This window comes from Toxotes jaculatrix, chromosome 7 (assembly GCF_017976425.1).
Source record: "Toxotes jaculatrix isolate fToxJac2 chromosome 7, fToxJac2.pri, whole genome shotgun sequence".
Taxonomy (NCBI): Eukaryota; Metazoa; Chordata; class Actinopteri; family Toxotidae; genus Toxotes; species Toxotes jaculatrix.
Genome location: NC_054400.1, coordinates 21,182,442 through 21,470,799, shown reverse-complemented (window position 1 = coordinate 21,470,799; position 288,358 = coordinate 21,182,442). Strand labels below are relative to the sequence as shown.

The 288,358-nt window shown below is 40.9% G+C and overlaps 6 protein-coding genes and 1 non-coding gene across 14 annotated transcripts; 2 read left to right on the top strand and 5 right to left on the bottom strand.

Moving 5' to 3' along the window:
* The first annotated feature begins 52,676 nt into the window (after window positions 1–52,676).
* rflna (refilin A) lies at window positions 52,677–88,571 on the top strand. Its single transcript, XM_041042912.1, has 4 exons — window positions 52,677–52,915; window positions 53,033–53,395; window positions 84,409–84,518; window positions 84,665–88,571. The coding sequence occupies exons 2-4, from the start codon at window positions 53,177–53,179 to the stop codon at window positions 84,996–84,998; spliced, it is 663 nt and encodes a 220-aa protein (XP_040898846.1). The 5' UTR covers window positions 52,677–52,915; window positions 53,033–53,176; the 3' UTR covers window positions 84,999–88,571.
* A 789-nt stretch (window positions 88,572–89,360) lies between these two features.
* On the bottom strand, window positions 89,361–172,432 carry ncor2 (nuclear receptor corepressor 2). Of its 3 annotated transcripts, XM_041041457.1 has the most exons (47): window positions 172,198–172,432; window positions 155,567–155,765; window positions 154,569–154,681; window positions 148,939–149,116; window positions 142,053–142,235; window positions 139,064–139,177; window positions 134,472–134,528; window positions 133,571–133,623; window positions 130,031–130,097; window positions 128,680–128,852; window positions 128,346–128,439; window positions 126,216–126,394; window positions 125,402–125,456; window positions 125,205–125,303; window positions 122,766–122,899; window positions 120,860–121,020; window positions 119,498–119,560; window positions 113,669–113,811; window positions 113,383–113,521; window positions 112,091–112,520; window positions 110,801–110,921; window positions 110,049–110,334; window positions 109,192–109,239; window positions 108,698–108,862; window positions 108,380–108,516; window positions 108,147–108,234; window positions 107,874–107,981; window positions 106,920–107,023; window positions 104,286–104,436; window positions 104,046–104,195; window positions 103,796–103,888; window positions 103,005–103,222; window positions 102,566–102,911; window positions 102,220–102,423; window positions 101,239–101,490; window positions 100,082–100,234; window positions 99,695–99,979; window positions 99,374–99,560; window positions 98,897–99,279; window positions 96,414–96,523; window positions 96,134–96,306; window positions 95,810–95,944; window positions 94,430–94,572; window positions 94,253–94,306; window positions 93,246–93,452; window positions 92,595–92,774; window positions 89,361–92,488 (listed from the first exon to the last, which is right to left on the bottom strand). In XM_041041457.1, exons 2-47 carry the CDS (start codon window positions 155,672–155,674, stop codon window positions 92,292–92,294), a joined length of 7,221 nt encoding a protein of 2,406 aa, XP_040897391.1. In that variant the 5' UTR covers window positions 155,675–155,765; window positions 172,198–172,432; the 3' UTR covers window positions 89,361–92,291. The 3 variants fall into 3 exon arrangements, with proteins under 3 accessions (XP_040897391.1, XP_040897392.1, XP_040897393.1); XM_041041458.1 differs by lacking the exon at window positions 109,192–109,239; XM_041041459.1 differs by lacking the exons at window positions 110,801–110,921; window positions 112,091–112,520; window positions 113,383–113,521; ... (1 more) ...; window positions 119,498–119,560; window positions 120,860–121,020 and having other exon boundaries at window positions 110,049–110,199; window positions 122,870–122,899.
* Window positions 172,433–191,819: 19,387 nt separating this feature from the next.
* Window positions 191,820–218,058, bottom strand: ep400 (E1A binding protein p400). 4 transcript variants are annotated; one of them, XM_041041952.1, is made up of 53 exons: window positions 217,909–218,058; window positions 215,100–216,439; window positions 214,874–214,981; window positions 214,666–214,750; window positions 212,203–212,597; window positions 211,792–212,091; window positions 211,315–211,500; window positions 211,056–211,196; window positions 210,879–210,957; window positions 210,707–210,744; window positions 210,559–210,616; window positions 210,380–210,469; window positions 209,785–209,898; window positions 209,497–209,687; window positions 209,231–209,408; window positions 209,011–209,147; window positions 208,743–208,912; window positions 208,231–208,405; window positions 207,952–208,088; window positions 207,292–207,478; window positions 206,898–207,067; window positions 206,556–206,740; window positions 205,338–205,637; window positions 203,626–203,799; window positions 202,869–203,021; window positions 202,628–202,698; window positions 202,188–202,477; window positions 201,687–201,889; window positions 201,082–201,251; window positions 199,904–200,100; window positions 199,607–199,718; window positions 199,082–199,387; window positions 198,871–198,945; window positions 198,581–198,715; window positions 198,425–198,469; window positions 198,143–198,296; window positions 197,652–197,887; window positions 197,376–197,549; window positions 197,234–197,281; window positions 196,998–197,134; window positions 196,598–196,654; window positions 196,408–196,486; window positions 196,063–196,239; window positions 195,910–195,955; window positions 195,715–195,824; window positions 195,311–195,518; window positions 195,085–195,215; window positions 194,629–194,850; window positions 194,199–194,373; window positions 193,811–193,965; window positions 193,400–193,564; window positions 193,219–193,296; window positions 191,820–192,874 (listed from the first exon to the last, which is right to left on the bottom strand). In XM_041041952.1, the coding sequence occupies exons 2-53, from the start codon at window positions 216,402–216,404 to the stop codon at window positions 192,554–192,556; spliced, it is 9,333 nt and encodes a 3,110-aa protein (XP_040897886.1). In that variant the 5' UTR covers window positions 216,405–216,439; window positions 217,909–218,058; the 3' UTR covers window positions 191,820–192,553. The 4 variants fall into 4 exon arrangements, with proteins under 4 accessions (XP_040897886.1, XP_040897887.1, XP_040897889.1 ...); XM_041041953.1 differs by having other exon boundaries at window positions 197,652–197,884; XM_041041955.1 differs by having other exon boundaries at window positions 203,635–203,799.
* On the bottom strand, window positions 200,554–200,685 carry LOC121185271. Its single transcript, XR_005894353.1, has one exon. It is a non-coding gene; the product is annotated as a small nucleolar RNA SNORA49 (small nucleolar RNA).
* Window positions 218,059–218,344: 286 nt separating the features above from the next.
* Window positions 218,345–231,683, bottom strand: ulk1a (unc-51 like autophagy activating kinase 1a). 2 transcript variants are annotated; one of them, XM_041043040.1, is made up of 27 exons: window positions 231,171–231,683; window positions 230,992–231,084; window positions 230,862–230,903; window positions 229,490–229,522; window positions 229,333–229,369; window positions 227,582–227,755; window positions 227,396–227,469; window positions 227,199–227,300; window positions 226,084–226,142; window positions 224,711–224,793; window positions 224,575–224,625; window positions 224,387–224,475; window positions 224,073–224,229; window positions 223,878–223,938; window positions 223,490–223,579; window positions 223,048–223,173; window positions 222,813–222,952; window positions 222,255–222,355; window positions 221,948–222,072; window positions 221,569–221,684; window positions 221,072–221,197; window positions 220,711–220,865; window positions 220,384–220,559; window positions 220,161–220,279; window positions 219,717–219,874; window positions 219,462–219,597; window positions 218,345–219,347 (listed from the first exon to the last, which is right to left on the bottom strand). In XM_041043040.1, the coding sequence occupies exons 1-27, from the start codon at window positions 231,258–231,260 to the stop codon at window positions 219,304–219,306; spliced, it is 2,757 nt and encodes a 918-aa protein (XP_040898974.1). In that variant the 5' UTR covers window positions 231,261–231,683; the 3' UTR covers window positions 218,345–219,303. The 2 variants fall into 2 exon arrangements, with proteins under 2 accessions (XP_040898974.1, XP_040898975.1); XM_041043041.1 differs by having other exon boundaries at window positions 221,948–222,069.
* Window positions 231,684–232,628: 945 nt separating this feature from the next.
* Window positions 232,629–260,696, bottom strand: adgrd1 (adhesion G protein-coupled receptor D1). Its single transcript, XM_041041902.1, has 25 exons — window positions 260,268–260,696; window positions 260,139–260,175; window positions 259,642–259,758; window positions 258,401–258,523; window positions 258,113–258,289; window positions 256,664–256,921; window positions 255,261–255,328; window positions 254,604–254,741; window positions 254,417–254,467; window positions 253,104–253,227; window positions 252,635–252,742; window positions 251,283–251,358; window positions 250,321–250,462; window positions 241,816–241,889; window positions 240,152–240,275; window positions 238,491–238,594; window positions 238,185–238,296; window positions 237,744–237,897; window positions 235,859–235,925; window positions 235,526–235,592; window positions 235,257–235,348; window positions 235,021–235,147; window positions 234,880–234,921; window positions 234,674–234,766; window positions 232,629–234,581 (listed from the first exon to the last, which is right to left on the bottom strand). Exons 1-25 carry the CDS (start codon window positions 260,340–260,342, stop codon window positions 234,486–234,488), a joined length of 2,646 nt encoding a protein of 881 aa, XP_040897836.1. The 5' UTR covers window positions 260,343–260,696; the 3' UTR covers window positions 232,629–234,485.
* A 1,101-nt stretch (window positions 260,697–261,797) lies between these two features.
* On the top strand, window positions 261,798–269,194 carry stx2b (syntaxin 2b). Of its 2 annotated transcripts, XM_041041903.1 has the most exons (11): window positions 261,798–262,174; window positions 262,255–262,329; window positions 262,432–262,531; window positions 263,303–263,377; window positions 263,462–263,535; window positions 263,853–263,961; window positions 266,479–266,552; window positions 266,758–266,895; window positions 267,109–267,219; window positions 267,378–267,497; window positions 267,672–269,194. In XM_041041903.1, the coding sequence occupies exons 1-10, from the start codon at window positions 262,145–262,147 to the stop codon at window positions 267,471–267,473; spliced, it is 882 nt and encodes a 293-aa protein (XP_040897837.1). In that variant the 5' UTR covers window positions 261,798–262,144; the 3' UTR covers window positions 267,474–267,497; window positions 267,672–269,194. The 2 variants fall into 2 exon arrangements, with proteins under 2 accessions (XP_040897837.1, XP_040897838.1); XM_041041904.1 differs by lacking the exon at window positions 267,378–267,497.
* Window positions 269,195–288,358: the final 19,164 nt, after the last annotated feature.

Sequence of the window (288,358 nt, the reverse complement as noted above, 5' to 3'; positions counted from 1 at the left end):
ATTACTGCTGAGCCTCTATGGAAGGGTTTGCAAAGATCACAAGACCACGGCAGAACATGCTGAGGAGGAGTTCCACAGGCAATACAGAACTGGAATGTGATGAAGTTTCGAGTTAATGGACTAATAGATAGATGACTTCGGAGACTCCCAGCAGACTTTCCACCCTGCAGGGATGGATGCACTGTACTGTTCCACCACAGTCTGTGAAAGCAGCAGGCACCAGAGTCAAAGGAAGTGAAAGAGCAGCAACTAAGGTAAGATCTGAGGTCATGTTGAAGGTTTGCTTTAGTCTGCTTGCTTTTTACTTATTGCTAATGATTGTTTCTTTTTTCTCTGTTCTAGTCATATGTCCAACCTTAAGGAAGGCTGGAAAGGGAATGTTGTGGCCTGGCCTGACCTGATCCACCAAGTCCTGGACACTGCCTAGATCTCTGGACCTCACCTCTGAAGGACTGTTGCAGCCCACATCGCACAAGTCTGCAAGCTGCTCTTCAAACTACAGGACACGACCAGGAAGTGCTGTATCTAGGAAGTGGATGGACTGATTTTCTGCATAGTGAAGCTCAAGTGCTGATTAAGTCTCAGGAAAGTTCAAACGAAACACAGCTGGATCTGTGATGTTTGCTTTCTCAACCAGTTATTCAGCCCATAGATGATGTTTTATGAACATATTTAAAATCTGTATTGGCATTTGAGATACATTTGTGATCACATTTTTTGATATTGAGTAAAATCATTGTTAGGTTAGTAAGTTGGTAAGTTTTCCATCATTAAATGGTGGAGGTACACAGGCAGGTCTGATGTCAATTGATTGGTCAGCCTGTGTCCTGAGCATAGTTGCACTGCTGTCCATCATCACCACCCAAATTTTGATAGAAGCTTTATTGTACAGGGAGGGTGAGTTGGACTTTGAGGTCAAACACTGGCTCGTCTCGCTCTGCCAAGTTTCGTTCCAAGGGGAGACAGGAGTAGGATCTGTCTGGGTTGACGTAGGTGTGGTGAGGAAAAGTTTTGCAATTCTTAGGTTTTTTTGGCGTCGGCACATAGGGAGGCCTCCCGACGGGGGAATTTTTCCCGCCCCTGTAAAGCTCTGCGTACGGTAAATTGCGGACAAGATTCACTGCAATATCAAGCGGCGTGGGGTTATTTGGGTCAGGTTTAAATGTAGGTGGGTTTGTTTGTTTTTTTTCATTGCGTGGTGGACAGGGTAAGGGAAGGAAGCTTGGCAGAGAGACGACTCAGATAGCTCAGACGACTGTAAAGATGCACCCAGTTTGGGTATATTTGCTTCATTTTCCATCTAGTGGTGATGATGAACACAGTGACCACTGTGAAAACCCAATAGATGTGTCAAGTCTAGCAGGTTGAACAATAATATTTTGCTCCTACTGAGCTACGTGCTATTGACATTTGTGAAATGAGACATTGTCATGGGCTGAATTGAAGAGAAGGTCTTAAGGATAACAGGCTTTGTCTTGAAGTAGAACTGCTAATCTTTATAAACAAATGTGAACAGAGTGACAGCCATTTCAGAAGGCAAACCTAAAAAGATGTTTACAGATGGTAGAGAAACTTTTCATTATTTTTTAGAAACCATGTCAAAAACTCTAGAGGGGAAGACCCAGTTAAGGCCTTGTTCCAGTACTTGAAGAAACAGAGGAAGACATGTTGAAGTTTGGACAGATCATAAGTTCTGCTTAAATTATTGTGTAGCTGCTGTAGTTTGATTATGAGTGAACTGAGGCCTTATTTTGTGTCTGAACCTCTAGTGATTGTGCTACTCTCTTTATCCATGCTGATTACTTTTACATGGTCTGTTGCACACATTGCTCCCAAATTGTTAGTTTTCTGTCCTTTAGCACCTTTTCATACATTTGTCATTTTAATTATCCTAGTTTAGCTTTTTGTGTATGTTTTTTTAAATTTTGTTTTCATAGTTATCCTTTTTCTTAATTTTCTTTATTTTGAATTTATTTAACTTTGTCACTTGCATGAAAAAAAACCTTGTACTCTGTAGTGCTTGATCATTGTTATTGTTTTTTTTTTTTTTTTTTTTTTTTTTAATTTCTTACTTTACATTTGGACTTTTCTGTCTCTGAGCCCAAGACATGGAGCTGTCAACCTGTTGATATGATTAGTCTGCAAAAGTTGTAAAGTGCAGGAGGAGACAATAGCGTCTTCTCAGACTGTCTCCATGTACGTCAGGACATTGGACTTGCTAATTACTGCTGAGCCTCTGTGGAAGGGTTTGCAAAGATCACAAGTCCATGGCAGAACATGCTGAGGAGGAGTTCCACAGGCAATACAGAACTGGAATGTGATGAAGTTTTGAGTTCATGGACTGATGGATAGATGACTTCAAAGACTCCCAGCAGACTTTCAGCAGACAGTCCAATGCAGATGGATGCACTGTACTGTTCCACCACAGTCTGTGAAAGTGGCAGGCACCAGAGTCAAGAGAAGTGAGAGAGCGGCAACTAAAGGTAAGATCTGAGGTCATTTTGAAGGTTTGCTTTAGTCTGTTTGCTTTTTACTGATGGCTAATGATTGTTTTTTTTTCTCTGTTCTAGTCAAATGTCCACCCTTGAGGAAGGCTGGAAGGGGAGTGTTGTGGCCTGACCTGATCCACCAAGCCCTGGACACCGCCTAGATCTCTGGACCTCACCTCTGAAGGACTGTTGCAGCCCACATTGCACAAGTCTGCAAGCTGCTCTTCAAACTACAGGACACGACCAGGAAGTGAGTCTGCTGCATCTAGGAAGTGGATGGACTAATTTTCTGCATAGTGAATTGTCAAGTGCTGATTAAGCACAGACTGTGACCATTATCTATCATTGGACTGAAGTTTTACCAGCTCTTCACTTGTGATGCCTCAAGAGGACATGGTCTCAGGAAAGTGCAAGCAAAACACAGCTGGATCTGTGATGTTGGCTTTCTCAAGCAGTTATTCAGCCCATAGATGATGTTTTATGAATGTATTTAAAATCTGTTTTGCCATCTGAGATACGTTTGTCATCACATTTTTGATATTGACTAAAATCATTGTTAGGTCAGTAAGTTGGTAAGTTACACGGGCAGGTCTGATGTAGATCGATTGGTCAGCCTGTGTCCTGAGCATAGTTGCACTGCTGTCCATCATCACCACCCAAATTTTGATAGAAGGTTTATTGTACAGGGAGGGTGAGTTGGACTTTGAGGTCAAACACTGGCTCGTCTCGCTCTGCCAAGTTTCATTCCAAGGGGAGACAGGAGTAGGACCTGTCTGGGTTGAAGTAGGTGTGGTGAGGAAAAGTTTTGCGATTCTTACGTTTGTTGTTCTTTATTTGGCGTCGGCACATAGGGAGGCCTCCCGGCAGGGGAATTTTTCCCGCCCCTGTAAAGCGCTACGTACGGTAAATCACAGACAAGATTCACTGCAGTATCAAGCGGCGTGGGGTTATTTTTTTTTATTGTGTGGTGGACAGGGTAAGGGAAGGAAGCCTGGCAGAGAGACGACTCAGATAGCTTAGACGACTGTAAAGATGCACCCAGTTTGGGTATATTTGCTTCATTTTCCATCTAGTGGTGATGATGAACACAGTGACCACTGTGAAAACCCAATAGATGTGTCAAGTTTACCAGGTTGAACAATAATGATTAATGTGCTCCTTCTGAGCTACGTGCTATTGTCATACTTGAAGTTGAACACCTGAATCCAAGCCTTGGAGAAACTGAACACGTGTATCTGTTTTTTTTTTTGTTTGTTTGTTTTTTTAAAGAAATGCTATCTTCAAAAAAAAAAAAAAAAAAAAACATTAAATAAAAAAAAAATACAGGTTGAAGTCAAAGGATTTCTTTGTCCCTTTTCTCGTATGTTTCTCATTTAATTTTGTCACTTGGATGAAGAAAATCTTGTACTTTATAATTTTTAATTCTTTGTCTTTTATTTAGTGCTCACATTTTATCAGTAATTTGGTGTCATTAACAGGATTGAATTAGCCAGAACTTCTCCATTATAAAGTGAACAAGGTCAAATTGAGTCGACTCATATGACATAAGATGTGATACTAATATGTCATAGTGCTGTTGTAAGTAGTTATTGTTCACTTAGACTGTTGCTAACTCTGTCTTAAAGCTGCATTTTTACCAAGTGAGTGATTTTATAAATGAATTTCAAATCTGTATTGGCATCTGAATTATATGTATGTTTGACAGAAGAAACCATAGAAAATTATTGTTTTAACTTTAGGTTCTTATGATACGGGATATTCTGCTTTTTCCAAGGTTACCGTTCTCAGTTTGTACTGTGAGATTGGTATTAGCTGTTATTGTGCTCTCTCCTGATTGTTAGCTGATGCTCTGTGTCATTTCCAGTCTCTGGTCAGTCTGTGTTGATAAGTATGTTCATGTTCACGATATAACTGAATGTGATGTAATTAGAGATCCAAAGTAATTTGTTCATATTTTATTTAAATGACACACACAACAATTGACATACTATTGACAGATCTCCTACTAATTTCCTTTTCTCCCTTTCCTAACCCCTCTGTGCCCCCATCCCCATCGATCCATCCTTTCTGTATTCTTCTTCTACCCTCCCTTCCTTCTTTCCTTCCTATAGTGATTTTCCATACAAGCCCATTTTTATCATCTCTGCCCTCTGTGAATCGGACCCTTTTCTATCCATCCTACGCCCCCTCTCTTCTTCTTCTCCCACCCTCTCTTTTATCATTCTTTCATTTACAAAGGTCATGAATATATTTTGGTTTCTGCTTTACAGTAACAGTACAGATAATGAATGGGACAGCACAGCACACCGCACCACTCTCACCCCACAGGGGAATTGTCTAGTTTTATATATAATATTGGAGAGTGTGCTGAGTGACACATTAATAAAGTTTATCTTCAAATCTGCACTGCTACAGATTTGACAGAGTTTCAATTTATTACAGCATTTAAATGGTCTGTGTCATGTACATTTGTTTCATTTGATTTGTTAAACTTCAAATTGTACTATTCACTGTTCCACATGCAGTTTTCCAGAGGGTTGATTAAACTTCGTCTAATCTTCAGTGATATCAGCACTCTTAACTACTCATATGAAATATGAAGACTTGGGACACAGAAGCTTTTTCATACTGACCCAAAATATCACCTTGAATTATTTCTGGCAAAAGAAATTCCTCAGTGGCATAGCTACTGCGTAAAATGATATAAACCAAAAACAAAAGCATCAGTTTTCATTCCAAACCTAAGAAAGAGTCTCACATGTAAAAAGAAAATATCTCATGGAATAAATGGAATTATTGTCCAGCTCCCGAAATGTTATTTTTCGGATGCAGCCTTTAATCTCCCTCTGGCTTTGGCATGTTTGTGATGGGGATTAAATTTTTCTCATTTCTTTATTTTTAGGGTTTCTGGCACAGTTCCCAGCTGCCTGCAGAATGCAACCAGTTGAGGAAAAGGTAAGTTATCCTCACCCCAGCAGAAATGAGGTGAAAAGTAATTCCCCAACAGAGACCCTCACCTTGCTTGTGATTTGTTTTACTTACCCACTGTTAGAGATCTCCATATATCATAACAGGTAGTAAAGCATAGCTCAATGAGACAGTAACCAAATAAAACAAGCAGGACTGACTCTGTACTCCTCCTGTGACACTAACCAGTTTACAGCCATTGTTTTTTTGGCCTTTGCCTACAGGTGATCCGGTGCTGAGTAGAATCCAGCTGAGAAATGTCCTTCACACGAGCTGACTAAAGCCTCTTTCCCACCTGAGATGTCCACAGTGGGATTTCCTTTCACAATTTGGCAGGCCTCATAAATGTGTCTGTGATTTACTGCCGAGTGTGTTTGTAGGTTGATATTCTGTTTTTTTATGACGAAGGCGGGCAAACATGTTCTTTCACACACAGCCACGCACTCAGAAATAGTCCAAGTAATGCCCATGCAGACAGTGGTGAGGCTGCTGGACATGGGCCCAGAGCGTCATATGTTATACTGCTGGAAAAGTAATAAGAGTGTACTATTAAGCTTTTGTTACTACTTCTGGGCATCAGTCAAACATCAAGGGGTGTCAAAAATCTAATTTATACTATTTTTGAATGTGTCTCATTGGTATAGTTGCTGGGCCACAAACAGATAGCACAGGTCCATGTCCAATTCATGGAATTACAAATGAAATGTAAGCTCATGGCAGCACGTCTCAAATGGCACAGTTTTACTGCCCCTTCTCTGACAGACTGCCAATACCAACACTTCTCAGGTTGTAATAGTTTTACAGTTATTATATTGAGGTTGGCAAGACAAAATGCCTCTGAAACTCTGAAAACCTAATTAAATTTTCCAAGACCTTTTTTTATTTGTCTGTCCAAAGAAAGTCATAGTCACTCAACTGTTGAACTGAATGCTCAGCAAAGTAACTTCAAAGTAAGCTACTGACAGTGCAATGGCATTTACTTATTTCAACTTTAAAAGCACATTTAATATTGGATATATGGTATCATAACGTAAATGCATTTGGGCAATGTTTGAACCTTAGCAGACTTTTTTTTTTTTTTAAATAATTTGTCATCATAATAGACCTTGAAATCCCCAGTGTACTGTGGGCAGTAAATGTGCAGGCTTGTGCATGCTTATGGCCCACATGCAAACAGGGTACAGCCCTTCTCGTAGGGCTGCTCATCATGTTTTTGCCAGATGTTGAGTCTGTAACAGACATTTGAATCTTCTCGCTGTCCAATGGTAAATGGACCCAGATATTTTTCTATTTTGATTTGCTGTGTGCTTGTGTGGTATGGAAAGCATTTGTCCTTTCAAGTCCTTACACAGAATCTACAGTATGAATGCCGGTAGCGTCTGGACTTTATATGAGGCCATTTGAAAATAAAGAGGCCAGAATATGTGAAATGAGCACTTAAAGTAAAGGTTATTTCAACAGCAATCAGCGTCTCTGACACAGTTTTGCACCTTTCAATTAAATCATGACAAATTTACTAGCTGACAAAACATAGGAAATTACAGCCAACATGTTACATAGGGCCCACATGGAAAGCCTTGCCATGGAATCATTACACCACTACTGCCAAAATGTCTGTGCCTTTATTCTGGTAATGAGGGTAGACTGCAGGAAACCATGCTTTCAATGCAACATTTTTTTCTTTTACAGTCCAGGCAGAGCCGTGCACTCGATGCCATTTAAAGTGACACTTTAATTACTAGTGGTTAATGGACCACTAACACCAGACTTTGAAGTGGCTGTAACTCAAGGTGCCCGCACAGCCAGCCTCAGCAGGAAAAAAGTGTGCCATGGTATAATCCTTCCACACATACTGGTACAAGACATGCTGTGATAAGACACACAATTCACTTCAAATGAGCTAATGAAATAGAAAACACAAGAGTTAACAGGACAAATCAAAAGAAAGAAACTGTGGGAAAAAAAAACATTGACTATTCTACTGGAGACTCTTACTTTTTGCCAAATAAAATAACAGTTTAGAGAATACAGGCGAATTTAAAGTACAGCAAGTGCATGTATTAGATAATTCTTTTCATTTCATAAGGTAATGTAAGTGGTGTTTGTGAAGACCATGTTCAATGTCACTTTATGTATACCATGTGTAATGAAAATATGAATCAAAAAATGACATCAATTAATGGGCCTTATTGAGTGATTCATTTAATTTATTAATAAGGGAACATGCAAAATCAAATGTTTCATATATTGTACCAAGGTTAGCTTAAAGTTAATTTCACATGCAGGCGCTTGGCAAATCACAATCATACAATGATATATTTCATTTAAAAGATGCATTTACAAACAAAGACATGATTAATCGATCACAGATCATAATGTAGTCTCTTTATAGCAGCTGCAGCATTTGTTGTTAAATGTGTTTATACAATAGTATTGGGAAATTATGGACATGTAAACTAAGTAATAGAGCACCAAACATTGATCCTTGTTGTATGCTTCACGTCACTGGAAACTTCCACACATTGTATTCTGTTAGATAAAGGTGAAAACATCCATGTAAGGGCTTTAGATGAAGTTTAAATTTACAGTTTAGAAATTAGAACACTATGTTTGTTCATATCTGCTGCTTTATGCAAATCTGAAAACGCAGTGCAAACTACGTCTACTTTTTCAATCTGCCCTCTTTACGTATATGTTTTGGTGAATATTCAGGTGCACAGCAACTAAGTATAGCCTCAAGTACAGAATTAATTTGATGCTAACTTGTGTGGTAAGGTTATGTGCAAGCCCTTTGTTTGTGATGGACACACTACTCTTAGATTATCACAATTTGGTCAACAACCAGGAAAGAGGCAGAGGCAGACATGCCTTTCCTGGATTCAGAGAAGTCATAAAATCCTCCAGGCTCCTATTTCGACCACCTCAGCCTTCCACTCTGCACCACCATAATCACTGCTCCAAGATTCAGCTCAGAGATTCTCTGTTTTTCCAGAGACATAAGAGACTGGTTGTAGGTTTTCCCTGTTTTCAATAGAAATATTTCATCCTGGTGTCTAGTCACAATAAGGATGAGAATTCTGCTGACTTCTACATTTTATCTCCCCACGTTTATCCATCCTCAAACCACTGCTGCAGTATGCAAAAAAAGAGAGAGGAATCTTTAAATACTGGATGCTCAAAAGCAGAGGAGCATGTCTCTGAAATATAATGCATGGAACTTTAGCCACTAGCGGTGCCAAATAATGCATGTGTAGACTACCTAACTTTCATGTTAATGCGCTTCATGAAAATGTTACAGAAAACTGTCAAAACACCTGTTAAGGGCCTGGTGGGTGCTCAAAATGTCCTTGTGGCCATTTGTGCCCTTGCAGAGAGGAATCCATACATATACATGAGATCTATATCATTATATGGTGGTGCTGTGGCTTTGGCAGAGTAATGTCTTAAACCCTCTGAGTATGCTGCAAAACTCTGCATCTTCAGAATTGCACTGAGAATACTGGAATTTGTTGTGCTTTTTGCTGAGAAAAAAAGTTGACATATAATATGTCAGCATTACATATAATGTAATGCTGTGGGGGGGAGAAAAACCAAATTGCGTATTTTCCAAAATGTCAAACTATCCCTTTAATTTTCATGGACACTTAAAGAAGTCAGGATGAACCCTTTCAAATTCCTTAGTAGCTATAATCTCCAAATCTGCAGCAAAATCAGAAAAGGTTTGAAAATTATACATTTATGTCAGGGATGCTAAAATTGCAATGCCGAGATGCTGATGTTTGTAAAAACCTGCCTCACTTTGTATTGTATATGCTGATTGCCCTCACTCAACCCAGGTATATCAGACTTCAGCTCCTCTTTCCAGACTGTGGAGCCAGCAAGCATGGGGTGCACGCTGAAGTATCAAATGCTGTAAATAAACATTGGCTGCTGTTTATACATCTCACATATGGATTTTAGTGCCTGTGCGATCTCCAAAGGCCTTGGGCCTGCTCCAGTCAAGCTGGGCTACTCATCCTTTAGCACAGGATTCCAAATAAAACAGGGCTGCCTAGCCAAGCAAAACCCACTACAGAGCTATTTTCCACCATCTGTGTGGCCAGGCAAAATACAAGGAAACCATTTCAGCCCTGAGGCCTTCCCACATCGAGAAACACTAGATCAGTCAGATTGACGAAAAGGCCCAATCAACACACTGTCAAGGCCCTTCCTAAAGTTGTCCACTTCCTCTGTGGGGGTAAGTGCAAAGCTTCGCCTAACCATGCCTCTCCCAGCAGGAGAGCTGCTTCACAAGCACACCCCACCCTGTCAGAGAAACTACCCTGAACTGAAAACACTTGCTTTTTCACCATTGTCTTTTGTTTCTTCCCATCATTTGAGTCAGACACATTTCACCCGTACTGACAACATCCTGACTTCCCACATCGGTTCAAGACCTTCCAAGTCACTTGCCAGATATTCTCCTTCACACTGGTGCTGTGTTCACCTGTTGCCAATGTCTCCCAGAGTCTTCCAGCTGCTCTCTGCGGGCTTGTTGTCTTTTTAAACGTCTTCAACAGGGACGCCTCTCCTCGGTGTGGCTGCAGTGGCAGGGTCCTCAGGGCCTCATGGAGGGACTCAACTTGACTATCCTCTTACAAAGAGGACTGAAGAGGACTACAAAAAACCCTAGCCCAGCTGCTTGGAGGGAAACCCAACACCAGCCGGGCTCTGTGAGACCAGTCAACACAGGAAAGCCACGGATTACGGTCTCCACTGCCACACCATCTTCAGTAACGCCACTGTTGTCCTTGGCTGCCAGTCCACCTCTACTCAAAAGGAAGGCTCCTCCACAACAAAAGTCAGAACATTTCAATGTGTCAGATGGAAAAAACTGAAATACTGTAAAGAGGAAAATCAATATTCAGTGCATTTTTGAATTACATATAATGTTGTTATATTTCCAGCCTCAGAACTTTCCCTTTCTTGGAGATGCAGCATGTCTTTTTCTTGCCTAATTTTGATTGTCGGGCAACTGTTCTATAATTTTCAAGAACTGCTTTAACAAGCTGCTCAAACCCAAGACTTTGCTGATGGTTCCTCCAGTGCATATTCTGCTGTTTAGTGGCAAATTCGATTGAGTTTCATTTCAGGAAATTCTTTCCATGCTGTATTTTCATTCAGGCAGGGGCGCAGCGCTGACTTGATACTCCATGACAGGCCTACTCCAGTGCCCCAGAGTGTGTAATGAAAAGAGTCTTTATCTGTCACTCACTCAAAGTCATTACTGTGAATGACACTTTGTCAGAAACCCCTAGAATTTACATTACTCAGAAAACAATCAACAGTTTGAATGGGGTGTGTTTCTACCTGCTGGACTGGCAGCATGCCCTTTCTTGTATAATACATTTCATTCTGATTTTATTGTGCATTTTCCATAAACTAGGGTGATATAAAATGTAATGGCACATGCAATAGTTCCATATAGACTATAATTTGATTTTCCTGGAGCAATATCAGTGATAAACACACCTTGACATAAATCACTCCTTTGACTGTGTTGTTTTTCACTCCTGGAGGAAGGGAGCTCTTACTGAGTCTTGGCAGCATTAACAGCCTCATGGCTTTGATGGCAGCAACATGAGATGACACAGTGTTCTGACTTGCACCTCTAAATACCCTGAAGTAATGCACACATAAGAATTTACAGGGGTGACACTGATGCAGAATCGTATGGGAAGGACGTATCATTACTGTGTGCGGAGACAGACTGGACTACCACTCCACAAAGGTCTGAATCTGTGATCCTCTTTGACCAGAAGTCTACTGGTGCGGCATGTGATGAAGGAAATTATACTGATGAGGGTGACATGCATGAAATAAATTACACAGAACTGATGGAGGGAAAAATTGGAATTGGGGGTTGTGTAAACTAAGCTGCTGTCTGTGCTGTCGGCTCACTGCTGAGCGAGCAGCTGCTGAGATGTCAGAGTGAAGTGAACACGGCAGGAGCAACAACATACCACCATCACAGCTTCTGCCCCCAAAAATGGTAATTACTTAGTAAAGGGGAGAAGGGGAATAAGGTTAAACTAAATTTGTTTTTGGGTGCTTTTGTACATTTATATTTTTTATTTTAGTTTTATATATTATACTTATTTCAGATCGCTAACAAGAGGAGTCTTTTGAATATGGTGGAACTATAAAGAATTTCACTTGTATGGTATTTATTTGAGAGCTGTGTTATGTCCTGTTGGTCCATTTGTTATAACAAAGATTATATAATTTTAGAGGAAGTAAATGCTTGCAGTCTTTTTTTTTAACTCAAGTAAACATTTGGGGAAATGCACTTTTTTGCTTTCTTGTTCAGAGTAAGATGAGAGGAGTGATACCACTCTCAAGTCTATGCAGTAAATATGAAGCTGGAGCTATAACAGCTAAATTAGCTTTGCACAGAGACCGAAAACACAGGGAAACAGCTTGCCTGGTTCTGTCAAAGGGTTACAAAATACATCTACCAGCACCTCTAATTCACGTTTTATCTTGTTTGATTTGTGCAAAAGGTGTAAAAAGGATTATTTCATATTTTACACAGGGTCATGTACCGTACTACTAGGCTGGGACCGGTCTCTGCTTGTTATCTGGCCCACAACTCTCTGTAAAATGGCAAGTACTCAACTTTATTCTTTCATTTTTGCATGAATAAACAAACAAGACATGGTGCTCTATTAGTGAGCTTTAGATGTACTGGTAGATGTTACCTTCAGACAGAGTCAGGCCAGCCAAGTTAAGCTAACAGTGCTGGCTGTAGCTTCATATTTGGCATACAAATGTGGCAGCGGTATCTCTCCTCTAATCAAACTCTCAGCAAGAATGAACACATTTCCCAAACTATTCATTTAAAACTTTCATTTTTGATGAAAACTCAGAAATACACGCAGCACACTTTGGCACAAAATATCATTATCAATCATCAGTTTCCAGCTCAAAAGTATCAGTTTCAGCATTCAAACGTCTGCAGGCTGCAGGTGAGACAGACAACGAGAGAAAATGGGAGCTGATGATACCTGGCACTGAGGGCAACAGAGAGGCAGTGTGTTTGTGCACATTCCTGGAAGCCACAGCTCCTGTTGGCAGGTTGTCCTCCTGTGCCTGTAAGCTCTCCCAGCTCCATGTGTTTATGTCTTGGGTTTCTTTCTTTCTCCCTCCCTCTCCAAATATTTTCTAATGCCACTGAAGAATGTTCTGATGTTGTTGAAATAGTGGAGCAGTCATATCCAGTGAGCAGGGCTGCTGTTTTTTGTTTCAGCTGATACTTTATGAAGAAGAAGCTGTACTCAGCCAAACCTCCCTCTACTCCTAATCCCACTGATGATGACCAAAACCTCATGTGAGGATTCACTGTTTTTACCTTAATATGACACACACATTGCACATGGCAAATGTAAGATTTTACAGTAGCATAAATGTAAATAAGTGAGATGGTTTATTTCTGTAACTCACTAAGAAATATTTGCCTCTGGATGAACTTGAATGACTTCTTTGTTGAGTTGAAGAATGTTGGCTAAAAATAAAGCTGTGGTGTAATGGAGGGTTTCTGTGGCCCCGTTGGTTCTCCTGCCGGTGGGCTCCGAGTGGGTCTGCAGGGCCTCTGTTTCTCTAATTCATCCCACATATATTCCTGCGTTTTTTCATACATAAATAAACAGAAACCACACAGTCTTGCCACAACATGACAGGGAAGGTGAAAACTGTACGACCACAATGTAGGGACCAAGGCTCAGCTCTGGTATGCTACTCAAGTTAGATGAAGACTGGCAGCTGAAGTTATAGGTTTTGTGAAAGCACTGTTAAAGGAATAGTATGACATTTACAATATTATTAATTGTCTTGCTGAGGCTTAGATTGATGCCAGTCTTATATCTGTGCTATAATGACTGCTGTTGTTCACAGAGAGATACAGCATGTATCCCGTAAAACCTCAACTTTATGTTTATATTGCTCTTTGTGTGTACAGATTAAACAAATGAGATAATAACATGTTAATTAGTGAGCTTTAGCGTTGTTGGTAGGTGTCTTTGTGAACAAGTGAGCTGGCTGTTTCCCCATGTTTCAGGTCTTCATGCTAAGCTGGCTCTAGCTTTTTACTTTATGGCCAGACAGAGTGGGTCTGAGTCTTCATCTTCTGTGTGTGTGGACACGTCCAGAAGGGTCACCGAACCTTCTACACTATATACTACTTTCTGAAATTGACTCTGACACGGAGGTTAATGTTATGCAAAAGTCATGATTTAATCAGATAAAGAGTCACAGCAATATAAGGACTTTGGTTCCACTTGGTAAGTTACATGTAAGAGCTCAGAGATATTTTCAGTATGTCAAAAACATAGATGAACACATGCTGAGATTTTTAAACTGTTTAAAAATCTAATAAATAACCTCTACATTTAATGGCTATCCACTAAAACCTTACCTTTTCAGTATGCCAGTAGTACTAGATGTTATTAAAAAGACTCAGAAGCTGATTTCTTCTCTTCAGACAAGTTTCCGTCTTTCCCACAGTAAGTCTGTCTCCTCTGAACCACCAGGGGCGGAGAGGACACATCTGCTGCAGCCGTGCAGACGCATAGCTGATGATTACTGCAGGTAAACTTGCTTATTACCACGCTGAAAATGAAGGGCTGTGGCTGCCAACAGGGACAACAATATTTCAGCAGTGTACACACTGCACACTCATTTCAACATTTGTGATAAACAAGGCATAAATGCTTCAACTGGACAGCATATTGTAGATTGTGAATTTGCGGGTGATGTGATTTGTGTGCACAGTTGGCACTTTCAGTATATTTATAACTATATATTTGGCAAATTTCTCATTGCGGTGAACAGCTGAACAGGACTGTGAATAGGACTGAAGAGTGCCTGCTCTGGACTGTTTCAGGCACAGCCAACATCCTGAAGTGGGATATTTACCTTTCACTCTAAAACGGGGGAAGGGGAAGCCAAAATCCAACACAACCCTGTTTGTTCAGCAGCTGTTTGGTCAGGTGAACTTACTGAGGCCTTTTCTGCTTATTCTGAGGATTTGGGGTGACTTTATAGAACTATCAGCCTTTAAAAGCTGTGATTCAGCTCACACAAAGAAAGTCACGCTCACCATGTGTAGCTGTAAGAAAATTTTAAATGCTCTGGCTTTCTGTGTCTGTTTGACCCCTAAATATCTTGCAAAGTAGGTTGGTGATCTTGCATTAATAAGTGAACTCTATCTATCCTGGTCACGGCTTTGTTGATACAACATAATGATCTGTATCTTTTAAATAAAAGCTCCTTAATCAACTAGCAGTTGTAAACTCTTTTAATGAACCACTTTACAGGAGTTTCTCTTTACAAGTTTCCCTCAATGAGAAGAAATGTCGAGACTGGCCCGTTCGTCCAAGTACTGGAAAAAATCCTGCAGAAATGAAGAAATGTTTTATGGGAACAAGTATATTCATAACAGGCAAGCTGTCAGGGACATTTTCCACTCTAAACATGAGCCACGCAGGAAAGTGCAAATGAGCAACAAAACAGCTGTTAAAGTTTACAGGCCTGCAGCAATTTATTCATACATTAAAAGCTCAAAACTTTGAAGAGACTGTTTACTTGAGGTCATACATGACAACCCATGCTGTGAGAATAAGACAGACACGGGGGAGAGACGGGGGCAGCCACCTTTTCATATTTGAGATCACAAACATTCAGACAATGTGAGTAAACTTGTAAAAAAATTTACACACTGAGATATAGTTGTTAAATTCCCAACAAACTAATGCCAATCAAGACACTGGCATACACTCACACATTACCAAGGAGTGACTCAGGTTTCCTCCCATGCTCGCTCTTTAAATGCGGGATACAGACAAAGACTTTTGTCCCTGTTTCATAAACATGTGCTTATTTGCCAAGGAAAAATAAGGTCCACATTGAAATAATCTGAACTTAAAACTTGTCTGTACCGCACACAGGTTGTTTACATCAGTTTTTCTACACCAGGGTGGATGTTGAGAGATGCTGTTCACTGACCCTAAATAAGAACGTGGCCTTCCCTCCGGTTTGAGCCTCTCCAGACTCACAGACTTGACAGTGACACTCGCTGGTCCTCATTAGTTATGATGAATTCCTCTTGCAGATCTGGAATTCATCAAACATTGTCATCAAGAGCCCATCATCTATATTTTCTTGTGACATTTTTTGCTGTGTAAACAAGCATTCATCCAGCACCATCAGCAGGTCATTTATCCAGTCAAATACCCTGACATTTCTATAATAGCTTGGCACAAAATTTGGTACAGACATTCATGGTTCCCAGACGATGTGTCCTAAAGACTTTGCTGATTGCCTGGCTTGTTATCTCATGTCGCCATGAGGCTGACATTTGGGGTTTTGAGTTAAAATATTTTGACAACTATTTGTTGAACTGCCATATAATTTGGTACAGACATTCATCTCCCCCTCAGGATGAAATGGTTGGTTTTTGTCCAAGTACTTGCCGCTGACATTCTCCTCAGTCTCAGCTGTACCTCAGTGCTAGTGAAAGGTGAACATTGTACCTGCTTAGCATCAATATGTTAGTATTGTCATTGTGATGGTGTTAGCATGCTGGTGTTCGCGTTTATCTCAAAGCCCTGTTACAAATTACAACCTCACAGGGCAGCAGGTCTTGTTACTGTAATTACTCCATATGTAAAGACGATTTTCTAATGCTGGCTTTTCTTAAAAGCAAGTTAGTAGTGCTTGTTTCTTTTTAGTAAACCTGTGTTCCATTGTCACAATTAGTTTTCTTCTGCTCTTTCTCTGTCTTGAATAAAACAGAAGTGAATTAGCAGAATGTTTTCCATCTCTTATTAGCTGTAATAGAAGCCTCCTGCTCAGAAAAATGTTCTGCGTCCATGAATACAGAGACCTTTGACATAAAATAACACCCTGCTCCTTCCAGACATGCCTGAACACACACTCACAAAGCCACACAGGCTTTGGCATCAGCTTGTTCTGCATTCATCTGTACGAGTCGTTAGATTGCTGAGTCGCAAAAAGCTATAGGCTCTGAACTATAAAGAGCTGTAGCTGAGAACATAAAGTGTTGGATGTAAATAAGGCTGTAAAATATATTGCCTCTGCGGTCTTGGCCTTGTTGCAGACGAGAGTCCTTGTTCTGAGTCAGACAAACAGGACAGCAGTTACTGCAGACTGTATCGAGTTCAACACTACCGTACATGCTTTCCTCATGTAGTAGTCATATTCTGTAATGTATTTCACAAGTAAATCAGTCAGCCCACAGAATCCAAACTTGTAGAATATGGCATCAGTCTTTGTGTAATTTGCATGGCTCAGGCACGAAAGACAGAAAACCCTGGTTACGGAGGAATTTTTGGTGTGTAAAAATTGGCCCACTGTTCGAGTTTAAATTCAAGCTTGGAACGTGACGCCATTCTAGCTGTGCTCTGCTTTCCCTCCCTCCGTATGTTTGTACAGGTGCATGCGTGATGTATGTGTTACAGCCACTGTGTGACAGAGCACTGACCCACTTCCACCATTTGGCACGCTGGCACTGCGTCGTCTGTCCTGAGCAGAGAGACCGTGAGGGCGAGCAACAAACAGCCCTCTGTCACTGGGGAGAAACCACACTTCATTTTAATGGTTCTGGACTCTGCTTATGGGCTCTTAGATTAAACTATTCATGGATTTTTGAAGTTAAAGTATGAACTTGTATGTCCTTATATACTAGATTGAATATATGCAGTCATTTAATACAACTTTTACTGTAGCATTGGCTGTTCAAGTGTCATCATCGTGTGGCATGCACCTCTGACGCCAATGCCATAATTCTTACCTTGGCTCCGCCGCTGACCTACCACCACCTTTAACCAACCATTTAACAGCAAGAAGTTTGTCAAAACACAGCCAAAGTAACGGGTGGCAGAAACAATCGGCATGGCAACCGTCAGGTTAAGGGGGGCCTGATGGGACAAGCCGAGCGGGGTGCATATAGTCTGGCAGGAGAATAATTAAACCTGAACTTTGGGGTTAGCTTACATTAACTCCTGTGCCAATTCAAGCATATTAAAAGCTGAAGTGTCAACAGGGCAGCATGTCCCCATGTGGTCCCAATGCTGACTCCCATTCTTCAGAGCAGCTCTCCCCTGATATATCTCTTTCCTCTTCCATGCTTGACTGTGCTAGCTGGAGTTAACCAACCTCAAGGAAGCTGAAGACATTGACACATATTATAATGTCAGCAGGGCAAGTAGGGCAGAGATCTTGATTTTGAGTGGGATGCAGTGTGTATTATGGAGAGAGAGCAGACCTCCTGCTTTAAAAGAAATACTAAACTGTCGGCCTACTGGATCAAATAGTCCTGAGGAAGAGAGGAGACTTACTTTGAATTTCAGAGGGCAGACCAATATGAAGGTTAGGTTAGATGTAAAATAATGAACTTTTTCCTTTAAAATATTAGAGTTATTATTGTACCATAATTTAATAAAATAATCTGTATCAAAATCCAAACAGGCCACTAGGTGTCTCCTGTCACTGCTGCTGACACAAACACTCAGCTCCAGACTCTAACTCTGCATTTAAACAGAAATGCATGGTGAACTCCACTGTAGTAAGGAGGTGTTCAGGTAGTGTGGGTATATTAATGCTCAGAGGGGAAACTAGTTTGGTCACCCATGCACAGTGACAAAAAACAAAAGAGACAGGAGTTATAAAGGTCACAGCAGACAACATGTGAATCACAGCACAGGAGTACAGTAATGTACAGTCATCCAATAAAATCAGGTAATAAATATGAAATGAAACCTTAAAAAAATATGCATGAAACAAAACCATGCAAGTTATAACAAAAACAGAACCACATATCACAGGAGACACGCAAGCAACATGTTATTCAACACATTATTCAAATAAATAAAGCAGATAAATCCTTTTGTGAAGAAGCTTGGCATCCTAAACTGCTTGCTCAAGACACATTGTAGACCTTCAAAATGACGTATGTTTGAGATTAAGAAGCTTTTATTTAAAAAAAAATTTAAAAAATACAGATCGTATCTCACTGGGAACAGGAGCTATTTGCTGACTATTTTAGGGCCCATGGGCAGACTTTATGAGCCTTGGGCTACAGACTGGGCCAGTCACACAGAGCCACTTCTGGCAGCAAGAAGAAGCAGACAGATTGACACAGCTGATACTGAATGGTACTGGCCAACTGACAAGTAAAAAACAAACCAAAAAATAAAGAGATTTATAGATTGCAAACAAGCTTTCAAAGCTTGTGATCTGACAGAGATACTAGCAAAGGGAATGGAGTTCAGTTGGCCGGTCCAGCCTGGCAGTCCACCTCCCTGCCATCTCCTCTCTCCCCAGTTTGGCTGTTTAACGCTGGGAGTGGTGTGTGAATCTGTCCTCCTGCCAGCTTCCTGTACAGCAGCTTTCAGACCTCTCTACTGCATCTTAATGGTCTAAATTACAGCACTGCATTTGATGGCTGCCTGGCAGAGAGGAAGTTCCCACACCTGAAAGCTGACAGGGTAGAGAGGCCGATTGCTGCTGGCAAAATTTAGACTGGGAACAGTCATTTTGGCCATAGCTGTGGAGCTATTCTGTTCACGGCCACAGCCGCCACTGTCGCCCCCTCTCTACTTTCTGGAAGTAGGCCAAGCATTTTGGGTGTGCGTCTGTTTTCATGGCACTGAAAAGCAATATTCTGACAAGTTGACACGCCTGTCCTAAAACAAGTGACAGTGGAGCGTCAAAGAAGGTTTTAGTGGGGCTCTCTGGAGTTTGACCTCAAACTGCAGGCGGATGGGAAAGCAGGCACAGTTCCACATCATGGACTAAACGGACAACTTAAGCAAGTGGCTGCGACACTGGGCGGTGGCGGAGAGTGAGGCTGCAGTATATCAAATTTAGCAGTAAAATCTAAATACATGTCAACATTAAAAATAAAGTCCTCTTTAAATATAGTTTGAGCTTGAAACAGCCCGTCTCCTTTTTTTGACTTAGAGCAGACGTTGTTGCATTTCGGGGAACATGAGTCAGTAGACTGGGAGGTCAGTGGTGGAGGTTAAAATGAGTTAGTGACACCCTTCCCTCTTTTAACAGCTACTGTTGAGGTGCAGTATAATACAGCACGAGGCATTTTTATAACATGCAAAGTTCCACTTCACAGAACCTGTCCAACAGCTGGGATGCAGCACCGTCAGCGGCCCTTGGTGCAGTTTGACAGCCAGACACGCCTCGTCTCAGCTGATCTTTGGACAGACCCTGACTGTTCATTTCTATGAGCTGAGGAAAGCTCTGAAAATACTGGTGACAAAATTCCTGATCTTCATGCGGTTTATTAGTGCAGTAACCAAAACCACTACTACCTGCATCAGATGGAGGTCTGGCCTGCGTTCGCTGAAGCATGGGAGAGCCCGTCCAAAAGAGGCTCAGGCAAATTGGTGTCAGCTGTTGAGATCCTCACAGATTTGAGGTGCACCTCCAAGAACTGATTTTGATCAGTTTCTTTGCTTTAATGTTTCTTGGGATGGAGTAGTTTTGTTTGAGATTGATAAGAATGTGTTCACTGTTGTTTCGATTTTGCGCTATAGTAAACATGTTTTTTTGTTGGAAGTCTGAGTAAAGGGTTTGCTGGAGGCTCCTGGAGCACAGATTTTGTGGCTGGGACTAGGAGCAGGGCTCCTTCCTGTCTCTCACAGGATGTGGGGTATCCTGTCTGGCAGCAGCAGCAGAGAGGGGCGCCCGGCTTCAAAGGCGAGAGGAAGTGGTCAGGGGACGGAGAGAGGTAGGCAGGACAGGGGGAGGAGGCACATGAGGCCAGAGACTAAGCCCTGCAGCGGTGAGTGGCCTCTTATGTTCTCTTTCTCAAAGTCAGTAAATTTCAACATGCAGTCAGTGTTAATAAGAGAGATTTCTTTTTATTTTGGACATATATTTTGGAGACTTATTTACACCATTTGAACCACACTGACATTTCATATATTTATTAGAGGCCCCTTAAGTACAATTCTCTATTCAGTGTTGTTGATCGCTCTACAAGGCTCATGAGTGGAGTTCAGTTCCCTTCCTACAGACCCTTGTTCTGTTTCCTAGTGAGGGGGCTCTCTGAAAGACACTTGCAAATCTTGACTTCAGAAATATGCGCAGTTGGCAACGAGAGGCGCACCCTGTTCCACTGGCATCTGAGTCATGCCATAGTCAGCAGTGAATGTGTCAAGAGGCATGCATGCTGCACACACAAACACAAACGCATAGCAAACAAATTGGAGAGAAACAACAAGTGTCAAAGAACTGATAATAGAAAGAGAGAAGGAAGAATAAAGCAGGGAACAAGGGAGGGAGAGAGTTTGCCTAATTGCACATGTAACGGTGAAGTATGGGCCTTTTAAACTCATTACACTCTCGTGTAATTTTATGCTTGTCTTGCAGGCTGACTCGCAGGACATCAAAGGCTAATGCTGAGAGGAGCAGAGAAGGAATCAAGTAATTATCACTTAAAAGATGAAACATCTTTCCTTGCTTTCGCTGTAAACCCTTTTCCTCTACACATGTGTTTGACATTATCTGTCCTGTGCCCCACATTGGTAAAGGCATTCTAAGACCACTAAGAGGCCCGAGGCGCAAGGAAGTCTATTTTTAGACCTGGGTCACAACAAGCTGCTGCTAATTATTCAGGTTCATCACAGAGTGGGAAATGTAGTGAAACATAAGGAAGGAGAAACGCTGACTGTAAAGAAGGCAAACTGGGTTGTTGGAAACATGGGTTTAAGTGTAAAGACACATAAGCTTATACATTTTGGCAGAGACTGTGCAACTTAAAATCTACTTCTAACCTGCAGATCGATCATCTCTGATGAACGTAGGCATCCACTCTTATTTTAGCTCCATTGTTGGCCTTCACCAGCTTTGGAGGGACACAGCTGGCTGCTTAACTGTATGTAATTTACAATTTGATGATACAAGATTTTAAAAAATGGATTAAATAAGTGAGAAATGCACACTAAGTGTGAATGTGCTTGTTTTTGTGACTGTCCGGGGTATCTTACCTTTTGCCCTCTGCATGCAGGAAATTCCACATCTTCATTAGTTTGTACACTACAGAGATTTGTACCACGGTAAAAACATTAGGCTTAAATATATAAAAACACACTGGGCCATAAACTTGACTGAGCCAGAAAAATAATCCATTCACTTAAAGTTCCAAACGCAACTAATGTTGCATGTGGTGCGACTAAAATACTTGGCTGAATTCTTATTTGGTTCGTGGCTCTGAGAAGGGGGGGAGTTAGTACTCACAAGAACAGAAACGTTGGAATAACAAAATGCTACTGATGCCAGAACCTCCTCATAGATCCTGCCAGGGTGTCAACATGCCCCGCAAGAATGTGCTGAGCTCCACTCTGGCCAAGGGTTAGTCGAGTGTATATGTGTGTGTGTTCACGCGTGTGCAGTATTCACGTGCATGTGTGGGGATATGTTTCTTTCGGTGGGATTCGCTATCTGTGTGGAGGTGTGTGTGAGAAGGGTTTAAGGTGAGTCAGCTGGACTTGTATATGTTTGTGAAGAGCGGGCGGAGACGTGAGACGAAGAGCTCAGGTTCAGGAGGCTGTTCGGTGCTGCAGGCGGACAATCGCTGACCAACAGTAACAAAATCAGGCACTTACACTTTAATACAACAATGTAGCAGCTGTCACCACATGACAGTGTGAGTAATGTAACCTGTTTCATGTCACGTCTGCAGACACTCGTGCTGCTAAAGTGTCCTTGAGAAAAATACTAAATCTCTCCCAGCTTTGTATGTGACCCTGACCTCTGACCTGCGTGTGGAGGGGGCAAATGACTGAATACTAAAGAATGAAATCATTGCTAATATGGGCATGTACACCCCTCAGATGCACCCTCGTGGATTGTTGAGGCATGCATAAAGGATTAATTGTAGTTAAATAGTTAAAGTATTCTGCAAGTATCTGCACATATCTGTACACACAAGTGCCCTGCAGCAAGGTGCAGAATTTTCTTCTTGTCTCACAATATGTAAATTGTATCTCAGTCCTGTTTATGGGAACTGGGAGTGGAATTTTTCTTCTCCATTTTGTTCAACAGCTGTTGCCCAGAGCAGCAGTCGTCCCTGCCTGCCTGCGGTGACTCTGCAGGCAAACTCGGCCCACACACTGTGGGGATGAGAAGTGGCATAGAGAACTCAGTGGACTATCGCATAATCCCCCTTGGTAACAGGGATCAGTCACAGTAGATCTGGAAAAGGTAGGGGATAACCTCTGTTCTCTGTGTGTGTGTGCGCCTGTGCCCAAACTTGCTTATGTTTCTCACGTATTGCATGTGGGAGTTTCTCCACTCAGGTCCCCATGGGTACATCCACCCACTTTGTCCAGCATATCGGGGTGAAGGTGTTTTTACTCTGGAGAAAAGGCGGACAAGGTCAGTGTTTGTAACAAGGGGAAATACAGTAACTGCTGTGAAGGATGCTGTTCTGCACAAAGACTGATTCACAGGGCTGATGGGAACATGTGTGCAACACATGGCGAAGCTTGAACAGAGTGAGAGCCATGGGCTGGAGAGGCCCATAGAGACCTGGCTACAAACAACCACCACACATCACTCACACACACGGATGCACGCACACATGTGCACAAAAATCCATGTTCTTGTACATTCTCCACTTTTACAGGGGGCTGAAGCTTCACGCTATTACTCTGGTTTCCAGGTAGAACTCAGCATGTGTGCTTGAGCGTATGCGTATGTGTGCGATCGAGATGTGGAGATGAGGGATATCCGGTGGAGTGCCAGCGTGTGAAAGTGTCTTAGAACACCCAGAGAGCTCAGAGAGCTGATTACAGCTAATTGTCTAGATGAAGCACAACAGCTGGAACTGCCTAGCTGCCATTCAAAGACACCAAACACATACACACATACGTACACAACCCCTCCCGCACACTAATGACCCCCTGGTTTTACTAGTACAGAAATAAGCTCCCTCTTTGCACCTCACCCCTCATTCTTCTGGCTCCCCTGCTCTTGGCAGGGGCCAGATCTATAGCTCAGACAGCTCTGCGAGATGACTGAGAGCTCGTTGGAGTTGATATGAGCTGGCCCGCACTCAGACTGCTGAGGCTGCTTTTTTCAGCTGTGGGGTTTTCCCCCTTGCTGTGGTATTGATGGAATCCTAAAGATGCATGCAGCCAGATGTCTCAAAGACAGAGAGAAAGAGGCAGCTTTGCAGCCCCTCACAGAGGCTGAAACACGCTTGAGCTCTTTTCAGGCTTGCAAAGCCTGAAAAGAGCTCAATGTGTTCTGATCGTCAGCGACATGCATCCATCCAGAACTAAGCCCAAGCCCGTATACGCATTTTAATCTAAACTATTAAAAGGTCGTTGTGAAGCATGAGCGTGTCACACCCCTGAATTTGTTTTCTTTGTGCTATGAAAGATATAAATTCAACAACAAATTAACCATAAACCTCCTTCCCTTCTCCAACTTTGCTGATAAGTCATGCATCACATTCCTGTCCCCTGCAACTGTCTTACCCCCATTTTTTGCTTTTCCACTTCATTTTTCACTCACTCACTCACACACACACATATCCTTTCTCTCTCCACATTTTTTCTGCCTCATCTACCCTCTCTTTCTGTCTCCCTGACCTTCTTTCCTGTCAATTCTCTGGTCTTTCTCCCAGGGACTTGCTCGTGCAGACAGGAAGTGTGGCCTCCTCTGGGTTCGGGCCCATCAGTGCAGTGTTTATTGTCCTAGCCTCAGAGAATTAGTATTGAAGACTTTGAGTACAAAGTCAAGGGCATCGCAGCCTGTGGAGGTTGCAGCGGAGGGAGAGGAAGCAAAACAGGACCAGACTGGGTTGTATATTTGTTTAGTGTGGGGTGTGGGGCTGCCAACAGGCAGCGAGATGATCAGGAGGGTGAAGAGAATGTGAATGCGGGGTCAGGTGATTATTGCAGAGCTACACCTATTCCTCCAATTGTGCCCGGTGCACCTCATCTTGTTTTCCCATCACTCACTCCCTCTATTAACTTAGAAATTGTCTGATTAGGTAGGATTTTGCACGTGCATTCCTCCATGTCCTCAGCTCATGATACTACATTTTCTCAGCTGAAATTCCTAGGTATAAAGCTCTGAACCACTTTACCATATGTGTAATTTAGTCAGTGGACACGGACAATGAAAAAGCCTGCACATGGCACCTTTGTCTCCTGGCTGCTTTCGGGCAATAAAAGGTGGAAGCTAACGACTGAAAGTGTGTGTTCCTCCTTTGTAAAATGCCACGCAGAGCAGTTAAAGTTCCTCTCCTCCACAGCAGCAGGGAACAGGAGGCTGCAGGAATGTGGAGGCAAGAAATACTAAGAAGCACAGCTACTGAGAAAGCAGTGAGGACGTGCCTGCTCCCAGCAGCAAGGAGGGTAGAGTAAACATACCTAAGCTTAATTTGCATGCCTTCTTATTATCCAAATAGTTTGTTGCATTTTTTAAAGCCTGAACTAATACCAGTACACTACTACATATAAGGCAAGGCTGCATTCTTTTCACAGGTTAAACATTTATGATTTCTGCAAGATGGTGTTATAGTTAAATGAAGAATATGAACCAAACTATTTGTTTTAGTTATGACTCCTCAACAGAATGTTTAATGAAGCCCTCATTTCTAGTTGCAGATGCATTTTGGTTAACACCAGGTTCAACCAAAGACTGATGTTCTTGTCTTTTCGTATTCGTAGTTCCCTAACACATATAACAATACATGTATATACCATATGCATATAAATCACATGTCATGGCTTCCTGAGCTGCACTACTTTTGCACAAAAATTCTTTCGCACAAATGTTTGCACAATATTGTAATATTATTGATATATTGTAAATAGAGAAAAGTCCGAAAAACAAACACTGTTTTGTGAAGTTTCTTTCTGTCCTGTTAATCATCTTGCAACCTTTCAGATTATTTTTGTGAGTACGTGACTTCTTGTACTATTTTCTTTTGATACCATTCCATATCTTTGCAACATGTCACAAAGAAATATACTAATTTATCACAGTGATTTTTAAACAGTTGCCTACTTACTCACCCAGCAGACACGGAGCAACATTAGCATTCAGCTGGAGTCTTGTTTCTGGCCCTCAGGGAAATACTCAGCTCTTTAGAAACTAAATTAAAACTAAACTAAATCCACTGGTGGACGTAGGGAAAACTGAAAACAGCTACTTGCTGCTGCACGAATTGACGCCGATGAGAGCGTTGATGGTGAACCAGAGCAATAAAACTGTGGACCGTAAAACCAAACCATTGTGCAGAAAGACACTAAAAATCTCTGTGGAGCTGAGAACCACAGAGTCAGGTGATTCTCTCTTTGGTATCAACACTATGAGCAACTCTTTCCGCAGAACACACAGTCACTTGATCCGCTGGTGATATAAAAACATTGATTAGTTCAGCTTAAACTAATTTTGTAATGAAATTACAAAAAAAAAAAGTGAAAGACTTTTTGTAACATATGGTAGGACTGGATTACAGTCTTTTGTGTCCAGTGTCTCAGTCAAAGACACTTTCCTTAATTTTTCTGTAAGCACAGCACCACTCTGTCCCTCAAAGGTCAGGGAACAACAGCAACAAATACCACCAAAACCAGCCATGTAGCCACATGCAAAAACCATATCCTCCGGATGGTGTGACTGCACTGTAGGAGGTGGGATAATTAATATGAACCTGTAATTAGTGTTAAATGCACTGCTTTTCCTTCAATTACTTCAATCAGAAACATGTGGTGGCTCGTTTTTAGTGGAGAGACCGTCGACTCACACAGCACAGGGAAGTAAAGGAACAGAGAAAGTTCTATAATGCTTTGTAAACCAAGTCAAATGTCAATGGCTTAAGCAGTTAAGGCTAATTCCCATGGTTTATGGTATTATAAAATGCCAAAAAGCATGAAGCCAAAGGTGGCCAGTAAGAACCAACATTCAGCGAGAGCCAAGAAATTATCTGTCTCATTGGGAGAAGAGGGGCTTTTCAGTTGGTGTTGTTAGCGACCGAGTACAGTAAAGACTTACAGAGAAAAACTCAGAGGAACGAGCTCTCCTGGTGCTCTGCTTCTCTCTTCTGAAATGAAAGTCATTTTTCTTCCTGAAAAAAACTGAGAAAGGGACAGAGTGGAGAAGCAGAACACCAGCCATACCCATATTAGTTACGTTGTGAGCAGCCAAAAAGAGAGCTGGACATCAATGCAGCAATTTTACCTGCTAAAAGTCAGAGGATTACACATGAAATAAAAGGGGTAATGACTCATTTGTTGCAGTAATAGATTTGTCACCAAAGTCCAGGAAAAGGTGAAAAAGAAGAAGTGAATACACGGATTTATGAGATGTTTGGAGGTCAGTCACTTCTGAGAACTAGTTTGTATTTGTTTGCCTTTGTCTAGCGTTGAAGGGAACATCTATGCACATAAATCCTTCAGTAGTGATTGGGCTGTCGTCCAACTCAGATGTTACATAGAGTTTCACGCTTGTACCTCTGAATTTGCCAAGAGAGAAAAAAAAATCAGGGGAGGCCACACAATTTCAGTATAATGAAACTTTAAGAAAGTGAACGGACACACAGTGTGACACTGGGGGAGACGTATTTAAGGAGGATTAGAGTTGCAGTTGTTTTTGCTCCTGGTAAGGACCAGAGCTGGGCAAGCCATGCATGACAAATCCTATAGATGTAAATGATGGAAGACCGTGAGGATTTAGCTGTACAGGGGCTGAAGGCCTGGCACTCTGAAGAAGGGGGGAAATCACTGCCATTTCATCCACCGAGCTCTGTGACTCTAATCAGGAAAATCTCCCTGAAGAGGAGAACTTGAGATGAAACCACAAAATGTCTTGAAGGAGTTGACTCCGGGGGAAAGCTGGGGTAAGGTAAGATATGGTAACGGGGCCTGACCTTAATCTTGAGCGCTGAAACGGTTATGAGGAACTGCCCTAGATAGAGACACTGATTATTTTAAATGTAGACTCTAGAGTCTGATGAATCAGTCTGCCTGGCTATCAAAACAAGGTTCTGCATCTGGGAAAAGGAAGAAGATGGAGAACTGTAGTGGCCCAAAGGATAACTCAGGACTTGATGAGTATGTGGGTGCACCACTCTTACCCCAGCTGTCCTGCCACTCTCAAATCTCTGTGAATTTCAGCCGCTGGGTTGAACTGACAGAGGAATGCTTTCATGTCGCTGCTTAGGAACTGGAATGGAAGTATTAAAGCAATTCAAAACATGACCCTAATTTATTAAAAGTCATCTGTTTCCTATAAGAGAGTGCTAATTAATGGCCACGGCCGGGAGAAATGAGAGGCTGCACAGATGAGAGAGGCAGAGAGAGAAAGAGGGAAATGGAGAAAGAGGAAAGTTTGTGTGGGCTGGGGAATTAGAGGACACAGAGATGCTATACATTACTTACTGTCACATGTTTCAAATGGGATTAGTGCTCAAGTTAGGCAAGAAGGCTGCGTTCAAAAATCATTTGCACTTTCACAATGTTTTGATTAAGACCAATTTGCTGCATTTGTTTGGTGACTGGAAAAAAAAGCAGGGTAAACAAAAAAAGAGGGTGAGTTTCCTCTGTGTTTACTTTAACATGGAGGGAACAGCATATGTCTGTATACTACTTATGACAGCAATTTTCTCAATCCTGGTGAGATGCATGGAAATGATTAAGGGAAAAATGTGCACTGTGGTGGTCACAGTTTTTTTGGCAATCAGCAAGAGGAAAAAGATGCCGGAGAAAACCTTGAGTTTTTGTTTTTTTTATTTTTTTCTTGACATTTTTCCTGCACCTGGTCTCATCCTGATCAATATAGAAACATTTGAGATCCTTTTCATAAATCAAAATGCAATGCAGACCTTTACTTTCTCCTCACCTGTTTTTCATATTTCAATAATCAGATCCAACTGTGGTCAGTGGATATGACCAACTTTTCTTTTGGTGGAATGAGACACAGGAACTGCAGCAGATTTCAGCTACATGGAAGAACATGCAATACCTGGAGATTTCCTCCATGGACAACTATCAGCCAGTTTTCAGATCATGGCAAGAGGAAGTCTTCTTTTCCCCGTATCAGAGTCCAGATTAAATCAGCATCTGCAGTCTGGAGGAACACAGCATCAACAGACCAGAGACCGTCTGGTAGCAAAGAGAAAGTCTCTTTCCCTTCTCCACATCTCTCCCAACAAATCTTTGAATACTCACACCCCATCTGCCGCAGACCTGCCGTGTTTGCACAGCTGCTGCTTTCTCAGTCTTTCTCTGTATTAAGAACCATTTCTTACACTCCCACAGAAAGAGAATAACATTACAGAAGCCCCCAGGTATCATGGCTTCTGCTCGGCGGTGGAAGACAAGTAACCAAGACCCTGGATGACCACGGCCTGACTGGCCCACCGGAAGTTCGCTCTCACGGCTAGACCGGACATGCTGGTGTTGACAGAGAAATATGAGGATGTCTTCACTGGAAGCACAGTCACCTTTTTTTCTGAGTCTAATAAAGGGCTCAGATTCCCAGAAAAGCACTAGGTCTTGGTTGACTACATGACTGTCAGCAGCACTTGATTTCTCACTGCCCACCAGCTCAGGCAATATGTCTTCACATCAGTCTAAGTAAAACTCTGCTGACAGACTGTTGCCCAGCTCTGACAGTAATGTAGCTGTTTTTATTCACCACAGCGTCGAGTGGTATATATGACACTCGCTCTTGTTCTTGACTGAATATTATGCATCAGCATGCTAACATGCTGCTGGTGAGGCTGTAAACTCACTGTTCACGATGAAGTTGGAGCTTCTGTGGGTGGCACTTTTATTTTGTCTTAGTCTGCTTATTGTAAACATACTGCTGTCGGTGCTATCAAAAATGCCAAATGTTCCACTTCCTGTATAAAAGAAGATCCGTGCACAGTGTGTGTTTATGGATAATATATAAATAGCAATCGTTTTGATACAAAGTGCATTGTAATGATGTGAAGAACTCTGGTTCAACTGGTTCAGACCCAGCGAAGGGAGATTATCCATTTGTACATGTGATACAAATCAGTGCAGCTATCAAGATTGAGTTTAAAAACATGTGAAGCACTTGAGGCGAATGGGAGACATCAGCGACTGTTGGGAGTGATTTGAAAAGCTTGGGGAGAAAACAGATTCTAAAAAACCTCAAAACACTTTTCATGCCAGAGTCCTTTTCCTTGGTCAGTTAATCTGCTGGAGGGAGGGATGTTAGTGCCAAAGATAAGAAATGTTTACATGAAATGTTCCAAATCTGCTTTGAGGTGTGTGGGTGTGAGCGAGTGTGCAGGGTGGGGGCTCTTTTTAACAGGGCTGTCCCATGCAGGTTCAAGGTCAAGGTGAGATTAAATTTCCCTCTTAGTCCACACTGTTGATAAGAACTCTGGGATACGTAAACACTTTCTCACTCCCACTCCTGCCTTTGTCTTTCTCACACAGAAATACACACACTACCATACTGGGAAACACAGGCAAGTATAATCACACTGTTTTCATATTTCAGGAAGCTGTGGAAAATTTGTCAAAGGTGATTTATCTTCTAAGTAGGCGACAGATTTCCATGTTTTCTCGGGGAAAACAGTTTGGCAGTCAGGTAGCTCTATATATAATCTATGAATTTATGTTCACAGATTACTTTAAACCATGTACTTGCACCCACCCAAACACTTGGCCACACAAGCAGCAGCCTGCTGTCTCCTCCCATAACAATACCATGTATTTTTGGATGGTGCCACTAGCCCTATAGTTGGTGCAGTACCAGGATATTTTTAGATGCATTCCCTTATAGCGTTTTGTTTGCATTGTATATTTGATGTGCTTGTTTCCATACCTATTTTCTGTACTGCTATACTGCCTCACCATCAGTCAGTAACAGCCTCTCTGCAGGCTGCAGCTTTGGTTTGGCTGCAGGCACAAAAACACATGTGTTTGAGAAGAAGGCGGCGGCACTGACAAGGAAGGGTGTGGTAATAAATGTCCAAAATTCATGCTAGGCTGGGAGTTAAGTTTAGCTCACTTGAGCTGGCAACTACTGGGGAGGCCCAGCAACAAACATATAGAGCGGAATGAACAGGGGAGTGTGATAGGGCCAGCCAGAAAATGCCCATGTGTGAGAGACGGAGACATAGCGTTGTCATTTAATCTGTCATCAACAACCCAACAGTGCTGTATCACCCTATCATGTCTCTGTGTCTTTCTCTTTGCTGTTTATAAATGGTACATGTGACTAATACGTGTCCCGCTGTCCACTGTCTAGACACATTAGAGCAGACTGTTCCGTGTGTGCAAGTGCACACCAAAGCTGTGATTCATTTCTGCTCAGCGCAAACACAGTTCAAATGGTATACACATTATGTGCAACAGAGCGTGCAGCATATGAAAGATGGTTTAGATGATACAAGCATACATCAGCGCATACAGTACATATATTGATTCTACAATGCACGCACACCACCGGGAGCCCAGCATCAGTAGTTTATTAGCTTCTCTTGTGGTGTAGCTTCAGGGGTGGCAGTGTCAGTCTGTCTGTCAGTCTACCACTCTGGCTCAGACTGAAGTAGCTCAACAGACTGATGGATTGCCATGAAATTTTGTGAAGATTTTCATTGTCCCTAGGGGATGAATTGTTCTGACTTTGACTTTGGTTTATGTGAAATTGTTTTGACAACAACTGAATGGATTACTGTGACATTTGGTACAGATGTCCATGATGCCCAGAGGATGAATCCTAATGACTTTATTGATCTCGTGACTTTTCCATCTAATGCCTCAGGCAGGTCAGGGTTGTTCTTATTTAGTGAACATTTCAAGACTACAAGATGGATTGGCATAAAACTTGGTACAGACATTCATAGTTCCTAGTGATGATTCCTAATGACTCTTTTGATGCCCTGACTTTTCCTTTAACGTAAAGTTAACATTTGTGGTTTGGGGTGAAATGTCTCAACAACTTTTGGATGGATTGCAATAAAACTGGGTAAACACATTCATGTCCTCCTTAGGATGGAATTGAGGATCAACAGTAATACTTATGATTATAAATAAAAAGTACAATATCCTGACCTACTAAAACAAAATAGTTAATACTCAACAAAACACTCTCTTCAGCCCACTTCATACATCAACACAGGTTTTTAAACAGGATTCTAAGCAAGTCTTATGTACAGAACAGTCACTGTGTGTTTTCCTTTTTCTCAAACAAATCACTCCTTCGCCAGGTTCCCAGGATGACAATAGAGAATGTGGGTGAGAAGTTCATTCCTATCATTCCTGCTTGGCGGGTGGGAGTGGATTCACCTCAAGTGTTTGAATCAACCTGTTGGGACTCAGATCTATTATCTCTGTTTTGTTTTGTCTTATGATACAAAGCAGATCTGGCAGCTTTGCGGTAAAGTATCAGTTTTCATCTCTGTTCCTCTGATTACTGCACAGTTTGTGACTCATTAAGAGTTTTATAATGAAAGCATGAAATGACTTTTGTTCCATATAAATGGCAGATTGTAATAACTGGTGATAAAGGTGCCAGTTGTACAACCAAGTGCAAATCATTAAGACTTTATCCCTGCAGCAGCCTACTCATGCTTATGTGGTGAAATGTTTACTCAGAGCCAATATTTAATAACATGTTTATATACCACGTTGAAATAAATAAAATCTCAGGATTTAGTGCCAGAAACCATCATGGTCCCAAAAATGAAGCATTCCCTCAGTGTTTGGGTTTGTGGGCTGTCAGTAGTGGTGAGGACTCAAGCGCTCTGGGGAAACAAATTCATGCCCAGCATGCATAACAGCAGGGTGGGTGTTTATGATGCTGCCATTTCTCTGTCTTTCTCTCTTTTCTTTCTGATCTCTCTTTGTCACTCTCATTTACTGTCTCCCTCTCCTTTTCTCCCCCATGTCTCACTCAAAGCCCTGACAGCCTCGACACATGGCCTCTGCTTCTCACTTTGTAGGTTGAGTTTGAAACCCAACACTGGCACCAGGAGTCACCTTCCAGGCATGGCTCCAACGCCCACCACCATCCCCGTACCCTGAAGTCACAAGACTGAGGTGGGACAGCAGGTCAGGATCGAAGGCGGAGCTGTTGCACCGGGCCCAGAGGTGGATCCCCTTCTTGTGATGCTTACGTAACATCACACACTTGCTGGGGGACATTGAATGGGGCAGCACCTCAAGGCACATGATCAAAGCGTATCTCCATCTGTTTGATCAGTGTTGGGGCCAGTGTGACCTTCCATAAACCTGCGTGACCTTCCCTTTAGCACCCGTCTTGCTCTCCCACTCCCATTCTGAGGATTCTGTTTCAGTAGAGCCACGCGGTAGATTCCCGTTACACACTGGGGCAAATTAGAGGAGCGGTGAGTGAGAGAAAAGGAATGGTTGCAATGAAGGAGTGCGTCTGGAAAAGAAGAGGTAAAAAGGCATAAATAGGGGGATGGGGTGGCAGTGGAGACAGCACACAAGCAGGACGGAGCTTTTCCTGGTTGCTGGTACCTCAGATGGGGAGACTGATGGTCAGTGGGGGTGTGAGGGTGTTTGCTGACTTGGCACGAGCACATTAGCAGTACAGAACCTGAGCCCCGCTCAGACCACCCGTAAGGCCTTCAGAATGGTGGCCCCTAACAGAGTCATCCTGCCACATGGTCATGTGAGCCGTTCTGACCTGCTCCTCCATCAAGGCAAGTTGCGTACTCAACCTCTAATCCCAATCAAGAAAAATCAAGTTTATTACAACTTTGATTGTTATTATTATTATTATTATTATTATTATTACTTTTTGTCCATGAGAAACATGAGAAGTAATGTTTGATAACACATTTGCTATATCAACATTATATAGTTTATTCTGTTGACAGCTTGCTGTGCTTCACATTAGAGGACAGGTTCAATATAGGTTTGTGAAACACTGTTGACAAGCAGTGCCAGTTGTATCCAGCTGCCCAGCATACTGTAAACCGGTGCTCCTTACTCTCTTCGCACTCCAATCATACGCAAGCAACCGATAATCAAGGAAAAATACATGTGTGGAGCTGACAGTAATTCAATCCTCATTTCAGTAGCCTTCATAACTGCTTCTCTGCATGCTCCCCAAAACTGTGCCCTCTCTGACCCTGCCAGTAAAGGTGACACACGCTGTCACAACATCAGATCGCACTCTGTCATATACTTGCAGCCAGTGGCCCCTGATGTAAGCTTGCACACATTAAATTCCTCCTGGTAACCGAACGCCGTGGGCAGCCATGCAGGAGCCAGTCTCCATGAACCCGCAGAGAGTTATAAAAAGAGCGGAGTGCAAGCGAAAGGGCACTCCCTCTCTGCTTCTTTGCCTCTGCCTCTCTCCTGGCTTCCATCAGCTCTTATTCCTATCTACCTATTGTCCAGGTGTTATAGAAATAGCTGCTTTAATTGTTATGTGCTTTATTATATTAGACATTAGTTTAACTACTTTAGGGCATGCTATATAGTTAGGTAAGTCATTATTAATAGACACATACAAGTAGATGTCTAAGGTGTATTTGTATGTGGTTGCCTAAGCTTTCTGATACTCAATGCATTGTCCTCTTGTCTTGTGTGGCATTATGGAAAACCCCTCTAATGTGGCATCCATCAATAATAAAACAAGCAGTAAAGAGGAATTTTGACTGACAGCTGCGGCTGCCTTTCCTTTAGGCTATATATTCAGCACATAGCTAAGAAATTAAAAATGAAAATAGGGCCCAGTTAATGCCATGTTTTTTAACCTTTCACAGGAGCCTCTTTCATTGGTGGGCTGTAACACATTCCTTTGCATTCCTAGTTGCTTTTGCTCCCTCTATATTTCTGAACATGGTCCAGCTTATGATCTCATTGATTATTTTTTGCTGAATTTGTCATGGACATCAATTAAGCAAATCTTTATTGATGACGTATCTTTGCTTGTAACAATCAACAACCCTGGTTTGGAGCAACATTAATATTTCAAGCAATGTTATCCTTAATTTTGGTTATCAATAATGTTTCTGGCCACCTGATGAATCTAAGTCCAAAATTCACTCTCCTTAGTAACTGAACCTCTAACAAGATCTTGTTTCTGTTTTGTCTGTTGAAGATTTATTAATTTTTGGCTCATGAAACTGTTGCATGTTGAACTTGGACATGTCTTTGCAGAACTTACAGAAGATTTTACACTTTGCTATATGTACTTTGACTGTGGTCTGAATTTATGTAATACACAGTTATTATATCGTATTTTCTTTGTCTTGATGCCAGGTTTTCTTTAAAAACACATTTTAAAACCCATTCATACTCTGTCAGTTCATACTTTGTGTTTCACCCAGAATTAAAACAGCTGATGTGAAAACTGAATGTACATAGTTGACTTAGTCACTCAGTCCAGGGTTTACCAAATAGGATCAAAGATAAACCAGCTGTATTTTAAATTACTGCATGAAAGAATGTGCATGAAAAGAAACAAGAAGCACATTTGTCTGTCTAGACAGAGAAAAAAAGAGTTAGAGAGGGCTGGGATGACAGTGAGAGAGAGAGAGAGAGAGAGAGCTCTGTCTGCAGTCCCATGTGGATAGAGTGTCGAGGTGTTGAAATGGCCCATTGAGCCAGAATGTCAGCTATACAAGATCAGATAGGACGGACCACCGATCTGTCCACAGCTTACAGCCACCACTCTGCTCTCCACCACCTCCCACCCACAGGCACTTCAGGGCCAGTGGAAACCTTCCCAACACACACACACAATCCACACACATACAGCACTTGTGCAAGGGGAAGGAAGCAGCCAAGTACATACTTAAAGCATGTAAACAGTATCAGTATACATTTTAAGTGAGTGTTTTTTCCTCTCAACCTTGAAAATGCATCCAAGCCCACTTTTTGCCCATACTTTGACACACAAAAATCCATTGCCATTGTGAGGCATTCAAAGGAATCTGTTTCTCTGAAATGCCACGTCCTTAACAGAAAACGCATGGAAAGCCTTCACAAGGCCAACATTGTTCCTCTGGCCTGTTAAATGCACATGGAGATGTTGTTGAAGGAGGAAAAAAAAAAAAACTACTGCAGCATTGTGGGTGAGAAATCCGGCTGCTGGCACATGGGATCTTCAGAAGTGGGTGAATAAAAAATCTCCCCTATTATTTGTTAGGTATGGTATTGGTGTGAAATACATGACCGCAGTGGCACGGTTCTTTGAGAGCTGGTGAAGAAAAATAAGCTAATCAAATATTTGGATTACTTTGCAAATTACAAAGAACAAGGAGTATAAGTGATAAAAACAACAAAGCAGCAGAAGGCTATTCAGTACAAGAGCAGCTCAAATGCACATGACATTACTCAACTTACACACACAGTTTGTACAAGAAGCACAATAGCCCAGGGGAAAGAATCCAAAGCCAGATATCAGTGGTCTGTTTAGCATTAACTCTTCATGAGTTGCAACATATTTTCTGAGGGAACAGAGAAGACTGACTGGTCTCATGCCACAAGCAGCAGTCTGTCAGTACAGTGAGTGAATGGCGCTCTGGATGAATGATAAAGATCTCATATAAGGTGCCTGCAATGCTACACCATCCAGTCTGCCAAGTGAAAAAAGCTGCACTGCAGGTATAATCATGAGCAGAGAAACAGCGATGTGCTCAAAACACTCTGTTGATGATGGAGCTCCTACTAAAGCCACAGCTAATTAAAAGCCACCACAGTGTTGCAGCACAGAGCCAAAATAGCCTCCAGACCCAGCTGCTTGATGGGAGTCAAACATGGCTGCCTTCTTTTCAGTCAGCTACAGAGATGTGCATGCAAGAAGATTGTCTCTCTGTAGAAGTATGAATGAACGCAGCATGCTGACAAATGCTGAAAAAGTGCCACAGGCATGAAATGATTTTTGGCAGGAACATCTCTCAGGTACATAGTGCGATATTTAGCAGCTAAGGAGTCAAATATTTCCCTCAGGAGTTGGTGGAGACCAAAAGAGGAGAGTTAATATTAACCTTACATTAATCAGGTGGCCAGAAACACAAATCTAAATAAATTCTAATACAGCTTCATGTCTGCTGGTTATTATACATGAATTTAAATTTTTTTTAACATTGTGATTCTGTTAATTTCACATTGTGGCGCTGCTAGTTTTTGAGATTTCATCTTCCATCACTGATTGCTGGAAACATCACATGAGGACGGAGAAGCTAGAAGGTGAGTTGGTGTTTTATTTCATCACTCACGACCTGACTACTGACTGACTAATCTAATGGTTCATATGAGGCTACAAAGAGAGTCGACTGGAGGGTATGATGTGTGTTACTAAGACTGTGGCCGGTGGCCAAGCTCTTCTGTTTAAGTAAATGTAGCCGATGTTTCAGAAAGCCGATAACAGCTCTTTCCAGGCCAGTGGTGGTGTGATGGGTGGAGGCAGACCCCCTGGGTGTGACGTGCCCCTCAGCAACCCCGGACATGTCAGCAGAGTTCACCTCCCATTCAGCGCACGGCAGAGCAAACACAGGAACCACATCAAAGCAGCTGGGCCAGGCCACAGTGCCCCTGTGTACTGGTTTGTTATTCTCCTCCAAAGGTTAATTACAGTGAGGCTTCAAAGGGCCGGCTGGCCATCTGCAAAGAATTTGAAAGTTGAAGTCTTGAATTCCTGTCAGGCCAAACGAAAAAAAATAAACAGACCAATCAATCAGCACACTGCTAAATTACACACCCCTCCATTGTGGTTTGTAGGAGGTAATGGTAAGTTAATGTCTTACTCAGAAAGTAGCTTTTGACCATCAGGGAGACACTTGACACCTTCCTAATCCAATTTGCATCATGGTTCACGAGACAAGTTCATGTGAGGGCATATCACTGTGCGTACAAACAAATAATGTGACATACAATATGTGCTGCTGGAAAACATCATTGTCATGATGAAAATGTCTCCACTAAGAATTTGCTGCACACATGGACAGAGCAAAGGTTTGCTTGGGGCAGGGGGGGCGTTAAAGGGTGGAGAGAGAACATAAAGAGAGAAAGGAGAGGTCCTCTTTGTGGTAGAAAAGACCTGAATGAAAAGAGGAGATAAAAAAAGAAAATGTGAGGGAAAGGGGAGGTTATATGGGAATGCCTTTACACCTTCAGCCACTCACCCAGCCTTGCTTTCCACCCTGAGCCACGCCATAACTCTATGAGTGGCGACAGTGCATTTCAAGGCCTGCTGGTGTCCCTGGCAGCTCTCATTAGTGCTATGAATAGTCTGCTATTTGTGTTTGTGCAACTGAATCCTGGGCTTTTTATGACTGTTTACCATGGAGGGAGTCTCACTAAGAACCCTCTGCACTATTGGGTGTCACAAAAAAATGATATCCACTGCCAGAGCTGGGTCAAACAGTAGTTAAAACAAGCATTTGTTTTCCCCTCCTCTGACAACCACATGAGTGGGGTTTATTGTATCAGCACATTTAAAATAGAGTCTGGTTAATCATAGAGGAGCACAGCACATTAGCTTTAAAATGTACCTCTCTAAACTTTCTCACACTGATTGCATTGCTCTGTATGGCAGACTTACATAAACTGGCACTGTGGTACGCTTAAACAAACCACAAGAAATATATGTGAAAACTGCTTGAACTCGTAGGTCTGTTTGCCACTCGTCAACTTTCCCAAACCTGCAAACCACTTCTGTTTATTCTAATAAGGCACAGAGGGCTGAAAGAGAAGCATTAATTGGGTACAGTACTGCAGCACCCCTCAGTCTGTATTTATTATTTCAATATGGAGAACTGGCATGTCTAATTGCTTGAACAGGTATATATATGTGTGTGTGTCTGTCTGTGTGTGTGTGTGTGTGTGGTGTGTGCTTGTGTCCCTGTCTTGGGCTGTGAGTACACAGTCTGAATTGAGAAGTGGGTCCCTTGCAGAGACGGTGAAGCCAGCCTCACATGGTTTTAATGCTTCCTGCTTGTTGTTTTATGTGTCTACATTAAATGGAGCCACATGTTATCAATAGACTTCTACACATGTGGAGGAAATATTTGGCCTTGAAAACGCTGGGCCCATTAAGTTCGACATATGACTGGGGAAATCGATAAATGAATCAATGGAAACGTAGGCCTCACTACAGCAGCCATTAAACCCCCCCCCCCCCCCCAAAAAAAAAAACCTTGTTATCCTGAAAGGTCTTTCTTTGCCTTGAGGGTTTGACAGGCAGGATTCAATTGGACCATTTACGTCAGAAGCAGCGTTTTTGCGTAAGCTGGGTGTGCCTCTGTGACATGTGACGACCTGGACGGTGCAGGTGTCACGTTCGGGGTGTGAGTCACAGTCTGCATCTTTATACACACTCAGTCACCCTAACCAGCAGCTCGCGGGTGTGTGTGAGGCACCCACCAAAAACAGTAGACCTGCTCAGCCGCTCCACTCCCTACATGCCTGTGCTCGCAAGTTTAGGTGCACACACTCACACACACATATGCTATCAAATTTGTGCGTAGCAACAAGCCAACCACTTGAAGATGCCTTGCCCAGGATTACATAAGAAAAGTAACAGAAAAATATGGGTGTATTTAGCAGTAATTGTTTTCCTTCTGAACAGAACATTGATTTTGAATGTGCTTTGAATTTGGTGCAGTGAACTATGCAAGTTGTTTCACATAAAGACTAATCTGTGACACTTGACTGAAAAAGTGAATAATAAGATTAAAGTAATAGTGCAATATTTTGGTAAATATTATTGTTTGTTGTCAAATTTGACACTTTGAGAAACACGGTTATCTGCGATGAAGGCACTGATATCGCTTTCATGTCTGTTTAGCAAATATGAAGCTCAAGTCAGTTACCTTAGCTTAGCATAAAGACAGGAAACAAAGGGAAACAGCTAGCCTATCAGCATCTCTGAAGTTCACTAATGAACACAGTTTATCACATTTGTTTAATCTGTACAACATAACTGTAAAAAAGTTGTTGGTCTATTTCCCCCTAATACCAACTCTCAAAAAAAATGGAAAAATTTAAACAAGGGAAAAGCAGCCTGAAGTGTTTGCTTAAGAAAAGATTTTTTTGCACCATTGAGCAGACTTCCACTGATCTGTGTTGTTAAAAGCTTTCTTTTTGTTGAGGGTCAGTAAGTTTCATTTGGACAAAACACTGATGACTCAGAGCAGGAAGCTCAAAGATGCAGAGAATACCTGGAACCACATGCTGACCGGAGGTTTCACAAGGCCATTCCTGATTTGTGTCCTTTTCATCTCGCCTGTTGCTTTGCTGACTGTAGGTTTGGACTGCCCACACTGTAAACACAGACTTGATTCTAATTTTGAGTACACTGCAGAACAGTTACACAACTAATCACATGATAATTGTGATCACGGTTTTGACTCTAACCAAAAAAAAAGTTCTGATTTGAAAACTGAGTACACATTTAATAAGTAGAATGTAATAATAATAACAATAACAACATTAATAATAATTTATGTCAAGTTATAATGAAATCCCATATAATAATAACTGTGATCTGATCAAGTACAATAAGACATTGTATAATAACCTACAGAGGACTTTGAGGTCAGACAGGTTGTGCAGAGAGTTCCATACATTAAGAAAAATCTCTTAAGGAACAGGACGATCTCTCTGTTCTCTGCCATAGTCCTTATCAATTATCACCTTGTCAGCTCCCTTCAGATAAATCACTGTACAACATACAGCCTTCCTCTCACTCAACTGTACCCTAAGGAGGAGATTTCAGTGACTTGCCAATGAAAGAGTGATGGCTTTAAATATATCCTTCAGCAGCATCAGTAGTAAATCTTCATCGTGTTTATGACCTCCCGGTGCTGAGAGAGCAGAGGAGCGAGAATGTGTCCTTCAGAAATCCCTTGACTCACCACTTTCTTTGCTCTCTTGCAGAGAGTTAGATGAGTAGATCGAGACCAGTTGCATGTCTGCCTGTTCTATATGAAGCTGGAGTCAGGAGAGGGTTAGCTTAGCTTAGCATAAAGCCTGGAAGCAGGGGTTTTATGGGTTAAACAAACAACATGTTACGATTAGTGGGCGTTAGAGGTTCTGGTTGGTGGATTTTTTTTATTGTTGAAAACCTCTTAACTGTAACTTTTAGCAAGAAAGTGAATAAGCATTTTACCAAAAATGTCAGACTACTCCTTTAACACACTGTAACTGGATGGTTAATTGAAAACATGTCGGTGCACACCTGTGCACACCTGTGTCAGAAGAAAAATGTTATTAAAAACCTTTTTTCTATAATGAGAAAAAGACTGAAGAATACCATGCCAGAGTTTTATACACTGTTACAGTGGCTCATTGTGGCTCACAGTAGTATAGTTGCAGTATTTGGGTTTTCTAACACAACACATTTAAAGGTGTTTAAATCTACACCACATGAAGTTCTGGGGTTGAGGGGAGACCACCACTGGAGATAAGAGTCACCACTTCCCTCACTCCTGTCCACAAAAATGTTCATAAGGACTTCAAATTACACAGAGGATGCAATGAAGTGCTCCAAAAGTCTTATGTACAAACACCAGCAGTCTAAACACTGTGGAATATGCCCCAGTATAACTGTCAAGGCACATCACACAGTTACCTCGTAAGAAAGCTACTGATTTAGTCTGATTGCACGCAACACGCAGGCTAAAAATTTCCAAGAGTTCATTCAGAGGGACAATATACAAAGCTGAAGTCTATGTTAGCAAAACTGTATGTCTGAATCTGGCCCCTTAAACGTTATCTCAGGGCTTTTCCTCTTTTCTGTGTTCATGTAAATCTCCATAGTGTGCAGTCCACTGAAACAGATTAACAGATTTTTGTTTTTTTGTTTTTTTGTTTACAAAAAGAATATTTCTCTGGATGAAAAATGCTGAGTGGTCACACGAGCATAAAGCAGGGAATGTGCTGACTACATAAACCTCTCATCTCAAACCTCAAGAGCCATGATAGCTCTTAGTCAGTCAGTCAGTCAGTCAGTCCACAGCCTGGAGCGCTGGAGTTCATGTATCTTCAAGTTACAACTGAAATGCAATTTTTTGCCAGCAGCACAATACACTCAACAATATGGTAAATACAGTTTGTGATGACGCAAATGAGGGGAACTAAAATCATAATAAGACGCCCACATGACAAAACAGCCCAGACTCCCACTGCAGCCATAAATCACTTTAACTTTTTAATCAGTCAAAGACGAAAAATGAACATCCCATGCCAAAAACTGCACATTAAATTCATTAACCGAGTTCTTACAGTAGAGCAGCGCGTACAGAGTGGCATTTAAAAAGTCATTTCTAATTCCATTGAACATAAAACTTGAGCTGTCGTTTGAACTCCGCCCCGTCCCATTTTCTTTGCGGTATTTGGGCTTTGTGAGGGATAAAAGCGGCCTGTGAAAGTGGATCGGGCAAAATGGACCAGTTGGCTCACAGTGCAGAGCAGCAAATAGAAACACATTGTTCCAAATCCCTCCTCTCCAACTCAAATAGGGCCCCCGGTTTAACGGCAGAGTTGCACTTGCCACAATATTCAGGGCTCTTTATAGCTTACATATGCACAAATCTTATTATGACTTTCCTCTTTGGATGCTCAGGGGCTAATGGATACAGTCAATGTGAAAATATTATCATTGTGGAGGGAAATGACCCATGAAGAGCCAACTAGGAAACAGCTTTCACACTTTTGTGGCCTGCTGTACCCATCTGCCAGTCTTGTCGTAAGGAGGCCGAGGCAGGCAGCAGCAGCTGGAAGTACCGCCGCTGCTGGCTGCCGGTTAAAGCCGCCCACAGGTTAGTCAGGGTCAACATGGACTGGTGGGACAGTGGTTAAGACGTGACCTCAGTCCAGCCCCACACAGCTGAAGAGGCTTTCTGCCAAAACCAGGCTGAAGCTCAAGTTTGAACCCTCACATCCTGTGTAAAAATGGGCCACAGTAGCATCTCCTATTCCCTTAATCACCCCGGGATAAATTCTAGGAAACCAAAGTGCAGCGGTTTGTCTTGATGGGACACCAGAGGATCAAGTTCCAACCAGGTTAAATAATATTTCCAGAATATTTTAGGCTCTTATTTAAGTTGGTGTACCAGATGGTTTGCTGCTGCAATAAGTGCCAGAAAGGGCACACGATCACATGAAAGCACTTGAAAACCAATTTAGCAGTGACTCATATTTTTCTGTACCTGGGACCAGGCGAGGTAACTCCTCCTGTCTGGTATCACAAACAGATTAAATCAAAGATAAAGAACATGCTGTTTCCCCAGTGAGTCACACAGCATGGGCTGTACTTAGCCCAAATCACAGGTCACAGAGGCTGACCTGCTTTTAGGAAATAACATCCAGGAATGTAGAGCAGCCACACTGACTATCTGATGTGTATGTTTCACCAGATCACAGTCCTTCATCCTGCGACAAAGTTCAGCTACTTTTAAACCACCAAGACATCCTTTACATAGAAAACCTCCATGTCACTGTGAGAGGAGTTATGATAAAAGAACTTTCTGAGCTTTAACCCGAGGGGAGTTTACATTCTTCAGTTAAAACCTTACACATAGAGGGTATTTCAGAGGCTGGTATGAGTATTAGTCTAAATATGAACTGATCAGACACAACGTTAAAAATATGCAAACAACTGTACTGCAGTATATGAATATGTCACATGACTGATTTCTGCCGTTCCATTTTTTTTAAATTCAGAAAGTTAAAGTGGGTTTCCTTGTGTTTATTTTTATTCATTTGTGTGTACTAACGGTTTGATAATTACTTGTAGTTCCCTCAACAGTGAATGCAATTTGAGACACTGCTCCCAACTGAGTTTGTTTAGTTTTGTGTGCACTGACTGTGAGTCATCCTGCACCATCGTTAACTGAAATCAAACAAAGAATCTCTTTAGTCTTTTTGTGGATTTTTTTCCCTTGCCAGCTAACATCTGTTTGTCTTGATCAGATTTTATTCATGCCAACTGGCAGATGCATCAATTACTTCCCATGCTTACACACCACTGTACATCTCTGTGCTCAGTGGGTAAAAGGTGCATGCATTTTATTGTGTTGTGTATGTGTGCAAGGGAGCAATTTCATTCAGTCTAACAAGTTGTGGCAAGAGTGTTTGGTGTGGCACTGCAAATACACCCACTTCAAGTGTCTTGGTTTGTTGCCTTTCTATGTATGTGTGTTTGTGTTAATGTGTGTGTGTGTGTGTGTGTGTGTGTGTATACAGGTTGAGACATGGGCATCTAAACACAGCCTATTTACCCTTAGCTGCATTGAGCAACAGCTCGGAGGTGTGTGTGTGTGTGTGCATAAATGAGTGTGTTGCCTAAGACCCGAGGACAGACAGTGACAGCAGAAAACAAGAACCCTGTCAGTGTGTGTCACTGCAGACGAGTCTGAATCTCAAAGTCTGCCATCAACATGAACCTTAAGGCACTTTCAGCACGGATCAATTTTCTGATCGTTTTACAGTGTGTCTCTGTCCTTTCGAAAGATTTCCATGAAAGACATTGACTCTGGACGGGATGGTAAGACGACCGTTTGGCTCTCCAGCTGGGTGAATTCTTCCAAAGATTCAAGTGGTTTTCACTTTGGATCCTTGAGCTGAAAATGTAATGGGAAAAATGTGAGGAATTTGCTTTCCTTTCATGTTGTTACTTGGCAGGGCTTTTCCAGACACCTCCAGTCCTACATGCAACTGTAATGCAGGGATTGAAACTGTCAGTCTCTTTCTTACAGTCTTCCACAAACAAGCATGTATGAGGTTTGACATGTGCTGGAAACCACAGATGGACAAACACACGTAAAATCGCGAGCCAATCTCCTCGTGTGTCCGCCCTCTTCACATGACAAGACTGGGCCAGGAAGGAAGAGAGCGAGGAAGGAAGCGTCAATCAGTGAAAAGAGGTCCATCTGTGAGAGTTCAAAGGTCAGCACTTCATTGAAGAGGTAATGTCAGACTGAAGATGGAAAATGGAAGATGTGGGGGCATGGAGAGAGACAGAAAGTAAGTGTGTGAGTAAGTGACTGAGTGAGTAAGTGAATGAGTGGATGAGTGAAACTGAGTGACTGTGATGAAGAAAGAATCTGAGTTGACATTTTTACAGCCACTTAAAGATAAACTTAAATGTGAATGCTCTTCACTTTCTGTGCAAGGAAATAAACATGAATCATAATGATACTCTGATAATGATATTCCACCTCCTGTTTTGTGCAGACAAGCTGATTTCCTGTGAAATTAAACCCAGTGTCATGCAATGTACAACACTGTGTCAGCTGGAGGTGGTTTTATTCTTCCTGTCTCTAAGTTAATTTGGTCATAATTCACTGACATTATCATGCTACACACAGCACCTTCAATGAAAGGTGAATGTGTTGGAAATGTGTTGCTTGTGAATTATAAAACTCAATGGTAACATTTTAAGTACCCTCCCAAACAAGAAAGGCTGGAGCACAGGAATAAACTGCTTTTGTAGTAGAATGTATTGTCTTTGTGTTTCTGGCAAGTTTCTATGCAGGACCTAGAGTGAACTTCCCTACACAAAAGACTTCCTGTACGTCTCACCCAGGATGCTCAACAAGTTGGAAACACATGTAAGGAGTCGACGCTGCAGAAAGAAACACATGGACAGCAGTTTGTATCCCTGGAGACCAGCCAAGTCAGGATGTGGTTTGTCACCAGGGTACGACAAGCTGTCCTGCACAGCAGATCCTCTGACCTCAGGGGAACGAAAAACTCTCCGCCCGAACTCTCCGGCCTCCTGTTCACCCAGGACCTCCTGTGACTTGTGCTTACTTTCGTCTTCCTATAGGACTCCACAGAGAGAGCGATTGCTTTTGACAGAGGCACTGAGAGTGATTATAGCTCTACAACACTGCATGAAACACAGTACCAAACCAGTGAGAAGAATTTGGCAAGACTCACTCTAGATGCACAAATCATAGAGTTTTATTTTTTCCACTCCAAGTTCGTTGTTAAAGAAAGAAAGTAAGAATCTATTTTAAACCCCTTTATTCAGCATTTAGAAGTGGTAAGTAAACAATTAGTGACCTTATATGATATGCACTTGAGAAAAGAACCAAATTGCATGCATTTTTAAAAAAAATCAAACTACTACTGCGACAACTTTCCAAGGTCAAGAATGAAATTTCACCCTCAACGTGTATTCAGTGTATATAGTGTCTTATAAATGCCAAATAGGGAGGTTACGCAAAAAAGACTGTTTGCAATAAACACTCCCTGGACTGGAAATTTTACCACATCAACTCCTGAATAAATGTTTTTGTGTAATGAATGAGAAAATCATCAATTGTCAGTTGTTATAGTGTAATCACTTTAAGTCTTTGAAACAACCTTTTAAAATAAAGGTTTATCACACTGGCTTAAGCACAAGCATGCAAACATAAACTTAAGCTCATGGTTTTTACACACACACACACACACACACACATACACACACACACACGAAGCTGGGGAATTCCTTCAATAACACTCAGGCCAAAGCAGACATGGGTGGTCCATGCTTGTCATTATATCCCTGCAGGCAAGAAGGCAAACACAAAGTACCATGGGAAACGCAACCTTCCCTGGTGGCAGAGCTCTAGAGGTGCTGTCAATCTGGCAGGAGACAAGTCATGAACTCTAAGTGAAGCACAAATCTCTTGGAGATGGAAGTTTGGTGTATCAGCCAGTCAGAGATTAAACTATCCCCAGGGCAGAGGCAACATAACAGAGAGGAAGCTCTATGGTGAAAATATATTGTGCAGAATAAATCCCTCTGTCACTGAGGAGGAAGTCACAGCTTGTTTGTTCTTCCTACAACCTGGACTGAATCACTTTGGTTTAATCGCAGGGTAATAAATATTATGTTACTGTGGTGAGCTGCTGTCGCGTCGACATCAATCTCAAATTGTTGCGTTCGATTTGGTGCCTTCAGCTACCTATGCACGGCTCACACTCAAACCCGAACCACAGGCCTGAGCAAACACACTGAGCAAACAGGCAGGGTTATTGTCAGGACCCGGAGAGTGGGGCTTGTTTATGCCTCAAGAGCACAGGGAACGGGGCAAAGGGCAGGGCATTTTCTCTCTAAGTGTAGAGATGAATGCTTCTGAATGGAGATGAATGGGACAAGAAACACAAACAGCTCTTATCTGTCCGTCCTCTACCCCTGCAGTGACCTTCTCTTGTCTTCCTTGGCTCGCTCACATGGCTGTGTTTGCTCCCCTGCTGAGCCCGGCTCTCCCTGTGACCACTGTGCACCTTGTTTAGTCAATATATAACACAGAGAATCGACACCCTGACACAAAGCACTGATTGTATCTCTGTCCACATTTCATTTTTCTCAGGGTGGATACTGTTGACAGTCCTGATCCCCAGTATTTGCCTGACGCATCTGTGACTCATGTGCGCCAGCCGTGTCTAAACCAGCGACTGACTATTGACTGTCGGCACAAAGTCGATTTTTTTTGATGACATTTCATGTGCTCAGATTATCTCTGCATATTTACCTCAGCAGAATATAGATCCACACATGTATAGATAACGATCCATAAACTAAATCTGCATCACTGAGAATGCCAGAAAATACAGGCAGTGACATATCTGACCGTTACACATTAAACAAAAGCCATTCTCGTGTTTACCTATTGACTGTTCACACAAAGCTGTGAGGAAGCGAAAATGTCAGAGGAAGCGGCGTGCAGGTGAATCACTGATTACAGCTGAGAGTGGATGAGCTGCTAGCATGCAAAGCCAACAGCTGTGGAGCCTCAGGGAAGTCTCAGAAAGGAGGTCACAGAGTGTGCAGAGTCAACTGCACCGAGCAGCACACCAACTGATCCGCTCAGGACAGTGATTTATAACCGCTGGAAGGAGAACATGTGAACAACAACTCTGACACCCCAAGACTGTATATGCAGCAATACAACTTATCAAAATGCCCAAAAGAAGATTGAACTGGAACACAACAAAATGTCTACCAATGGTGATCAAGCTTCCAGGAAGCAGTGCTGAAGACACTGTAAAGGTTTACATACCATTTTTAACACTGCTGAACAGGAGGTTTAGGATATCTCTAGTTTTTCAAATTATAAATTAAAATTTTAAATCATCTAATGAAAGTTCTGCATGACCACAAAAAAAAATGGAATTTCTGTCTGCTGAATCCAAGCCGGTATTCAAACAGACTGAGGATAAAACACGACTCTTATCCAGTTTTCTGTGAAATTTAAACCCTTAATTGCAAGATCCAAGACTCTTTGACTGTCCAGTTAACTGCCAGTTATTCTTTAATCTTCTCTATGAGATGTTGCATATCTTCTTGCAGACAGGTAAACAGGGCAAAGGGCCATGTTAGCACCTCTGTGAAGCTGTTTGAAAGCTCTGAGCATGTTTGCAACTATAGCTAAAAATAGTACAGCTAGGGCTGATGGGAATGTGATCTTAAGTATTTTTGTGAATGTTTCAGTCAAATAAGGATAATTCTTATATTTAGGTAGCAAGTGCTGCAAAATATTTGGTCCTTGACCATTGTCACTTGAACTTAACATAGAGTTTTCCTTCAAGTTGCTACTCAAGTTGTGCCAGAGGATATTTCCTTAGAAACCCAGTGACGAGAATAGAATAATTTGTTTGAAATAATACTAGATTTGCTCAGTTTAAAATGATGTATCAGTTCATAACAAGTGGACATATTTTATAACAAAATTTTGTTATAAAAATGTATTGCTCCAAACTTTTGTCATTTTTAAAGGTTTGACCCCAAGTAATGAAGTAAGCAAATATGTTTATCTAATGGGAATGCTCACAGGTGTCTCAATATATGTTACAAACATGAAAAGGGTAATGTTTGAGATATTTTAACCCAGTGAGCCATTTTAGAAGCAGCCATTAAGAACAGTCTTTCAGAGCTAACATGGTCTGCCGATGTTGTGATTGGTGGCAGCGTTAGACCAAGAGATTAGAAAGGAATGGAGGAGAAGACGCTTGGTGGTGATGGAGAGGGAGCTGCAGGGTCAGGACTGTCTTCTTTATCCAGGCAGGGGTCTCTGCACATTAAAACCAGATGCAGGCAGGCTCCAGAGAAGTGAGGTGCATTATGGATTGAACTTTGAGGTCTGGATGGCATATTTAGAATCTGCCAGGCTCATCCATCATCAAGTCAAAACACGTTCATAACTCCTTTTCAAGCGGGCCAAAGGGAATGGAGCAGAGGTGCCGTGGGTCACGTGAGTACGCAGAACAAGTGGCTAGTGTTTATGTGTACATTGTGTGAAAAGCAAACTGGAGAATGGTCACCTATCTGTGAGATGGAGAAGATTCATGGCTGGGAGTCTGAAGAAGAGCGTTGTGTGTGGAAACCACAGTGACGTCCCCGTCAGCTTAAAACAACCTCCCTGCCAGGACTGGCCTCTCTGTGGTTTGTTTACATTGAGAGCTATTCCAGACAGCACGTGCACACACCGACGTGCACGGCACACTGCACACCTCGAGAAAATATGTGTACCTCACACTGCAAACACAGACTTGAAAAATTGGTCGTGGGGGCCAGATGAGTGTACTCCTGTCTGTCAGTCTGTCTCGCTCTCTTGCATGCAAACAAACACACACCTGTATTACCCCCCTCTCCCCCTTTTCCAGACCCAGTTCGCACAGCTGGCTTGGCAACATCATGTGAATGCAGCAAGACCGAGCCAAAGAGTTCTGCAGATCAAGAATGTGTGTATTTGTGTGTGTGTCTTACTGTCTTTGTGTCTCTGTGAATGTGTGTGTGAGTCAAGTTTTTGCATCTCTGCATACAAACATGTTTGTATCCTCATGTTTTTGACTGTGTGTGTGTGTGTGTGTGTTTTGCAGGATGTGAGTGATTGCCCTGTGAGGGGGAAAATGATGGAGCACTAAATAATGAATCATCAGCAGACGGCTTGGCTGTCCTCCCCCCTCTGTCTCTGTCTCAAAGCCTCCTGGGATCTCAAAGCTCTCAGGAACAGAGTCCTGATTGCAGAACTCTTCAATCAACTCCTACATAATGGGGGCAACCGCTTGGCCAAATGGTAAGGTGTCTGTTCCATAATGTCCCGGATATGCCATCCATAATGGAAAGGTCATAGGTTTGATATACAGTGTCAGAGTAACTTTACTGAAAGAACGAGAAGGATAAAACAGGTATGCAGACAGCCATGTCCGAATTGAGTGATCACAGTTTTTCAAAGAATAATTAATCTTTCTGAAGCAGTGATGGATGAGAGCACATGGAGAAAACATTTAGTGAGCCTTGTTGAAATATGATTTTGTTGTTGTTGTTGTTTGTTTGTAAGAAAATGTGGCCAGCTTAGTAATAAACTCTGCAAAATGTCATGTCTGTCATAAATGTCATACAACAGTGAAAGTGTGAACATGTGAAGAACACTGCATGTTAAAACTGACAGGTGTCCAGCACATGCATAGTGTCGTCATAGTAACAATAGAACAGCCTGTCTGTGTTTGTCAATCCAACACTGCTCCTCAACAAGACATTTAACAGCTAGGGTGACCCTTGAGGCAATTAAAGAGCCAAATTACAAAATCTTACAAATCCTTGAAAGAACTGCTCCATTTAACCAAATGAATAATAACTATTCACTAATTTTTGATGTTGAATTATATACTTGCCTGTAGACAAATAAACCATTTTTTACATGTTCAGCTAACCTGCTGTGCACTGACTAAAAGACTTTCTTGGTTACATTAGTGCTCGATTGGAATTAACAAACTGTAAGAGTATTGAAAGCTGTCTCTATTTCCCCTGTAATTAGTGCCAAATAACATAGTTCCCTCAAATAAACTTCCTAGGAAATCATTGGGAAATTGTGGGTTTGTAAAATAAAATGTTACCACTCACAGATAATAATAAAAAAATATGTTTATTAATATATGTTTATGTTTTGTTTTTTTTGTAATTTGGGTGAAATCACCCTTTGATGTGTCCATGTACATCAGAGTAGATATGAGAAGAAAAGAACCTGCGTTTCACTGTGTACACTGTCAGAAGAAGAGTCCACCATGGTCAGTCTGCTAATTTTCAGGCCTCTCTGGCTTTTTCCTCGGTGAGGCTGCGACTGAGCAACTCTTCAAATCAGCATGCTCACAGACATGCCTACAGCCATAAACACACTCATCATCTGTGTGCCACTATCTTACGGCTAATCTGTACCAGCTCTCCAGACTAATCCCTTGAATGCCTGAGGATCAACATGATGGGCTCTTTAAGATGGACATGATGACACAAAAACACACCTGACATGGAGAACGACAGTAAAACTCTCAGCGCCGCTCCACGGCTTCCTGCTGTGGCTTCCAAACAATAACACAGAGGAGGGAAAACAATTCTCAGCAAACAAGATTACAGCTGCACAAGCTTAACAGGCATGCCATTAAGTACATCCCCCAGACAACAAAGGCAAACACAGAGTTATCTTAGATTTTTTTTTTTATGAGAGCTGAAAAAACAGAAAACATCTCGCATGATTTCCTGGCAATCTGTGGTAATCACCATGGAGAGCTGGTGGACCATCAAAGATACAATCAACCACTTAAGACACACAGTCAGCTCTGTGCAGCTCTGCACTGGCTCTTATTTATGCTCTGATTTCCCTTTTGGCAGAGCTGCCGTTGGTAAGACTAACTGTATGAACACAGAGCACAGACATTATGTGGAGGGAACCATCAACAAGGATTCAATTCTTTCTCCCCTGCCTGCTGTGATGACTGCTGTCTGCTCGTTTGTTCACTCAGGTCTGCTTTGTCTGCACTCTCTCTCTCTCTCTCTGTGTGTGTGTGTGTGTGTGTGTGTGTCTGTGTCTGTGTCTGTGTGTGTGTGCAACATACACTCATTTAGTAACTGGAGGATGCACAGCGTTCCCACCCGTCTCCACCCAGTCCTGAAATACACCAGGCAGGATGGTTGCAGACACACATACATAGACACATACACACCAGGCTTTATGAAAAATAACTGTAGTAATCCTTTAATAATCCTTTCAGTGACTAAATATTTTATGAACCACAACAAACTGCTCTGCAAAGGCAGCTGTCTGCAGATTTCTTAAACTAAACAGGGACTGACATCAGGGGGTGTTCTTACTCAGCAGGATTATATCTGAATAACAAAGGATAGCTTTTGTATACTTTCTGGTTAACTTCATCTGGATAAGGCTCTTCTTAGTCTTATTAAGTACAGTATATACTACTCATTTGTAATGACTTTATGTTAATGCACATGAAACTAATATTTGTTGTTATGCAGATGATACAGCTTTGTATATATAACTATGAAGCTTCGTTCTCAGATGCACTTCATAAACAGTCCACCTGTAATATTTAGCAGTCTGAGCTTACTCAACCCAGGCTTCTGTTGAATGAAGAAAAAATTAACTGGTCTTATTTTCTAATACAACTCAGGGGAAGACAAGTTGATATTTGTTATCTTTCTTTTGGACATGTTGAAAACTTTTTGAAGACATTGAGATGGAGGTTAGCTTTTTATTTTAGACACAAGACTTTTCTGTCTTTGGAGCTAAAATAAGATGGTTGATTCTCATAATTATGCTGATTTTGTCTCTGCACATATTCAGCACAACTGTAAATTGTGTGGTAAATGACCCTTTTGCTAACTGTCTGTTTTTAGCTCATGTTCAGCCTTATTTTAGTTTGACCTGTGTTTAGTATTGACATTGGATTTTAGTATTGGCTTAGTTATTTTTCTGACTTTGCATTGTCTTGTCTGCAACTTTTCATGCTGTAGTCTTGGCCTGGTCTGCCTTACAAGAGAGGTTTCCAACCTCAATGGGACTTACCCAGTTAGGTAATAGTTATATATATGCAGCACACCAAAGTATTGGACAGAACGACAAGTTTCCCATTTTTATAGGCAAAAAAAGGCAAAAAAAAAAAAAAAAAAATGTAAGTTTCGAAAAACAATACCAGCTCCAGCAGATAGGGGTTTGGATAACTTGCTCAAGGGCATTTCAGTAGGGCTGTTGATCATAAACACCCTCAGCAAAACTGTACTGTGCAGCAGGAGCGGAGAGGACGTGCTCGCCCCTGTCGGTTGTACGTGGAAGTGATCCAGATCATGGGGGCTGGACTGGATCCAGGTGCAAAAAAAGAGCCTGGCAGGATCATTAAGACGGAGCTCTCCACTGGAGAGCGCACACACACATACACACACTCGCACACAGAGCAGTGCAGAGGAGCTCTCATCCAGATCGGTGCCAGACGCACGGTCGACGTTTTGTTTTTGCGTGAGTTTTACTACGTTTTCGTTTGATTGTTTAAATTAAAAACAGTTAATACTTTACTTTTGTGTCAAGTTCGAAGTTGTTTCCATTTTGTCTGTGACTTTTCGCGTCTCTTTGGAATATCTTTCGGGAATAAAGGTGGATACTTCACGACGCACAGGTACAGTAAAGTTTGCTGACTGAATTGATTTCACTCTGTGGAGTTCGTCCACAGTCGGTGTCTGGCCAATGGTTAAATGCCATTTCCTGATTTTTTCCCTCTCTTCTCTGCTTGCAGAAGTCATCTTGAAAAAGTTCGAGCAGGATTGTTTCTTTCCGACGCAGGAGCGCACAGCAGCTCGGAGCGCTTCAAGAAAAAAAGAAAAAACGTCAGTCAGTGCGACTTAGTCTGGGGTGTTTTTTGAATTGAGCCGTCCCAGAAATGGTGGGGCACCTACACTTACAAGCGATGGATGATAGCCTGAAAGGAAAGAACCGGGAAGGGCTGCTCGACAGTCCGGATTCGGGATTGCCCCCTAGTCCCAGTCCGCCTTTCTGCTCACTGTCTCCGGGTCTGATCGAGTCGCGCTCCAGCAGCTGCACGACGCCCGTCGAAAGCCATCATGGATATTATAGAAAGGAAAGCAGAGAAGGCAAACTGGTAAGGAGAATATCTTTATAGTTTGAAACGGTTTTGCAATGAAACAGACTCGGGTCTGTTTTGTGTCCAGATTCATTTTTGCTGTCAGTCAGCTCACTGACACTGAATTAAAGGATAAAAAGAGACCTAATGGCCAAATAATAACGCTGCTGTGAGAAACGCTGAAAATCTGAGAGCATTTTAGTGCTTGGCCAGAAACAGATTTCACTTCAGTCCCACTCACCCAACATCTGGAAGCTCTCTTTCTCTCTCTCTCTCTCTCTCTCTCTCTCTCTCTCTCTCTCTCTCTCTCTCTCTCTCTCTCTCTCTCTCTCTCTCTCTCTGTCCGGAATTCCTTAGCTGCAAATTTCTGATGTTGCACTCATGCTGAAGATGCCACTCGCCCCCAGTAATCCAGTAAAAACGTCTTCTTGTTCACTCTGGTGCATCAGCTGGGCTCTAACTACATGGTGTCAGTGAGCTGATTAGGCCCAGCTGGGTTTCCAAACTGGGGTCCAGGGACTCCCAGGGGTCCTTGCCAGGATTCCAGGGGTTCCCAGCAAGATGACAGAAAATTTTGTAACAGTGTTACTTCACTTAGCAGCATGGATCTGAGTCAAGGTGTGTAGATTGCAAGGATGACTGCTGTGATCAGGTTTCATTTTCCTCACCTACAGGACAGAAAGACAGTAAAGACAGTAAAATAGGACAGTTTTACTGCCCTGTCAGTGGGGGGACTGACATGATAAAATTTGGGCTATACTTCCTCTTCTAGGTTTGTCTTATCTGGCATCATAGGCCTGAAGCAGTTATACTCAGTGGGAACCTTAAAGACGATAAGTCAGGCTTTTATCTTTGTAAACACTGAAATGAGCCATCAGGAGCAGGTCTGTGTCTTCTCCTCTAAATGACCCATGCTCTTTACCCAACATTTTTTACTTGTAACCCTTTTAAGTGAAGCAGTGTCCACTTGCTACACGTCTTCACAGGTTACATATTTTTTTTTGAGTAGCAAGTCATTTCATTAGTTCTCCAAATGTTTTCTTTGAATAGTTTTAGATTTTTGGCAACACGAAAACCTAGATATTTTTTTCCTTCTTTTTCTTTTTCTTTTGTCACAGCTGATAAGTCACAACTGATACGTCAGACCCCTCTGGTTGATTGACAAATCCTCGGGGGGATCCCAACCCCCAAGTTGCAAAACGTTGTATCAGATGGTCATTTCAGTCATCACTGTTTTCATTTCATAATTGTGACTCTGGTCCCACTACTTTAATATTAACTTTAATTCTGAAGTTTGAAAGTTATGTGATGACTAACTTTTTTCAATAATTCTTTATAGTCTGTTACTTCCTGACCCTCTGGGATCCTGCTCAATGTCAGAACATTAACAGGCTCAAAATGAAAACGTATCATAGAGAGAGGGCTGTAAAGGTTATTAATAAGCCTCAAACAGTTCCTGCTCAGACCTCACTGGAAACCAGCAAGCCCAGTAAACATGCTTTATTTCTTGAAAAGTTTAAATAGCTCTCGATATTACACATAATGTATTTGTCCAAGGAGAAATTGTACAAATAGTAAATTTCCAGCAATATATCTGCAGCAATTGCACATTAAATGAACTATTCATATAGTCAGTACACTCTAAGGCAATATTCATATTTGTTTAGCTTAGGACAGTCCAACTAAAATAGCATAATTCTTTACAATATGTTCCAGGGAAACTAAGATTTATGATAATTGATGTATTTTCTACACTTTTAGGGGATACTTGCATTTTAATGACACATCCTGCAGTGACTTGTGTGTCACACATGACAAGAGGGATTTGATTGAAAATCATTTCCAGGTCACTCCCAGTTTCAAAAGTCTTAAGAACATGTCTGCGCAGGTCTGGGTGGCTTTTAAAGTTTCTTAAGGAGGCCTCAGAAATGCAGTGCTGCATCCTGGGAGTTGCGTGACATCGGTTTGCTGAGGCCTGAAAGAGAAAAAGAGAGAGATCCTCTAATCCTCTGGAGGTTCAGATTAGTAGGACTCCTCTGCTTTGTGGTTTCCCTTTTAAAGATCAGTCCTGATAGGGGCTGCTCCTGCTTGTGTTTCTAATCCCGTCTACAGGCTTGTGTGTATGGAAGAAAATAAAACCTTTCCATCAGAAGAAAAAGGTTTTTTTGAGTTGTATGAGCAGATGTCTGGTTGCAGGACGAAGGGAGGCATACATTGTGATCAGTTTTTTTCTTTTTCCAAATCTATTTTTGTGTTGTTTTTGTGTGCCACCTAAGAACAATCCTCAAGTTCTATTTTGAGATGCAGGGGCTTGTTAGAGCGACTGCAGGCCATTGCATAAGTGTTTGATGACCTCTCACTTCTAAATTAAACGTGGATAAACACTCAGATGCCCTGTCCGTTTTCAAATTCGGTTCAAATTTATGCAGCTGCAGGATAATTAATTTTACACTTGCATCTCTTAACGTGAATAAGATTTATGAGTGGGACTAGGTGCATGAAAAATATGAGCGTGGTTATGTAATCTTGAATATTTCAGAGCTGGATAAGGTTATGTACACGTCCAGTTTACGGAGGTGGCTCAACTGTCAGTGGATTAACCAGGAGGACAGACAGGAGACAGATCTCATGACTTTTGATGATGATGCTCTCACATTAATGTCCTCACAAACACAGGATGTAAAGTCAGGGGGCTTCACCTCACCAAACAGGCAGAAAAATGTGTTAGAGTTGGCATTTGTCTCAGCAACTAGGCATTGTGCATTGTACATTGTGTGGGTTGCTCAGCTGCAGACTATTTTTCCTGGGCAGAAATGTGCTTCCAAAGGTGGAGGGGGGGTTATGCTTTGTGTGCATACTGGGGGATCCACTGCCTGAAGGTGACCTACCTTCCATTCACGAGTGTTTGCTTTGTTGATGAGCACACCGTAGAGAAATACCTGGGATGCTCTCCGTCCTGGAGCAGCAGAGGACAATCACATTCTCGTACAGTGTTTCCAGGTCTTGAAGCACCAGCAGCAGAAAACGAACGGCCTGCACATGGACTGTCTGTCAGTCTTGCGTGGCAAAACCAGCAGCTGTGCATGTCCAGTCCCACCATTCAGATAGAGTGGTGATGATCGAAGGCTGTAGGTAAGACGAGCTTCGCACAGCGATCTGCTGTGCCCTTGGCCTGTTCTTGCTCGTCCCCTGTAATGGCATGTGCGCTTAACAGTGGCCAAACCGCAGCATGTGACAGCCTCCTCTGTGTAATGTGAGAGGTGCCGGAGTTGTGCCATTTGATTCAGGTTGGACAGTGTTTGGAGAAAGAAAATGGTCAGCCACAACCTCTCCTCACAGTGTGTCTGTGTTTCTGATTGGTACAGGTCTGTTTGTCCCCTCTGGTGGGGACAGTCTGAGAGGTCAAGGGTCAATATACTAACAGATCTGCATGGTTCATACAGTTAGTTGAGTACAGTGTACATACATTGTGTCATCAGTAGCTTATCTGACACAATGAGGTAAACTTCCCCCATCATGTGTTGTACACTGCTTAAAACAGACATTATGAATTAATCACATGAAAATGAAAATTAATTGAAATTCCTATGATTCCTACAATAACTTAAGTGTGTGATACTCATTATTGGTTTATTAGAGTTTATTAGGAACATACTATTTCTTAGGTTGCTCCTTCAGGAACCTATCAGAGCTGAAACAATTAGTTGGTTAAAGAAATATTGAATGGAAGGAAAAGTAATCTGCAGACTCTTTAGACTGTGTGTGTTTATGTGTGTGTGAATTAGGGGTGTTCCATCTAAGTCACCTCACGATTCGATTACGATTCACAGTGCTACGATTCGACTATTTTGACGCCTTACTATACTATGACGTTTTTTATGACATTTTGAGGTCGAAAAAATTTTTGACTTTGTTTGGCCGATTTTGACGCCTTACTATACTACGACGTTTTTTATGACATTTTGAGGTCTGAAAAAAAAAAAGACTTTTTTTGGCCGATTTTGACGCCTTACTATACTGTTTTTTATGATATTTTGAGGTCAAAAAAATTTTTGACTTTTTTTGGCCGATTTTGACACCTTACTATAGTATGATGTTTTTTATGACATTTTGAGGTCTTAGGAAAATATAACTTTTTTGGGCATTTTTTGACGCCTTACTATACTATGACGTTTTTTATGACATTTTGAGGTCAAAAAAATTTTTGACTTTTTTTGGCCGATTTTGACGCCTTACTATAGTATGACGTTTTTTATGACATTTTGAGGTCTGAAAAAAATTTGACTTTTTTTGGCCGATTTTGACGCCTTACTGTACTATGACGTTTTTTATGACATTTTGAGGTTGAAAAAAATTTTGACTTTTTTTGGCAGAAAAAAATGGCATACTATACTATGACGTTTTTTATGAAATTTTGAGGTCGAAAAAAATTTTGACTTTTTTTGTCCGAACAAAACGCCATACTATACTATGACGTTTTTTATGACTTTTTGAGGTCAAAAAAATTTTTAACTTTTTTTGTCAAAAAAAAAAGCCATACTATACTATGACGTTTTTTATGACATTTTGAGGTCAAAAAAATTTTTGACTTCTTTTGTCCGATTTTGACGCCATACTATACTATGACGTTTTTTATGACATTTTGAGGTCGAAAAAAATTTTGACTTTTTTTGGCCGATTTTGACGCCTTACTATACTATGACGTTTTTTATGACTTTTTGAGGTCAAAAAAATTTTTGACTTTTTTTGTCCGAAAAAAACGCCATACTATACTATGACGTTTTTATGACTTTTTGAGGTCAAAAAAATTTTTGACTTTTTTTTTCCGAAAAAAAGGCCATACTATACTATGACGTTTTTTATGACATTTTGAGGTAAAAAAAATTTTTGACTTTTTTTGGCCGATTTTGACGCCTTACTATACTATGACGTTTTTTATGACATTTTGAGGTCAAAAAAATTTTTGACTTTTTTTGTCCAAAAAAAACGCCATACTATACTATGACGTTTTTTATGACTTTTTGAGGTCAAAAAAATTTTTGACTTTTTTTGTCCGAAAAAAACGCCATACTATACTATGACGTTTTTTATGACTTTTTGAGGTCAAAAAAAAATGTGACTTTTTTTGTCCGAAAAAAACGGCATACTATACTATGACGTTTTTTATGACATTTTGAGGTAAAAAAAAATTTTGACTTTTTTTGTCCGATTTTGATGCCTTACTATACTATGACGTTTTTTATGACTTTTTGAGGTCAAAAAAAATTTTGACTTTTTTTGTCCGAAAAAAACGCCATACTATACTATGACGTTTTTTATGACTTTTTGAGGTCAAAAAATTTTTTGACTTTTCTTGTCCAAAAAAAAGCCATACTATACTATGACGTTTTTTATGACATTTTGAGGTCAAAATTTTTTTTGAATTTTTTTGGCCGATTTTGACGCCTTACTATACTATGACGTTTTTTATGACATTTTGAGGTCAAAAAAAATTTTGACTTATTTTGGCCGATTTTGACGCCTTACTATACTATGACGTTTTTTATGACATTTTGAAGTAAAAAAAAAATTTGACTTTTTTTGGCCGATTTTAACGCCTTACTATACTATGACATTTTTTATGACATTTTGAGGTCAAAATTTTTTTTGACTTTTTTTGGCCGATTTTGATGCCTTACTATACTATGACGTTTTTTATGACATTTTGAGGTCTGAAAAAAAAATGACTTTTTTTGGCCGATTTTGACGCCTTACTATAGTATGACGTTTTTTATGACATTTTGAGGTCAAAAAAAATTTTGACTTTTTTTGGCCGATTTTGACGCCTTACTATACTATGACGTTTTTTATGACATTTTGAGGTCAAAAAAATTTTTGACTTTTTTTGGCCGATTTTGACGCCTTACTATATTATGACGTTTTTTATGACATTTTGAGGTCTGAAAAAAAAAAGACTTTTTTTGGCCGATTTTGACGCCTTACTGTACTATGACGTTTTTTATGACATTTTGAGGTCAAAAAAAATTTTGACTTTTTTTGGCCGATTTTGACACCTTACTATAGTATGATGTTTTTTATGACATTTTGAGGTCTTAGGAAAATATAACTTTTTTGGGCATTTTTTGACGCCTTACTATACTATGACGTTTTTTATGACATTTTGAGGTAAAAAAATTTTTTGACTTATTTTGGCCGATTTTGACGCCTTACTATACTATGACGTTTTTTATGACATTTTGAAGTCAAAAAAAAATTTGACTTTTTTTTGGCCGATTTTAACGCCTTACTATACTATGACATTTTTTATGACATTTTGAGGTCAAAATTTTTTTTGACTTTTTTTGGCCGATTTTGATGCCTTACTATACTATGACGTTTTTTATGACATTTTGAGGTCTGAAAAAAAAATGACTTTTTTTGGCCGATTTTGACGCCTTACTATAGTATGACGTTTTTTATGACATTTTGAGGTCAAAAAAAATTTTGACTTTTTTTGGCCGATTTTGACGCCTTACTATACTATGACGTTTTTTATGACATTTTGAGGTCAAAAAAATTTTTGACTTTTTTTGGCCGATTTTGACGCCTTACTATAGTATGACGTTTTTTATGACATTTTGAGGTCTGAAAAAAATTTGACTTTTTTTGGCCGATTTTGACGCCTTACTGTACTATGACGTTTTTTATGACATTTTGAGGTTGAAAAAAATTTTGACTTTTTTTGGCAGAAAAAAATGGCATACTATACTATGACGTTTTTTATGAAATTTTGAGGTCGAAAAAAATTTTGACTTTTTTTGTCCGAACAAAACGCCATACTATACTATGACGTTTTTTATGACTTTTTGAGGTCAAAAAAATTTTTAACTTTTTTTGTCAAAAAAAAAAGCCATACTATACTATGACGTTTTTTATGACATTTTGAGGTCAAAAAAATTTTTGACTTCTTTTGTCCGATTTTGACGCCATACTATACTATGACGTTTTTTTATGACATTTTGAGGTCGAAAAAAATTTTGACTTTTTTTGGCCGATTTTGACGCCTTACTATACTATGACGTTTTTTATGACTTTTTGAGGTCAAAAAAATTTTTGACTTTTTTTGTCCGAAAAAAACGCCATACTATACTATGACGTTTTTATGACTTTTTGAGGTCAAAAAAATTTTTGACTTTTTTTTTCCGAAAAAAAGGCCATACTATACTATGACGTTTTTTATGACATTTTGAGGTAAAAAAAATTTTTGACTTTTTTTGGCCGATTTTGACGCCTTACTATACTATGACGTTTTTTATGACATTTTGAGGTCAAAAAAAATTTTGACTTTTTTTGTCCAAAAAAAACGCCATACTATACTATGACGTTTTTTATGACTTTTTGAGGTCAAAAAAATTTTTGACTTTTTTTGTCCGAAAAAAACGCCATACTATACTATGACGTTTTTTATGACTTTTTGAGGTCAAAAAAAAATGTGACTTTTTTTGTCCGAAAAAAACGGCATACTATACTATGACGTTTTTTATGACATTTTGAGGTCAAAAAAAATTTTGACTTTTTTTGTCCGATTTTGATGCCTTACTATACTATGACGTTTTTTATGACTTTTTGAGGTCAAAAAAAATTTTGACTTTTTTTGTCCGAAAAAAACGCCTTACTATACTATGACGTTTTTTATGACTTTTTGAGGTCAAAAAATTTTTTGACTTTTCTTGTCCAAAAAAAAGCCATACTATACTATGACGTTTTTTATGACATTTTGAGGTCAAAATTTTTTTTGAATTTTTTTGGCCGATTTTGACGCCTTACTATACTATGACGTTTTTTATGACATTTTGAGGTCAAAAAAAATTTTGACTTTTTTTGGCCGATTTTGACGCCTTACTATACTATGACGTTTTTTATGACATTTTGAGGTCGAAAAAAATTTTGACTTTTTTTGTCCGAAAAAAACGCCATACTATACTATGACGTTTTTTTGACATTTTGAGGTCTGAAAAAAAAAAGACTTTTTTTGGCCGATTTTGACGCCTTACTATACTATGACGTTTTTTATGACATTTTGAGGTTGAAAAAAATTTTGACTTTTTTTGGCCGAAAACAACGCCATACTATACTATGACGTTTTTTATGACTTTTTGAGGTAAAAAAAATTTTGACTTTTTTTGTCAGAAAAAAACGGCATTCTATACTATGACGTTTTTTATGACATTTTGAGGTCAAAAATTTTTTTGACTTTTTTTGTCCAAAAAAAAGCCATACTATACTATGACGTTTTTTATGACATTTTGAGGTCAAAAAAATTTTTGACTTTTTTTGTCCGATTTTGACGCCATACTATACTATGACGTTTTTTATGACTTTTTGAGGTCAAAAAAAATTTTGACTTTTTTTGTCCGAAAAAAACGGCATACTATACTATGACGTTTTTTATGACATTTTGAGGTCAAAAAATTTTTTGACTTTTTTTGGCCGATTTTGACGCCTTACTATACTATGACGTTTTTTATGACATTTTGAGGTCGAAAAAAATTTTGACTTTTTTTGTCCGAAAAAAACGCCATACTATACTATGACGTTTTTTATGACTTTTTGAGGTCAAAAAAATTTTTGACTTTTTTTGTCCGAAAAAAACGCCATACTATACTATGACGTTTTTTATGACATTTTGAGGTCAAAAAATTTTTTGACTTTTTTTGTCCGATTTTGACGCCATACAATACTATGACGTTTTTTATGACATTTTGAGGTAAAAAAAAAATGTGACTTTTTTTGTCCGAAAAAAACGCCATACTATACTATGACGTTTTTTATGACATTTTGAGGTCTGAAAAAAAAAAGACTTTTTTTGGCCGATTTTGACGCCTTACTATACTATGACGTTTTTTATGACATTTTGAGGTCGAAAAAAATTTTGACTTTTTTTGGCCGATTTTGACGCCTTACTATACTATGACGTTTTTTATGACATTTTGAGGTTGAAAAAAATTTTGACTTTTTTTGTCCGAAAAAAAACGCCATACTATACTATGACGTTTTTTATGACTTTTTGAGGTCAAAAAAATTTTTGACTTTTTTTGTCCGAAAAAAAACGCCATACTATACTATGACGTTTTTTGTGACTTTTTGAGGTCAAAAAAAAATGTGACTTTTTTTGTCCGAAAAAAACGCCATACTATACTATGACGTTTTTTATGACATTTTGAGGTCAAAAAAATTTTTGACTTTTTTTGTCCGAAAAAAACGCCATACTATACTATGACATTTTTTTGTCATTTTGAGGTTAAAAAAAAATGTGACTTTTTTTGTCCGAAAAAAACGCCATACTATACTATGACGTTTTTTATGACTTTTTGAGGTCAAAAAAATTTTTGACTTTTTTTGTCCGAAAAAAACGCCATACTATACTATGACGTTTTTTATGACTTTTTGAGGTCAAAAATTTTTTTGACTTTTCTTGTCCAAAAAAAAGCCATACTATACTATGACGTTTTTTATGACATTTTGAGGTCAAAATTTTTTTTGAATTTTTTTTGCCGATTTTGACGCCTTACTATACTATGACGTTTTTTATGACATTTTGAGGTTGAAAAAAATTTTGACTTTTTTTGGCCGAAAAAAACGCCATACTATACTATGACGTTTTTTATGACATTTTGAGGTCAAAAAAACTTTTGACTTTTTTTGTCCGATTTTGACGCCATACTATACTATGACGTTTTTTATGACTTTTTGAGGTCAAAAAAAATTTTGACTTTTTTTTCCGAAAAAAACGCCATACTATACTATGACGTTTTTTATGACATTTTGAGGTCAAAAAATTTTTTGACTTTTTTTGTCCGAAAAAAACGCCTTACTATACTATGACGTTTTTTATGACATTTTGAGGTTGAAAAAAATTTTGACTTTTTTTGTCCGAAAAAAACGCCATACTATACTATGACGTTTTTTATGACTTTTTGAGGTCAAAAAAAATTTTGACTTTTTTTATCCGAAAAAAACGCCATACTATACTATGACGTTTTTTATGACATTTTGAGGTAAAAAATTTTTTTGACTTTTTTTGTCCGAAAAAAACGCCATACTATACTATGACGTTTTTTATGACTTTTTGAGGTAAAAAAAAATGTGACTTTTTTTGTCAGAAAAAAACGGCATTCTATACTATGACGTTTTTTATGACATTTTGAGGTCAAAAATTTTTTTGACTTTTTTTGTCCGAAAAAAACGCCATACTATACTATGACGTTTTTTATGACATTTTGAGGTCAAAAAAATTTTTGACTTTTTTTGTCCGATTTTGACGCCATACTATACTATGACGTTTTTTATGACTTTTTGAGGTCAAAAAAAATTTTGACTTTTTTTGTCCGAAAAAAACGGCATACTATACTATGACGTTTTTTATGACATTTTGAGGTCTGAAAAAAAAAAGACTTTTTTTGGCCGATTTTGACGCCTTACTATACTATGACGTTTTTTATGACATTTTGAGGTCAAAAAAAAATTTGACTTTTTTTATCCGAAAACAACGCCATACTATACTATGACGTTTTTTATGACTTTTTGAGGTCAAAAAAAATTTTGACTTTTTTTATCCGAAAAAAACGCCATACTATACTATGACGTTTTTTATGACTTTTTGAGGTTAAAAAAAAATTTGACTTTTTTTGGCCGATTTTGACGCCTTACTATACTATGACGTTTTTTATGACATTTTGAGGTAAAAAAAAAAAGTGACTTTTTTTGTCCGAAAAAAACGCCATACTATACTATGACGTTTTTTATGACATTTTGAGGTCTGAAAAAAAAAAGACTTTTTTTGGCCGATTTTGACGCCTTACTATACTATGACGTTTTTTATGACATTTTGAGGTCGAAAAAAATTTTGACTTTTTTTGTCCGAAAAAAACGCCATACTATACTATGACGTTTTTTATGACTTTTTGAGGTCAAAAAAATTTTTGACTTTTTTTGTCCAAAAAAAAGCCATACTATACTATGACGTTTTTTATGACATTTTGAGGTCAAAAATTTTTTTGACTTTTTTTGTCCGAAAAAAACGCCATACTATACTATGACGTTTTTTATGACATTTTGAGGTCAAAAAAATTTTTGACTTTTTTTGTCCGATTTTGACGCCATACTATACTATGACGTTTTTTATGACTTTTTGAGGTCAAAAAAAATTTTGACTTTTTTTGTCCGAAAAAACGGCATACTATACTATGACGTTTTTTATGACATTTTGAGGTCTGAAAAAAAAAGACTTTTTTTGGCCGATTTTGACGCCTTACTATACTATGACGTTTTTTATGACATTTTGAGGTCGAAAAAAATTTTGACTTTTTTTGTCCTAAAAAAACGGCATACTATACTATGACGTTTTTTATGACTTTTTGAGGTCAAAAAAATTTTTGACTTTTTTTGTCCGAAAAAAACGCCATACTATACTATGACGTTTTTTATGACATTTTGAGGTCAAAAAAATTTTTGACTTTTTTTGTCCGATTTTGACGCCATACAATACTATGACGTTTTTTATGACATTTTGAGGTAAAAAAAAAAATGTGACTTTTTTTGTCCGAAAAAAACGCCATACTATACTATGACGTTTTTTATGACATTTTGAGGTCTGAAAAAAAAAGACTTTTTTTGGCCGATTTTGACGCCTTACTATACTATGACGTTTTTTATGACATTTTGAGGTCGAAAAAAATTTTGACTTTTTTTGGCCGATTTTGACGCCTTACTATACTATGACGTTTTTTATGACATTTTGAGGTTGAAAAAAATTTTGACTTTTTTTGTCCGAAAAAAACGCCATACTATACTATGACGTTTTTTATGACTTTTTGAGGTCAAAAAAATTTTTGACTTTTTTTGTCCGAAAAAAACGCCATACTATACTATGACGTTTTTTATGACTTTTTGAGGTCAAAAAAAAATGTGACTTTTTTTGTCCGAAAAAAACGCCATACTATACTATGACGTTTTTTATGACATTTTGAGGTCAAAAAAAATTTTGACTTTTTTTGTCCGAAAAAAACGCCATACTATACTATGACATTTTTTTGTCATTTTGAGGTTAAAAAAAAATGTGACTTTTTTTGTCCGAAAAAAACGCCATACTATACTATGACGTTTTTTATGACTTTTTGAGGTCAAAAAAATTTTTGACTTTTTTTGTCCGAAAAAAACGCCATACTATACTATGACGTTTTTTATGACTTTTTGAGGTCAAAAATTTTTTTGACTTTTCTTGTCCAAAAAAAAGCCATACTATACTATGACGTTTTTTATGACATTTTGAGGTCAAAATTTTTTTTGAATTTTTTTTGCCGATTTTGACGCCTTACTATACTATGACGTTTTTTATGACATTTTGAGGTCAAAAAAAATTTTGACTTTTTTTGGCCGATTTTGACGCCTTACTATACTATGACGTTTTTTATGACTTTTTGAGGTCAAAAAAATTTTTGACTTTTTTTGTCCGATTTTGATGCCTTACTATACTATGACGTTTTTTATGACTTTTTGAGGTCAAAAAAATTTTTGACTTTTTTTGTCCAAAAAAAAGCCATACTATACTATGACGTTTTTTATGACATTTTGAGGTCAAAAATTTTTTTGACTTTTTTTGTCCGAAAAAAACGCCATACTATACTATGACGTTTTTTATGATTTTTTGAGGTCAAAAAAATTTTTGACTTTTTTTTTCCGAAAAAAACGCCATACTATACTATGACGTTTTTTATGACATTTTGAGGTTAAAAAAAAATTTGACTTTTTTTTTGCCGATTTTGGCGCCTTACTATACTATGACGTTTTTTATGACATTTTGAGGTCAAAAAATTTTTTGACTTTTTTTGTCCGAAAAAAACGCCATACTATACTATGACGTTTTTTATGACATTTTGAGGTCAAAAAATTTTTTGACTTTTTTTGTCCGATTTTGATGCCTTACTATATTATGACGTTTTTTATGACATTTTGAGGTCAAAAAAATTTTTGACTTTTTTTGTCCAAAAAAAAGCCATACTATACTATGACGTTTTTTATGACATTTTGAGGTCAAAAATTTTTTTGACTTTTTTTGTCCGAAAAAAACGCCATACTATACTATGACGTTTTTTATGACATTTTGAGGTCAAAAAAATTTTTGACTTTTTTTGTCCGATTTTGACGCCATACTATACTATGACGTTTTTTATGACATTTTGAGGTCGAAAAAAATTTTGACTTTTTTTGTCCGAAAAAAACGCCATACTATACTATGACGTTTTTTATGACTTTTTGAGGTCAAAAAAATTTTTGACTTTTTTTGTCCAAAAAAAAGCCATACTATACTATGACGTTTTTTATGACATTTTGAGGTCAAAAATTTTTTTGACTTTTTTTGTCCGAAAAAAACGCCATACTATACTATGACGTTTTTTATGACATTTTGAGGTCAAAAAAATTTTTGACTTTTTTTGTCCGATTTTGACGCCATACTATACTATGACGTTTTTTATGACATTTTGAGGTAAAAAAAAAATGTGACTTTTTTTGTCCGAAAAAAACGCCATACTATACTATGACGTTTTTTATGACATTTTGAGGTCTGAAAAAAAAAAGACTTTTTTTGGCCGATTTTGACGCCTTACTATACTATGACGTTTTTTATGACATTTTGAGGTCTGAAAAAAAAAAGACTTTTTTTGGCCGATTTTGACGCCTTACTATACTATGACGTTTTTTATGACATTTTGAGGTCGAAAAAAATTTTGACTTTTTTTGGCCGATTTTGACGCCTTACTATACTATGACGTTTTTTATGACATTTTGAGGTTGAAAAAAATTTTGACTTTTTTTGTCCGAAAAAAACGCCATACTATACTATGACGTTTTTTATGACTTTTTGAGGTCGAAAAAAATTTTTACTTTTTTTGGCCGATTTTGACGCCTTACTATACTATGACGTTTTTTATGACATTTTGAGGTCAAAAAAATTTTTGACTTTTTTTGTCCAAAAAAAAGCCATACTATACTATGACGTTTTTTTGACATTTTGAGGTCTGAAAAAAAAAGACTTTTTTTGGCCGATTTTGACGCCTTACTATACTATGACGTTTTTTATGACATTTTGAGGTCGAAAAAAATTTTGACTTTTTTTGGCCGATTTTGACGCCTTACTATACTATGACGTTTTTTATGACATTTTGAGGTTGAAAAAAATTTTGACTTTTTTTGGCCGAAAAAAAACGCCATACTATACTATGACGTTTTTTATGATTTTTTGAGGTCAAAAAATTTTTTGACTTTTTTTTTTCCGAAAAAAACGCAATACTATACTATGACGTTTTTTATGACATTTTGAGGTTAAAAAAAAATTTGACTTTTTTTTTGCCGATTTTGGCGCCTTACTATACTATGACGTTTTTTATGACATTTTGAGGTCAAAAAATTTTTTGACTTTTTTTGTCCGAAAAAAACGCCATACTATACTATGACGTTTTTTATGACATTTTGAGGTCAAAAAAAATTTTGACTTTTTTTGTCCGATTTTGATGCCTTACTATACTATGACGTTTTTTATGACTTTTTGAGGTCAAAAAAATTTTTGACTTTTTTTGTCCAAAAAAAAGCCATACTATACTATGACGTTTTTTATGACATTTTGAGGTCAAAAATTTTTTTGACTTTTTTTGTCCGATTTTGACGCCATACTATACTATGACGTTTTTTATGACATTTTGAGGTCTGAAAAAAAAAAAGACTTTTTTTGGCCGATTTTGACGCCTTACTATACTATGACGTTTTTTATGACTTTTTGAGGTCAAAAAAATTTTTGACTTTTTTTGTCCAAAAAAAAGCCATACTATACTATGACGTTTTTTATGACATTTTGAGGTCAAAAATTTTTTTGACTTTTTTTGTCCGAAAAAAACGCCATACTATACTATGACGTTTTTTATGACATTTTGAGGTCAAAAACATTTTTGACTTTTTTTGTCCGATTTTGACGCCATACTATACTATGACGTTTTTTATGACTTTTTGAGGTCAAAAAAAATTTTGACTTTTTTTGTCCGAAAAAAACGGCATACTATACTATGACGTTTTTTATGACATTTTGAGGTCTGAAAAAAAAAAGACTTTTTTTGGCCGATTTTGACGCCTTACTATACTATGACGTTTTTTATGACATTTTGAGGTCGAAAAAAATTGTGACTTTTTTTGGCTGATTTTGACGCCTTACTATACTATGACGTTTTTTATGACTTTTTGAGGTCAAAAAAATTTTGACTTTTTTTGGCGGAAAAAAACGCCATACTATACTATGACGTTTTTTATGACTTTTTGAGGTCAAAAAAATTTTTGACTTTTTTTGGCCGATTTTGACGCCTTACTATACTATGACGTTTTTTATGACATTTTGAGGTCGAAAAAAATTGTGACTTTTTTTGGCTGATTTTGACGCCTTACTATACTATAACGTTTTTTATGACTTTTTGAGGTCAAAAAAATTTTGACTTTTTTTGGCGGAAAAAAACGCCATACTATACTATGACGTTTTTTATGACTTTTTGAGGTCAAAAAAATTTTTGACTTTTTTTTTCCGAAAAAAAACGCCATACTATACTATGACGTTTTTTATGACATTTTGAGGTCAAAAAATTTTTTGACTTTTTTTGTCCGAAAAAAACGCCATACTATACTATGACGTTTTTTATGACATTTTGAGGTCAAAAAATTTTTTGACTTTTTTTGTCCGATTTTGATGCCTTACTATATTATGACGTTTTTTATGACATTTTGAGGTCAAAAAAATTTTTGACTTTTTTTGTCCAAAAAAAAGCCATACTATACTATGACGTTTTTTATGACATTTTGAGGTCAAAAATTTTTTTGACTTTTTTTGTCCGAAAAAAACGCCATACTATACTATGACGTTTTTTATGACATTTTGAGGTCAAAAAAATTTTTGACTTTTTTTGTCCGATTTTGACGCCATACTATACTATGACGTTTTTTATGACATTTTGAGGTCGAAAAAAATTTTGACTTTTTTTGTCCGAAAAAAACGCCATACTATACTATGACGTTTTTTATGACTTTTTGAGGTCAAAAAAATGTTTGACTTTTTTTGTCCAAAAAAAAGCCATACTATACTATGACGTTTTTTATGACATTTTGAGGTCAAAAATTTTTTTGACTTTTTTTGTCCGAAAAAAACGCCATACTATACTATGACGTTTTTTATGACATTTTGAGGTCAAAAAAATTTTGACTTTTTTTGGCCGATTTTGACGCCTTACTATACTATGACGTTTTTTATGACATTTTGAGGTTGAAAAAAATTTTGACTTTTTTTGTCCGATTTTGACGCCATACTATACTATGACGTTTTTTATGACATTTTGAGGTAAAAAAAAATGTGACTTTTTTTGTCCGAAAAAAACGCCATACTATACTATGACGTTTTTTATGACATTTTGAGGTCTGAAAAAAAAAAGACTTTTTTTGGCCGATTTTGACGCCTTACTATACTATGACGTTTTTTATGACATTTTGAGGTCTGAAAAAAAAAAGACTTTTTTTGGCCGATTTTGACGCCTTACTATACTATGACGTTTTTTATGACATTTTGAGGTCGAAAAAAATTTTGACTTTTTTTGGCCGATTTTGACGCCTTACTATACTATGACGTTTTTTATGACATTTTGAGGTTGAAAAAAATTTTGACTTTTTTTGTCCGAAAAAAACGCCATACTATACTATGACGTTTTTTATGACTTTTTGAGGTCGAAAAAAATTTTTACTTTTTTTGGCCGATTTTGACGCCTTACTATACTATGACGTTTTTTATGACATTTTGAGGTCAAAAAAATTTTTGACTTTTTTTGTCCAAAAAAAAGCCATACTATACTATGACGTTTTTTTGACATTTTGAGGTCTGAAAAAAAATGACTTTTTTTGGCCGATTTTGACGCCTTACTATACTATGACGTTTTTTATGACATTTTGAGGTCAAAAAAATTTTGACTTTTTTTGGCCGATTTTGACGCCTTACTATACTATGACGTTTTTTATGACATTTTGAGGTTGAAAAAAATTTTGACTTTTTTTGGCCGAAAAAAAACGCCATACTATACTATGACGTTTTTTATGATTTTTTGAGGTCAAAAAATTTTTTGACTTTTTTTTTTCCGAAAAAAACGCAATACTATACTATGACGTTTTTTATGACATTTTGAGGTTAAAAAAAAATTTGACTTTTTTTTTGCCGATTTTGGCGCCTTACTATACTATGACGTTTTTTATGACATTTTGAGGTCAAAAAATTTTTTGACTTTTTTTGTCCGAAAAAAACGCCATACTATACTATGACGTTTTTTATGACATTTTGAGGTCAAAAAAAATTTTGACTTTTTTTGTCCGATTTTGATGCCTTACTATACTATGACGTTTTTTATGACTTTTTGAGGTCAAAAAAATTTTTGACTTTTTTTGTCCAAAAAAAAGCCATACTATACTATGACGTTTTTTATGACATTTTGAGGTCAAAAATTTTTTTGACTTTTTTTGTCCGATTTTGACGCCATACTATACTATGACGTTTTTTATGACATTTTGAGGTCTGAAAAAAAAAAAGACTTTTTTTGGCCGATTTTGACGCCTTACTATACTATGACGTTTTTTATGACTTTTTGAGGTCAAAAAAATTTTTGACTTTTTTTGTCCAAAAAAAAGCCATACTATACTATGACGTTTTTTATGACATTTTGAGGTCAAAAATTTTTTTGACTTTTTTTGTCCGAAAAAAACGCCTTACTATACTATGACGTTTTTTATGACATTTTGAGGTCAAAAACATTTTTGACTTTTTTTGTCCGATTTTGACGCCATACTATACTATGACGTTTTTTATGACTTTTTGAGGTCAAAAAAAATTTTGACTTTTTTTGTCCGAAAAAAACGGCATACTATACTATGACGTTTTTTATGACATTTTGAGGTCTGAAAAAAAAAAGACTTTTTTTGGCCGATTTTGACGCCTTACTATACTATGACGTTTTTTATGACATTTTGAGGTCGAAAAAAATTGTGACTTTTTTTGGCTGATTTTGACGCCTTACTATACTATGACGTTTTTTATGACTTTTTGAGGTCAAAAAAATTTTGACTTTTTTTGGCGGAAAAAAACGCCATACTATACTATGACGTTTTTTATGACTTTTTGAGGTCAAAAAAATTTTTGACTTTTTTTGGCCGATTTTGACGCCTTACTATACTATGACGTTTTTTATGACATTTTGAGGTCGAAAAAAATTGTGACTTTTTTTGGCTGATTTTGACGCCTTACTATACTATAACGTTTTTTATGACTTTTTGAGGTCAAAAAAATTTTGACTTTTTTTGGCGGAAAAAAACGCCATACTATACTATGACGTTTTTTATGACTTTTTGAGGTCAAAAAAATTTTTGACTTTTTTTTTCCGAAAAAAAACGCCATACTATACTATGACGTTTTTTATGACATTTTGAGGTCAAAAAATTTTTTGACTTTTTTTGGGCGAAAAAAACGCCATACTATACTATGACGTTTTTTATGACATTTTGAGGTCAAAAAAAATTTTGACTTTTTTTGTCCAAAAAAAAGCCATACTATACTATGACGTTTTTTATGACTTTTTGAGGTCGAAAAGAATTTTGACTTTTTTTGTCCGAAAAAAACGCCATACTATACTATGACGTTTTTTATGACTTTTTGAGGTCAAAAAAATTTTTGACTTTTTTTGTCCAAAAAAAAGCCATACTATACTATGACGTTTTTTATGACATTTTGAGGTCAAAAAAATTTTTGACTTTTTTTGTCCGATTTTGACTCCATACTATACTATGACGTTTTTTATGACATTTTGAGGTCTGAAAAAAAAAGACTTTTTTTGGCCGATTTTGACGCCTTACTATACTATGACGTTTTTTATGACATTTCGAGGTCGAAAAAAATTGTGACTTTTTTTGGCTGATTTTGACGCCTTACTATACTATGACGTTTTTTATGACATTTTGAGGTTGAAAAAAATTTTGACTTTTTTTGGCCGAAAACAACGCCATACTATACTATGACGTTTTTTATGACTTTTTGAGGTCAAAATTTTTTTTGAATTTTTTTGGCCGATTTTGACGCCTTACTATACTATGACGTTTTTTATGACATTTTGAGGTCAAAAAAAATTGTGACTTTTTTTGGCTGATTTTGACGCCTTACTATACTATGACGTTTTTTATGACATTTTGAGGTCAAAAATTTTGACTTTTTTTGTCCGAAAAAAACGCCATACTATACTATGACGTTTTTTATGACATTTTGAGGTCAAAAAAAATTTTGACTTTTTTTGTCCGAAAAAAAAGCCATACTATACTATGACGTTTTTTATGACATTTTGAGGTCAAAAAAATTTTTGACTTTTTTTGGCCGATTTTGACGCCTTACTATACTATGACGTTTTTTATGACATTTTGAGGTAAAAAAAAAAAGTGACTTTTTTTGTCCGAAAAAACGCCATACTATACTATGACGTTTTTTATGACTTTTTGAGGTCAAAAAAAATTTTGACTTTTTTTGGCCGATTTTGACGCCTTACTATACTATGACGTTTTTTATGACATTTTGAGGTAAAAAAAAAAAAGTGACTTTTTTTGTCCGAAAAAAACGCCATACTATACTATGACGTTTTTTATGACATTTTGAGGTCTGAAAAAAAAAAGACTTTTTTTGGCCGATTTTGACGCCTTACTATACTATGACGTTTTTTATGACATTTTGAGGTCGAAAAAAATTTTGACTTTTTTTGTCCGAAAAAAACGCCATACTATACTATGACGTTTTTTATGACTTTTTGAGGTCAAAAAAATTTTTGACTTTTTTTGTCCAAAAAAAAGCCATACTATACTATGACGTTTTTTATGACATTTTGAGGTCAAAAATTTTTTTGACTTTTTTTGTCCGAAAAAAACGCCATACTATACTATGACGTTTTTTATGACATTTTGAGGTCAAAAAAATTTTTGACTTTTTTTGTCCGATTTTGACGCCATACTATACTATGACGTTTTTTATGACTTTTTGAGGTCAAAAAAAATTTTGACTTTTTTTGTCCGAAAAAAACGGCATACTATACTATGACGTTTTTTATGACATTTTGAGGTCAAAAATTTTTTTGACTTTTTTTGGCCGATTTTGACGCCTTACTATACTATGACGTTTTTTATGACATTTTGAGGTCGAAAAAAATTTTGACTTTTTTTGTCCGAAAAAAACGCCATACTATACTATGACGTTTTTTATGACTTTTTGAGGTCAAAAAAATTTTTGACTTTTTTTGTCCGAAAAAAACGCCATACTATACTATGACGTTTTTTGTGACTTTTTGAGGTCAAAAAAAAATGTGACTTTTTTTGTCCGAAAAAAACGCCATACTATACTATGACGTTTTTTATGACATTTTGAGGTCAAAAAAAATTTTGACTTTTTTTGTCCGAAAAAAACGCCATACTATACTATGACATTTTTTTGTCATTTTGAGGTTAAAAAAAAATGTGACTTTTTTTGTCCGAAAAAAACGCCATACTATACTATGACGTTTTTTATGACTTTTTGAGGTCAAAAAAATTTTTGACTTTTTTTGTCCGAAAAAAACGCCATACTATACTATGACGTTTTTTATGACTTTTTGAGGTCAAAAATTTTTTTGACTTTTCTTGTCCAAAAAAAAGCCATACTATACTATGACGTTTTTTATGACATTTTGAGGTCAAAATTTTTTTTGAATTTTTTTTGCCGATTTTGACGCCTTACTATACTATGACGTTTTTTATGACATTTTGAGGTTGAAAAAAATTTTGACTTTTTTTGGCCGAAAAAAACGCCATACTATACTATGACGTTTTTTATGACATTTTGAGGTCAAAAAAATTTTTGACTTTTTTTGTCCGATTTTGACGCCATACTATACTATGACGTTTTTTATGACTTTTTGAGGTCAAAAAAAATTTTGACTTTTTTTTCCGAAAAAAAACGCCATACTATACTATGACGTTTTTTATGACATTTTGAGGTCAAAAAATTTTTTGACTTTTTTTGTCCGAAAAAAACGCCTTACTATACTATGACGTTTTTTATGACATTTTGAGGTTGAAAAAAATTTTGACTTTTTTTGGCCGAAAACAACGCCATACTATACTATGATGTTTTTTATGACTTTTTGAGGTCAAAAAAATTTTTGACTTTTTTTATCCGAAAAAAACGCCATACTATACTATGACGTTTTTTATGACATTTTGAGGTAAAAAAAATTTTTGACTTTTTTTGTCCGAAAAAAACGCCATACTATACTATGACGTTTTTTATGACTTTTTGAGGTAAAAAAAAATGTGACTTTTTTTGTCAGAAAAAAACGGCATTCTATACTATGACGTTTTTTATGACATTTTGAGGTCAAAAATTTTTTTGACTTTTTTTGTCCGAAAAAAACGCCATACTATACTATGACGTTTTTTATGACATTTTGAGGTCAAAAAAATTTTTGACTTTTTTTGTCCGATTTTGACGCCATACTATACTATGACGTTTTTTATGACTTTTTGAGGTCAAAAAAAATTTTGACTTTTTTTGTCCGAAAAAAACGGCATACTATACTATGACGTTTTTTATGACATTTTGAGGTCTGAAAAAAAAAGACTTTTTTTGGCCGATTTTGACGCCTTACTATACTATGACGTTTTTTATGACATTTTGAGGTCAAAAAAAAAATTTGACTTTTTTTATCCGAAAACAACGCCATACTATACTATGACGTTTTTTATGACTTTTTGAGGTCAAAAAAAATTTTGACTTTTTTTATCCGAAAAAAACGCCATACTATACTATGACGTTTTTTATGACTTTTTGAGGTCAAAAAAAATTTTGACTTTTTTTGGCCGATTTTGACGCCTTACTATACTATGACGTTTTTTATGACATTTTGAGGTAAAAAAAAAAAGTGACTTTTTTTGTCCGAAAAAAACGCCATACTATACTATGACGTTTTTTATGACATTTTGAGGTCTGAAAAAAAAAAGACTTTTTTTGGCCGATTTTGACGCCTTACTATACTATGACGTTTTTTATGACATTTTGAGGTCGAAAAAAATTTTGACTTTTTTTGTCCGAAAAAAACGCCATACTATACTATGACGTTTTTTATGACTTTTTGAGGTCAAAAAAATTTTTGACTTTTTTTGTCCAAAAAAAAGCCATACTATACTATGACGTTTTTTATGACATTTTGAGGTCAAAAATTTTTTTGACTTTTTTTGTCCGAAAAAAACGCCATACTATACTATGACGTTTTTTATGACATTTTGAGGTCAAAAAAATTTTTGACTTTTTTTGTCCGATTTTGACGCCATACTATACTATGACGTTTTTTATGACTTTTTGAGGTCAAAAAAAATTTTGACTTTTTTTGTCCGAAAAAAACGGCATACTATACTATGACGTTTTTTATGACATTTTGAGGTCTGAAAAAAAAAAGACTTTTTTTGGCCGATTTTGACGCCTTACTATACTATGACGTTTTTTATGACATTTTGAGGTCGAAAAAAATTTTGACTTTTTTTGTCCGAAAAAAACGCCATACTATACTATGACGTTTTTTATGACTTTTTGAGGTCAAAAAAATTTTTGACTTTTTTTGTCCGAAAAAAACGCCATACTATACTATGACGTTTTTTATGACATTTTGAGGTCAAAATATTTTTTGACTTTTTTTGTCCGATTTTGACGCCATACAATACTATGACGTTTTTTATGACATTTTGAGGTAAAAAAAAAAATGTGACTTTTTTTGTCCGAAAAAAACGCCATACTATACTATGACGTTTTTTATGACATTTTGAGGTCTGAAAAAAAAAAGACTTTTTTTGGCCGATTTTGACGCCTTACTATACTATGACGTTTTTTATGACATTTTGAGGTCGAAAAAAATTTTGACTTTTTTTGGCCGATTTTGACGCTTTACTATACTATGACGTTTTTTATGACATTTTGAGGTTGAAAAAAATTTTGACTTTTTTTGTCCGAAAAAAACGCCATACTATACTATGACGTTTTTTATGACTTTTTGAGGTCAAAAAAATTTTTGACTTTTTTTGTCCGAAAAAAACGCCATACTATACTATGACGTTTTTTATGACTTTTTGAGGTCAAAAAAAAATGTGACTTTTTTTGTCCGAAAAAAACGCCATACTATACTATGACGTTTTTTATGACTTTTTGAGGTCAAAAAAATTTTTGACTTTTTTTGTCCGAAAAAAACGCCATACTATACTATGACGTTTTTTATGACTTTTTGAGGTCAAAAAAAATTTTTTTGACTTTTCTTGTCCAAAAAAAAGCCATACTATACTATGACGTTTTTTATGACATTTTGAGGTCAAAATTTTTTTTGAATTTTTTTTGCCGATTTTGACGCCTTACTATACTATGACGTTTTTTATGACTTTTTGAGGTCAAAAAAATTTTTGACTTTTTTTGTCCAAAAAAAAGCCATACTATACTATGACGTTTTTTATGACATTTTGAGGTCAAAAATTTTTTTGACTTTTTTTGTCCGAAAAAAACGCCATACTATACTATGACGTTTTTTATGATTTTTTGAGGTCAAAAAAATTTTTGACTTTTTTTTTCCGAAAAAAACGCCATACTATACTATGACGTTTTTTATGACATTTTGAGGTTAAAAAAAAATTTGACTTTTTTTTTGCCGATTTTGGCGCCTTACTATACTATGACGTTTTTTATGACATTTTGAGGTCAAAAAATGTTTTGACTTTTTTTGTCCGATTTTGACGCCATACTATACTATGACGTTTTTTATGACATTTTGAGGTCAAAAAAATTTTTGACTTTTTTTGTCCGATTTTGATGCCTTACTATATTATGACGTTTTTTATGACTTTTTGAGGTCAAAAAATTTTTTGACTTTTTTTGTCCAAAAAAAAGCCATACTATACTATGACGTTTTTTATGACTTTTTGAGGTCGAAAAAATTTTTTACTTTTTTTGGCCGATTTTGACGCCTTACTATACTATGACGTTTTTTATGACATTTTGAGGTCAAAAAAATTTTTGACTTTTTTTGTCCAAAAAAAAGCCATACTATACTATGACGTTTTTTTGACATTTTGAGGTCTGAAAAAAAAAAAGACTTTTTTTGGCCGATTTTGACGCCTTACTATACTATGACGTTTTTTATGACATTTTGAGGTCGAAAAAAATTTTGACTTTTTTTGGCCGATTTTGACGCCTTACTATACTATGACGTTTTTTATGACATTTTGAGGTTGAAAAAAATTTTGACTTTTTTTGGCCGAAAAAAAAAACGCCATACTATACTATGACGTTTTTTATGATTTTTTGAGGTCAAAAAAATTTTTGACTTTTTTTTTTCCGAAAAAAACGCCATACTATACTATGACGTTTTTTATGACATTTTGAGGTTAAAAAAAAATTTGACTTTTTTTTTGCCGATTTTGGCGCCTTACTATACTATGACGTTTTTTATGACATTTTGAGGTCAAAAAATTTTTTGACTTTTTTTGTCCGAAAAAAACGCCATACTATACTATGACGTTTTTTATGACATTTTGAGGTCAAAAAAAATTTTGACTTTTTTTGTCCGATTTTGATGCCTTACTATACTATGACGTTTTTTATGACTTTTTGAGGTCAAAAAAATTTTTGACTTTTTTTGTCCAAAAAAAAGCCATACTATACTATGACGTTTTTTATGACATTTTGAGGTCAAAAATTTTTTTGACTTTTTTTGTCCGATTTTGACGCCATACTATACTATGACGTTTTTTATGACATTTTGAGGTCTGAAAAAAAAAAAGACTTTTTTTGGCCGATTTTGACGCCTTACTATACTATGACGTTTTTTATGACTTTTTGAGGTCAAAAAAATTTTTGACTTTTTTTGTCCAAAAAAAAGCCATACTATACTATGACATTTTTTATGACATTTTGAGGTCAAAAATTTTTTTGACTTTTTTTGTCCGAAAAAAACGCCATACTATACTATGACGTTTTTTATGACATTTTGAGGTCAAAAACATTTTTGACTTTTTTTGTCCGATTTTGACGCCATACTATACTATGACGTTTTTTATGACTTTTTGAGGTCAAAAAAAATTTTGACTTTTTTTGTCCGAAAAAAACGGCATACTATACTATGACGTTTTTTATGACATTTTGAGGTCTGAAAAAAAAAAGACTTTTTTTGGCCGATTTTGACGCCTTACTATACTATGACGTTTTTTATGACATTTTGAGGTCGAAAAAAATTGTGACTTTTTTTGGCTGATTTTGACGCCTTACTATACTATAACGTTTTTTATGACTTTTTGAGGTCAAAAAAATGTTGACTTTTTTTGGCGGAAAAAAACGCCTTACTATACTATGACGTTTTTTATGACTTTTTGAGGTCAAAAAAATTTTTGACTTTTTTTGTCCAAAAAAAAGCCATACTATACTATGACGTTTTTTATGACATTTTGAGGTCAAAAATTTTTTTGACTTTTTTTGTCCGATTTTGACGCCATACTATACTATGACGTTTTTTATGACATTTTGAGGTCTGAAAAAAAAAAAGACTTTTTTTGGCCGATTTTGACGCCTTACTATACTATGACGTTTTTTATGACTTTTTGAGGTCAAAAAAATTTTTGACTTTTTTTGTCCAAAAAAAAGCCATACTATACTATGACATTTTTTATGACATTTTGAGGTCAAAAATTTTTTTGACTTTTTTTGTCCGAAAAAAACGCCATACTATACTATGACGTTTTTTATGACATTTTGAGGTCAAAAACATTTTTGACTTTTTTTGTCCGATTTTGACGCCATACTATACTATGACGTTTTTTATGACTTTTTGAGGTCAAAAAAAATTTTGACTTTTTTTGTCCGAAAAAAACGGCATACTATACTATGACGTTTTTTATGACATTTTGAGGTCTGAAAAAAAAAAGACTTTTTTTGGCCGATTTTGACGCCTTACTATACTATGACGTTTTTTATGACATTTTGAGGTCGAAAAAAATTGTGACTTTTTTTGGCTGATTTTGACGCCTTACTATACTATAACGTTTTTTATGACTTTTTGAGGTCAAAAAAATGTTGACTTTTTTTGGCGGAAAAAAACGCCATACTATACTATGACGTTTTTTATGACTTTTTGAGGTCAAAAAAATTTTTGACTTTTTTTGGCCGATTTTGACGCCTTACTATACTATGACGTTTTTTATGACATTTTGAGGTCGAAAAAAATTGTGACTTTTTTTGGCTGATTTTGACGCCTTACTATACTATAACGTTTTTTATGACTTTTTGAGGTCAAAAAAATTTTGACTTTTTTTGGCGGAAAAAAACGCCATACTATACTATGACGTTTTTTATGACTTTTTGAGGTCAAAAAAATTTTTGACTTTTTTTTTCCGAAAAAAAACGCCATACTATACTATGACGTTTTTTATGACATTTTGAGGTCAAAAAATTTTTTGACTTTTTTTGGGCGAAAAAAACGCCATACTATACTATGACGTTTTTTATGACATTTTGAGGTCAAAAAAAATTTTGACTTTTTTTGTCCAAAAAAAAGCCATACTATACTATGACGTTTTTTATGACTTTTTGAGGTCGAAAAGAATTTTGACTTTTTTTGTCCGAAAAAAACGCCATACTATACTATGACGTTTTTTATGACTTTTTGAGGTCAAAAAAATTTTTGACTTTTTTTGTCCAAAAAAAAGCCATACTATACTATGACGTTTTTTATGACATTTTGAGGTCAAAAAAATTTTTGACTTTTTTTGTCCGATTTTGACTCCATACTATACTATGACGTTTTTTATGACATTTTGAGGTCTGAAAAAAAAAGACTTTTTTTGGCCGATTTTGACGCCTTACTATACTATGACGTTTTTTATGACATTTCGAGGTCGAAAAAAATTGTGACTTTTTTTGGCTGATTTTGACGCCTTACTATACTATGACGTTTTTTATGACATTTTGAGGTTGAAAAAAATTTTGACTTTTTTTGGCCGAAAACAACGCCATACTATACTATGACGTTTTTTATGACTTTTTGAGGTCAAAAAAATTTTGACTTTTTTTGGCGGAAAAAAACGCCATACTATACTATGACGTTTTTTATGACTTTTTGAGGTCAAAAAAATTTTTGACTTTTTTTTTCCGAAAAAAAACGCCATACTATACTATGACGTTTTTTATGACTTTTTGAGGTCGAAAAAAATTTTTGACTTTTTTTGTCCGAAAAAAACGCCATACTATACTATGACGTTTTTTATGACTTTTTGAGGTAAAAAAAATTTTTGACTTTTTTTTTCCGAAAAAAACGCCATACTATACCATGACGTTTTTTATGACATTTTGAGGTCAAAACATTTTTTGACTGTTTTTGTCCGAAAAAAACGCCATACTATACTATGACGTTTTTTATGACATTTTGAGGTCAAAAAAAATTTTGACTTTTTTTGGCCGATTTTGACGCCTTACTATACTATGACGTTTTTTATGACATTTTGAGGTCGAAAAAATTTTTGACTTTTTTTGTCCGAAAAAAAAGGCATACTATACTATGACGTTTTTATGACTTTTTGAGGTCAAAAAAATTTTTGACTTTTTTTTTTCAGAAAAAAACGCCATACTATACTATGACGTTTTTTATGACTTTTTGAGGTCAAAAAAATTTTGACTTTTTTTGTCCGAAAAAAACGCCATACTATACTATGACGTTTTTTATGACATTTTGAGGTCAAAAAATTTTTTGACTTTTTTTGTCCGATTTTGACGCCATACTATACTATGACGTTTTTTATGACTTTTTGAGGTCAAAAAAAATTTTGACTTTTTTTGGCCGAAAAAAAACGCCATACTATACTATGACGTTTTTTATGACATCTTGAGGTAAAAAAAAAAAAGTGACTTTTTTTGTCCGAAAAAAACGCCATACTATGACGTTTTTTATGACTTTTTGAGGTCAAAAAAAATTTTGACTTTTTTTATCCGAAAAAAACGCCATACTATACTATGACGTTTTTTATGACATTTTGAAGTCAAAAAAAAATTTGACTTTTTTTGGCCGATTTTAACGCCTTACTATACTATGACGTTTTTTATGACATTTTGAGGTCAAAAAAATTTTTGACTTTTTTTATCCGAAAAAAACGCCATACTATACTATGACGTTTTTTATGACTTTTTGAGGTCAAAAAATGTTTTGATTTTTTTTGCCGATTTTAACGCCTTACTATAGTATGACGTTTTTTATGACATTTTGAGGTTAAAAAAAATTTTGACTTTTTTGTCCGAAAAAAACGCCATACTATACTATGACGTTTTTTATGACATTTTGAGGTCTGAAAAAAAAAAGACTTTTTTTGGCCGATTTTGACGCCTTACTATACTATGACGTTTTTTATGACTTTTTGAGGTCAAAAAAAATTTTGACTTTTTTTATCCGAAAAAAAACGCCATACTATACTATGACGTTTTTTATGACATTTTGAGGTAAAAAAAAAATTTGACTTTTTTTGTCCGAAAAAACGGCATACTATACTATGACGTTTTTTATGACATTTTGAGGTCAAAAAAATTTTTGACTTTTTTTATCCGAAAACAACGCCATACTATACTATGACGTTTTTTATGACTTTTTGAGGTCAAAAAAAATTTTGACTTTTTTTATCCGAATAAAACGCCATACTATACTATGACGTTTTTTATGACTTTTCGAGGTCAAAAAAAATTTTGACTTTTTTTGGCCAATTTTGACGCCTTACTATACTATGACGTTTTTTATGACATTTTGAGGTAAAAAAAAAATTTGACTTTTTTTGTCTGAAAAAAACGCCATACTATACTATGACGTTTTTTATGACATTTTGAGGTAAAAAAAAAATGTGACTTTTTTTGTCCGAAAAAAACGCCATACTATACTATGACGTTTTTTATGACATTTTGAGGTCGAAAAAATTTTTGACTTTTTTGGGCAGATTTTGACGCCTTACTATACTATGACGTTTTTTATGACATTTTGAGGTCGAAAAAAATATTGAATTTTTTTGGCCGATTTTGACGCCTTACTATACTATGACGTTTTTAATGACATTTTGAGGTCAAAAATTTTTTTGACTTTTTTTGTCCGATTTTGACGCCATACTATACTATGACTTTTTTTATGACATTTTGAGGTCGAAAAAATTTTTGACTTTTTTTGGCCGATTTTGACGCCGAAAAAAATATTGAATTTTTTTGGCCGATTTTGACGCCTTACTATACTATGACTTTTTTAATGACATTTTGAGGTCAAAATTTTTTTTGACTTTTTTTGGCCGATTTTGACGCCTTAGTATACTATGACGTTTTTTTATGACATTTTGAGGTCAAAAAAAATTTTGACTTTTTTTGGCTGATTTTGACGCCTTACTGTACTATGACGTTTTTTTATGACTTTTTGAGGTCGAAAAAGATTTTGACTATTTTTGGCCGAAAACAACGGCATACTATACTATGACGTTTTTTAAGACATTTTTAGGTCGAAAAAAATTTTGACTTTTTTTGGCCGAAAAAAACGGCATACTATACCATGACGTTTTTTATGACATTTTGAGGTCGAAAAAATTTTTGACTTTTTTTGGCTGATTTTGACGCCTTACTATACTATGACGTTTTTTATGACATTTTGAGGTCTGAAAAAAAAATGACTTTTTTTGGCCGATTTTGACGCCTTAATGTACTATGACGTTTTTTATGACATTTTGAGGTCGAAAAAAATTTTGACTTTTTTTGGCCGAAAAAAAACGGCATACTACACTATGACGTTTTTTTATGACATTTTGAGGTCGAAAAAATTTTTGACTTTTTTTGTCCGATTTTGACGCCTTACTATACTATGACGTTTTTTATGATATTTTGAGGTCTGAAAAAAAAAAGACTTTTTTTGGCCAATTTTGACGCCTTACTATACTTTGACTATACTACACTTTCCTTCCATTATTAAAAGAATAATTTTTGAACATTTATCAATCGATTCTGAATCGCCAAGTTTCGCGTCACGATTAATCTATGAATCGATGAATCGGGCACACCCCCAGTGTGAATGTGGGGTTAACAGGGTTGAATGGCTCTGAGGGCTTAAGGAAGTCTGGTAGTGAGGATGGCCACAATCAGAGCAGCAGAGAGAGGCCATCACACATGCATTATTGATCATTTGACCCCATAAAAATCCAGTTGACTAGATTACTAGTCCTAATTTACTAGAACCGAGAAGAACTATGAAAAGGGCATGACATGTCTGTGATTAGAGATTGTCTCAGATAACTTTGGGTTAAGTCCTCATGAGACCTATGACCCCCCCCCCTTGCAAAGAGAGAATCTGTGAGTACCTGGTTATCATTTTCAAAGAGCATCATCTACACTCAGCCTACCAGCTGCTCTGGAGACATACATCTTGTACGTGAATGTCTCATTTCATTAACTACTGTAGGCCCCAACATCTGTAAGCCTATTTGCGGTCCTCACACACCGACATAGTCTGTGTCTGGGTCACACGTCTCTAGTGAGCCTGAACTGTACTGAAAACCAGTGAGAAAGAAGTTTATCACCAACACTCCATCTGGCTGGACCCACACAGTGTAATTATATGAATAAAAATGGAAGTGTTGCCCCGACTGCTGTGTTTCTTGCCTAATTGTTATTGTAGTAATAGTTGTGCCATCTACAAGGCAAGTTCTCATGAGGAAGGATTGAGGAGTGTGTTTTTAATTTGAGTTGCTGGCTCTGCTGAAACCCCCAACCATGCTGGGATTTTTTACTGGAATTCCTTGAATGGACATGTTGGCAGGCTGATTATAAACAGTTCAGCAGTTCATGGATGTGTTTGTGAGACTGTGACTCTTGTGTGTCTTGTGCACAGCTGCCCTACCTGCTGCTGAACTCCACGGGAACAGACCCAAAGACTCGCATGTACCCCGTGTTCTTCGGAGAAAGCATCGAGGTCAACCCCAAACCAGAGCAGGAAATCAAGTAAGGGAACTTTGACATGTAAGGACAGTTGGTTGCAATATGGAGTTTAGCTCACTTATTTTGATCAATATTGTCTTTTCAACAGTGCCACCTAGTGATCAGTTTTAGATGTGTTTTTAAAGAGTTGTCACTTTCTCCTTTTCTAGGTGCAACTCCGAGGTTAAGTATGACTCTGACAAGCATTACCAGGACCGGGTTTACTGTGCTCCTGTTCCCACAGCCACCTCCTTCAGTGAGACAGTGGTGGCAGTGCGGAACTGCACTTGGAGGAGCTACAAGTCCCAGGTGTACCTGGAGCCACGGCAGAGGCCCATCAGCTACCAGAGTACCACTATCATCTACCCGAAACACGCCAAGAACACTTACCGCACCACGCTCAACTACAACGCCACAGGCTCCCGTCGCTGGTTTGTCTCCACTGTGCAGCTGGAATCAAGTGAGGACACTAGTCCCTGCATCATCTACACAGAGGACTTGTAGAGCCCAGACCAGGCCAACCCAGTCTGAGAGAGGGCTACCTGGTGATCGTCTTGTGTTTTTTGTTTGTTTTTTTTTCGGAGGACGAGGAGCTAAAGAAGGTCCATATTGAAAGGGAAATACTTCAAGTAATACCTGGAGCCCCTAAAAACCCTGCTCTGTTCATCTTTTCTCGCCATGGAGGAAACTCTGGGAAACCTTTAGTGACATTTCACCTGACTGTATTTAGACTTTCTGCTGATGCAGTCTTTAAAAAGAGAGTTGGTCCTCTGGCAGTTTAAAGCTGCATTTCAATGGTTAATGTCTTATTTAATACAAGAGCTGACAAATGGCCTTTGCTGTCCTTTAGGTTGGATTGTAACCTCAGTGAAGGTAACGATCAGATCGTAGATGTCCGTGTATGTAGAGGAAAGTCAAGATGACGTGTCATAGGAGACTGTGCAAACCAAGTCACTCCAATGCAAAGCTCTTTAATGTGGCTTTATTGCACTTGTTTTCTATATCACAGTCCTCTCAGTGGATTTGGCGTTGCAGGAGGAGAATTTCAGTACTGCATTTGAAAAATTGGACCAAAGACAGTTTATCTCTTTGTAATAACTCCACGCAATGAGACAGAACACTTGCTTTTGTTTCACAGTTTTAATTAACACACATGCAAACAACCGCTTGTCTAGTTTCATCACGCACTCAGCTAAACTAAACTGCATATTGCAAGGTGTTCTGTTTACTCACATGAACCAGAGGTCTGTAGAGTTAACATTGAAGTCTGATCAAAGGAAGGATCACAGCATGATAACAGGAGACTGGCTGGAGAATATTTAAAAGGAGATATTTAAAGCCTCCAAAAACCTGGTTTAAAATCTCTATTTAACTTAATTTGGATACTTTGGTTAAGATAATGTTGGAGTTGAATGTGTTTTGGTAAAAAGGTTCTTGTTTGGTCTCTAGGAGATGCTGAAGGGCTGCAGAGCAATAATCAATGTTAACGTTTCGGGGGAAAAGACATCTTCATGCTAGCAGTTTTATTTATTTTAGAGTTTAATGCTTATGAACTCAGTGGACCTGCTTCATCCGGACTATGTGAGTGTAGGACCACATCATCTATAGCTGCAAGATGATTGATAACATACATGGCCTTTGAGAATGGTGGCAATCATCATATGGTTTAATTTTTCAGTCAGCGTCAGTTTGTTTTTAACCTGCTTTGGTGCCCAATGGTGGAACTTGTCACATAATAAAGTGCCGAAACATTAGACAATATTAGACAATCAGAGGGAAGTGACACTTCTCTGTCACAGCTCTTGGTACGGAACAAACTGTACTGATGCATTGGCATTCACCCACCTACTTCTCCAACAGAGTCCAAGTGAAACACAAAAACAAGAACTATTGCCAACTACAATTTCTCTGGATGGTTTCTAGCGCTACAAGCAATCAACATATCACTGTTTGAGCTGCCTCTCAAAATAAGACTAACACTGCTCGACTTGCACCAGCTATTCATAAATGCACTTAGTTTGTAGATGAAGTAACTTAGTCATTAACTTCAACCTAACGATTTAATAAATCAAATTGCACCATTGAAACTTAAGGAATGTCTTAGCAAGTAAAGTAACTGTAGCATCACAACTTATAATATAACTTTCAAAATTAGTTTTTTAGTTTAGTCTTAGGAGAACCAGTAAAATGTTAAACTTACCTACTAATCTTATGTGAATGTAGGTAATACTTTTTTGTTTATATGTGCATACATGGAGACGTGTTTTTCGATTATAACAATCATGCAGAATCCGATTAATCTAACCTAGGTAACAGGATTTTGCCTGACATTTTCAGCATAACATTTAGTAATTTGAGGCATGTTGAGTTAATCATAAATTAAATTTGATTTAAAAATTCAATTAAAATCTTTCAGGGTCAGGTGAGATGTTTCAACCATATTACATATCACCTGTTTTACTCTTCAGTATAAATGGGCCAAATATTGGCAAGCTGATTTTAGCTTTGTCAGTTGGTTCAGTTAGCTATGTAACAGTTACATCTGCCAGTTAGTGGGCACACATTTTTTATAACAACCAGTCTCTACATTAAAAAAAAAACTAGTTTGTTTGATGCTGTCCCTTTTAATATAGTGATAATATAGAAATCTCCACTAAGTCACTAGGATTGAATTTATGAATATCTGGTGCAGCACGTGCAGAGTGTTTCAAATTGTTTTCAGATTTTAACTTAATTGTTGTATTGGGCAGTTTCTGATCCACAGTGGCTGAAACTTCTGCTATTACCAACATGTAAAAAGTCGAGCAGTGAAACCATGTTAGATTTCTCTGTTGAAGATGTAAGATAGATTTTTATTGAGCGTTTTCATGACTTCTTTATATGTCTGTCTTATATATATATATATATATTTAGATTACTGAACATGGCAAATATTGAAACTTCATACTTTACCTCAAATTTTCTTAGGTATCAGTTTTAATTCATTGCAAGTGTGTATTCCCAGTTTTCAGTTGAGGTCTTGAGCTTGTGATCTTGTTTTATTTTGTAGTTTGAAATACCCTCCAGGTATGTGTAGAGTATAAGGACACGGAGGGCCTGAAGCTGAGGTGGTGCATCAGTACTGTAAGATATGTACTGGGTTTTAATGAGGGAACAGTAAGTAGAAGCACAAAGAGCAAGACAAAAGGAGAAAAGTCAGATCTGCTCTTTCAAAAGAAAAAATATAGATGAGGTGAGGAAATTATACAGAACAGTAGAGTTCTTGGCAAGATGTTGGAGATATTTGCTATGTGTTGATGGTCTGTGAAATGTCAGAGAATGATGAGAGAAAGTTGGTGGGTGTCAAGTTAAACACGTTGGTGGTTGAGATATTTTTGTGTTTCCTAACACTTGATTTTGTTACTGTAAAATATTTTCCTGTTGTATATGTGGCATCGAGGCACTTCATAATTCTCTTTATATTTTTGTACGTCAATCATTGTTCCTGCTCTGATCAAGGAAAATAATTTAAAAAGATGTATATCCTAAATGAATAAAAAAAAAAAAAAAAAAAAGAAATTCCCAAACCCTAATACTGTTGTTTCATGTGCATTTGTTGTTTAACTGTGATCATGGGACGTTTTATTTCCCTGCTCACCACAGGTTCAATTTTGTCCCTCTGAAACAAAGAGAGGGACGGGTCACTCACAAAAATCATTTTATTGCTATTATATAATGAAGGCATGAACATTAAGCAGAATTTAAGAACAAAAAAAAACAGTAATTATATCAGTCTGGTATCTGATATAATCTAGTAGAAATACAGATTTGTAGAAAAGATTTTTTTCATTTTTACAACTTGACAACTTGCCTGACCACAGTGACAATTAGTAGGGCCTCGCTTGATAGAGGTGTTTTGGTTTCCATGATGAAATCCCGGTGCGGAAGTTGGAATTTCTGAAACAACAGGCAAAGGTGTGAAAATCAGTGATTGTATGATGCATAATGCTTAAGTTATAAAAGCTTCAAGTTGATATATTTGCATGAAATATTCTTTTAAAAATTTTCAGTGTGGTAAATGAAATTGCAGGATTGAATATTAAGTTTCAGCACCTTTCTTAGCTGTAAATCAGGGGATATAAAACCTGTGCTCAGTGAGGGACGCCGTGAAGAACCATGAGAAATATTTCCCTCTGGTACAGAAAAGTCCCTGCAACATAAAAAATGTTTTATCTGATGTTCTCAGAGATGGTTCACTTGCCCATAAGTCTATATATTCCACAGTGAGTACAGCTACACAGTTCAAGGTTCAAGGTTTTTTTGACAGTGTTATATACTGCTGGGTAGTATAATCAATTACAGTGCATCATATTTTTTACATTGCAAATCATAATATATAGTAACTAATAATCTGTCAGACCCTTTGCAAATTTGACTTTTAACACATCTTAACTTTCATAACATTGTAACCCTGTAAGACTCACAGGAGTTATGTAAGGAGGGGCTGACCTTCATACGAGCTGAATGATAGTACAGCAGATCACAGGAGACCAGATCAGCAGCAGCTGAGCAGCACATTTGTACAACAACCACAACTGACAACTCAGCTCTTCATCTCCATCTGCGTAACTACAACATCATTAACAAGGGTCTGAGATGTCTTTTTTGGTCAGAGAAAATTATTTCATGCAGTGTTTGAGTATCTTCTCCAAAATTCTTTGTGTAAAACACATTAAATTTCTATACTTAAAAATGTGCTTATGCTGCCCCCTGGTGGCGCTCTACCATCTATACTTTGGGCCCATCCAATTTCCAATACAAAGTGTAATAACAATGATTCCACACACACACACATACCAATAAATAATGTGACCCTGAGACAATGAATGGCAATAAGCTTTTTATTTAAACATTAAGGCAGTGTCTTTTTTGTTTTTCATTTTTACACTGCTATCCACAAAGCTTGCTGGTGGGCATGTAGAATTTAACCATGTGAATATTTTTTTTTTTTTTGTAATACCAACCTTGAAGCAAGCCACATAAATATTTACATCTCTTCAGTTTTATATACAATCCTTGCTATTATACAGTGGGTTATAATAAAAAAAGAAAAGAAAATCATTATGCACAAAAATTGTTGAACAATGTAATGTTAATCCCCCACCCACCCTTGGACAGTCCAGGGAACACATCAGATATCAACTTTTTAGGCTTGAATGATTATTATGATTTATAATGAAACAGGTGTGTACTGAACACAGAAACAAACAAAAAAAATGGATGTTTGTTAAAACTGCTTTCAGTATATACTTTTAAAAACAACCTATTAGTCTGTCATTAGTTTTAGGGAACAACTGGATATGGCTTAGTCTGTTTACTGTCACATTCTTAAATTTCATCAGTGGATAAATGATAAACACGCAGAGACCAGAGTACAAAGCCTGGCTGTATTTTTTTCTTTGCCTGATGAAATTACAAACCCTCCATCAGTCTGGATAAGAAAAAAACAAATCAGAGCAAAAACATGGCTGAGATGAGATTTCTGCAGGTAAGTAGGATGAAAGAGGGAGAGGAGGTAGTCCTATAACAGTCATTATGTTTGTGTTGTGACAATCCACTGTGATAAAAAAAAGAACAAGAGATAGAGGTGAGGTCTTTTTAAACTACTACGTAAGCTCACTGCCATTGCTTCAGAGTGTTCAGTCGAGGGAAAGAAACCGTCCCTGGTTGCACGAAATCACAAGCTGGAAACATTTCACATACAGAGAGGGCGACCTTTAAAAATACTGCAAGTAAAATGTGAAAACATCAACAAATGTTACAAAAAAAAAAAAAAAAAACTACCAGAATGCTTTCGAATGCCTTTCCCCTCGACTTCCTCTAACCCGTACAAACACAGGATGTGCAATGAAGTACACTTGAATGTATGTCATAGGTCACATAGTGGAGAAAACATTTGATGCAGGCCCAGGTAAGCTGTCCGGGGGATACAGCATTGTTGTTGTTTAGATGATAGAGCTAATGAGTAAAACAGTTCAAAGCTAAGGCTGTGATGGATTTGGAATTAAAGAAAAAAAATGCAGCACACAAAAAAATTGAAAATTAAAGAAAAAGAAGTAAAAAAAGAAAAGAAAAAGGACGTTTCATTTGCTTTTTTTTTTTTGTTTGTTTTCAGATTTCCCTGCATGGACAGTATAAACCCTGGCATTGGGGGCTAAAAGAAAAATTGTGCGTCACTTGGTAACTTCAGTACTGTATATGTAAAATAAATGGCACTTAACACTAGGAATATCTCATAACTGTACAAAATCTGCCTGGATGAGGAGTTGAGTCTCAGGTCCACCACTAGGCAGTAAAAGGTCAGAGGTCAGACCGTCACAACAGCTCCTAGACGGGATTCTGGCAGGCCAGCTGAAGCTGGTGCCGCCATGGACCAAGGTGTAGAAAGATGGCTTTTTTTTTTTTTTTTTTGTCACCTCTTCAATGCGAGCAAACTCCAAGTGATGCTGAGGAATTCACCTTTAAGCAGCTTTAAGGTCGGTCTGCACCTGCTCGAAGCGGCTTATCCGTCGTTCACTAAAATGTGATTGTCGCCTTGAGTGTGGGAGCGCTAAAGAATATCAGTGGCAAGACCAAAAGAAACAGGTAGGTGTTAAAGGATACCTCCACAGCGGGATTTCGATGCTGTTCTTGAGTCCATTTCTCGCCTGCCCCAGGAAACACAGATTCTTAAAAATGCCATTGTGAACAGACTGACAACTAAGTGCTTAATATCCAAAAAACGGTTTCAACAAACACAGACATGGTTAATATAAAAACTGTGAGAAAGTGTCACTTGTCTCAGTGCCATCCATCTGGCAAATCATCTCTCCCCACGTGGATTGCCTGAAGTCAGCAGGCCTTCGCTGTTCTCCAGGACCCTCCCAAATATATGATGACATCAGCAATGAACAGCATGTTTACCCTGTAAACCAATGATATGACCCTCCCACATAACAATCTCTGCCCCCCCTCCCCCCAAACAACCCAAAAAAAAAAAAAAAGATACATCATTGCAGATAAGAGACAACAAATGACACCATCAAAAGTTCACCATCAAAATGTACTAAAGGTCTCAGCTCACGTTCCAAACACAGGACTGGACTGAATTTAAAGAAGAAAAACAAAGAACCAAAACAAGAAAAACAGGATGTCGATTCTCCTCCCGTCCTCTCGCACGTATTCTTGTCGTGGTAGCAGTGCACAGGCCGCCTGCACCTGGAGTTCGCCATGAAGAAACGTGAGGGGGTCCTGGCTGTGTGGGCCGCTGTTCTCAGGTCAGATCCACGCTCATAAATCTGTCTCTAGAACAGCCGTCGCCAGGCTCCTGACCAGACCGACAACACGACCTCAGAGTCCCTTCCACACAAGTGTCAGCACATTAGAGCGGTGCACCCAAAAGGTGCAGGTCAATGCGTCTATATTGATAAGGCCAGTGAGGAAAAGTAGTAAAAATTAAAAAACAAACAAAAAAAAAAGTGATTTGTCCTTTGGAGTAGTCCTGGAGTGAATGCATAACACCTAAGCACAAACATACACAGACGCACACACACACACGGAGCAGCAGTGTTCCAGCTCGTCGGTGTTTGGTGTCTCAGGTGTGGGAAAAGATGACACGGTCCTTGCTTGAGGACAGACGGAGGAAATGCAGAGTGGAATGGTGTGGGTAGGTTTGCAGACGCCTCAGCAGGTGTGTGTATGTGTGTGTACGTGTGTGGCTGCAGCAGCACAGAGGTGGTCGACTGTTCGCGGGGTCCTGTTGTACGGCGGCATTGCGGCTCACTCGCTGTCAGACAGGGTCTCGTACTGAGACATGAGCAGAGGCTTGGGCTCCTCCTCCCAGGAGCGGCCCTGTCCAGGTCCTGACCCTGGGCCCTGGCCCCCCGGCTGGCCGGAGGAGGGGGAGGGAGCGGATGCCATCCCGCTGGGGAAACGCATTATCAGCGGGTTACACGGGAAGGGAGTCGGAGCTGAACCTGCAACAAGCAGAGCGACAGAATTGGTACGATGTGTTTGAGACTGTTTCTCGTTTTCCAGACGACCACTACAACTGGTAACTGTACCACATCAGACGCTGTATACCTGTGGATGAAGGCCGATCCTCCCACATGCGAGTGGTAAGAGGAGTTCGCCTGTTGCAGTCTCCCTCAGAGTGGACTGAGGACACAGAGGACGGTCTCTCCCCCCCTGACAGACCTGGCCCTGGGGACTTGGCTTTGCGCCCATTAGAGCGCCCGCTGCCCTTTGAGGACTTTCCCCCACCTGCAAACACAGGGCGCAGAAGTCTGGTTTTGACCCACAGTGTAACACACTCCTGTGGAAAACATCTCCAGCTCCAGAGCAGCTGATCCTGCTCCGCCTGTTGTCCCGCACTGTGTAAGAACTCACCGAACTACAATAGTTTTTGCAGATGAGTCAAGTGTTGTTTTAATGTGTCATGTGGTTAAATGAAAAAACATAATTCAGTCCTTCACTGTCTCTTGAAATAAGAAATACACCACTAAAAGGCCTTATAGAAGACTTAACTATAAATATATAAATATAAAATATGCTTATTCACATTCTTGCCGAGAGCTAGGTAAGAAGATCTGTTCTGTACCATTCTTATATCTGTCTAGATGAAGCTACAGCCAGGAGCCGATTCGTTTATTTTAGCATAAAGACTTCAGGCGGGGGGGCCTGGCAACAGAAAAGGAGCAAACAAGATAAAGTAAGTGCTCGAGGACGTCGCACCTTGTGAGAAACAGTCCTCAGCACGTCCGTCGGCTATAGGCATGCCAGCAGACATGCCAGAACCCATCGAGTTAGCGGCGTTGGATGGAGAGCGTTCCTCAGACTGATCGTCGTATTTGCCCATCAAGGCCTTTCTTATAATGGCCTCCAGGCCTATTGAGTTACCGGGGGCCTCTGGAGCTGGATGACTGCGGACACTCACAGGTCCTGTGAATGGAGGCAGTGTTAAACAAGTTAGATGGAGGGACGGCAAGTACAAAGAGTGCCATCGTAAGGAGGAAGGAAGGTCATGAAGAAAAAGAGAAAGTGCTGATCCACAGAGCCGCAGCATTAAATGGCATCAATAAGAAAGTAAGAAATGAAAAGATAAAACAGACCAAAAGAGTAGAGAGAAGGAGTGGTGATTCAGTATTGTAAGAAGAGTAGTAAGCACAATCTTAACCATGGACAACATGAGAGGTGTGAACAGAGAGGAGAGCAGAGCAGAGCAGACAAACATCTTCAGTCAGGGAAGGTTCACTGCATTTGTGCTGCATTCGTTTTTATTACATACTGTAGGTTAACAGTGCATTGAGGCCGCCCAGAGGATGACTTGCTCTTAAGACCTCTCCAAGAGTCTGGCGCACGTCTTATTTCATAAATGCCCAAGCAATTTTACTCTCTGTGTCATGTGGGAACACAGGTCAAGTGCATTTCCTGTGTAAACGCCACCTTAGGACCTTGTCAGATTTCTGTATACGCCACCTTTCACCATAGCTCTACTCTGAAAACACACAGAAAGCACTGTTCTCGCCGGCGAGCAGCTGATGCATGTGCTCTGATGCAGACCACAGTCTGCTAAGGCTTTGGACACCAGTATGCTCAAATATAAATCAAACTCTAGTAAGATCCTCCATCTTTCATGGTCATTATCAACTAGACAGACCTCATGATGCATAATGCAAACTGCTGCCATATTTGACCGACTTTGCACATACGCCATAACAGATGAGGTGGAAACAGATTACCTGCAGTTGTAGACGCCGGCATATTGAAGATCTCTGTTCCTGGCTGACCAGCATCTGAGAGTGTGAACAAGATTTCTTTTTAAAGGTCCACTCTCTGTACTGAATCACACGCGAGCTTTTCTACTGAAAACTATTTTTTCGCTCATGCACTCAGGCCTGCGCTGAGGACACACTTACTGAAGTCACCGTCGTTTCCCACCACAGTCATCTTCTTGATCATCTCCTGTTTCTTTGACTTCACGATCGCTGAGGTGTTCTCCGTCAGCTTGCTGAAGAAAGCTGGAGGCTGGGAGGCATTGGGAGGGGAACGGGAGCCCATTCTGTGGGAGGGAAAGGAGAACCACGTTAATACAAACACACACACTAATCAACACTCCTGTGATATTCCTGCTTTGTATGCTTTTAAGTTCAGTAGTTGGCATGTCTGAGCACCATCTGCAAGTTCATTCCAAACACTTAATTTCTGCTGAAATTGCTGAAATTACTTGTAGAGCGACAACAGTGATTCAAACAAATGCTATAATTAAATCATAAATCATCCACCCGTTCACTGCTGCTGGTTGTGGTGGCAGCAGGCTGAACAGTGAAGCCCGTGCGGTTGTGTCAAAAATTATATTTCTCAAAACACATTAAAAAATCACTTTATGCTGGCTCTGTGTTTGTCTGAAGTTGACCGTTCCTTTGATGTCTCCATTCCTCTTGAGCTCCTCGCACAGTTAGCACAGCTCAGAGAGTGAAACGTTGCCTGGCAACGGTAGAGAGAGGCAGCGAAGCAGCAGAGTCAAACGATGTGTGAAGCCAAAACATTTTCACGTTCATCTCTGAGTTTTTTGTTTTTTTTTTCCCAATCAAAACAAAGTTTGTGTTTGTTGAAGCACTAGAAAGATTATCCAGTTTCACTTTGTTTTTATCAGGTATGATTATAGTGTATTTCGAAAGTGGTAACATTAAATAAATTTGTTCAAGGTCAATAAAAGAGAGAGATATATCTGATAGAAAGTACAAGGATGAAGTAAAGACTGGATTTATCCTTATCTTGAAAGTGGATTTCATTTCACTGAACTGAGATAATAAGCTGAACTGAAAGGGAAATGAGGGGATATCCTGCTGCAGTGCAACACTGTCACACAGTCAAACTGTTACACCTTGTATAAACTATGAGTTGAGGAGTGTCTCAGGGTTTTTTTTTTTGTTTTTTTTTTGGAAAAAGGGTCAGATTACCTGACAAAAGGATGAAGAAGATACTGACTTGTTTACAAGAAACAGAAAACGAATTACCTCAAAGGGCAAACAGACACAATAAATAGGTTCCACCTGTTAAACAAAAGTTGTTAAACTAAGAAAATAGAGACGGGTACTCAACTCAATATTCAACTATGAATAACATCCTTAATCTAAATATTGTACAACCTGAAACCCTCCATATACCACATAGTTTGATTATGTTTGGCTTGACTTGACTTTCATGAGACTGCACCCACTGAAGCGAACACAGGCAATAAAATATATTTGCAGTAAGCTCTTTCTGTGGACATCTACAGCAGTGTGAGCTTTTACCCTTGCTCTCCCTGCTCGTTGGGGTAGGAGACCCCTCCCTGGACTTCAGGTTCAGAGCCGGCTCCGGCAGGAGACACTGGCTCAATGCCGTCATTTGAAACACTGACAGGCGATGTCTTGGGCTGAGGAGGAGACCTGGGGAGAACACAGAGACAGACACGTTTACGGCATGATAATCATCAACCCAACTCAGTGAACCCTCGTTTCAATTATAAACATCAGTAACAAAGGGTGAGGGTACATGCAGTAGACAGTGGCCTCTCAATGCATTCAGCAGATATGTCTCTTGGTCCAAAGCGATCCCGTTTGACAGTAAAGACCTACCGGTCTCTGTTGCGTTCTCCACCAAGTCCTTCGGAGTAGCGGGGACCTTGGGCTAACTCCTGTGAGGTGGGTGGGGGCTGGGAGGCACTGGGTGGACGTGTCAAGTCCAGGACAGGAGAACCGTAGCTTTGCTGCTGCTGGCTCTGCCTGGTGTAGTCTTTAGTTATCACCTCCTGTTTACATAAAGACATAACCACGTTGTGAGACATGGGACAACATGTTATTGTATTGTTGTTGTGCTGTTGTTGCCAGTTGTAATGCAGTGGTTGAGCAGTCTTACACTGATGTGCTGTGCCAGGGTGACCACCCTCTGGCTGCCTTTAACACAGGGGGATGGAGGCTGTTGGCCTGGAGACAGTCTCTCCTCAGACGGAGGACGGTACTGTTGAGCTGAGAGTCAAATCCAAAGGACAGGCAGACATGCACACCCACGCACACACAGAGGCAAAAAAAAAAAAAAAAGATCCCATCCACACATGGATAAAAGTTAGTTTCGTGTTTTAGTTCATGGTGACACGATTCAAGGTCTCTAAAATGTGCTCATGAAAACATGCATAATTCAGAAATGTCCGTCCATCCATCAGGACTTATGGTGGATGTGCAATTTAAACATTTCATGTAACACCTGCACATGAAAGCTCAAAGGGCAGGCTCTCCTACAAAAACACTACATGACCATGTGTGTGACAAGCTACCTCAGATCTCTTAATTATTTATAGAGTACTTTTTGCATACAGTCTTAGCAAGACTGGCTTTAACGAGAAATGATGCTAAAACTGACTGGTTTTGCATCAGTGACTCATAAATGAAGAAGTCACAAAGTCACTTTATAACTGAAGACCACCTTTCTGTCACAGATATATAAAAATATATAAAAATAAAGTAGCGCCTTAGAGACAAAGAGGATACAGTTCACTCTATGCTACGAATACAAAACGGTTATGAATACTAATGGTACAAAACTTAACGCAAGACAGACGCGCTCGTGGTGAGCCATAAATTTGTGAAATTACTGCTGAACCACTGTGGGACTCTAGCTTTCTGCTTGTATGCTCTAGAGTGAACTATGAGCCTATTTCAGGGCTGTTTTTCCCTTGTGCGTCATGTCTCCCTTTGTGTTTTCTTACACAACTCTTGCACTACAGTATTTATCTCACGAGAGGATGATGTAAGTTGAGTTTGAGGTGGGACGGGGACAATCCCGGTGAGGATGAGTCCCCCAGAGGGACAGGATGCTGTGGTTTTTGTTGTTAGGTAGCAACGACAGAAGTCACTGTGGGTTCATTCCAACAGGAGCTCACTAAGGCCTGCATTTTCTCTCTGTGGTCCTTCCAATAAGTGTGTGAATGCATGCTGACAGCAAGGTGATGATGTCCTATTACTAAGTCTGTGTAAGTAAGCAATTCTCGTCTGTTTTCAGAAGCATGCTTCCTGATGACTACTGTGTATATACAGGACTTATAGTAACACACACTTGAATTCAGCATGCAGTTGTCACTTGCCCTGTAGTCTTGTGTAAATACAGATGTGACACATTGTTCTACAAGCAGAAAAACGACAAAACAAATTCACATTCCAAATGACGGACAAACTCCCAGAGGCTTGATTGAGAGAGATGTGTTGAGTGTTTGGTGTGTGGGGAAACAAATTAAATTAAAAATAAACTTAAAAAAAAAAAAAAAAAATCAGCATAAATTACAGTGAGCCATAAATAGGAACATGCAGAGATTTGGAGGGCCAGAACCTGTAGTACCCCCCCTCCCCCTGGATGGCTGAAAGTGTCCCCGGTCTCTTCCACATGCCTCCTCCTTCAACATCGTCCTTCTGTGTAGCACCGCTGCTCTCTGGGACCCCAGGGGGGTCAGTTTGGTGGTTGGTAAGGCTTTCAGTGATATTTAATGAAAGGGACTCTCACATCTAATCTATACACAATGTGTTTCAAATAGGTCTGTGAGTATCGACATGAAGGTGTGCCTCATAAGACATGCAGTAGTGAAGTAGAGCCACCGCATATATATAGTCAAAGTGCCTGAATTACAAGCAGTCTCATGTATTGTGGGATATAAAAGTCTCCCGTGGTGCAATGCCTTTTCAAGTGTTTAAAATATTCTTTTCATGCCCACTTGCATGTGGTGAAATATTCTGTTTAAAGTAAGCAGCCGAAGGGGAGGGAGGAGGGGTGCCACGATAAATTCAACTCACATCGTCTACGAAAAGAAAATTAAAAATAAGCAGCAAAGGATGTTCCGCCTTAATGTCCTACCAGCTTTAGCTACCTTAAAATGACACCTTAAAGGACACCTAGGATCTTCTTCATGGAAAAATGAATGCGTTGAGTAGTTTGCTATTAATATTTTAAGCTTATAAACTGTCTCATATATTCATAATTAATTTCAGCCAGTCGGGCCCAATTTGGACAGGCTAGAGGTTTGGTTTTCCAGAGGGCACCCTTGGTGGTCTTTAAGTTTATAAAGAAAAACTCATAATAAAACTGGGAAAAAAAAGTAAAAAATTATAGCATTGAAAGAAAAATATGTAAATGAATTGGGCTGATTTGATAATGCCAACCACCACAGCGTGCAATAGGCCACAGACTGACGGGGGAGGGTCTGGGTGATGAGGGGGACCCTGGGATCCAGAGCGTCTTACCATCAGTGGCGCTGCTGGCAACAAGCGAGCCCGTCTCTGGCATCCCCGTTTCACAAGAAATTTGACGCATAATAATCGCGTTTATGAAGTTGGCCGCAGTCATGGTGGTCTTACCGAGTGCTCGGAGCTCTTGTTCCTGAATGGACATCGGTTTGTTTTGAGTCTTTTCCCTACTAGGTGTACCGCTTTCTCCACGGCCAGGAGGGTTATCCGACTGGGGAGGCAGCTGGTGCTGGGGCCGGCCTGAAGCCGAGGGATAGGAACCTGGGTATATTCCACCTGGGCTGGGGTTGGACAGCTTGGGGTCTGATTTACTGGAGGGTCCGTGCTGGTCCTGCACATGCTTGGGTAGACCTCCCCTGATTTTGCCTCCATCGCGACTCTGCTCTTTGGCTACACTTGAGTCCATGACAGGTGGGTAGGCCTCAGGGGGCACACCCGTCCTTTGAAGGTGGCCAGGGTAACCTTGGTAGCGGGTTGGCCCTGAGGGCATGGACCTGACAGGCCAAACAAAACACACTTAGTAAATAATGATAATCAAAATGTCAATCTTTGCTGTGAATGTTAAGAGAAGTTAGCTTTGCTGTTTACCGTAACACAGATGAGCTGGAGTGTTCGCTGACAGAAAGACTTTTGCCTCCAGTGTTGTGCAGGACACTCGGTCTCTGCTGCACGTTCTCCTGGGTACGAGGTGACACTGGGGAGTGCTGGTGGCTATACGGTTGGGAAGCAGGTCTCACACTGCTGCTGCTACTGCTTGCCAGGCTATGCTCTGTACCTGTGAAGCACAAAACAGACTCATTTAATTTTAAAAAATGCAAAACTCTTTCCTCGAACTGCATTTTTGTTGCTGGTATATGTCTTTACTTTTAACAAAAAAATAAATAAATAAATAAATAAATTGCTCCACACCTGGTCGCCAGATGGGGGCGTGCTCCACATTTCCAAGAGACCCGCCCTTCTCTCTGTCGCGCTCTCGGTCTCTCTCTCTGTCCCGGTCCCTTTCCCTTTCCCGGTCTCTCTCCCGTTCTCTTTCACGATCTCGCTCCCGGTCCCGTTCGCGCTCCCTCTCTCTCTCCCGCTCTCGGTCTCGCTCCCGGTCCCGCTCCCTCTCTCTGTCACGTTCACGGTCTCGTTCGCGCTCGCGCTCTGAAGATGAGGATGTGCCTTGCATCTTGTTCATGTGCGAGGAGCCAACTGTGCAAGAGGAGTAAAGAGAAAAAGAAAAACAATTATGAAAACAATAAGGGCAACATATTTCATCTCTAGGTGAGTTTAGCCGTATGAACTGACTTGTACCTGGTGAGATGGGGGAGGTGGTATAAGGCCTGCCAGGGAAGGTGGTGCTTCCCCCAGGGATGTAGGTGATGCGATCCATTGGGGAGCCGGCTGTCCCTGCAGAGGGAGGGACCAGGACAGGTAAGTGTGGCACCTGAGAAAGATCGATGATCCCTAGGGGACAGAAAGAAGAGAAGGGTAAAGGAAAACCTAATACCTGGTCTTGATGTGTTTTGGTGTGGAGGATAAAAGGTAAATAAAGCATATACTGCTGTCTCATTTTGGTCCATTGTCACTTAGGAATGTAACAGTTTGAGGTTTTGATAGGTAAAATAATAATGCGAGGAAGAATTACCTTTTGAAAAAAGAAATTATAAATCGACTATTAAATTGACACAAAGTAAATGATTGCAACAAAGGCACTAAAATGAGAGAGTACCATCCGATCAGACTGAACAGACTGATTAGATTCTGCTTTGATGAGTGTTTCAAGACAAAATCACTGATGGATGACACAAGACGTGTTCCTGTTAATACTTGCACTTCTGGCTTGTTGTTGTTTGGTTCATTACATTGAAAACCAAACTCACTCACTGCTCCCTCTTTGACTCCAAGTGACAGCAGCTTTTCAGCAACTTGAATGTATTTCAACTTACTGGTATAAAATAGACAAATTGAAGATCAGTGCTGTTGCAAGTTAGATGTATTTGATGCTTTCATTGCTAATTATCTTTAATTGTTGCTTGATGCAGTGCACCAGCTGAGTGCCCACAATTTTAAGGGTCAGACAAGTGCAACATATAGCTTAAGATAAAAATCAGATCCAAGTAACATTAAATACCAAGAATTTACAGCAATGGATTCAGAAAAATATATCTAAAGCCAAATCCATCTAAGTTTACAACCTTTTATAGACCATGATAATGTTATATAGACATCTTTGTGAATGCCTTATATACCAGAGGTGCAGAGTGATATAAAAGGTTAAGTAGGTCACAAACAGCAGTGCAGTTTTTAAATGTTTCACCTGACACACATTTAATAATTCAATGAAATCCAGGCAGCACAAACCCTGCTGCTGCTCAGTAATGGTAAGAGCTCTGAGTAAGCTCCATGTGTAGGCGTATCACACTTAATATGACTCAAACTTGAGTCCTGTGAGGCCCGTTAAGCCTTACCACGTGGGGCTGCAGAGTAGGGCAGAGGAAGGGCCTGGTCTCGTGGTGTCAGGCCCCTCAGCAGGTCTGAGCGCTGGGCGGCCATGGCAGCGGCGGCAGGCCACTGGTGCATCTGCTGGGAGGTGATGTAGTCATTGAGCAGCGTCTGGCGGTTCTCCAGGGCCGCGGTGTCAGGAAAGCCACGGATGAGGTAGGGGTAGGGATGAGGGTACGCTGGATTGGGGGCTAAGTGGCGAGGCAAGTAGTAGGCTGCTGTGGATGAAGAACAGGAAACGTCTGTCATTCATATTGGACTAAATAACCAATCAAAATGATTAAAGGCCACAGAGATGTCTTCACTTATTTTCCCTGATTAGACGCCTTCTCAGGGCTGTCTGGGTGTGCACAGATTGTGCTTGATTGATATCTTCCTCCATTTACTGTTTTGTTTTACCTGTCCGACTGTGTTCAGATCAACAGGACCTCCAGCAAAACACTGCAAAGGACTACTATGGTGTGGTCATGGTGCTATGGCTACTAGCAAGAAGAATACAAACCATAAAGTCCAGTCTGAAGGATTATCAGACACAAAGACACTGGTATTCTACCTAGTATGTGTATTTTCATGTACCTGATTGGCAAATGCAGCGCTTTGCCAGATGCTGATGTACTGTGCTGTGGCAAAAGCTGAGCGACTTCTGTGCCAGCACTAAAGTCTCATTGCAATAAAATGATGTGTTTTTGACAGAAGGCTGCTGCTGGTCTGGACACTTTGGGACAACGTGCTCCTTTATGGTTATTACAGAACATGGATTTTGTTGATCTCATATAACTCTAAGCAAAGCTCCACCAAACCTCAACTGAGAAGAGGTCTCATCAGGTCAGAAAAACTGAAAACACCTGCTGAGAAGGTGTGCCAGGCTTTCAAAAAATTCAAATTGAATTTCAGAGCACAAAGCATGTTCCATGTTTTTTTTTTTCCAGTTTTGGCAGTGGCTTTACCTGGGTCAATAGGGATGCCACGAGGCAGCGCTGTAGGGTCGAAGGCTAAGGGAATTTGACGGTACACGTCCGCAGCTCCGAGACCCTGCAGCAGACGCTCATAGGCCTGCTGATCAGAAACACCAGGGAGCGGTGATTTGGTGGCACTCATCTCCCTGGGGGTCGGTGTGGCTTTACGCTCCTGAGGTGGATTCTTACTGGAACCTGGAGCAAAAACCAAGAAACAAAACAAAGTCATGAGGTGAAGTATGTTGATTTAGGATATTTCACCTCGTGTGGCTATAGGAATGACTTTTTATCAGAAACAAACAAAAACAACTGTCTTGACTGCACAAGATCTACCCACCATCATGCTGCCTCTGGCTTGCCTCCCTAGGCAGTGGGGAGCCACGATGGGAGGGCCCAGGATAAGGGGTCCTTAAGGCGCCTTTGTCGTCGTAGCCCACTGGGCTATGATGAGCCTTGCCTCCCTGCTCTGACCCCAGTGTGAGGGGAGAAGAGCGGGCTATAGGGCTAGCCGTACTGACCACGGCGCTGGGGCGCCCTTTTGGCGCCTCTTCATAGCGGCCCCTCTCACCACGCATCTCCAGGTGGGAAGGTGTGTTGTGGTAGGAACGTGGTGAACTGGCGATGATGGAGCGGACATCATGACGCTTCCCTGAACTGGCTGGCTCCTGCTTCAAGGGTGTTCCCTGAGGAGAAGCACAACAGGAAATAATCAGTTAAGTGTAGAAAGGGCTAAACATTAAAGGTTGGATAGAGTCTGCATGTTAGTGTGTTCATACCTGTGATATGTTGCCTTCCTTGGCAGGCTGTCGGAGCTCCTCTCTGGGAATGAGGTGGATGGAGCGCCCGGGCTCCTTCACAGTGGGCACCATGGCCTCTCTGCTCTTCATTGGGTCAGAAAGCGAACTGGGTCCACGGGGTGGGGAGCTCTCTCTCTTCATCTGCTTAGCCTCCCTCCTGAGGTATCCATCCTGAGGGTCCAGATGACGAGGTATGCCTGAAATCATAAGAATCTATGTAATTTTTCTTCAAACGAGAGTGGGCAGCCTATTTTAATTTAATTTTTTGGGGGGATAATTTAGGCAGAAGTGAGCTGAGAAACGAAGATCCAGACAGCACAGACACGAACAAAGGTTTTGAGCAGCTTCATCCACTGCTGTCTCTGGGCAAGATCAGACAGGATGGTTATCTGACTAGACTTCTATCAGACAGATAAACACCAATACCAACATGAAAGCACTTATGCCAGTGGGTGAGTTCTGATAATCTGGCACAATCTGTTTCTTGAAAGGTAAAAAAAAAAAAAAAGCAAAAGAAAAAGCTATCTTTCTCTGAAGCTTTGCTGAGTGAGCACTGAGTGTGAAAGCTGAGGAAGTGAGAAAACAAAGAGAGAGCACCTCCAGGACAAAAACAGACAATGCAAACAGAGACAACAGACAATATTAAAACAACCGTCTCTTGCAAAGCAGATAAATTTAAATACAATTCCAAGATTTAATGCAATATCTTTAAGACTTTTCTCAGACTTATTGTGTCACTTTGATCTGCTGTGCTATGTTATCCACCCTACCTTGTGAGATGGAGCCACGGATGTGATGAGCATCCTTGTAAGGTGCGTGGTGTGGACTGTCCCTATCATGAGGCATGGCTCGACCAATCAGACCTGGGGAAAAGGGGAAGGATTAGTGTGATTCAAGACCACAGCAACCATGATTTCATCAATAATTAAGAGGTGAATGTGATAAAACAAGGGTCAAACATGATCACATCAAGTAGCATTTTGTGAGAACGGCAGAGGATTAAGTGGACTTTTCTCATACCTTCACAGTTGGCCGCAGACAGCGAATCCCTCATAGGCAATCCTCTAGAGATGCCTCCCTCCATAGCATCATAAGGACGCTTCAGGCCTAGAATTTCCCCAGGCTGCCCAGGGCCTCTGCCCTCATCTTTAGGGGTCTGAGAGGCAGAGCCTACAAAAGACAAAGATGCATGATTATGCAAAATGAAAGCAACAGTTGGCCTTGACATAAAGCATACTGCAGCCGAACTGAAGTACTCACGGTCATATGTGAGAATGTGTCCGCTGATGCCCTCATAGACAACCTGGCCTTTAGACAGTGCCTCCTCCCGCTCCCTCTCAGCTCGGCTGGCACTGTCCTCTGTGATAAGACGGGTTATGGTTCCCTTATACAGCACATCAGCCGGTGTCCCCTGTGGTGAAGAGTAGAAAAATGAGACCTCAGGTTTTCAGCGTGCAGCAGTAGCTGATCTCAAGAAAAAGTCCAAATCTTATTTTGACTTTTCTAAGACAAATTGTAGCACGGACCTACAAGAGACGGCCTTGACTACCAGCAGGAGCCATTTACAAGCATCATTTCAGTCAAACTTGACAGTTTTCACAACCACCTTTACATGCCAAAGTCACATTACAAAAAGAAAAACAAAATCTAGCCTCATTGTCAGTAAACCAACTTGAACTTGTCTCCTCAGGCAGCACCAGGATACATAGCCCTCCCAACAGGCTCCTCTTTTCTAGCTTACTGCAAAGAGCTGCTATAGCAACGGGAACAGCAATGCACACGATCAAGTCAGGCACAGGTAACAGGCACCACTGGATGTATACTATGAAATATTCAACAGCGTTAATGCGATTACACTGTATAGTCAATTCTGTTATATAGCCTAACACTGTGCTATATATCTATATTAGATAGTATGTTATATAGATATATAACACAGGTACATAACAGTCTGTTACATAGCTACATAACACAGCTATATAACAGACTGTTATATAGCTATTACTCAATAGAATACTTAACTATTCTCTGTTATAAAGACCCCTAACAAACTTAGTTTAGAAAACAGCTTCGAAGGGATGTTAATAAATCACAGTGCAGGTCAATAATCCTCACTGATACAGTTATGGTACAGACAGAGCGTGTGAGTGATTAGGAAACACTTTGTTTTTCTTTCTCTGTCCTTTTCAGGACTGTTGAACTGGATGTAATTAGAGAAACAGTGAGCTGTTAATTTGACTGTCATGCACATTGAACATTGTGTAACATACAAAACGTGTATTCTGTTTCTTGATTTGTTTTTGCCTTCAACACAAAACACAAAACAAACACCGCTTTGAAAAACAGAATAGTACTCCCCGAAGAAGTGGAGGTGCAACCACTTGGCAACAGCAGATGACAACGGGCAGCTTTGTTAAAACCTTTGAGTCACATCACTCGTACCCTGAGTATGAGTCATATTTCTACACTACTTGGTGAAGAGATGATTGCGGGGGTGGATTGTTTAGTAGGAGACACAGTAGTGCCTGAGATCGCATTTCTTGTCTGTTGACTGCAGCTTTTCCAAGAAGACGCCGCTGAATGTTGGGGGCCGGATAAGTAGGCTGGGCTGTGATGGGGTTTCGGAGGGGGTTTTCGTTTACAGGATCAGATGGCACTGACCACAGCAGTCCTCGCCTACTCCTTAAGAAAGTGCACCATTGCCATATCTGGGTGCTTACAAACACAGCTATCAATGCATCAGCAAGACGAACAAACAAATGAGCTGTCCCTTTACAACAGCACTGATTATACTTTATCGCATTCACCTTTTCCTTACTAATCTGTCACGGTGGATTAACAGCCCCCTCTGCACGGCTCTGTCTTGTATGGCAGTGGGATGTGATATTACAGTGGGCATATCAATGACTGGGTTTAGCCAGCATCTAGAGTTAATAGATAAATAAGATAGGGAACAGATGCGGTACAGTGTGTACCTGTTGCCAGGGCGACAGGGCCACTCAGAGCCTTGGTTATGTCACAGCAGCAGGGAAATCCAGCAGCCACAGCACTTGGCCAGCCTCATGACCTCTCAACAGATCTGCTGTTCTCTCTTTCATCATAAGTACACAAATCAAAGCCCAGTAAGACGAGGGCTGCTAAGTTTGACAGCAGTGGCTGCTAAACGGTATGGGCAGGTGCCAAGTGATGGCAGTGATATGGGCAAAATTAGTATTAACCACAGGAAGGAGGGGGAGGGGTAATTAAAGATGATGAGTGTGGGTTGATTATGTACCAGCCATATAAGCTGCTACTATCATGAACCTTGACACAGTTCAACATAGTGCCAGTTTCAGTTCATCAATTACACCCATCAGTCTCTGGACAAAGCAACTCATTAACCTGAGTGCTCTGCTCCTGCACAGTGATCTAACAGGAAACACTGGGCTAAATATAATTTTATATAGAACAACAAGTCTCTCCTAAACCTACATAAAGGCTCATTTCCTGTGTTTCATTTTTAAACTGACTTATTTAATGCATTTCAGATGTTCAGAGGTTCTCTAAATAAAGGGGAAGAGAGCTGTTTGCCAGTTATCTGTCGTAATGCAATGTTCAAACTTGAACACTGTCAGCAGAATATTCTTAACGCACTCACATCAGGGTTGCCACACCCAACGCAGTGATGACAAACTGCACATATGGGAGGTTCTGTTACACACTGAGAGTACAACCATAGTGGTAGGGCACTATTTGTAGATTACACCAGTTTTCCACCATTCAGCTTTGTTAGGTAGAAAAATTTAAGTATGATAAGCAGAAAGAGAGGAAAAAAAAACTTGAGGACATTCCTGATACCAGCTTTAAAAAGGACCAAGGACCTAGACTCACAGTATTTTGCTGGTCTGAGCTCACCTGAGTAATGGAGCCCCCTCGGTAGGAGATAGAGGAATCTGGATGCATTCTGGTCCCTGGGATGCCCTTAGTTATACTGCCCCCCTGAACAGCTGGAATAGAAGCTGTAAAAATAGTAAGAAAGACACTTCTGTCAGTATAAGCCAAAGTGTGAAATAGTATTAAGAGTAGTTAAAGTGGAAAACAAGCATTGGGAATTAAAGTTTGCAAAAAAAAAGAAAGAAAAAAAAAAAAGAAAAAAAAAGAAAGAAAAGAAGGGCAAGGAGGCAAGATATGAAAAGAAGCTTGTGAGTAGAGCAGCAAAACCAAAGCAAATGCTATAGGTTGTTTTTAATCACTGTTATGTGACTTATATCATTCTAATTTATTCTGTAACTGGTGATGTTAAAGTCAAAACACAGTTTTGCAAATTCATTTTAAAAATGGAAAACTGAAGTGTTGAGGCACCACTGGCAGTAATTACAGCTTTGAATCTCCTGGAGTATATGTGTGGCAACGTTGCACACATGGATTTAAGCAGTTTCTCCCATTGTTCACATGCTCTCGAGCTCTGTCAGATTAGATGAGCTTCGGTGAACTCAACTCTGCACCAACTTTCAATTGAGATTTTAAGTCTAGCCTGGGTCACTCGAACACTCGTCCCAAAGTCACTCCTGTGTGGTCCTTGCTGTGTGCCTCAGGTCACTGTCATGCTGAGGAGGTAAATCTTTTCAGCATGACAGTGCTCGGCAAAACATGTGGAATGGCTTTGTTATTCAAGCGTGTGTGGCATCTTGATTGATGGCAAAAAAGTCTGTGATGCAACAAAACTTGGAAAAAGTGAGTCTGAATATTTGCGCCGGTACCATTCTTTACCTACTGAACTGCACAGGACAAGGAAAAATGTAAAAGCAAAGCACCAATACTAGTTTATTATACGTGGAAATGAAAGAGAAGGAAAGATGAGCCACCCACCACGTCCAGAAGCACTATCATGAGGTGTCCCCTGTGTCGACAGGTTGTCAGCTTGGGAGGACGAGCTGCGAGGGGACAACTGTTCCTGCTTTACCACAGGGAAAGGACCTGCAGCATGGTGTGTGACAGTTTGGGAAAAGAAACGAATGGACAGAAAGACAATAATGAGACAGACCATATTCAATGCTGCTGCGATAGATGATCAGGCTTAATGGCAACATACAGAAGAGAGAAACTCAAAGTGCACTAGACCCTCTATACAGTTCTACTCACCCACTTTCCTCTGATCCATCCAAGGCATGGGGGGCATCTTCCCATGGTCCAACCCATGAGCTGGGCTGTGCAACTGCACTGGGGTGCCCTGAACAATTGATCACAATGGTGATGCCATGTCTTTACAGAATATTTCATATAGTGAATATTTAAATATACTAAGTGTATATTAAAAATAATGTCTGTGAGCCAACTACTCAAACTCTCATGGTTTTATTTGTGTGGTGCTATACCTGTGTAATGGAGCCCCCTGGCTTGGTGGAGGAAATGAGAGGTGGTGGCTCTGGCATCGTGAGGGGTCTCACTGCTCCTAGCCTACCACTGTCCTGTGGCAGACTGGGGAGTGAAGGGTGGCCTGCTTGCTGGAACGCTGGAAGGCAGGAGACATTATGAGCTTGAGATCTGATTTTTGGCAGAGGCTTTCTAGGGTTTGATAGCATCATGAAGCAGGTTTTTTTTTTCCAAAGCTAATATTTAAAAATTAAGTTAATATTAAAATTTAGGCCTTTTAAGAATATAAGAGGCAGGACAGGAGAGAGAAGAGTGCTCACAGTTGAATTGGAGCAAGCTCTGGTCGTGACTGATCTTAGCCATGTCTCGTGGGGACATGGGGTATGGGGAGAGAACTGCGCGACCCATGTTGGAGGTCCTTAGATCATCAGGGCCCAGTGCCTGCTTCTTGGCTTCACCATGTGGAGAGAAAGCCCGGGACTTTTCTGAAACAGCAACGACACACAAACACAGTCAAGACCAAAACACAGCACTCAACTAGACCTCCACTTATCCAAGAAGCTGTCCTTTTGCCACTGCTAGTTCACTGTTGTCAATACCATTTTGACACTCATCGTTATGAGCGAATAGGACGCCTCACGCTACCTCCCAGCCAAGGTGACACACCACTGAATTAACTGAGCTAACATACACAACAACCCACAGCTAATATTTATTATACACAATAAAATCCAGCAGAGGAGGTGACTGCACTGTAGTGTGCTAAAGGTGCAATTAGAAAGGAATAGGGGGAGAGGGCAAGGGGTGAACCTACTTAATCCCTGCAGGAGGGTCAGTAACCACCTCTCGTTGCCTTCCAGTTCTGAAGGGACACAAACACACCACAGATCATCGCATCCTCACAGAATTTATATTGCTGTGTCCTACAAACATACCTTAAACTATGTTTACTACTTTTACCACATGATGTGAATTTAGCATTCACATGCAGAGAAATGCTAATAAATACTAGCTGGGATGTAGCTTGAAGATATATCCACACCTGCTTGTGTGGCAGGTGTAAAGAGATTCTGAAGTCTTTTTCTTTTCTAAAACATCATGAAAAAGCGTGTGCCCAGTTGGTTATAAAAGACCCGTCTTTGTCTGGACTGCTGCTAAAAGTCTTAACACTGTGCTCTCAGAGATTCACATTCCACAAACTCACAGTAAGTGCACTGAACTAGACTATATTCCCTTCTGGGTCAGTAGCAATACCAGATCATTTATCAGTTCCCTCTCCACGAGTGTCCCAGAAACACTTGAATACCCTAAACACTAGAGAACACAGACTCAAGGTTAGAGCATGTAGCACGGACCAACTAAGTAAAACTAGATCAAATGCAACTAAAACTCATTTATAGTGCTAATCTGGTTTCCATAAAACCATTTATCCCATATATTCTAAAACTGACAATTTCAGCAATGTGCCATGTTATACAGACATACACTCTGAAGTACAGTGAGACTAAGGATCATAGAGAAATAAAGTAATGGGATGGGAAAACAGACAACGTTTAATATGGAACAAATGCTGGAAATTGTGAGAGGGGTTCCTACATTTGTAACTTCAGCTGCTAAATTAGTTTATTGGCAATAAAAGTAGTTTCTTTGTAATGATGGAGGTGTTCGTACCATCCTTGTCGCTGGTGGAGGGACTGCGTGGACGAACGCGAGGGCTGCTGCTGTGAAGAGCCTCCCTGTCTCTGTCTGTCTGTGGGGTGTAAGGTTGCTGTTTGCCTGGCTGGCCTGAAAGCTGCTGCTGCTGCTGTTGTTGCTGCTGCTGCTGCTGTTTGACCTCCTGGGAGGACTCCCCATGAGCCATGGTGATCTGCTGCTGGTACAGTGCCAGGGCATGGGGGGGCAGCACTGTCTTGCCACTCCCACTCCGCTGACTGCCCTGCATGGAGGCCTCTGGCATCTACACACAGGATGAGAGGTAAAGAAAAAAAAAGGTTACATACACACCACACACATAAAACAAGCCCAGCCCTACCTGGGGTTTCACATATGGTTAGCCACATACAGCATCTGACAAACATGATAGCTAAAGACATCTCTTGTTTCTTGGTAAGTTAAAGTTTCCCTGGCATCTCATTTCTTCTTCACAAAGCAATCTACCCCATCATCCTCCATCTGGCCGGCTTATCTTATACAAATAAGACTCAACAATTTCACCTGTTACACTGTTATCTCTGTAAGCAGAGTGACAAGGATAGTGTCAATACTACTGTACTGGTAGAGTGTGTGTTACAAAACACTGCTTGGGTCAGAGACATCTTCCAAGGCTGGAGAAGCTGAGATGCTATTCACCTAAATGTTGTGTGATGTGCGAGAAAACATAAAAAAAAAAAGCACAATGAAACACACAAAAACTAGTGACTCACAATAGGCGGTATAGCAGCAGCCCTCTGTTTGAGCTGTTTCAGGTCCATGGGCTTCTGTAGTGGGGAGGATATGACCCCATCATGAGCGTAGTTCAGTAGGCTTGGTCTTGGAGAAGTCATTCTACACACACAGACACACAAATAAGTGAGTGGGAGTGAAGAGGAGGCTGAGGGTAGAGGGTAGGTTATCTTCTATTAAGTGTTTCTGTCAACTGATGTTGTACCGCACCACTTCAGTATGGCCAAAAATTGCCTTCTGTTATTTGCTTTGCCCACTTGAACCCCAAATCCAATAATTAATTAGAAAATGCTCAGAAGAGGAAAAAATAAAACACAAAAAAGCAGAGGTTTTGACGGTGTTTTTATCCCACACGCCTGCCGACCCATTCCCCCCAGGATTCACAGGCACCTTCACAGATCCTCACACACTGAACAAAGTATTTAAGTATTCAAATGTTTGGGGAAGGCAGACATTTATGGGATATGTGTGTGTGTGTGTGTGTGTGTGTGTGTGTGTGTGTGTGTGAGTGAGATGGATGCAGGATGTGTGTTGACAGAGCCTCACTGTGGAAAAGAATTGCAAGTAAAAATCCATATCCATGTCTCGCACATCTGTCGAAAGCACACAGCATTCTCTGAATCACAGACGGACACACACTTTGATGCACAACAACACAAGAGTGTGTAGACACACACGCACGCATTCACTCACGTACTCATGCACACACACACACACACTCACTCCCTTTGTTTGCTTTGGCAGAGAGGGCAGCGTTTCCCTCGGCTCTGCCAGTACATGCAGTCTGCTGTCATGGAAAAAATTGAACAAATACCGTGCAAACAAAAGTAATCACTCCTCCCACGCACTTTGACACCCATTTCTTGTGGCCTCATTCACAGACAGCCACACATATATATATATATGGTAAATATATTTTCTCATTCATACAAAGTGCAAGTAAAATCTCTGGTTGATAGAGCAACCTGTGCTATACACACAAGTGGCTTGCCAAATACGGCTTCACTGCCGTACAGTGTAGCTAGGCAACTAATAACACTTCAAAACCCTCGCTGCTTTATTTTCTGATGTCTGCTGTGGCAGACCAGAGAAGTAGGACGCCTAGAAAACCACTGCTCAAAAACCAGAGGCCCTTTGACACTAATCATCTTAACCAGGCTCGATGATTTCACTGATAAAACCAAACAAAGAAATAGTATAACATTTCTAATTTCAATGAATGGGAAATACATTTCTAATTTTCACTATTATCTCTTGCTAAAAGCTCTTACCTGTTCTTATCTGTGTTGTCTGTCTCCTCCACTTCATCAGCGCTGCAAGTTGCACTAGAGTCACTGTCCCCATGGGAGCCTGTTTTGGCCCCTTGGTCCTTCTTGGAGCTCTTGGCGGAGCTTTTGACTTCCTCCGTCTCTGCTGTAGGAGGTTTTTTATCGGTGGCATCACTGGGTGGTGCTGGCTGCAGCTGCTCTTTGCTGGGCTCCCCTGTCTCAGTCTTTATCTCCTGCTTGATGGCTGAGTCTGCATCTTCCTTGACTGGAGGTTTTTCATCCCCTGCCTGGCCCATGTCTGCCCCGGCCCCCTCCTTGTCCCCGGCGTTGGAGCCGGCCTTCGACCTGCCTGAGCCCTCCTCCTTAACCTTGCTGTCCTCGGATGAGTGTGGCGAGGGCAAGCTCTCTGTGTCAGAGCTGTTGTTGGCTCCACCTGGCAGGGACAGCGCACAAAAGGGAAACACAGATCAGAAGGCGAGATTGGGCTCATACTATAAATCACGTCATATCTCCTTGTCCTTTTCTCCCCCATATTTTTCCCCATCTCTTTCTCCTAAGCCAGATTCTTCACAGTGCCAGTCTTCTGCCTAATCAGGTTTCACCGTACAATGAGGAACACAAAACCATTGGGATGATGGATGAAATCCCCCAGGGCTTCAGTGCTACACGGTATACTTCTATCAACAGACAACAGGAGGATTTTCAGGTTACTTTTATGATTGTCACTGCAGAACGTGATTCTTCAAGCTAATAGGGAGCTAGTCAAACAGTTTTGCTGTTACATGATACTATATACACTCAGTGACCACTTTATTAGGTGTCCCTGTACAATCTAATGCAATCTAATATGACAGATCGCCCATAAATTCTACCTTTATAATGATGCTAATGTTTGTTTGACTGACACTGTGAGAGAGATATCAATTTAATAATACGTGTATTATTGAGACTGCTGTTTGCAGTGGTGTTGAACCTGACTGAAATATAATAAAGTCCAGAACACCACCACATATGACGGCCTCAGTAATAAACAGAAGGAAGTTTTAGCATCATGACTTGGATTACATTTGCATTCAAATGTAAAAGTGTTCTGGAAAAGAGCTTATGTATTAACTTACTACCTATAGACCCTCATTATGTATAAGTATGATGTTAATCATCTTACAGAATTAAATGCTGATGCACAGAACCATTTTATAATCAATTTATACTTTACAGCTGTAAAAATACTGTAAATTGAGACCGCATCCAATTTTAAACTGTAAAAGATTCATAATGTTTCTTGCGTGGTGTACCTTCTCCATCTTCAGGGGCCTCCTCTTCATTGCCGCTGGCTCCTGAACCCTCCATCTCCTCTTCCTCTGCTGCATATGGGGCGCTGGCCTCCTCATTCTGCAGGGCTTTGCCCCTACGGCGGGCCTTTCGTTCCTTCTCCTGAGTTGAAACAAAAAACGCACTACATGAAACCAGCCCACAGGATCTTCGGAAAACAAAAAAGCCTGAATGACTTCACACTATCAGTATAATGTACTACAGTATAACATAGTGCAAATATGACTCAGAAACTTTCCCTGTGCTTACCGATTTCATTTTATGCTGCTGCAGAATCTCATCCAGTTTCTGCCTCTTCTTGTAGTTGAAGTAGAAGTTCTTGCACTGTGACACGGTTTTTGATCCCACCATCTTGGCGATGGCGGACCAATTCCTACCATACTGGAGAAGGCCTGGAATTAACAGATGGACAGGCAGAGGGATTAGGACAGGACAAGAAAAAAGACAGACAGACAAAGATGACATGTAGCCTTGCATGGCTACTTCCCCACTTCGTATCAAATGATTTTCTCTATGAAGCTGTAAAAAAGTGATGTAAGCTGTGCAAAGTGCAGGACCCTAAATTTAATGGTTATTAAGGTTTCTATACCACACAAAATATTTCCAACCACAAGCTCTTTGAATGCACAGCATGGTCTCGCTATGGTAAAGCATCAGTCACACGCATCTGTCTCTATATAGATGTCAAAACTATAGCACAGCCTAGTTGTTTACTTCACACTGCAATACAAACAGTCGCACACTCTCTGCAACCGCATAGCTCAAGAAGTTACACTTCCTAAACAGAGACCAACTGCAGAGATAGAGTAAGAGCGAGGGGAGTGGTGGTGTGGTGGCTGACCTGTCAGTCACACCAGTGACATCAGTAACTCTCCCCACTGGGGTCACTCTGTGTCATATTCTAACTGACTTTGATGTGACCCAGTTCCAAGAAACCCTGGTCTTTTACCCAGTCAACCACATGATTGTGCCTTACACAAGAGTCTACAGGCACCCGCTGGGCCAGAGCTGTGATAGATCAACCTGTCATGAAACACACACACACACACACACACACACACAGACCCACAAACACAAACACACACAAACTTGTACTTCTATCTTCACGAGGACGCTCACTGACATAATGCATTCCCTTGCCCCTAAGCTTGTCCTTAAGCATCTCAACTAAATGCCTAACCTGAACCCTAAAACCACTTCTCAAACAGCCCGTTGAAGGTGTGTTAGAAAGTGAGGAGCGGCCAAAATGTTCTCACTTCCCCAAAATGTCCTCACTCTATAACTGAAACCGGTCTTCACAATGTATAGCGACACAAGTATTTACACACAAACAAAGTCGCTTAGAGTATGTGTGCTAAAAGAAGACATGTAGAGAGAGGAGTCAATGTGTAAGTGCAAGTGAATGAGAAAGACAGATAGCATATAATTTGCTGTGGCATCCACCCCACCAGCACCCCTCCTCCTCACTCCCCACTCCGGTCTGCTGTTAGCTAAAGGCAGCTCATTAAGAGTGTGTGTTGTAAGAGGCTTAAGCTTACACTACCCACTTGTTTCCTGTGCCAGCCTGACAGGTCCTGGCAACAGGACAGCCTCTCAAAAGGTTGTGTGGGGGAAGGGGGGGGGGATTAACAGGCACAGAGCCAACACCTCCTAGGATAACCTTGGACATGGGTTCAGAGGTCTCTGCATCTCATCGCTTAATGGAGGCAGTAGGACAACAAGCACAACTTCCAGCCAAAGGAGAGGAAAGGACAGCTGTTTACAACCCTGTCATTTCAACTGTTGTATTAATCACAGAGAATGACCGTGACACCAACAGTTTATTGAATGATGCTAGTAATAAGTAATAGCTGCAATAAAAGCTGGTCTATTAGTTGTTTACATGTTTAATTTCCAGGATATTATCCAAAGGGCCGTATTTATTTAACGTGTACAGGGATACTCAGGGGCAAACAAGATATGAAGATAAATAGAAACATGTCACCCCAAATATGATAAAGTACCAAGAAAATTGTCTACACCATAGCTCCTCAGTTCAATCCATCCCATTCAAAGAAAATTTATTATATTTATCCCTGCACTGACATGAGTAAAATACTACCTCTGTCACACATACCTACTGATATAAAAAAAACTTTTGCACCTAGAAAGCTGTGCATCACCCAGCAAAAATGTGATAAGATGAATAATATTCACAGTCATGCTGAGAATTTATTAATGCCAGTATAAAAAGAACTACCATAACAAGCAAAGGTGATCTTCAAGTCTGATCTGATGGTGTCTAAAAGCTGCTGCGTACCTACAACCTGTCAAGTGTTAAAGTGTAAGAGGTTTTTCAGCTGAAATATTCATCGCTGCCGCTAAAGGCATTGCTGGGAGAGCTTCTCCACGAAAGAAAAGAAAAGAAGAACAGTTGGCCTGACTCGCTCCAAGAGGACTGAGACACGTGACCGACACCTATCAACCTTTTTACAGTCGTCTCACAAGGGGGAGGGAGGGGGGCAGTTAGACACACTCCAACCTGCCAGAGTACACACAAACATACACGTGCTCAAGATAAAAAAAAGACACAAACAGTGGCATAATATCACAGTATCACAATTACTTTGCTGCACACACTGAACTTGAAGCAATAACGATGCCATTCGTTTACTAAAAGTCAAAGGTCACTTTGTTATGACCTCTAACTACAGCCAGTTTATTCCACTGTAAGCACGTACTCAAAGCACAATCCCAAGCAGCTCTGGTTGACTCAGGGCCTTAGTTGCTGGAGCAACACACATGGAACAAACATCCAATCAGCAGCAGGAATACTGAAGCAGGTGGTAGCCTCACATCCAATCAGGACACTGTACTCCCGTTAGCTCCTCCCAGAGAAAGTCCAATCAACACCTGGGGCAGCTAGAAAGTGGTTGTTCCTGTCTGTCACATGCCTGTCACTCTAGCCGTCGTCTCGTGGCCCTGCTGTGGATAACACTATCAGACAGTCTGATCTCCGGAGGGCCAGCCGGGAAGCTCTTCGGGGCTGGGCCTTCCGATCCAGAGCAGAGGAGATGAAAACAGCTCAGTCTCGGCGCTCTTCCTGCCAGCTGGCTTGATACTTGAGCCGGTGTCAGGTTGACGTGTTCCAAAACAGCACATGCTCCTGGCCTCTCCCCTCCTTTTCCTCTCACTCTGTCCTCCCTGTGCTTCGGTGAGTGCTGGTCTGTTCTTCTCTGCCGTGTCTCTCCCCAATGGCGGTCGTCTGGGAAGACTTCCACAGGAAAGTGGGACTGTGGGGCGGTGCTATGTGCTCAGCCTTTCTCTCCCCTCATCTGATCTCTCCTCTATCTCTCTTTTTTTTTCCTCCCTCCCTCTCTCTCCGTCGGTCTGTCCCTCCCCCTACCTCACTCTGCCAGCAGGCACAGCGGCACGCACGCACACACACACACACAAACGCATGAGTGAGTACACACTCACTCGAACCCTCTCTCTCTCTCTTGTTAATACTCTAGCACACAGGCACAAACACACACTCAGGCAGTCCAAGAGTAAACAGAGAGCAGAGAGCGAGAGAGAGCGAGTGAGTGAGTGAGCAAGCGAGAGAGAGAGGGAGAGGGAGAGGGAGAGGGAGAGGAGAGAGAGAGAGAGAGAGAGAGAGAGAGAAAGAGAGAGAGAGAAAGAGAGAGAGAGAAAGAGAGAGAGAGAGAGAGAGAGCACCACCACTGTGCTAAAGAGACAATAGAAAGGGAAAGGATACAGAAGTGGAGAGTAAGCAAAGGGAGAAGAGGGGGAAGACAGGAGGGTGGGGGGGAGTTGATGTTGATACCATGAGAAAGCATAAAGGCTTTCACATTTTTCCTGACTGACCTGCTTTTCATCTTGAATGTGACCTCTCACCAGTCTATAACAACACAGAGTTAGAGGGGAGAGAGAGAAAGTGAGTGAGGGAAAGAGGCGCTTGCCAAATCTTCCACAGCTCTTGCCAATCTGGGCCGTTGCCATCGCCCATCCGAGAGAGACAGACAGAGCGAGAGGCAGAGATAGAGCAACAGTGGAGGAGAAAGAGGGGAAAGATAATATGGCATTCTCTACTTGCTGCTCCTTTAAATGGGTTCTTCCAGCAAGCAGAGCTGGGGCCATTATCCAGCTGCCTGCCTGCACCCAAGCAAAGCCTGCCAGATTAGTGCACTTACATAAACGCCAGCCAAGAAGGGTGCACATGCAAACACACACACACAGCTTTGACCGAGTGCACACAGACACAACCTTCGCCACACATATCTTGTACACACATACACACAAGCAGGCAGGGCTGGTGGGTTTAAGAGAGAGGCTTTTCAAAGATTGGCCGTCCCCTTGTTTGAGGTACCAGACTTTATGAGCAGTGAAGACAGAAGAGATCCATCTCCAAGTGTGGCCATGCCATCCTCAAAGGCAGCACTGGCTCACGCTGCCATGCTGGAAGGCCGATGTTCTGCCAGGCACTATAAATGCCATTATTCTGATCTGTTTCGTTCAAGGGGATAAATACATTAGCATCAGGACACCTAAGCCTCTTTAAAGCATATACATGTCAAGCACCTGCAAGGGAGAGCACCATGACAAGCTTATTCAACTCTATGAGGAAATGGATGAGGGGAGTTATGATCTTGGAGTGTCTGAGTTCTTGGAAGGGGAATCCCTTTTGGCAGGTGTGGGGGTGGCTGTTAGAACTGATGAAAAACGGCAAGAGCAGCTCCTCCTCCTCTTCGGCCCTTGGTACTGTAGCCGGGGTTGTGTGGTTGTGGTTACATAAGACCTTCATAGAAGCCCTGCTCCCACCGAGCTGCCTGGCTAATCCTCTGGGATGGAGCCCCCCACTAATCCTGCTGCAGGAGAATGGAACTGAAGACATTAACCGGGATTACTACATAGGACCGTGTTCGAGCCAGGCCAGCACCAGTTATCACAAAATAACCCCTTAACACACAAACCCGCCAGCATACACAAACCCCAAATTGCAGACGACACCACACACACACACACACACACACACACACACACTCAAACGGCACGAGACAGATGCGATAACTCCTGTAGACCAAATGTGGTTTCAATATCACATTCAAGCTGCTGATAGCTGCTTGCAAGAGGCACTTCATCTCCTGTTGATTACAAGGAAGGACAGGTTAAATTAGTCAGAAGCAGAACTGAGAGTCACACGAAGCACGATGACACATCATCTACAAATGGCCACAAAACAGCCATGCTGAAGTGAAATTCCGTTGAGTCATGTACAGAAAGCAAGACTTGACCTTACAAAGATGGTACACAGCCACCTAACACCAAGCTTTTAAAAATCATCTATCGAAAGATGCATTTAAATACACACAAATGCAGGAAGTCAAAAGTAAATATATTAATAAATATTAACACAACTGTCCGCAGCAGCCATCACCTATTTTTGAATCACATAAATATGTCTTTTCTAAATACTCTAGCAGATGAGAAGCAGATCTGACTGTCAGCCTAGTGTAACAGATCAGTGGGGAATCCCTATCAAAGGAGTAGTACACATTAGAAACCACTGAGGTTGAGGAGCTCATTCAGTCAGTAACTGAGACTCATGCACTGCATGCAAAAAAACACTGTCAAACACATTGACACAGACCGCTGGTGCAAGGAAAATGGGCAGAATGTCAGCAACCTCTGTGAATCAGCCATAGGCTTCTGGGTAATCTTCAGTCAGAGACAATAAACAGGCTGAGTTAATGACTGCTGCATTTGCAGGGGCTGGCTGATAAGAGGCAGACTTTACAGCCTGTTTGATAAAAAGACAGGCTGCCTTGACCCACAGAGACAGGGAATCGGCTCCAAAGAGCAAGAGACCCAGTCCAGGCAGACTGACACATACACGCATAGACGCAACCTAGCAGCACGTGGCAGTTGCTGCCTCACTAACAGGAAGTCACAGCCGCATCACTTGTCTTATGCTTTCAAAAAAACACAGTGCTCGATCTGCAGCTAATGTTCTTTCCTTCGGTCTCTCAATTATAATGCAAAGTTACTGCGACAAAGTCACACTTCACAGGGAGAAGAAGTTTTGTTCTGTATTACCTTTTTTGGCAGTTTCCATCTCTTCTTCAGTCCAGCGAGAGCTCTCATTCATCTCCAGATTGGCTGTTAAAAAAAAAAAAAAAAAATAGAGAACCACCAAGTTAGAGAAGGCGGGAGGAGGGGGTGGGGGGTGGGCAGTTGTCACAAAGTCGGTTAGGGAGTGACTGACAAGAGGAAGGGAAGGAGAGAGAGAAATTAGAGAAGAAAAAAAGAATAAGAGTGGGGGGCAGGGTAGCTTGTGCTGCTTGCCAGTGAGGCACTGCAGCGCGGGTCGCTAGGGACTGTTTGTTTTAGATGGAGGAAGCAGGAAATCCAAGGAGAGAAGTCAGTTAATGATTATAGACATAACAACTGGCTTCTTTCCCTGCACAGGCCATAAGCCAGGCTGACCCTGGCCATGCGTGGCAGACAACGGAGCAGGAGCCTGTGCTTATGTGTCCTCTATATGGACCTGTGAAGGGCACAGCGGGCCAGCTAGCACTGGTGCCAGCAGGGGAAAAAACAGTAGAGGGGTATGTGTGTGTGTGTGTGTGTGTGTGGGGGGGGCTGATGATAGCCACTATAGCCCAAGTCACCTGGGGATTCCCTGCGACTAAAACCTGTACTGCAGGAGCAACTGCAGCACGTACACACAAAACTGCTGAAACATCAGAAATCCCTCATAGCCTGCAGCAAGAGTGTTAGTGGGTGCACGGCTGACTTACCACCTGCGAGGAAACAAAGAGCTAAATGGGGGGAGGGGGGGGCGCACTGCTGACACACTGAGTATTCTGTCCTTTAATACTTTTGCAAACAGATGAGATTTAAACTACACATCTCATGCAGTCACAATTTTTCACTCTTTGATTTCTTAGTGTGCCATCTATGAGTGTCACTTTGGCAGAAAGTCATGAGTGAAAGACTGAAAGTCAATAAGTGAAGGAGGACAAAAGGAACAATAGTGCTCTCTTGTGGTGTGGGACAGGAGGCCACGACTAGATCAAAGGTGACAAATTAAATCTTGTGAGGTGGTAGTGAAATAATTACCTATAAATCCTCTCTATTGTTTAATTGCTCCTGGCAGGTGCAATATTTTGTCCTACAATACCTTTCACACATAACATTTAATATATTAATATTTTGCACCACATTAGAAATAACATGCAAGTTTTCTTATGATGAATATGAAATAAAGTTTCTAGTCTGTGTGCTTATCACCGGATCAATAATTAATTTCATAATGCTCACACATCATCCCGTCTCTCTCTTAAATAACAGTCTGCAATCTGCCGCATGTTAAATCTGATCTGACCTGATGTTAAAAAAACACCAGACAGCAGGGGGACACTGGCGACATTTTGCTGCAGCGCAGAAGAGACTAACCGAGTTCACTGTTGAGGGGTGGAGTGGTGGTCTCCTCCACTTCACTGGTCATGGAGCGGGTGATGCGGCCCTTGCGGCGCCCCTGGCTGTTGGCTGTGCGTCGACCCTTGAAAGCCACAGCAGGCTCTTTGTCCTCTGCATCTTCTCCAGAGGTGTCATCCCTGCATTTGAGAAATGTCAACACAGTCAGCAAGAGATACACACGGGATGTTTTGAAGGTGTACATACAATACACAGTCCGCTAATTTTGCTGCTGAAGATCAGACTGAATGTATAAAGCCCCCGAGCTGCATATGGCTGTAGTACGGGCAAGGTCCAGTATCACCAAGGAAGATGCCAAGTGTCCGCTGCTGACTATAGGTCACATATTTTTGGCTACCAACATCTGCAAAAACTATGTACTCACATGTCATATATGATGACATTAGGTCTGTTTTAATGTGTAAAAAGATTTACAAGTCCTGAACTGTTGTAAACTGACGCAAATGTACAAACCATCAGAGAGATGACATTCAGACTAGCCACTGTCTCATTTCAGACCCAATGTGCTGAAGTACAGAGCTACCAACAAAAAAGGTGCCACTGTGATAACATTGTAGGTTGCATTGTACATTGTGTGGTATTATTCAGAATCATAAAGATAGAATGTGTTAACAATTCTAAAAAAAAAAAAACTTGGGAACAGGGAGATCTCACAAGTAAAATAATACCAATACAATCTTTTCTGAGAAAATTTACGTCTCTTATATGTTGGCCTCTACGCTGCATTGGCTTTAGGGAGACAAACCTGGCCAACACTGCTTTTTTTTTTTTTTCTTTCCAAGATAATTTATCGAGTGTCAACACAATGCCATGCTGGGAGACAGCCACCAAGTTTGAACCCAGTGCTCCTCCATTCATCTTCCCCTAGCTCCATTAATCTTGCTGAGAGGAGCTGGTGGCACACTAAATATAGACGAGCCAGCTGTGCCAGGGGTGACAGGCAGGTGGGTGGGTGGGGGGAGGCTGGAAGTCACGGACTCCCCTGGCCTTGTCTCAGAGCAGGGAGGCAGGAGGCAGTGCTTCATCATCATCTTCGAGACTAGCACAACTGGTCATAAAAATGACCTGCCATTGCTTGAAACTGCTGTGGTGTACAACCTCAGCTGATGTCATAATACAGTGCAGGAATACAGAGGTAGACTACAGTATTTATCAATTAATTTTCTGGCAACAGAAAGTAGTGATATTCCATCTGTTGGTTTTGCATCTTTTGCTGGCACCGTGCCTGAAAACACCCCCTCCACCACCGCTGCACCCACCTGCTTGCCCACACACAATCCTCCCTACACAATGGCAATTCAATTTGACAGCTAGGCTAATCATACTGCTTATTTTCCCCACCGAAAAACCCCCAGACTAACAAAATAAGCACAGAATTTTAAAAAATGACACTTGGCACCCTATTGGGAAGGGGAGAAGCATAAACAGGAAAGCAGCTGTTTTAACAGGGAGAAAGAACGGACTCCTGAATTTGATGTAGGTGGAAAGTCTTGCTGGAGGTGAGGGAGTAAGAGCTCAAGGGTTACAGAATGATTGGATTTCCAGATCCACGTCCCCCTAGCCAAAACTTACTCCTACTCCATTTGCTTGCGGCCTGACCTGGAACAATTCTAAAAATTGTGTGTTGGAGAAATGGCGAGAGTTAGCAGATTGCTGCAGCTTTACAGGTTCAGGCTCATACAATGTGGCGGAAACGTTTTCACTCGGCTCCATCTTTTCCTCTCAGTCTGTCAGTGTGATTTCTATTAAATCAGTAAGTAAAGTCATCTTTGCAGCACACAGTGTTTAGACTTGAAATTTCATAAAATATCTGATACAAAGGACGTGACACGGAAGGTTTAGACAGTATTAAAAAGTGACTCACTTCATTCCATCTTCCTTGTCTTCAGCTTCATTCTTTTCTTCATCCCTCTCTCCCTCCTTCTCTTTCTCTTCCTTCTCCTTGTCCTCCTGGTTGCTGCGGTTCACTTGTTGCTGCTGTTGCTGTTGCTGGCCATGCTGCAATGAGAGACAGAGCAACAGCAAGGCACTCTATTACTAAGATAATCCCAGGTGACTGGACACACAGGCTTAGAAACAAACCCCACATCCTCTCCTGTAACCTGTATACCTGAGATACACATACTTCAACGTGTGGATTCACAAACATGAAAAAGAAATGCAACTGCAACTGAAGTGTATGTCAGTGAGTTTGTGTTACTTAAATAGATGATTGCAATATTTATCTTTATCTCCTTTCACCACATGCACTTTCCTCATGCGTTTTTGCAAACACTGAGTGAGGTGGCACTTCCTGTGGTGGATCTGATATCTAAGACATTATTATAACATGATTAGAAATGTACTTCTTGTACACAGCTGCAGACAGCACGATGTCTGGCTGGATTTCTGATGAGGTAACGCAACAAAACCTAGAAACGTGAAACAGAAAATAATTCCTAACTTTGTCATTTCCAAAAACTTACTTCAGCTTATTTAAAGTATAAAACACTTACCAACCTAAAAAAATCTTCCTCGTTTTCAGCACAGGCAAAACAAAACAGGATACGAAAGTTCCGAAATTACAGCAGCACATTTCTGCCGTATAACTTCTGTCCTTTAAGCACCCAGAACCACTTCCTTACCAGTTTCCTGCCTGTCTGGGCTTTTAGGGTTAGAGTTCAGACGACTAAAGACGCACAGCCTGACCAAAAACTTTAAATGTAAACCTTTCTTGATCTGTTTACTAAATATATCCTCTAAAAAAAACACAAAAGGCACTTTGCATGTGGCTCCTGGCTAAGAAACATAATAAGGAGCAAAATGGCAGAGAGAAGAGCAGCATCACCTTTCATTCACATACCCTTTTTCACCATTTGCACAACATCACTAATGTTCTCTCCCTCCCTTTGAAATTAACTCGGACTGAAAACAAATAAGAGCCATAACTCAATAGGACTTAATGGTCTCCCAGCCCCACGTGCAGCTCAGAGTCTGCTTCCTTTTTTCTTTTTTTTTTCCCTTTAGCCCGATGCATCATCAGCCTAATAATCTCTATCCACCCTATTATACCCTATGCAGATCTGTTAGCACTGAGTCTAAACATGCCCCAAGCTGATCCAGGCGAAGACCTACAGAAAGAGAAAGAGTCAACAGAGCAGCCACTTCACTACCACTAGACTTAGTAAGGCTGAAAACACATTAGCATTAAGCTTATTACTTATCGCCACCATTTCTCCACTATCCAAACATAATCTCTATTAGCATTTGCAGCCATTCTGACATATAACACTACACTTTCTGTTCCTCTTCTGTATCTACCTCCCTCTGTGACTGTGAGCTATTAGTGCTAGCTGCTACTCAGGAGATGTAGAGCAACCCGCCAGGTAATGAGTGGAGGTTTCTTCAGAAAAGATGAGGAGACACCAGCCTCATACCCACAGGAAAAGGTCGCCAGTAAATTAATGTGCCATTTCATTAGCGCCCGCCACCATGAAGTTTAACAGCTAGCTCCTGATCTGAGGCTAACTAATAACTGAGAGCTCATTAGCACCAGAATTACCTGTGTTTAAAAAAAACTGTCAGTATGGAAATAGTGCTGACATGTGGGGTTGAGCAAATTGTGGCACTTGATCAGCACTGCTCAGTGACCTTTGGTGTTTTATGGCTTAAACTACCTCACTGTTCTGCAAAGACATCACTATAGCTTCAGTACTGGTAGTGAGATCATGGCCGTGTCCACACAGGACAAGCTTTAAGCTACACAGTGCACCACTTTTAGCAGCTTTCAAAGAGTTTAAGTCATTGTTGCATTGTTGTGTTTGCACGGCAGATACATCACATTTATCTGTACTGTGTGCCTTGCGAGATGCTCTGTGCACCCAAAGTTAAAACAGGTCCAACTTCACAACAGGAAAAATGTCAATGCTAAATCTTCTCTGCTGTCCAGCTGGAAAAAACAATCTGAATCAAGTCTTTCTTAAGCTGCATCCGCTGTACACAACAAAAATAGGGGTAAAGTTAGTAGTGCTTGTTCTTGCTAAACGTGTTTGACAGCAGATAATGGGTGAGGCCTGGAGTGTAAAACAAGTTTTTCTTCATCTACAAAATGGTATTAGTGACTCTCTTTCGATAAGTTAGATAGGTGACTGACAGCAACTAACTTCTTGGACTTCTTGCCTAGCAATAGTAAAAATTCCAGCTTCTACCTGCGCAGCTCGCAGTGCAAATCAGATTTTCAAGCCTGTGACGCTTGCTGTAATGATTGGGCCTTGGTGTAAAGAAGAGTTTCTCTTCTTACTGTGAACTTCTATAGTGTGAATACCTGGCTTCTTCCACGGCGTCTGTAGTTCCTCCGCACAATGTTCTTATAGTTTTCATTCTTTTTGGTAAGGTAGTAAAACAGCACACACTCGGCCACCGTCTGAAACAGGAAAGAAATGTCATTTTCCAACAACCATTTCTTGAGAAGAGTGGATCATACAGAACGCCAAAAAAAAAAAAAATACAATGAATCAATACCTTTCTCTCCAGAAAAGACGCAATCAGACCAAAATTTTTGGGGTGCTGGATGAACCTGTGGGAGAAAACAAAGAAATCTCAACTGCAACTAATGACGTGAGTCAAAATCATTGGCATTTTCTGAAGTACTCCAAAAGATGATCACAGAATAACACAAAGAAAATGACTGATGAGGTGCCATCAGTGCTAATGCAGCAAACAGAATTCAAAATTAAGACTTACCTTACTTTTAAAAATGATCAAATAGGTATACTACGCTCACTGCATTTAACTCAAATGTATAAATTAGGCATGCAATGATTTATTAAGTATCTCTAGTGATCAAATATCTTAATGTATGTATAGAGCTGTTAGGATAACAAACTGGAGCTCTCCTTTTTCTATGTGGATAGGCTTTGAAGTCACTGATTTTACTGCGTGGGATTAATTCGATTTGGCAGCTTGAAAACGCCTCCTCTCGCTTCTCACGAAAGGGGAAGATGCACTTCCTTACCAACAACTTACTGACCCTTTATCGGTCATACATACTTCACAAGACATACTCCATCTTGTTGCTTAAAAAGAATCTCTCAAGCACTTTGTCTAATAGAGCAGAGAGTGAAGCTAGATCAAACTGGCATTTGATAAGTAGAATTGTAGTTTAAAGTAAACATTTGGATTCAAAATGTCAAATGCCAAAATGTCAAAAGCTATTTTTAAGTGTATTTTGCTCAACAAATCCCAATCTATGTTCTAGGAAATAGGGATAAAAGTAGATCTTTAGATTTTCAAAGTTATATCTGCCACTCTGACTTTACTGAAGGGTTCTGCTTACTTCTCTCTGAAAGTGTCCTTCTCCTGCTCGCTCCACATGTTCATAACCTGCCGGTCCTTGTACACCTTCATGGGATCATCCATCAGTCCATTCATGTTGATGAACTTGATGCGCTGCTGCTCAGCATCAAACAGCATGGGAGGGATGACCGCCAGCTGTCGCATTTGCTTCTCTGTGTTCTGACATACAAACGCACACACAGAAACCAAAATCCTGGGGTTAGTGGGCTGGTTCTTGAGAGGGAAACTATGTGACAATATGATGCTTATACTGACATGGACTGTATGAAACCTGATGTGGTACTATGCTCTGTTTTAAAGTGTGGAAAAGTTCAGAAGGCAGGAGAGGAACCTCAGGGTGTCTTTTTTGGCTCAACAGGATAAGGCATGTTTGTGGTCAAATGTAAACTTCCCTAAAACAGACATATTTCCTGTCACACTTCGATTTACAACCTCACAAAAAAACAATCTTCATGTCTGAGGTTAGGAAAGGGGAGGGGAGTTAAAGGAAAAGGTGCTGGCGCTAGCTTAAGAAGGTAAGAAGGTAGGAAGCATTTCTTCAGGTGAGACAAGACAACCAAACAGGACACACTGCTCAGTTTAATGGGACCAGGCTGACATGAGAGGAACAGATCAAATCAAGTGTGACTAGTGGATAAGATCAGGCAATCCCCCCCCCCGTGTACTATGAGCTTAGCATATATTTTAAGTCAGGTCAAGTTAATTTTATTAATATAATTTGCCTCAGAGGGCTTGAACATTTGCAAAAAACTGCAGTCAAGACAAGACACGAGACTGACACAAGACTGACACTTTTGATGCTGAAACCTTTTATGAGAGGCTGTTACCATGGTTGTGATTTTGAAGCCTATGCTGACATTTATCATACTCTCTGCCAAAGTTTAGAGTTCATCATCAAACTATTATAATGTGGGTGAGTACGCGGACAATAATTACCGTTGCACCATCAGCTGATGCTATGTGTCGACTGCGCACGTTATAAACGGAGGAAAGAGAAACGAGGGGAGACTATAAAAAAAAGAGCGACACAGGCAGTAAAAACCACCAGAAACTATCAAAGTTTTGGGAGCATTTCAATTGAAAGCAGCTGTGCTGCTTTGCTTGCCGCTGGGCTGTGGTGGCCTTTAAAGGCTAGTATTTAGCTTTGGCTAGCTCTGCTAACTTAGCTACCGCAAATATTCCAATGGCATACCAGCTGAGAACAAACCCTCAGTGTGAGCTTGTATCTGTGAGGGGACCCACAGTGGCATTAGGCTAACCCAGCAGAACAGCTGCGCTATGTGACAACATTTAGTGGCGTTTGCCACTGAAACATAACTATGCAGCAGTGATTTAAGACGACCCGAGCTACATTTTATGGTGAAGAGGAGGTTGTGTGGCTCAGGTCCTATATTTTATCAGGACCTGGAAGTTGTTACGTTCTCCTGGATCATTTTTTGTCATATTTGTTACCACCTATAATGTTGTTATCCTGATTGTCCATAGTGTAAATATATGTGCTCTATTCTGTGCACACATGTAAAGAATGTCTATCTGGAACAGGGATCCCTCCTCTGTTGCTCTTCCTCAGGTTTTCCTCTTAAAGGGAAGGGTCTTAGGAGTCTGAGGAGTTATCGTTATCTGATTTGAGTGTCTATGGATAGAGGCTGATGTATGATGTATAAATTGTTAAAGCCTCTTGAGATTTGTGATATTGGGCTATATAAATAAAATTTGACTTTTGACTTGATATTCAATGTTGCTGGGGTTTATTTTTTCATCTTCACTAGGTTTACAGAAAATGAACTAAATAATATTCAACTGCTCTCTTTACTCCTGCTATTAAAAAATACTTTTAAGTATTCTTACACAATAATAACAGCCACAAATAGTTAGAAAATGAGCACATCTATATTTATATTTAATTTTTTAATGTAACGTTGACACACTGGGATTCATTCCTGGCAGCAGTTCCAGCCTTGACGCATGTTCCAGTCAATACAATCAGACACTGGGACAACTGGCCACCACAGTAATTTAAAGCTGAGACGCATGATGAGTTGCCAAAGAGCAATTGGAAGGGCAAACCATCTTAACATAACATAACTCAACAACACACAGTAAAGTTTACCTCATGCTCTGATATTCCATCAATGATCTCGGAAACCTCATGTTCACTGCGAGCTGCAGACGAAGTCAGCCCACCTCCTCGCTGCCCGACACGACTGCAAGAGGAAAAAATAAGAAGAGCCATCACTCAAAACTACCCACTTATTAGGGGAACTCAGCCACTCACATTACAGAATGAAATAAATCCACATTAATTTTTTACAGTAACCGCAGTAACTAGGCAAAAAAATCAAAGTGAGTAGGTTAGTTCCAGAAATGAAATGTGTCTTTTACTCTGTTGAACAATCACAGACTATCTTTTTGAAAGAGGGGGCGTGTTGGTCCTGTGATCTCACCTCTGCATGCGCTCCTGCAGCTCTCTTTGCTTGCGGATCTCTGGAAACTGTTTCTCGTAGTACTCCCGCACCTTGCTCTCCTTGGCTCGGCGCCGTGGGTTGTTTTCTATGCGCTCCACCTTCTTCTCCCAGGCCTCCATCAGCTGGTCATAGCGCTGGCAAAATTTCTGTTCCTGAAGCACCACAGAAACAAGGAAGATCTCAATCCACTGGGGATCCACAACGATATCTCTTTCTATGTCCTACCTTTGATTTCAAGATACAAAACTAGTGAACCAATAAGTCTGAGAGAGTAAAATTACAGGACATTTAACAGTTACCACTAAAACAAGACACCTTCCAAAAAACAGAGTGTCGTCTCAAACTGCCCTCACATTTGATAATTATATTCAGCTCTTGGTCTCCCACCATGTACCTCTACATGTCCAGAGGGGGCAAAGTGATATGTTGGTGTTCTGTGGGGAGTCTGGCCTTGAGCCATGGCTCTGGCAGACGACAGCCCACTGTTTTCCCAGCTTCCTCACAGGCAGGCTATAAAGCAGACCATTAACCCTGGTGCAGACACGACCCTCAGTAGGCTCATAAACCACAAGGTGATGTCTCCCCACACTCTGCCCACGAGGAGCTACCTCCCCCACTTAGACACAACATGAGAGGAGACTGGACACTCATGCGTGACTCTCTCTGCTTTTGATAAAGGTACTGCATTTGAAAACCGTTCTTTCTGACCTCACATAAACCTGCAATACATAATAAATGCAGAGCTACAAGAAAGTTGTTGCTGGCACGATCTCCAAGGTTGGAGTCAGTAAAAAAAAAAAAAAAAAGCTATTTTTGCGCCACATTCCCTACTTGTGGATAGATGAAAATTTCATAGTAAAACTGTGGACTTGAATTGCAATAATGATTTTTCTGTTAAGCCAGTTGCTTTTAAGATGTCTGCCTGGCTCTAGCATCAGAGCTCACCCCCATTGATCTCTGCTTTATTTATAGTCATGAACTTCAGCTCAGTCTCACTCAATCACTGGCAGGCAAGAGTGGTTACTAACCCTTGTACAATTCTCGTTACAGTGCTTGGCTGACAGTGAACTCAGCAGATGTATAACACAAAATCTCATTTTTTCTTTCAGGTGACAGTATGAGAGAATTTTTTTTTTGTGTTTTCAAAAGCAATAGCTTCCCCAGGGTGGGAGGGGGAAACTGGACTGATGACAGATCAGGCCCAGAGCTTTATTCCTCTCTGGTCTGCCTAAAATGGCCATTCACTTCATGAAGCAGCTAGCCCAGTTTCACTCCAGTCATCGGTCATGAGTCCCAGCAGAGAGTCAAAAAAGTTGAGGTCTCTACTTACCCACTGCTTACGAGCATGATTTCTCCTCTTGAAGTATAAGATGAGCTTCTTTCTCATCGCCTGGTTTCTGAGACAGATGAAGAGAGAAAGGCAAGGAGAGAAAAAGAGGGGCAGAGAGATAGAAAGAAAGAGATATGGTGATGGCATTCAAGAAAATGCTCAGTTCTGAGTGTGCTTTGGCTTTCATCACATTTGTCACATAATAAATCTATGTATACGGCGGGTACACACGTTCTTCCCACTGCACTTTTTCTGCCTCACTTGTTTACCCAATAAACAAACAAAAAACACACACACACACAAACAATGCCTGTCCTTGTATGCCACCGCTCGATAAACTCAAACTTGCTTCTGGGTGGAAAGGACAGCGAGGGGAGCCAAACTTATAAAACTTGTCTGGGCTGGGAACAGTCAGCCACAGTGCTTCAAATAAAGGTCAGGGCCAGTAATCTCCTTAGGCAGCCACTCAGTTTGTCTCTTTCTTTGCTGCAAGACAGAGTTTTATTCCTGACACTTAATCTGTCAGTTGTAAGGTCACGTTCCCCACTGATTAATGTAATCTTATTCTACATTAGTCACTTCAGCTGAGCTGTAGGGTCCCTCAGGTCAAAGGCAAGGACAGAAGACGTGGGCTACTCGTGGGGTATAACTTTGGTGAAAATTGGAAGATAGCATGATAACATTTGGGAATCAGAGCAATAAACACACAGGATGACCCATTCTTAACTTCCCAAAAATGTTATCTGCAACAAACCCGAGTTAAATCTAAACAGCCTTAACCCCCAACCTACATAAACACTCCCACACACTCATCCAAACAAACAGACAGAAACTGAGCCAAACCACTGCAGCAAGAAAAATAAATAATGCCAAATGCAGTTAGATACTGTGGATATGTACACATATCGTGGCATATAATGGGTGAGAACTAAGTTGGTATGGCAAAAACATGCCTAATAGTTTAAGTCCTTTAAAGACAGAGCTGGCATTGTCCTCTGGACACCAGATGGCAAAGGGACAGATTAGCAGCCCTGAACCCCTACGAAAGATTTCCTTTGTTCTGCCCTAAGCCTGGGCCATTTCTGAGATATCAGAGAACACTGTAATTTGGCATAATACCTCCAAAACATGATGGCTGAAAGATTCATTATATGTGCAGTTGTGACAGATGTTCTCCTGTGGTCCGACCACATTGAGCAAAGGCTTTTCAGCCTTTAAAGTTTGACTTCATCTTCATAGTAGCCTCCATTTATCATCAGCTGTGCTGTAATAGCAGTGTGTGTGCAGGAGATGAACCGGGATGGGGACTCAGATGCTGAGTGCTCCACAGAGATATTGGTGCTCATCTATCCAGGCAGGCATGAGTGCCAAGGTTATCAAACCGGTTAGCAAAACAAAGAAGTCGATTGTGCTCGCTCAAAGCAACAGAGTGGTATTTAATAACACACACACGGAGGCACGGAGGAGAGTTTTCAGTTAATTGCTTTGAGGCAATAATACTGATCAAACGGTGCAGGGATCAAAAGGAGTGAAGACAGAGCAGTGTGTGGCTGAGAGGTCAGACACATCTTGTGGTATGCCACTGTGCCCAAACCACAGTGCCAATGGTGGAGACAAGCTATTATAACCCTCCTGCAGCCCTTTGATGTGCCTTAGTGAATTATGGTCCTTAAAAGATTACAGATGAACATAAGCCTTATTGATGGGCAGGGAAGGGCCTCGCAAAGTTGTGTACTCTCTTCTCCCCTTACTGCAGATATCCACTGACATAAAATTGACATGACTGATTAATCATTCACCTCATGTGGCCTCAGATGATGAGAAAGGCATCCTGCTGTCGATACTTCATGTCATAATATATGTCAGTGGCAAAAAGACTTAACTAGAATTCAAATACGACTTATTGTACCTTTGCATCTGTCTATGCAAGTACTGCTGATTTTTGACCTAAATACTATTTCTTATGTGACGAGAATATAAATGTGATCTGTTTGTTTGTTTTCACACGCTCAACTTGCACTCAACTCAAAACCTTAACGGTATAAAATTCAGGATGAATGAAGGCAAACATTAACACTATGCTCACATAATGCTAGAAATTGCAAGAATAGGAAGGTACTATACAGAACTCAAAGCTAAGTTGAGGCCACTAAGTTTTACTTTCTACTGGTAGTAGCTGTATTAGTTTACAGAGACTTTAAAAAATACAACAGGAATTCTCCTGACTGATTATGCATCATTTGTATTATTTAATGGCCCTAAAGACCAGCTCAAAGTTATTACATCTATAAACAAACAAATATCTCCTATAAATACAATCAATAACAGGTCGAGCACCTACGCAAACTTAGACTTTGATGGGTTTTAAAATTCTCTTGGCCTCAACTATTAGAAATATTAGGTGAATTTGAGTTTGTCATGTATGTTTATTATTTGTGACGTCACCCAGGTGCCATTTTGGAGGTACTGTTACAGTGAGCAGTACAATGATGGTAGCAGCAAAGAACTTGCACCCCTTTTATACTCTTTGGGAGCAGTAAAACTGTAGACGCAAAAGCAACGTGAGAGGATACCATACTGAGACAAGCTCAGCAAGGATGCCAGGGATCATTCTGCCATGAATTAACAACACTGATCCATACAACCTGACCGCAGAAAGTTGGAGTGCTGACCCCACATTGCTGCCTCTGACCTTACTGTTACGTGATTACATGCACTTTGTTATGGTCCACCTTTGATTCGCACACATAGTTTGCGCTATTGTAAGTAAGTCGTCAACATCTGACTCAGACCACTACCATTAAACCTTACCCTGTGTGAACGACATTTAGTTTCCATACATATGGCTGTCAAAATGTTGATAATGAGGAAAATAATTTCAGAAAAATGTCGTTCTAGATTCTTTATTGTTCACACAGGTCAAAATCAGGTCTAAAATGCATCACAGAGGGAGAAGTGGCAAGCAGGATAAAGCATCAGAACACAATGTATTCTTAAACTGTAGGTGGACACAGTGATGTGAGAAATATTCACATCCTTTACTTGAGTAAGTGCTTAGGTTTTCAGATTAATGTTACAGCCGCATTAATGTGAATGTTGCATTTTACTGCTATAGCTGTTTAAGGCTGAGCTAATGTTAAGCAGTGGATTAAAAGCAGACAGCATAAAGCAGTCAAGTGAAGTCTTGCCGCATGGTGAACTTTTCTTCCTTTTCCATCAGCCTTTCATACAACACAATCATAAGGGAAAGGAAAGAAATTGCCCTGAGCTGACTACGGCCCTGACCACAGTTAACCCAAAATGCCCTTTGGTTTTGTGCCATCTGTCAAAGACCAATACTCTGGTATTTGATTTCCAAGGCCATGGCTTCAAATGCATTATTTGAAAACTATGATAAATATTCCCCAACAAATCATTTGTATTTAAAATATATTTTTAAAAACACAACTTAGAGATCTGTGGTGAGCTCCTCTATCAATAGACTCTTCAGTGGGTGTATACAAAATATTTTTATGTAGTAGTGTTTAGTGACAGACTCACATTTTGATGTTCTCATGGTACTGCTTGGTATCAGAGGGCTGATTGTACAGAGGCTGGAACAGGACAAGAAAATCAAAGAATCAGTTATATTTTCAGTTATGCAACAAATTGCAAACAGCTGAATACACGAAGGCCAAATTCACTCCACAGTCTTTTTAATATACTTCTGACTGTGCTCCAGATAAATGTAGGATTTCAATATTTGCAGAAATGGTCATCAAATAACACAAATGACTCAAAGCTTTGACTGACAGAAGCCCAATAACCAGATCTAACTCAATCCAAAGAGCTCACGCAACATGAATGCCCTGAGGGACAGAGGGTTTGTGTAGTGTATTGCATGAGCTCTATCGGTAATTCATTCAACAGAACCAAGTGATCGAATTTACTAGATGAGTGTGTGTGAGACAGTAAGGTAGATAGATAGCTAGCATGACAGACAAATACAATGTGTGTGAGAAATTTAATGACAAAAACAAAGAGGTGAACTACTGCGATCAAAAAAGTACGATCTGAATAAGAGCTGAAGTCCCAATCCTGAAAATGTAGTGAAGTGCATAGTTGTGTTTCTATTCTCAGCGGGTTTGGGTAGAAAGAAGACTTTTATACTGCATTCTGATGTGAGTCATCTTATTCAGAGCTCAATATCAATATGTTCAGTATTGCTTAATGGAGCTTTGAGTACAGAAGTCAAATATTTTTACTTCATTATTTTTGAACCAGTGCTGGGGGGACATCATGTGATTCAGACTCGTTCCTCGTCTCTCCCTAAAATCCCTCATCCCTCTGACCTATCCCTCAGTTAAATGTCCCCACATGTCAATAACGCAAAGACGTCAGAGTGGGAAAAAGATGAAATACAGAAACAGAGAAGTGACATAAAATCAAAGCCTCCACTCACCAGTTCTACCCTGGGTCCCAGTCCCTCCAGTATCCTGTGAGCTTCTTCTGCTTTTTTCTGGTAAGGGAACACAAACAGAAGTAGCACATTAGCCAGCCGCCTGCACCTCTGCCATCACCACGGCAACGCAGTGAGCAAGCTCACTTGATCACAGAGACTACTCCACTGCTCACTGGATGGACAGACCAACCGCTGGATGTTTGAATGGATGGATGGATAGATGGAGCGATGGATGCACTGACTATTATTAGAGCTTTTAACTCAAGCTGGGCCGCAGCTCCCTCTCTCCTCTCCCAGGGAAAAAAAAAGATTACTCACCTCCCCTGAGCAGAGAGAGGTAGAGCGAAAGAGCAGGCAGGCAGGAAAGCAAGTGGGAGTGGAATAGAAAGTGAGTGGGAGAGCAAGAGAGGAAAAAAAAGGTGGGGGGGGTGTATCTGATAAAAGATCTCACCTCCAGCTCACTACCTACAACAATCAGCCTCTTAAAACAAAACTTCCTGGCAGGGACCGTAAAGCAAGAAAGGAGAGGTGTTGGGGCGTGAAGATGGGCAGCAAAAAACTCCCATCGATGTCTCTGAATGACCTCTCCGCAGCTCCGCTCCTCCATACATTTATATTTAGCTCTAGCAGACAAATGTATGAGCAGTGTCCCAGACTACCCCCTTTCAAAGTTCGCCCCACTCTTTTCCTTATTTCCCTCTGTACACTCTCTCCGCTTCATCGATCAAACAGACCCTGCTTGGTGACACACCACATGCTCTGTTGCTTTCCATCTCCCTTCATTTCCCTCAGTGACCATGCAGTGGGACTGACAGGACTGACACATTCGCAGAGAGGATGGAAGTACGGGGAGAGATGGGTGGATGGAGAGGAAGATGTGGGAGAAGTTTCAGAGGTGATAACAGAGACAGAACCTGCCAGTGTGTGTGTGTGTGTGTGTGTGTGTGTGTGTGTGTGTGTGTGTGTGTGTGTGTGTGTGTGTGTGTGTGTGTGTGTGTGCGTGCGTGTCAACCTTTATTTTTCACCACCCACCATGTCACGCTGCTTCCTTGTCCCTTTCACTCCATCTTCATTGTAGAGGTAACACAGGAGGTGTTTGGGATCTGCTCCCAAGTTTATACAAGGCTCACGCTAACAGACTTGGATGTAAGACCCCAGAGAAGCTCACGCACAACTTAACTCAACACGGGCTTCCAACTGGGTCACCTGTGAGGGAAGCCAAATGACATGGCTCCACTTTTAAAAGTGCCCTGCACATTTCCTCTAAGCCATAAGGCAAAAGGAAGCACTGATGATTTACATTTGCACATACTATACATACACATATCATTTAAATGCAGGTACAGTATCGTGATGCTGCTATTCTTCCTTCAGTTGTTTTGCATTGAGTTGCTTTTTTTCCTTGTTCCTGTTGCTTCCTCACCAGTGAGTAGGTGTAACAGGCTGCAGAGTATTGCCTCAGAGAGCTTGCTCACTACAGGAACAGTTAATGAGCAGCAATTATTAAAAGCAGCCTTTCGTCCTCAGGGAGCAGGGAGGCTCAAGGATTTCTCTTCATTTCCTGGCCGTGATTCTTTAAGCAAATTTGAAAAAAAAAAAAAAAAAAAACGGCTGCAAGATACTGACCTCAAAACTCCTTAAATGTGGCTTCGTATTAAATATTAGAAATGACAAATTTAGCAACTGGGAGAGGCGAATGGATGAGATTATAGTATATTACCTTTTCTCTAATAATGTGGTTAATTACACAGAACTGCACGCCCGATCCACTTACACACACCTTCATCACAAGACCGGCTCCATAACTTCCATCGTGCCCCCATCCCCGTGGCAGCTCACAGGACTGCTACTCTGGCAGTGACATTATAAGCTGTAAAGCTTAGCAGCTGTACTGTGGTACATGCTCCCCTGCTGTCAACAAGACATTTTACCCAGTGGATCACATGATCCCTTAACTAAAACGTTGAACATGAGAAAACTCGGGACAAAGCTATGAAAATAACACTGTGGGTGCTTATGTGACCAAGACCACAGCACTATAAACCTTTCATACCTCCCATGAAGGGAAAACAGGAGAGAAAAACAGGGAAAACAGAGAGGCAAACAAAAAAGAGAGAGAAGGGGAGAGAGAGAGAGAGAGAGGGAGAGGGAAAGCGCTACAAGGCCATCTTAATACGGCACAGACATGAGGATTTAGCATAGCTCAACAGAATTATGATAATGCAGTCTCAGTGGGGCTGTCTTTTCTTGTGTTCATGACCGTGACTGCTATGTCCCAAATATGAGAAGAGTGAACTTGAGTTGAGCCATCCCCGGGGTTTGACAATGGGTTGTCGGTAGAAATTCGACTGTAACCCTGTCTGAGAGGGCTGCTGACACTGAGCCCACGGGGGACAGATGACACCGTAGTGACATCCGCTCAAAAAGGCACGCTGAAGCTGGAGCAATTATAGCCAGGTGCCTAAACACACATTTACCAACATATATATATATATATATATGAACAAATATAGGACAAGCACTGGCTTGACATGTGACATTAAGTTTTAATGTAACGTTATTACCCTGTTAACACACAGCCAATTCATGTGCCTTGGGAAGACTGGATAGCTATCTGATGATATTTTTTCAAACCAAGTTTAAATACATTCAACAAATTGCACCCATCTCTCCAGGATGCATACCTACTCTTTACTCAGTCTCCTCCCAACCGGGTCTGTCCCTGTGATCATGGCTAACATGACACTGAAATCAGCCAAACCTCCTCAGCAAATTAAACTATCCTTCACAGACTGTCCATGCAAGTTATCTATGCATTTGTTTCAGATTATGGACAACTGTTAGCTAGCTCGCTAAACTGCTGTTGTGTAAGACCAGAGTAAACGGGGCCTATATAACGGTTGCACTGGACTTAGCGTGGATAGGAGTAGAAACTAACTGAAGAGGCTGGTTACGTCCACAGTGAAAGATAGAGAGAAAGAGAGAGAGATAGCGAGGTTAGGAGGGCAGGCAGTAGGCCAGAGTACATCCTGCCAGTCAGAAGGAAGTGGAAAGTGTTACAGAGGTCAGGCTACATTGTGGAGTAAGCCATGAGTCATTCTTAAACTTCCAGCCTTTCAGATGAGTCTTGAGCAATCATTAAAGTCCTGCTGTTGTACAGAAGTGCTGTGATTTAGCTGTGCTTGATGACAGTAAGGCAGAAAGTCATGAAGGACACTCCCTGTACTTTGGTGTTCCCTCTAAAAGGTCTTCTCGGGACATTTTGGCTGTAATCTGGGAGGCATATGTGCAGGTTAGAGCAAAGTGTCACAACACCATTCCTAGAACTGTGAAGGATTTAGACTCTTGCTCAACGACACTTAAGCACGGTGAACGCTTGCTTGCCAACATATGGGTTTTTTTTATAGGTTATCCATTCTACCCTGCTTCACCATTTTATGAAAATTATTTGCCTTGAATGTGCCAGAGAAGCTGTTCAAAACATTCAAGAGCTCTTTTCCTCTGAACTGTGAAGTTTTCACATTACTCCTAGTTTCCCAGGGGGGGTTTGTTCAAAAAGATTCAGTGCGAGAGGAGCTCCCTGCTTTAAATGCCAATTCTAATAAAAAAGACTAGGAAAGACACTTCTGCATTTCACCACTAGGGGGACTGAGAGCACTGAGAATCACTCCATTTAAAAGGTAATCTTCTGCACAGAGCACAGCTGCATGTAATGACTGCTGTAACTAGGACTAACTTAACACTTTCAATAGCTTTATTTGACCTCCCAGCTGCCCTGCTTTTCTTTTCTTGAAAGAATGATTATGTTGCTTTACCTGCACAGATGACAAAAGACAAAGATTTGTGTCAGTGTGTGTCTGTGACACCTTACGGAGTGTGCATGTGCACTCCTGTGATTCATCGTGCCTGCTATGCTGACCTTTAGTGGCTTATTCTGTTAGGCAAGAGTTGTGCTTTGCTTGACAGTAAAGAGTGGGAGGTTGAGGTAGGAGATGAATACTTTGTGACACAATCTGCTTTTTTAACGAGGGTTTGTGCGGATTACATCAAACAAGGTCATTGAGAATGGCAGCTCTCCAAGAAAAAAAAAATCCTCTGCAGACAGATATCAGTCTCGTCAGGGTCCCAGTATTTCGTTCATTATTCCACACTTTTCAAGAGCAATCCACTCTTTGTCTATGTAATGTAATGAAAGAAGCATACGACTTGGCGCTCTACTCATGGTCAAATTAGGAACTTTGCAGTTTCACCAAAAGGCGCACCTCCTGTGGAATCTAGCTTACCTTGCAGGCGCTGTCAAGTAATCTCTGGATAGCAGCCCTGTCCCCGACATAAGAACCAAATAACCATAACAGGCACCAGAGAATATTCAGAGCCTGGCGTAGTTTGATTTGTTATCTGGAATCAGCTCAGTGAAATAGCACTGAACCATTGGGGAAAAGCACCCAGCCTTCTCACTCTCAAATTAACTTGTAGTAATAAATACACAGCATTGGTGATCAAGCGAAACCAAATTCAAATGCAAGGTCATTTGGACTTGAGGGGTGGGCCGCCAATTGAGTCTGGTGTGTGTGTGTGTGTATTGTACTGACCCTGTTCTCATCGTAGATGATCTGCACCAGGCTGCGGTGCTTGGCCTCACTGGGTGGCGGTGAGATGGGCCGCTCTGGCTCATGAGGCTTTGCGGCCTCCTCCTCCAGCTGTTGCTGTAAGACACACAAAAACAAAGATGACAATTTACACTTAAAGGGTCCTGATCTAACAGGAAGACCTGTGGCTCACCAGTTCCTGTTGCAAGGTTCAAGAGTGTGCATTTGAGAAACCGTCCCTCCCCCATCTCTCCAGCAGGGGCAAGACTAACTGTCCTATTAGCTGTAATAGCTATTAACTCCCCAGGGCCTAGTTAATCAAAGAGTTACCACAACAGCCTGTAAACAAAGTCAATGCCTGCTGTGTGGCTGGAACATCCAATAAGAGAGAGAAAATTAAGAGAGAGAGACACAGAAAAATTAAGAGACGGACATGTGGGAAATTAAAACCAGACAAATACTGGAAAACTGCAGAGTTCCTCGAACATACTAGTCACCTGGCTTGTAACCAACCACTGGTTGAAGACTGTACACCAGAAACTGTACATTTTAGGAAGTACAGTCTACTGTGAATGGGGAACAAAACACAGCAGATAAGAATTTGGGGGGTGTCACTGCCAATCATGTAAAGTTCAGTCAATGCTTCTTTGGCCATCAATTGTGTACAAAAAGAGAAGAGGGGAAGCCTGTTCTGATCATCAGAAAGAAGCTCAGCAGCTTACAGAAAGAATAGCAGTGTTTGGCTCCAATAGCCCAATTACATTTAGACACAGAAGTAGAGCGTATTCAGCTGTAGCTAGCTGTGTGGAGGTCGAGGCCTAGTGTCACTGGTGTGCGTACAGCTGATCTACAGTAAAGTCAGCCCTCTACTCCCCCCTAATCCTCCTTCTCATCTGCAGTCAGGGGCTTCAGAAGGGGGAAAGAAGGCCTCCAGAGGATCCACATGAGAGCTGAGCAAGATGGATCATCATGTGCCATGACAGGCCCGGATAAGCATCTGGTGAGGGAAACACAGACATTCCCATAGAGACCCCCCCCCCCCCCCCCCCCCCCCCCCCCACAATCCCTTTCCAAACCCACCACAGAGTAAAATAAAATAAACCAGTCATCCTGAGCTTGGCTGACATGACACAGGCTGGCGGTAACCTAAACCCTAACCCCCGCCCATTCACCAAGTCTGCCAGAACTCTTTAAATAAAGTTTTACCGTGCCACTTAATTAGTCCAGATGTTTTAATGCTCAAACTGAGTCGGACTGGAAAAAAAATATCCATAAAAACACTTGATTTATGCGTGTAAGCAGCAGAGCGTAGCCTCTCAATCATTCACAAGTCTCAACCCCAAGACTGGAACTCAGTTTTATTTTGGTTCCTGTTGCAATTTGGTGAAATACCCAGAATCATTAAACACTAAATCTTTTCTATTAACAGCAAGTATGTACAAAACATTCAGGTAGTAGGCTTCTAATTTTCTTCTGGCAACCAGCGATTTCAGCAGGTGTAATGCCACTCTTGGCAGATTTTATCAGCTGTAGTTAATTCATGTTAACTTGGACTTGGAGAAGAATGCCATTTGGAGGCCATTTTAAATGAATTTAGGTTATTGCTTCACATCACGTTCAGTTAGAGTCTCCCACTACATTGTTTAATGTTGAAGATTATGATAATCAATAGTGTTATCAACAGAACCTTTAGGATTCTAAGCTGTGAAGTAGCTTGTCACTCTGTGAAACCAACGTTCGCACAAGCTGCTTCAGTGAAGAGATGTGAACAGCATAATGAAATGGTTAAGAGACATACTGTAATGAACAGTATAAGGCCTGCATTGCACAGTGGAGGAGGGACCTGGGTGAAAAAGAGTGAGCTTGACCATACAGCTTCTCCACTAAACATGGCTGGCGGCCAAAAAGGAGACAGTGTGGCAGGGATGTGAGTGGTTTAGCAGTCAAAAAAAAACCTCCACCATAATCCTCCTCCTCCCCCAGGGAAGTTATTTATAGCCTTATATATTTTTAACCTACTTTTCTCCTAAATAAAAAGCCGAAGAGGAGAGGAGAGAAGAGAAGAGAGGAGAGGAGGGAATGCAGCTGCCTGGAGGAGTGCGTGTACAGAATCGTGGTACATTGAGCAAGAAACAGCTACAAGCTTCAATGCAGCGATTACAACACAGCAAAGTCTGTTTAGGACTTTATTGCACCAATGCCAACTATAGCCTGGCAGGGAAAGTCACATTGGAACGCTGCACATGGACATTTCAAACAAGCTAAACACTGCCACTAAGAAAATTCGACGAGGATGCCAGCACTGGCAAAGACTTACACATCTACAAGCATGACGAATAAACAGCTAGGTACCTGATAGTGGTTTTAGGCATGCCTCCCTGCCTGCCTGCCTGCTCAAAATATGTGCAGAATGCACATGAATGACATCACTCTGTGTATACTCAGCTTTCTTCACTGTCAAACATGATCTCGTCTTACAGGCTGTGCACAAATACAACGGAAAAATAACTTTGGACCTAAAAAAACAGCTCCAAAAAGGTGGGTCGCATTCAGTCACATACCAAAGCTGCACTTACCTTCCTAGATCGCACAAGATATATTGTGCGTTCTAGGAAGGACACATCCTCTGCAAAATCCTTTTTTTTTTAAATCACAAAGTGATTTACAAAGAATGTAAATACAATCGCACATCCCTGATTTTACAACTCATTATTTGTTTTCAGTCCCTAGACAAATTTGTATTTTGTAATCAAGTTTGCTAAGGTATTTCTGGTGCCTGCGTTCCCACCACAACTTCCCTCTAGTGCAGTGCACCAGGTGGCTGGTATAAAAAAAATCAACAGGTTAAAATGCCAGAGGCATCCATGGCAGGATTCCTCAACAAATATCAAAGAGCTAAGCAGGGAAACTTCAGATGACATCAGTCTGCAATCTTTAAACAAAGGATAACATATAATCACAAAGTTATCACCAGATTCAAAGGTGTGCAGACCTGTTTCTTGCGAAGCTTGCTGATCTGCTGCTCCACCATGGTAATCTCCCTGTCCACGCGGTCCATGTTCTGGATCAGCTCCTCCTTGGAGAAGCGAGCCGGCACAAGATCCAAGTCAGGGTCCATGTGGACCGGGCTCACAGGGGAGATGGGTTCCAGCTTCCCCATGGCACTTCCACGCTCCTACAGGCGGACAATAGAGAAAAAGTAACATAGTAAGATGTATTTAATATGATGGGTCCTCAGTAATTTCAATTTTACACAATAAATTGATTTTATTTAAATCTGAGGGAGAGGAAAAGAATGAGGACAGGGGAATATTACGAAAAGGAATTTCATGTGGAAGGAAAAGTCTCCACAGTGTTTGGATAAAACTGATTGTAGACGGCAAGTCAGTGTAAGGTATCTGGCACACAACAGAGCATAAAAGACTCTCTTGAAATGTCTCGACCCTCTCAATGAATGAACATACACGTTTCCATGTCTTCTCTTTCCTGTTGAAAGCATCCCTGTCTGCCTCTGATCTTACTCCGTAAGAAATCATCCAAACATAGCCTGTGTGTCCTTTGGGAAGGTAACACACGCCAGTAATTAAGTCCTGTGGGTAATGAAAGCCAGTGTAGTGTCTCAGTGTCACTCGACCACACTAATGAATATGAGGTCACTGCCTCCCTCGCTAGGATTATGCACCAGAGCGATGGCAGCTGACTCTGCTTAAGAGACTTTGTTTGAAATGTGAAAGACTCTGTTTCAGGGTGTAGGGGAAAGAATCTGAAGGGTAGCACCAGGTGTGTGTGTGTGTAGATCCAATTCAGGAGGTACTTATTAGCCATGTCTTCTGGCAAAAAAAAAAATGGAAATGGTGTGTGTCTGTCAGTCAAACAATACACAGCACGGCTCATCAAATGAGCAGCCGTACTGATGAGAGAGCAGACAGCGATTCATTAAGCGCCTGATCGTCCTAGAACAGCACAGTACTCCTGAGTCAGTGGACCCTCTGTGCACAAGATCACGTGAATAAAAGATCCCAGTCAAACCACAAACAACAAAAAACAAAATGGAAAATGTGAAATAAATATGTCATTTATGTTTCTTCCATGTATTAACTTGAGGAACGATACAGCCTCTTCATTAGTCAACGCAGACCTGATGTTTTCATCTGTACCTGTTTTTAGTCTCTTCATTAGAGCAGAAGCTAGAGTGGACGTTTTAGATACATGCCCCATATATGCCAGGATTTATTCCCTAAGCCAAATTTTTCACTTCGGCCGTGTGTAACAAAAATGCTACGACATGTCAGGGTTTTTTCTGTATTTCCTACATTTCCACTGAGATTTTATGTGCAAATTGAAAAGGCACATTAAAAACAAGTGCACTTATAAAAGACCAAAAATAAATAAATAAACAAAAAATCAGCAAATACTTTTTTTGTTCCAAACTAAGCAGAGAAATCAGCAGAGAATCTTTGCTCTAAGGAAAACAATTAATGAAAATGAATATTTGTATCAGAATTACCAATTACTTGTCTGTTGATCTAATCAACAGTTAACTGTTGATTCCTTTTATTGTTTAGGCTCTAATTAAGACGACTCGGTTATTAATTTGATTTCACCTGAATGTCCCTCATTCATTACGTGGGTGAAAGTAACCAGCTTCTTCTTGGAGATGATTCTAGTCTATCACACTGTTAATGTGTGTATTAAAAGCTCCCCCTGCATTACACAGACACAGCTGTAACAGTGAATGACAGGTTCATCACTCCATGTTGTTTAGATCACACACAAGACTGGAATTCCTCAGACCAGGCAAAGTTTTTCCAGTTATCAACAGACCAGCTGTTTCTTAACAAAAAAAGAAATAAAAACCTTCAGTAGTTTACCTACCATGCAAAGGAGAGGTAACCTGCATAATCATCTTCTATTACTCCCCATACAAGGTGAGGGTGAGGCTCGTTTGTCTTTCCAAAGTGACTGCTGTCCTCCACACATGAATGTGATTTTAACTTTAGCCTGTCAGACTGTTAAGCCACCTGACGTCTCCCACACAGTTTGATGAGGTGTCTTGTGTTCTGGTCCGCGTACACGTTCAAATGTGCTGCCTTAGAAAGCTCAACACATAAAATGCCTTTCATGCTCGAAGCCAATTCTCACTAATCCATTCACATGCAAAGCAAGAGTGGAAACTGTTGCTGTTACATGCACCAGTTTATGTAACAACAACACACACAAACGGTATGAGGGGGCCCACTTGCTCTGCAGGGGCAGGGTCTATGTGACCACTTATATTTCTACAGTTATATCCTCAACAAATGACTGCGTGTGGGATCCTGCTTGGGTTTTGTTTTGCTTTATTTTTTTTCTGAAATAAAGGTTATGTAAATGGGCTAATCTGGACTAGGCAGGCTGCATTACAGCCCTGTAGACCTGCTGTGATTGAAAATGTCAGTGCCAGAGGATGTTGAAGGGATGTCCTAGATGAAGAAGCCCAACGCTGCCAAAGCCATTTAGTCTCTCACACACACACACACACACACACAAAAAGAAATCACTACACGCAAATACAAAAATGGGAAAAAAAAGGAAAAGAGCCTCTTGGATGGCTTGACTGCATCTGAAACAACATCCTTCCTGACCTGCGTTACAGCTCAGAATGCCAGAAATTGCTCCCAGGGGACAAATTTACAGTGATGTAAAACCAGATATCATTATACAACATGCGTGCATGGTCATCACAGTCACAAGAGAGAGATTCAAAGCATGATCTTGAAAAAAAGAAAAATGTGACTTTGACTGGTTTTATGATGGAAACATCACGTTTAACAGTACATGTGTTTTTTTTATATTAAATTTTAACACCATTCATTTTTGCTTTTGTTGCTGCAGTTGCCTGCTGGTAATAGTATTTCTGGAACTTTATTTTTGTAAACATTGTCACTTTGTTCTGTTGTAAAGTGAAGTACAGTAAAATGTGTCCAAAATGTTTAGAGGAGTGTGTTTACCCAGGAGGGATTTTATGGTATATCAAAGATATCAAGTCAAAAAGTAGTCTACACTCTCCAATGCTTAGGTTTTCCCCCTTGGTTCTTGTGTCCTACACTGTCCTCTGTTCATGTCAACAGTGCAGCAGAACATCAACAGCTACTACACCTGTGACATAGTATGAAAAGGTCGCAGGCCAATAGCTAAGCCCTTGGCCCGGTGCAGCTTACAGCTTATACGCCCTCGACAACCCCGGTCACATTTAGAACATTCCACCGCATGATGTCTCAGGCTGTGCATGCATCAGGTTTTATTTAAATTACCTCTGTGTGGTGTAGCGTGTCTGTGTAAATGTGTTCTGTTTTGTGAGCATCAGCCTGTGCGACTGAGTCACATAGTATTAAATGTATGCGTTCCAGAAAACGGTTGAATAAAGCCGTAGACATCCTGTTTTCAACATCCTGCTCACAACAGTCCCACTGGTTTGGGCAAGAAGCCCACTCTTTCATAGAGAACACAGCAACAGGTGCACAAAGCTACTAAAACTGGGGTGACTGAAGTCAGATTTCCTTACATTTCAAAGCTGAATTTTCATTCTGAAAAGCAAAACGATATAAACAAGAGCAAATAAAAAGGCCTTATGAAGTAAAAGTTGTCTCAATGAGGCTCTAATGTCTAAACAAGGTTGAGATTTAAAGCTAAACAAAATGTGTTTTAATGCAAGACACCTAGGAGTGTAAGATGTGTGGGCGGTCTTGCTGTGAACTTGAAATGTCATCAGCAACTTTTGCAGACTTATGTTGCTGCTACCTTATTTATGCTTTTCTCCTTGAGCCAAATACAAAGAAGTTTGTAACTCTATGTCAGCGTGTTGGAAAGTTCCTAAATGTGGACTACTGCTGCTCAGATTTATTTTCATAAATCTTTAACCATTATTTTGACAATAATTCAAGTGATCCTACAGTACACTTGTGAATAAGACCAAGAAGAAATAAGAGAAAACCAGTGGGTGAAGGCTTTCCTAGTACAAACAAATAGTACTAGAAAACCTGTTTTTCATGTTACAAAAAGTAAGTGGTAGTGGGAGTAATAAAAATACAGTGATTCATACGTGTTCTGAAGAGCATCATTAGAGCACATAAACCAAAACACTACAGATTCCTTGTTTTCACTTTCTGGATGTAGACAGTCTTGTTCAGGCCAGTGTCTTTTGACTACTGGCATGTGTTGTCCCTGATCACTGAACATATTGTGCCAATAAGGTCATCACTCCAGATACTGAGCTGCTGCTATTATGACTAGAAATATAAAACAAACAGAGGCGGCAGGAGAAAAGACAAAGAGCTGTTAGGAGGTGTTCAGGAGGTAATGTATAGACATGCAACTACAGCCGTGTGTGTCTAAAATCTATTACTTTAATAATTAATAAAGTTCGGCTTTTAAGGTGAATAGGTGCATGCATATGATCCAGAAAAAAAAGACATATTTATCACACATGTATGTTCCCAAGGTCAAGCCTGAACCTCCTCACTCAAGTGTCAGTTTCACCCCTTTTGGGTTTTCACACCTACACTGGCTTTCTCTCACATCGCGCATGCATGCGCTTTCTGTCTTAGCTTCTCGTTCTCCCTTTCTCTATCTCACTCTCTTTGGGGAGTCAGTCAAATCACGTTAGGGCATCAATAACGTTTTCCCAAGAAGAAACACATGATCACAAAAACCAAAATGTCCAACCAGCGCTCGACCCAAGTTCAGGGAGGGAACACAAATACAGCCCACCCAATACTGGATTTTTGAAGCCAATACCAACTTCAATATCTGGTAATGATATATGAGCCAACAATTGTTTTCTACATTAACACATGACATCACTGAACATTTTTGATTAGGATCTGGACTGGTTAGTCAGCTTTGTCACATGTAGATCTCCTCATGAGAATAAAGTAGGTATAGAAAAGAATTTTCTAAACAAAATAAAACAAAAAGACTGAATTCTACTTTCTACTTACAGCATTCAAGTAAAAATAAATAAATAAATAAATAAATAAATAAAAATAATAGAAACAGTTCTGAAAAGAAAACTGCATCCATTTGGCCCTGAGGCCAAGGTGGTCTTTTTGCAACCCTCCCATATAAGCCAGACTTGTGAAGCTCTTGTGATATTGTTGTCTCATGCGCACAATGACCACTCTTTGCCATTAAGTCCTGGAACTCTTTCAAAGTTGCCACTAGTCTCCTGCTAGCCTCTCTGACCAGTTTTGTCCTCGCTTTGCCATCCAATTTGTATGGCTGGCCTGATCCAGGCAGAGCCATGGTAGTGCTACTTCTTAATTATGAATTTAGCTCATATGAATACATAAAGCTTTACAAATCTTTATCCATGTTTTGACTTGTGCTTTACTCTTTTGAAATCCATGTTCTTCTGCTATCCATGGAAAACTGTTTGCCTGCAGTTGCACTACCAAGCCCTGGAACGCTCTAGGAATAGCAGCTTTTATTGTTAACAAATCACAATCATTACAACTGATCACAGGTGGAAGCCCGTTACCTTATTGTGTGATCCAGAAGGTCATTAGTTACACCTGATTGAGTTTACAAGGGTTGTTCTGCTGGGCAGTGGTGGTCATTATTTTCAGAACTGCCGCTATTTTTTGTTTCCTCTGGATGTTGTAAGTTTCATTGAGTAAATAAACCTGGCGGAATTCTGCTGTTTTTGTGCGTGCTTTCATTTCAGGCTGTGAGGCAACAAAATGCGAATGTTCTGAAAGGGGGTGTTTCTCTTCCATAACCACTGTAAATGTCACTGACACCAACAGCACTGCTCACTTTTTCAGCCTTATATGGCAAATATGACATGCACGGAAATTTCGTGAGAGCCTCCCTTGTGAAGGAGAACACTCTAATCTGATCTTTTGTCTCATCCTCTTTTTTTAACCACAAAGTCAGGAGGAGTGCACAATATGAAAATGTTGCTTCTGCCCTTCTCTGATTCACTGTCCATGTGAGTCATGATGCAGACTTCAGCTTTGTCTCATACTTCTGGCCTACTCCCTCTTTTCCTTTTCCCCTTTATCTGTGCCTCTCTCGCTTGCCCTTTGCCTCATTTTCAGTTCCATCTCCCCGTCAATCCCACTATCATTTGGTGCACTTGTTTCATGCAGTGATTGTATCTGACATGACTTATATAATGGGTTTACAGCCCTCACTGCTCTGAAGAGAATTACTGGCATTCCTGAATATCAGCCTGCTAGCTTAGGAGTCCGTGTGTTTTTTTTCCCTGTACCCTCTGTTATTGGTGTATCTATTTACCATTCCTTGGCTGTCTGCCTCCTCTGGCAGTTTGAAGCACTCTGTGTAATGTCAGGAACACCTCCCCATCAGCGGTTCTACACTGCAAGCAAGTCGTTTTGATGTGCGGTTCACACGGTTTCTTTTGAAATCTAGGTCAGCTCTATTATTTATTAATTGCTGTTTCACAACTCCCTTAGTCTTTCCACTACCGCTCACAGAGCTCCAGCTCCTACAATACAGAATCTCCTTCTGTGACTCCTGGTGCGGCATGTATAATAATAATATCCTTTGTGGTTCAGAAAGAGGCCTGATGGGATTCACCCCAAAAAAACACCAGATCTCAAGAATACCGTTGTCACATTCTTTAGAAGAAGTATGCACATTATGAATGATAATTTCTTAAAGCAGCCTTGTGCATGTGTAACCACTGGAGGCGCTGACAGTGATTTTCAAAATACCAGTGCAATTTCTAACATTGCACTATTCATTCAAAGTCGTTGTGGTAATAGACAGCTTGGTATATCCCGATATAAGATGAGTCGACTTCTGATGATCTGTCATTTGCTGGTTGACCAAACTGTCAAAATCCTGCACTGTATGTTATTGTGACTACTGACCTTTGCCATATCCTCAGCCCCTCCCAGGGGCAATGTTGGGCGGTGGGACGAGGGTCTCATCAGAGACTCTGGTCCGGTCTCTAAACGAGCCCGTTTGATCTCCGCATACTCCACCTCTGACTGGCTGCTGGGCTCTGGCAGGTAAATGTGTTCATAGCGGATATGCTGCTCTTGTCCTCTGCAACAGAAACAATACAAACGCAGCAGATTAGAAGAAAGTCGAGAAAGCTACCAACACAGTAAGCACAGCAAACTACAGGAAGCAGTTATCAATATAGGGCTTGTGATAACAAGCCTTGTTCTAGTGTTTCTAAAGTAACTGCTGATGAAAGAAAATAGCAAGGTAGAAAGTTTTCCTTGATATATCGGTGTCTTGTTTCAAGGTTTTTAGCCACATGTCTGTGAAGTGCCACAGTCATCCAGGTCATGGTATTTCCAAAAGGTATACAAAGGCATCTGGACCTCTCCCTTTCAGATGAGAGAACTGAAGACTCTGTTTGGATGGAAGTCCAGATGCCTTTGCATACCTTCTGGAAAAAGATTTTTTTAGCCATAATAGCAGCGTAGGTGACTCTCTAAGTCCTTGAATAAAACACAGTGGTCCACTCCAGACTGAAACACGATGACATTTTGAATAGACATTTATGGACACCACAGGATGAGCCGTAATTACTTTTTGAGCAGCAGCATTTCATTTATCTCCAGAACTAATGATTTCTTGAAATTCCCAGCTGTATTTCGAAATTAAAGCTAACATAGCAAGATGGCTAATGTTGCATGGTAAATATCAGCATGTTAAAATCCATAAGTTAAGTTCAGGCATGTTAACATACAAAGGTTAGCATGGATATAGTGCATATAGTGGCATTCAGATCAAAGCACAGTTAAGCTAAGGTACAGGCTGAAGCAGATGAATTACAGCTGAATCTGATGAAAGCTGAGCCAAATCTGATACTGTAGGAGGGAGAGACTCGTCCCAAGGAAAACCTAATGGAGGATAAGGACCATGTGTGAAGTCTGACAATCTGACTGTAGGGATCTTTTGCCTGAAATACTAGACCTGACCTCAATAGCATACTCAAGTGAAAGCTGGAGCAAACAGAGTGAGACAATCAATCAAATCAACAGGCAAAAGACAAAAAAAAAAAAAAAAAGAATCAGCTAATTTCAAGTCCAATTGATACCCCAGGTTAAATAATCAGTAACACTGAGACGATATTGATCTTCTGAGCAACAGACGAGACTTGGTGCTGATTCTGTGTGAATACAGTGGTCTAATCAAATCCCATTTACACAAGCTACATATAACCACACAAAGACACATTTGTACAAAAGCTCAAAATGACAGTTACAGCCTGAGATCAGGCTGACCTAAATCTTTACTGTTGTGTTCAAGGCGCACACAAACGCCAGCTGGCTTGCCTTGGTTCAAACAGAATCATCAGAAAGTAATCACTGAAGACTATTTTTCTGCAAATTGGGAACATGTAATGAGTCACTCAGTAGTGGAAAGTGGAAAGAAAGGGAAGCAAGAAAATTGGAAATGGTGAGTCACTGTAACAATACCATCTAATGGTTTTAAATATAACGGCATATGGCAGAGTGGCTCTTGTGTGGGGCCTTTCACAGGCAGTGCTATGTCGTCCATGGTCACAAGCTAAAAACACAAGCTAAAAAACGGCTTTGTTTAGACTTGCAGTAAGAGCTATGGCACTCCCCATACTGTACCCCAAAACTAGAACTGAGCTGGATGGCTGGGAATGCTAACAATTACACTAACAGCCACGGGAGGAGGGGGAAGCACCGTGTTGTAATGTGATCTGGTCATGATCTGCTATATGCATGGTGCTACTATAAACTACCTCCTGCACATATTCATCACATTCATTAAACTCATTAGTACACCGGGGGGGGGGGGGGGGGGGGGGTAGCCGGCAACAAGCTAGAGTGCAACAGTAAAACAGACTCTTGGTGTGTAGTCAAACGACAGCCTCCAAATGTTAACTGCACTAGCTACTTAGATCTGGGAAATTTTATTAGCCCACTTGTAAATGGCTCTCTGTTCTTTCTAAGGGAATGGTTTTCTCAAGTCTGCCCTGGAGGCAGATGCCAGAATGTCAGTGACTTTGCTGCCAGTGTCAAAATGGAAGTGGCTTCTGAAGAGAAGAGGGAAAACACAACCATAATTGCTGGTCCAGGCCCACAATGGCCTAGTGTGTGGTTTCTGTATGTGCCAAAGAGCATGGAGCCTGTCTGTGTCTAGTAGGGTGTTGGTGGGGTGGTGTAACAATCGAGACCATCCTCTGACTGGGCCAGAGGTTTACACAGGAGAGATACGTCATGTCACTTATATAACATGCGGGGCAAAATCTGCATGTTAAAAAACGTCACAGAGTGTCAAGAAAAGATATATATTGTGGATGTTTATATGTGTGATTGCCTAAATAGTACCTCAAAAAATAGGAGGCCAAAATTAATACCCAGCTGGTGTGTGACTGCCTCCCCCGAACACATTTCTCACTCATTCAGTCGCACACTTCCTCATCTCCATAGAGGGCTGGCACTTACATAATCACATCATCAAGCTCTATCCCACCCACCCCCCTCTTCTCCCTCTCTTTCCCTCTTTCTTTCTCCCTCTCCCTCTTGTGAGCGTGCAGAATAAGCTGATCCCTGGGGAGGATTTGTCTGGAGGATGAGAGAAAGAGATGTGTGTGTGTGTGTGTGTGTGTGTGTGTGTGGGGGGGGGGGGGGGGGGGGGGTCCAGAGCATGTGGGGAGGAGAGGGAAGGGGGTAACAAAACACACACCACAACGGCCCACAACAGCTCCATCACTTTCTTACTGGCATGGGCCCCATTACGGCAAGAACAGAGATCATGGATGCTGATAGCAGCCTGTTACTGTGAAAGCACTACGCCGTGTGTGTGGCTGCCAATCTCTTCGTTGGTCCCCAGACAAGCAGCTCTACAGCTATGTGTGGCAAGGGGACGGCTAACAGAGTGAAGCCAGACTAACTGCACCACAGCTGGAGGGACTGAAATAAAGAAAGTAAGTGCACAGAAGGGGAAAGACAACGAGTGGAGTCCAAGAAAAAAGTAAAATGTGGTCGAGCACTCAACTTCTATGCTCATGTGGCTGAACATATAAATCACACTCATCAAAGTCCTAATGGCCAAACCAACAGGGGACAGGGATATTTACAACCACTAAACACTGGATACTGTGATGACTGAAGGCGATGTGCTAAAACTTTATTTGTCTAATAAATTACAAAGAATTGGAAGGTGGACTTTGGGATCCACAAGACACTCTGTGGTAAAGGGTTGAGGTGGAGAAAGCAATCAATTCTTAGACTATGATTCAGCACAATAGAATAAACTCCTTATCAGTATTTAAAGGTTTTCCTTTCTAACTACTAGTTAAAAGGTACATGTAGAAAGATTGTACAAAAAACCACAAACATAACTATGAAGGTAAATGCGCAAAGAAAAAGAACCCTGTTAATAACTATTCATTTAAAAATGTAACTAAAGTCATAATAATTAAGAGGAATTAAGTGTGAGGGACACTTGCTACACATTTACTAGATTAATTTAAGTTCACAGATAAATGACAAGAATAATCACAGATAGTGAACACTAATTTTGCATTAGTGCACCAGATTTGTTTGCACTCTACTCTCTGTCTTGTTATGCTTGCTATAAAATTTCTTCTCTCCCTTTCTGATGTAGCCTGGGTGATCGCAGACAGATGGGAAGAGGCGGAGTGACTGAGATATAGCCTGGAGTAAAGAGGAGGATGAAACAAACAACTCGCACAGTGGCTCGCCAGTGATTATCCTGTTGTGGTTTTCTGACCTGTCATTAGGGCAAATCTGAAGCATTAACTAAATAGCACATTTTCACCTCACCTTCAGTCCAAGACAATTAAAGAGCAGGTGAGGGATACATAGATCTATCGCACTGAGAAAGAGATAATGCCATCCTTGAAGGAAAGCGCCATTTCTAAGGCCATTTAAGTGCTTACATTTTCTGTCAGAATGTGAACAACCTCAAGCTTGCTACAAATGGAGACGTGGTGTGCAGAATTACTGAGTCTTATGAAAAGACATGCACACATCTGAGAGGAGAATAGATTGAAGGATTGCCAAGGCCAGAATTACACTATTCAGACTCTGAATGAGAATGCAGAATGAGGGCTTCAGACCTGATTCTAAGCCCTCTATAGGAATGCTGAGGGCCTGATATATTCAACTGAAAGCCTCCCCACCCACAGACGCCTGCCAGCAAGACTAGCGGTTTATTTCAGTCTCCACAAAGAAACACGGTCTAACTGCTAGTCTCCTCTTTTGATATGATGGCTTTTTGTTTTTTTTGTTTTTTATCCGGTGAAAAACAACTTCACTGTTCTAGTGTAGAAGTTGAACATGGGATCTGCCTTGGAGGAACAGGCATCGTGTGCCAAACCACCCGTGATTGAATGAAAGGTGTCAGCCATCAGGAGCTGGTGGGCAGGAGTTGAACAATGTGGTGTTTATTTCTGTATCAACCCATGACCCAGTGTTCTCACACTGTGGGCTAGGCTATGCTAACCATTAAACAGGGCCCTGCACACAGCTCTGTGCTTTACATTGAGGACCATAATCCTATCTGATTGCTACTTGAAGATGCTGACACAACACGCAACGGTGACCTGCCACTACAGAGTCATTCTGCCATTTGGTGTCTGCTGTTGTAACTCCATTGCGTTCCAAACACACAAAAGATTTGACATATCTTGAAAGACAGCCCCCCTCCCAACTCCACACCTGACACACGGTTCATGTGACAAATATCTGCCAGCTCATTTCTAGTAAAAACAACCTCTTGAAAATTAAATCTTATACTCCTTGCATGTTCTAGCATACACAAGAAACTGCCATGACAAGGAACTGACAAGAAAAAAAAAATTCTTGTGACTTATTCTCTGTGCATCATTTAAAATTCATGGAAAGCACATAAATTATTCATAAGTACTCATCAACAGTCATCCTCAAAAAAGCATGGCTATATAAATAATAAACAACTCTGGTAGGTACAAGACCCGAGTCTCCAGAGAGAAAGTACTACTCATACAATGCTTTGCCTGACTTACTGTTGGTCTATTGAAGATGGCAAAACTCTACAAGCTCCATTGCACTGTTGAGCCATTTAACACAACATTACAGAGGAACAGCTTGCGGATGCCAATTACATAAGGATTACACTGGGGGAGGGTTAACAGGCAGAGGCTTTAGTAGAATAATACTGCATAAAAATGCAGCCTGCATGAAGCTTCCACTGAGCATGCTTTGTCCCGCAGTTGTCAAGACTCAAGGACAAATACATTAAAGGGGCAACACTACCATTTTCATGAGAGTGGTGTACAATTCTTGTGCTGACTAACAGTGAATAACAAAACATGCATCTAGTATCTAGAAAATATTACATCATCCACAAACCACAGCAGAGGAGGATGTTAATATGTTTAGACAATTCTATTAGCATGGTGTATGTTCATGTAGCCATTTTCAACCTTTTCTTTTACATACCAACGACAATATGTTGCTCATGGAGGAACAGACTTTGTGCATGTGAACAGTGAACCTACCTCTCATTCCCAGGCTGAAACTTTGTAAGCAAGGAAGGCCGACGGCGATGGGGCTGAGCCAGGTGGGAACTGTAGTCCCTGGCATGAGAGTGGTAGTCGACCAGTCCCACTTCCTGGAACACAAACAACAAAAAGCTTTCAGCATTGATCCCTGCTCTTTGAGAATGATGCAAAGACGCCTGAATGAAAAGAGGAAAAAAAAATTCTATATATAGATATATATAGATATATATCTATATATCTATATATATCTATATCTATATCTATATATATATATATACATACACACACACACACACATACACAATACAATAAAAATATTATAAATTGGTGGATATGATTTTTCCTATGTGATACCCAGTCCTTTTCTCTCCTGCTCTCATTTGTTTCTCACACAAGTGGGGTAACAGTTACTTTAACACCTCTGTCGATCTGGGATTGTGGGACACAGCCCATCAACTCTCATCTCCTCCTGAACACGATGACAAGAGCTAGCGGTAGGATTAACTGCATGTGCAGCTGTGGGGATCCTGGGGGGTAAGCCCTGGATTCTCCCACCATACAAGAAGAAAAAAAAAAAGGCTTGCAAACACTGGAGGTCATAGAATGAACCTCTGCATCACCTTGAGGCCTCTTCTTTGAAGTACAGACAGCTTTGTCTGTGATATGTAGAAGAACATAATCTTGATAATTAGGAGATGTGGGTGGAAATAATGGGGAAGCCTTAATGTGACTCCGTGATGGCAACATGAACTTTCAACTCAAACATCTAATGAGGGTTCTGTGTGCACAACATTGAAACCTGGGAATGTTTCTGTTGGAAAAACACCCATGGGGGCCCCTGGGGTCAGACCCTCTCTAATGGTTCAGAGTAATACCCTGTTTACTAAATATCCACCATGCAGGCACAGTCTAACCTACAGCTACAGTAAAAATCTCTAAAATGTTGAGGATCTACAGGTGGTGCCATTAAACGCATCATATGCCAGGGCCCTTACCGTGTGCGCCCGCTGCAGCTGCAGTGGTAGAGTGGCAGGGTTTGGCAGGTGCCGTGTGTCCAGTCCAGTCCTCCGGCCCGGCGGCACAGACTGGGGATGAGAGGACATGCTGGCACAGCCGCTTCCTCTACAAGCAGGAAGTGGGTGTGGCTGCAGAGCAGATGCCGTGCATTATCGGCTGTTTCTCTTAGCCAGAAACCTGAAGAGAAAAAAAAAAAACACATGAGCCATGAGACATTTTTTATAGGTGAGTCGACGATTTACCTTCGACATCTTCAAACCTGCATGGAACACTGCATAAAACGTTGTGCAATATGTGTAACTGTTGCTCGGGAACAATTTGATGTTTTCTGGCCACCAGTTCCAGAGTAGTTAGAGATGAAAGCGTGTGTCTGTCTGCTCCGGATATCAGAATGTCATCACCTCCCTACCACAGCTGCTCCCCCCTCCATTGCTCCTCGTAAAGGAGTGAGAGTCCCTGCACCTGCTAGAATGAACCCCTCCTTCACCGCTTACTGAATGGGCCACTGTCCTCACACTGAGGGCTCACAGACAGAGACCAGCCAAATCAAGCAGCTAGCCGGTAAACCAAAAATACTCTGAGTTTAATGGGGCTTTAGAGGCAATATAAATAACTCAATGACAGATAGAGATGTAGGCCTTGAGAGTCAGGCACTAGATTTTAATTCCAGATGACGTTATGCAAACCAGAGAGTCCTCATCTACAAGGAGTGTGTCACATATTGACCAAGAAAAATGATTTAAGTAAAAACAGACACACACTAAGCTGCAGCACACCCCCACATACCCTCTCTGCAAAAGCTAAGGGAAGACATGTTTATTCTGCACAGAAGTACAGAAGAAAGAAGGAAAGGGCCATAATCCTGTTACAGTTACGATGCTGACTACAGCACACCACACAGACAAAACATAACTGTAGATAAAACAGTTATGGTACAGATTTAAGATACAGCAATAGGGTTACGTAGCTGACACATAGGGCTGAAGCAAGGGGAAAAACAACCAACACAGCTTGTTAGAAACTGAAAAATGAGGGGCCGTGAGGAGTGACAGGCATCAGCAAAAGGTGAGGAAACCATGGCAAGGAGAGGTCACACAACACCGGTGATTTAAAAATGGTTGGGGTTTGTGCAAGCGATCTGTGTTGACGAAAAACAGCAAACCTTTTCCACCACCTGAAATGGTACAATCTCACCAAATATACACAAAGCCTGTGATCCCAAAGTGAAAGCGCTAGCAACCAAGCAAAAGGCAGACAGTCCTGTCTGCCTTTTCAGTCATTACTGTCTTCAACTGGAACTAGACCTGTAACTGTTTGTCACACTGACAGTTAACAGTTTATGAATTTTTATTTTTTTATTATGGTGTGGCACATAAAGGTAAATACAACTGCCAACTGATCTACAACTGATCTTTGGAGTTTATTTAAAAGTATTGTTGCTATTGCCTTGTTGATGCATAAATGCTATACCACGTTGGCTGTGGAGACTATCAAGTTACTGATTCAAAAATAATTGACAGTTTAGGGCAATAACAAACCTTTGATTTATTTAGGATCTAATCCTAATCCTAACATATTCCTGATTCCTAACATGCGCCTTAAACTTCAAATTGGTGGATATGATAAACTTGAATGAATATGAAATTAGTTTCAAACCATTAATGGGAAAGAATTTGGGGATTTTCAAGGTCTAGACAACGTTCAGCTCTGTCCAGCCTGTTGTTGTTCTATTCTCAGGCACTCCAAAAACACTGTGATAGTAGTAGTAGCTGGACTAATACTTGTGATATGTGTCCCTGTGACTCCTGCCAACAGAGAAATTAGGACTCCTGCCATTTCTATGAGTCAGTGACTAATGACGCCTCTCTCATAGCTCATGTTTCAGCACTGTGTGAGGCACACAACAAGAGGCACGGTGGCAGAAATACAGGCTCTCAACATGGCACTGATAGAAATCTTGACAAGACAGCGAAGTGGGTGCGCTGCAATTTTGTTACCTGAATGGAAATAACACCACCACAGAGTCAAACTCCTGGAAAAAAAAAATCCACATTAATTTTATTTCTAAATGACAATAAATGAGATTTAACACTGAATTTAATAGTGAACTTCAAGTCTGTTCTTGAAAACAAAGGATATCTAGATGAAAATAACATAAGTGTTATTTTTATGTTGACATGAATATTCAGATGTAGCTTTAAAAAATGGTTGTTTATTTAAAGAAAAGAATCATCAATGGGATAGCTAGGATATCCCCTGAAAGCCTGTTTTCTATTTAGATTTGTATAGCCCAAACTTTGAGTGCATGCCTGCCGACTATGACCGCACCACCAGAGAAGTAAACTGGACACTAGTTTTGTGCATGTGTGTACTGTTTCTTGTTTCTCATTCTTTGTCCTATTCTGGTTAAACTTTTTTTTTTTTTAACTTGTTCATGTTCAAACAACATGAACAAATAAGGGGACGCTTCTCCTTGCTGTCAGGAGGTTGCCATCATGTTTTGCTAGTGTGCATGTTTATTGGCATGAAATACTTTCTGTTTAGTAAACAAGCTGTGGTTACATTAACATAAATGCCAGTGCTGTCCCATGCATGTGCACCAGACCAGGCATGTGCACTAGGTCAAACTCAAAAATTGTGTAACGTTAACTCACTAGCCAGGTCAGCTATCACCAGTGGTGGCCCTTGTTCCTCTTGGTTGTCCTTTCAAAGTCTCCTGGCATAGACATGGTTCTGAGTAAAGACCTCTGCAACCAGCACTAAACAATCACTATTTTACAGAATTATGAACCTGAAGCCACTTAACACCACAAGATAGCCACATCATTGGCACAGTATAACCTATGGTAGAGTGCCAGTGTGCCAGTCTCCATTGTCTGACTCTAGTTTTGACTCTTTTTCTTTGCTGCACAAAGAGGGGCACTATCTACCCTTCCTTCCTGCTCGACTGTCACAAACACAAAGTGTCACTTGATTTCAGTTACGCAAAGAGCTCTGTTACGAAAGGCAGAACATGGCTCTGGTTTTAAGGAACAGAGGAGCTCTGTAAACATAGGCGCAGAGGCCACAAGATAGGAAAACACTGCTGAAAGTCTCACACCAACTAGACACTTTGCCTTTGTGTCAAGTAGTCTTAACTGTGGCTTCAAATATTTTCAAGATGCTGGTGCACACTCATCTTTAGGTCAGAAAAACCTGGATAAACACACCACACAAAGGGAGGTGCTAAAGTCCTTGAGTAGGTCTCAAAGCTGGTGAAATACTAGATGAGGAAAAACCCACGATATTGACATGGAATACAAATATGCTCAAGAAAGGGGTAGGAAAAAAAGAGGCCAGCAAGACAAAGAGTGGGTGAGATAAGCCATCCTCCTCCTCAGACGCCTCTCTTTGATGACGGTCCAGTCCAGAGAGATTCCCCTGAGAAGGAGGAAAACAAGTCTGAAGGCAGTCACAAGATCTGCAGAGGACAAAAAACCTGAATCAAGATGAGAGGGCCAACACAATGAGAGAGCTTTGACATAAACTCTGAGGCGAATGGGGCCTTCCAGACGAGAGGCTAAACACATGCACTGGCACTGCTACAGACACCCACAGGCAAGTCGATGGCTCACTGCCAACACTGCGAATGAACTCAGTCACCTCACTCTCTCACTCTAGCGTGCTTTCCTTCTCCCCTCTCCTTTCCTTTCGTCTTCTCCACAGAGTAGAGTGGGCCTCAGCCTTCAGCGGCGCAAGCCAACATTTCATCCTCTTACCCCCCACCCTCCCTCTCCATTTTAGGAATGGCTGTGGAAATACTAGCACAGAGCACACAGACGGCTCCCAGCCTGCCAAGGAGAGCAGGAGGCTGACTTCAAACAACAGTTTAATTCTACTGACATAAACAGTTAATCAAATCTCTGTCTAGTCTGACTTGGTAGCTTGACAGTCCAGCTCCAAAAAGAGTACAAGAGATTCAACAGATTGTACCATATTTTTTGATGAGAGCCTTGACAGCAAAGCTTGGACCCTGATAGAACTGAGAGTGTGATCGACCCATAACAGCAATAATGCACTGTTAATTATATGCCCATAAAAATATTTCGCCAGTATTTTTACACAGAAGAAAAAAAAAACACATTAAGAGATTCGAGCTGTCAAGCAAAGGCCCTCTGCAATTACTATGACAGCCAAAAAACATGATGGCTCCTTTCAAACGCATGGAGCTGTTGTGAAAAGGCAGATGAGTGTACTGTAATGGGCATACGGCTTGGTCTGGGAACAACATCAGAAGTCTATAAAGCAGTGCCCTAGAGTTGTGCTCAGGGGAGGGGGGCTGCTAGGACTCTCAGCCTAGGAATGTGGCACCCTGTCAGGTCTCATAAGGATTTATCTCCCTGGAGCCTCATTACCGAAGGGCCCCGGACAAGGAGGCTCTCGCTCGCTTACCCGCTCACTCACTCACCCTCAACCTCAATACTGAACTGCTCAACAGACACTGTACATGCATGCAAACTCTTGCTTTCCAAATGATTTTCGAATCTTTACTTACAGCTTGGGTGGTCCTGTTCATATTTTAAGGTGCACACAAAGAGTCACATGCTGTTCGCACCCTAACATCTTGTAGAAATTATGTACCGACTTTACTGAACTCCTGCGTCGGCTTCAGAACTCATCCGCAGTTGCTGATTGCTCTACTCCCACCCTTCGCCTCCCTCCCCATCCATCCGAATTTAACATAGAAACAAAGCTCTCGTAATTAATCCACCGACGCTTCGGTACTGGGGGCCCCAAGAGGTTTTTTAAGGTCAGAGTGCAGAAACAAGGTCAATCTGTGCAGTAAGCTCAGCTCCTCGAGACAGACACTGTAGAAACACTTAAGCCTTTTCCAAGTGACCTCACCCATTTCTTTGTTTTATCAAAACTATCTGTGGAGTTGGCTATAACGCTGCCATTACCCAGGGTACTATTCAAAGCCTGTTTCTGATTTGTATTTTTCTTAAGAGGCTGAATAATCGTTTTCCTCACTGCTTTCTATGCAATAGATTTAATAATAAATTTAAAACTCTTGTACATTTAATGGTACAATGGTACGTTCCTCTTGGCCTATGTGTTGACAACAGCATGCCAAGAGTTAAACTAATGGAAACAGGGGCAAAGTAAAAGGGGAGGAAGTCACAGTACAACAGCCGGTAAAAAATAGGAAGGCGACTGCAAGCACCTTTAAATTAACCATTAGACAACAGCAGGAAAAACACTCATAGATTTGCCAAACCCCAGTGCAATGCACTTTACACTGCCAAGTAGTAATATCCAAGAAAATGCTGACAAGGCAGAATGCCCCTGTCCCGACACAGTCACACTGACATTACAAAAAGGGAAGACAACAGGTCAACACAGTCCAGAGGCCATAATGTAAAATATTTTGCTGTGGGTGTGTGCTTAACTTCACAGGCAGCAGAGAAAATAAACACAAGGCTATAGTTCTTTTTTTCTGCAACGTCACTGCCACCTCATCGTATTAATCTCTGCCGGTCAAAAATCACTTAACACTATCAGTGGAATCTCAGAATTCTTTAAATCCACATTAGAAAGTTCCTCCTACCATTTACTGGCAAGCAAGAGAGGGAGTTACTAACAGGGAAGTAGAAATCAAATGTTAGGTGACAGAGAAGGGCTATAAAAGGCAGCAGGTGATATAATTATTGCCTGTGTGCCAGCCTGATATATAGCGCAGCTCCTGGCAGGCAGGTGGCCAGAGCATTGCTATTAGTACCAAAGAGTGAAAGAACATCCCTGCACCCCAAGCTGATCTTGCCTTACCTCCACACAACTTTCAGACAGGAACTCTGCGGTCACAACACAAAGTCAGCAACTGAATGCACTGTGAGAAAAGTGTGAACACCCAGTAAACTTTGACACAGCTGTAATTTGTCTGACGGAAAGAGGTACAATCATGTCCCTTAACCACAGTCTCAACCACGCCTTTCATTTTGAACCTGACTGCACAACACTTAGTTCAGACAGTAAAAACAATAGAAGTGATTATGAAACTGAAAATGGAAGTAGTATTCAAATGTAAACAGTGTTAAAGTGCAGCACATGAGACCTTAATATGGACTATGTTTGGCTTTAATTGTATAATAATTGTCAGACTGTTATCGGTAGTGGAAAACAAATGTTTGTGAGACAATGAATTACAACCTGGGAAGTCCAGTAGGAGGAAAGAAATCATGTGTTTAAAAGTTTATTAGATGCCAAAACACAGCACTGTTTCCTATGTCATCACAGTAATCAATGAAAACAGCAAATAAAAAACAGTGTTCACATTACAAAGAAAACCCTCAGTGTATTTTTACTTGCACATTAAATTGCATTGCAGCAGAAGTAGATTTTTTGCCGCCCAACACAGCATCATTTTGCTAACCTAACCTGAATGCTTGTGATTTCATAGGAAATCACAAGGACAAATGTGGTATTTTCACAAAAGATGACACTGAGCGTGTAAGCTGTTATAAGAGTATAGTGTGGGGCAACTACTCTGCAATTGTGGAGAACTGTTGTGCAACTGGGTGGAGGCCAAAAATATATTTCGCAGGTAGGATGTATTTAAGAAAAAAAAATGCATCAGTAATAATGCAAAAGAAAATATCCTGCTGTGACAAAAATATACCGAATGACAGGAGGAGTGTGGTAGGGTGAATCTGGTATTATCATGTTTTTGTTATCATTATACATCTACAAGAAAAATACTGACTACAGATGATTAAAAGGCATCCTCATGTCCGATAAAATGTTGGGCGGGCACAATCAAATGGCATGTTCCAGTTTTTCAGCAGATTATATCTATCATTAGCATTGTCTCACCACACAGACTGTAAACGTACGTGTCTGACATGGAAGAGACGAGACAGAGGAGGCGGAGAGAGATAAACAGGACCAGCGATTGGCTGGCCTGTTACCTCCAGATGTGGTCGTCCAGCTGTATCCATGCTGGACAGCGGAGCAGCTATTGGATTTCCTGCCTGTTCCCCTGCTGCCGGCCGCCTCAGCGACACTGTGTGAAATTACATAAGGCTCTACCCTCCCCCTCCCTGCTGGCCGGCACAGAACTGGGGCCTTCACACAGTGGCTCAGCCAACTACGACTCCCTGTAACCATGGAGGCACAGGCACTCCACCAGAACACACTGAGGGATCTGAAAGCTACTCCCTCTGTTCACAGACACACACTGACACCACGGATACACATTTTACATAATTACTCTGATCGATTAATTATAACAATCAATAGCTGCTTGTGTAAATTCTTTTATATTTCACCCTTATAGTTCATACGTGTAAGTAATCTTAGAGGGGATGCTGACTCCTGACTTCAATAAGAGATTTCTACCTCTGGGATACACCAACATACAAAACACATTAAACCACAAAGAGAGAGCACAGAACAGTAGAGTATTTGTGTATTTGTTTAGACTGCTGAGTAAATATTTGATGAAAAGTTGTAACCAATTTTGCCAAAAGAATTTAACATCTTCCTTCTGGGTGTTTCAATGACAGAAGTACTTTGTTACTGCTGATTTAAATTCCCTATTAAAAAATATGTAGCCAGACATGTACGGAGCGGATGGCGCGTGTTATAGTAAATTGACTGATCACTCTCTAATACCTATTATGACATAAACCCTTCTTACAGCCCTGTAACACCACACCAACACAGGCCGACTGATCAAATGCTTTGTGTTGTATTTGCACTTGAACACACCACAAGGTTTATAGCCAATAGTCAGCTGACAGCTGAGGTGTATATATGTACGTCAGCTGTATGTATTCCCAACCAAAAAAAGACTAAACATTACAGAAAGATACACACACACAAAATAGCAAACTCAACTGTATGTTAGAACTGACATTAAGTTTTGCTTTGCTTTGATTTGCTCAGTAAATGCACAGTCATTCCAAGAGGTAAAAAAAAAAAATAAAGGGACACTGCATTAAATAGGGAAAACCACTGATTCACTATGCCGGAAAGCTAGTCAGAGTCCCATGTATGGACATATGGACAGTCAGAAGCTTCAGCTATGTACAGACATCCACTTTAATGATCACACTGAGTACAGTCAGGGCAGAAACTTAAAGTCTGCTCACTAATTCATCTGGCAAACAGCAGACAGTTGCTTGTTAGTGAAGTAAAGTAGAATCCACACACTGCTCAGTTGACTTCTGCGTCCTCGCTCATCGTAGCCAGAGATAATCGCCTCAGCAAACACAAACAGAGCTCAGATCAGCGTGAAGAGTCTTTTTTCAGTTCCGTAGATTCCATCACTACAAGATAGCCAGCGTCAGCTAGCCGTCCTGAGTCAGACAGTCCAGTACCTCACCAGATCTGCATTGACTGTAATCATTCAGGTCACAGATTCTGGGACTGTAATGACTCAAGGCAGGCGATAAAATCAGCCATTTCCTATGTTAACTTTTTAAACTTAAAATAACCTCTTTGAGCATGTTGTAATAACGTAATTGCAAAGCAGACATTTACATAAGTAAACCACTTACAACAAGTCATCCTGCCTACTCAAACCATTTAGAACAGATGCACATTTACTGAGAAAAGGTGCAACTGCAAAGATTGATCTTGGCATTTTTAGAACCAATATTGGATCATTCAAATAAGAATTTAAATTAACTTTTAATTAATTGATTACTTTTTTATCCAGCCCTACTATTCAGACACTACACAAGGAAAAACCATGTATACTCAAAGCGTCAAAGTAAAACTTAACTCAACTTGAGGCACTGAATCGAAAAATTTCAAATTACATTCGTCCCAACACTTCAGCAGCTCTGCCTGATTGCCACCCTGAATCAAACAATTTCTTTTACAAGTGGATTCATTTCACCCTTGATGATACCCTACATTATAAACTTACATGACTGATGAACCATCAATCACAGATCAAGTGCAAATGATTGCTAAGAATGATTACTGGTTCAATTATTGGTGCACCAAACACGCCTCCAGCTCAGGACACAACGCAACAGCATCGCTCTGATGTATGAGACCTCATCTTACGAATCCCTCTCTATTCTCTGAAGGCTCTGCTCGTAAAGCCCACCTGACATTCAGCTCTCCATCCTGAGGAGCAGGAAATAAAACTGAGGAGTACACTTGTCTGCTGGGCTGACCTACTTCCTCCTCACTGCTACTTAATTATTCAGGAGCTTAGAAATGTTCTTCTGTATGGCAGCATGCAACCTGAGTGCCTGTGTTTGCCCCTCATCATGGCAGCTTCACAGAGCTTCCATTTATGCATGAGAGGGTTCAAGTGTGTGTGTGTGTGTGTGTGCGTGCGTGTGTGTGTAAAGTGTCACAGTGCACATGTGTGGGAGTGCACAGCCAAACACTAATGGCCCTACATGACTGTGTTATTTATGCAGACAACATGACAAACAAAACATCCCACCTAGATTTCATACAGAAGGTTTTGAATTATGTTTCAGTGGAGGAAAAACCCAAACCAGACATCGCACCAGCACCAACTTGATGTTTTCATGTATTCAGAGGACTAATTTGTTCCAAACTGCACTGTCATGGATCCAGTGCACATGTCAAGGCAGGAGTTCAATCCTTCCACACAGGCACACCATAACCTGTAATTACACTCCACTCAGGCCTTCATACCCTCACATACATTCACTGTAACATGTCACTGTTTTCACTGTAAGATCATCAGCCCTGAGGTGTGTGCCCTTGGCTGCCCTCACTAACACGCTTTCCAGAACGTGAAAAACAAACTGTGCTGTAACACACATTCCCAACAGAAAAGTGAGGCTAATCAGAGATAAATTTAACGCTACCCACAGCTGTAGCCTACACACAAACAAGAGTAATGTCCTATAACATGCCGTCATTTGTGTTGCGTAACGGAGTCAAGTGAATCACTTACCGCAGAGCCATTTCTAATCTCTGCTAATCCGCTCCCTGCCTCTCTTTTAGTACGTTTAAATATGGGTGACTGATTTTAATAGCGACTCCATTTCATAGCCAGGGAAATCAAAATAAAAAAGCCGTATGAATAATAAGTTACGTTAACTTAGAATTTAATTAATTTCTAGTAACATACAAAAAACAACATGCAACCAAACGAATATTACATGAGGTTTTTACAAAAACAGGCTTTTGAGTTTCCAATCCAACACAATAAAGGGATACAAGTGACTATTTTGATGGTGGTATGGTGACGTTTTGTTATACGCCGCAGGTACTTCCATGATTTTATCAATGAACCAAAAAAAAGTAAATTAAGCAGCTTAAAAGTTTGATCATGTTCTCATAGGAGCAGGAGTCTTAAGGAGCAGTTAGAGAGGATCTCCAAAGACCCTGACTGACTAACAAACTCATTCACACTTACTAAAAAGCAAAACAGGAAGAAAGAATATTTAACTACTGGTATTTGGGTTATATAATTCCTTTGATAACATAAGCAATTAAAGTTAATTAAGTATGCGACAGTTTGGGTAAATTCCATTTTCACACATCAATAAAAATGTAAATGATGGCAGTGGCAATACATACCAGACTCTGGGCTTCAAGAAAACGTTCTAACCCATTTTCAAAACACTACAAATATCTAACGTTACCACAGTATGATGGAGCACTGAACAGTTTAGACAGATAGGTAAGTTAATCAACAGTTTTTAAAAAAATGTGTGTCAGATTCTTCTGAATATTTTAAAAGGATTTCACAGGGGCAACTATTAACTGGTACAATTTCTTTCTATTGAAACATTACTTATGTAGCCTAAAGAATTTAGTCTGTCTTTCTGTGATACAAAGCTATGGAGAGGAACTCTGTTTAAAACTGGCGGCGTTTGAAAAATATTTATGAAAACTATTTGAAGTTGTCAAATTAAAGACGAGACAGAGAGAAAATAAGTAACTAAACTCGCACTTCACTTTTTTAATCATGGTTACTCCAGATTTAAAAAAACAAGTGACAGAGGCGACAGTAGCAATTTCAAACATTTACTGACACAGGATCAGGTATCAGTGCAGTCTATCACAGAATTATGTGTACAGTAACAGGACTGGCAAGTCATCCACACAGGAGGGAAACAGAACAGTCTAAACATTGTTCAAAGCCACAACGCAAGAAGAAAAATATGTATGTTTACAGAAGTCACAGACAACAATAATATATCGTTCATTTCCTAGAAGAATGTTTGAATTCAGAGCAGCTGGTGTTCTTTAGATAATCACAAACTCTCAGAAAAACAAAAATGGAACAAATGCTGGTTTCATTTCTTTGTACAAAGTGCTTTCAGCACCAAAATTAAATTAGAGCTTAAAGCATGCTCATGGAAAAACATCCATATACTACACTGCTATTTCAACATCATTTTAACATCTCAGCTTGTTTTCTTCAGAGTTATCCTGCCAGTGAATTGTGCTGGCAACAAGATTGGTAAAGCAATCAGTTTTCATTTTATAGAGGTATGTAATGCACGGTTAACACTAAATTAAAACAGGCTTCGCTCAACAATGTAATTACCCGAGAAATGGCCTTTATATTGGTTTGCTGAGATTTGAATTGGTGGTGCTAGTTACAGTAGGAACGATGCACACACCTTAGGAGAAAGTCCTGCTTCCTGAAAGGAGACACACACACACATTAATTAATTAATCAGTTGTAAACATGTTTGTTGAGGTGAGGATTGATTGTTATTTCACCCACACTAGCAGCAGAGGTTCTGAATTTGATCATTTTTAGTAGGAAACTGCGGCAATTAGTAAAAAAAACGTATTGTATGATTATGACTTGACTTTGTCATGCAGAAAAACTGCAGAGTCAAAACTGCTAGCTCTTGCAAATACTGTGAGAATTGACTGAATTTGTGTTAGCAACAGATAAACCTTGTGGCCCTTTTGAGCTCTACAGAGTGACAAACGCAGAATCAGTCTGACCTTCAGACCCCATTAACCCTGAGGCCAGAAACCCCACATACCCAGCCCCCTCCCTTTGACGACTACATCCTTACAACTGCATCCTAAATATGTGGGAAGGCGTTAAAGTTGAGGGGGGAAAAATCCTGAGGCTATAGGCTAATGGCTACTTGACATATCTGCTTGGGTTCTGCATGTGCCAATATGAGAAAGGCATTTCTTCAAACATGTCATAGTCATGGTTTTTCCATTTGTTAATCCCAGAAAATAGTACAACTGCTCAACTTCAGCACCAACGCAGCCACTTTACCTGAGGTGGCACTGCATCCAATTCAATGGCACTTTGATTGTGAGTAATCTGAGGCAGTGCTACAAGCCAGCTGTGCTTGATCATAATATTCTACCACACTGAGTCAAGCATAACATTCTCCACACACGAAACCTACCAGGTGCAGTCCACTAGCGAGCAAGAAATGCTAGCCAGCTGCTGTTACTCATTCAGTGAGAGGGAAACTGGGTGGGAGGAGGGAATGCGCCTGGGAGGCAGTTTCACGGTGACTGCCTCATATTTCCCTCTTTGGTTTCTGCATGTTAACTTAGGGGTTTGTAAAGTGCACCACAACATACCAAAGTTGTGTCATTTCCCTATAATCATTGTTTTGTGTGCTGTAATTACAGTAAATATAAAATTTCAGTTCAATATGCAGTGTCAAGTTCTCATCGGTAGAGCAGTTAAATTTGGATAGAGCCACGAGTGGATTTGCCTAAATTAAATGAAGCTCACTCTCCTCCTCCTCTGAACGCTGAAACTGAAATTACATGACTAAGGAAGATGTTGACATGTGATTTAATGTCAAATACAACCTACTAAACAACATATGAAATTAAGGCTGAGATTTCAAGAAAGGCTAAATCAGGCACACAATAATATTTTAAGGCCAGGTTGTGTTTTAAGCTGTAGGTGGCCAAACATCCCTGGCTCTAGTCAGCTCTTATCATGTCGTTCAGCCAGTTCAGCATGTTGAATCGGGATGTCAATACATGAGTGTTCGATGACCAAGCTCAAGTAAGAATCAAGCAGGTGAATCAATTATAACGTAAGGAGGCTTGCTTTCACTAGAACTTGTCTTCTCAGTGAGGTCTTGCTCGCAGGCTGTGTGCAGTTCCTAAGCTAGTCTGATTAACAAAAGCTGAACCATTTCTAATATCCAGAATGGCGTGGCACACATCCAAACTCCATTAAAAACAACAAAGAAAAGTTACAGAGGCATGTTCAACTTACTAGCTAGTTACTTGCACAGGCTAGAAGCTACAATCAAGAATGAACATGTCCGGGTTACATTTACCCAATAAAATAACCAGCAAAGATTGTGCAAATCATTTCCACAATGTTTTACATAATTACGCAAACCAGTTTCCGCTGAGTATCAGTGGTCAGTGGAAAACAGCGTGTTACCGTTTATACTGATATAACATTACAATAGCAGAAAGCGGTCGTATATGCCAGAATCTAGCAGTAGTGATATTCCAGTGTAACAAATGTTGCATCAATGCAGCTTGAGCAACATTCTTGTAAGCTGTGTTTTTATGACGTGTCTATGCTCTGTTTTTATAACTTGCTCATAAATGTTACGAAAAAATAATAATAATAAAAAAGATCTCGTGTTTTGTACAATTAAAAACAATTGGTCATTTTTACAGGACTAATGTAATAAATTCCTCTGATAGTAGTTTATTCTTAAAATAGGCGCAGCCCTACTGAAAAGTGACAATTTAGCACATTTATACTTCGAATATTTATGGAAATCTTTTGTGATTTATGATGATGCAACAAGCCTGTTTTTCTTCTCACAAGAACTCACTGTGAGGATTGATCGTTTTCCAGACAAAAGTGAGCAAGAACTCTCCCCTTTCCAGTTTCATAACTATGTTGTGTTTCATAACACGAGCAGAAATTGAACTAGCAGTGAAATGGTCTCCCTGGGGCACCACACTGAGCACAGGATTATCTTTGCCCCCATTACCCTTTTGGATAAGGGGGAGATATCTCCTCACTCTCATTTAACTCTTTACAATCCATAATGCCAAGCTGACACTATATTATAAGCACACAGAGGTCAAGCCAGGAATGCAACACTGTTATGGATTATAAGCAGACTTTGTCTGTTAATAAACTGCCTCCAGGCACTAGGACTTAGTATTATACCTTAACACTGTATGTAGTACTACCTAAAGTGCATTCATATTACAAATTAACCAAATTGTCAGGTAAACAAACTTGGAGTCAAGTGTTCAGATTCAAAGTCTGTTGTTATTATTATTTGGTCAAATATCTCCTTGTTTGAAACACCACTGTGTTTGTATCTCCTCTTTTAACTTATTCAGAGGAAGTTATTGTATGTAGTCAGTGTGAAGTGAACAGTAAACACTGATGCATTTGGGAACTGTGGCTTATTTCACCTGACCGCTTTATAGATTAAATGAAAATAATTACGTTGTATACCAACACACACATACACAAGAAGGAACTGTATTGATACAAATGGAAGGGCTATAACTAAATAGGGGTGTTTGTAGAAAACTACTAACACTCAGCAGAGTGAGGTATCAAAACATCTATCAAATCGATTACGGTGCCATGCCCTAAAGTAATTCATGATGATGGTGTGTGTGTGGTTTTTTTTTTTTGTCGTCTCTAGCAGAGGCGGGCCACAAATAGCAAATTCTATATATTCAATGAGTGTGGCTAATGTTTAGAGGTCATCAGCTACTAAGTGGATCATCAGATTAGATGCATCAAGATCATGGCCTACCACTTCGGCTAAACTGTTTCCTGGGGGAACTCCTGGGTTACATAATCAAAAACAGTTCAACAGAGTCATAAAGAATGTATCACTTACCACTGATGTTATCTAGCTATATGCAAACTGTTTCAGTTTAATGTTCCCAGGTTTTGAGAGGTGTCGTCACCACACATCACAAGTCCATATACATTTGTTGTTTTGGGCATACTGTCTGTATGGCCAGATACCACCCATATTTTGTAAGTGACAAAATATGTCCCAGCCATACAAAAGATACATACAACAATTTCTTCAAGCTGAAAAACTCCTCTACTAAAACAAATTAACACTACCAAAAAAGTCAAAATAAATGTCCACCTAAGCATGAAATAATATGTAAACATCATCTGAATTAAATCTGTAACTCAGTTCCCCTGTGCCTGTAACTTTCAATCAAAGCTATACGGAAATATAAGACTGCTGTTTCTCAATAGCACATTCAGTGTATACGGCACAACATAAAAAATGCTAAGGATATGTTTTCATATTCAATGAAACTGTGAATGTTAGTGCAGTGTTAGATATGGGGTATTCACTGAAACCTTCAATGGCGCATTTGGCTTTTTCGCTATTCAAATTCAATAACCTTTGTGTGCAGAGGCAGTGGCAATGGTGCAAAGAAATGTCCTCAAACTGTTAAGTCACAGCCAAAAACTGTAATGTATCTGACTGCTTATTGTGGAAGCCACTGTAGAGATTGGGCAGCTGACAAAAACAGACACCCATTCGTTTCCACAACAATACATGTTTACTTTGTTGATGTTAATGATCATCTAATTGGGGGTAATGCTCTGTCCCTTGGCATTACACAAGAGGCTGCACCACTAGGATGTCAACAACGTGTCTGTAAAGATCTGCCTGCTCTAAAAGTTTGACAACATAACGCTCAGCTGGCAAGTGAGGCAGTCTTTAACAATAACGCTGTACACCTGAATATCCGTCTTTAAAAGTACTGGCTCTTAAAGCCGACTACCGACAAACTAGATCCAACTGTTTTAAACTGAAATAGATTGAAAAACACAGTTCAACTCGATAGAATGTACATTGCCAGAACAGAAATTTCTCAATCCGAGACAATCAGCCATTGAACGCTAACTCACCTACCGTTCCCATTTACTTAGGTCGGTAACTTGACATCAAGCTGGTAAAACAACTGTAATGAACAAATCACGGCTTATCACCAATTTGACAACAAAGCAATGCGTTGCCGGCTAGGGTTAGTTTAGCTATCGACAGAGCGCATTAAGTCAACTTCATGTAAAACCAATGTTTACAAACGCAAACCGGGCGCTATTGTGTATTTAGCTAAGCTAGCAGGCTAACGAAGTTAGCCAGACACTACAATATAGTGACACCTATGAAACATTTGACATTACTCATCAATTGTGGATATTGGTACTGTTGTGGTGTGAATAGTGTGTTTAAACAGAGAGCACCAATGTATGGTTAATTCTGTCAAATAAAACTGGCGTTAGCTACTCCGCAGTTCTGACAGCTAGCTTCAGTGGTTAGCTACCGTTAGCCGTTAGCTAGCTTAGCCTAGCCATGTAGCACGTGTTCCTGATTTATAAAATAATTAACTAGCTGATGATAGCCAGCCAACTAGGAGCACTGTAGTGAGGAGAGCAAGCAGCTAGTTGAACTGTTCTTTAACGCTGCATTTCCCAAAGGGTCGACGACCCGTATCGCTAAATGCAACGTATAGCCTCGAAAAGGTCAGTACTGCTATGTATGTTTCTCCTCCAAAGAATAGCCGGACCCCGTCGCCCAACAACAGACAGACCCCCCCTCCCCACCCCCTCCCCAAACCAACGGACATCCAGCCATGGAAGCTAACTAACCTTAGCGGCGGGGCAAGAGAAACCATTCGGCGGTGTGATCGTACAGTAGCTAATGTCCCAATCCTCGTCAGTCGGTCCAATTTCGCTTAAAGAGCTTCTCGCTTCGATTGAGTGTCTCGCCCCTGAATTAATCCACACGAAAGAGTAATGTTCGTTTTCATTTGTTCCGCTGGCGGTTTTCAGCTATGTCGTGCCTGTTCCTGCACAACACAGTGGTCTGGTACTACTCCCTGAGCCGCTGCTGCTGAGACCATAGCGGGACTGAACCGCCTCTCTCTCTCAATAGGTCCGCATGCTCTCTCGCCCCTCCTCTTTACTCAAGGACTGCACATTTCCCATGCCCACAACAAATTCAGTGATACAGTGATGTAGTCTTAAAGTCAGTGATTATCATAGGGCATTAAACAAGAAAAAAGCCAATTTCTGTACATGTCATCTATTTTCACATATTTATAAATATCTTTTTTATAGATTTCTGCAAATGTATGTAGGTTATGGACATGATCTGATAATGGAAAAAGCTTACACTGCACAACTGCTGATCTGCATACATTGCATTTCTTTACAAATAAATAGGCCATATGTTGCTTTCATCTCCATTTTTGTCTTGCAATGCATACAATTTTCTACAAAACAATTACATATAAGATAAACAGATATAGCAAATGCAGTAGTTCCATCTATCTATCTATCCATCTATCCTTAAATTAAACTCAAATTAATTCACTGGGTTTTATTCACTAAACCCAGTGTTTCAGTTTGTGCCTGAATCACTTCATCCCCGCTGTTCAAGCATATTGCTGGCACACACTGTCATATTATCAACAACATATATTGTCCCTGACTCTACAGCTATGAGGACAAAACCCTCTGTGTTCTCTCTTTCTCCATCCCTCCCTGCTCCGGTCTGAACTCTGAGGTTCCAAAAGGGGTCAGTTGAAGCGTTGACACTCCGTGGAAGTCTACATCTGTGCTGCTTGATGCCCATGGAGAAGTACAAGCTGTGAATACAGTGACTTAACACTGAGCGATAGTATTTGGGAGAGCACAACATCCCATGCTGTGTACATAGTTGATGACTCTGCTGAAGCCAGTGCCCTCTAAATGGTCTGAAACCTCTTTGTCTGCTTCACACAGCTATACTGGCCTCTAAAACCACCACCCATGCTGCAGATGTCTCACGCACAGAGCAGATTTTTGTTTAAAAGCAGCAAGTCAGTCAGTGTGACTCATGAAAGTAAGAAACCTGCTGTAATCCTGGTTTTGACAGGCCTGGGTAATTAGCTTCAGTTTATTTAAATTGTATAATTTTGGTTATGTATTAAATCATTCAACGCAGATAACCTGACTTTGCCATATAAGTATCTGGCACACTTCAGGCAGGCTATATCTTGACCTAAATTTTAGCGGCAGCCTCTCCTGTGATGTCAGATGGGATTGTCTTTCTTCCCTGTGTTTTTCTTTCTGCTCTGTGGTTTGGAAGACCCCCTCTAACCATCAGTATAACCGCCATCTCTTCATCCAGCTATCACAGAGCAGGAAAGAGAGCTGTTTATTTGAGCTGGGCTTTCTGGACCCGGGCATCTGTCGGTATAATCTATTCCCTATCTCTGCAATGCCCAATTTGTCAGCTCACTGATAAAGCACAATGTTTCTCACTTGCCAGTTTTGATGTCAACAGCTGTGTTTCATCTGCAGCCAGATCCCCTGTAGAGTTAAATCGAGCTTCAGACAAAGCCCAAATGAACAGATGAACTTTCCTGAGATCCCAAAATCTCACATGCAGGAAATACTTCATATCTGAACAAGAGACACTTCCCGTGATTGCAAAAATAAATTTTGAGCTCACTTCAGGGGAAAACACCTGAGGTCTCTCGTCTACAAGTTATTAAAAAGAACTAGAGAGGATTGTTTCAATAGATCTAGAGCCCACATGAAAGGCACCACAGAGAGTGAGTGCATCAGCTAAGCAGACTATAGAGATTTCAAAGGCTGTCAGTTGATAGATGCACTGCAGACAGTCATTACAGTTCTGAAATAAAAGATGAACAACAGACAATCCTTCAGAACAGAGAGGAGGCTGGAGGGAAAATCCTCATCAAAACAGCACTCTCAAAAGATGAGCTGCCATCCAGAGTCTACCAGATTAATGGAGCTCCCCTTTGTGAATGATCAGCTTTGATTACAAATTCAAATAGTCTTTTGCTGGTGCCATCTTCCCAAACTGTGGCTGATTAGAAACACATTATTACGCTCCGCCATTCTTAGTTTCCCATTGTCTTCAGGGTTAGATCTTAAGGCGTGTTCAGTTCGACTTTGACTGACTGGATTCAAGCCCAATTAAATCAGAAACAAACAACGTGCATATATTCTAATAAACATGAAATTTCTCTAATTGAAATCATGTGTTCCACGTATAATGTGATTTTCAAATGAGGGTGATGGATATTATGTGCCACGTGTTGCTATTTATAACACTAGAATAATTGCATTCCAGGTTCTTCCTTTGGCTATGATGTACATTTTTAGCTGAGACATAATTCATTCTGCCATCGCTGGCATTTATTATCATCAGGACTGGGCTCAAGTCAAACAGCATGGGAAAATTATCTTTCTCTGTAGATACAAGAGGCAGAGGACGAGACAGAAAGCGAGAGACGAGCCTAATCATGACGCTGTTTTCCTCGTATCACCAACAAATCAGTCTTGGTTTACAATGCAGAGTCAGGGCTGAAATTTATTCACAGCCACAGGACTTCACCTAACTGCCTCCTCCTTGCCACAACAAAGACAGCACTGAAAGCAGAAATGGCAGCATCTCACTGAAGAGTCTAACGACTGCCTGCATTGTTGGAATTCCAGCTTAACTTCCTGAGTCTGTCCACGCTGGCCGACCGCCAGCACACGCTTTTCTCTCATTTTTTCCTTTCCTTCCTTTTATCAAGATCATATGTAGACTAATTTTAACGTTGAGACATAATATGAGTCTTTCCAACCCCACCCACATGTAATACAGAGCCGGATTGTGTTCTGTGTCTTTGTTACATCATATTTTCATGTATTTTAACTGAATTTTTATCCCTGATACTGGTTTGAATTTAGTTCAAATCTGTGCAGGGCGAAAATCCTTTGAAATCTATTTGACATGCCTTCGATTTTACCTAAAGACAATTTAAATTTCCTCAGTTATGAACACACCTCTTGCAAAAATTGCTTAATGATTTGTATAGGACAAATTCATTTTAAATTGCAACTAAAAATAAAATCATTTAACACACCTCATACTCCAGCATGTGCTTCAGTAACTTCTCTGAACAGGTAATAACAACCGCGTCGTGACGTCATGTGTTTTCTGTTTTCATGTGGCAAATCGTGTTCGAATCTCTTCTGTGTTTCTGGCTGCCATGGGTGTGACAGACATATTCACACTTGTCCCATGTCCAAGTGAACCCCTGTAATGAAACTGGCAGTAGCACAGCATTGCAGGAGCTTAGCTCAGTCAACCATCTGTTAGGTTGCATGGATTCATGCGGAGTAAACTAGAGTGGACCTTGTATGGACATGTTCCAGCATGACTGTCATGACATCAATGTTCACCATGAAACGAACAAAAAAAAAAAAAAAAACATTCCTGTCTCTTTCTAATGGAAAAAGCATGCGAGGAGAGTATGATTCACTGCCTTTCATGTCTAATCCAGGTCTCAGTACTTTAAATATAAATTTGATGCAGAGACATGATATAGCATATATTATGTATGTCTGTCAACATTCACATGCAGATCAAATTTTGGTGTTGGTGAGGCTTTACAGAAATATTAAATAGCTAGTCAGCGTAAATATTTGCCCTCTGATCTTATGCCACAACATCTACAAAGAGCACAAGCAGTGATAACGTTGATCCCTTTTACAGATGAAACCAGGTCACGGTGTTGTGGACTTTATTCAGCTCATGATGCCAAGTTGTGTGATAAAGTTTGGCAGCTGAGAAGCACATAGTGATGAAAGAGCTGAAGGGAATCAAAGCTGTATTCTGCTAGCATGGAAATGGAAGTGAGATGATATAGCTTGTTCGCCTTTCTTTTTTTTTTTTTTTTTGGAGCCTAATTGAGCAAGCCTGCCTACCAATAATGGACACCATCCCTGACAGGAAAATTGACATTTGATCCCGTGGTGAAGATAAGAGTTCAATTAAGTTACTTTCCAGCAAGGACACATGAGGAATTCCTTTCTCTTCCCTCAAGGACAAAGCCAGTTTTGGCTGTAGTTTTCTTGCTAAGTGGCTGAGCCATAAGCCCAGAGGTGAATAGCTGCTGCTCAGCCAAGTCAAATACAGCTCTGCAGGAAGTGCTGAGCTGGATGGACTTGCAATGCTGCGTCTAATGTTAAAAGCTCAGTCAGTGCTGAGCCACATCAGAGCACATTACTATCTATCCATCGCATGACAACAGGTCATAGGCTCACAGGCTGCTCACCTCTTCACTTCCACATAAACCAGACTTAGGCAGAGAATAGTTCCCGGGAAGATGTGTGGGAGGGAGGATACAAGGATTTCCAGGAAAAAAAGGGGAGGAAAGAAGGACCGGGGTGTATATGGGTTGCCATAGCACTATATAAAGGAGGAAGAAGAAGAACAGCGGTATTTTCAGTGGGAGGACAGAAAGGGGAGGGGTTCAGAAGAGTGCAGAACCCCCATAAATAAAACTAATGAAATGGCAGTTGAGTCTGGAGAAAGGTGGAATGGCTGGTTGGGTCTCACCCACTGTCTGATTTATCCTCAGTGTCCCTGTGAGCACAGCGGGGAGATCCATTACCTCACCTCATCAATAACATCCCATGGACAAGGAAAAAGGCCTACCTTCCACACCGACACCCACCCCAGGGACCAGCTCAGAAGGCTCACTCAGTGGGGGAGGGGAAGCCGGCGTAATGTAGTCACACATAGAGAGCAAAAATGTCTCGGCTGGGGGGGATGGGTTACTTTAGGGGAGCTGTGCAGGGGGTAGCTCAACGTACACAACAGAACACCCTCAGCACATTTCAGCAATGATCACATGCATATACATTTTACAGGCATTGGAAATCGATTTTCCCACATGAACACAGTGTCTTTATTCTTATTCCGTGGGTGGATGACAGAAAGATAAGCACATATTCTCCGAGTCAGATGACTCATGGAGCTATCATCTGAGAGAACGTCAACACACAGACTCATAAATGATTGATAAGGTTCACCTAATTCATAAGCAATGCTGTCGATTAACTGGAACAGTACAGGTGTACGCATGACTCAGATGATGGACTATAAACAGAGCAGTCATTTTAAACGATCCTTGAGGGCAGACAGAAAATATGAGGATGCAGGAGATAGTTCTTTTCTGTAACAGAGAGGAATTAAAACAAGGCGTGTGATGAAGATAATAAGGCCTTGTAAGTATTTTACACCAGAAAGGAGGTGAAATGTCAACAGAGTTTATAGTCTAGAGGGAGTTGATAACAGTACAGAGATAAGAATAGAGTGCAGTGGCAGATACGGTGACTGAAGTAATCTCTGTCACACACTCCCTCACTCCATGCATGTGTGTGTTTGAGAATGATCTTTCATGTGCTTTTTGCAGTGAGATCACAAGGTAGTGGCAGTGTCTGTGTTAAGGCTGAGTAAGACACCCTGAGGGAAGGGCTTTTCAGCAGCACGGCTGAAAGGAGGAAGCTTGACACTCAAACATGCCACAGAAAGACACAGTATAAAATCCTTATCAGTCGCTCCCCACCTCTGAGTCCCCCCAAATTTTCCCCAACTGCTCCGGTGTCAGCTGAGCAAATGTTAGACTTTGATCACACAACTGAGGATTTCACTGCTTGTATCTCGAGTCAAGAATCCAGATTTGCCCCAGGAGAGATCCTGCAATAATATAACCTATTGCTTTGAGGTGCTTGGACAGGGAACACACCACTATTTTAGCTTTATAGAAACCGAGATGAAATTGAATAAATCTCTCTCCTCAAAGCTAAGCCTTTACACTGCACTACGTCAGCGACATCTATCCTCTCTGTGTTCTTAGGCAACACAGTGAGCCTTAGCGGGGGCATGCAGAGTTTGGTTCCCTACTCAGTTCTCAGCTGAGCCTTTTAACAGACAGACAACCTGATTACATCTTACTCTCACTGTCAAAAAAGCAGAAGGAGTCTCCAGGCATGCAGATGGAGCTCTCCTGTGAATTGCAGCAGTCGAAGATCGACAGATAGACAGATAGATTTCTTTCATTGCACAATAGTATAACGCAGTTGAGTGGCAATCCAGATGGTGCGTTCACACATAACAAACAGTAATTAAAAAGGAAAGAGTTCCAACTAAACTAGTGGAAAATATATAAATAAAATGTAAATACTTGCTGTAATCTATAAAAGATATAAGATATAAAACTATAAATACTCGACAATAAAAAAGCAGCTGAGGCATTGTACTGGAGGACATTGCACATTAGCTGAGTTACAGTGGTTCTAAGTAGTGCAAGTATGGATATACTGTATACATAAAAAGGTGCAGTTGGAATGTAAACATCTGTGCAGTGTTCTGTAAATATAACTGTGAGTATTGTAGTACAGATAACCACACAGTTCCCAAACATTCAGTGTTTTCAGTGTTTTGGCAGTGTTCACTTCTCGTATAGACTCAGACCCTAACAGGACAACGGACGGCCGAGCTATTTTTAAGCTGTTCCGCTGCTACACAGATTTAACAGTTCCACTGGAACCTGTAGGTGTCTCTACAGTGTTGCTGCACCCTTCACATTAGTCATTTATAATGTTTTTTCTTTCTTTCTTTTTTTTGGTCAGATAAAAACACAATGGACAAAGGAACATGGAAACAGTCATCTTAGACGTTTTGTCATTTGTTTCTGAGGCAATGAAACAGAAATATAGTTGTAATAAAGTTACACAAATGTATATATTGGCAATCTAACCTGCAGTTAATGATTCTTTGGCTTCAGAGCAGTAGAAATGGGATGAAAACACAACATTATAACCTTTTAAGTTGATATGGCTAACCTGTCAGAGAGCAGTTCCCTATCTACACATCCAGCAGATTAGCTTTCATTGTAATCTGTCATGTCTCTAAATCAGCTAAATGCGCCATTACATTCACTAGCTGCTAATTTTGTTGGTTTGCTATTTGGTGCTGAGCAGGTAGTGTACAATGGGTTTCTGGAGCTTTTTTTTGAGAGTGAATCAAAACAGAAAACCAAAACAAGGCACTGAAAGACACTATAAACACTCCACAGTGGTAATTTCAGCTAAGCTATTCTATCCACCACAGGTACAGCATAATCAACATCAGCCACTAATATCAGCATCATAACATGCTCACAATGGCAAACCTAACATGCTGATATTTAGCAGGTTCTAATTAGCACCACAGATTAGGCCTATGGGAATGCAGGTGTATAGTCATAAATAAAAAATATTGGGCAAAGGCAGATTTTGACCTGATCAGTCAGTAGGCTTCATCCTCTGGGGACCAAGCATGTCAGTACAAAGAAAAGGTAAACTATCAGTAGCTGTTGAGATATTTCAGTTTGGATTAAAGTGGCAGGATGACCAACAGATACAATGGCTCAATAGCTTCTTTAATGATAGAAGAAAAAGCATCTGGCTGTTTCATTTTTCACATTACATACTGGCACATGATGGCTCTCGCTTTGGACAAAATAGATCATCCATATCGTTAAATTTGCAAATGAAATACTCTATTAAAATACATTTTAGTACCGCTCTCCAAAATCATCAGAATAAATACAAAGGAGATGGCTGCTATCTACGTCCTTGAGGAAGAGGAAGATATCCTATTCAGCAACTTCTGTCTCACTCTGCTGACGCCAAGGTCAAAATGTACACAGCCCTGCTTGGGAAGAAGGGAAAATAGTCCATCAAACGAGCAGTGAACCAAGTGCCTGCATCCTGGAAAGCGTTGATGCAGGAATACAGGGCCCTCTGAGAATAGAGCCTGCTCTGTAAGCATCTACAATGCTCCCTGAGTGTTCACAGAGTGTGTTCCTTTTTCTACCTGACCTGGCCTTCTGTTCTCTAGCACACAGGAAACAACACTCAATGTTTTCTTTCAAAAATGTCTCGTCTGTTCTTGTGAAAAAAAAAAAAAAAGCTATTAATAGATGATGTGATTCGTTGCATGTGCCACAGAAATGCACATGAAATACACCACCACAGCTGTCAGATGGTGTTCATGTGAGTATAATCAAAACCTGATTTTGACAGTATGTAAATTACTGTAGAACAGTGTGTTCTTCAGCAATGACAATACACATCAGAGGCTGGAGTCGGAGTTGTGGCTGACTACGAGAGAAAAAAAATACAGGCAGTGGAAAGAGCTCAGTGGTCATCGTAAGAGAGTAACAGAAGAAGAATTTAGCCCTCGACTGCCAAAGCTAGTGAGTCACATCCGATCTAAGAGATTCTTGTCAGATGTGGGAGAGTGGGAGGTGTGTGTGGGCTGCAGAAATATGATATACAAGCGCCAATCCAGCCTGTGAGCGTTTTCTCTTGAACACCCAGAAATTAATCCATCCACCTTGGAAAGTCCTCAAGGCTTTTCACACTAAGGATGTAATGTGTTAGAAACAGACTTGTATAGGGTCTTTGTGTGTTTATGTCTGAAAGAGACAGAGAGGAGACAGTGAAAGAGGCAAATAATACACTGTATGTGTGGAAAAGCTTGTGTGAGATGCACATTGAATGTTTTGTTTGAAATAACTCAATGGTAGTGATATTCTCTGCTTCTACTCCTGCTTCTGTGCCGGTGTGTAACTTGACAACAGTGGCTATGGTTGCAGCCTTCGGAGCAGCTTTGCACTCGGTGACCTTTGCAGTCCTTTTAAACAACTAAATGTGTGAAGATCACCATTGGAAGTGTCATTTCTTAATTATTATATTCACACACACACACACACACACACATATATATATATATATCCTTCTTGCAGTTTCATCTCTTTCTTTTTAAAATTTTAAATTTAAAAAAGAAAGAAATTTAATTTTTTTTTTAAATTTTTGTATTCTTCTCTTTCCTGTCCATTCACTATCTGTGTCTGCTCAGAGGAACAGTCCTCATTTTGATGCTGGTAATGATTGGTGCCCAGCCAGGTGGCAATAATGTGCCCATTCTACTGTGTTTCCTTCCAGGGGTCAGGGGTGCCGAGTGATTAACACACAGGATGTGACCTTTAATCCACTAGCAGCTCCTCGCAGCATTAATCTCCCCCAGCCAGCATTCAGCTCTGATAATGGCATGTTAATTAATGATGCTCTTTTGAGGTGGCGTCAGCCGGCACTGGAAGCTCCAAGAGCTGGTTAACACCTCGCACATGTTCTCAAGCATTCAAGTCACCCCCTGAATATCAAATACAGAGATGCACACTCAAAACTCACCATGTGACAGCCATATGATACTTAAGATTTCTTCCCGGGACCTGATTAACTTAGTGCAAATGTCTTCTTCAGTGACATTCAACAGTGCACATGATTAAATGTTCCACTGTTAATTCAGAGGACACTTTTTTGTGGGTCTCATCAGCTGTGAAAATATTCTTTGTGTGAGTGCTGAAGAACAGCAAGATTTATATGTTATCCTGAAAATACCGGCACCGGCACCGTCACCGATGCATGTTTTAGCAGGCAAAACATCAACCCATTCTCTCTTCCTGTCTCTCCCTGCCGCTCACTCAAACGCATTCACAAACACACGTCCGTGATCCACCCAAAGGACTCTCATAGTCCCTGCTTATACATATTTAATCAAATATTTACATTTTCTTGTTCACTATTCCCTGTTGATGTCAGAAGACAACTGATGAGGTCCAGGCTCAACCAGAGTTATGTGTACATTGGATGAGTCAGGGTGATATGGAAGAGAGGGACAACGCCCCATCCTTCCTCCTGTTCTCTCTGTACGCTTCAGTGTCACTTTGTTTCAGCAATATTGCCAAAGCTGTACACAAAATAGATATCCATTTATAAAAACATTAGATATTAATTCAGAAAAAACTACATGAAAAATTCAAAAGTCAGTTGACACATTTAGATCTTATTGCTCTGAGCAATCTTTTGTTTCAAAACGTATTATAAGCTGCTACCTCATCACTAATGTATTTGGATTAAAACCAAACATATGCTAACAGATGCTATCAAGACTACGAGTCTGCAGTCATGCTAGCAGCTTTGTGATGCTGCACTTTGAGCTACATGCTAACATCAGCGTGCTAACACACACAATAACAGGTATAAGCGGGTGTAATCTCTACCCTCTACAGTATCTTTGTTTAGTGTAATAGCGTGGATGTTTACAAACAGATTTGTAACCATCCAGGTATGAGGTTGACCGCTGCAGCTAAGACAAAATGTAATTTCCACCTCCTCCCTCAGAGCCTCCTCACTTCACCTCCCCCACAGCGGCTCCATGTCCCCCTCCAGTATTTCCACTAAGTGGTTTTGGAGAAGCCAGTCTATTGGCTGGTGGCTCTGTTGACCAGAGCCTGCTTCTGCAACTTCCTGACCAGGGAGCTGCTCTTGTCTGAGCCCAGGCCTGGTCCCCAGCTGGTGTCTGGGTCTGTGGCTGATGCCAGAAGCCACTACTAGCAGTGGAGCAGAGACAGCATGAGGGAAGCTGCCTGGACACACAGGTATATGTTAACTGTTATGTCAAACATTTTTGTGGAAATGTTCTGTTATCACAGATAAGAAAGTGATTAAACTGTTGCATTTCACTTTGTGCCAATTATGATCTTGGGCCCTGGGTATGCTGGGTATGTTTCTGACTGTATAAGGAGTGAAAGATAATATGGCATATTTTTTACTCCATGCCAAGAATACAATGCTGTGTTCTGAAAAAAAAATAAAGATTGGGTATTGAAAAGATGTATGGTTAATTCACAGACTTCCAAAAAAAGGAAATATTCCCAACAAATTGTTTTAGTAATTTTTGAAACAGAGGGTCCTTGATTTTAGACAGGGGCAGACAACAAGCAGGTTTCTCCTTTCTGACTGGTGATCACTGATTTACCTGCTGAAGTGACAACCATTGCTGCAATGGAATTCATCAACTACAGCTAGTGAGCTAATTAACACCAGCGTTAGCTTTCACATGGATGAAACGTCATTTCCAGCAGACTTTGTAATATATACACCATGTACAAAATGTTACTCAAATGGGATGATAATGCTGAATGTGCACTTAAGTTTGCTAACAACAATTTGGTTGTTAGTTATTATGGATGGTTTTGACGCCTTTCCGCCCCCTTTTGGCCAAAATCCTTCTGTGAAGCCCTATGGACTCTGTATTGCTAAAATATGATAGTAAATAAAACACCAACATAGATGGTAAAGATTCAATTACAGGTGTCTTCAAGCATGTGCTTATGTGTTTTATGGCTACAACTAATGAGTATTTGATAAATTCATTGATTGTTTTGTCTATAAAATATCAGAAAATTGTGAAAAATGTTCCACACAGTTTCCCAGAAGCCTGATGTGATGTACATTGTACATTTACATTGATTTAACCCAGAACGGTCTGATTATTCAGTTATTAAAACGATGTTTCACTGTTCAACGATTCATTTGCTGTTGATCACCTAATAAAGTAAATGACTAAATGCTGAGGCACTAAATTGCCCATATGTCTGTGGGTGTTAACCTGCATGTATTTTAGGCTGTGAGAGGAAACCAGAGCACTGACAAAAACCCACACAGACATGGTGACAACATGCAAACTTCACACAGAGATTCTTCGATAATAATAAAGATATAAATAAGAGTTTAAGAGTGAACATCACTGGAAGTGAGCACACTAATAAATCACCCCTCCCCCTTCCTTATTTTTTCTCCTGTCTCCCCACCTCTTCCTTCTTTACTTTCAGCCCCTTCCTACATTTAAGGCGAGGGAAGAGGCCCCTGGCCCAGATATTGGACCCCATTGCCTCATGACATAGCAGTACTTGTACATGTGTGTGTGTGTGTGTGATTTATGTGTCTTGTCCAGACTCAGTGGGAGCTGGGAGTACAGACCCACCCCCCTCCCCCACTCGCCCAACAAAGCTCTCTAAAAATGTGTGTGAGAGGTTTGGGGAGGTCCCCCTGAGAGGCAAATAGAATTAAGGAGCCAACTCGAGTCACTGAAGCTATGCTATAGCTCCTCAGCTGACAGCCGCAGCACACGCCCAAGTCAGTGAGCATTCCCTCTCTTAGAAACCTGCATGGTTTCCCTTCCTGCACATTTTGACGCTACACTGCTGTGTAAACTGAAAGATTTGGATTTGGATCAGCCTTTCACCCTGAAAATATATTATTTGCAACAAGATACACTCGCTAAGTATTATGTCTCTAAACTCCCATGCTGACATAGGCAATGAATAAACACACAGTATCACCATCAGTACTTCCTCTGGCATTAATCTCACACATTTATTCTGGTCAGTCTACTTGTAGGCAGGAATCCACCAGGACATCTCATGTTGCATATCAACACTTCCATTTGTGCAGCGTGAGGCTTAAGTAGGTTAGAGGCAGGCATGCACACTCCACTTTCGTCTCCAAGCCCTCCAGGCAGTAAACGATTCTGTCATAGAGGCTGCTGCTTGTTATCGACGTGCTCGCAGGCTGGAAGTTGTGGGCACCGCAGCAGCTCCTGCACATTGCAATGCACCCTCTGCCTCTGCCGTACAACAGCCATGGGTGATCGAGTGCATTGTGGATTGGCTATAATACCATGCACAAAAACACGGTCAAACCCAAACGGACCTCTGTAGTGAAATGAATGTGTATTGATTCCAGTATAACACATAGAAATTTAAAGTAGAAGTTACATGAGTATGAGCTGTCGAGAGATTTCAATCTCTGGTGAACCGACTGAAAGACTGGCTGACATTGCCATCCCTAGAGCCCCGGTGTTATCGTGGCTAAAAAATGAAAACATTGGTAGGTTCTTAATTTGCTGCAGCTAAAGCCACACCACACCTAGCCTGAAGCATTTTGACTGTGTGTGCATGGCTTTCAGGTATTTTGAAACAGGGATGTTATTAGATAGTTTGTCTGCATGTCTGAATTCTCAGGCCGGTAGCTGTCCAGGGGGGGTGAAGTGGGATTTGTGGATGCAGTCAGACCAGAATAACAACACTGATTAATAACTCCTGTTCTTCTGCATGGCTCAGACTCGATGTAGTATTTCACTAATATGTGTGTGTAATTGGAGTATGAGTGCTCTGTATACTGAGGTAGTTGTACTGTATAAGTGAGCGCACACTATGAAGGAGGTTTGGGTGGTTTATGGAGTAAAGGCGGCTGATTTGTATGATCCATGTGTTGTACCTGAGATGTCTGGCTTGAGCACCCCCGCACCCCCCAGGCATATATGTGACAGTGAATTCCATTATCTCCCACCAACCGACCTCCTCATACTACACACATGTTTCCTATCATGGTCGGGACATTCCAGGCGTTGTCCAGCACTCCACAAAAGGTCTATCATGTACCAAGCACGTCCAGATTAAACAAAGACAAACCACACAGAGGAAACCTACTTGGACTGCAACAATATAGTATGGTAAAGGTTGGCATTAAGTGCACTTGTTAACAAATCTCCACTGAACACCTAATTCCCATGGAAGCCAATTTAAAGCTTGTGCACACTGTCACACTGGAAGTGGGAAAGCTCCTAGAAAAGCTGAACAGCTCTGCTGTGTCTAACTGTTTCCTATCAAAATGCACAGAAAACAAACATTGAGAGTAAATTGTAATTTCATTTGTTCAGCTGAATATGTATTAAAATACCTCAATATTTTGAAATTGGCAGAATGTAGCGAGGTGTAAAAAGTGTGTGGTTTTTAGCCATTACTATAATAACAACAACACTGATCAACTGATCTGTCCACCACTTTGGTCCAAATTGAAATATGTCAAAAATTATTGATTACCATAAAATTTCATACAGACATTCATGGTCCCCAGAAGATAAATCCTACTGACTTGGGTGATTCCCTGACTTTTCCTCTAGAACCACCAGCAGGTCACTGTCTTCACTTTTCCTGTGAAATAGCTCAACATACAATTGATGCATTGGTATAAAATGTACAGATGTTCATAATTCCCAGAGGATATATCCCTTGGTGATTCCCTTGTCCTAGCGAATCTTAGTGTACTAATCTAAGATGGTGAACAAGATAAACATTATGGGATGTTAGCGTCGTCATTGAGAGCATGTCAAATTGCTTAAGTTAGGATTTAGCTCGAGTCACCAGAGCAGCCACACCCCAAAGGCCCAGCAAACACATTACATGACGTCACCTCCACCTCTTCTCTCTTGTAGCTGTAGGTGAGTCAGCAACCCACACAAGCTAACGTCAGCTTTTGCCTGCTATGTCTGTGGAGGAGAAGATTATTATCATTGGCTCTGGGATACCCCTTTACTGCTAGTAAAATAAATTATAGGAGAAAATATTAGGTTGCTTTTTAACACGATGTCTGCAAAGGACTGGCCTACTACTCCTCTTTAGCTCACTATCAATGACACGCCCAGAACAACAAGCCAGAAGTGGCAGTGTTGGTTTTGTGCAATTTGTTTGCTAGGTGCGTTTTTACTTTGCAATTTAACAATACAGTTAATTCACAGTGTTTAAAATACACTTGCATTCCAGCATTTAATAATATGAATCAAGCTTCACGAGTCAATAGTTTTTTGACAAGATGTCATCAAAAGCTTTGTTACTAAAAATGCCACACCTTTAAAACTGATCATCTTTGTTTTACTGCACGTCTGGCTCCTTACTTGACTTGTGACGCTTCATTATTAAATATGCATAACCGGTCAAATGATGTCATCTTTTTAAAAGTATTTTTGGGCATGCATTTTCTGCATTTATTAGAGACTTAACAAAAGAGATATTATAGGAAAGGAGAGAAGAGGGAGAGGGACAGAGGGAGATGGGGAATTCAAACAAGAAAGGTCCCCCGGCTAGACTGGAACTCTGGACTGTGGGGTTTATGGTTGGTGCCTTAAACCCTTCCGTCACCCCATATTTCCTCTTTTTGACCAAAATGTTAAAAATCACTATTGCTGCCCTCCGTAATCTGAACCATCACCAGAGTGGAAACAAGCGAGCAACAGCACGCATTAAAAAGTTATGACTTCTGAGCCTACACCCATATTTAACACTCAGTGACTGTGCACAGCAAATGCAGCTAGTCCCACAACACAGCCACAGGCAAAGCATGGTATGTAAACAATGACTCACCTTTAATAACCCTCGACATACACATAGCCTATAGTCAAAAGGCCTAAGGTGAAGGTAAAGCACTGTCTCAGTTCCCTGTGGACATCACGCCAGGAGCAGGAGACATTTTACCCAGTGCACATCACGAGAGGAAGAGAGGGGAGTCTGCAGAGCCATCAGTGGGGGCGGATCAGGACAAGATCAATGGGAGTGACAGGGAGTGCAGGAGGCAGCAGGAGATTCAAAGTAGGCCAATAAATAACATCCTAGTGAGACAGCAACTGCCTCCCCCTCAGCCGCCACCACCCCTTCCACCCCCGACCCCCCTGGCCCCGCCGACTGGGCCCCCTTGATTACTGGCCTCCGAGGGTGGGGCGTGGAGGGGGGGCTGGGGGGGAGTGGAGGCCCTGGCTGCACAATACACCTCTCATATGAGGCCCTCACTCGCCCCTTGCCTCCATTTGTTGGACATTCATCTTTCAGCATGTGTGTGAGTTTGTTTAGGGGGTGGGGGCTTAGTGGATGAGGGGGCTGGTGGGGACGGGGATTGGGGTGATAGAAGGGGGTGAAGAGTGTGTGTGGTGGAGTGGGGAGTCTTCTGTGGTTTTTACATCTTCTCCCTTCCAACACACACACACACACATGTACACACCCATCCCCCCTAAACTCCATTCTATATTCTGTCTTGCCCCCCATCCCAGACCACTAAGCTCTGCACTGTGGTTCCACTGAGTGAGCTGGGTGGTTTAAACATTAGCCACTTTGACATTTGCTCCATAGCAGTTTTTGAAACTTGACTCCTACCAAGGACAAAAAAAATAAAAATAAAAAAAATAATACAGTATGTCTCTGCTTGCTGCTTTGATTTTGACCGTCAGTGTTTTAATCTTTAATACTAATGTTGTAATGTTGTAAAACAGGAGAATATAATTTTCTATCAGTATTAGTGGCTGAGAAATTCAGGCCATTGTTCAGGAAAAAAAAGAAAAATAAATCTAAAACCACATCATAAAACATGCAATAACTGAATGACTGAATAACTGAATGCATAACACCTCATGAGTGCTGATTATGATTATGATGTATGCTCTAACCCAGGATAGTGGATACATTTAATTACAGTGGAGAAAGAAGAAACTATAACTAAGGTTGGCTTTCTTCCTTCTCCTCAGTGAAGAGTATCTAAATATTTTGCAAAGCACACACAGGACACACTGGACAGGCAAATGACAGGCAGGCAGGTCACAGGCTGAGGAGTCAGGGGCTTGTGTGTTGAGGCTGGTGCTGGCAGGCGGAGCGGGGCCACACCTCAGCCAAGGTTATCACCAAGACTCAGAGAGAAGACAGAGATCCCCTTTGTGGTTCACAGCCACTCGCTTACATGACTGTCATACCACAAGACGTTTGCGTGGAAGATGAGAGCAGCCGAGCGTAGTGAGCTGACAGAATCAGGCAGGGAGGAAGAGAGAGGAAGAGGCATTGCAGGGAAGAAAGAGATGCCGAGGGAGACAGAAAGAGAAGGAGAGAGAGAGGGGTGGGAGAGATTCAGAGAAATAAGTGGGAGGTGGGAGCAGAGAGTGGCAGACTTACACTGTAGATCTCGGTGGTACGTTTTCAAAGTGCCGTATGACACTTCCTATCACGACGTCAAGGGAAGTGGAGCGTGTCAGCTCCGGTGCTCTCTCACCCCATCTTGCATGCAGAGCAATTACCACACATGCAACCCCCTATAACCCCCTCCACCACCATCATCCTCCCCCCTGCAATTCAGAGAAATCAGCCAGGAGACCTGTGACTCATCATTTAGAGTAACAGGCCTGTCCTGTATGGGCCTCAGGAGTCTCAGCACTTAGATGCTTAAAGAGCACAGGGAGATGACTTTAGAACAGAACAAAGTCATCTCATTATAAAGGTGGTGGTGGTGGTGGTGGTGGTGGGGGGGGGGGGGGGGGGGGGGGGGTCATCAAAGAAATCATATCACCTTTTATCCTTATTAGTATGCACCAGAGAGGCAGTTGTAGGCTTTCTCTATCCTGGAAGATGTCCATTGAACACAGTGTTCCACCAGCGCCACACAAATGACTGAGGGTTAAACACCTTGCTAAAGGGAACACAGCAAATTATGAGATTTGCTCTTTGCTCCAAACGCTAAACAACTGTTTATTTGGTGTGATTAGTTTATTTAAAGAGAAATGGAGCCGAGGCATGTCTGCAAAGCTTGTATAGGCAGCGTGTGCTTCAAAAACCATTGTCTCACCAGCCCTGTGATTTGCACTAAAGGGGTCGCAGCGGGTTGCCATGGCAACCTTTCAGTATAGATGGCCTGTTTCTTTTCCAATAGCGGTGATCATCAGCATCATTGGAGGCGCATCATTAGCAGGGAGCCCCGGGGGCTGTGTGATCGGTGCCTGGCCAGGACATTAGAGAAGCGTGGAGAGAATGACAGGCAGAGGATTTGTGCCTTTATCATCTGCAGGGTGTAGCAGGGCTCAGACCTGACAAGGCAAACCTCCACGGGCTCCTTCGTACCTGGGTGTCTCCAGCCCCCCTCCACGGCGTGCTGAGCTTGCCTCTGCATCTGTTGCCTTCAGCCCTGCCCGTCTCTTAGGCAACAACAAAGCCCTCGTCGCGTTGATCTCTTCACTGTTGTCGTGTCAACACACGTAATGATTGTATCATCCCCCATTTCCAGAGGCTGTCATTCACATGGCTCCTCTGCTCTCCGACATGCTTAGGGGGCTCTTGTTCACGGCTCCGTGCAAATGGATGAAAACACACAAGTGGAGCAGCAGCCCTCATCACTCGCTCACACATTTGAAGCTGTGCAGAGGCTTTAAAGACCCTCCTGAGGTAAACACACACACACACACACGTTACAGGAAGCCTGGTCTCCGAGCACAAAGATGAAACCAGTTCTGACAGCCTGAGCGCAACCCCTCAGCCCACACTGCTTACCCTGCACCCCTCCTAATGTATGACTTTTCCAATGGAAATAAAGATATCAAAATACAAGCCTGCACTCCAGAGTGCTGCCATGGGGGCTTTCAACACACTGAACTTCCTGCTGTAAACGCCTCGCGCTCAGTTTCTTAATCACAGAGCTCGTGTTGTTTCTTGGGGTTAAATCAAAGCAGAAACAGTGCGCGTCTGCATGTTTACACTTGCGTGTTGAAAGGTGCAGTTACCCCCCTACCCACCCCCCCATCTGCTGTAAACTGACACTCGAATAAAAGCAGAGAAGTGGAAAGCGGTTACTCGAGTGTTTACATTTCCTTTTTCTCTGATGCACTCTCCATCAAATGCACGTATTCACAGGGAGGAGGCGTGAAGCCAGTGATGAGATGTATGAGCTGAGCCACACCGTGACAGCTCGAATACTCTAAAGTCTGCCAGCTGATCCTCCCTCTGGTTTTAATAAATGTACAGGATCATTATACCTCTTCTTGTTTCTGACCATCATGTCACTGAGTTTAAAAAAATCCTCCATCCATAACTCCTGTGTCCAGTGGGCAGTTTTTCTAAGTATGACTAAGAGAAGTTGAGCACAGGGGTGGAGCGGTGTCCAGGCCAAAGGGACCAGCTTTGCCCATCTGTTCATCTCTCGGCCCTCTCTTCCACCTCACCTCCCTTGTCTCACTCGTTTAGCGGTGAATGTGGGCCGGCCACCGAGCGCCAGTGGAGAGGAGAGACGCAGGGTGTGCACTGAGGAGCAGATGGGAAATTTCAATGAGCTGGAAAATCCAGAGTAGTGGTGGGCCTTCTTCTGAGAGGGTGCACGGCGATACTGATACAACAGTGCCCTCCCGTGGACGAATACAAATTTGCACCCCTTTTCTTTTTTTAACATGTAAGTTTTTGAAATTGAGTGCGTTTTCCTGATTTAGAAAGTGAGTTTGCAAAAGGTAAGGACTAAAGGATAAACGTTTATAAAGCGTCGGGTGGTGGAGTTAATCCTCAGATCCTCTGACCTTGTGTCTGACTTACTCAGCTGACACAGCTGCCAGAGTCAGCAGCGAGCCAGGCCGAGCAGACAGTGCTGAGAGGGGCGTTCTGGCCTCCAGTGCCCTCCTCAGACTGTGTAAAGGCAAGATGCTTAAAATGCAAGATCTACTTCCTGCCAAACTGAGGAGCTACAGCAGCCTTTGACAATTTCTGTTTTGGTAGGCGTTTTTCTCCGACTTTAAACTCTTGGTCCAGGTCCTGCCTCTCAGGACAAATGTCTGACAAAATGTATGTATGACAAAACCGGAGAGTGTGTTTTAAGAATTCACAAGATGTCCAAGTACTTACAATGGATTTAATGAAAAAAAAAAAACAAAATCAAAGGAAAAAAGATGAATTTGTGTATAAAAACAAAACACTTTATTACAATTAGGCTGAAAAAACCCAATGAAAACACAACTACTTTACAAGTACAAATGTTTTTTGTTGATATTTACAGTTTTTTTTCTTTGACATCAATAAAAAAGACAATTTATGAGAAAACACAAAATACTAAAGTACATGTTTACAGTGTATTTGCTGCAATAAAAAACAAATGACTAAAGGAACGTGCAGTATTCTCCATTCAGTATCTATAGACAACAAGGGAATTAGACATAAAAGGGACTATTTATGAATACATTTATTCTAATGGACAGCTCATTACCCAATGCAGAATTACCCATAAGCCTCAGCCTCATATCTGTGAGTAATATTCTAATCATCACTTTGAAGACATGTGTCTGCCGTTTGATGGATTGGGCAGAAGCTGTGAGGAAAATCTTTAAGTTGGGTTTATTTTGAGAAACATTCCACATCTCGTGAATCAAATAAAGAATTGAAGTAATATCACTCATTCAGCAAATCAAAATTATAGATCTCGCCAGAATTATGAACTGAGGTGACTGAACTGCTGAAACAGTTTTAGGTATGAGTAGTAAAGTGTTGTTGCATTGAGTTTGATGTGGTTAAGAATGTGGTGGGACGTCTACCTCTGTCCTCAGCTGCTGTGGGATCCATAAGTATGCTTCAGCACTGTTACATCTGTACTGCAGAAAAAAAAAACACTTGATAAATTCAGTTTCACTAGCGTGGTTCTCCTAGCTGCTGCCCCCGCTGGGCTTGGCAGGTGTTTTGGCCCTGATGCCCCCCTGGCGAGCTTGGCCTTTGGTGGCCTGCTGGGGCTGAGCGGCCTGCTGCACCGGGGACTCGGCAGCAGAGGGTGCTGCTGGCTGCTGGGCGGGGCTGTGGGGAGGAGGCGTCTGGATCTGGGGCGAGGCGGCTGCAGTCACCACCTGCTGCTGGATGATCTTCTGCCCGACCACTTGGGCCGCCGCTGTCCCGGCGGGAATCATCTGCACCTGAGCAGGAGCTGACGTGGCTGCCTGGGTCAGAGTCACCGTCTGAGGTGGGCCCTGGATCTGGAGGGCAACAACACAAACAAAACATTTATATCCTGTTGCAGAGGTTTATTGTGATCCACTGCATTAAAAAACTTTATTGTGCTTTCAATGAGAGTAAGCAAAGCTCTTGATGAATCATAAAAACTTCTATAATCCTTTAGCCCACTTTCCTCAGGCAGGCGGTTCCACAGCCAAAAGCCCACAGTGATGTTTAATCTTAAGCCTGGAAATACAAAGGCTCTGCCTGAGGATGCAAAGCTTATGAGGAGGTGAAAAGTCAATGAAACAGCTTAGGGACAGAGTTCAAGTGATCATCCATACAGAAGTTATCTTCAGGAGCGAGGCTCAGCCTAAAACCCTACCTGCTGAGGAGACGACACGATTTGTTGAATATTGGCCACAGTGGGTTGCTGCTGCACTAATTGTGAGATCTTACTCATCTGGTAAGAGAAGTGAACAAGAAAATCTCATATCAACACATGAAACCACTGCTTTTTCTAGAAATATTTTACTTTGAAACACCGACACCCAGCGACGGCGTACCGGGATTTGTGAGGCTCCAGCGGGTTTCTGAGTCTGGGGAATGGATGTAGCATAGAACTGGGCCTTGATCCCTGGTTGGAGCTGGGTGGTGGCAGCGTAGGTCACCTTCTGTGGCTGCTGCTGGGCTGGCTGGGCTGTCTGCACGGTCACCTGCTGGGTGCCGATCTAAGGGAAATAACAACACTAAAGGTAATACAGTAACTTGATTCACTTTATTTTCCTAATATGACTGATAATTATTTCCCAAGAAATAATAAAATGAAGCAACAAAACATACACCACAGTGGTAAGCACACCCGACTACACAACGCTGATAATGTATGTGTATAAAAAAAAACAAAACGAAACAAACTTTAGATGCTTTATTTGCAGCTTTTGACAGACACTGACAACATGCTGTGTCATGTTTACCTTCTGCTGCACAGTGGCCTGTGCCTGCTGTGTCTGCCCTGCTTTCTGCTGGGCCGCGGCTGCTGCCTGAACTGCCGCCTGTTGATGCTTCTTCATCTGAAGCAGGTGCTGGACCTGCATCTGGGGGGGGAAGGATGGGGTCAGCACAGCCCCACCTGCCAGAGAGGAAGGAGAAAAAAATGACACACTGAAACCTTCAGGACATATCAGAGGTCTGTGATAATAACAAAAATAATAATAATAAATTCTGTCACAGTAAGAAGATGTTACAGAAACTATGTCCAACACAGATGATGTAGGTGCAACCAAATGTTGCCTGTTTTGATTTGTTTGTCAGTGGAGTCATAGAATGTTCACAGTCACAGATCCAGTAAGGCTTTAAACACACCTGTTTTCTGGGCCTGACCGATGGCCACGCTAATGCCTGCTACGGTGACTGGGAGTGTGGTGACACCAGCTGATGAGACCACAGCTGGCACAGATACCACAGGAGGCTTGGTGAGGGTCACCTGGGCTGTCTGTCCTGGCTGAGCCTGAATCTGGCCCTGAGTGGACACCCGAGTCTGTGAAGGGACATGAACAGAGGAAAGAATAGGACAAGGAAGTACAGGGGGTAATGTTTGTGCTGGACCATTGAGCGTAGTGAAAATACACGTCTACAGAACTTCCTCCTTTTCTCTAATACTGTTATACATCAACAACCACTTCAGATTTATTTCAGTAGATAGACTGTTCATTAAAACTATCTTGTCGTTTTCATATGTTTTTTTCACATTCTGTATTTATGTGTAATAAAATGAACCTTTTCACAATCTTACCAGTCTGGCCACCTGCAGGTTGGCCACAGTGGTGCCAGTCAGCACAGCTCCAGGTCTGGTTGCTGCCACAGCTGCAAGCTGGGGATTGGCTTGGGCAGCCTGTGTAGGTTGCACCTGGGCGGCCTGCTGGGCCCCTGCAGCCTGTTGGCCCTGAGCTGCTGCAACTGCTGCGGCTACCTGCTGCTGCTGCTGCTGCAACTTATGCTTGTGCTTCAACAAGTCCTAGAAAGACACAGATTACCAGTTCAAGAAGAGTTAAAAGTGTACACATGTTGTTATTGTAACCTTTACATGGTTTCAGTGTATTGTTTACTGGGTAAATCTGGAAAAAACTGATATCAATAGGATCACACAAACAAACATCATCTCAGTAACAGCTGCTAATATGTCAAATTTATCCAGCAGAGACTCTGAATTCTCTGTAGCAATTGTGTAGAGATGCTGGTGGAGGTGTACCTGGGGTTTGCCTACAGCTTTGATCTGTGAGGACGCCTGCTGCTGTTGCTGCTGCAGCTGTTGCTGTCGGAGTAACTGCAGGTGAGCCGGGGTGAGAGGCTGCTTTCCCTGTGGCAGCTGCATACCTGCGGCTGGATGGAGGATGGAAGATAAGTCAGATCTGTAAAACAGTGATGGATACTTGAGGGATGTCCTATCAGAGAAGAGTCTGTATTCAGTTCAGTACCTTGAGTGACCTGAGAGACCAGTGGGCGGATCTGTGACTGCACCGGGCTCAGGGCGGTAGAAACGACCGCAGACGCTGTCACTGGGGTAACGGCTCGAACACCCTGCCCTGTAGCTATGGCGACCACTTCGGTAGGGGCAGCAGCAGCAGCAGCCGTAACAGCTCTCTGTTGTGCGTGGACCACCTGGGCCCCAGCTGCACCGGCAGGCTGGACCAACAACAACAACAAGAACAGTCACACAATAAGCAAAGGCTCCAAACACTTGATTGTTCTGTCTACAGGGTGCAGTGGGCGTGCATTCTGCTTCATGCCATTTCAAAAGGCTATCTGCGTCACGAATTCCTGTTAGTCAGTAGGTGGCTGAGTTCAGCCAGAGCAGCAGTGATAAATGAACATGACTCACAGACAGGGTGCCTGGTATGACTGGAGATGCCAGGCGTTTGTTGGCCTGGAAGGGACTTGGAGGAACTCCAGCTACTGTGTTCACAATCACATTGCCCCCCCCTACAGTGGCTGGAGGAAACAAAAGAGAAATGAATTAACCACTGGAACACCAACAAATCTGCAGCTAATGTGGACCATATGAGTGTCAACGTACCAGCCTGGATGGTTGTGCCCACAGTGGCATTTTTTATGGCTCCAGCCTGAAAAACATGAAATGTATGATTATGAGTCTTCACTGGTTGAAGTGGCTTCTTTTGAATCTCGCTATATGTAGAAGCGCATAGGTGGAGGATGGTTTGATTCTCACCAGAACAGCTGCGTTAGGCACAGCGGTAGCTCCGGCCACTGCCGCAGCCTGAGGGACCTGAGCCTGAGCCTGGCCGGCAGCAGGAGCCTGGACCTGGCCGGGTGCAGCCTGGGTCTGGGGAGCTCCAGCTTGCTGCTGCTGGGCCAACTGCTGAGCCTTCTGCTGCTCTGCAAGGGCCTGCAAACACACACACACACACACACACACACACACAATGCACAAAATCAAACACAAATGCAAGCCTGTCAGTAACTTAAAAAAACAACAACACAACAACTCAGGACAGCGCATGGTCAAACATACACCTCTGCTGCAAGCAGGTGTTGGCACATTGCTGACAATCACCTTTTTCTCCTTGGCAATCCTTTCAGCACGTTGAGACGCCACCTGAATGGGAGGCAGGGGCTTGTCGTAGCTGATCCCACTGAAGACGAAAAACAGCTGGTTATACATTTTTCTTTTTTTCTAGATTTAAGTTAGGCTTTGACGGCAATAATGGCAAATAAAACCCAAACAATTGCAGCATTAAACACACCTTTCTGCCAAGACTGATGCATGTTTGGGATTCTTCTGGAACGGATTCATCCCGAGCCTGTGAATGGTGTAAATTAAATTAATGCATCTGAACTTAATTTCAGTTTCTTGTTAAGACGGCAAAATAACTGCTTGAAATGTACAGGGTTTTTTGGTTTCCATCCATCAGGCTTTGGCACACGTCACTGCCTTGCAATTACACAATGATTCATGCCCATTTTCAAGCTCAACCAAAAGATCCCATTATACTAAATCACTCAACCGTTGTTATGCGAGACTGTTTACACTGTTAGGACATGCATTACATGTCATTAAAAGCATTTTTTTTGTAAGTCTCCTGTTTTGGTGTTGGCTCCTTCGTAAGAATAACACATTCACTATTAACAATCACCAGTGCTTACAGTGGTTTGATTGGTGGGCTCCTCTTGCTGGCAATGATCTTCATGAGTTCAAAGCGGCTGTTGTAGAGCTGAATGTGAGTGGCATTGTCATCCTGTGTGTAGATCTGACAGGTCCTCAGAGGACGACTGTTCTTAGACTGAGTGTGTACACACGCACAAGAAACACAGAACAAAAGTGAGGCCAGGGATTCAAACCAAACAAACATGTATCAAATGCAAAGACCTGGATAGGACACCTTGTATATGCTCTTTGTTTTCTTCTTGGGGTTTGCCTCATACACCAACTGAAAAAAGTTAAAATAATTGGTTTAGAAAAACATCTACAAAAGTGAGTAAGCCACTTAAACAACAAACGCAGGATGACTGTGTGTTCATTACTTTGCCCTCCTCTCTGGGAATGATGACATTCTCGTAGCGGTTGCGACACTGTTTGGGCGAGCGGTAGATGCGGCTGCAGGAGTTCACGACATCGCTCACCAGATCCCAGTTAGGGGTGTGGGCAGGAGACACAATGGTCAGGTTCAGCGGCAACTCCAGCAGCTGCTTTACAGCCTGTCAGAGACATGAGTGTGATTTGGTTGCTGAGTATAGTACGACTTGTAGATAGATTTATTCATCTCCATAAATACATGATGGAAGGACACTATAGAGTACCTGAAGCAGAGCCCAGTCCTCACTGATGAGCCACTCTGGGTTGTCCTGGCCGGCCTCCATGGCAGGTTTAACCAGTGAGGGCAAGGGTTTGGCAAAGGGTGCCTGCTGCTTGAGGGAGAAGTTCTTCTTCTGGTCTTTGCCCTCGCGACGAACTTTGAGCATGCTGGCTTTTTCGAAAAGGGAGCGTGGAGGAATGACCGTCTCTCCGTGACCCTTCTTCTTCTTTCTGGCTGCTGCTGGACAAACACACTTGAGTAAGGACAGAGATACCAAACAAACAGAATATATCTATTCTAAAGTCTCTTCAAACTCTTTCCCCTAAAACACACACTGACTCCAACACTTCCTCGTCTCAAAACAGAAAAATTTCTTTTTAGAGCAAAAATAAATAGTCTTAACACAGCAGATTTACATATAACTAAACATGTAATCACAGTCAGTGCAGGACTGACATGTTGTTGGACAACAGAATTAACAAAATCCCCTTTCACCTGAAGGATCCATCTTGAGTCTCTTGTGCTCCTTGCGGATGTAGACAGGAGGCAGCTTGGACTCTGGCATGGGCGTGGTGTCATACATCAGCATCATTACGGAGTCGATGTAAATGTCATTGTCATCCTGTGGTGGTGTGGGTGGAGTCCAAAGCTGTGTTGGAAAACCAACAGTCAGAACAGAGCCAGAAGACAGGGCAGGACTTCATGATGTGCCTCAATACAAATAAATTAGAGGAGAATAGGGACGATCCAAATTCTGCATCACATTTGGTGTCTTACCGGCATGATTTCTGTATGGCCATCCTCTGCATCAAATACATACTCCTGTTGAAACGCAGAGAAAAGGTTCGTGTCAACAACAGTGCAATGCGTTCCACACACTTCACAACACTTCTCATGAGATTAGCAGAGATCACATGTTGAGATCACACCCACCATGTTGTAGGCATCCTCTCTGGTGTAGGTGAAGAGATCTTCATCTCCTTCCATTATCTGCCGCTCCTCCTCTTCCTCCTTCAGCTTCTGCAGCTGCTGCAGCTCCCAGCCTCTCTTGGAGCACTCCAGTCGCTCCTGAGGAAAATTAACATAAAACACGGACATCAGTCAAAAAAACAAAAACAAATAGTGCACTGAATGGGCCGATTTCCACATTTATAGTACAGTTAGTGTCTAAATATATGCAGCAAACCTATATAGTAGTTTTGCTACCTTACAGTTGTAGTTACCTTTAGAGCAGCTTCATCATCACTGACGTGGAGGTACTCAAGGTAATGCAGGGCATACCTTTCGATTGGTGTGAGCTGTTTGAGAGATAAGTACATACAAATATAAACCCAGTAAGCCAAAAAAAATTCAGTGTATTATAATTTATTCCTTGTATCTGTTCTTTTCCACTTCCATTAGTTCCATAACAGTATATAGAAAAGGTAAAGCTACCTGTTCCATGACTGCATTCAGCTCCTCTATCTGAGCAGGCTCTTCTTTAGCTTGACTCTCTGACTCCCGGCCGTCCTCTGCCGACTCTCTGCCTTCTAATTCCTCCTCCTGCTGCTGCTGCTGTTGCTGCTGCTCTTCCCCCTCTGGCAGGGCATCCAGGTTTATGCTGTGGAGAGCCTGGATGTAGGGTCTTGCCACTCTGGGAGAAATGGCTTCAGATGCCGATGGCTCCTGGTGAAGAACCACAAACTCCTCCACCTTCTCTCCCGACCCTGCCTCCACCTCGAACAGATCCTGGATCGTCCGCTAGAAACACACAATATCAGGTCAGTTACTTTATGTTCCATCTTGAATAAAACCATAGTAATGAGTCTTTATTACACAGATGGAGAAAATGACAACTCTACTGATTCATGTATGAAGGGTTTGAAAGTCTGAATATGTGTATCTTTAAGCAATTAGAATGAACAGAGGTGTGCAGAGTTTCTGAAACTCCAAGACAAATCCACAGAAAGTTTATCTTACTTGTGTGAGGAAAGCCAGGGTGTAGTCAGTACCCTGGGCAGCCACCTCTCTGATCAGGTCCTTGGTGCCGTTCTTCAGCAACTTCTCTTCAATGGAGTTCCCACTCTCCAACCTGGGCAACGTACAAAAAGTAACCAAAAGTAGCATCAAAGTCCTTCAGTATCAATGTTTACAAAGTAAAAGTTCCATCTTGCATTTTACCAACTATGTGTTAAGGAATAAAATATAAAGTCCTAAAAGTACTTTATTAATACCAGTAAAACAGTAAATCAGAGTTTCCTTTATTAATAATATCACCTGTATATGTGAATATCCTTGGAACGTCCTATTTTGTCACACCACTCCTGGGTGCGGGCGTCCATGCTAGGATTGAGATCTGTGTCGTAAAAGATGATGGTGTCGGCGTCAAACACAGTCCCAACTGCAGAGCAGCAGCGGTTGGTCAGGATGCTGCAGAACACCTGCCTGTTCCTGTTAAACTTCTTCATATTCTCCTGCAGGGACACAACAGCAAACACATGAACACACTGGGACAAAGGCCAAAAAATGCATTTAATGTATTTTCTTTGCTTATCTCAGCAGTTTGTAGCAAACTATATATATATAATTTTTTTTTTTAAATGTACATTAACAGTTCATTATCTTCAACCTAATTTATATGCAATAGTTAAAATCCCTACAGGCTCATTAAAGTTTCATCATCTCTCTATTATTATCCATTTTCATGTGACTAATGTGGCCAATTAGTTGTCTGCATCTTTATTTTCTTACAGCAAAACCAGGTCTAATTAACTGACCCAGAAACAAGTGGGATTACATAACAGACAGTAGACGGAACAAAATCAGGGCAGGAGAAACTTTCAATTTGACAGTTCAGGAAGAGTAGAAACACAAAAGGTATGCAGCAGTAAATAGAAAAGACTTAGACCAGAGAGCCCAGACTGACTAATGTCCGCATATCTCAAGTCCCTGGAAGGAACAAAGTCCAGCAGGGAGGGAAGACAGCAACATAGTTTGTTCCCTTGTTGAGCCAGAACTCTGCACTGACACTGGGAGGTCCCAGTGTTAAGACAGGGAGGCACACAAAGGCACAGATGTCTATGAGAAGGTAAGAACTATGATCTACAGGCAACAGGTGAATGTACCAGTCCATGCTTGTTAACTGTGGCAATTTATGCTTCTTTTGCGGTTTAAAAGTTTAATGCTGAGTGATGACTGAAGGTAAGACTATGTAACATAAGACCAAATTTTCTTTAAATCATATGGAGGAAAGACAGATAACATAAATACACCTTCTTCTCCTTTATAGTGCATGCTTGCCCACTACTTGCCAACTGTTGTAACTACTTCCAGTGCTCTATGACAAGAATTATTGCTCTTATTATATGTTTCATATCGAGTGCAGCACATTTTTGTTTGGGGTAATGCCGAGTTGATCTTAGCAAAAAAAGTTGTTGTATGTGCGGCGGTTTTACCTGTCGTTCGTCAAGAGTGAAGCTTTCATCAAGTCTCACATAAGTGAGCTGCCTGTAATCGAGGAAGGCCTCCAGGATGTCTAGCATCTTCACCATCTGAGTGAAGATGAGGACACGGCGGCTCTCTGACCGAAGCTTCTGCAGCAGAATGGCAAGAGCTTCCAGTTTACCTTCAGAAAAGAGAAATATAAAAATGTTATTATTCTTGGCATGGTCAGATATTTCAGTAACAGTAACTGTGTTTCCTCCAATAACAGAAGGACAGCCATTTTACAAATAACAGCAGTTTTTATAATATTTACATGGATCAAGAATATAAGAGTGTGGAAAAGATGTCAGCAGGGTTTCTTTTACATCACATTTAAATATTGTATACACTGGTCACTGCATTTACTGTGCCTAGAAAATGGTTGTGTATGGAGAACTCAATCTTCTCTATGTGAAGAAAGGAATACTAAGCAAAATGTGGAATGAGTCGCTCAGCCTGTGCAGGCAGAGGGCTTAAAGTGGTGCTCTTCAGACATGCAGTACATAATTGTTATTAGTTAATTATGTTGTAGTTATTCATACATGTTTTTAATAAAAAAAAAATGTGCTGAGCTAACCTGAGTCCATCTGCATTAGCTGCAGGTCAGGACAAGGGAAGAGGCACCTAGACACCAGGCGGTGGATGTCAGCACTGTGGGGGGCGGAGGCTTCTTGAAGCCGACAGCGAAGAGACTTCTGCTCAAGCCTGTAGGGAACCGGGGGATTGGCTGCATACAGGTGAGGAGGTGGTGCTACAGCTGGAGGTACCACACATACCATCCTAAAAGATGACGACAGTAGTCAGCACTGACGGGTAATTATATGCACGTCAGTCATTAACTGGATTAAGAAATAAAACCGAAATTAAACGTACGGACTTGCATTGTGATAAACTCTCTCAGGTAGGTACAGATAAGAATTATTTAATAATACTGTACATGCAACATTCACATCACTTCTAACAATGTGGCTAATAAGTGACATATAACTCCAATACATGTATTTATAAGGTGTTTTATGATGCTTTCAGACAACATTCAGTATACAATGGAGGAGGTTTAAATGCTGAGCTGAAGTACCTCTTAATAAGGCTGTTGGCAGCATCCAGGCGGTCCTCCACAGAGAGCAGAGTGGACTTTAGAGTAGACGTGGTAGCCACACAGGTTCTCTGAGCCCTGATGCAGCTCTCTCTGCCCACCCACCTCCAGCCTCCAGCAGTCAGGGCAGAGTGACCAGGCTCTGAGCTCAAAGAACATGCCTGCAGCAGGTCTGACCCATACAACACTCTGCGGCTGCAGCGTCGCTCATTTGCTTCAAACAGGCGGCTCAAACGCTCCTTCATCTGCTGAGTCTTTTCCTCTGATGACTCCTGAACATTACAGAGACAGAGAGTACACACAACCACAATTATTTATTTTTAATTTAATAAAATCAGTCTACATGCTGTAACATGCTAGGAATTCAGACGAGAGTGTGAAACAGGGCATTATAAACATGATGCTGCTTAAAACTAACTTACCTGAGAACCAACAGGAGCTGCAGCAGAGAGCTTGGTGGGGGCTGATGTTGCATTGGTAGTCACAGCCATTGCTTAAAAAGAAAAGCAGAGTTATTCCAAACGCCAGTGTTAAACCCACTGTACAGGAAAAGAGCGTTAACAGTGACAGAGACTAATTTTATGTCCTACACATAATGAGACTAAATGACTGATTTAGAGACTTTTAATCAGAGAGAATAATTCAATATCTGCACTGCACTACCTTGTTGGGCTGTTGTCATGGCAGGATGAGGTGTGCCAGGTGAAGATGTGGCGTTGGAGGCAGGAACAGCTTGTGGCATCGTTTGCATTACCATGGACCCCTGGGGCCTGATGATCTGCTGACCTGGAGCTGACACAATCTGTAGGATGTTTCCTAAACCCACAACACAAACAGAGCAACCAATATAAGAGGTCCCCTCTCAAAACCTAAGACTAGTAAGAATGGTATTTAAGAGCCACTTAAAGCCATTAGAGCCATTAAAAGAAAAAAGAAAGTAAATGCAACTATCATGTTATTGGGATTAAGTATTGTGTGACAAGGTAAAAACAACAGCACACCAAAGAAACTGCAACAACAACAAAATTACAGACACTAAAACTAAGATAAAATGTTTAACTGTGGTCAGTTAAACGTAAACTGTGGTTAGAACGTTTTGTCATTTAGGATTTAATGAAAAGTGATTACAGAAAAACGGGGAACATGAGGAGAGATGAGGATGACATGTAACACAGATTCTCTGCCAGGATCAAACCAGGGATGTTGATATTACATGGTGTTAGGCCACCAAGACGCTTCTGATGCCTTGAAAACTCGCAGACAAACTCACTCAGCATCCATTATTTGATATAAATGTCTAAAAATTAATACCACCTATGTGACGATTATCAAAAAGCAGGTGAAATGCATGGATTTGCCAAAAAGGAAAGAATGAAGAGAATTATGTTGGGGAAAAGTATGACAATGGGATGTACATTACCGAGTGTACCTTGGAGATGCAAGGGCTGTCCAGCGGTGAGCTGGCGGAGCTGGCTGGGTGACAAAGTGAACTTATTTCCCTGAAACTGCAGCGTGACGGGAGTCTCTGGCTGGGAGATACGATTCTGACTGCCTGCTATGTTGGCCAGCTGGGCAATCTTCACCACATCTCCACCTTTCATGGAAAGGAAGAACAGGCACTTCATCACAGCCGGCATTAAAAAGTCAACTGAAATGACTCACAGCAGTTACACAACAATATACTTTGCATCAGTTAGTTAAAGGGTGGGAAAAAAAAAAGACAAGACATGCAGAACCAGGGTGGATTAATCAGTGGAACGAGCACAGTTGCCCTCCACAACAGAACCATAGCAGCTGCTACTTTACAAACCCTGAAGGGGAAAGAAAATGGATATAAGGGCAGTCCTCAGGTGAGACAGAGAGCCTGAAACATACACAGACATAAAGCACTGCACTTGGCTGCCTTTTCAAGCCAACACACCGGTCACCAGAAGAATATGTAGGGACTGGAGTTTAAAAAAAAAAAAAAAAAAGATCTTCTGTCAATTAAAAGTATCTATAAGTATCTATTATTACACTTGTATTTTTAGCCATTGCTGATGAAGCAAAACACTCATCATGATTGGCCTTAAATTACAAAATAAATGTAAACGTGAGTAATAAAGGTTTTCAGGCTACCACATAAAAAAATCAATCAATCACATTCACTTTGGATTCCAGATGTTAAAGAACACAGTTATTTTTGACGTCACTATATATATATTTTTTTCCAAATTGGTAATAAGTTGGCACGAGACATTAGTGTGCAGGAATAATTAAGTGATCTCTGTGTAACACTGCAAGAAATTATGAGAAATTTGACCTGACACCTGCTGAGCTAAAACTAGATTTTAAAACATGATTATTTGAAGATTCACATTCAAAGTGTTTCTGCAATCTTCCCTCCAGCCTTCCAAACCATGAATTTCAATTTCTGAAGTAACAAAAACCAATAGGATCATTTTTTAAAGCGTTTTCCATTTTTATATATTCAAATACTGTGTGTTGTTACTGAAAAGGTTTCTCTGTTCACAGTTGAGGCAGAAAGGGTTGGTAATTTGTGGGGACCATTTCCACATGCTGTACAATGATGCTCAACATCAGAGTGAAATCATAACATCGGCAAAAAAAAAAAAAAAAGAAACAACCAAAGCTTTGGGATTTCTTCCTGCAGCTGGGCTGATGCAAGAGACAAAAGAATATTAGTAAACTGGGGGAAAATGATTAAAAGAAGGGGAACATAATAATTAAGTTAAACAGTGTAGTGACGTGTAGTGTAACATAAGTGGGTCGTTCACAGTGTACATGCAGGTTTTGAGAAAGAAACTGGGGAATGCTGAGGCTGTGGAGATGCTGCTGATATGGCTACTAATACAATTTATGGGTCTTTTTTATTTTTTTTTTTAAATTTACCATGACTTGTACATCTACTGATACATGGCATCTCTGCCATAACCAAAATTTCTGCACTACAGTGCTGCTGCCATTGAGTGTTTGAGTCTATGAGCAAAACCATTTCACTGGAGAAGTAAAGACTGAACACATATCAGCAGTGCCCCAAGTGAAGGCCTCAGTGTAGAGCAGCCCGTACTGTTGTGCCAGAGGTGGAGGGGAAACGCTGATAGGGAGGGGAGGGGAGGGGAGGCCACTTACTAGGCAACCGTGCCTGGGCCTGGGATGTAACAACCAGCCTCTGGGACAGCAAGCTGGGCTGGATGGCATGGCTGGGGGCTAGAGCTGGCCTGGGGACCTGTGCTAATCCGGGCTGGCTGATGGGAGCTATAGATCCCACAACTGTACCAGCTAAAGTCTGGCCCAAAGCCACAGGAGCAGCCCCCAGCACATGCTGCCCAATGCCACTGTTCCCAGAGGAGGCTACAGTGGAGGCGGCAGTGTTGCTGCTGCTGCTGACAGGAGGGGTAGTCTGGGCTCTCTGAGTAGCCGTTCCAACCGCTGTGAAGTACAAGGCAATGGGGTATGGGACTACATGTTAGGGGTAACCCAGTATTTAGTCAAATCATCATTACGATAAAACAGTTTCCTCTGTATACTCACTCAGCAGTGGTGGGCCACTAAATAATTAGACAATAAGCTGAAAGTGAACAAAGCTGGTGCCACAGTAATTGTGTATCCATCTGTGTGGGTCTATTCAGTGATGAGCTAACTTCACCCTAAATGCAGTAAGTGCCTTTTGACTCCAGTTCTTCATTTGGCAAGATTACTATGACTGTTGCTTCTGTCCCTATACACTCCTCTGCAATATTATGACTTTCCCATCGTTTTATCAGTCAATAAGCAGTTACACAGGATCAGGGCTGATCAGTCACTAAAGTCTCAGGGCATGGGAAACTGTAGCTGCCTTGCAGTAAAAACCTTACATTTAGACTTGACTATGCTGCCATGAGGGGAAAACAATATGTCCAGCCCACCACTGCTGCATGGAAGCACAAATGTAAACATATGAAACCCCTGTGACCTGGGAAACTTCAGTAAAAAGTGTACACCAAAACTCTCCATAAAGTTGCAGGAGGACGTAACTTTTAAATTTTCAGTATTGTGCATAAATATGTACATGTAATATGTATATATGTAGAGTGTGAATAATTTTTTTTTTTTGAATGACACGGTAAATCAGGTTCATTTATCTCTAAAACAGGGTCACAACCATGTAGCATGAAACTGTATAATACACACACCACAAGATTAAAACTAATACAAGCACATGGGGTAAATGCACTGACAAAATGACTATGGGTAGTTAAGTTTGTCTGTTAAAGTTTGATGTTAGATGTCACCATCTGGAATCCTTTAGCCACTGTGAAAACAAAATTTCCTGTCCTTTACTGAGTACTGCCCCTGAAATGGTCTTACCATGAGAAGCGGCTGTCGTAGTTGCAGTAGTTACAGGGGATTTGCCCCTGCTCTGGGCTGACTGGCTGGTGGTGGAGGCAGAGGTGCTGGTAGCAGGGGAGCTCGGAGGACGCTGGCCTGCTACACTTGTAATGGCAGCCAGGCGACCTTCTGGCTTTGTCCCGTACTGCACTGGTTGAAACAATCTAATCAGAAAAAAATTAAACGATCATGTTGCGTTAATGTCAGATTATCAGTGTTACAATAGCAGGTTTACATTTTAGAGCAATTTGAAAATGTTTGAGGATCTCCACATCAACCATGTAATGTTACTTGGATAACTGGAGATTTTTTTTTGCTGACCTCATGGGTTTTATCGGGCATTGTTTGGGTTGTGGTGGTGGATCTGGACCGGTGTAGATCTCCTCTATGAGCTGCTGAGTGACCTTCAGTTTGGGTACCACCTCTTCAGTCTGATACCGACTCAGTGTGTTCTCATTATTGATCAGATCAAATATGGACATGTCTGCAATCTAGGAGATAACGGGATAAAAGTCAGGCAGCAGAAATGGATCAATGCTGATTGATTACTTATTATCAATTAGTGGATCAGCTTTTTTAATTCAGTCAACCATTCAGCCTTTGAAAGTTAAAAAAAAAAAAAAAAAAAAAAAAAAGACTAACGCAAATGACAAGTGTCCAGAGCCAAAGTGATGCTTACACTTGCACACCAGCAATGCAAAGCACAAGCGCATACCTCGGTGGAGTCTTTCTTCAGAGCTCCCAGCACCAGTGATGGCACGTTGTACGGCAGAGAGGTGCAGAAGTAGGAGCTGTTGGTCTCTCTGGGTGCCACCAGCTCAGGGTGGTTACATACTCGCTGTAACTGCATCAAGACCTGAAGCACGCTGACAAAATGGCCTGTCTTCAGCGCTTCCTGAGCCCTAGGGGAGCACACCAAGACAGAACACGTTTTTGAAAAATCCTATGACTTAACAGAAGCAACTAATATTACAAAACATATACTCATTATATTGTATCTTTCATCTTTTTGCCCCAACTACAACAGATTTCCCAATTAAACTAACGGGTTAAAGCTAATGTTGAATCATTTTCTAGTGGCAAAATCTGCACCATTCAAAACATTTGAGGAAGAAAATTCATTCATTCATTCCGTGATTAAGATTAAACTGTTGTCCTGTGGTTCATTTGTAAATTTGTATAAATTCCCTGATTTACAGTATAATGTGTGAGTTCTATTTTGAGCATGTCTTCAAACTCCAGGCCCTGTATAAGGCCTGATTCATCTGTGGATTATCAGACATTACTCTGTGCCAGTATCAGACATTACTCTGTGCCAGAGCGACCTTACTTTGATGACACAGTGGTGTCTATACATGTGGAGCATGTAACTCACCCTGGCTGAGTGAGGATATCCTCATAAAGGCTCTTCTGTCTTTTGGAGAGACGGCACTTTAGGATGTGCTCGTACTTCTTGGGCAGCTGTTTTTCCACGTCCCTTTTGGAGCGTCTCAGGATGAAAGGCTGGATCATCTACAGTTAAGAATGAGAGGATTTCATATTTAATGTGTATTAAAGGATTAGCTGCAGGTGAGGCCAATTAATTGTGTTTGTAAATTTTAATGTGTTCTAGGTATTAAAGTTTAATAGGCAGAGGAATTTGCTGGTGCTATACCCTGTGCAGGCGGATGACCAGTTTGTGGCAGTAGTCCTGGTTCTGGTCGGTGCCTGCCTTAACAGGAAAGTCGGAATAGGGCCTAGTGATTCCTGGCAAAAGGAAGTGGATCATGGTCCACAGCTCCTTTAGAGTATTCTGCAGAGGTGTGTTGATGAGGAGAATCCTCTGCTCACTGGAAGATGGACAGAAATATTTCAGTCAGTCAGCTGAGCCTTGTTAAAAAGCATCCTGTCAGAAGATTAAAGTGGATTTTATAGAGAAAAACAAAAATCCCTGACACGGAAGCGATCTCATCAGTGAAATAATTTGTCCAAAACTACTTGCAGATATACACATGCATATCTTTCATTCCCTGGGAGCTCTCAGAGATGTGATTATCAGGAACACAAAGAAAGCACGTTAACCATGATCCACTTTTAATGATTACTAATAAATTTAAAAATGTGAATAATTACTATTCTGATTATTGAGAAATTGGAATTATTATAATAATTTATTACTCAACAAACCTTCTGAGAGCAAAGACCGTTTCCCAGTGTTTCTCAGTCATGTTTTTTATGAGCTGCACCTCATCCAGGACCAGATGCCTCCACCTTCTCCTAAGAAAATGGCTCTGGTCTTTCATCAGCAGCTTGTAGGATGTCACACATACATGGAAGCTGTTGGCTTCTCCCCACCACTGCAGATCAGTGACCAGATGATATGTTTATTTTCAAAAAATGCATCCTATATTAAAAATGTCATCAATATATACTGTTTAAATGTAGCAAAAACTACCATTCTCTTAGATCTGCGCTCCCTTTTGTTGCCAAGGTACAGAAGGATCTTAAGGCCAGGGCACCAGCGCTTGAACTCCACCTCCCAACTTAGCAACTTGCACGTCCTTACAACAATAAGGTGAGGTCCCCAAATGCCTGTGGATGGAAATATTCACTATTAATAAAAAACTAAAATATGTACTATAAAAAATGACATATATCTTTGAAGACGAGCATACCTTCTTGGCCTGCTAAGTGGGCCATATAAGCCACTGTCTGTACGGTCTTGCCAAGGCCCGTCTCATCAGCTAGAATGCCATTGAGGTGTTTCTTGTGAAGGTTTACCAGCCAATCCACACCAATTTGCTGATACTCTCGCAGTGCACCATGCAGCAGGAAAGGAGCCGGGCTGCGAGTCTAGTAAATAAAAAGTCAGTAAAAAAAATTATTAAAGGCATCTTTTTTCTTTGATGTGTCTGTGAATTTGTGGGTGTATGAGTCTTACCGTGGAAGTGGTCCTGAAGCTGCCCTTGGGCAGGATGAGCTCTGTGGCAGCAGCCACTTCAGCTATGTCTCTGGCAGGCTTCCCATCAGAGTCGCAGGAAGTAGCTTTGTCAGCACCACGATACTGGTCCACACTAAGCAGGGAGTCGATCAACACTGCTTCAGGTGGACTCCCTGCAGGAGTCTCCACTTCTGGAAAATAACGAACAACTACCTTAGAGTCACATCCTTCACCTAAAACTGGTATGAGGATGAACATTACAATTTCAATTTTTGATCACAAAGGTACCTTCGCTCTCGTCCATGTCATCCTCATCACTATGAGGACTAGGCTGAGGCCACTCAAAGCTGTCAACATAGGCACCAGCATACTGCTTCATCAAAGCATCCAGAGGCACATCAGCTAAAAGCCAAATACAAGAGCATTTGAGTGAGAAATACAGACCCAAACACAAGTAATTCTGATACTTGTATGGTATATTTATTTTCTCAACAGGTTAGAGAAAATAAAACTATATATTGCACACAAATACTTTCTCAGTATGAATATCAAATGTGTGTTTAGTTCATTCATGTTTGTTAACAACCATATGTGACATAATTTCTGTATATGTATACAGCAATTTTCACTTAAAATAATGTTATTGTAGGTAAACCTTCAGTGTTGCACACCACTCTCAGCCATACAGAGTGTCAGTACATGCAGCGTACTGCAGTACAATATCAGATTATGAAAAAAAGGACACCGCAAAAATCTAGTTTACTGATATTCTGAATATACTATATATAACGGAATATCATACAAATGTGGAACAAACCAATTTCTCCTCCTTTACTCTGTCTGTTCACAGATGCATAGAAAGAGAAGAAAAGTAAATAAGTACCATCTTTGGCAAGGTCAACCAGCTCTGTTTTGTGGTCTGCTTCCCCTTCCATGGCCTCCTGTTCCTCTATGGTGCTCTCCTCATCTGGGACTAAAAGAAAAAACAAATAATGAAAAGTCACAACAAACCCTGAGGAGTAATGGCAATTACAATACGATCCACAGTAGTATGAAACATACCATCTTCATCAGCCAAGGACGAACTTAATTTTCTTTTTCTTGCTGAAGTGGCGGCCTCCTACAAAAAGAAAAAAAATGCAAAAATATATCTAAGATACAATATATGTGTTTGGATTATCATTAATTAGTGTATCAGCACAGCACTGACCTCTTTATCAGCGTTCTCTCCTGTTAACTGACCAGGAACTGTAACACATGTAATTAAAGTTGAATTCAAAACACAAAAGAAAACTGATCAAATGGACGGAAAAGCGAAAACTCATGATTAAGAGCAAATATGTCCTGTTTTATTTCTGTTCTAGGTGCTGAGCAGGACGTACCTTTGGCTGAGGCTTTTTGTAAGCTGAGTGCTTTGAGCCTCTTCTCATAAATTTCAAACTGGAGTTTAATTTCCACAACCTGACAGAAAAAAAAATTATTCAGATTGGTAAAAACACGTATTTACAAATAATGACAAGGTCTCATAATCAAAAAAATCAATTAATAAACAATCACACCTGCTCAATGTTTGACCAGAAGAATTCCACCTCTCGGGCAATTGTGCTGGCAATGTGACGAAGATGAATTTCTCTTTCCTTCTTTGACCTCTCTTCACTTTTCTTCTGCTCTTGATGGTAACGAGCACATGTGCGCACAAGCTGTAGCAGAGACACGTGAGACACTTTAGCTTTCAACAAGACATTAGTCGAGACGTCCCTTTGTTGTGCTTATGTGTCATTTCACATTTCTATCTGAATTATTCCATCTCAGCCATACCTTCTTGGCAGCAGCCTCTTTCCATCTTCTTTCCTGGGCAAAGTCTGCTGCCATCCACTGCATCTCCTCCAGGAGGTAGTCCCAGTGGGACTTTGGACGTGAGGCTTCCACAAGTTTGGGGAGTCTACTGGCTGACCATTGGCCCTCCTTCCTTAGCTCAGAGATGCGCTGATGCACTTGACTCTCCTGAGAAATAGAAATAGAAACAGAAACGGAATGTGACATTACAATAGAAATCAAGACTATTCATCCTTGTTTCAGTTGCTCCAATTTGAGACTGGGTGTTGAACCCCAAAATTAAAACCTTACTCAGTGAGTAATACAAGGCAATGCACAAAAGCAGAACATATGATGAATAAAAGCAACAGACATCACTGAGCACTGATAAAAAAAAAAGACACTGAATCTATTCAAGCCAAAGGTTTTCATCCATTTACAGAAATCTGTTTACAAGCTAAGTGAGATTAGGGAACTCACCAGTTTGGCTTGCTCAACTTGCTTGTCCTGAGAACCCTCCTGTGAGGACTGCACGGTCGCAGTTTGACCAAAGCCACCAATTTTGACTGTGGATATGCCGTTGGTTCCAGTCAGTTTGGACTGGGTGCTTGGGTTGATGTTAGAGCCAACAGGACGGAGAGGACTTGCAGTATGGGGGGTTGTAACAGAGTTGGGAGTAGAGAGGGGAGCAGGAGACATGGATGTCATGGATACTGAGTTGGTCATAATCCTCTGAACTGGCTGGTTTGACTCTGTACCTGGACGAGCAAGTGCCACCGTCTATAGAGAAGACAGAGAAAAATAACATTCTTAACAGGACAAATCACAATATCATCCTTTGTTCACAGATTCACATGAAAAGTGTATTTTTATGGCTTCACGTGGACTGACCGCTTGTCCTGACTGGAGTATGGCCTGGGACTGTTGCTGCTGAGGCTGCAACTGAAGATGGAGACCGGGTTGCATCTGCTGCTGCAGTTGGGCCTGGAGCTGTGTGTGGGGGTTTACTGTAGCCAGGACAGGCCCGCCTGCCTGCACCTTCACTTGTGCCTGAATCTGACCACCAGGCTGAGCTGTATTCTCCACTAACTGAGCCTGCTGAGAGAGAGCTATGGGCAGGCCTGCCATAGGGAGGGCACCTTGGGGCAACCTGCCAGGCAGCTGGGGAGGAGGGGTGTGCAGGCTGGCTGCGTTTTGAACTGGAGGTCCTTTGGATGGGTCATACTGCTGCTGGTTCTGCTTCTGTCCTGCAATCTGGACCGCTTGGGGAGTAGGCGGCATCCCGCCTGTACACATAGTAACCAAATTATAAGACACGCACAGGGGTGGTATAGAAAGCAACACAAAGAAAGATGCTAAAAATCAAGCTTTCAATCTTGTGATCTGAAGTGCTTTGTAGTTGTTGCTTTGTTTTTAAGTATCATTTAGTTTGGTAGCTTTCCCTTAATTTATATTTGAGAGACCCCTTAACACAAGTTATATCTTTTGAAGCTAACTTTGAAGCAGATTATGAAATACTTACTTTTAATTTTTTTTTATGACTATTTGAGCTTCAGCATTAGAGCTTCACAGAACCTTTCCTTAATGAACCAGATGTACTGTATGAATCAACAGTAGTGTACTACTTCCTGATGATCAGAGCGGAAACTAATGAAACTCATACAGCAGAATGATTACAGAAGAAATGAAATCAATGTGAGAATCTACATGTCTCTCAAATTAAATACTACTTTGATTAATGCAAAACCAAAACATTGCATTTCAAATGTTGAGAGAATGTGGTTAAAAACATCAAAAATTATACATGCAATAAGGAAGGTTTTTAGAGAGGAAAAATAGAAATGTTAGAAAGGAAAATGAAAAAAAAAAGAACTTCTCAAAGTAAAGAGACAGGGAGAAGAAAGGGGAAATAAAAATACAGAGCGGACACTCACAAAAACACCGTATGTTTCTCATGCATGAAGCGATGTCATTCTAGCGGTAACCAAGGCATCTGGATGCCTCACATAGCGACAAAGCACAGAGATGAGCAAAAGGACACACATGGGGTCTTGCAGACAGCAGGTATGAGCGGTGCTGTGCACACTAAAGCAGCGCCTGCCTTACCTCCCTGCACGTCACACCACCTTGCCTAGACGCCATCAACACCTGGCCCTGACAACCCACACCACCACCACAATCGCAAAAACCTGTGCCGTGAACACAACTCCTCCACATGATTCCCCTCCTACTTAGACTGAGGGAAAGAAGCCAAGTCAGAACAAAATGCCATGAAATAACATGGAAGAAAATCAACTGAACGTGATCATGATGATAAATAAAGACACTCTCGTGGATATAACGTATGAATATAAGATTGATGATTTCGAATTCCAGTTGATGATGCAAGGACGGACAATCGGACAAGGAAAGACTTGTGAAGGAATGACGATGGGAAACCAAAAGGAAGCATGACACGTGGATTCATAAAATGGGAAAACAAGCAAAACCCACTGGAAAGTGAATTTATTCACACAGGGTTCCCACTTTCAGTGATCCACCTCCAAATTAGATGAAAATCCATCAGCACGGGAAGGTCTGTCCAAATAAAGACGACTAACAGGAACACACTTCAGAAAAGAAGAGATGGATAACGACGGGTGATCAATATTCAAAAGAAAAAGAAAAATTATAAGACATGGCATCTTCCCATTGAGTGGCTACTCTTCTTCAGACTTGGATTGTCTTCTTCCCCATTTATCCTGACAGAGAGAGCTGGTGCTGGTACAGCTAAGCCTGAACTTCCTGTGGTCTGCTAAGAAATCCAGCAGATGGATGAAGATCTGTTTGCTGATGCTGCTTGGAGTGTTTTTTTTATAGAAGATGAATGTTGTGATTCACTTTTTAAAATCTCCTTAGTTTGAGGAAGGGGATACGTCCAGCAGCATCGAACAGAACACAGAACGGCCTGGTAGTAGCACTCCTACCTTGCGCAGTTGGCATAAGCTGCTGGAGTGGAACGCCAGGTGATCCTAAAGGAGCTACACCAGGATGCTGGAAAATCAGCCCATGGCGACCAACGTCAATCCGGGACCTCTTAGCCTGATCTGGGATTTAAAACACACAATACCCTCATAACGCAAAAAAAAAAAAAAAACCCAAAACACTCGGCACAGAGCAATGACCTTCTGAAGACCTTACAGGTCACCTCTCCTTCCTCGGGTTAAGACTTCAACACAGAGCGCTAGTAGAGGATGCCAAATATCTAAAAGCAGAAGCAATTAGAGGGAGAAAAGAAAACAAACAGAAAACAAAGCAAACGGGGAGGAAACAAAGCAACGTAAGAGAGACAGGAGTCTACGATCCTTGCCCTACCTGCTTGCACCATAGCCTGTTGCCTCTTAAAGGCATCCATGTCTCCAGGGTTTGTAATGGTGCCAGCAACAGCCCCCTGATGTCCCTGAAAAAACAACCGTCTCAAGGAATTATTGGGGAAATTCAACATTTTCAACAGAATAGAAGAAAGTAGCCATAAATAATTTAATTGGAAAAAAGTGCTCAAAACAAGTGCTGCCTCTATCACCTGAAACTGCTGCTGGGCAGAGAAAGCTGCAGAAACATTGGGAGGAAGCTGCGTTGCTATGGCAACTGGCGTCACTGCTTGCCCATCCTTTCCAGTAACAACCTTTACCTGGAAAAGACACATTGATTTAAAGGATGCACAGTATTCATAAGATGAAATCAATGCACAGTTTTCTAACTGTAAAATTCCTACTGGATTTCACACTAAGAGCCAGCCGGTGCAATACCTCATCATTAATGACCTCAGACTGTTCTTCTTCTTCCTCTTCGTCTTCAAGGTCCAAGTCATTCTGTCTCAAATAAGTATACAAGGGAACACATGGCTTCTTCTTAAAAGCAAGGTAGTCCATCATGTTTCCTTGGAGGTGCTGCAGAAAGAAAAGCTCAATCAGGTATTCTTTGAACACTTCCTTCAGGCTCTCCATCTTCTTGTTGTGGTGCTCCAAGCACTGTTTTCTCAGCTGGGCAATCTCTGGGGTAGAGGGAGCAATTTCCTCTAACTTCTTGGGAACTTGTTTCTTCATGGTACCCACAGCCATGCTGGTGGGTGCAAGAGGATTGCTGGGGATCCCCTGGGGTGGACTGGTGAGAGACGGGCTAGACGGTGGAATAGAAGAGGGTATACTGAAAGTTGCTGCAGTGGTGGTTCCTACTCCAGCGACCACGCCCTGTGATGTCTTCTCAAATATCATAGGGCGTGCCAGCTGTCCTTGAATGATACTGCTGATCTGTGGAGGTAGGTTGGAAGTGGTGATGTGACCAGGGCTGCCGAGAGTGGGGAGAGCAGTGCCGGTAGCCACAGGACTTTGTGGTCCGAGGTGGTGGATGGTGCCTCCAGTCTGTGAGTGTGGCTGAGAGAGCCGGCGTTCCCTCACAGAGCCTGGTGCTCCAGCAGAGGCCAACTGTACCTGGCCAGGCGTGGCTGGGGCAATCTGGGCCAGTCCTGTCCCCTCCTGGTAAACAAAGTGGCCACTTCCTGATGGACTGCTTAAACTGATTTGTCGCACTAACATACCAGCTTCAACAAATCGTGTTGGACTCTGTCCACACACGCCCAGTGCTGCTGCAGGTGCTCCTGGCCTTGTAACACCTTGTAGAGAGACCGGACTGTGCTGAGTGGGACTTTGAGGTTGCATGGGCTGGGGTACAGGTGAGGTGACCTGGATGTAGGAGGATGTAGCAGAGTCAAACCTGGACTGAGGGAAGCTAGGAGATGGTGAAAAGGACAGTGGGGTTATAGTGACAGGCTGGTTACCAGTCACCATCTGTCCCACATTTTGTAATGTGATGTTCACGTTCTGGCCGGGGACTGGGTTACGATTCATGATTATCTGATAACTGGGTGACTGGGGTGCTGAAGGACTGGCAGCGGAAGAAAATGTGGTCACAGGGGACTGAGGGTGGTTAACTGTAGCTTGCTGCTGCGTAGCTGCCATGTTAGGCTGCTGCTGCTCCTCTGCTTCAGACCCACTGACAGACTTGGATCTCTGGAGCTGTCGTTGCATATTCTGTGATCCACTTCCATGGTGCATTGCGTGACACTGTTACTATGTCTAAACACAATAATCTGTGAAAAGGGAAAAGCAAAGCACACTAATAAGTGATTTTTAACTATTGAATATGATCCAATGGATGGTCAAAGCCTTTTCTAGTAGTTCACTGCAAACAGTAGTAACACATTAATTACCAAAAAACAATCATCCAAATTTAAGTCTTAATGAATGTTAGTTTTAAAAGGGCTTTTCAATAAGACAGTATAAACAGATGATAAAACTTTGCACACTATCATCTGACCCTTTAATATCTCTGGGTCTGTTAGTTCATTGTCTGTAGTGCTACCACTTAAGTTCTTACAGTGGTGCTTTGTGGCAATATTTGATTTTTTTTTTCAGATTTCACTGTCATTACATCATTGTAATGATGTGAATGATAACAGTGTTCTTCATAGATTTGTCAGGTGTAAAATTAACCTATATCAAACACTCCTGTCTGGCTGTTATCAGCAAACAAATTTCTCTGACTTTTCATAAAGCCAGTCATGTTATGATGCATATAACATCTTGACATAAAACACACACATTGTGACCGAGTATTGTCTCCATTCTTGTATCAAACTGGAATACATAACCAATTTCAAATATACATGCACAGAGATCCAAATGCATTTACACTAATACAGAGGGGCGCTGCAAAGTAGTACCCTTAATGTTTGACAGCTGGTATATCAACATATTAAAATGTTATCATTAGGTAAATATTTGCGTGTTAATGCCGAAAAAGGCAAGAGCTTCTACCTTTAAGCAGTCAGAGCTATCAAAATCATCGTTAAGGTAATATAATTACAACCTATTTTTTATACCTGAGTGCAATTTCAAGCGGGCGCAAAATAAAAAACAAACAATGATATTGTAGATACAGGCTGTTTTGTAATGGGAACGAAAGGGTTGATCTAGTTTACGGCTGTTAATCAGCCCAAGCCAACCTGTATTTTAAACAAAGGTGATATATCATTACTGTTAATAATAATGATTTGAACAGTTACTGCTGGCCTGTTACAGTAACTTGCAGCGTTGAGAAATTATCGAGTTTTATATAATCTCTGTTTCTACGGCTCAATACTGACATTATATTTATAACCAAAATGACAAACACAGATACAGTATTTCTTGCTGCTCGGTTACATTTTCATTGTTTGTTACGATGTTAACGTTAGCTCCCACTTTCAGTATCGCTGCGGGGCGTAACGTACGATAACGCTAGCTAGCTGAAAGCATCATAATTAGACATGAACACTTGTAGTTGTCCGACTAATTAATTGGGCTAAAGGCTGGGTGATATATATACCGGAAATACATAACAAATATCAAACTATAAACATATGCAATAATGCTGTCGGTGTCATTTTAGCAATAACAATAACCCTGCGGAACACTACGGGACGCGTGCTAGTTAATGCTAATGATGTTAGCTTGTTACTGCTAGCGGGCCAGCTGCTAATCAATAAATACATTTTATCACCTCAACGATGTTACTTACAGGGAATAGGCCTTCTGTAGTAGTTTCATAAATCCTAAGTCATATTTACAATAAGCCACATGCGGTAACAAATGTTATTATCCGAAAAAATAAAATACCAATATTGCTAGCGGCTAGTCAATGTTTTGGAGCTAATTTCATTCAGCAACATGGCGACCGCGGCAACCTTTTCTGTAACCCGGATGTCGTTGAGTCTCTAGGAAGTGGTATCACCGTGAAACAATGACGTTACCTTAAACGGGTTGTCCGATGAATTTCAGTAATATTCAGTATATATGGTAAGTTTTGTTATTTTCATACAATGACTAAATAATGCACTGACAAATAAATTATTTGGAGCCGGGAATTCAGTATAAAGTCTAACTGTAATGACAAAGGTTAAATTTGTAATTTAAGTCATGTAATACAGCAAACGAAGAAAACCCATAGTTTTATCAATAAATATTATTTATTTTCATCACACAGTGTGTAACAACTCATTTTGGCAAATTTGGCTGGCAAATAAAAGTAGAAAAGGTAATTTGATAAATTCTAACTAATTTCTGTTTAACTAACATTTTAACAAAATATCAAATATGTCCTAGCAGGCAAAAGTCATGTACAAATTCATTCACAAATTAACTGCAAATTAACTTTTGTTTTACACCTCTAAAGTCAAAACTAATGTGCACACATAAACACAAATGCAGCAGATGAACATAAGCAATGTGGCATGCAGTTAATGTCTCTTAAAGCAGCTCATAACCAAGTACATCACTGTAATGTAAAAAATATACTTATCGTGGTCTATGATGCAAGTCTATATGACTGTTAGACAATTATTCTGTATGAAGTCAAAACATACTTTCATTGTACAGCCACTATTATGCTATGATGAAAAATGTACAAAACATCAGGTACAGTTTTACTAGTATTGCTACACACTGGTTATTTTTGGTCATCTCATCCAGGATATTGTGATTCCTGTTGGCCGGTGAACTTTTACATAACTTTTACATAACACAATCGCTTCAAATACTGAAAAAAAACCTAAATAATCTTTGTTTCAAGTACAACAAATTTAAAATCAGTTATTATTTCATCATAACTCTATGTGCAAAACACAAAACAACACACTAACAATTTACCTGATCAAATTATTCAAGCAGTCATAAAACAATCTCTCTTCAAAAATGTGTACAAAACAGGGCTTCCAGTCTTTTCTGTGCATTAATGTAAAGATCGCAGACTGGGTGGTGGGATAAGAGCAGATGCTCCAGTGGTCATTTCCCTTAAGAAAGATCAAAGTGCTTGTGTGTACTGACTCTCTAGGAGGATCCATCTTCACTGAGGGGAGATGGATGAGGCAAGATAGTCCAGCGGCTGTGATTGCAGCTGTAGAACTCATGGATACTGTTAAGTCTGCAGAGCAGAGAGGCGTCGCTCAATACACTGCTTACCTGAAAACAACACAGAGATTAAAAAATTCAGATGCAAGATCACATAGGAAGTCCATTCATTCTAGCACTTTGATTCACTCTCTTGTAGTTCTGTGTCATAGTCCTGCCACGTACATTTATCTATGCTGTCAATGGCTTTCTGCTCTGTAATGATTCGGGATAGACCCTCCATCAGTAGAAGGGCTCTATGGTAGCGTTGGACTGATGCTGTGCCATAGTGGAACATCTCATCTAAAGCAGCAGTCTGTACCTGAATGTAATGAAAAACACACACATTAAGGCAAAGATAAAGATTCATACTGGACATGCACTGGACAGAATCTGATTTTGGAGTGAATATCAACATCTCCTGCTGTGAGGTGAGCTCACCATGTGCACAGTGTGGCTGTAGATGAGCTTCTCTGCTGTGAGTCCGTTGAAGCGGTCCATAAGCTTCTGTTTGTCAAGCAAGAAGGTCTGCAGCCGATCGTTGAGGGAGCGACAGTATGTTACACAGTTCTTGTATAACTCATTCAGCTTCCTGATCACTGCAGGGAAAGGAAATGCAGCATGCAAAGAAATTTTATTATTCTAATAAATATGAACTCACCCATGTCAGCTTCATCCCAGAATGCCTATTCTCATTCTGTTAGACTACCACAGCATAATTTATGCAATATTACTGCTTTAAACTTTTAGACTATAACATCCAAAAGCACTTGATTTTCCTGAAGGACAACAAACGACAAACATTTGATTTGAACATATGATAGATTTTTAAAGCCTACAAAAGGTGAGTGCTTGATCATCAAAACCAGTGGTCACAGGACTCACCTTGCTTGACTGTAGCAGAGGGAAGGAGTTGGCCTTGCTTGATATTTTCTTTAGCAGTGTGCAGTGCTGATGACAGAAACTCTTCAGCCTTCATGTACAACACTAACTGCTCTGCATAGCTGGAATATGCACATAAGAAAGGGAAGTTAGTTCCACGAATACTTGTGAAGCAAGAGAGCTACTGTACATGTTGAGGAAATGTAAAAAGCTTCATGCCTCTCACCTCCATTCTCTACTCAGAAGACTAATCTGATCTGTCACAAAGCTCTGCTCTAGAAAAGAAACATCAGGACTGCTGATGGTCTCCAGCCCCAAGTCTTTAGAAGAAGCCAATTCCATGACACAGTGGACAAAAGCCAAGGTGAAGCGCAGGTCGCTCAGGGCATCTGTATGAGCCTGCTGTGAAAAGAACCAACAAAATACTTTTAATACTGAAAATGTTCATCTGGAATCTGAATTTGTCTATTTCATGTTCATCTGCAGAAGAATGTTATGCCTATAACAACCTGGAGGATTCACCTCTCTGTATCATCATAGTATTTACGTGTACCTCCATCAGTGTGTCTTCAGCGAGTTCTGGAGGGTGAAAGATGAGACTAGTGTGTGGGGTAGCATCCATGGCTTCAGTCTCACTGTTTCTACGGCTTCCTCTCTGAAGAAGGCGACTGTTAAGAAGCCAGGTTGAGTTTATGTAGTTGGGGGAACCTGCATTTAAGACAAATACTGACTCTTAACAGCTGAAATCAAAAGAGAGCGGGGGCAACAGATGACACATTTTAGGAATACAATAACCAGGTGACTATTTATTATGTGTTTTATTATTATTTAGATCTTAAAAACATGCATCTATGCAATGGCCTGGCAAACCAGCGTACTGTAACTTAAAGTTCTCTTGTAATTAGAACACCTACCTGAGAACATCTTTGATACCATGGCATCAGGAGAAGTGTTTCCCTTGGATGGAGAACCCACAGTGAAGACTGCAAGAGGTGGGCTGTCTGAGAACTGAAAGCCTCTATTACCACCAGTAGGTGGAGCTGTAGGGACAAATAAGAAGAGTCTAAGTCAAATGGTTGAGGCCTCCTTGGAAAACGTAATCCAGTTGAACTGCAGCCCTGTAAATGCCATGGCCAGGGTCATTGCAGTGGGTACCTCAAAATAGGTGCTTTGTAACTACTGCAAACATAGAATAATACCTCACCTCACCTCCACAATTATGTGTGTGTTTATTTCACAATATGTCTTGATTTCATTATTACTCTAAAATTTTCCAGTACAGTGACAGTACCTGGACAGTAGAAAACAAACTATATTTGGCTATGAAACGTGTATCTATCTTTCCTAACCTTTCACTGCAAGTGTAACTACATAGTCTTAAATACCAACGAACAAAGATCTGCACCGGTACCTGTTGTATCCATGCTTTTCTCACAGTTAAGGCTCTCATCACTTCCCTCTTCAAAAAGGTGGGCACCAAAGGCCGCCTTCAGTAGCATGTCAGACAGCCTGCCTGTGCTCAGTGATCTGGAAATTCAATGCAGACACAGACACCACGTTCAGTAATTTATTCAATGGTATTCCTTCAACAATGTGTGCCATCTCTAGGTGCTAGATGACAGGTTTTCACAGGTTTTTTTGACTAGTCTAGATTATACATGGATTATTGACATAAATACGAAAAAAAGCCACATTCCATTTCATGCATTGCATGATTTTTCAAGATGTTATACTCTTAAATAACAATAACTGTTATACTCATAATAACGTTAATATTACAATGTTCTGACCTTTTAAAAGGACCCTTTTTGTTGGCAGATTTCCTGCTGTCGTTGTTCTGTGAAGCAGGAGATGGGCCAAGGGATTGTAGGTCTGGGACTGTCCTGGTTCGGTTCAGCTTTCTTGACTGAACCTGCTGTTGAAAAGCAAACAAAACTTCCAAAATCTGATATAATCACTAACATGGACACTGAACAATTTGATTCTACCGTGTGTGCTTGTAGTTACTGTATTATAATTCCTTGCCCAGATGACAAAATATTTATTTTTGTAATAACAGAATAATATTATTATAATACAGATGTTTTAGAAGCTGACCTTGGGGCCGGAGGTGTCCTGGATGTCAGGAGAGCCAGTGAGCTGCCCAGTCCTTGTGCTGAGTGGGAGAGTCTGCTCTGAAGTCTTTGGGGTAGTTCCCGCTAGAATACAGAGGATTAGAAATATTAAATCATTAGTAAAACCAGTGAATTAGGCCTGTTTATAACATCAGTGTTCACTGGAACACGCTTGCTCTTAATAACAGTATCACTAACACTGTATGAAACATTATTGGCCATACTCTCTGGGTGTTGTCAAAAGGCCTAAATAAAAGCAGATGAATCAGGCAGAGGGAAAGTGGGTACAGAGAAAATCAAATACCAACACTTCACCACAAAACAACTCTGGGAATGTACTGAACATGACATATTTCAGATGGCGGAATTGTTGTTAACACCCAAAATGGCCCTAGTGACCAGCAACAAGTAACACTGCACTGACAAATTCCCATGTAGTGTGTTAAGCTGTAGGAATGTGACCAATATAGTTGATGTAAAAGAACTCTGCTTAACAAACACTCCCTTGACAGGTAAAACAAAAGCCAATTAAGATGCCTACCTAGTGGGGAGCACTGTTGTGGCTCAGCTCCTCCAGTCGCAAGCTTTGGGGAGTTGAGGACAAATCCTGGACCTGGAGCTCTACAGCCCCCACACTTTGGGGAGCTTTCACTGCTGCTGCCTGCACAGCACAACGTGGCCCTGAACGACATGAAACATAGTTAGACAAAAGGCTGGAGAGAATAACAAAAGGTGGAGCGGGCACAAAGATAAGACAACTGAGAGGCTGGACATGCCTGGTAGAGCCATGCAGGCCAACAGGTTGCAGGTTCTGTTCCATACGCTGGTAGTTTTGGATCTGTGTTGGGACAGGAATGGGCACAGAGTGGTTGCAGCTGTGGCCAATGAATTCAGCAGGCTTGCTGCATGGATGAAAGAGGAAGCCAAGGAATTAAACACAGAGTCAGGAGCAGTTATATTTTGATGTTATAGTATTTTTGATGTTTTTTTTTTTTTTTAATCAGAGGAAAATTTAGTAAATTTGTTAATTTATTTACTAAATTGAAATTTAGTAAAAGTACACTCACATGTTCTCAAACCACCATTTGTCATACAATACATGAAATGGATATACTGTACATACTGTGGGATTTATGATCACACTCCACGTCACCATCTATCTTTGAACAGTTTTATCTTCAACCCACCAAAATCTGAACCTGCCTAACTCTCTCTTACCTAACAGGCTTGGAGGGAGAGTGTAGCAGGGGAGAAGGTGGAGGCGTCTTTCCTGCAGGTCCAGGACCTCTCTCAGCTACTAGTGAGCTCCTGGAGAGGGGGTAAAAAAAGATATTTGTTTTCTCTAGTAAATCTATGTGATATATCAGATATAATGGTGCATTATATTGTATATGAACTACAATAAAATACAATTATATAGTTCATTTACAAAAACCACACTGTTCAGCAATCACTGCGTAATACTGAAACACTGACACTGATATTGTGCTCCCCTAAGAGTGAGAGTTGAACTCTGGATCTTTGGTTTTGTTTTATTAATGTTTATTAAGTTAATTATGTTGAGGTTTACATAACCAGCCCATTGTATGGTTTGTGTGTAACTCACCCACTGTATATAAGGCAACTTTCAATTGGTGACCCAACATCCACTTCACATGTATACTCACCTACGAAACAGTAAAATAAAAAGAGTCAGACTTCAACAAATAAATAAGTGTGTAACAGGCTGATGTGAAGAAAACAAGCACAATAAAAAAGATAGAGATATCTATAGAGTGAGAATGAGGCTCAGAGGTCTTACTGGGAAACTGAGTCGGCACCATGACATAGTCCTCTGTGTACGATGAGGTGTTCCTACTGTCTTGATTGGCTATTTCTTTCAGCAGGAAGCCAGCAGTGTTTTGTGTCGGGGAGAACTCTGCTTTGGGCTGGAGTCGGTGCATCTCTCCATCGGAATGCTAAGAGAGTGTAAGACAAAGGACTGTTTGATCAAATTTATCTATGAGAAATTACAAGGACACAGATGCACTATGAGTATTTCTTTTACATTTATATTTCACATCTTTTACTGAGTGGTTTTTGTTCTGTCAGTCCACAAGAGTGAGTAATACATACTTGAGGTGAAGCCAGATGGGACGCTGAGGAGCTGCTGGAAGAACTACCCGAACCTAAACTGGGGTAGGAGAGCAGGGGAGCTGGAGAGCCTGTCAACAAAGATGAGCTTGTGTTAGGACCCTGGACCCTAGCACCTTTATTGATACATAGATAGATAGATACAGACACTAAAAGGAAACAGTACATACATTTCTTTGTGGATGAGCTGGTCTCCAGGAAAGGATGGTGGAAAAACTCATCTGCACAACATTTAGATGTATGAGAAACTTTTTTTAAAATCAAATTGTGAAAAGGGGTTCTGCATGTTAAAAGGCCACGGCTTACCAAAGCTGATCCGTTCTTTGTGGTTTCTCTGCAGCAGCCCCAGTAGTAGGTGTTTTAGGTTACTAGAAGTCTCCTTTGGGATGCTGGGAAAATAAAAAGGTGTCCTATTTAGATTAATTCTGGTTAATAACACTGCTATTAATATAAATGATGGAAAAATCAAAACATTGAAGAACACACTTATCCAAGATGTAGGAGAGGGATAAAATCCAGGAAAAGGGGGAAATCACTGAGTGGGTTAATGTCCACATCCAGCTTTATACAGTGTGACGTGAGTGAAGCCAACACGTTGACAGGACATGCTAATATTTTTAACTGGCTGCTTCAGAGTGTCCGCTGTGTTTGTATTTTGTTGCTGATACGTGTGGTATTAACAGAAATTATATTTAGGTCAGTTGTGTTTCATAAGCTCAGAGTGAGCTGTGAAATATGTGAATTTTTAATCTAATTTATGGCTTCAGTGCAAAACCTCAGGGCATCATGATACTCAGAGTCAGTACAGACTGTCAGTGCGTGTGTGTTTATGTCTGTGTTGAGCTATGTGGGTCATGTGGAAAATGATAGCTGTGCAGGCCACTAACTGGCAGCTAGGAGCAAGTTATATATAGAATGACAAGAAAACAACAAACCATTCCTCCCCATACACAAACAGGACCTGACTTATCACCCGGCTTTATCACTGCAAAAGATAAGCATGGCTATGAGCCATACACAAGCTGGCAAAGTACACCATGAAAACAGTGGGCAAACAGTCCATTAATCCCTTTGAACACTTTCCATATCCAACTCCCAAACATCAGACATTCAGTATTGAAATGACAGCAAAAAGCCAAGAGAGCTGAATGTAATGGAATCTGTATTAGCTAACATCAAGGCAGAGACAAAGAGTTTCACATTACAACACCTCATATAGGGAAATACATCACAGACAGGACACGACATTTAGCATTATACATTTGTTGCTTTTGCAAACATCAATTGGATGAGAGTGGCTGATCGAGAATGTTCTAGATGATCGGTCCCGTCAGGTGTCTGTATCAGTTTCTTCCACATTGGGCACTATTTTTAGTAATGGTATGCAACTTGTGGATTGATTCAGCGCTAATTATATATGTGTGCGCATGTGTCTGTGTGGGCTTGCATGTGTTTTGTAAACTGCCCACATGCACAGTGATCATCATTCACATGCACACAAACTCAAGTGCAAGCACAGGGCGGGTTAATGTCAGTCATTCATCAGAAAACTGAGCGCAGAGAAGACAAGATCTCCTTGTAATGCCTGTTTACACCTCTCTCCTATCAACTTCCTGTGCGTATTATGTATGTACGACACGTATGCGTGTTGGCGGGAAGTCGTCCAGAGGTGCACTAACCTGGGTAACAGGGTCCTGTTGCTTTCATAAAAGAGACGGAGCTCCTGTGGTGTGCTGGCCTAAACACAAACACACATAACACATATGTTAAACTAAAAAATGACCATTCACATGCACATGTAAACACACGCAAATCAAAGCACCTGCACCTTTACAAACAAGCATTTGAATAAGCGATGGTGAAATGTTTGGTTATTTACTTCCCTTCATCAGTACAAGTATAAAAAAAAAAAAACAGTTGTGCCAAAGTGCATATAATCCAAACAGAAACAATATGTGTCTGTTTCATGATCCCCCTCAGGACAAAGTGGAATGCTGTGAGATGCCAGCTAAGTAAACATCATCAACATCATGAACATCGGCTAACTTCACACTGACCCTTGGACTTATCTGAACTCACTGACCTGCCTGGCAGAAATAGATGTCAATCTTCCCTCTCATTCTCATGGAAAATGCTTTCAAGGAAACTGCAACATAAATAACCTCAATAGGTACAAAAGTTCAAACAACAGAATGTTTGTTCTTCTTTATCTCCTGATACATGGGAAATTTTTAACCTTTCAGTGTTAAAAAAAAAAAAAAAAAAGGACCAAAGAAGAAGAAAAAACATGAGCCTGTGTCTATACATAAATCACAGTTGAGGCAATCTGCAATAACAGTTCAACAGTTTCATCTGAGCAGCCACGTGAACAGTAGAAAGTAATACCACGCGTTGTGTAACAATATTTACTCAGGGTTCAGAGAAATGGCTCGCAGCCACTTCCGCGTTCAGCGTTCCAATCTGTAAACAAGCCTCTTTCCTAACAAGTGGTCAGTCTGTTCCAGCATTTTCCAACTAACAACACTGGATATCAGGGAGAGTGTCACCCAGCAGGCAGCTGGTTTTTAATGGTTGGGGACCATGTTGTCTCTCCGTGTTGTGAAAGGGATGTATCATGTCCAGTTTTGTGTTGACAATAAAGAGTCGGCACTAAAGCACAACTTAATAAGTGTCTGTAATTATTTAAGGAACAGTTGTTGGCAAATTCCTAATTCTATTGACCCAAACACCTAAAAAGAGTGACGTTACAATTTTTTTGTGTCTGCAGGTATGTGTGCTTTTATGAGCCACTTACGTGAAATGGTGCCTTCCCAGTCAGACACTGGTACAAAATGGTGCCTATGCTCCACAGATCAGCCTTGGCATCATAGTTCTGGGACATGATTACCTCTGGAGCCTGTGTCCAGACAAACACAGCTTACAGATTAGAGACATGGTGACATTACACTTTGTTGGACCAGGAAATCAGAGTAAGAGACCTTTAATACTCACCATGTACATGGGAGAGCCACACAGCGTGGCTGCCATGGTGTTTGTCTGGAGATGACGTGCAAACCCAAAGTCAGCTGGAGGGTGAGAGAAATAAGGTGAGGGATGTGTCGTAGTGTTTGTGTATGTGCATTATACATTTCCACAGACATTCAGGTCTTCTAATACTCTGTTTGTTGAAGTCATTACCTATCTTAATGCAGGTATTGATGGACGTGGACTTGCGCCCCTCTGGGTGGCAGAGCAAGATGTTCTGGGGTTTGAGGTCTCTGTGGAGGATGCCTTTGCTCTGCAGGACCTTCATGGCCTGAGCAATCTGCTGTAGGAACACACGGATGGTGTCCTCACTTAATGTGCCCTTTGCTGTGGAGCAGATACATGAGATGATACAGGAGGAAGTCAGCATAGCAGTATGTGGGTGGTTTATCATATTACATGGTGTGTAGATGTGAAGAGGTGAAGGAAGGTGTGAAAAACACACTGTCAGCATTCATCTGTATGTTGTCCTCACTTCAGTACCTTTCTGTTGGAGGCAGCTTATCATGGTAATAATCAATTTTATTATTATTATTATTATTATTGTTATATTACTGGTACTATTTTTAACAAATGATTAAGTCACAATATTTTCTGGCACCAAATTCTCAAGTGTGAATATTTTTGGCCTTTTATAGTTTCCTATGATATCAAGCTACATAATTTTGAATTTTGACCTGTTGGTCAGGCAAAACAATCTGAGCATGTCAGCTTGGGCTTGAAATTGTAATTTTGGAAAATTTTACCATTTTCTGGGCCAAATAATTAATTGGGAAAATAATCTACAGATAAATGACAGTAAATATATTTGTTAGTTGCTGCCCTTCATCTTACTTGAAAACTCATTCCACTTTGTTTGCTCTCACAGTCTCTCCAGAAACTCCAATATGATGTAAGGTGGAGCTGATCACATCAGTGTCACTGCTATCAAACTTCACGGAAGAGAATTTTGTTTATGATAAGGCTTCATTTGGAAATTAATGTTAATTCTGTCTGACCCCCCCTCCCCCCTTGTGGGACATCCTGTATTTCTAGCTGCAGTGTTTTTCCACCGAAGCACAGGGGATAAGTGAGTGACAGATGGGTGAGGTCATGTGGGTGCTCCGTGAACCTTGCCAAGTGTGACTGAGTGTTGTGCTGCAAATAGCTGGATGTGCCTTCTTGGCAAGGACACAGAATGGGCCAGTCTACAAAACAAGAGACGCTGGCATGATGGCAGAATTAGAGCATCTCTCTACATCAGCATTTAAATAGACACATCGACACCGCCAACATATATTTAGCTTGATAAAATTCAATTCCATATCCTCAGTCGTGTCATCGTGTTTGTCAGAGCGTTTGAAACTCAAGGCGGGGTAAAATTTCAGTGTGACAGTCAAGTGAGAAACGTACCACGTGAGAATTTAAACATGATGAGAGCACAAAGTTCACCAAAAGCCAGTGACATCCATGGTAAAAGCTGGGGGTAATTTTTGCCACTTACTTTCCACTGGTTTCTACATTATTTACAGGAAAAACAAAAAAAACTTGATCACAAGTCAAGATGGGGGGCTTTAATTTTATCTGGGTTAAGTACTTGGCAGCATTAGTGATAATTTACCCACTGAAATGTTGGAACCTTAAACCTGAATTCTGTCAGTGTACTGGCAAAATCCTATTATTCCTTCAAAAAAAACTGAAAAAAAAAAAGCTTAGCCAAGCCTCTTATAGCCACACTGACCCACCGGTACAATAAGCTGCTCCAAACATGTTTACAGCTAACAAACAGTGAGGCTGACACCCTCTTGCAACAGTGAGGAGGGGTGTCAATGTCTTCCTTTATGCTTTGACCACAGGTGACATGGAAAACTCAACTGTAGTGAGTTGTGAGCTATTTTAAGCTCTGTGTGATGTAGTGAACTTACAGTGAAGGTACTCTGCCAGGTCGCCGCCATTGCAGTACTGAAAAGACAAGACAAACAAGCCTTAATAGAAGCTGTGACAATGCCGCCTTATGAGTGAATGTGATTTGCATCTCTGCATGAAAACAGACCAGTCATTACCCATTCGAACACAACTCACCTCCATGACAAGATACACGCACCCTCCCATTTCCTGTTGACAAGATAAAATGCAAATTATCATTGGAACAGTAAGTGAAATACACTAATGCTAAGAATCAGATTTAAAGTGATCGTTAAACTGATTTAATGAATAGTAATAGATCCATCACGTTTATTTCATGAAGAGAGACATGGGGAGTTATGACTTCTAACAACAATAAATCAGTGTTTTAGCAGCTGTGCCCCGGGTTACACAACAAGTGACACAAGTTTGTTTCTTAGATTGAGCTGACTCTGGTTTGGCTCGTCATCAGCGGTGCGTCGAGAAATTCTGGGCCCTCTGACAGCAGCAAACTCAGGGCCCTGAAACTGTACACTGTCATGATCCCTGTCCAGCTTGGGCCCCCCTAAATCACCCAGAATCCCTCCCTAATTTGGCGCCATTGGTGTGTCACCATTGGAAAAAGTTACAGAGCAGGGAGGTGAGATGGGGTGGGGTGGGGTGAGAGGGTGAGAAGTTTAGGGTGTCAGTCTCACCTGACTAGAATGGAAAGTGGGGGGAGCAAGTTGAATCTTGTTTGTCTTTTACATCACCAAGTTAAAACTAGTAAGTTCTGTGTATTGGGGTGAAACTTAAGTCCAAACCTGTTTACCACTTCTACTATTGTAAGAAAACACCCTATGGTTATCATGGTGTAATAAGTATCACTGTAACAGATAAAAGAGAGCACATGTTGTTCAGATACCAGGTGAATTAACACATTACTGTCTCAACCTTAAGTCATTATCCTTGCAAGTTGTTTGCGTGCCTGCTGGGAGACGACACTCTGTTTTATAAGCCATTGTTTAACCTGCTACACCCTGCCATCTGTCAGAAACAGTGATCCCATGTCCGGCTGCCTGGCAGGTGTCAGTAAAGAGAAGAAGAAAGCACACACACACACAGACACACTAATGTGTCCTGAGTGGTATGTGACCTGTTTTAAAGTTTGAGGATATTTATATATTTTATGGGATACTGTAAAACACCCTCCAAAAGAATCAATATCATGTTCACATTTAGGACAAAATACCAAATGATTAAACTTCAGTTATTTGCCCAATTCTAACTCTTTTAGAATAATAATAAACAGAATAATTCACCAAACATAAACTACAGCTCCAGTTACGGTCACTGAGGCAAGCTAGCTCTGAGAAAAACTACAATATCCGACAGCCATATCTGCACCACATGAGCAAATGACGTTCAGCATTTCGGCATCATGTCAACATTTGCAACATGTGGCTGCAATGTCTGCAGAACTGCATGTGTATTTCTGTGGTGTGACTGAGGATGATGATGAGGTGTGTGAGAGGAGAGAGGGTCACAAGAGAAGGCCGACCACTCTTACCTGATAGTCGAGTAGTCTAACAATGTTTTCATGTTTGAGTTCCTAAAGGAGGTGCGAAAAGCATTTTAGTTCAAGGTACACAGAGACACTGACACAGAATGTATGGCCATATTAAAAAAAGTCATACTACCTTAAGTATTTTGATTTCTTTACCAAGCAGAGACTGTGATTTGGCTAGGTTTTTCTTGTTGATGCACTTCACAGCAACCTCCCAGTCACGCCTCTGAAATAAAAAAGAGAAAAAGGTTTACATTCAGCATATCAACAATGAGCAGAGAAATCCAAATTAGTCTCAGATATAAAGGTTACCTCTTTATGTCTGCCTTTGAACACAACAGCAAAGGCACCGTGGCCAATCAGGTCTTTCCGGTTGAACTCAAACTTCCCAACGGACTCCATGGAGAATAATAATAATAATGTAATGTAATAAATAAACACGCGTTAAAGTATCCGAGCAGACTCAGGAGGCTGATTTTCCAGCTGAAACAGACGTACAGTCCCACGACACGTCCCTCATGCCGGTAAATCCCATTTCATTGATTAAAAAATACTGTCTTCGCACGTGACAAGATTTGTAACCGAAGAAAACATCGATGGCAACATTACGAAGTTTCTGTCAACACAAGAAAGTTTAAACAAAGGTGCGCAGGAAAAAAATGTGTGTAAACAAAGTGTTAGCGACCCGCTGTGCTTATTTAACGACTCAGAATTAGTTCCTGACGCTTTTCAGTAAGTGGTAGAGGTTGAAAAGTTACAGTAGTCCTGTTAAACGCTGTTTACATTCAGAAACTGAGCTCAGATATTGCTGTCATCCTCACCTTTCTACCCATCTGCTCGAGTTATTCATATCTCACGGCGAGCATGCGCAAACAAACGGACATTAGTTTCATGATGGCGCCTTCAGGGACACCTCGTAAACTCATAATTCCATGTCTTAATTTGGCTCAGGGTTGTTTTTAAATTCCAGGTAAAGAAACCCCCATTTTCTAAAAGTGGTGTTATGGTGGTGGTGATGTTTTTATTTTGGCGTCCAGACTCACAGCGAATTTTTTGTGCTCTCGGAAATCTGATCCTTATTATATTTTCACTGGTGAAAAATGTAGACAGCATGTACAAATACTCAAACTCACAAAAACCGAGCTCACGGAAATATTCAAAAAATACCATATGCAAAAACATACACATACAAAAATACAATCACGTTTAGCCTCAATGAGTGAGGGAAAATCCATCTTTCCTCCAGCACCTTAACATAACCATGAAGATTATTTGCCTCAAGGCCCAGTTGGAGTTCCTTGAGAAAAACAGAATGAATAGCTTTCATTCAGTCTCAGGTAGCCAATCCAAAGAGGCCTTCAGGAGAGGACACCTTCAAAGGAAGTGTTTGTCCCCTGAGGATTTCTGTAGGCTCTTAAGGCCCAGTGCTCTGAACAGACACAATGCATTTTAGGCATTTATGGCTGGGGCCTACAGTCTCATAATCCATTAATACCTAAACGTAACAGACACAAAAGGATTATCCACACCTGGTGTTGTTTAAATCCAATCCAGTATTGCTGTGTGTATAACGCAGGGTCTCCATATATTGGCCACCCTGACAGTAACTTTCCCGTTTTTGTATTCTGCGTAGTCATCCTCACCAAAAATGGATTAGTAATAATATAATTCACAGGTACACACACAATTATCCACCAAATAGTGTAAATCATACCAACAAATACAAAACTGTAGCTCATAATAATAAAAATCATATAAAGACAACACAGATTTCTTGTCATAAACATTTTTAATAAAGATAACTGGAAACACAAACCATAGTACCATAAGACAACAATCATTGAAGGCCATATACAAGCTCAGAAATACTAAATTATTTAACTTTAAAAGTGAGCGCAGAGTGACTTACAGTAAATCCTGTTTTAGGAAAAATAATGTTGGTACAGTGTCGGATCAATGACATTTTAAAACAAGCCATCTCCCTCCATTCTCACAGTATGTTAAGAAAAAAAAAGCAACAACCTTATCAGGTCCCTCTGTTGTAGAACATATTTCATATTTTTTTTGTACAAAAAAATGTAAAAGAAATTAGCAACAGAAATAGCTAAAGACACCATGAAACTTCACAGAATTGTGTCCGAAACACAACCAGTATTCACTATTCCTCAAAAAGCATAACATACCGCAGCTTACTAAGATGTGAGGTACTGCAAATATACCAGTCAGTTCGTTTCAGGAGAGAACACACAGAATTTAACATGAGGACATACTGATTGTTGAGCTGTGACGCTTTGCAGGAGACCTGATAAAGAACTCAGAATCACAAAATAAATAAATACATTATATCAGAATTACTTAGGGTTTAATTCACTGCTACTTCATCCACTGTTATTGAAAGAGTTATTGTGTTGCTCTGTCCCCAAAATTGGATTAAAGCTGTATGAATCAGGTCAGTCTTAGAGTTCACCCAGGTAAAAATAGCACTTTGTCCTTAGTGCTGATGAATACTGTTAACAGCCCGTGAAGCCATTACGTCATTGTTTTTAAGGAATAAATCGATTTTATTTATCTACACTATATTTAAGGAAAATATGCTTCTTTCCTTGGTCTTTTTCTATCCAAGGTTATGTATTTGTACCCAACCATACCCTGAAAATACTTGCCATCATTTGAAATTTTAGTATGTTCCATTTTCTGCAGGTAAATTAAATCAGAAGTAATTGAACTATTTTACTGTGTCAGACAAATTGCATGAAAAAAAGACATATCACTGTGATTTAAAGGGATAGTTTGACATTTTAGAAGATAAACTTATTTGCTTTCCTGACAAGAGTTAGATGAAGAGATCACCACTCGTCATCATCAGGTTACGTGAGTTGAGTTTAGCACAAACTCTGGAAAGTGGGAAACAGCTAGTCTGGCACAAAGCTGTGAAACCACAATATGTTGTTTTTACACTTTGTTTTTTGCACAGATTAAACAAAGGTAATATTACATGTTGATTACTGAGCTTTAGAGGAGCTAGTAGGTAGGATTTTGCAACCTACTGACAGTGCCAGGCCAGCTGTTTCCACTCTTTGTGTTAAACTAAGTGAACAAGCTGTTGGCAGTAGCTTCACATTCACCACACAGATATGACAAGTGGTATCAATCTTCCCATGTAACTGTTATGTGAGAGAGCGAGTTAGTTTTCTAATTGAACTATTCCCTTAAAGAAACTCTGGCCAACCAGTAAATCAACTGCAACATACAGATGAACCAGGCAAGTCGAGACGCTCCATTACCACAGAGCATCATTTGTCAGACCCTAACCTACATTTATGGACCTTAAGACCTTCTATCACTTCACTGACCTTCTCCTCAGAAATCCCTGCTCTGGATTTTGGGAACACAAGATGTTTTGTATGAGACAATAATAGGGCACAGTCCTTAGAGTCTGTTTGTCTTTAAATGTGAAGGTATTATTCAGCTACACAACACCTCACTGGTATCACTTTCTCTGGAGCGGGTGAGCATCCAAATTATTACATAACATAGTGGGAGAATACTCTGGCCAGTGTTTGTCGTTCTACACTATTGAGCTTCAGACCGCTCTCCTGCCACAGACAGAGACGGCGATCTGTGGTTCTACACGGCGGAGAGGTCGATCCGATTGGCTGAGTTGGTGCTTTTGTCCCATGTGTTCATCTTGGTGGGAGTCACGCCCTCCTTGTTTCCGTTCATCTAGATTAGAAGATGGGAAGGAGAGAGTTAGACCCAGGCAGTCAATAGGAGAACAGGAGGAGAACAGATCTTTTTCTTACAACAACACTCACAATGTCAGAGTTGAAGGGCTTCACATTGATGTTTCGGATGGAGCTGCTGGTGAGAGACCACACCTTGGTTTTGTGTTTGAAAGCGGCTCTGACCTATAGAAAGAAGTAAAGCCATAACAGACAATGGTGACAAACGCCACTCCACGTTTGAGCCAGTGTTTATTATTAACACACACACACTATTCAACATATCTCTAGCACCATACCTCAGAGTTGAGAAGACAGTGAAATAAGAAAACAAAGAACCCCTAAAGGAAAGGAAAAGTGTACATTTTAGGAGAAAATCAAATCAACAAGTGACTGCCAGCAGTTTCAAAAAGAAGTGATCCTGTAATGAAGATACTTACTTGTAATGAGTTGAACACAGCAAAGATATAGAGGAACGGCAATGAGTGTGTATTGACAGCAAGAACGCCAAATATCCAGGAAATGCCGAGTATAGGCAGAAGCACAGCTACTGCCTTTGCAGTCAGCCTTAAAACAGAGAAAGAGACAACCATGTTTTGTTATTAGCTTTTAATGAAAGGACAAAAATTAATAATTAAAAGAGTATTTGTCCAATCATGAAGACAAATTAACTCACTTGACTGCATTGGCATCTCCATGAACCTTGTAATTCTCTCCGCTGATTCGGGATATGATCCGGGTCACAGATATCAGAATGCCTATGTTCACCTGGAAATCAGAAAGAAGGTTAAATCCATTTATCCCACAGGCACAGGAGATATGACTTTTCTGCATTTCTTCCATGAGTAGAATTAAAACTCACAGTGAATACAGATTAAATTAAATTTAGGCGCTGAATGGGGAACTATAAAAAAGGACAAATGCTCATTTTTGCAAATTCCTCACCACAATGACAAACAGAGCCGGTGCCACAAACGCCCAGATGGCTCCATTCTTCATTGACAGCCAACAGCTGAGAAAGCAAAGAGTAAGAGTAAAAAAAAAAAAAAAAAAATCACATTATGGTCCCTTCCAAGTAAAAATGCAGTAACGCTGTAATGTAAATATAGAATGACATAGGTTGTAAATGTTAACCTAAAGGCATTTGAATAACATTAACAACACAGTTGTTTCCAATTTATTTCCATGTGATGCCATTCTTATGCAACTTCACCAAGTTTTGATGGAATAAAAATAATTTCTATGATCTTTTTTTCATGAAGTGCAGGTCATACTTACTTGTCAACCTCACCATAACTGCCCAGAGCTGATGTCATGGACACGACGCATATTACCAATGGAGAGCCTGACGATACACAAAGAAAACAAATGCACGTTACACATTCACTAATGTCACATACTGTAGTTCTCATGACTGGATTTACCTGCTGAGGGGCCCTGGGGCAAAAATGTGATGCTGGGTCCTGTTCACCTCCTACTTCTACACTCTTTGCACTGTGTATATACCCTGTTGTGTTCAAGTACAGTGCCTCAATTTGCTGTGATTTTTAGTTTAAGATACGATGATTGCAGTGTGGCTGGTTTGATTCTGGTAGGGGAATTTGTTGCATGTAATTTCTGAGTGTATTCTGAGTGTATTCTCGAGGCCGGACAAAAAACTGAAACTGCGTTTCACTTCTCATAAAACATTAACAAAACTATTTTTTAGAAAGTATTTCAAATCCTGCTTTGTTTACATCCATGTTTGCTTCTTCATGTCTTCTTCTTCCTTGCCTTTGTGGGCACTTTGTTAATGTTTTTCCAGTGCATCACCCCCACTAATAACTGATCAGTGGTGATCAGCAGAAATGTTTAAAAACAACAGCAGGAATGTGCGTTGCGTTGCCCACACGCTCTCGCATGTGGACAGTACAAACATGTGAACCCACTCATTGACAAAACATTGCTCCACATTGCTACCCGTGGTGCTACCCCACAGGGTACGTTTAATCAAATTTAATGAAGTCACACACTAAACCTGAGGATTTTAGATCCTTGTGGACAAGGGTCTGAGGCCCCAGATCACATTGCTGGTAATCAACACAATTTACCAACACTCTCATGGTCTTAGATCAACAGGACTGAAATCAAACAAGTGATTTTTGAATCATCTGGAAACAGCCTAGCAGGTCTAAAAGGTTTTTGACTAAGGCCACAGACATACGAGTGTAATGACAGATTCAGGCCAAAAATTATATTTATATATAATTATATGGTTTGTCTGAACGTATGCCTCAGTGGGTGCGTAAAACACCGTGACACTTGTTTTATAGTCCAACATGGTAAATTCCACTTGTACATATTTTTAAACCCAGTGGTGGTTTTGTTTATCTGCTGTGCTGCTAATTGCTCATTTCCATGAAAATAACTCTTTTAATTCTGCTGCTTTGATCTTTTTGGTTTGACAGGACCAAAGGTTTCTAGCACGCTATAGTGTAAGGAAACCTTCACTTTGGGAGAGGAAATGAAAGGTAATGTAGTCAGCAGCCTTTATCACAGATAATAGCAGCAACAATTCATTATGAAATGAGTATTTACTTTTTATGTATAACAGCTATACTTCTAACTGTCAGACAAGTCTCCAGCACATAATTTGCAGCTGGCCACACAAAATGAAAAATTACTCTGGCCAGAAGAAAGGAAGTAATAAAAAGGGATCGTTTTTCCACTAATGGTTTCAGCATGTGAAGGAGAGACTATGCATTCCCCAGCAGCCAAAGACAGTATACGTATGTCCCAGGTTCTTTTTATCTGTCCATCAACTCCGGTTCACTGGGATCAGGAGAGCCAGTTGTTATGCTGGAATGTAACTCAAAGCAGATTCAGACCCCAAAGCAGAGTCATGGTTATTTACTTGCTACAAATAATATTTGACCTGTAGGGTGAATTAAAAAATACTGATATCGTCTTTACAGTAATGCCCAGGCACAAGGTAGAAGATTGGGTCATATTAGGGCCTATAAAATAAGACGGTTATCCTGTATTCTTGAGACAACAAACAAGAAAACAAAACTCTCACACACACACAAAATCACACAAGCAATGCATTACAGAAGTGAAACTGGTATCTTTGTTATGTTTTTTCATGTGAGTGTTGCAGTTAAAGGTAACCGAGCCGACCTACCCCAGCCAATGCCGTAGTAGTAAAAGTGTTTGCTGCCCTCGGAGCCGAACACCTTGACCACCATACTGTAGAGGTGGAGACCCTCCACCAGCATCCAGGCAAAGGCGCTCAGAAAGAAGAAGTGTAGCAGGATAGCCATTACCTTACAAGGCAGCTGGGACAGGGGACAAAATCAGGCTTTTACCATCACAACATTCTCTTTTATGCTATTATTTGTTAGTGCTTTATTATTGACTAAAGCATTTTGCTGATCGCTGTGTAGCTTTTTTCATTTCCTCTGTTCTGTTTTTCTTTACCTCCTGTGCTTTGTATTTTTTCTACACCATAGTTCACTTCATACATCATCTTACTGTTACACAAACTGCATTTTTTCCCACAGTATTTATTCTAATAATGTTAAGATTATTAAAATAAACAATACAATCAATACTGTGAACCTACTGTGCCTGGGTCAAAGCGAGCACTGATGAGCAGTAAGATCTCAGCCACCAGGATGGCAAAGGACAGGTTGGCGTGGATGTGGTAACGTTGGTTACGGATGGTACTCACTGACCTGCAGAGCCACAGAAGGACAACATCACATTATCTTTCTGTAACACTTTGTATATACAACATAAAATCTGTATGTTTAGAATACAAACGTACAGTACATGCTAATGACCACATTAGTAGATTTATGAAATAACATATACGGTATATATTAAATACTGTACATACAAGTTATGTGTAAATGAAACTGATACTCACGACAGGACTGCAAAGGTGACGAGAGTGATTGCAAGACAGAAGATGGAAATTGAGCAGCCAACATAACCAATGGTTGATAGTGCCACCTGGTGGCCAGTAGTGAGCTGTGTATGGAGAAAAAAAATCACCATTAACAATGGACAAGACACCATGTAAAAACATTATTATTTTGCCTACATGGTGGGCTGATCCACTGTCCCACCAACGCACATGTGAAGCTAGTTTAGCTTGTTTCATTCAGCCTGTATCAATAGCCAAGAAATTCAAAGGGGCCCTGTAGAGTTTATGATGCTGAACATTATACTGAGTCTCATTAGTATTTGTCAGACAGGCTGCTCTCCCGGACCGGGCAAGACTATGTGACTGTCATTAAGCTTTTAGCAAAACAAACTCCAGGGTTAAAGATAAAACACTAAAACTGGAATCACAAGTCCCTTTTTTTTTTTTTTGTAATAGAAAGAATTCCTATTAGCCTGTGTTTTTCTTTTAAACACATTTTAGACACAGTCAAATTCCTATTTTTTATGATTTGTGGATAAGCAAAATATACATTGTCAAACAGGCTAAACAGTGACAGCTATAATTATGGTCCTCCATATGCACATGTCTATTGAGTACAGCACAGTACATTGACGCTGTTTGGAGTTCAGGCTATTTTAAGGGTTTGGGTTTGATTCTCCATTAACTGTCTTCACGTATGCCTTGTCATTACGAGGGCAGAGGAGTCTCTGCCTTCCAGAAAAGGGATATGTGGGATGTTCCCTCGCAGCTGAGGGATGAAGCAGCCCACTAATTAAAGACTGGCTAAAGGAAAGTATAGCATCAAATAGACTTCTGCTCCTTAAAAACAGCACTGGCCCACTTAGCTGCAATAAGAAGTCCTCTATTTAAAGAGGCCATTGTGGATGCTGACCATGCTCCCATGGCACATACTCTTGGATAACAAAGATTTAGACCGTGGTGACAATGTACACAGGATCGGCATTTTAATGCTTTACATGTAGATAAAGTAAAAATAAAATACTGAGCCGGAGTTCAGAGGCAAAGAGAATGATTGTTTTCCCTGAAGCTTTAAAAGTCTTTTTTTTTAAGGACGGTTCAAAGGGACAGTTTTTGGTCTCTCGAGAGTCTGTGGTCCTTGAGGAACAGACCACTGACCTGTGCAGCGACCCAAAATAACCACACTTAATCATCGTTGTCCAGAGTACTTCTGCCTAAAACCACTAGTGAAACCAACATTGTGACTGCGTAGGTCTGCTTACAGCTGACCTACAGGGAGGAACGAATAAATGACCCAAGGCTGAAGTGGGGGCTTCTTGTTGGTGGGTTACTGTGTGGTAAACCACTGATTTCTGTCCAATTATGCTCCAACAAGTCCACTTTATTTTGTGACAAGGGAGAGGGAGGGTGACGTTTTCTAAAACAGAGCTAGATCTTCCTCTAAATAGTGGGAAGTTTCCTGTTTCTGTTTTTCAATTTTCCAGCAACAGATTTAAGGAAAATCACAAATGTAACTAAAAATATTAACAACAGCTTCTTTCTATTCAAGTGACCCAGTGAGCCATGCAAATGACCAGGATCGCGGATTATTATCATTAGATCAGTTATTAATATAAGAATATTAAACAGAGCCGCTTCAATTTGTAGCCAACATGTTGTACCTCTAAGGGCACCACTTGCATAAGGATGGCAAAGTTGGTGAGGTGGTTGCACAGACATACAGAGTACGTCATGTTTCCATCTGAGCGAACACAACCCTGGTTGGACCATACTCCCTCTTTTGAACTGAAAAACATGACAATTAGGAATTATTCACAGAGGAAAATACATTCAGGAATATATTAACATAGCAATGATTGCATGAAGAGCAAAAATAGTATATAGAAAAAATACAGACACAGATTTTATAGGACCACAGCTGGCAGGGATCACTCAACATGATCCACTGTGGGAGGCACACAGAAAACTTTCTCTGCTAAATCTACCAGGGCAATCTGACAGGACAATCTAATAATTCACATTTTTCTTGAGCTTCAGGGCAAAGAGGAGTAAGGAGAGGAAGCCTTTGAATCCAACTAAAACACACTCCCTTTGAAAAATGATTTATGCTTTCTAAATAGTGCTTTGGCTCCATTTATCAGATCACCGTTGCTCAAGATGCCATGCATTCAGAAAGTATTCAGACCCCTTCACTGTTTTTTTTTTTCCACGTTGTTATGTTGCAGCCTTTTGCTAAAATAGTTTAAACAGTTTTCAATATAAACTCAGTGCCCCCCTTATGACAACATGAAAAGAGAATTTTAGACATATTTTGCAAATTTATTACTCTGAGGAAAAATTGAAATATCACATTGACATAAATATTCAGAGACTTTTCTCTGTACTTAGCTGAAGCACCTTCGGGAGCGATTACAGCCTCAAGGTCATTGTCCTGTTGGAAAGTGACGCTCAGTCTGATGCCCTGAGTGCTCTGGACCAGGTTTTCATCAAGGACATCTCTGTACTTTGCTCCGTTCAGCTTTCCCTCAACCCTGACCAGTCTCCACACCCCCACATTATGATGCTGCCACCACCATGCTTCATTTTTGGGATGTTATTGGGCATGTGTCTGGCCACTCTGCCACGAAGCCCAGATCGGTGGAGTGCCGCAGTGAGGGTTGTCCTGGAAGTTTCTCCCATCTCCACACAGGCTCAGTTTGGTCAGGCGGCCAGCTCTAGGAAAACGTTGTTCCAAACTTCCTCCATCTACTGTAAGAATTACAGAGGCCACTGTGCTCTTGGGAACCTTCAATGCAGGAGAATTTTTTTTACCCTTGCCCAGATCTGTGCCTCGACATAATCCCGCCTGAGAGCTCTGCAGGAAATTCCCTCGACCTCATGGTTTGCCTTTTTGCTCTGATATGCATTGTCAGCTGTGAGGCCTTACAGGTGTGTGCCTTTCCAAATCATGTCCAATAAATTGAATTTACCACAGGTGGAGTCCAATCAAGATTTCAAAGATGAGATCAAGAGAAATGGGAGGCACCAGAGCCAAATTTTCAAGTGTCATAGCAAAAGGTCTGAATACTTATGTTAATGTGATATTTCAGCTTTTCCTTCTCTGGTGTATGCCAAACTGAAACAGCAACACATGTAGGGCTGGATGTTTTTGATTTGAATAGGAAAAGGGAACTACAACTCCTTTTCCAAATCACTGGTAATTTCTTATGATTTAAAGCTTAAAAGACTTAAGCAAAGAGTCAACAATCAAGATAAAATCTCTTTGGCTCTACATCTGAATGAATAAGTGAGACACATTGTACTTAAATTATGAACACAGACGCACCTGTAGTCCAAGAAGGCACAGTAGAGGAAGACTTCATTGCTCTGATTTAGCACCTGGTCTTGTTGTTCTTTAGTCTGAAAAAGAAAAGTCAAATAAAACTGAGATCTTTAATTGCGAAAGAAAAGTATGTGATATAGGAAAACATTTGGTTTAGGGTTGTATTGGTGTGTTAAATTACATGTGTTGTTGTCCCAAAACTAATAGCAACCTGTTCAGAAAATATACTTTGATCCAGAAGACAAGATTTCAGGCAGCATTAGCTGTAGTCTTTTATTAATGCTCATTTGCTTTTATTCCATCCATACGTGAAAAAATAAAAGTAAAAAAATAAAAACACTGTACAGTTACTATACATACTCAAACAGTGGTAAACTGCTGAATTAATTTCACTTGTGATGCAAAATAAACACGGATGCTTAAATTCCAGAAAACTAAGACTGCAGCTAAAGAGATCTGAGATCATAGTCAAGAACAGACAAGACGCAGATCGACACTTAGCAAAGGTGATTATTACACCAAGAGAAAATCCCTAGTGTCTTTAAGAATCTTATTTGATTATAAATAATTTTTTCCATGCCATTCTTCAATATGAGATTTGGAGTCCCAAGAGACAGTGAGCTAATGGCTACGGTGCAAGAATGCAGTAATTGGGGCTTGGCCGTGGTTTCAGGTCAAACCACTACCCTCCTCAATCTGTCAGCTGAAGAAAACAACACTTCCATTGGCTGGTTGGGCGTACACTGAGAGACTCCACACCTCTTCTCATTCCCCGAGCCTTGACTCTCAGACTGAGTAAGTGTATGATTAGATGGACTGTGTCTGCACTATTTCCTTCTGGAAAAAGTGAGAGTGAGAGTGAAACTGACAGTCGGGCTGTCTGTTTCCTGGCCCATAGGCTCAGTGATTCATATTACAAAGCATAGCACAATACGTTGACTTCATTGTGTAACCAAATCACTGCTCTCATTCTGTCTGTTTCGCACATGCAGCTCTTTAGTCATCATGTATTGTGACCCTCAAGATGAATACATTAGATAGATATTCTTTTGGCCCATTATGGAGCAGGCAGGACAGTGGGGTCCAAGAGCCATGAGGGCGCAGTAAATGCGGCCCGTCATCACGAGCCAGCGGCCAGCTTTGAGGAGCTGCTAGCAACCCCGTGGGTGAATTTACTGGTCCCATGTGGGCTTTAATAATTCACATTTCTTGTTGGGTTTTAAATAAAAGCAAATGGAGAGAGAGACACACTGCATTTGACACACAATTGTAGGTCTTGCTTTACAGCGTCATATTTGCTCTCTACACTTAATGAGCCTCTAATGTTCCTGTACAATGAAGGAAGGCTAATAATCCATATTACGCTCAAAATGTAAACTCTGGCTCATGGAAAACAATCTGTCATCATCAAACCTAAATATACATTAACTAACAGACCATCACACATATGAGGAGTGCTTTCAGGCATGCTTCCTCTCTAGCAACTGTCTGTTTGTGGTATATCCAGCATGTGTTTTTGAGTTGATCACTGAGGAGAGATGTAGGAACCTGAAAATCACTGGTGAGTGTTAAGTGTCCAGCTTTGTGAGCACACTGACCCCCCCCCCCCCCCCCCCCCGCCCCCCCACACACACACACAAACACCCCCACTGTGCCCCAAGGCCTCAGCATCTATACCAGCCAAGACCGTAGCTGGCGCTCCAACTTTTTATTAGCAACAGAAGGCCAGCAAACGCCGCCTTGGAAATCACTTTGAGCGATGTAAGGGGAATAGACACAGAGAGGAAGAGAAGAAGAAGCGGGTGAATGTCAGTGACAGGAGAGTGATGCAGAGCGACAGGCTAATAATGGAGAAGAGTCTGAGAGAGAGAGGCTGATAAATCATTGGTAATCACGGTGTTCCTGGTGCTTCTACGTTACTATGTCTGACTCTGTCAACCACAGCAGCTGTCAGCCACTGCTCCATCTACCATGTTTACTCTAACCGCAACTCACTGACTCCTCTGCAGCACTGGAGTTTAAAAATATCAAAGGTTTTTAATCTCCAGATTCACCAGCAGTGGTGAAAGATGTATTCAGATCTTTTTCTTTTTTCTTATGTTAAATACCAGTACAGCAATGTAAAAATACTAATGCAAGTAAAAGTTCTTCATTCAAACCCTACTTAAGTAAAAATACAGAAGTATTGATGGAAAAAAAAAATCTATTGGTGTAAAATGATTCATTCTTCTGAAACATGGTTCTGTTCCTATTACTATGAATGTATTTTTATATAATACTATTATTAAATGCATAATTTTTCATGACCTAATTTCTTCATATACTGTGAGGTAGTTTAATACAATAGTTACCAACCTCTGGGCCAAGCCTTCTCCAAATACTCACAGGACAAACTTCATAAGGAAACTCAATAAGAAAAATACTAGAATAAATACTAGAATAATACTTAGTTACTTTCACCGCTGGGACCTCATACACGAAGTGAGTGAGTATTGGGTATTATTAACTAGTAATTCAGTTGAAACTGGGGATAACAGTACTGCAAATCATGATTAGCTGCCATGTCACCATCGTAACATACCTGTAATATGATAGTTTTTATATAATATATATTTAATGGTGTATCCTGATGACTTGCTAATGGAAACACACTCCTATTGATCATTTAGCCCAACACACAAATCAGTTGTAATTGGGAACAAAAACCACTTTCTATCATCTGATGCATATATCCCTCCTTTCTCATCCTTTTGCTCTTTAATGACTGAGTTGAGCCTGTTTGGGTAAAAGGATGAGAGATTAAAATACACACGCTCATGCATCACAAAAGTGTTCACGTCGTAGATGACATTCAGAACCCGGCAATTTGTGTAAACGCAAGCTTCTCTGTCCTCTGCGGTGTCTCTCAGACCTCCCATGACTGGCAGGGTTGGAAGCTGGAGCCTCGCTGTGGTTGAGCTAGCTTCAGCAAACACCGACAGCATATGTCTCAGTAAATCCCAAGACACGGGCTACTCCAAGCCAATTTAAATCTTAGCTTTTGACAGCTGGTTCTCAAGCAAGGAGCAAATAAAGAAAAGATGGAGAAAGCTACACACCACCCATCATCCACGTTCCAACACAGAGGCTAGAGCTGGTAGAAATGCAGAGTCTTGGTGTACATACATACACAGACACATTTCAGTTACAGTGGACAATAAAGAAATGAACATGAGAGCATGAGATACAGTTGAACCCTATGAAAAAGGTTTGTGAGTGGACCACTAGTTTTTTTTTTTTACAAATTCAAAATATCATTTGTGAAAAAGTCCTGCTCACACCCACTCGTTCCATCCAGCACTGGTACAACAATATGCAGCCACAAAAGCAGTCAAGCATATTTCAGGAGCAAAGAAGTCTAAATAAAGGATTTGGTTGTGCTAAATATAAAAAGCAGTGAAACATTACACACAACTGTGTGAGTGAATAAGTGATCTCTTTTTTCCTCAAACGTTTCAAATATTTGAGAGCACAGAGAGCCAGGGTGTAATTTGGACTCCACTCTCTGTATTTGGTATAGATATCTTTTTTTTTCACAGTGCAGCTGCCAGGAGGGTACATAGCATTGAAACTCATCAGTCACACTTCACACAACCACAAAACATTATTTATAAAGCTACCATCATATTTTTTTTTTTTTTTTGTCTAAGTGCACAGTAGGTGAAAGTGTTTGTTACACTATGAGTCAACAGGCTAAGATGTAGCCAGGGTTTGACAATGGCTAAATTGTTCTGTATAACAACAGAGAGGCCATACATGCATTTCCCAAAAGCTACATTTACTGCTGTTAAAGTTAGTGAGGAAAGGAAACACTTTATTGCAGTATGTCTGGGAAAGGTACGGTGTAACATTACTCAGTCCAGCGTGCAAAAGAAAAAAGAAAAAAATCTAAAAATAAAAAAAATTAAAAAAACCAAAAACCTAGAGTTTGACAAAAACCTTCCCAGTGAACCTTCTTCAGGTCAATATATTAAAGTATCACACTGATGGAGCACAGATGTCATCCTTGTTGTAACAGTGCTTTTCAATGAGAGGCGAGACTTAAGCTGATCCACACACAGCATGTGGAGTAACAATCTGAAACTGTGCAGCAAAACACAACTGGCCTTGAGTGAGATCATGCTGTCAGGGGAAATGTAATAAGACGTGCAGCTGTGGTCTCAGCTCAGTCTCTGAGGTAGACACAGAAAACAACGAGACGTGTTGATAGGCATGCAAGGTGCGAGGAAAACTGGGGACAATTAAACAGGCCCCAAAAGTTACAGGACTGTTTTCAATATGGTGAGTGGTGAATGTTCAGAAATACTGTAGCGTGGCTTTTGATTTAGTTCAAAACAACAAATATGACAAGTATTTTTATTTTTTTCCTTTTGGAACTAAACTCACACCACAATGGGAGAGGTTCCTCTATGCTTGAATTCATGTGTTAAATTCCCACGGGCTTTCATATGGGCCCACTTTAATGTTTCTCTGGTTTCTGTAGGAACAACATGTTTGCAATTGTAATTTGAGAGGAAGTTTAAGAGAAGTTTAAATGTGGGAAATAACATTTTTAGCTGATGATGTTCAGTGATAATTTCAAAACCTGTAGCTGTACACCACCCTTTGTAAAAAAAAACAAAAAAACTTGGGATGTAAAATTCGAGAAAAGTGACTTCAGTGATAAATCAGTCGTCAAAATAACTCAACATTATTTCCATCCTACTCTCATCTGAGCCCACAGAAACACTCATTGAGACAGAGTCGGCACCAGGACCTTTTCCTCTGTCCTCTGGGCTTAAGCTCTGCGCTGCTCAGCACGTAACAGGAGGCGGTGGTCGCGAAGTTGGAGTGGTGATAGAAAAGGGGGCGCTTGATGGGAGGAGCTGTAGAAAGAGACTCTAAATCTTTTAGCAAGCGAGGTATAGCAATAGCCAGACCGCCATCTGTGATTGATCAGTATGTTGGCTCACACAGCCTGTGTTTGTATGTGTGTGCTGGTGTATGGATGGGTGTGGGTAGTTGGGACAGAGAGAGAGAGAGAGAGAGAGAGAGAGAGAGAGAGAGAGAGAAAAGGAGAGAAGGAGGAGAGTCTTTGCCCACAAGGTTTAAGCTGGGCGTGTGCTGGGAGTTATAAAAAGACTGGCAAAAAAAAAAGCAGTTATTATTGTGGCAGAAACTGATACCAGCGCGGGCATACATGATTAAATGATTAAGAGCGAGGGTCTCAGAAAGGGTCTCAGTTAAATAACCTTTTAACATTGTTATCTATTCTCAGAGTTTCTAAACAATTAATCCATTTCAACAAGTATAGGAAACTCCAGCAAGTCTAGACATCAATGTAAACACAAGCCACCCAGTTCCCCTTTCTGCCCCGACCTCTTTCCTTACTTCCCACCAAACGCTTTTTCATTTTCTGTGAATTATGGGAACGCACCAATGGATAAAACCTAATGGAAAATGTAGTCACTTAGAGTTGTTTGTCTAGTCGCTTGCTGAATATCTGAACTGATAGTAATGGTGAGGTCAAGTGAGTCAATCTGATAAATTCAACACTCATATTTTCTTAGTTTTTCAACTTTTAAAAACCAAGAAAATACATGAAATGTATTAAACTTCAGTTTGAGTAGAAAAGAAGAGGCAAAGGTTTGACATTTTGGGAAACTCTTAAACAGCCAAGAAGTGGTTTAGCGCTTAAGCCTAAGTTAATCAATTGAATTCATTGAATTAATGCGTTGAAGTGAGTGAAGTGAGTGAACTTAAATGTTAATAATGAGCTTTAGTGGTGCTGGTGGGTGGATTTTTCTTCTAGCTGTTTCCCCCACACTCTAAGCTAACCTAAGTTAACTAGCTGCCAGCTGTGGCCCCATATTTAACAAACAGACTGATATCAATCTTCTCCTCTAACTCTCTGCCAGAAAGCAAATAATAAAATGTTGAACTATTTCATTAAAGTTAACGATTTGTAGTTTTACATTACATCACAAATGAAATGAAATGAAATGAAATGAAAGTGAACTGAGGGACAGATAGAGGCCACCAGCGCTCCTCCAGAGCTGCCACCCTGTTCCACCCTTCGCCTCAGCCGCCAAACTAACACACTGCTTTATAAGCCTGTAAAGTCAGGCCCTCTTGTCAAAATCTGTTTTTTAAATCCTTTCAGTTTTGACCCTATAAATGGACTTTGCTCATGAAATCAATCTTTCCATTCATTCACTTCATACCATCAGTGTGATGCTTTGACGGAAGAAGAGGACGGAGAGGAGGTGTCGGCCTTTTTATGTATGTATTAATGTTTAACTACAGACCCCGGTGCCTCCCACCCTCCTTTTTCTTCTCTTCTTCTCCCCTTCAGCCCTCTCAAACTGAACTGGACTCAGACAGCAGTAATAAATCACTGATGGAGCCAGGGTCCAATCAACACCACAGCTGAATGGCGTGAGAAAGCGTGTGGGCCTCCGGCAGCCTCGATAACACCTTGTCTGGGCATCAAACCCACTCTGTGCCACATAACACGACATGGCGGCATATTGGCTCTGACTGAGTCAGCTGGGAATGGCATGACCTCAGCGAGCTGTTTGAGTGAGCTCAGAGGGCATCAATCAGGAGTGCAAGGTCACTGAGACACCCACCACATGGCTGTGACCTTCAGTGACTGGTACCTGTCACGACACAACACAACGTTTTTTTTGTTTTTTTTTACAGGTCAGTGACTCCATCAATCCATGGTACGACACCTTTTATCATGGTGGGTGTCAGATAGAGATAATGGATGGGATCTGGGTTTGAGCCATGACAGTAGGTGACTGTGGCACACAGGATTTGTTGTAACCATGACAGCATGAAAAGACAGATGAGGAAGCTGACATATTTCAGCTTTAGACACAGTCAGCCCCCTCCCCCCCACTAGGTTTTAATGAAGTCACTGGCTGCTTGTCTATTCTCAGGGGATAAACAGAGAGGTCAGTTGCAAATCACTTACTCTAACCCACTGAACTGGTGCCATGAGAAGACATCTTTAAGGTTTAACTTGTGCAGACAGTAAAGAGCGACATAAACAACGGCGGGAAAGGTCTGCCACATACTGTGTGAGCCGCCCTCCCTGCCTTCAAGCTAGGGAGGTGATAAGTATCCACCAGCTGCCAAAGACATTAAAACTCCAAAAATAGTCACTTTTTGACTAAATCCAACTACAGGTCTGTGTTGCAATCCAGTTATAGCAAAACACCCCTATTCCTGGACATGTTCACGGCCAAAAGCACCGTGTGCCAAATTACAATGCAGCTCCTAAATATAAATCCTCGTCCAAACTATGCAGCCTGAGTAAAGCTGAAAAGTGCTGGCATGGTGTGTTCCAATCAGTATGTGTTAGTAATAGATATAACAGCTTATTTGTAATGGGTTAGAGAGGAAAGAATGCAAGAAACCTGATTTATCCTTACATCAGTGGTAAAGGCAACTTCAACTAAAATAGAAACACCTTGACTCAACAGACAGCAGAGCTGGTGAGCATCTCCAGCACTCCCATAACAAAGGAGATTATAAGCCCTCTCCCATGGTGTCCGCTAAAACAAACACAGTAATCATTGTCACAGGAACCAGGCCAGAAAATTGCAGCATAAACATTTATTTCACCAGGCAAACAAAGCAATATTGCCATGGTTTCATGAAGCTGCATGGTTTTGATTTGTACTCTTATGAGTGAGGAGAGAGACAAATAAAAAGATTAGTAATTCACTTCAATAGAAAGTGAATAATTCTTGTAAGGGCCTTGTAAATTAAACAGAACTGCTTTCTTGGGGGTTCATTCCCCTGGTGTTGTTAACTGAATTATTAATGCTGTTGTATGATCTATTAGGCTATTGACACAATTAATTTAGAATGAAAAAGAATGGCATCAAAATCCTGTCAATGTGCAAATAATTTACAAAAATATACATGGCTGTGAAGTACACTGCCACATTTCTGACTTTACGGGGAAGCAAACTAATGCGATACACATTTTTTAGTTAATTTTCATTATGAGTTTCAACTGCTTTTCCCATGGAAAGCTGGCACAGCCCCTGCCATAAAGCAGCGAGGAAAAAATATGTTGTTCATAAAATAAAGTTATTGTTCCTTTCAAAGCACCCTAAGCCTACAGTTCAAATGTCCATAATCAGTTTGCGTTCTGGAAGCCACATGCTCCATGAGGGAAAATTTAGGCAGGCTAATGAAAACCAAAATAGGCTTCGCTCTTTGTGCTGGTGAGTGCCCAGCTGCACAAGCCTCGGTCAGCGATAGACTCATCTACTTACATAAGGGAATGCCAAAAATAGAGCTGATAGATTTCATATGGTGGGGGGTGGATCCGGCTACTGTTGCTCCAGGCAGACCACAGCCACCTCTCCTTTGATAAGGTGGGTCTCCCACACCCAACAACTATGTCTGCCAACTGTAAAAGCGTTTCCCAGCAGAAGGAACTGAGCCATTGTATAAACTGAATCTTACCAGGACGTGAGTGAGGACAATCTTGATGAGCGGCGCTCCAGAGAGGTTGACTGACAAAGCTGGTGAAGGCTCCACTTTCAGAGAGATTAGACAGCTTGCTACCTGGATCTTGTGATCCTTGAAATTAGCTGCTTCGTTTATCCTGAGAAAAAAAAAAGAAAAAGGCAGCGTGACAGGAAGATACCGTCAGATGAATCAGAAAAAAACACACACATGGGCCCAGAGCAGTAGCATTTAAGTGGGACTTTGATCATCTGTGTATATAATTAATCACACTGACTACAGCAGCATGACATCAGTAGATTTTCAAGGCCGTCTGACATGTGCCATTGGGATCATGCACGCATCACCTCTCTATCATGATACAAAGGTACTTTCTGACCCACAGAGGAGCCCGTCGATGGGAGAGCTATGAAAATCAGTCACAAGCATCTCCAAATGTACTGTCACGTCTTACATTCTGTACTTTAACTTTTATGAAGTATAAAGTGGGGAGAACATGTTGTTGTGTCAGGATTGGTAAAAAATAAACACTGCACTACGAGTGGAACAAGCTGGTCCAGTGATGAGACTTTCACTGAGTGGAAAGGGGTGGATATATAGAGCTAATAGCAGGGTGTATCAGTCAGTGGAGGTTGAGTGGTGAGATGAGAGATAGGCGAGAGGACAGATAAGGCCCTGGCTCCAGGCATCAGCTGTTCTGTGGCTCAGGAAGCAGGGGCGCCTTAGCGCCAGTGGACCTGATTTCCCACACAGGAAGTACAAAGAGAGAAGCTTAATCTCTTTCCTTTAGGTGGATAGAATTCATATTTACACTCAGTAATTTTGTTTTTTCCCTTGATAAATCCCCTGCCAAAACCACACTGGTACGACAAAGCTTTTAAATTTAAACATGATTAGATAAGAATAGGACAAACTTTAATTATCTTCTGACTTTGGGTGTTTGGATCTCTTCCTCTTACCTGGTCTTAACAGGGCTGATCTCTTTGTAGTAGTTGTGCATGTTGTGATAGAAGAGGCCAACGATGGTGGTTTGAGCTGAGGAAAAAAGCCCAACAAAAATTCATAGCTGAATGTGAAAGACATGGGCAGAGGGCTGGGAATGTAAAGCAGTGCTGCTAAAATGCTCACAAAGAAGGGAAGTTAATTAGCGCTGCCTTGCCGCAGCACGCTGGCACCGGCAGGCTAATAGAATGACCGTATACTCGCACAAGAGTGAAAGGGAGAGTGCCGAAAACCACAAGGATGTTTGGAAATCTTATGAAACCTCAACATGACTTCACCAGGAGAACAGGGTGTCTGATCCCCCACCCTTAATCTGACCTATTATCCAGCTCGGGCCCACCTCAATAATTCAAGATAAACAATTAAATTGGAGGAAATCCTTAATGGTCCTGTTCCTCCTTTCAAAGGGCCTTCTACCCGGGCCCCACTGACTGCGACAACAAAAGCTTACTGATGTCAAACAAATGTGCGGTGTGTATGCTGCAGGAGAGTTTTTAACCTTCCAAGAAATAATTTCAACAGAATGACCCCCAGGAGGTCCCACTCGAGATCTGGAAGTGGCCAGGAGGCGAGAGAATGTGAAAAAAATATAATAGTATCCAAACGCACCAATGTGTCGCACTCTCTCTATTTAATTAGCATATAAAAACCTCCCCTTGAAGCATTTCTTACAGCCAGGTATTCAGAGCTATGAGTTAATTTGGTCCTGGCTCTAATATGTCAAGCAATAACATATATTCCATTTCTGATAATAGTCCTTTAATGAATTATTAAAACGGTTTATTCCAGTGTTCGTACGGCACCACGGTGCACGCAGCGGCCGGGTGGAGCCAAGGGAATCTGACCTGAACACAGAGTCAAACAAACAGCGTTTTAATGCCCACTGTAATTACTGCTCTCCTTCACTCCACTATGTGAGTCCATTCTTTTTAATGACAGAGGAAAGTGGAGAAAAAGTGTTCTCTCTCTCATTCTTTCTGTTTTGAATAAAAGGGTAACTGCCAACATTAAAGCCATAGCTGGATTTCTATGGTGCACCATAAAGCCGCACAAAAGCTCTCATGTCACTCCTGTCCGACACTGTTTGCTGTGTTAGTTAGTGTTAAATCTTAGCATAATAAATTACTGGCCAACAACAAGAGTCTCCCAGCTGGACAATTTTCTCTTGGCTGAATCAGAGCACAAATAGTGTGCAGTATTCACACTCAGCCCGGCTACTATTTTCTGTACAGAGAATCCTCAAGATAGGATGGGTCTGTTTTGTACATCACTCAAGACGTATCACTGAATGTCTGTAGTTTGCACTTACACTGCATGGTGAAAGCCTCCCCAGGCACAGTGATGTAGTTCTTGCCTTTTGTAGGGAAACGATAGTGCGGCAAGTTGTAGTTCTGGGGGAATTTCAGCAGAGAGTAATCTGTGGGGGTCAGAAATTGGAAAAAGTGAGAATTGTTAAGAAAAACAAGCTCACAAACAAGCAACAAGACCAATCTCCTTTATCTGGGGTTGGGTTAAAAAATGCCAAGCGACCCTTGGGAGAAAGACACAAGCAGGCTCAATGACAAACAAAATATTATGCCAAAAAAAAAAAAAAAAGACCCACACCCGTGAGAGGCAAAGTGTGGAGGAGGTCGACCCCTGTTTATCTGACCCACATCTGCCCTCTGAACACAAAAACTAATGATGTCAGCTTGACGCTCCATGTCCTTCTACACTGACCGTGTCCACACAAACTACAAACAGTGAGTCACCTTATGGAGAGCTGACACCACACTGACCTGCAACAAAAGATGTTCCATCCAGGGACATGAAAGAGTCCGGGCTGGGCTCCAGGTTAGTCACCATGTGTTCCATCACTCTGTCCACGGTCTCGATCAGGCCGCTGACCACAGGGGTGGACTGCTGCTCAACAACGACCCCACAGAAAAACGTTCACAATCAATTCACAGTCTATTCCCTCAATGTCCAGAACTGTTCCATTCTGGACATCTTGTTAAATTGTGTCACATCTTTAGCGGGAAGCAATTCAGTTTTTTTTTAATGAAAATATTTCTTTCCAGGCTCAATGTGCGATGTAAAGCTGGAATACCCCTTTAATTAATGCAAATTAAACAATAAGAAAAAGTTGTAGCAAAACAAATATAGGTTTTGACAAAATACCACTTTAGCCACATATGACAATTAATTCTACACTAGTTTGTGGCATCTAGGTATAATGCCCAGCTATGTAAGAGTAGCAAGAGTGCAGAAGACTCTTATAGTCAGTGGAATGACTCAGTAATGTTCCTTATACAAAAGGACTTAGTTAGCTGTTAACAGAAGAATTTATTATTATTATTATTCCCTAAAAAGCTACACACTGTCTCTTTAAGATTACTTACAAATATGTAGCATTACACAGACATATGCATCGAGATGCTGCAATACAATGGTCATGATAAAAAATAATACAAATTTAAATGAAATTGAATTGGATCAAATAGAAAAAAATTTCAAATTAAAAGCCACACAAAACTTGGTTAAAAAAAAAAAGAAATTTTCTGACACTCAGCACAAATCTGATCAAAAAAGATAATCACAAGATCACAACGGGCTTTACTGAACGCTGTCTCTACTGTCCAAGTTTTACATACTCATACAGGAACATCTGTTTCAGCTTGCTCCTACAAAAACAAGCACATTCGTTCAGAGCACTAAATCTACTGAAAGCACACGCTTGCTCAGAATGTCTTTCCTCTGGTAAATAAGGACATGTTTGTACATGAGAGCACTGAGATTTGGCCAGGATGAGCGTACAGCACAGGAAGCTGCAAATTTGCATTCAAAGCATTGTGCTGCAGAGCACTTTACAGTCAGCAGTGCTGTCTTGTACAATTTGCACCACTTTATTTGACCACATACTGTAATCCTGTGCGGGTACGCTGCCAGATGCTCTTATTGCTGCTGGCACCACTTATGCCAAAAATATGCGGTGTTAAAATCTCCAACTCATGGATCGCTGAAGTGCCTTGGATTAAAGCATTCACCAAATTGCATATGTTGCATTATGTCATGTTTGAACATTGCACAACAACAGTGTGAACTCATTTACCTCTGGCAACCCTGGAGAGGTCAGTACTTCTTCCACACTTTTGAGAAAAGCCTGGGTGGAAGAAAATGGACATCACGGAACTGTTGCATCATGTGTACATGGGTGGGCATTGCATCTGTGTGTGAACTGATTTTGCAAGTGTAACGTGCGCTCGTTCGTGCGTGCGTGTGGGACTGTGCTCCAAGACCTGTGTGAGGTTGCTGGCAGTGTCGTGAGGAATGGTCCTATTGGGCAGCGCCTTCAGGAAGCCCATCACTGGCATGGACTCCAGGTTGTGGGAGCCGCTCGGGCTGCTGACGACAGGAGGACTGACTTCAGTGGCTCTCTGGGGAGACAACACATCAGGCATCAAATGAAGTTCACTATCAGGAGGCACTTTCTGAAGGAGCGCTGAGTTCCAACATACACAGGATGTTTAGTGACTGATAACCCGAGTTCAGGGAATACTCCTTGGACAAGTGATTCGGTGTTGCTCTTTTTCAGCCTAGTGCCCAACAGGGAGCCATTTTGTGTACAGTGTTGAGCAGCTGTCTCCACTTTCTTCTAATTCTTTATCCATTTTCTACCTCCAAAGCCCTTTAATAAACAGGAGTCTGTTCACATGTGCTCTCAATATCCCTTCTCCCAGCTCCTCTATCTTCAAAGGAAACAATAGCTCAGCAGGAAGTTTGTGTGATGGCTTTTGTGCTTATTTTGGCCCATAACATTTCAGCAAATTTGTCATGCAGTTTCTATGTGGATGCTGATATGTGTGCGTGAAAACCTAAATAGTTCACACATGTGATATGTCAGCTATATAGGTATCAACTCTGAGCCTTGCTAAGAGGGGAACTAACAGACTTACGACAGTTGGTGATGTTGAAGTGACTTCTTTGGAGAATCTGGGTGTTGTGGCAGAGACCATGGCTTGACCTAAAATAGACAATAAAAAGTGCTCTATTAAAATAGGATAGGAGCCACACCAGCGACCTGTACAGATAGTTGTAATTCACTCTTTATCTCTGGTAGATTTTCCAGTTTAGATAGCCCTGGCCTTTTTGTCATTTTGTTATTAGGCCCTTTGTTGAACTTGACCAGGCCGGGCTGCTGTAATGCAGCTGGACTCTATCACCATACAGCTTACAGTTTACGAGGCTGGACCATACCCAGTCATGAAAGGAGATAGATTACAACCTCCACAAAACTGGGATAATCAACCACATAATACTCTGCCACTAGCTTCTGTACACGGCTTAAGATACATTTTATGTCTTTGCTGTCATTTAATAAAAACGGCACTAACTAGCTACCAGAAAATGGCCATATATGGACGTACATTAGAGGTATCAGTGTGAACCATTCCTGCTCTTCTTTGGTTCAATGCAACATTTTATATGAGTGCTCTGGAGAAGTAAAAATATTTTTCTGTAACCATAACAGTCAGGCTCTTTGCGTCTGGTAATGGTCTGTGGAATATATTGCTTTTGGTAACGACTTCGAAGAAGAAATCACTTTATGCTTCACACATTGTGACTAGTTGAAGTTCTAGCAGTACACAGTCGTAGTTTTAATATACTATCACCATACACACAATGGAAGAGACACTGTGTGTCCGTGTGTGTTTCATGAATAACAAAAGGTGACTCAGCCCTTGTTAAACTAAAAAGGTACATTACATAAGGCTCTGAACCTTCCTGAGACTACCATGGAGTCTGGTAATATGGATTATGACACAGCAAAATATTATTTCTGAGTCCTCATAAATGTCAACATGTTTTGTCCATTTATGGCACTCTGCTGACCATAGGAGGTAAACAGCAAGAGAACAAAGACAAGAATCTGGAGGTTTTGTCTTAGCGTGTTATGACCTGTCACTTCAAATCAAAATGATATACCCCCTGCAACCCAACCTGCCTCTACACTCTTATAAATACTTATAAGGCAGAAATATGCGAGCCATGGCACTTATATGGTAGAAGGTCATGAAAATGTTTTGTGCAAGAAGAGCCATTTGACAGGGAAGTGGGGTATATTTGTCATGTCATCATCTGCCGCTTATCTGGGTCCAGGCCCAGTATACTTGTACACTTTAATATCTTGTTGTCATGCATGAATGCTGTGGACGGAATGTAGAAAGAGGAAAAGGACGGAAATTGCTTTTTAACCCCTATTTCCTCAGTGCACGGTCAAGAGGGAGGAAGCATTATAATAGATATGCTATGTCCTAGAATGACAGGAAATACTTTCCAATAGAGTGGGTTGTCGTACCTATGGCTGCGTTGTAGTAGAGCAAAATCTCGTTAGATGGAAGGGCCCTTTCCCAGATCACAAACTCATCAAAGGCGCCTGTTACGTAATGACCATACGCCATGTCGTTGCCAGTTCCAATGACGAGGTCTGGGTAGGGGTCACCATAGTTCTCTGAGACATTGCCAACTGTGTCACCAGAAGTGAAGGTCCCATTGATGTAGACCTTCAGACCGTCCGTTTTAGTCCATGTAAAGAGAATGTGAGTCCAGTAAGGCCCTGAAATTAAAAAAACAGAGAATAATAATGGTTTATGTTGAGTTATAAGCAGCAGTTTTACAAAATAAGCTCTGCAAATGTTATGTGTGATGCAACTACAACAGTGGGTAATAAGAGCAAAGGAAAGTGAATGGGGAAATGATCAAAACTGTCACAGAAATTCAAGTATTAGAATGGGTTTTCATCTAAAAAAATCTTTTCTGGTCCTGTGAGCCTTTTACAGTCAGTTTTAACCTACAATTCAAAGAACTTTCTTCCTCTAGTTTCTCTGAGGTATTCTGACAATAAGGGGAGTCCCAAAAGACAATACAGTCACTGTCTGAGAACACTTCTGCCAGAAGAGCAAAACAACACATCTCATTTGTGGTTAGAAACCATATGTGCCAAAGACCACCCCCTTTAAACATTTCAACTCTCTCTTTCACCTCTTCATGTAGAGAGATGCAGCTATACTGTAACATTCTCAGGCGTCAGCAACAATTACATTGGTCAGAGGGCATCTCAACGTTAAATCAATCACCCGCAAATCTTTTCCTCAGGCTTGTGAAACACAAGAGAGAGATCTGACAGATTTTGACAGTATGTCCTCAAAGCCGAACATGTGACACTGTATGAGAACCAGATGACGTTTGATCCTCTGTAACCGAGCACTGAAATCAAAATTGAGTTATGACGCCCCGTGAACACAACCTTGAGTAACTGCAGCAAAAACAAAGATGACAGAAGTCATTTGAGAACAAAATATTGACTTGTAAAAGTTAAGTCTCACATGGTTTATTCAGTTTTGTCAAAACAGTTTTCCAAATCATTTCACCTCATTTCATTACAAATAGTACTGGTCACAATCTGACCTTTATTCTGTTTCAGCTTTCATACTCACTAAACATTACTGTATTTAAGAGGGAAATGGCCGCATTTCGTTACATATCCATGGTGGGTTTTTTTTGTTTTGTGATACAGCAAAAGATCTATGAAATGTATCCTTGACTTGCCAAATCAACTGTCTGTAGCAACATCTGGTTTCAGTTAACTAAACCATGAATGCAATTACACAACTCACAATTTATGGTCGAAAACAAATATATAAATGTATATATATTTCCAAGAACAGAATTCATTCCTCATGGGTGTCTATGGGAAATTTAACTAGAAGAACACTGTGCAATACAAAGGCAAGTTCTTTCACAGTACCTGGAACCTTGATGTTGGCCTTCCATCTGTGGTTGTTGCCTCGGGTGTAAAACTCCACATATCCTCCAAAGGGATTTGTATAGACAGAGAAGCCATTGGAGATAACTTTCCCTCCAGAGGCTACAGCAAAACGGGACTCTGCCTCATGGTTTTTCCAAAAAAAGGAGAAGGTAATCCCTAGAGAACGAAGGAACATCAGTTGTAGCCATCGATGCAAGAGGCCGAAATGGTTTGAAAATCATTTGCCTTTCGGACAATTGTCAGTTGCATAAACTACAGTGCACTCACCCTCGGGACCGCACAACGTAGGGTCACTAATGCAAGAGTTCTGGTAGTTTCCAAAGTGGAGAAAGGTACCACCTTTATCTCCATTCAGAAAGATGCCTTTGTTAACCATTCCTTCAACAATGTCTGCAGCAAAGCACAAATCAGGGACATAATTTTGCTTGAAAGCTGGGAGCCAGGACAGACACTGCTTAAGTGCCAAAATATTTATAATGTTTAGTTTTATCTGCTCATCCGAAAAAAAAAAAAATATCAAATTATACAAAGACCCATAATAGCAGTCACTTGAATGTATGAATATGTGACAATTCTGATTTGACTAAAAGCTAACGAATTCAACGTCATGGATTCCTCATCTTGTGTTGAACAGACAAGAGAGTGAACAGGGTGAAAAGTATGAAATGCACAGCTCAACCGTGTGTAAACACAGACCTGACAACAGAGAGCAGTGGGTGATGTAGAAAATGAATTTCAGTGAGCAGAAAGGGATTGATCCTCACCTACTGTTGCAGAAATGTTAGTGTAGGCAGAGTCATTGGTATACACATAGGAAGAGTTATGGGAAGAAGGGAGCACAGTGTGGTTGTGGATTCTGAGAGCTGGACAAAGACAACGGAGAAAAAAAAGTGATTCACACCTATATAGACACACAACAGAAGACACAAGTGAAAGAAAGACAATGGGAGGGACGTGGTGCACAGGTATGAGACAGAGTGATGCTGAGCTGAGCACAAAGTGGCAGCGCTCGAAAAGAACTCAGTGACTCCACACATCATGCTCAGGTCTATACCTGATCCCTCTTCAACTTTAACATTTATTTCCTGTAAAGACTTGCATTAACCAGTTGACAACATGGCTGTAAACTCAATGCATGTGAAATAAGTAACTGTTTTTCAGTCGTTCACCAATTAAGAGAACTGTAAGATGCAGAATAATGATCTGTTCTTTACATTCTGTTAGACTTTTGCTACCCTCGGATTATGGGACGCTATATGTAAAATAGTGCAATTTTAAATCATAAGTTACTTCACACTCCAGATATTTTATCTAATCATTTCAGAGATAAATCTGACATACAGTATAAAAGCACTGAACACAGGGGCACATTTATAAAAAGCATGATGGTTGTGGCTGGAAGGTGGGTGGTGAAAAACAGTTTGAGACCATGCAGAGAGCAATCAGAGAAAGACATTTGGGTGATACATTCACACGAGTGTATACAGTCCATTTATGTATGCACATACTTATGTTACTTCCGTTAACATAACCTGGTCTGTTTCCAATCTGGTCCCACAGTTCATGGATTCCATCCACAGCATCGAGGGGCCAATAATGTGAGGCCGTGGCCAACACCTGCAGGCCTGGACGGAGAGTTCACGGGTAAACAAGGATCCAGAAACGGCTTTTCCCCCTAATCAAACTCTGTCTCATTACTCAAATTTTATTTTCCTGGCACTTCAGTTTAGATTTGGGGGGGATTAAAAGGTTCATAATAATGAACCCAACAGCTGTGAAAGTTGTTTATTGGACATACTATTCTGATTAGTGAGAAGGGCAGTAAACAAATCAATAACATCCTCCGGTTTAGATTTTAACAGATGGCAAAACATTTTGTTTTCACAGTTCACTGTATATTGCTGATCAAATATATATCTGTATAATGTCATCTTGATTAAATCTGGCAACTTCAAACAGTATAGAAAATTGAAAGTAATCACACCATATGAAAATTCATCACTACCTGGATGCTTCACAGGTTGTACCACTTGAGCATAAACCTGTAAAGAAATCAAATTTATTTATAAAGGCTGCTACACAACAGATGACTATAATATCAGAGGACAGGAGTATAGTGTTTTTATTAGCTTACCTTAATGCATGAGACAAAAGCTGTAAGAAGGTGAATTCGCAAAGAAAATTCCATCGCTTTAGGAAAATGTACCATATACAACCTTTTCTAAAACAACTGTTAAATCCCCATATAAAAATGCATCCAGGAGGAGTTACTCATTATTCCAAGATGTGAGAACCTCTGATCAGTCCCTGTGTCCAAACTTGGAAATAAAGATAAATAATAATACCAGTACAAGAACCAAAAAAATAAAAAAGGGAATCAATTTACTGTTCTGGCATGAGGCACAAAAACTTAAGAAGTTGCCCTTTCATGATAAAATGTGAAGCCCAATTTCCAGTTCCACGCAGAAAACTGTAATCCGTGATCTTTGTGGTCACATTGAACTAGTACTTTGAGTTTCTGTGCCTGCATCTGGAAACTGCAAGGAGTAGAGCAGCTCCGTGGAGGCGTACTGGGTTTCTGGACTGAACGTGGGAAATGCAAAACGTGATGTCATTTTTGGATCTTCTGAGGTGGGGCGTTAGAGCTGTGCGTAAATGGCATTATTTGTGCGTAATTGGAGACTGCGCCGGGAATGAATGAGATCAAGATCTGCACTGAGCGATCCAAATAACCTTTAGATAAAAGATACGTATTAACATGCGCTCTCATGACTGGTTTGGACACTGGGTTAAACTACAGGACAACACCCCGGACTCTCTGTGAACAACAGAGATGCTGCTGAGGACGGTTTTTTTTTTTTTTTGTTGTTGTTTTTTTTTAACAGTCTGCTGAAAGGCAGGCAGATCCAGAACAGACACAACATCTGCAACACAACTACAGCTGTTTATAGGTTTCTCTGTGGGTTGCATTTCAACCATTTATACTAACCCACACGAAAAAGGAGGACGATTCACTGCAGATAACTTACCACAAACTGTAAATCCAAGTAGAAATATTAAATAGGAGCAGTGAAGTGTCTAAATGAAATGTGGGTCAAAGTTCGACTTTTCTCGATTTAAGTTCTTTTTTGTGAAATACTTTGATGTACGATTCCTACAGGTGGGGGAGTCATCAGCTCTGCCAGTCCCGTCACAGGCTCCGAAGGTCAACTTGCCTACATGCATACGACAGTAAACAGCGCCACCGTGTGGTCAGGTGGCTTAGTGTCAAACCATTCCTGTCTATCGATTATTTATGAAACCTTCTCATGTGACTACCTGGTGATGTGTCTGTTTTCAAAGTAAAATTCATCATCTGCTGAAAAAAAAATCACAGTGGTTTTGTTGTAAGAAAACACAAAAGATTCACGCACTTTGTCGCAATGTTACTTACAAGTAGCCTAGTTTTTTTTTTATAGAGGTAATGAAACATTCCCTTCTTCTTTCTGCCCTTCCAAACATCTAATAGGATGGCATTAATTGAGTTTGTTTATCATAATGGTCCGATCAAATTTAATTGTGGGTGAACTAGTTTCTGCCCCCTGAGGCAGAGAGAGGGAGAGAGAGAGGGAGGGAGGGAGAGAGGGAGGGAGAGAGAGGTGGGAGAAAAGGCGTAACCCAAGGAAAGAGATACTGTGGATCTGTTACTGATCCTTTGCGCTTGTGCGGTGAGAAATATCGGCACAGAATAGACCATAAACTTTAGACTTCTATTTTTTTGTGGAGCTCTTATTTTTATGTAGCTGTATTTTATGCTCAATTTGGATAGAATTCAAACTTTTAGACCTGACGCGCTTTCTTCTCAGTAACGCTGTTGTAGGCCTGTACTTTGTTTCTCAGCTCAGCTCGACCATCTCGACCTCAGTCCACATTAAAGTGGACTCGGAGCTACTCTACACATGGAGACTTACAGGATGACCCAGCGGGTGTTTTAGTAGAATTATCTGTCCAGGAGACGAGCTGATCGGTGTGATGAAGGATCGACTGGCCGAACTGACTGCTGTAAGTGTCTTTTCTTTTTTTTTAAACTGCTAAATAATCCTACACAAAAATGCACTCACACGCGTTTTTCATCCACACAGAGCAGGACACAGGCAGATGAGGATGTTGCAGTCACAGTGGACAGAGATGGCTTCATGGAGAGCTTTTTCAGGAGGGTGGGTGTCACTGTGGCTTCCAGGATCACGCGCTGGGTTTCATAATGGGATGATCCGCTCAAATGCTGAGTGTTTGATTGATTTATTTATTGGCTGATGTAGGTGGAAGAAGTTAGAGGACTCATTGATAAGATCTCCTACCAAGTGGAAGACGTGAGGAAGATGCACAGCATGATCCTGTCTGCACCCAACCCTGACGACAGTAAGTGTGTGTCTTTATCTAAGAATAGGATGAGAGCAGAGCTATTTGAGTTTCAGTTCTGCTATGCCTCTGATTTTCATGGGTCAATTTGTGCATTAAATTGTCTTGAGCTACAGTTTGACCTTTGAGACAGAATAAAAATGCAACAGCTGTCTAACTTTCTTTGTGGCATTTTCCTCCTCATTGTAAATGAATGAGTGGCAGGAAACCTGTGAAGGAAGCAACACAATTCCCCCCAAAACCCACAAACCACTTTAACTTGTTCTGTTTTGAGAGTCAGGGATTTAAACATGCAGTCATTTACAGATGTTTGTGGACATGTGTGAATAATGTGAGTTCTCTCTAAACAAAGTAAACAGTTTCAGAATGTTTTTTAATTATTTGAAGCTATATAACATGATCTCTTGTGCACTGTGTTTAAAGAACTGAGAATCAGTTGCTGGCCTTGTTGAGTGTGTGAGGACCCTGCAAGACAAAGACTCTTCAGTTTACAGAGCCATGGCATCATTAGTGATTGTGTTCAATGTAACATATAACAGTGTTTTAAGATCCATGACGTGGAAATGGTCGCCAGGGAAAGAAACAAAAGCCTCGTGATTTGTGCTGTGTGACCTCTGCAATATTGCCACAGGGCTGTTGCCAAGTGACTAGATGAAATCACAGTAAATCCAATATTTACTGGAGAGAGAATCACAGCGAGTTAGCTGGATTACATTATTTTTTCTCATCAATGGACACAGTCTGACGTGTTTCCTATTTGTGTGTGTGAAGGAACAAAGGATCAACTGGATGCACTGACCAACGACATCAAAGGCAATGCCAACGTGGTGCGAACGAAACTAAAATGTGAGTCGAACGGTTATGTGATTGGCAAAAGCTGATGTTATGTGCTGTTGTGTAATGTTGTACCATAACTCTCTCCCTCTGAAGCCATGGAGCAAAGCATGCCCAAAGATGATGCAGTGAACAGATCCTCTGTGGACTTCAGGATCCAGAAAACACAGGTCAGGAAACGAACTGATGACTCTTAACTCCTCTCATACAAGTAGCATATCTTACAGATGTATGCAGGATATGTAGGATGATACTATGCATTTGTGTGGATATATACAACTTTTTCAAGTTTACCTGCCACGTTCACTGTTTTAAATGATGGATTTGTAGACTGAGAAAGCTATTTATTTTTTGTTTTGAACCTTAAATCAAATCACTTTTAATTCCAAAAATGTTAACTGGGTTGTGGGGTATTTAGTAATACAGATGTGCAGTCTGAAATGGTCACATTCTCACCCTTTGTCCTTGTGTTTTCACTTGTCCTCAGCACACGGTGCTGTCCAGGAAGTTTGTGGAGGTCATGACCCAGTACAATGAGACGCAAGTGTCCTTTCGGGAAAGAAGCAAAGGAAGGATCCAGAGACAGCTGGAGATAAGTAAGTGACAAATAATGGACCTCCTGGCCTCTCTTGAGGTCAGAAACGATGGGATATATTTAGGCAATAGTCTTTGAAGCTTTTAAAGAAATATTAATGATGCTCCTGCCATGAAATACTCCTTACACATGTTACCACGGCTTGAATTTGGTAGCGCGTACAAGATTTGTGAGTGCCAGACATGTAAATCTAGAGATAAAAGAGTGACAAATAAAACCCTGAGGCGCTGTTAGGACAGGATCCAGGAAACAGACCACGCCGGTTTCCTCTCTGCTTCTCTGGACACCAACCTAACTGTTGATAAACAGACACCAGCAGCAGGACAGGATTTTTTCACACTTCTTCACGGTGTCAGGGTTTTTCTCTTTTATAAATTCCAAAGTCATAATTGGTAACATCCAAACACTAGACTCTAGTTGTTTTGTGAACTTTCGTGGAAGTTAAATAAGGAGTAGTTAGATTAGTAGAATCAGAATAGATATATACTCTATAATAGAGCACCAACCAGTTATATAAAGACAAATACTAGGGCCTGACAAAGCAAAATGAAAACAAAAATGTACTGGAAATGTATAAAATAGCAGCAGTATTGTCTGTAGCACTGTTTTAACTTGTGTTCAGTGTGTTTTTCTGTGCAACCAGGCAATGTGATATTTACCACCATTTTTCTAAGTGTGTATTTGGTCATCTTGGTTCAAAATTACAGTGACAAACAAATGCAAAGACGGGTGTGTATCAGGTGCATTGTATTATGTATGTATGAGTAACACTAGACAATAGTGAAAGGCAAAAAATAGGACTGTCTCCCAAGGTCCCTGCGGCCAGCATTAATGAGAGGCTCTAGTTCGCCACACTGCAGGCGGAAGAGCCTGATACTGGAGACACTTCGCTGTGTTTGCGTTGCCCGGGAAACGGGCAGAGGGCTCAGCGGCCTGTGTAACAGTAGTTCACCTGTCTTTGACACGGCCACATGAACCTCGGTCTGCGTTGTCAGAGGCTTACACTGTTAATTTCCATCTTTTAGGAGAGATACCTTTTGTGCTTGATGTCTCTTGATTGAACTGTGATCCTGCTGTGTTTTACTGTGTTTGGCTCTGTCTCTCTGAGGAATAGCCGTAGCAAAAGGTGTGTGACACACAGCAAGCACCTGCACAGAGATCTGTCTCTCCAGGGAGGGTGTTGTACAACAGGAGGCATGGCTTCAGGAAAAGAAAGCTTTCTGTTTATAGAGTTTCAGCAGCTGTTTCTCTGTGAGGGGTGCTGGGTTCCTTTGTTCCTCAAACACTTCTAATCTTAGTCACAAGTACAGCACTTATCCATGAATAAACTGAACACCACAGCAGGAGCTGACTATACTTAAACATCAACACAATTATCTGAATGAACAGTCCTGTTGCACTGAGATTTAGAGTTTTTTTCTTTCCTCAGCAGGACTTTCAAAACTTGAAATCATTTGGTTCTTAAAAAATATTTTAGCAGAAGTCTTGCAGCGGCTCCTAACCTTAACCTAACGCTCAACGTAAGCGTGCTTTAATTTTAACACTGAAGAATACATTATCAGTTTATTACATTTGGACAGAAATCTTTTATTTGTTTTTCCATTAAACAATACAGTACACCTCTTACTACTTGGGGGAAAGTCAGCTCTGTGTTTGTAGCAGTGTCCCCTGGGTGGATAAGGGAGACATTATTTTTCTGTCAGCTCAGTCAGTAGAGCCACAGTGAGGCTTCTTCTCCTCACACAGCAGGCTTTATACACAGCAGCTTCACAACACTGCCAGACAAATATATTACCCTGGGATTAAACACACAACAGCATACATTGTACCAGGGCTATGCTCAGACGTTTGTTGTTTACATTCGAGACGTTAGTGCGACACTCACTACGCTGGGAGTTCTGTCTATTAGATGTCAGAGTTGTGTTTTTGTTGTTTTTAAAGCATGCTACAAGAATACCACAGGGCGGGTCAGATAAGTCTAATCTTTACGTCAATGATAGAACATTCCATGTTTCAAAGTCTGCCACTGTATTTTACATTTGGACTGTGTGATCAACCCCATTGTCATAGATACTCAGAAGTTTAAATAAGTAAATCAAGATTTCAGACACTTCACAATCACTGTTGGGTGAGGGTTGCACAATTTTTGCAAAAAGGATTTTGCATCTGCAAACTGTTCCTCATTGTATTGTGTAATTGTTAGCAGGAAGCAGTGTGCATGCCCTAACGCTACTTTTTACTTACTACAAATTTTTGAAGACACTATATACTATACTATAATTTTGGTGCTCACATAACATGATGAAGGGTAAAAATAGAGCACCACAGTAAACAGTGATAGTAATTCATGTTGGCATATGATAGTGATAAATTTAATGATGGATTAACTAATGCAGCAGCTTTACTCTCAGGCCCTGGTTTAGTCCTGGCTTACTGACACAGTGTTATGGCTCACTGGGGCACTTGCACAGTTAATAATAATAATAGTCACTGCCTTTTCTTTTTATTATTGTTTTAGCTGGACGAGTGACAACCAATGAGGAGCTGGAGGACATGTTAGAAAGTGGAAATCCATCCATCTTCACATCTGATGTAAGTGTTCTCACGCTTTCCTGTGTAGTATATTGTTATTGCAGGGTTAAAAGCTGTTACTGCCATCTAGTGGTGGTGGAGGAGTAAATCATCTCAGGTATGGTATTGTGCTGCCAGCCCTTTCCTTTTTCTCAAATGACTAGAAAAATGTGCTTGCTTTTTTGGATGACATATTTTAGCTTGCCTGTCTGTCTTTTTCCCTCAGATCATTTCTGATTCCCAGATCACACGTCAGGCCCTGAATGAGATAGAGTCACGACACCAGGACATCATGCGCCTGGAGTCCAGCATCAGAGAGCTCCATGCCATGTTCATGGACATGGCAATGCTGGTGGAGACTCAGGTAATAGATAACTCGTACAAAGTGTCTGCTTTGTGATATTTTCTCACATCTCTCAAATTTACCAGTATATACACACTTTGTTCCATTACCAGTATATACCAGTACTGAGACAAAACCCAATAAGATAAGATAAGATACACATTTATTAGTCCCACAGTGGGGAAATACATTTGGACACAATATGTAAAAGCATTCTGATTTCCTCATCTACAGGGAGACATGGTTAACAACATTGAGAAGAACGTCTCCAATGCAGCCGAATACATTTTTCGTGCAAAGGAAGAGACCAAAAAAGCAGTGAGATACCAGAAGAAATCCCGGAGGGTATGTGTTCCTTTCTAATTATGTGTTGCTAGATTGTCATGAATAAAAACCTTTGTAAATGTCAGTTATACAAAATCTCAACATTTAGGTGACAAACTTCAGTCATGTGCGACAGTTTTAGTTGAAGTTCAAATAACAACCTCTTCTTCACTTGGCAGAAATACATTATCCTTGCCTTTGCTCTGTTGATCCTGCTTGCTGTCATTGCACTAATTGTTGGCCTGTCTGTCGGACTAACCAAACCTCCCGTATGAGACCTACTGTGATTACTTCTTGAGGTAACAACACTTCCACATCCACAACTTCCGTTCCATGAATCAAACATTCACCCGTCCATCCATTCATCTGTACATCCGTGAATTAATTCATTCATCCAGCGGTTTAATGGTTAAAAGGATGTGTAATGCAGTTCTTCACAATTCTGACTTATCTTTTCTTCTCTTTTTCGACAGAAACTTCTCTGCCTTGCCATGTGTGGGGCTGCAGGTTTGCTCCTTTTACTCATCATAATAGTCGGAGTCTTTGAGTGATGGATTTCATGGTTCACAACCTTACAGCAGTCAGCTGCTCATATACTGATGAGGCAGGGAACAGCTTCATAATAAGACTGTCATTCACTATCCAACAGCATTACAGAGATGATCTCTTGACCAGAGTGAAGTAAGTATAATGTGTATGACCCATTTTGCGCCAGTAACATCAGACCTCATGATACACTGTTCTGGAGCAACTCTATACAGCTAGAATAAAGCGTCCTGTCTGCACATATCCCTTTGCCTTAGTTGTGATATAATGAACACTGACAGCACATCAGATTTATACACTGGTGTACGCTCTGTATTGCTGCCATTTTTTCTTATTGGGTATCACTTTCAGACATTTCTTGGTCTAATGACTTTAAAGAAATAGTTTGACATTTTGAGAAATGAGCTTATTCGCCTCCTTGCTGAGAGTTAGATGGAGAAGATTGAAGCCATTCTTATTTCTGTACGGTAAGTATGAAGCTGCCACCAGCAGACTCATGGCTTAGCTTTACATAAAAACTGGAAACAGGAAAACAGCATTAAGGTTTGTCGGGGGGGGGGATTATGTGCCAGACAATTTCTTGGACAGATGCAGTGACTTCTTGGAATCTTGTTGTTATTGTGAGGTTTGGTGGTACGCCAGGGGAGGCTCCAGGAAGTTACCGGGGCTGGTACGTCCATACACCCCTCGTAAAACTACAACATGCCATTTTTACATTTCCATTTATATATGGAATAAACAAACAAGACATACTGTGGTAGAGGGTGAGCCCTAGACGTGCTGCTAGGCTAAGTTTGATAACTTTGGACAGAACCAGACTGTTTCCCTTAGTCTCCTGTCTTTGTACTGATCTAAGCTGTTGGCTGCAGCTTCATTTTTCGTGTATAGACATGAGAGTGGTATCAGTGTACTCATCTTACTTTTGGCAAGAAAGCAAAAATGTGTTTCTCCCAAAATGTCTTAACTATTGCTTATATTAACTGTTGTGTAATCCTTATGTTCTCTTGTCTCTTTGTATATTTACTGTAATTCATGTGAACTGAATGTAAAACTACTACAGCTCAGGAGTTTAGTAGGAATAAAAAATGTAAAGACAAACAAAAAAACGAAAAACTATATTCCCTGTGAGCATTTCCAGTTAATATTGCTTCAGTCAGAGGAAATATTTTCAAATCAATTGAAATTCATTTAATAACTTTTACAAAGGTGCCTTCTTAACATTTAATATGAAACCTTAACTTATTGAATTGTATTTATCGCAATCACTGTGTGTGATGACTGAAATATTAGTTGTGAAAAAAAGTCATGCTGTAAAACAGTTGGAGGATATTATTTCAAGAGCACACATTTTCCTTTTGATATACAGATTTTTTAAAATGTTTTTAAGTTATACCTTGTGTTTTGTATTGAAGCAGAATAATTGAGTCAAGTAATTAAAGAGTAAAAAGTCTTTGCAGAATGCTTAGTGGTTTGTTTCCTTTCATATTAACAAATTGAAGGTGATAAGGTTGGACTTCTTCGTTAAAACTGCAGGATCAGGACTCCAGATATTTTAAATTGCAAACAACTCTGAATTTGTCAGACAGAATTAAGGTTATTTTCTCTGTTCATTTAACACTCCAAACATTTGTAGGTTCAGTTTGTTTAGAAGAAAACAAAAAGAAACAGAGGGTACTGTTTACTTCAGGACTAATGAGCACTTTGCACAAAGCGCTTGACTTCCGTGTAATCAACCAAACAAGATTAGTGAAGAAAGTGGAAGGAGGTCCCCGGAGGGCAGGTTCTTTCCTCTCTATGAATCAGATCAAAGGAGTGCAAACTTCAGAGGTGCACTTAGAATGAAATGCCAGTGAATGTCCTTAAAAATCTGTTCATGTGGGTGTTTTCAGGTCACTGACTTGACATCCTAGATGTCAACTCAACTGATATTATAAACTGTGATTAGGCTTGGACACAGCAGTTTATCTGGACGAGTAGTTTCCATGGCAATCTGTAGATGCTGAAGCTTTGGTAAACAAGAACAAATGCATGGAATTAATATTTTGAGAGATATGGTTGTTTATTTTAATGAGTGTATTTTTGTTTTGAATAATATGATGACATTTATTCGTGTTTACCATGTTCCGTACTGTGGTCTGTGAGAGTATGCCAACTGTCACAGTCAGCAGGCTGTTTCATCTGAGAATGAGGAAAATGAAGATAGTCTGAGTACAGTTTAGGAAGCAGGTAGTTTTAAAGTAAGAATCCACAAAGGGACATTTATACCTTGCGTGTGTCGAACATGTTCTGCTACTGTACAATCCATCCACCACAATAAAGTAGTATTCTAGTCACTAGCCTTCCACCGTTGGCGAGCACTGTTAAATTAACACACAAATGCTGTTATTGTAACCTGATGTACCGCAGTAGTCTAGTTAAAGATGTCCTGCGGAGTTTTCTTCCCAACAAACGTTATGTTTATATTCAGTATAATTAAAACGCATTGTGTACATCCTTGAAGTCCAACAATTGGCTGAATGCGTTTATTGCCCTACAACCACATGAGCAAGGACAATTTCTTCTTCTTCTTCTTTTATTTATTTATTTATTCTTTAAAACTTGCTGCCTGCTGCTAGTCTTCTTCTTCCCTGCCTAATGGCGCAGTGCACGCTGCTTTACCTCCACCTGTAGGTCAGCGTAAAGGTGTGAAGCCACTGGCAGGACTGTTTATTGCGTCTCCCTTGTGCACGCGCATGTGCAGAACCTCCACATGCAGCCTTCTAACTTTCTGATTGGGGGAATACCAATTGTGAGGCCTTGAGCTACCCGTGTGCTGTACAGAAACCGCGTGGTGTGGTCACACTTTGCTCGACATGGTCGCCCTAACTTTTTCAGCCATCTTGGAGTAGTTTCAGTGTAGCGTGCCGTTTACTCTCAGTTGAGTAGTTAAATTTAGAAAGAAAAAAAAAACATTGCTTTACAGATGGATACGTTCATGCAAATTCCCTTAGTGATCTGCTGATCCCAGGTCTGCTGGCGCTCTGCTATCCTAGCGCAGCCTCGGCCCTCAATACTCTGCTTATAGCAGGATAATGGATAAAGCTATAGCGGGAAACACAGATAAGACAAAGCATCCTTGGCCTCGCTGTATTTATTATCGGAGTATGGCTTTCAAATATCGCTAGCGGTCGTATTAATAGACCACAGCGCAGATTGCAGCGGGTTCCGGCTGTGAGCGCTGGTCTGAGGTCAGTTTCCTCAGGTAACTGTACTGACGTGAATGCAGTGAGCATCTGCTGTGCTACTGCAGGTAAGTTTAACACTATACACATTCATATATCATGCTTTACAACTACTGTTACTACTTCTGCTTGCCGTCGAAATGTAAATTTTGGTACTAACTTTTACTTCTACTTGAGGACTTGTTTTTATAAGGTAACAGTACTTTCACTGTCACAACACTGACATGTTCATCTCTCTCATTCACTGGCAAAGTTTCACAGCTACCAGCAGCAGTCAATAGTGCCCAAGCCACTAAAACCCACACTACTGGATATTTGGCAAGTAGAATCACTCACTTCCCAAACCCTGTTAGAGTCTTACAGGATCCCAAATTAGAGTCTGTGTGAGCAGTTGCGTGAACTTCTCATGTATGCACAAATATAACCTTCCAGGCCTTCATATACTAAAAACTGCCTGAGACTGTTATATAATGAAACACAGAGGACTGTCGGGTATGACTAAACAGATACCAAAGATTTATCTGACCAATGAGAGTAAAATTGTGGACCTCATATCGCAGTCTCTCAAAGTGATGCAGGAGGCGTCACACTACTTGGCCTGTGTAGAAATGACTCTCATCTCATCTGAAGGCTGTAGAAAGATTTTTCTGTTACTCTTTGCACTGGATGAGATGGGTTTCAGCTCTTAAGATGATAAGAATGTATTGCACAGTACAGTAGAGTGCTTGGTCTAATTGGAATTGGAACTGACAAGGAAGGAAAATCCAACTGCGGATAGTCTCTTCTGCAGTGGTTTTGGAGCACGCTGACCTGGATGACCCAGTGGCAACTGTAAGTAATGACCAGACTTCTGCATGTTTTAATTGCAGCTTAATTCCTGCTGGAGCCAGGCTTATCTTGCATCCCAGGTGGGTGGTAGTAAAATATTAAACAAATATACTGGATTATTAGTCTATAGTCTGTTGTCAAATTATAGCCCACAGCTATTGTGAATCATAATTTTAAGATATATGAAAACTTGAATTCTAAGTTCAATTATATAGGCACTCTAAATGTTTTTTTTTGTTTTGTTTTTTTACCTTTAAATGCCATGGTTTGTAACTAGCCATCTGAAAAACTTGATTTGACAAGGTAAAATAAAATCAGCATTTTAGAAAGATTTCTGTCTTTTTAATTTCATGAACAAATACTAGCAAAGTAACTCAGAAGAAATACATGTATCCTTTAAAGATTAAGCACAATTCTTGCATGCAGCTCTTGGCTAAACAACATAATTTAATTTTAGATTGTTTTATAGTTTTAAGTATTTCCTGTGGCAGCTGTGCCGTCTTTTCTGTGTGTGTGCACTGACAATAATCCAACATCCATTATTATGTAACTCTGCTGAATACAGATATTTATAATCTGAACAAGCTGGAGTTATGACATCATCTGGAGCTGCTGACCATGACATGCGTTTGGGGAAGCATGCAAACTGTTCTGTCATGGTAGGCAATGGCTTGGAACAAACAGGAAATGTATCACTGAGATGTAATGTGATTGATGCATGGCTTAACTTGGCATGTATTTTTATATGCTAGGGGACAATGGGTTGCCAGAAGATTTGCAAGGTGGAGAAACTCCTGAAACAGTCTCAGAGGGAAGTAGTGTGGAGCCAGAGACAAAGGTTAACCACTTCAAAGAAGAACAGCCGGATGAGCGTCACGGAGAAGGTGAGTGTGGTGTGTCGTTTTCCCGTGTGTTGGTTGTAAAGCTTTCGATGAATAAGCTTTGATTCAGCCGCGTGTGGACACTGGCAGGATCAGCACTTGTTGATGCCTGCAGCCATAATCTGACCTCACCCTGCACTCCCCGGCCAAGGCTCCTTACTGTCACCAAAGCTCATCATTAACAAATGCTGCCATATGTGGCATTGACTGTATTTTCATCCCTTGTGCAGATGATTCAGCTACTAAACAAACAAGATGTTTTAATGCTTTGTCTTCTGTTAATGGCATTTGGTAATTTATAAAGAGATTACCTAACAAGATATTATGTAATGTGAATTTTACTATATAAAACATAACATATATAGTTTCAACAATTGTTTGCATTTGGCAGCTTTTCTACATGTTTTGCATTAGTCACAGTAGATACCATGTGTACATACGTATACACCTATTTTTATGTTTGTGAAAAACCTGCTTACTTTTTTGGTGATCTTGTTGGTTTTAAGTAACTTTTTAAGAATAATATGACGGGTTAGAAGAATATGTGTGACAGAGATTCATAGAGACTAACCATAATACACCACAAAAACAGACAAGATGCTTTAAAGCTATTGGAGTAGAGAACTACTGAGATTTTTCTTAACATTAATGGTTGTGGCATTGAACTGCTGGTGGTCCAACCCTGTGTGCGATAGACTCACATAGGACAGAGCTGATGTGAAATTGCCATGCAAGCATCCGTGGTGCAGAAAGCAGATGATAGTTATTTCCCAGATGTATAAAATGAAGCTGGGTTGGTGAATAGCCTGAGTAGCTCATATCAGTGTCCATGTGCAGAATAAAAGTCAGTCTGTCATCACAGGCTGTTGTGTTTTTGTGGTGTGAGTTTGTGATTCTATGAGAGCCTGCTTGGGGATGTGGGAAATGGTGGTGGAATTGAGAAACACAGTAGCTGTGATGGTGACTGTAATGGCCAGTGATGCTCTGGGACCATCTTCCAGAGTGCAGCATGCAAAATGCGTTTCTGTGTTTCCTTGCTCTGGGTTTTGGCAGGTATTTCTTTATTCTGATATTTCTGTCCTGTCTATTATTATTATTATTATTATTATTATTATTATTACTATTTTCATAGCTAGAGGCTGCAAAGTAGAACTGTCCAATGGGACTTGAACTATGATGCAGCTGACATAGGAAGAGTGTCCTCTGTTTGGTGTTGATTAAATCCCACAATGCCCTTTCAGGCACCTGTAAAGAGAGTAGCAGGTATTTGTTCCCTCACACACACACAGCCTTTGCCAATCAAGAAAATCCACAATGCACTGAGAAATTGGTGTGTGTCGTTTAGGCAGACTCGCCTTGCTCAAAAATGCATGTTTTGAAAGCTGTGCCAGAGTCTTCAGACAGGACTCATGGAGGCTGGTGTGGACAGTGTCAGAGTATTTCACTCTGTGCACAAACAGCAGGAGGCAGGACAGGACCTGCTCTGCTACGAACTTCATTAAGTCATTTCCACTGGTCTGTAGCCACCAAAGGTAGCATTGTGCCCTGCTTTGGAATGGGGAAGACAACAGATATGAAAGTTTGAAAGTTTTACATTATCATTACATATCATTATATCACTGAGACTTGATACTATCAGAGATTATGGTGATCAGACTACTGTGAATTTAAGCTTCTATATATTTGGTCATAATATGAAAATTATAAATGTTTTTGTCTTAAGATATCTTGTGAAAATTTCATCTGCCTGCATCATTATCTGTCCCCCAAAGCATAACGTTGCTGTTATTTAGTCCTTTTTTTTTTTTGCTGCCTCTCAGTATATAAGATGCCATAGCTCTTGATGTTGTTGTTGCACCTCACACAGTTTTTTGTTAATCTGCAGAACCCATCACAAAAGGGAATGTCAAAACAGCTGTTCACACCTCCAAACATGTCTCAGTCAACCGAGCTAAGGCAGGCCTGGAGCTCCTGTTCTGCCTCCTGACATCCGTTGACAGCTGTCTGAACAGGTTTGGCTCCCTGTAACATTTCAAGGTAGGCAGGCGTCCTCTGAATCACTACTTAAATAAAATAAACTAACACAAGACCAACAGCAGCACCAGGTGAAGAGTCCGAAACTGCCTTCATCCCACATAGGCCAGACATAATTTGCAGCTTGATTATAAGAGTTAATAATTTTGTTAAAATGTTCCATCCATCCAGTTTTGTTCTTCCTATTTATCCCAAGCTTTAAAAGCACATAGCCACCGTGTACCATATACCGTATGACCTGTTCAGTTTCATTGGAGGGAAAGTATAATTGACCTAGAAGAAAAGCACTACATTATTCTCCTTCATGGAGACACATTCATTAAATAAGACATTTGAAGGTCATTCAACGCCTCTACATTCATAAATAATAGAGTAAAACGCAGTTTCCTTGTCAAATAATCAAATAAGTGTAATGCTTGCAGTTCTACTTTTAATCCTGTTGTGCTGTGGTTTCAGTTAATTTACTAATGGCCCTAGAGGAGGTCTGATCTACACTGCAGTTGCCTGTAGCAGCTGATGTTATAGTAAAAACATCAGGTGTGCTTCCTTCTCATTTTCAGAGCACAGCACCTCCCTCTTTAGTGTTTACACTGCAGGTAGAGGACATGGGTGGGAACATTTGACATCAATCGTGTGTGATGTCACGGTGCCTTGAGTCTTAAACGGCCACTGTGCAGTATAAGCTCTCAATTGGGATTGCAGAGAGGGTCCCGCTGGAGGGGGAGGGAAGGCTCTAAACAGAGGTAAGGAGCCGCTGTGGTTGCTAGGCATCCACGCTGAGGAAAGCATATCTGTTTTGGGCCCTGCTCCTCCTCTCTCCTTTTCCCAAACAGAGTGCAGTGCCACTGTCAGCCACAGAGGGCAGCCATACTGCACACGCTCTGCTGCTCTCCTCCATCTCACCATAGTGGAAAAAAAAAAACCCAGGATGGCCCAAATAATCCCCTTTAATACCCTTCTGCACTTGATTTCCTGATCTGTGATTGGTTGGTAATGATGTTGCTGCTGTTTGTGATACCTGATTGGTCTGGCCCACCATTCAGTGAGTGAGGGTTTGTCGAGCCAAGCCTCCAGGGGAGCCTGTGTGGCATAATGACCCGTGACGAGGCGAGGCAGAGTCCCTGTATCAGCTTGCAAAAAAAAAAGTAGCTGAGAAGTACTGCAACAAATTGGGGAGCAAAGACCAAGGGGGATGCCAGAGAACCTCACATGACCTTGCCAGGTTCAATCATGGCTGCTGATCAGTGGTGGTTAGGTGGGCAGGTGGAACGATGGAGCTTGTTTGCTGGAAGGGTTTATTGACAGGATTGACTGTGACCGCTGAGAATAAGAGAGAGAATGACCAATTCTGATTAAGGAAGACGAAAGACATCCTGGAGAGGGAGCACTGCTCGGTGCTGCTGTACATTGCACTGCCTCTGCACCCCTGCTTGTCTGTGTCTGTGTGACTAAGCGTGTGTATGTGTGTGTGAGAAAGTGAGAGAGAGAGAGAGAGAGGGGGGCGTGTTGATGTGTGTGCTCTGCTGCACAGCCACGGTAGTGTGAGCTGAATGATGCTCGCTGGCTTTCTCTCTCTCTCTCTCTCTCTCTCTCTCTCTCTTGCTCTCTCTCTCCCTCGCTCTCTCTCTCTCCCTGCGCTGCCTGGCTGTGCCTCTTTCTGCCGAGCACTGATGAACCATTTTATGCTACAGAGCTGCCATAGCCATCGTCCCGGTCCCGCTGCTGGCTTCTTTTCTGTCCTGCCAACACAGTAGGAAACACCTGCCACTGCATCGGTTCTTCAACTGCTGCTGCTAAGGTACTGTACCGTCTACTGTCTGCTGTCAAGCCGTGTGTGTTTTTCTGAGCCAAGGATTGTTGTACTGGCTCTGCTGCAGGATCCCTGTGCTGCTGCTGCTGCTGTTGCTGCTGCTGCTGCTGCTGTTGCTAAAGGAATAGGGATGATCACAACATGTCTTAGTGTCTTCGACTCTTAGCGGCTAAGATAACTGAAATGTACTCTTCAGCCTATTATACACTCGTAGCCCTCTACCCTTCCATGCATTTCTTAAGAGATGGATCACTGTGTTTTGAGTTGCTCTGCACATGAGTACAGGTTTGACAGCACTGTGAGGAGCCAGAGGACATTGCACATCATTTGCATGCAGTAAGGATTCACTGCCATATTTTTATTCTGTTTCAGTTTCTTGTCCTAACAGAGAACATGCTGCAGGATGTTAAAAGGGCACTTTAGTCGGTGAAGCAGGAGCAGTGTGTTCATTGTCTGTGGGTGATATAATATGATTTTTGGGGTTGACGTTGTTTCTGGTTGTCACTGTCATGCCTGTAAGAAGACGCTTTCTGTAGAGTCTACATGCATAGGAGATGTGTCAGTTCTAAGTTGAGAGAATCATTAGGGTTACTGAAGTTATGCTAATGAATTGGAGATATGAATGCTAATTGGAAAAAAACAGTCATCTGATACTGATCAGTTTGCATGCATGGATTTTATTGAACATTTGTACAGATAATCCACCTGCAGTGGAGAGCAATAGACCATTACCAGGCTGTGTATTGACAACAGCTGATACTGTGAGGTTGGTGTTTTCCACGTTCCAAAAAGGTGTCCTTGAATGTGTGTGTATGCATTTTGAATTGTGTTGTAAGGGGCATTAATAGGTGTGTGAAGGAGGTGAGTGTGTCTGTATGTGTCATTAGCCTCAGAGCTCAGTTTGCAAGGAGACGAGTTCCTATAGGTGGCAGTCATGAGAGCAGAGGGCAGCAGTGGGAATAGACAGTGAAGGCTGAACTGAGATTTTCACTGTGAGAAAATATGTTGTCTGTGTGTGTGTGTATGTGCATGTGTGCACAGGTAGGGATGTCTCTGCTGCCTCCCAAGGTCACTCATTTGAAGAGCTTCCATAATTAGGGCTGTCAGTCTGGATCCACACCTCAGATATGAGAGAGTACTCTGAAGACAAACTCCCATTCATACTGTAGCTCCTCCTGTCCACCTTGACAAGCAGGCATGGCCATTCATCATTTCACTGGTTATCCCTGAGCTGCCAGCAAGTGACTTTTATCTTCACTATGAACAGGAGACAGGTATTCATATTTCTAACCCAAATTTGCTTTCTTCTCAATGAGTTGATTGCAAGAGAGGAGGTGGGAGGGTGGTGTTGATGGCGGTGGGGGAGTTCAAGAAGGGAGGAAGAGTACTGCTGAGGGTTTTTTTTTTTTTAATCCAGCCTTAGGTCAAATAATATTTGCATTAAAATTCTTGGTGTTTATTTCCTCCTTCTGGTAGCACCAAATGGGTGGGGTTTACTGCACTGGGAGTTCAGACATTTTGATTCTGTCACAGAAAACTATACTGAATTTAAATTAGATTTAAGTGTCTGCTCACTGATTTTATACCATATTGGAGCCATCTGGTGTTTGCCCATATGGTATATGAAGAAGACCAAAGGACACTGGATTATTTTTGGAGTGTGATATTTGGGATTGAGATCTGAGATCTGATTTTGATATACTGGCTGGTATTTGCCTTATTATTTTTAAAAGTTTAAATATTTTAAATGATGACAATTTTAAATTGGTTATTAAAAAATTGTTACTGGTATTTACTGAGTGGGATGTTATATTTATTAATTTTTTTGGCTATTGGCGGCAGCAGAAACAAGAAATGAATACAACACTGACATATCGTCACCGTATAATTTCATATTTCAGACATGCCAGCAAACTGTTAATTATTTACACACCCAAAAAGACATGAAGCATATCTTTGACATTTCTGTACTTCCATTTCTGATATTGACATACGTGCCAATACAGATATATCTGTGATAAGCTAAGCTTGTAAGTATAAAATGCCCATGCTGATGTATCAGTGTGGGTTTGAAGTTATGATGCAAGTTAAAAAATGCTGAGAGTGTTCAGAAAAAAATTAACCTAAAAGTGTTTGTGGTGGTGAAGCTGGTCTGTTTAGGTCCGTGGTTGGTTGACACGCTAAGCTTGTGTTTGGTTAAGAGTGTGCAGCCTCGAGTGGTGACACAATTAGAAACTGCCACACAGGTACAGATTTTTTTTTATAATGCTACACCCCTTCAGTAAATGAATGGGTTGTCCAGTTGAAAAACAAAAATAATATCAGTGTCTCCTGCACGTCTATACACTGCTTGGATAAACTGGATAGCACTGCCAGTATGAAACATTGTCTACAGTGCTGTTGTGACCGAAAGTGAGAGGAGGAGTGCTGAGGTGCTGAACATGGCTGCTCAGTGGAGGATGTAGCAGTGTGAGTGGTGCATGGCTCAGCATGGTCCTGAGTGACTGGAGCTAGGCTGTAGTAACAGCTGGAACCCTGCTGCTGCTGGCGCCTGGATGTGGCCTGGATAAGGCACGTGACCCCGCCACAGTGTGAGGCATTAGTGATATGAACAGCAGGGTCCACGGCCGCTGTTACATAACACCATCTTCACTGGGAAATCTCAGTAAAGATGGCTCCGGGAGACTCAGTGACAACAGAGTGAAAGTGCATTATCATTGTCAGCAGCCGCATCACTTGCTCTGATTGTTGGACTGTACCGTGCATGACAAAGCAAGCATGTGTCTCTTGTGTGTCCTGAGGGTAACTTCATGTGAGGGCAGATTAACGTAGATGTTTTGTGCTATTTAAGCTTCTAGACTTGATCAGCTCTATGCACGTTTATTGTATTTGTGTACATGTTATTGTCTGCATATGTGTACCTACTGGCATGTGTATTTGCACCAGTATGTGTGTTGCAGTTGGCATCTTTACAAACATAAGCATGTTTATGTTTACATATAGCACATTTGTGTTACGCCGTTGCTCCTGCAGCTCGAATGTAATGTAAGTAGATATGTTGTGCCAGCTGTCGTCATATCGGCAGTTTGACTGACTGTTGTATTCGGGCTCAGACGTTCAGGGGGGGGCTGGCTGCTGACTTCGCTGGAGGTCAGAGGAGAGTAGCCAGTAATCACCTCAGGGATCTGACTGCATTCATAATTGATTGTTCCTGGAGTTGATCAGGGCTGTCCACTCAGTCAGATGGACAACACTGATTTGGTGTAAACAGCATGAGATTAGATGAGGCCCGAGAAGTTAGCTGTAGCAGTTTGTTGATAGGGTGATGCTATTTTTTCACTCCAGTTTTGCAAATGTGACACAGTACCTATTTGTTGCTGTGACATTTTCACAGCTTATGTTAATGTTTTAGCTTCATCTGTAGGGATGGAAATTGATAGGATTTTCTTGATACCAGTGCTATTATGGATTCTGCTTATCAGCCTGATTCTTTAGCGATTCCCTTAATGATTCCTGATTGGCTTACACAGGTTTTCAGAGTCAGCGCAACTGTTATCACTAGAGCCCGATCGATTTATCTGTGATACTGGTACTATCACAGATGTATCATTATCAGTGCATATGTTGTCTGATATGTGCCGATATGAAGGCTTTTTTTCCCAGAACATAATGCAGAAAAAGACGCCTGGGGTAATTGAGAAATGGTGTCATCACATAGTTTGTCCACCAGAGTGCTGCCTGACTAACTAGTTTGTGAAATACATTGTTGATCATTTTCCTGTCTCAGTGTAACTGTAACATAACCCTGTCCCTGACAACTGTCATGTTATGCCAATCACATCTATTTGCCGTGTTAGCAAGGTAGCTAGCCAGCAATAGTTTGGCATTGATGTTGCAGATTGAATGGTAAGCATCAGAGCATCTCTTCCCATCCATTCTGCAGCTCAGCAGAGGACGGTACGCTGGTGGATTGAGTCTGTTGAATGTAGACATGCTATGTTGGTGAGATGCAGTGCTTGAAAGTAAAGGGACTTTGGTTCATCCCCCAAACTTAACAATTCCAGTTGTTGCTTTTGGAAAAGTTAAAATTTAAAAGTTAAATTCCAACAGATAAGTTGAAAGTTTCCACTGAATGTTTATAGCAGAGGTGGTGTTCATCTCTTTACTTGGCAGCAGTGAGCCTTGAGTTACTGTTTACTGTAACATTGTTTTGGACAGGTCCTTGATTTTAGTTTTTTTTTTTGGTTGTTTTTTTTTTAAGAATTCAGTGTCGGGGAAGGACTCTGAGGCAAAACTTTCTTGCACTCCAGTTGGATTTTAGTTAGCACTACCCTACCGTGACTAACAAAAAAATGTTTTAGATATTATGGCTTACTGTCATTAAGTCTGTGTTTGTGGGTAGTTCAGTGAGGTGGAGGTCTGTTTGGATCTGTTCTGAAAGGTGGATGATCACAACTGAGGGCGGGGGTTGGGGATGATTATGCGGATCTTGCCAAAATCCACAGGCAGTGATGATTATTTGTCAGGATTTGCTTCGTAATAAAAAAGCTTATCTCCACAGGTTCAATCTCGGCCTCTGTCTCTGCCTTTCTGCTTACAGGTTTTGATTATTGTGTCTGCCTTGTCCACGTTGTGCTCATATTGTGTTCTGTTTCATGTTGCATATAGGTTAATTCAACCCAAACTTGCTAAATTATATTTTTCCAAAAAGGCAAAGTAGACTGATCTGAACCCTGGTTCATTTGATTTATTCAGCTTACAGCTAATAACTGTAGGCAACAAGAGCAGGGTCCTCTGATGCCTGAGGTGGCTGTTGAACACCATGTCCAATGTTCATGTCCTCACTCACTCTACTCTGTGTATTGTCCACCATGTTGGAGGTTAATTGCACACTCTTTGATAACATATTATTGGCAGGCAGTGCTACAGACACTCTGTGCCAGTCAGTTCAAGGCACACTTGCTGTTTCTACACCACTTTTAATGTTGAGGATGATTAATGGAATGCTAATGTGCTCCAGAGTTAAAGCTTTGTGTTTATGTGGGGATGTAATTGATTCTAATGTCCTGATCAAGTGGAATTTCATAGCAGATTAGGAGAAAAAAAAGGCTGGGCCGTGCTGCGGCACAGTGATTCCTTTTTTTTTTCATCCTTCACGCCAGCGACAGCCGTGGCTGGAGGCGTTATGTTTCCAGGTTGTCTGTCAGACCCTCCCATTCATGTGGATGCGGTATATCAGGAACGCCTGTGGGGAATTTCATTACATGTGGCACAAACGTCTTGCACCCAAGGATGAGCTGATTAAAATTCGATCATCAAAGGTAAAAGGTCAAGGTCACTATGACGTTACAAAACACCTTTTTGGCCAACAATTAATACGCTAATTAGGATCAAATTTCCCACAAATCTCTAATTGGATTAAATAGTTTTTTTTTTTTTTTTTATATCCAAAAGGTCAAAGGTCAACTGTGACATTAAAATGTTCTACAAATGCACTTAATATGTTTTATTAAATTCCTTCAAAGTCTTCACTACATATATTATATGACTCTGGACAGACATGGATGTAAATTGCAACTTCTCTGGTTAGTAGAGTCATACAATTGTGAAGAGATAATTCTAGTTTTGCAGTGATTCATCTTTGTTAACTGTATGATCGAGCGCCCTACATTGTTCTATGTTATAGGTCTCTGTGGGGTTGGTAAGCCTGCTGTCCAATCCACTGCCTCCATGCTGGCCCGTCAATGAACAGGGGCACAGGGTAATTGCATGAAGAAGCTGTAATAAGGTGGATTGAATTAGCTTTGCCCTGACTAAAATGAATTAAAGAGGCCGTCATGACATACAGACTCCCAAACTGACTCATTATACCTGCTCAGCCAAATAAATCATAATATACTATATTATCGTGGATTTGTTGACAATCTAGGACTACTACAGCCCAACGTGAGTTTGTGCAAATGGCTGTATGGTGGAATAATGAACAGTGTCTACTTTTGCCTTAATTAGAAATGCCTGCATTAATATTTGCTCTAATATGGATGAAAACAGAAAGCTAACATCTGACAATCGTCACGAATAATGAGCTCATCTCGTTCTGACATGCCAGTCACTCAGATGCTGTGTGCGTGGTTGAGCGTGCTAGTCACTTTGTGAATTTGTCATTTCTCAACATTTTCATTTGCAAATAAGCTCATTTACATGCAATGTTCTAAACTTTGAAGATGATTTCAATTGATGATCCATTGGATGAACACGTAGGTGTTTGTACTTACCAGCTGCTTTCGCTCATATTTGAATTTCTCAGCCATGAACATGGATCATTGTGTGAGGAGGTAACTACATCATCTTGTTGACAGCAGTTCGACAGAAGATTTTCTGAGCACCTATGAAGGTTGAGGTAGATGGAAGGGGCCTTGCAGCAGGGGTACGGGGCAGGACAGAGACAGCCTTTGTCCAGATGTCTGTTTGCGTTAGGGAGGTTACGGCACTGCCTCCTGCCATGAGAAACAAACACTAATTGCCCATTGGCCCCGGGTTGGAGATGTGCAGCTGGGGACATGAGGCTAAAAATAGCTCTACTTGTTCCCATGAGTGGCGGGCACACAGCACCATAGCATTAGTATTCAGCACTAAAGCATGGCATGGACAGAAAAGGTCATCTTCTGGCCATGGCTACAAATGTCAGGGTGGGGTACAAAGCGACACCCTCACGGGGTGAGTGAACCGCCAAGCTGCACCTCAGGCTTCGCCCCCATATGGACCAACCTACTGAACTATCGTCCTCTGTCTGAGCACTTGCATGAAAATGTCACATGGAAACAACCGAGCGAGTGTCATGACATCCTATGTTTTGTTTGGAGCCCAGCAGCTTGTTCCATGAAGTCTTTACCTCCACGCGGCGATGGCCCTCCATGCTTGAGTCGAGTTACAGCTCTCCCTCTATGACACAAAGGCAGCATCTGGTTCCACCTGACTGGAGCCATGAATAATTTAATAGGGGGCATTATTATTTCCAGCCAGCTCCACTAGCTTGGCAATAACAAGCAGTTTAGGTAGTGCTATCAGCGTTGCTGGCTAAGTGGTTGAACATGGAGAGAGGATGTTATTTTACCTTGTTGGCATCTTATACTTGTGTGGGTTTGTAAGTATCTGGTGAATGGGTGCTTAAGTGTTATTTTTCATTGATACACTAGGTCAACGTATTGTTTGGCTGTTGGCAGATGCTGGAATGAGTAAACACAGCTATGTAAAGCATCTGGGTGACCGTTGATGTCGCCCAGTGACTTGCACAGATTATCGAGCACAACCCATCAGCACTTTATTTGATTTTACAGATAATTCAGTTCTGCCTATATTTTCCTTGTAATCAAAGTTTAGTGGAACGCTATGTTCAATGTGCGCTCAAAGCAGCAGCAGGTGGGCAGGTAGTCCGGTCGATAATGTATTCCTTCTATTGTCAGATTGAACCAGTGAAGATCAGTGAAGGGAGAACACACTCTGTTTGCACTGCATGAGCGTAGCTGTTAGCTGTTTTTCCACTCCGACCACCTGCTGGCTCTGAGCGGCCACTCACCGACACTTACGGAAAGAGTGCTCGCAGATTTTATCACCAGAACTTAGCAGCAGTTGGTGAAGGGTTGTTTGGAATAAGTAAAGAAAACTACACAATCAAACTGTAAAACTGTCATTGTTACTGTATCTAACCATTGTGGGAAGGTATTATTATTCCTATTTATATTTGTATTAAATACTTTAAATGACTGCAGCTTTTGTCTTCTTGTCTGTTTCCCTCCCACAGCTAAGAAATGAAGTTTTGCCCCACCACCTCCCAAGTGTGCAGCGTGTGGACAGCTTTCGTCTTCTAGAGGACAACAGCAGAGCTCTGAGGCTCAACCCGGAGACCCTGAGCCACCAAAGGCTAAAGCAGAAGTTACTGGTGAGTTCTTTGTGTGAAAGAGAGATAAAGGCTTGCTGATGCTGGACCAGGCATGGACCATTAGGGGCAGCTGAGGACTGCTGCGGAGGCATTTGCTTTCAGCAGTTGTCTGGCTTTCATGTTCTTCTCCTTGCTTTAGATTGTGAGCTTATGAGCCATGAGTTATTTTTCCTCCAGCTGTTGGTTTAATTTTGAAATGAGCTGTGCTTGCTCTTCCTGGTGTTCATTTAGAATCATCGCTGGGATTAATTGGGGTCAAAGTGGCAGTTTTCCCAGGATTTCATGACCCTGACCATGTAGAGGAAAACTCTAGAGACAGTGCCTCTTAACTTAGGCCTGTGCATTCACCTTGTCCGTGTCTGAGGAGGAGACCAAAGCTACAGGAAGTTGTTGGCAGGCTGCTCCTGTGGCTAACTTAGCATACTTTTAACATCAAACATCAAACATTAAACCGTTTTTCCACATGAATTCCTCATTTAAACTTAATTTATTGTCAGTGATTCTAGGCAGCTGACATTTGAGTTGCAGCTTTAGTTTTTTGCACATGGACCCTGAATGAAAATGAATTTTAATGGCTTTAGTGTTTCAACAAATATAAATTTTACATGAGGTATATTCTTGAATAAATCTGAGTGTAATCAAATGATCACAAAATAACTTGAAGAGGAACGTGGGAAGGTGGCCCTTATCTGATTTTGGGCCCCGAGGTGGTATCAGAAATAGTTTATCAGATATTTTGAGTTAATAGTTTATTATTTTCCCAAAAATATATGAATTCAGTGAGGCACACATCTCTAACAATACTGGTTTCCTGCCTTATGTCAACACAGTGTAGTACTGAAGAAACCTGTCTCCTGGGGTCGCATGATTAATTTTCTTACAGTTAAGATAATGTTTAAATATCCCTAAAACATGGCAGATTGTTTTAACAATCTGGTTTAAGCACCGTTGTACCTGTTCAGTATCATTTCCTGTGGAGTGAGGAGACCCAGAAGCCATGCTGTTGAAAATGTCATGGAGAGTAAACAATAGGTTTCCACCGCGAAGCTGGCTTCGTCTTCCTCAGGCTTCCTCCAGGCTGCGATCTCACAGCAGAGGCTGCTTGTAATTCCCCCGGCTTCCCCTGACGTCTGTTGTTCAGTATGAATGAGTTGCATCGATTAGACCTCAGTGTGTTGCTTGTACAAAGGGGGTGAGTAGTGTGTGTGTTTGGGGGGGCGGCAGGGGGCCTGGCTATCTCTCCTGTGTCTCCTCAGCACTTACCAGACTGTTGTTTTCACAGAGGGCGATGTTACGGGTGACATCTTTTAGCTGAACCATAAACTGAAGCTTTGTTATTAGCAGCTTCTATGTGTTAAAGAACAGTGAATGTAACTGATATTTCCTACTGGTAAGAAGAGGGACAGGGATTTTATTGGCAGTAACGGTAACATAAGACAATAACAAAGGTCTTGTCTGTATCAGATTTCTCTTTCCATGTTTCCTGGTTTTGATTTGGATAGACACAGTCGCACGAACATTGAGAAACACATGATATTCTCACAAGCCTTTCCCAACGCCCAAACCTTTTTGTCTCACACGCTGAGAGCATGGCCTTCTTGTGTTAAAGTCCGCCAGCCGTAGTCTATAGGGGTGCAAGGTTAGCGCTACTGACTGTAATTTTTTGCATAATGAGGATGGTGTGAACTCTATTTTTAAACTCTCCGCCTGCTTGTGTACTTGATAATTAGCTTGTCAACATTTCTTAAGGGCTGGCCTGCCATTTCAGTCATGTGCAGAAGCATTTTCAAAGCAACTAAATGTGAATAATAACATATTTCTTAAAAGTTGGATTGTAAATGAATTTGTTAATCTGTCAGACTCCCTAAAGGTCTTGCAACATTTCTGTGTGAAGGATGTTTAATTGTGCATTTGCCTGAATATGCTTTTGATGCTTAATGGACAGAATGTTTTATGTGAAATATGGTATCACTTGCCAGTCGTTGCCTTCTTTCAGTCTTAATTAGCTGCATCCTCTGATAATTTCAACATCCTTAAACTGAGGTCTGATCGCACAAAAGCTCATCCCTCTTACCTGTGGTTGCTGGGAAACAAGTGTTTTTGAAGTCTACGTGCATCCTATCATGTCATTAAGCTGGTGTTTAGCACCACTCAGTCAACAGAGAAATGGACTGGGAGGAACAGGGGTATTGGTGAGGGGGTGGGTGGGTTGGAGGTGGTGTTGTTAGTTCCCTCATGTGGAAAAACAGCTGATTATGGATCCTGAAAGACTGACGTAGCAGCAGCAATTACCAATACTGCATGGTCCTGCGTAAGACATGAGTGAAGTGGTAATGAAAAACTGACAGAGCATGAGGCGCGTCTTCAGCAAGCTCCATTACCTGCAGCTCTGTTCTCTTATGATGGAGATGCAATCAACAAACCGCACCCTGGTAAAGGTTTCTTCCTTGTGTACACAGATGTCTGTAGCTGTTACATCTTTCACTCTTAAGCAGCGTGTGTGTTTTCCTGCAAGCAATCTTGATAAAAGTGACTCTTTTTTTTTTTTTTTTAACTTTGCCCTAGAGATTTGTTGTTATACTTTTTTTTTACCTTTGTTGCGTGTCCTCTTTCAGGCATGCAAATTTATGCTGAAGAGGGAATTTCACAGATACTGAGTTATAGTTGTTATTCTTGACATTTACATAACATTTTCCTCTCTTTAGGACTTTTTAGTTTACGACTACAGGAGTTTTCAAGATCAAGCAAAGTGTCAGAAGCAATTCTGATAGAAGCAGTTCTTTGCCACTCTCCTGCTTATGAATTATGTATCTACACTTTTGGAAAATGCAGTCACGTACAGATTTGACATACAGTACTTTATATTTTGAGCATTAACCTGCTCATACTGTGTGTACTTGATCGATCGTCATATCATTGCATCCAAACCAAACCAAACCGAAATTTTCAACCAGCCAACCAGCTTGTTTTCTATGCTTTTCAGAAAGAGAGATGGATGATTTTCTTGCAGCTGTTCTCAAGAACGCAAAAGCAAAATTATGCGCACAAAGAGTTGTTATATTAGCAAAATGACTCAGTCATTTCCATTGATACAGAAGTATCTATCTGAAGTTTGCTAACAGTATACAGTATTAGGTTTTACGAGCCAGTGGTCGTACCAGACCAAGCCAGGTTTCAACTTTGAATTTGCAAGAGGAAGAATGCGTTATTTCTCCTTTCAAAAGTTACACACGCTCACTTAACATTTTCTTGAAAATCTAAAGGTAACAAGATGAGTCTGTCCTCATTAGGGCTGTCACTTTTTCCAAAAATTAAGTTCAAACGAATTTGAAATGACGCGCAGTTCATTCGAATGAATTTGAATTCCACTTCGTTCGAATTTGGAATAAGACGTATCAGTCCTAGTCGTCATCCATGTTTTCCTCCTGCTCTGCTCCAGGGCTGAACTTGGAGGTAAATTGGCAAGCTTTCCAGGATGTAAAAATATAAAACAGGCACATGTGTCAAAGACTGATCGAAGTGAACGTTTGAGCATTTTTGAGCACTGAGCACTTGATAGATGTGAGTTGTGTGAACAGATGTGCTGTTTAAAACGGAGAAGATTTACTGATTTACTGCCCAATTCAGTCATGTGCTGTGTGATGTTTTGGCAAAGAGTTAGGCAATACAGGTCCCTCCACATCAGTCGGTTCCCGTGCTTTGATCGGCCCACCTGCATGTTGCTAAGCTGAGGATGTGACCCATTACCCATGTGTCTGTGGTGGTGTCTCATTGTGGTGGCTGAGATGGCAATGGGCCAGACTTATTAGGGATGTGAACACTTTCTCCTTGGTTAACTCTTGCCCTCATAACTATTCATGACTGGGAGCAGGCCTACAGTCAGGCCTGCGGGTTTTCTCGG

Coding starts and splice junctions, on each gene's coding strand:
- rflna (XM_041042912.1), top strand. CDS start 53,177: ATGGTGGGGCACCTACACTTACAAGCGATGGATGATAGCCTGAAAGGA. Junction 53,396..84,408: donor AAAGCAGAGAAGGCAAACTG/GTAAGGAGAATA, acceptor TCTTGTGCACAG/CTGCCCTACCTGCTGCTGAA. Junction 84,519..84,664: donor AAACCAGAGCAGGAAATCAA/GTAAGGGAACTT, acceptor CTCCTTTTCTAG/GTGCAACTCCGAGGTTAAGT.
- ncor2 (XM_041041457.1), bottom strand. CDS start 155,674: ATGTCCTCTCATCCCCAGTCTGTGCCGCCGGGCCGGAGGACTGGACTG. Junction 142,236..148,938: donor GGGCTGAGGATATGGCAAAG/GTCAGTAGTCAC, acceptor GTCCGCCTGTAG/GAGCGTGGAAGTGCCATGGG. Junction 110,335..110,800: donor CTGCTGCTATACCGCCTATT/GTGAGTCACTAG, acceptor TCCTGTGTGTAG/ATGCCAGAGGCCTCCATGCA.
- ep400 (XM_041041952.1), bottom strand. CDS start 216,404: ATGCACCATGGAAGTGGATCACAGAATATGCAACGACAGCTCCAGAGA. Junction 210,470..210,558: donor GTCCTTGGCTGATGAAGATG/GTATGTTTCATA, acceptor TTTTTCTTTTAG/TCCCAGATGAGGAGAGCACC. Junction 198,716..198,870: donor ATGATGAAGCTGCTCTAAAG/GTAACTACAACT, acceptor AATTTTCCTCAG/GAGCGACTGGAGTGCTCCAA.
- ulk1a (XM_041043040.1), bottom strand. CDS start 231,260: ATGGAGTCCGTTGGGAAGTTTGAGTTCAACCGGAAAGACCTGATTGGC. Junction 227,470..227,581: donor CAATACCTGCATTAAGATAG/GTAATGACTTCA, acceptor CTCACCCTCCAG/CTGACTTTGGGTTTGCACGT. Junction 224,230..224,386: donor CCCATCTGGCTTCACCTCAA/GTATGTATTACT, acceptor ACACTCTCTTAG/CATTCCGATGGAGAGATGCA.
- adgrd1 (XM_041041902.1), bottom strand. CDS start 260,342: ATGGTACATTTTCCTAAAGCGATGGAATTTTCTTTGCGAATTCACCTT. Junction 235,593..235,858: donor AGTTATGGTGAGGTTGACAA/GTAAGTATGACC, acceptor TTGCTTTCTCAG/CTGTTGGCTGTCAATGAAGA. Junction 235,148..235,256: donor GGAGATGCCAATGCAGTCAA/GTGAGTTAATTT, acceptor CTCTGTTTTAAG/GCTGACTGCAAAGGCAGTAG.
- stx2b (XM_041041903.1), top strand. CDS start 262,145: ATGAAGGATCGACTGGCCGAACTGACTGCT. Junction 262,532..263,302: donor TGCACCCAACCCTGACGACA/GTAAGTGTGTGT, acceptor GTGTGTGTGAAG/GAACAAAGGATCAACTGGAT. Junction 263,536..263,852: donor TCAGGATCCAGAAAACACAG/GTCAGGAAACGA, acceptor ACTTGTCCTCAG/CACACGGTGCTGTCCAGGAA.